This window comes from Kogia breviceps, chromosome 5, assembly GCF_026419965.1.
Source record: "Kogia breviceps isolate mKogBre1 chromosome 5, mKogBre1 haplotype 1, whole genome shotgun sequence".
In the NCBI taxonomy this organism is placed as follows: Eukaryota; Metazoa; Chordata; class Mammalia; order Artiodactyla; family Physeteridae; genus Kogia; species Kogia breviceps.
This window is the reverse complement of record NC_081314.1, coordinates 101,456,532-101,744,889: the sequence shown is the minus strand read 5'-3', so window position 1 is coordinate 101,744,889 and position 288,358 is coordinate 101,456,532. Positions and strand designations below refer to the sequence as shown.

The window sequence follows — 288,358 nt, the reverse complement described above, 5'->3', positions numbered from 1 at the left end:
GAACAAATAATTCTAAAATTTATATGGAACCAAAAAGACCCTAAATAGCCAAAGCAATCCTTTTTTAAAATATCTTTATTGGAGTATAATTGCTTTACAATGTTATGTTAGTTTCTGCTGTACAACAAAGTGAATCAGCTATATGTATACATATATCCCCACATCCCTTCCCTCTTGAGCCTCCCTCCCACCCTCCCTATCCCACCCCTCTAGGTCATCACAAAGCTCTGAGCTGATCTCCCTGTGCTACACAGCTGCTTCCCACTAGCCATCCATTTTATATCTGGTAGTGTATTCCAAAGCAATCTTGAGAAAAAAGAACAAAGCTGGAGGTATCATGCTCCCTGACTTCAAACTTAACTACAAAGCTACAGTAATCAAAACAGTATGGTACTGGCACAAAAACAGACATATAGATCAATGGAATAGAATAAAGAGCCCAGAAATAAACCCACAAACTTATGGTCAATTAATCTATGACAAAGGAAGCAAGAATATACAATGGAGAAAAGACAGCTTCTTCAGTAAGTGGTACTGGGGAAACTGAGCAGCTACATGTAAAAGAATGAGATTACAACATTTTCTCATACCATATACAAAAATTAACCCAAAAGGGATTAAAGGCCTAAATGTAATAAGACCTAAAACCATAAATATCCTAGAAGATAACACAGGCAGAACACTTTTTGACATAAATTGTAGCAGTTTTTAAAAATCTGTCTCCTCAGGCAAAGGAAACAGAAGCAAAAATAAATAAATGGGACCTAGTTAAACTTAAAACTTTTGCACAGCAAAGGAAACCATCAACAAACTGAAAAGAAAACATACTGAATGGGAGAAAGTATTTGCAAATGATATGACCAATTAGGAATTAATACCCAAAATATATAAGCAGCTTATCCAACTCAATATAAAAAAAAAAATTCAAAAATGGGCAGAAGACCTGAATAGACATTCTTCCAAATAAGACATACAGATGGCCAACAGGTACATGAAAAGATGTTCAGCATTGTTAATCATCAGGGAAATGCAAATTAAAACCACAATGAGATATTACCTCACACCTGTCAGAATGGCTATCATCAAAAGAACACAAGTTGGGCTTCCCTGGTGGCGCAGTGGTTGAGAATCCGCCTGCCAATGCAGGAGACACGGGTTCGTGCCCTGGTCCGGGAAGATCCCACATGCCGCGGAGCAACTAAGCCCGTGAGCCATGGCCGCTAGGCCTGCGCGTCCGGAGCCTGTCCTCCGCAACGGGAGAGGCCACAACAGTGAGAGGCCCGCGTACAGCAAAAAAAAAAAAAAAAAAAAAAAGAACACAAGTAGCAAATGTTGGCAAAGATGTGGAGAAAAGGGAACCCTAGTACACTACTGGTGGGAATGTAAATTGGTATAGCCACTATAAAAAAACAGTATGGAGATTTCTCAGAAAACTAAAAATAGAACTACCATATGATCTGGCAACTCCACTTCCAGGTATATATCCAAAGAAAATAGAAACACTAGTTTGAAAAGATACATGCACCCCAATGTTCATAGTAGCATTATTTACAATTGCCAAGATATGGAAGCAACTTAAGTGCCCATCAACAGATGACTGGATAAAGAAAAAGTAACATATATACATACAATGGAATACTACTCAGCCATAAAAAGGAATGAAATTTTGCCATTTGCAACAACATGGATGAACCAGGAGGGTATTATGCTTAGTGAAATAAGTCACAGAAAGACAAACACTGTATGTTATCACTATATGTGAAATCTAAAATTGAAACAAACAAATGAATTTAATAAAACAGAAACAAACTCACAGTTATAGAGAACTAGTTATTACCAGTGGTGAGAGGGAAGGGGAGAGGGGCAAGATAGGGCTGGGGGATTAAGAGGTACAAACTACTGGGCTTCCCTGGTGGCGCAATGGTTGAGAATCCGCCTGCCAATGCAGGGGACACGGGTTCGTGCCCCGGTCCGGGAAGATCCCACATGCCGCGGAGCGGCTGGGCCCGTGAGTCATGGCCACTGAGCCTGGGTGTCCGGAGCCTGTGCTCCGCAATGGGAGAGGCCACAACAGTGAGAGGCCCGCAAAAAAAAAAAAAAAAAAAGAGGTACAAACTACTATGTATAAAATAAATAAGCTACAAGAATATATTGTATAGCACATGTGAGATAGCCAATATTTTATAACTTTAAACAGAATATAACATGTAAAAATATTGAATCACTATGTTGAACATCTGAAATTAATATAATATTGTAAATCAACTATATAAAATTTAAAAACACAACAAAACTTACATATTTTTAAAAAGTTTAAACCTTTTAAAATGGTTTGCTGAATAGTCTGGAGACAGTGGGTTAAATATGAAATCATTTCACTTTACTCATTTTACTCTGTCATGAATATGTGCAGGCTTTATGAGTGACTCCCACTAACTTTAGAGAGGAAGCACCACCTCCTTACACATACACACACACACACACACACACACACACACACACACACACACACACAGGCTAGTGACTCAACTCCAAGGATTTCCTCTTTCCCACTATTCAGATTAAAGAGATTTGGGTTGGGACAAGAGGGGTCTATACCGATTTGGGAAAGGTCACTTCTCCTTCTTCATAAGCCCTGGAGGGTTATCTGCTCCCAAGCCTGGAACAACAGAATTTGGCAACTGATGTGTCAGAACTGCCAACTGTGAAAAATGATTTTAGACAATATTTGAATTGCCATGTGATCCTAACACTACTTACATAGGAAATGTAAAAATGCATTTTCTGACATTTATGGCTATTAACTTCAAATTTAATAACAAAACGATAATTAATTGTGACTATCTTTGTCTTTGGAGGTCTTTAAGATCAGAGAAAAACCTTAACTATTTGAGCAGAATATTCCTTTTGAGGGCAATGAAATAAAAGTTCTCCCAGCTCTATCCAGCTACACAGACTTAGGTCACTAAGCTGTTTCATGCAGACTTTCAAGGGTAAGAATTTCCTCATCTTTGGGGGTCTTTTCTTGCGTATTTCTCTTGATTTTAGGGCAGAGAGTTTGACTGAACTACTGAGTTAAGCATTTTTCTATCAGGATAATTCTAGGCATTCCAGGAAATTGAGTTTGATTTCCTAAAGAAAGAGAAAATAATTCATTCTTTTATATGAGTGAGGGAAAAAAACAGCAGTGAGATTTCTCCTTGCCATGCACACATCTCTTATATGGACCAAGTTCTCTGACCATGTGTAATAACTGTAGTAGAAGTAGAGGCTTCTCCTCATTGCATTCTAACAGAATTTGGCCACCACATAGAATATTGAATAATTCTACAAAGCTTGAAACGATCTAGATCAGTGGTTCTCAAACTTAGCAAGCACCAGAATTAGTTAGAGGGCTTGTTAAAACACATAGTGTGTGATCCACTCTCCTAGTTTCCTATTCAGCAGGGTCGGGGATCGGGGGATCTGAGAATCTGCATTTCTGACATGTTCATAGGTGGCACTAATGCTGCTGGTCCAGGGACTACACTTTGAGAATCACTGATCTAGAACAGATTATTCCAATAAAGAAATGCAAAAATAAACATGAGCAAGAGCTGTTCTTTCAGAATTCAGATTGAAAGCTCCCCTCTAAAAATACTTTCAGGGCTTCCCTGGTGGCGCAGTGGTTGAGAGTCCGCTTGCTGATGCAGGGGACACGGGTTCGTGCCCCGGTCCGGGAAGATCCCACATGCTGTGGAGCGACTGGGCCCGTGAGCCATGGCCGCTGAGCCTGCGCGTCCGGAGCCTATGTTCCGCAACGGGAGAGGCCACAACAGTGAGAGGCCCGCGTACCGCCAAAAAAAAAAACAAAAAAAACACAAATACTTTCAAACAACTTATTAAGATCATTTTTCAAAATATTAAACCTAAGCATCAAAATCTGCTTCATAAAGATGGTTTTTCTGTGCTTGATAAAATAACTTGTGAATGCAGAGCGTAACATCTGATATAAATATAGTCATTTTCCATGGTGATTATTTCTACAAGGGAAAGCCCTGGAAAAATGAACTATATTCCTTAAATTTTAATCAGTGTAAAAAAATTGCCATTTCATTATTACATGGCTTTTTTGTTGTTGTGCTCCTAATACACAATTTCATGCTTAAATCCACTCAGTTTCAAGTAACTGTAAAAAAGTTTTTGAAATATTATCAAACGCACCTAGAGTTTATTTAAAATCTAGTTCACCTTGAAAAATCTAATAATTTTCTAAATTATCTAAACCTTTCAGTGGCACTTCAGGATTACCAGTGGCCCCGCAACTTTTAAAAGACTAGATATCCAGGTTTTCAAATATTAATTACCACTAAAACATTTATACAAGCCACTAATGAACATTAAGATGACCGAGGCCACCAATTAAGCCTCTAATGAATGTTTAAGCGATCTTTCTAAACTAGTATTTGGACCAGGTCTTTTAGAACACTTAGCCAAGTTCTTCCTGCCAGAAGAGCACACTCCCTCATCCTCCAGCTTCCCTATTCTCAAGGAGCTCAAGAAGACAAGATCCCATGGGACAAGATGAAGAGCCTGAGCCGTGCCTGGGGAGAACATATCCTCTCCTCCCTGAAGAGTACAATGACCCAGGCTCTCATCAGGAGTCGACTGGATGTCCTCTTGTATGTGAGAAAAACTCACGGGGGTCGACGGGGCTGAAGGAAAGCCCTTGCAAACTGCTTGGCCACCGCCTCTCTGGAGTGTACCTACCCAGCTTCTACCTATGTGAAGACGAAATATTTCTGGCTGTATCTCTTTTCAGACCATCATGTGACCTGAGCACAATTCAAAAAAAAAAAAGCTGCAAATGAGGCATGGTTATAAATAAATGTAAGTAAGGCCAAAAAGGGGGGAGAAAAATAACACCTATGAATTTTATGGACAACAAACGAAGCGTGAGCCATAAAAGTGATGCGGCTGCTGCTAATATGAATATGTCTCAGGTAGAGAGATGTCATGCCTATCTCCCTCAACGGGAGACAGGCTACTTCTGCTACTTCTACTTCTTCTACTGCTGCAGGAATGCTGCGGTAATGCTGCAAACTCCATCTTAGGAAAGTTATCAACACACAGGAGAGCCCATAGAGGTGACCAGGATGGTGGAAGGTCTGAAAAGCATGTCTTTGGGGGAACATTTGAAAGAACTCAGAATGATGGGAAAAGAGTTGGATGTGGAGGGAAGGGACACAGGGTCACATACACGTTCTCTGGAAATAGTTGAAGAGCTGTCACAAGGAGGAGAAATTACACTTGATCTTTTTCTCAGCAGGTGAAAGAATAGGAACCTATGAGAGTATCAGGAAGATCAAGAACACAGATTTGAAGTCAGGCAATAGATTTAAGACCTTGTTCCAGCCACTGCTGAACATATAAACTTGGACAAACTAGTTAACTTCTGAGAGCCTCAGTTGTTCATCTGAAAAGAGGGATATTAGAAGTACCTACTCCTGGGTAAGGATTAAATAAAATAACAGGTACAAGAGACTCAACACAATGCCTGATAAGTGTTCACATAACATTTTTTTTTTTTTGCGGTACATGGGTCTCTCACTGTTGTGGCCTCTCCCCTTGCAGAGCACAGGCTCCAGATGCACAGGCTCAGTGGCCATGGCTCACGGGCCCAGCCGCTCCGCGGCACGTGGGATCTTCCCAGACCGGGGCACGAACCCATGTCCCCTGCATCGGCAGGCGGACTCTCAACCACTGCGCCACCAGGGAAGCCCTCACGTAATATTGGTTTGAATCAATTAATTAAACAGAGATGCCTGAAAATGCAATGAGCTGCCTCTAGAGCGGGGTTTGAGCACAGGCTAAATGACCATCTGCCAGGGAAGCAGCGGTGAGAATCCTGCACTGGGTAGAACTAGGTAACCCGTTAAGACCGTTCCAATGCAACAATTCTTCACCGTTGTTAACTAGCACTTCACTTTCTCTCTCCTGTGCCCTGCAGCACTTCATTCATAACCTTATTGCAGGGTTGCTCAGTTTCTCATCATTAGTTATAAACATAGCCATCACCCACCTAGTGTGTGAGTGCCCCAAGGTCAGACTATGGCTCATCTGTCTTTGTTCCCCGTGCATCTCGCCCAGCACCTGGCATAGAGCAGGCATTCCATAAACGCCTGCTGAATGAAGATACTCAGGGCTAGGCCTGACCTGGGCTCGTGGCTCCTTCTCTACCTGTGTGGCAATTCCTCCAGGAAAGGGCCTAGCTAATATTTAGTCCTAGAAGTTTTAGAATTCTTGTGATTATACTGGAAACGTCACTCAGTGGACCTTAAGTTTCTGGGTGAATACAGTATTCTAAATGCACAGTATTAAGTTTGGATAAGTTCCTGGTTCACAGCATGTGACCTCCCCTCCTAGGCTCCCAAGACATGGCTCTGTGAGTTCTCCTGCACATTCTCCACAGCCACATTTTCCAGATGAACTACTTTCCAGTAGTTCAATTCATACCCATGGAAGAGGCATGATATTGCAGTCCAGCTGTGGTATATCAAAATTAACAACATTTGCTCATTTACCAGAAAAGCATGTTTGTGTAATTACCAACTCTGATTCTTCTAGTGCCTAAGCTCTTCCCTGGATAAAACTGAGGTATCTTTCAGAACCCCAGACTTATTAACCTTTAATATATTTGTCCAAGTACTTACCAAAATATTAATTTTCCTTTAGTTACTCAATAAAAACTTGATGAGCCAGTAAACAGTAACCTAATGGCACGACAAAAATAAGACAGCTTCCAAATGTGCTTAAATTATAGCCATGGAGTAGCTTAAGCAATTAGAGAAAGTATTTCAACTATCATTCGCTGTAGGAGAAAAGTTTTAATACTTTATACTCTGAATGAAACCTGTTCTGAAAGAACCAAAACTCTCCAAACCACCTAAAAACTCACAATGGGATATAAATAAAAGCAGTCCATGAACTGCCAGTCCTGTTAACCCACAGCACATTGCCATGTGATCCTAAACATCCTGCCAGTGGGTCGGTTCCAACACCACACACTCTCTGCCCTGGAATGTGGTGAAGGAAAGTCTAAAAGCAAAGTCAATCTTGGCAAAATCTCTTGTTCTTTCACGTCTTCCAGAGACGTGAGGCTCCGGGAGTACTCAACTCCCCACCCCTGCACATGACTAAATCTGACTCTTTTAAACTTCAGAACAACAATTTCCTTCTGCCTCAAACAGTACGTGCAGTACCCAGAGCACAGAACCTACCCAAACTGCAAAAACAAGAAAGCATATATTTTCCATCAGGATTAATTTCCTCAGCAATAATTTGTTATTTCCTTTTGATATTCTTGAAGCCCATTCTTTTTCTATAAACTGTGTATGAGGTTTTTGGTGAGGAGATGAGAAAAAAAAAAAACAACACTTTTCCTAAGACAGTGTCTGTCTAGATCTCCATATAACTCTCTAATTCTTTGTGTCATTTGTTGTAATTCTTTGTCATTTATGTCCTTACTGAGGAATCATCTACACCCACATGCATATCTATATACAGTCTGTTACATTAGGCCAGTGATAATCAAAAAAACTTTTATATGCTTTTCTGACAATTATTGAAAGAATAAGTTAGGAAATGTGAGACAAAATGGTAATCACCCTAGTACCTATTGACTCTGTTGATGTTTATTACTTATTATTACTGTGATATACATGGTGAATCATTAGTAGGCTCAATAGTTTTGTGTTTCTGTTCCTCTGTGTCATGAGTTTAGGGTTGCATGCGTTCAGAGTAATTTTGCAAAATGAGAAGACTTTCCTAGACAACATGGTTAAGAGAGTATCTTGTACACAAGAGTTCATTAGTCAGGGCCGCTCGGCGAAACCAGTTTGACAGTTGTACTGACCAAAGGAAAGGCCTGCACAATCATTGCACCTCGTAGAAAGTAATGGGGAAAGACCTAACATAAATGCTGCCTGCAAAAGCCAGCATGGTGAGCAGAACACAGGGTACCTGGATATCATTTAAGAAACACCAACCCTCAGTCACACTGAGCAAGGTCATACAGTGCTATGCTTACATATGCAAGGAAGTTTAAAAGAGGAAGGAAAGACCACCCTGACAGAGGTATGCTCTTTATAGTCACCAAAATAATGTCAAGAATTTTCACAGCCCTTCACCTGGCAGTGAGGGATCTTGAATGTAGCCAAGCAGACTGCCTAACATAAAGCTGGAACAGTACTTATAAATTGTCCATAAGTAAAGTGGAAGTCACTCCAGTAGTGATAAAACCACACTCAATAAAGATAACTTTTACATTTTTTCATAAACTGGTATATGAAAGACGCTAAGATCACTAGCCATTTTCTTTGTAAGGGGTTACAAAGCTCTTACTGTTCACCTGGCTAAAACCAGAGGTGAGATTACACAGTATGGCTCTTCCAGGTGGAAAAGAGCCCTTATAAGAGGTATTTCCTTGAGAGAAACAATTACACAGTACTAGTAATTAGTGCTGCTCTGTGCATAATAGTGAAATAGTCTAGCTATAGAAGCTGTTAACAAATTCCCCAACATATTCTAGAAGAATTCCAAACATACAAAAGAAGGAAATGGTGTCAGCCTACCTGGATCAAGCCTTTTCTTCAATTCACTTAATCTTCTCAGAAAGAAAAAGTAAGGGAAGGAGGGAGGGAGGGAGGGAGGGAGGGAAGGAGGGAGGTTGGTTGAAACAGAACCTGGATATCAATTGTATGTACCCAGAGGATCACACTGGTTATACCATGAACAAATAATGATGGTAAGCAAGACTGAGGGGAAATGAGCGTGAGAATGAGGCCCTAAAGTAGTATACATTCCTAATGCATCAACTCTGTATTGTTCTTCTTAAGATCCTTGCAAAGTGTGACCATGCCCAAGTAGAACAACAAATACAGGACACTATAGTGAACACACAAATATTTCTCAATCTGTGAAGAGCATTCCCAGTTAAGGAATTCTTCACTTAGAAATTCACTTTGCCCCTTAAATATTCTATTGCTTTATAGAAACCTTGCTAAGATTCCAGATTTGCTAATGATATCATCAATAATGACTATTATATAGTTTTTGCATTTTGTGATATAACTTTTCATAAATATAATCTCATTTAATACCTGTGAGGTCGGTCTTACCATGATTCCCAACTAACAGATGGGAACACTGAGGCTTACAGGGGCAAATTATCTTCCCCAGTATCATGTAGCCTATGAAGAAGTCAAGACTTGAACTTGGATTTTCTGAGTATGACTTCTTTGACCTTTTTTCTACATCAAGTTCTCTGACCAATGATGAGGAGATCAAAGTTTAAATTTTAGAGGCAGCCATACAATATTGCAAAATACAAGTGAAAGCAAGAGATATATAAAACCATAACTATACAACTTGTACTCATTCTCTCAAAACAAAACTAGTTTTCAGGCTTCCTGCTGCTACTTTATTTCTACCGTATTCTCCTTTCATAAAAGTCAGGTACTGCCAAGTCATCATTACCTAACAAGAAAGGCTCTCCTTGGGAGATCTTTGCTGGAGGACAATTTCCAAAATGTCAAGAGACAAAATTTTAACTTCAAATTCTGGGCTAGCCTATTAGTATGAATATAAATTTCTGTTTCTTACTACTGACATTCCATCTAAAAATGCTGGAACTGAGCTTTGCCACAAAATACCAGCTGTCATGGAGCCCTGCTCATAAATAGTGTCCCATACCGAAAAGAACTACACTCAAATTGACAAAGGAGCTTTTGTGGTTATCACAGAAGGCAAGAATTTCCAAAATAATCCTAATATCATGCCTTGACTGTTTATTCTATCATCAAGCTGTTGGTAGGTCTTTTCTCTAAAAATAAGCCTTTTCTGTCGCTTCTATTACTATGGAGGCTACCGTGAGTCTTTTACTCAGTACCCATGACCCCTATTTACGTATAAACCTCAAAGGACAGAATTGCTCGCTGATACCACTAACATTACCATATTAAGTGCAGCCCTTTGCTAGAAATTTTTATGTAAGAAAAACTATCCAACTCACCTTTGCAAACTGATCAAATCATTAGTTAATTGTCTCATATCTCAAGTTGGGTGTGGATAGAAAAACTGGCGGAGAAGTTTAAATTTTGACAAAGACTGAGCATGAATCACCTTTCCATAAAGGATGTCTTCCATGGGCAGTTATGTAGTTACCCAAAAGGCTGTTGTTTCTAGCCCATTTTGAAAGTGTTCACAAGAATATATTACCTTCAAACTACGTCTGCAGACCTGACATTGATTTTGATATGAAAAGACTATAAATCACTGTAAAACATGCCAGGCCACTCAGTATAGCCCATGAAATACACATACATTTCTATGTAAATTGACCAAGGAAGGATAATCAAGAATGTAATATTAACTTGGAAAAATCATTCCATGGAAGACATTTTTGATTGCATAAGACTCTTACTCAAAACAGCTTGAAACAATCCTGGCTCCATCTTGCAGTTCTAGAAAATGAATCACAGACTTTAGAATACAAGAGACCTTATCATCTGGTTCAACCTCCACATTTTAGTTGGATGGGAAGGAGGCAGGATGACATTTGTGTCTGTTTTATGAGCGTTCCAACTTTTCTTTTACTTTTTATTACATTTTTAAACACACTTAAAGGTAGGGGGACAATAAACTCCGTTGTATGAGTACCAATCAATCTAACTGAGTTGCCAATCTTTTAACCTTCTTACCTTTTTCCATGAGGAATTCAAACCCAAAGAAGTAACTTGACCAAGGTCACTTAATTATTTTGTGACTGATCCATGGCTGTAAGTTAAGTCCTAACCAGCCCCATTCCCCAACTAGTGCTTTCCCCACTCTTTCCTCATAGCTCTTGCCATTTGTAATACATGGATTGGTCAGATACTTTCATTTCTATTTCTATCACCACACACACAAGGAAAGCACCAGTATGAATGAATGATGTAGAAGACGAAGGATATCCTGGTCTGGACTGTGAGAACACCTTGGGCAACTAAGTTATTCAAAATGCCTCTCCATGTTCAGCAACAGGAAGAAGTTCCACTGACTTACAATGGAACAGTTTTCAACAGCTATGTTCACTACCTGCTTCCAGATCTGGTTGAGAATGTTCCACACAAACTATAATATTCTGTCTTAGTTTTTTGCTACATCTACTATTTGCTTACTTTCAACGCAAGAGACCAGAATCAAATCAGTGTAAAGCTTTATCATTACAATTAAGTTGCCAGATCCTGTGTTGTCCACTCTATCCTTTAAATCAAACCAAACTACCCATGCAGCATTCAGCCAGCGGTCTATAAAAACAAGTCACAGGTGATCCTGCTCTATAAACCTGGTCCCCTTGTTTTGTTCCTTAATCTTGCTCCACTCTATCCCAGTTTGGGCATTTCCAACCCCTCTCTTACCATTTGTACTCTGGGATGAATTCTGTCTTAACCAGTTTGGTATCTTTGTTGAACTTTAAATAATCAATTCACTGCTTAGTTTCTCTTGGCCCTAAGTGCCTTAACTCACCCTTTCTCTTGCCATTCCTTTGGAATCCAAACCCTTACAGAGAGGGATTTAGGAATATATCATATGAAGCCAAAGCTGCTGACAGGTATGTGGCAATTCCATGTTTATAGGCTGGGAAGTCATTATTCCCTCCCAGGGAAACTTGGCTACCATTACTATTTGTTGATGCTTTTTCACATAGACCAACTAAGAGGTCATCTCACCCACAAATGTGAAGAAAGAAATCATTGTTTTCTGCCTTTTACAACTGGTGACAGTAACAGAAATACTTGATGTCCCTTTTATACTCATCTGATAACCTAGGGACAGCCTCAAAAATAGATTCCAGGGCTTCCCTGGTGGTGCAGTGGTTGAGAATCCGCCTGCTGATGCAGGGGACGCGGGTTCGTGCCCTGGTCCGGGAAGATCCCACATGCCGCGGAGCGGCTGGGCCCGTGAGCCATGGCCGCTGAGCCTGCGCATCCGGAGCCTGTGCTCCGCAACGGGAGAGGCCACAACAGTGAGAGGCCCGCGTACCACAAAAAAAAAAAAATAGATTCCAACAGGCTTATTAAAAGAATTAATCTTATTACTTAATTTCTTCGCCAAGGAGTTCAAAATTTCTTTTAAGTGTGTGCAATCATTTGTTATAATGTTTGAGGTAAAATTCCCCAGAGTAACGTCTGCAGCAAAAGAAGACCTGTTTATCTCTATCCCATGCTCTACAACCCAACCCATCCCAACCTTTTAAACATTAAGACACTATTCTATTCATTTCTAAGGAATTAACATTCTAAGGAGTGTTTCTTATTCCTTCTTTGACATCTATCGTTGAAGAGTAAATATGTCAATAAAGAAATATATGGTCAAGGCTCTAAAAAAGTACACTAACCCACTATAGGTAAGACCTAGATCTGGATTTGTGTATGTATGTGTGTGTGTGTACATGCATGTAGTGCGTGTGCACATGTGGGTGCATGGATGCTCACATACATGTTTTGGAAGCAAATTAATTTGCATTTATGCATCCTCTTAAACTCCCAATTTCCCTCATTTCAACAGCATAAATTTGAAATTGGTGAGTTCACAATTAGAAGCAAAGTCTGTTGCCAAAGAGCAGAGCAAAGCTAACTGGTTCACATGGGAACAACAAAAAAAAACAAAACTCATGATGTTTGTCTTGGTAACATTATGAGGCTGGAACATAAATAATTCATTAATCTTAGAAGAAGGCCTTATATCCTTCAGGACTAAACTGTTAACCTACCATTTATTCTCTTCTCACATTTAAATTTGCCACCTAGCATTCTAATATAAACCAAACCAAACCAAACCTCAAAAGAAGAATGGGCTGATGGACAAGCAGAAACCATTTCTAAAGCTGGACATATAACCCTTTCTGCTGTAAAGTGGTACACAGTCTAAGCATTTCTGTTTATATTTAAAGACTCCATAATGCTCCTTGTGCCTAGAACTTGAAATTTTAGTCATCTGATTTTTTTTTCCTTTTCCTCTACTCCATATCCAACTATTCTTTAAATATTGGCAACTTTGCCCATATAAAACTTCTTCAATGCATTCATTTTTCTAAAATATTCCACATCCCTACCCTCTTCACATCATGCCTAGACTATGGCAACAGCCATTTAACTGTCCTCCTTGCCTCTATTCCTTTTCTATTCTAATAGAAAGGGAAAGAAAAGTCCCAGGAAAGGGAAAGAAGAGTCCCCCAAGTGCTCCCATCAGCATGTTTCTTACTTCCAAAGGCTTCCCAGTGTCTGTCAGAGTAAGTTTACCATGCTCTGTCTGGTGCTCCACATCTTATAGCCACTGCCCCTCCTACCCATCTGAATGTATCCCCACCAGCTTCCCAGCCTAAATGCTCTGCCCAGGTAGGCCAGTCTCTTCACCTGCCCTAAACAGCTACTCTTGTACTACTCACCCACAATGTCCACTAGAAGCTAAATTCAATCTGGGGCCATGTTCAGGACTAACCTGCCTGGTTCAGCCAACTGACCCCACAGTGAATTCTTTCCTCCTCTGACTCTCCTGAGCACTAGAGGTAGTCTGCTCCACCCAATCTTGTACTTGATCTTATTCTGCGTTTGTGCCCTGTCTTCCCAACTAGATTGCAACTCTTTAAGAGCAAAGGTTGTGCTTCATACATCTTTGCCTTTCCCACAACAATATGCTGAGTGTGTAGCAAGTATTTAACAAATAGTTGCTTTTAAAAATATTCTTGAAGCAATGAGTTGGGAAAATCTCTGAAGAAAGGTGAGTCTTGAGATATAATCTAAAGTAATGGAGATGAACTGAGGGGAAGAGATAAACATAGTTTCTCCTTTAATAAAAGTATCAAGATCAAATGAATATTACTCATCACTTTATACTGATATTTTATATATAATTATTATGGGTTTCTCATTTTGTATAGAGTGTTTATAAATCCTAGTTCAATACAAACTTTTATCAAATAAAACATATATTTTTCTAAACATTAAACTATGGCCATATACTCAACACCCAAAAGTTTGTAACTCAGAATAAAAAATTAAGAATATTTTTAAATAACTGAAGTAAAAATTCATTTTTTAACAATGATCTTGGGACTTCCCTGGTGGTGCAGTGGTTAAGAGTCTGCCTGCAGATGCAGGGGACACTGGTTCGAGCCTGGGTTCGGGAGGATGCCACATGCCGCAGAGCAGCTGGGTCTGTGCACCACAGCTACTGAAGCCTGTGGGCCTAGAGCCCGTGCTCCGCAACAAGAGAGGCCACCTCAATGAGAAGCCCGTGCACTGCCGCAAAAGGTAGTCTCCACTTACTGCAGCTAGAGAAGGCCCCTGAGCAGCAAGGAAGACCCAATGCAGCCAAAAATAAATAAATTAATTAATTAATTAATTAATTAACTTTAAAAAATAAAGATAACTAAAAAAAAACCATTGATCTTATATTCAAGTAAAAAGTAAGTCAATATCATAAAACTGACTTGTACTAATTCACCTCTGATTTAAAAAATAATAGATTAAAGAACACCCTGGCCAAATTAACTTGCACCAAGCTCCTAGCAAAGAGGTGAATGGAAAGTCAGGCCTGGACATGCTCTCATGCTGGCCACGGAGAGCCCCTCCATGCCAGCAGCAGGCCCAGCCTGGCCAACACGCATGCAGTCAGTCCAAGACCCTGCTTACAGACACGAGGAGACTGGTCAATGGAAAGAAGGTTCTGTGGTTTGATTGCCAAGAAACTGTGATAAGAAAAGCCTTGAACCCTCAATGAAATAAATCTACTTCTAAAAATCTTTTTTAAAGAAACATTCGGAAATACGGAAAATACAATGGTATTCCTTCCATTATTCATTCTGACAATTTTAAAAATCAGAAATAATCTAAAAGTAATCACAATACGTGAATGAATGGCTAATGTAAGTTGTGGTAAAGCAACCCCAGGACTCTCAAAGCACGTGCTGAAAGTGGCCAGACAGGACACCTAGACAAGTGAAGTAGGCTAGGTGACGTGAAATCTCCTGATTTTAAAATATATTGGCAAGTAATTCAAATATTTGTGAACATCACAAAGGCCAAACAAAATATGTCTACGGGCCAGACTTGGCCACACACCACCAGTTTGATCTCTGTGGTGAAATGTTTTTGAAAATTATGTGATTAAAGAATTTTTAATGAAAATGCTATTTTTACAATATTAGGTTAAATGTAGTCCTAACTACTTAAGAGACGTATGTGTGGAAAAAAAGACTAGCAGGGAAAACATCAAAATCATGATAGCTGTATCTGGAGAGAGACTGTGGGATGATTTGTTTTCTTTACACTTTTCTGTATTTTAAAAATTCTCTTCAAATAAGTATTTATTACTTTATAATATTTTTTAACTATCTTAAAAAGCAAAAACACGCATTTTCTCAGCCTTTCTTTTGGTTCAACATTAATGTTGCATCACTAATTGGGCAATGCCCCTTAAGGTTGACATTTCTTCTTTTTCCCAACCCATCATGTTAAATTTTGTATGTAAAGGGCTGTTTGTGAGGCCCTAAAATTTTGAATTGCTATAATGCTGAATAATTTAATATCATTAATGGGTTAGAAATACTGCTGAAGGCAGTTATGAAAATAATGCAAAGAAATAATACCTATAAAGCACTCAGCCCAAACACACTCAGTAAATGGTATTCCGAAATACCTGCCTTTGGTATTTGCCAAATACCTTGTCTTGCCTGTATGCTGACCTCAGCTCACCCTGATTCTGAAACCGTTATCTATGGCTCAGTTACTAGCTTTTCTGAACCTACTCCCCACCTCCTTCCTCTGCCCCCATCACCACCTGTGTTTCAGATTCTCATCATCATGAGTGACAGGAAACCATGTTCCTGATCCCTTCCAGGTTCTCTTTGACCAAGCCCCCAAACCCTGGTTATCATAATCCAGTAATAAAAATGTGATTCTAACATCTTTCGGGAAGCTTCGTTCAAATATTGGCTGGAAGTTTTGTAAAGTGTGTGATTATCATTGCCTGCTTTCCCTTCTTCCCTTTTTGCTCCCAATTAGCCAATGTTTGTGACTTATTCTAATCTTTATTTTCCACTCTGCACCATTCTGGAACTCTTTGGAGAAAAGGTATTTGGAGATTTAGAAGAGCATGTTCTCTCATCCTCAGGAATAAATGAGATGAGACAGTGGATTAATCCTGAGATAACCAGGTGGCTTTTCATGAACCCAATTCACCTATATTTACCTTTATGTTTTGATTAGACAAATATAGAAGTTATTTTGCATTTTCCAAAACCATGTCAGGAAGGTATAGAATTTTACCATGGGTCAATGAGGGTTGCCTGTGGTCATATTTTTCAATAATTCCAGAATCACGTAGGACCCTCAAACAAGTAGTAGACCTTCAAAGACAGGCATATCAAAGAGAACCACAATATTATTACAAAAAGCTTAATTCCTTTGGGAATGTAAATTTGATGATAATATTCACATGTAGACCAGCTGATTTTTTTTTAGTGTTCATCTTAAGAAGAATGTCTAGTTTAGGGGCCAGGAGGAAAGATGTCATTATTTATCTGCCACATCTTTACTCACCACTTTAACAACAGAATGTACTTTTAGCCTCTGTTTGCAGCCACTTAGCCCATACGCTCTCCCATCTACCCGACACTGTGCTGCACAGCCTCAGACACAAGCTTTCTGTGAAGTTGATGACTTTGAAGCACAGATGCTGAGCTCACATAGTAACCATGTGTACACACAGGTCACTACAGCCGGGGCAGAAGAGGATGCCAGAGCTACAAGCCATCAGAAACTCAAAACATGTGGAGGGACGAGAAAGCACATTAAGGGGAAGGGCAAGGTGGAGACAATCCATGTACCCATCAACATAAAAGCACCTCCCACCCCACTGATGTCTGAAACAGGAGTTAGGTTTCCAGGCCTGGGTGGCTTGTGAGTTCTGTATGACACGGTCTAAGTTTTGGCAAGTAGACTAATACTAGAAAATCGAGTCTCATGACATCTTTGTTGACTAGAATTACTGTATTTTCCAGTCTCCTAGAAAATAAAAAGGCAGGAAAGTTCTCAGGATATTTTACTTGCTGTTTCTGCTTCTGATGAATAGTTTTATAACTTGGGAATGAGATTATCTGCCCCTTAAATCCATATAAAAGTTGAGAGATTAAAAACATCATCTTTTGATTGACATAATTTAGTAATAAAAGATGGCCTCAACAATGAACATTTTAGGTAATAATTTAACCCAACCTTCCATTCCAAATCAAACCATACTGGGGACAAAACTTTCTAAGACAATTAGATGTAAACCCTGGAGCAACCAAATTGCAAGTTAACATGTTTGTCTCTGCAGGTTGCCATGTAACTCTCATCTTTCCCCAGTGAGTTCTGGAACAGACAGCAAGGACCTGGCCCTCACTTGGTGCACTGCTGAGCCCTCCCAAGTGGGGGTCAGTGTGAGGTCCTGATGTAAACGTGTATGTGGAGAGCAGCACAGTGTACCACAGGCCAGGGACAAGAAGAAATGATGAAATGCCATCAATCAGTGTGGCTCCCACCTCAGCACTGAAGAAATACTGGCAAAGCCAGTGTTTTTATAACATGTTCACTAATATTATCATATACCTGCTCTCTCCATCTTGGTTTAATAAAACTGAAAAGAATCACCTGACTTTATAGATCTTTCCAAACTATCAATTTTATATTTTAATCCAAAATTAAAGACTGTCCTCAAAATAGAATAATGTCTAAACCTGTTCATCAATGGAAAGTCCATTTAAGCTTGCAGCTTCGCAATTCCAAGTTAAATTCTGATCTTGAAACGTCACTGGCAAATATGAAAGTAAAATAAGAAAAAGTGGAGCAATGGAAAAAAATCTTCCCTGGCTCAAGAAGGTATTTCCAATCCTCAACATGTGTTTTTGAACTTTCTTTTATAAGGAAGAGAGATCATTCCACTACTGTCATGGAGAGCACTTCATAAGGAAAATAAATTTCTCTAGAAATAAGTTATATTTACATTTATATTTTTAAAAGAAACAGGCAGCATTTTAAAGGGGCAATTCCAACCCAACAGTCTCCTTATCTATATACTTTCAAGAGTATCATGTGCCCTTGAAACAGGCCATTAAAGCCATTTTGCCGGTAGTGACTGCAACATGAACTATTGATTGATTATTCATCTAAAATGAAATTGTCACTAAATGGTAGAACTGTCTACTAAATGGTAGAATGGTAGAATGCTCATTTTATCTGTGGCATTCCAAATCAAAATAGTATTAAAAAAGAAAAGGTAAAGAACTATTCTTTCTTTAATTTAGATCATCAGCCTTCTCTCATAAGGTACTAAGACACCAGAAACCACAGATTCTTTAAGAAAAAAAAATATTTCACAAAAGCTTTCTGTATAAAAATGTGTCCATAGCAAAATAAAAAAGGCAGGGAGAGGGTCAACCTTGACCAATTATCACTAAAAGGCAATTAGAAATTAAACCAGTATCTGTTTTTAGATCAATACAATTTAGTCTTTCCTCAAACTTTGAAATCTTTCTAATCTATTTCATTTTTTCTGTACCTTCCAAGCAACAGCAATTTAAAATCTGAATCAAAAATGAATTTCCGGGCTTCCCTGGTGGCGCAGTGGTTGAGTGTCCGCCTGCCGATGCAGGGGACACAGGTTCGTGCCCCGGTCCGGGAAGATCCCACATGCCGCGGAGCAGCTGGGCCCGTGAGCCATGCCCGCTGAGCCTGCGTGTCCGGAGCCTGTGCTCCGCAGCGGGAGAGGCCACAACAGTGAGAGGCCCGCATACCGAAAAAAAAAAAAAAATGAGTTTCCGGGGGCCTTACCTGGTGGCGCAGTGGTTGAGAGCCCACCTGCTGATGCAGGGGACACAGGTTCATGCCCTGGTCCGGGAAGATCCCACATGCCACGGAGCGGCTGGGCCCGTGAGCCATGGCCGCTGAGCCTGCGCGTCCGGAGTCTGCCCCGCAACTGGAGAGACCACAACGGTGAGAGGCCCGCGTACCGCAAAAAAAAAAAAAAAAAAGAGTTTCCGGGCTTCCCTGGTGGCGCAGTGGTTGAGAGCCTGCCTGCCGATGCAGGGGACACAGGTTCGTGCCCTGGTCCGGGAAGATCCCACATGCCGCGGAGCGGCTGGGCCCGTGAGCCATGGCCGCTGAGCCTGCGCGTCCGGAGTCTGCTCCGCAACGGGAGAGACCACAACGGTGAGAGGCCTGCGTACCGCAAAAAAAAAAAAAAAAGTTTCCCTCATTCATGATAGGAAAGAAAATATTTAGCATTTGTTTTGTTATCACATAGAACTTTTGATCATTTCATAGGAGCAGCAATACCACCCTCACTGAGTATTTGACAATTATGTGACACTGAGCAAAACTAATACCCATCCCCTAGGAGCATGGAGCCAAATAGATGCTTCCAAGCACCTACATCACAAAAGGGGAAGGACGTAGCCTTCATCCTGGAGGAACCTGGCGTGATGCCTTCTCTTTTCAGGGCCTTGCCTTTGGGGCACAGGGATACCAGCCACTCTGCTGGGATTAAGTTACTTAAATAGGAAGACAAGCCATCTTCCCCTCATGGTAAGCGCTGGGAAACTGAGAGGTTAATACCAACATTGGTTGCTGCTGTGTACAGGATGAAGAAGATCAATTGTGAAATTGCATCATCTCTAACTTTCACAAAACATAATTACTAGAACTTAAATAAAACTGACAGGTTTAACCAACTACTAATCCTTCTTCATGGTAGTGGTTTTTTTAAAAAAAATGGGAAGAACTGAGTCACACCTTCATCTGTGCCCTGCTCCCTCATGCCTTTATTTTATTCTGCCCTGCACAACAAAGAAATAAAAAAGGAATAAAATTATTTTTTAAAAAAACTGTTTTTTAAGATTAAACGATGCCTTCTATAGGTGTCATATTCCCCACTCCAAAAGAAAGTAGAGTTGAATTTGTTCCTACAGACCCACCTGTCTCCACAAGCTCCCCAGTCTTCGCTCCTCTGCCAGCCATAGCATCTGAAGCTTTCTCTACCATCCAGCACCATTCCCCATACTATTGCACCTCTTCATCCTGCTTTCCTCCTTGAGTCTGTGGTTAAGAAATGCAGACAGTTTATTACATCTCAATGTAGCAGTCCATACATTCTGATAGGATTTTGTAAAATGCTTACTACTTTATGATCTGCGAATTACTCAGTGAGAATAAGATTGATATAAATGTATGAATCTGATCTCTTGAAACATTTAGGGTTTTTTGTTGTTGTTTTGGGGGTTTTTTTGCGGTACGCGGGCCTCCCACTCTTGTGGCCTCTCCCATTTCGGAGCACAGGTTCCGGACGCGCAGGCTCAGCGGCCATGGCTCACGGGCCCAGCCGCTCCGCGGCATGTGGGATCTTCCCGGACCGGGGCACGAACCCGTGTCCCCTGCATCGGCAGGCGGACTCTCAACCACTGCGCCACCAGGGAAGCCCCTAGGGTTCTTTTTAAATCTCAACAAACTATTTCTTTAAAAATGGTTTGTAAACCACTCATAGTTGCACCTAATCTGCTTGCTAGTCATTAAACACATATGACCCATTATCTCAAGCTAATTGAATAAATATTGTAGAACACCTCTGCATCAAGCACTCTTTGGTTTCGTGAATAGTAAATGAGCAAGATATGGCCACAAAATCTAAGAATTCAATTTAGTGGGAGGTCAATGACATAAATAAAAAATTACAACACAGCCTTGGTGAATAGCAGAGTGGAAGCATATAACTGGTACAGAAAAAGGCATAAAAGACAGGGGGTTATTTTTGGAGGCTTCTTCAAAGGCCCACCTGCTTAAAATATGCAGATTCTTCCCCAAACCTGCCATGGTGAGTGCAATACTGACAATTAGAGTTATTCATTTGGAATAATAAATTACTCCCAGAAATCCTACATACAATATTCATAATGCTTGGAAAAGCATGATTCCTTAATATTGATTATTATGTTAGCATAGATTCATTTGTCCAAAAAAAATGTGGAACACAAGATATGTGTGTGTTTCGGTGAGAGGATAACTTAAACGTCATGGGACACAGTCCATCAAGGACTAGCTCAGAAGAGACATACATTCCGAAGAACCTAGAAACTGGACCAGCATGGTGAACACATGACCTAAGAGTAACTCAGGCTTGTCCTGACCAGACTTATTAAAAACAGGATTACTCACTGTTTCTTCTAAAATTAGGTCGCTAATTAATCTACCAATAAGTATTTATTGGACACATTTCTCCAACTTTGTGTTTTTTTAATACTGTCTTTAGAGTCAAATCAAGACCATCCTTCTCTTTCCTAAGACTGATTTAGGACTTCCTCACAGCCTCTTGCCAGCAAAACATGCAAACATAGGGAAAAAAAACAAAGTTGAGGTTTCTGATGCTGATGCTTAAGTAAGTGGTAGCTGACCTTCCCATGCAAATTTGCATCATACTTGCTGTTATACCATGTTTATGTCTTCTTGTTCTCTTTTAGACAGGTCACCAATTCCATCTCTTGTTACTGGACAGCTGGTGCTAGCTACTCACCCCTAATCTTTCTTTAATCAACTCCATCAGCTTTCCTTCCACCCCTGCCTTAAGCAAATGAAGAAAAAATGAAAGCTTCTAAGACTTTAAAAGACTAAAGTTCAAGAGAGGCCAAATAATAACTCAGCATTATTAACGATCAACAAAATTTGGGGCAACAATCGGGCTCTGGGTTTGTCTCCAATTCTCCAAGTTCCTCACGACACAAAGGTTAATCAAAGAATGATTCCCACACCATGCTCACGTTGGGTGGGTGTATCTTTGAGTGGTAATTACAACTGAACTACTGCTACAATCTACAATGTTTTATTCTAATTGACAAAAAAATGTAAGGAAATTCTTGAAAGAGTTTTTTATTTTTTAATTTTTTTTTTTTGCGGTACACGGGCCTCTCACTGTTGTGGCCTCTCCCGTTGCGGAGCACAGGCTCCGGACGCTCAGGCTCAGCGGTCAGGGCTCACGGGCCTAGCTGCTCTGCGACATGTGGGATCTTCCTGGACCGGGGCACGAACCCGTGTCCCCTGCATCGGCAGGCGGACTTTCAACCACTGGGCCACCAGGGAAACCCGAGAAGTTTATTAATAATGAAAATGGCACAGTTGTATACATGAGAAAAAAGACCTTTCATATACATAAAGACTGTTAAATTTTTATTTCTAATTAGCTAGTATTAAGACTAGAGCATTTCAAGCAAACAGTACAGTAACATGAGCTTATCTGACCCATACTTTATGTACAGTGTCATTATAAACAAGATGAAAGAAAAATCCTTCATTATCCATACTCCACATTGAACATATATTATGGTCACTTCAGAATCATCACACAGTCTGAATACACAAATAATTATACCTTTATTCTCTGATATCATGGTTACATTTTTCCTATTTATTCCCTTAATCACTAAAGAACCAATTATATATAAGTGAAGAAATAAAAGTCAGGATAAGGAATCATTTAAACCTGGCTGTAGCTACAAATTGTGTGTTCTAACTTGTGTCTTATTACACTGAGGGGAGTGATTTAACCTGTATCTTGTTAACTCATAGGGATAGTATAAGGTTTTACAAAATACATAACTCAAGGAAATTTCTAGGTAGATTGTTACTTCAATTACTTTCTAGTACCCTCCCACGTTCCCACCTCCAGCCAGGATCTTCTGTGGAACACAATGCAACTGATTTTAGGACTGTGACCTTCACACTATTTTTCTGCATTCATTGCACACTTGGGAATAGAATGAGCTAGGATGCATAAATCACTGCAGCTGGATTGTAAATCTGAAAGGCTGGCCCCACCCATCCTATTGGGAATTGTTAGAAACATTTTAAGAGAAAAAAAAAAGACCCATATTTTTCTTGGCTAAAATATCTCAATTTAATAAAGATAAGTTATTCTCCAAAATCAGCAGTTTTCTTATGGAGTAAATATGTTACCTTCTTTTCCCATTTCAAAATGAAAATTCAATTCACAGGCTGATAGATGTCAAAGTATCCATTACTGAAAACATGGAAATGACACAAAGATACCAGCTGCCCAAAACTCATGAAATGGAAGAAGACAAACTTATAAAACAAGCATGCAAGTAAATAACTAAATCAGGTATCGTGTGTGAGCCAACATGGTTTGAGAGTCTACAAAGAATATGCAATTTTCATCTTTTTATCAGAAGTAATATTAAGTCAGGGTTGTTCAAGTATATTAAAAATTTACTATGTGGTAAAAAGCTGGGGGAGGGGAGCAGCCAAGCCATGATGACCAGATACTGCAGGAAAAAAAAAAAAAAAAAAAAAGAAGAGGTGGGAATAAAATCATGTAAAACCTGCACTTGTTTTATTATGTAAAGTAAATGGGACTTTAGGGCACATAAATGTGAACAAATACCCATAAAACATTGCCATGGTGGAAATGGAGTCCTATTTATCAAATAAATTCCCCATTATCCACAACTCATGAAAATATGAATCAGGTTGTACATTCAACTATAAAGGTGATATCTGTGAATCCAAAAAAAAAAAAAAAGTTTGAGTTCTTTACCATGCACTGCATTATATTATTTTTAAATAAGGTTACAGTGTATTAAATATTATATTGCTAGATCAGTAAGAATGTCCTAATAATCAGAACATTTCATTCCTCAATCACACAGCCTAAATAAGAGCTTATCCTAATACTTTTAGATGACTACACGCCATTCAATTACCTTGGGGAAAGCTTTTTTAAAAAGCTCTTAACCCTCGTGGCACAGTGGTTAAGAATCCACCTGCCAGTGCAGGGGACACGGGTTCGAGCCCTGGTCCAGGAAGATCCCACATGCCGCGGAGCAACTAAGCCCGTGCGCCACAACTACTGAGCCTGCGCTCTAGAGCCCATGAGCCACAACTACTGAGCCCATGTGCAACAACTACTGAAGCCCACGCACCTAGAGCCCGTGCTCTGCAACAAGAGAAGCCACCGCAATGAGAGGCCCACGCACCTCAATGAAGAGTAGCCCCCATTCGCCGCAACTGGAGAAAGCCCACGCGCAGCAACAAAGACCCAACACAGCCATAAATAAACAAACAAATAAATGAATAAATAAAATAAAAAGAAGCTCTTTTGGGGTAGTTTGTCCTGTCAGACTGATAGCTCTTTTAGCCCTTTAAATGTGTTCATCCGTGGATCTTCACCATAGAAATGTCATTCTCTGATGTTTCTCACTATGGTTCAGTTATAACAAAGTTGGGCCAAAGTCTTTATTCCTGAATTGAGGCCCTCAGGTCTCTCCCTGAGAGTTCAGGAGTTCCTTCCATTTAATAGTCGTGGAGCAGACATGCATATAGAGCCAAGAGATTTGTTCTTCCATGAAAAGTTCATACAAACGGAAATTAGAGACAGAGACGTGTCAGAATTATCAAATTCCCACTTCATTGCTTGGCTTCTGGAAAAGAACAATCCTCCTTCAGCCCAGTTTGTGCTTCTCCTAAGTGTTCCACGTGGTGACCTGCTCCATATCCACTTATGTCAATCTAGAACTCTGCCAGCAAGCATTCATTCAAAAGGTTGCCTTCTAGGGTTAATTTATGATAAAAACAAATTTTCTTTTTCATCTAACACAAATAAGTTTAGAAACTTCAACAGAAATCTTAGGAAGTTTTACAAATAAAAAGTATTAAGTAGTGACAAATGTCATTAATATTTACGATGCTTTAAAGATAATTATCAATTCCCTTTCAAATGGGCCCAGTAGAAAATGCCCCAGCAGTGGCTTGTACCTATGCTGAACTTTTAGAGAATCCATTATATGAGTAAGGAATGAAAGAGGATCCTGGGAAAAAGGAACTACCTACCTATACAAACACACACTCACAAAACCTGTGACCCATACATACTTTGCAAAATACCTGGATATCTTCAATACTTTTCAATAGCTTTACTGTGGCATGTACTCATCCCAGAGATTTAGTTTCTGGTATCTTCATAATGAGTGAAATTGGCAGTCATCAAGTTGAGGAAAAAAAAAAAGTGAACCAAGTATTTTAGCTTATGGTCAATGTATCCCTGGTTAGTTATATCTGATCAGAAAGAAATCAAAATGTTTAAGATTGTCTTTGACTAACATGAGGATATCTAACATAAAACACCTGTATCAATAATAACCTATTTGCATACATGACTTAATATTAGGAATGATAGTCATTTTACCCTCTCTGTGCCCCCTCCAAAGCTACCATTCAAAAAGTACTAGGAAAGAGGAAAATTTCCATTTTCAGTTAAAATTTATATGAGATGTGGCCTTTTCCAACCTATAAAGGAAAAAAGGAAAAAAAAAGTTTTTAATTGCAATGAAAGTCCTGCCATGTTTCATACAAGCAGGAGTGAATTTAGACACAAGGTATTCACAAAGGAGAAGCTAACCTATACTACATGAGGAAGTTCAGTGCTGTTTTCAAAATTAATACACCAGGAACTAGAGGAGAGCCAAGATTTGCCCAGGACATGGTCAGGTTATCAGCAGCAGAGTCAGGCCATTAGTTCTGACTCAGCCCACCCATCAATCAGCAAAGTATATTCTTAGCACTGTGCTCTTGACCTGACACCCACTCCTTCCCTGTCCACTTGATTAAATTCATCTGTAGTCTAAGGAGAACCCTCTAAACTTTATACATATGTGTTGTCTTTCACAGCTAAAAAAATAGGATATTAACATGATTAACATAATAATGTGGTTTTGATTAATAGGCTCAGGAAATTTTAAAACTCTGGTAGAAGCACAAAGCGCAGGTCTAAATCTATCCTCCAGCAAAAAGGTTGCTTTTTCTTCAGCAGTTTGATCCAAAAAAGCCTTATTTTAGTTAGGTGAATGTCTGACCATAAACTATGCTAAAACTACTTCTCAAAGTCTTCTCATTCCACCTGAAAATAACAAACATGCTACAAAATATTCAGCTACTAAGCCTACCTCCTCCTGTAAGAGTCTCACCTTATCTTCCTGCTGGGAAACCTGAGGCGCAGTTAAGAGACACCCTTAGAGACTCAGAAGCAGACAGCATATGCAGCCCCAACTCCCAGGCCCGGCTTTTTCCTTATAGAATACTTTCCAGAATTCATACAGTTTTTTTTTTCTTTTTAATTTATTTCTTTTATTTATTTATTTTTTGCTGCATTGGGTCTTCATTGCTGCACGCGGGCTTTCTCTAGTCGCGGCAAGCGAGGGCTTCTCTTGTTGCGGAGCACAGGCTCTAGGCACGCGGGCTTCAGTAGTTGTGACACATGGGCTCAGTAGTTGTGGCTTGCGGGGCTCTAGAGAGCAGGCTCAGTAGTTGTGGTGCACAGGCTTCATTGCTCCGCGGCACGTAGGATCTTCCCGGACCAGGACTGGAATCCATGTCCCCTGCATTGACAGGTGGATTCTTAATCACTGTGCCACCAGGGAAGCCCCATACAGTTTTGATTCCCTTTAAATACAGCTTTTGGTCTTTGTGGATATAAAAACCATCACATCTCTTACTATATTCTAAAATTTTAAACTAGAAAAATATATGTGTCCCAAATTTAATTTTTTTGATAGAAAACTCTTCTTCCCACAGAGTTCCAAATCCAAGTTAATTATATGACATAGATAATGAGTGATCTCCATCTTCGCTAGGCTTCTAATCAGTTGCAAAATAGGAGTTTTGGTTAAAGCTCTTCCCTGCCATGAAAAAAACAAAGAGCAATTAATTGAAAAAATCCAGAATGTACTGAAATGCACTTTTGTTGTAATATATCATCAAGCTATAGTCCTAAAATCACCAATACCTTCTTTCTTTGCAGGAAAGCTGTCCTGTGGCTTTGCTAAGTTAAAAATAAAGAATCCAATCTACAGAGACTATGTAATACTTTTACTAAATCCTAAATCAAGTCCATTAATATTTTCTTGAGCTACTGGTAGATGAAAACTCCGGACTATGTGAAAACTGAAAATGTTGTATGGATTATGTACCTAACATTTTTTCAATGCCATCTTCCCACTATGAACAATGCCCTTATAGTGTCTGTGTGAATATTCTTTTGTTTCACTGGATCTTCTTGTATAAATCTTCTTTGTTACATGAATTTTTTAATATATATTTTAATGCCAAACAGTTTACCAGAACAAAGTGAAACATGCAGTCCATCTGTCTGTCCCTAATTAGGCTCTCCTGGATCCTTTCTTTGGATTTCTTAGCCTAGATGAGATGCATTTGTAATTCATGGAACACAGATGGCTCTGAGGGGCTTATAAAAGGGTCTTAGGAAAGATAAATAACATCAGTCATGTTCTTTCTATTGGATACCATGGAAGTGGAGCCATAGGCCATCTGCTGGCTAGAGATACAGAGATTAGCAGGTATCCTGGTCTAAAAGGCAGAGTCCCAGTAATATTGCTCTGATAGCATTCAAGCAAGGTTGGCAGCAACTCCCATGGGCTAAGTCAGATGTTTAAAGGAGTCTCTACCATGCAAATGGAATTAGAAAAGCGTCTTCTTTAGTTTCCTTTGATGTCAATTCGTCCCTTCCTATCAGAGGAACCATGTGTGAGGGGCTGCCTATCAGAGAAAGGGGATTTGGAGCAAAGGGGCTCCAAATCAGTGCCTCCAATCAGAACCACATGTGTTATCCTGACCCTTTATCAATTTCTTCTATAAGCAGGCATGAATTGCTCTGGTTTTTCTCTTCTAAAAACCTGGTGCCATCATCTGGCCTGGGTGAGACCCATCCATGAGGAAGCACCTTTGACCTCAAGGGCAGCTGTAGGACCAAATATCAAAGCCAAATTATAATCCCACCCACTACACTCAAGTAACATCTATAAATGTTCTCTTCACAAGATTATTTTATTTTTGTAACCTAAGTCTGATTACGGATCCTGAGGAACAAGGGGAAAAAAACTACAGACACTTGCCCAAAATGCATGCTGAAAAAAGTAATGGAAAAAGGTAGATTGAAAAGTAAGATGAACCTGCTGTATAGCACAGGGAACTCCACTTCACTGTACAGTAGAAACTAACACAACATTGTAAAACAACTATAGCCCAATAAAAAAAATGTTTTTTAAAAAAAGAAAAGATGAACTTAATAAAAGCAAGAGACACACTTTAATGAGATTTGTCTCATTCAAAGCATACTTACAAGTATCTACAGAGATGGAAAAGGAAGTATATGTTAAAATATGTGAGGATTTATGGCTACTCAAATGGGTGACATCTATATTAATAAGAAAATATGACAGAGCCAGGAAGCTCTAGGCCAGAACAGAGGGTCTTCGTTTTCAATCTTCTCCGGCATTTGCTGTCATCGTGATCTTGAGTAAGTTCCTCCATCTTTTTGAGGTTTCCTTTCCTCATTCATAAAACTTAAATAAGAAACATTCACCTTATAAAGGCATTAGGAGGAATAAATGAGGTAATCTGTGTGGATGTGTATTAACTGAAAAGAACTCAACAAACATTGGTTACCAACAAAACCCATGTCACAGGGACAGCAATTAAGTGTTCGTGCTTGTGGCACTACTCTAAGGCAAACTTAAGAATCTGGGTAGGGGCTCTCTCTCAAACGCTTACATTTGATGTTCTCTCACAAAAGCTGCAAACTCAGGATCCCTGGCATACAGTTCCAAAATTCTCATTCTTTCTTGAATTTCCTTTAAAAAAAAGAAGAAGAAGAAAGAAAAGGAAAAGAAAGTTTTTCTACATTGCATAGAAAAACTGTAACAGCTTTTTTAAAAAGAGGTCTAATTTTTATAAGAGATTGTGGCTTTCTGAACTATCCAGGGGAGAGCTATAGAAAACAATGGCCTTTTCAGAAAAATGGAAGGTGTGGCTACTACAGGAACTGCCCTGAATAACCCAGACATATATTTCTAAGGGGGGGGCGTGGAGGGAGAGAGCGTCTGCTGTTAATGATAAAGGACCCACTGGGTGGGAAATAAGGTACAGTGCAGAATTGTATACCCTCTACATATCACATCAACTGGGAGATAGCATGAGATAAAAAACTAATCATGAAATAATTTTCAACCTTTCTTGCAACCTACTGTACACACACACACACACACACACACACACACACACCAGCAACAGAAAATCCAAGTTTCCTACCTCTCTGGAAAGCTCACTGTTCTCATACATTTGTCTGATTTCTTCCCTGCTCAGACCAGCAATCATCTCTCTGCCTGTGGAGCTGTAGAAGGGCCGCTGAGGGTAGGGTCCTTCGTACTGCTCGAGATCAGCCCCGTGACTTTCAAACATGGGGTTGTGCTTTACAGCTCTTTCCACTGATGAGAGGCTGTCAGGCTGCCTGCTGGAGCCACAAAAAGAAAAGTATGATTGAATCAGGTTCTTCTTTGGATGTTCAACTACTTGGAAGACTATTTACCTGGAGCAAGATTTCTGTTGAGGAAGAAAAAGAGGCTAACTGGATACAAATGGGGGACGAGGAGAGGTGACTGTGAAAAATATCCAGATCAATCTCAAAAATTATTTACCACGTGTTATCGTTATTATCTCCTCAACTATCTGGTAAGTGCCTGTGGAACTGTTCCATGTCTCCTTCATCTTTATTTGCCCCACAGTGCCTGGCTCCCAATAAATGTTGATGGGGAAATATGTCTGCCAATAGTATTTCATTAAATGAATACAGCTCCATTATTCCCAGGGTAGACAAATCAAAATCAGTGTGTAACCACACAAAGAATCTACTAGAAATAAAAATACAGGGGAGAATGGGCTTCAATTAAATTCAATTCAGGTCTACAAATATGTGCTGAGCATTGATTATATGCCTAGGAACATTCTAGATGCTGACAATACAAAGAATTGTTGGAATCTCTCCAGAATGAGACTGCAGTCTAATGCAAAGTCAGACCCAATAAAAAGTATAAGAACAATAATGGAATTATGTCCTGGGTGCTCTAGGAACCTAGGAGAGGTGCCTCCTGAGCCTAAGCCAGACGATGAGGGGAGGTAAGCTAGACCTGAAGCAGACCTGGAAGCACAGAAGCAAAGTACAGCTGGGGATTGTGACCATATTACAACTCAAAAGGTCCTTGGATCGCTAGTCTAGCAAGTAGAACCAGTTTTATTTCCTTTGTTAATGAAACTATGCTTAACTAAAAAGAGAACCAGATTCCATTTCTTGTCAGATTCTTATCTAGATTTAAAGTCTGGCTAATTACCATGGAATGAGCCAAAGGGGGAACTAACAGATCTGGTCCTCACATAGGGCCTCCCCTCATCTCTATCACCCTTCCAACCCCTCCCCCACCGTGACCTTCAGTGTGCAGTGAGATTCATGCATGTCCCCCTGACTGTGCTAATGTTCATTCAACTAGCTAGAAAGTATCCCACCCACCCCCTGCAGCAAACATCTACTCTTTGGTCCAGCTAAATACCATAGCCATCATTAAAACTTCTAAGATGTCCCCCCCTAGGCAAAACAAATTCATTCTTCATCTAGGCACCCTAGCACCTTGTTCAAACTGTTGCTTATGTTTGTTTCCAATCTGACACACTTTGAGGACAGGGACCGCATCTTTATTCAACTTTATAGCCCTCTCCCCTCCACGCTGACCCTTTCCAGTATTTGGCACACAGGAAGTACAAAATGAATGAATAAAAGGAATATTTTAGTCCAGCAGAGAGCAACTGTCCTTACTTACCTGAAGGGTCTCTCTCTTTCTCTCCTAACATACTGAGCTTGAAGAGTCCTGATGATGAAGAAGACGAAAGCAGAAGAAATGAGGACAAGTCCAACCATGGAGGCGATGGTGATGCCTATCACCAAGGGCTCGGACACAAACTCCTCACAGTGTTCACCTCGATACCACCAGTTCTCACCCACCCGGCACCTGGAACGAGAAGGGACCAAGCCCCAAAATGGAATCACTCTGCTGAAAGTAACAAGTAACAGCAGAACCTACAGTGGGACTGAGAACAGGTAGAGAAATAAATGCTGACCACATGAAGCTTCAGTAAAGAGGTAAATATACAGGTTAAATGGTAAGATTTAAGGCTATGCAGGAGACCTGGCACAGACCCAGGAGGTCCTCAATGACTACTTGTAACGACTGAATAAAAGACTGACTAGACTTAAAGAAAGTCAACTTCCTTATTTATGGATAATGAAAAACAGGCCCGGGAAGGAAAACGACTGGTGTTGGATCACACAATTAGTCAGCAACAGAGCTGGTCTAGAACCCAGGTCCTTAGACTCCTCACATCCTTCCATCACACTGCAGAGATCCTCCAAACCCCAAGGCCACCCACCTGTGCAAAAATATCTTCAATTCCCAGAGCAGCAATCACTGCTTTTCAAAATTATATTCATTTCTCTGGAAATCAAGAGACTATTTTTCCTCTTAGTTTTCCAGCTAAACTTTACGCATAGAAAAGTGTAAATCATTTCCACCTATTTCTTCTGTTTTTGGCATCTATGCCAACATTCGCCCTTTTCGAAATTCACAAATTGTCCTCTTATTGATGTTTCCCCGGCTTATTCTCAGCATTCTCTCCTTTCACACCATGTGACTTTGGTTGGATGTGGTTGGGAGGTTGACTTGCTCTGCTCTTTTTAAGGGGAGTGACCAGGGAAGGCTACCTGAATCTGCTCATTTGCCTGCTGCATTTTCTTTGGTTCTACCTTTAAACAATAGATCTTAGATACTTAAAATATATTTGTCACAATTTTAAATACTTGCTTTTCTTTATTTTTGAATATTCAGTAGGACCAAGAGCAGCCCAAAGCTGTTAAGAACATAATTCAAATAGAACAGTAAAACTCCTCTGTTTCAGATACAGTGTAAAGTGTTGATCATATGCCTAAACCTAATTTGATCACCAATTGCCTTGTTATCACCACTAAGAACCATAACACAAAAATCCCCAACTACTCTAAGTACTCTCCGTAGGACGCTAGGCAATGTTTTTCTTACAGCTCCCTAAGAGCATAAGATAAAATAACCCATTGAACTGGGTATAATTCAGACCTATAAACTGACTCAGTCCTCACAGGAGGACTAGATGGCACCCATCTATTTCCTAGATATAACTTCTATAATAAATATTGTTGTGATCGTCCTAACATCATAGGCGCAGATCCCTTTTCTTCCGAGGAAGTATCTCTAATCTTGTGAAGCCAAAATCTCTAACTACAGCATACCTACAAATGGCCCCATGCCCAGGCATGATGTCACACTTTCCATCATTCAAGCAGAAGTCAGGCTGTAGGTCACAGAGACTCTGACAGGGCAGTTCTTCCACACTCAGGTACCCAGGGTAGCATCTGCACTCTGCTTCTCCACTCCAGGGGTTGACCAAACACTCAGAAAATTCATTGCATGCTTGAAACTTGCAAGGGTTGGCTTGATCACCTAAAACATCAAGCAAACCAGAAAATGATACAAGGAAAGGCAAAACACAGGAATTGGGGTACATGAAACCCCTCCACTAAGGCTCCCCCATCCAAAGTACTGTGAACATCCAACCCCCTTCCTGAATCACTGAAATACGACACCACCATCCACACCACAAAAAATTTCTGATTCATCCTTGATTGATGAGCTTTTGTCAAATTTCTCTGAAACTCAGAGCCAAACCATAAAACCCAATGAACTGGGTGAGCCTCTACCTGTTTTACGTAGGAAGCATGTAGAAGCTTTAAAATCTATGTAATTGTAGATCTAAATTAAACAGTTTTCATGTACCATTCATTTCCACCAACCCTATCCTTCTGTCATCCTCCTCCACTCTGCACATGATGCTACATGCCCCACCCCCAGCCCACCCCACTGAGAACACGGATGCAGAGACAGTATCCAGAGAACTGGTGGAAGCCTCAGGGATGGGTATGCCCAATAAGAGCAGCCTAAGAACATTGGAGATTAGCGAAAGCTAATGTCAGAAAAACAAATCAGCCCTGCACCTCCTCAGGCCATTCCCAACAGTATTTTAGCTTCAGTAATTTCATTTTTCATTGATGGGATGAGAGGAAGTGACATTTTTAAAAATTAATTAGGACACAAACCAGTCAAAAATGATAAAAGACATTGACCATGGATGGGTCTTCCATCCTACCATGGTTCCACTGTATGTTCTTCACTGGTGAATGACAATCTCTGAATTGCAAATGGTGACAAAGATACCACAAATAGAGGAAATAACTGTAAATGACCCATAAACTCATCTGTATGAAAAAGCATAAGAATTAGCCAGAAGACAAAGGGGAGGTTAAAAAATGAAGAGCATAGTCTCTCAGTTTCCAGATAAATTAATATTGCTCTCAGAGTCAATGATTTTCTTGCTACTGTGAAAATTAAAGACATTTGGCACGAATCTGTGGCCTTGGAGTTTGTAGGATCTCTGCAGCGGATCTTTCTTAGCCTTATGTAGGAATGGGGAGAGATACTGGGTTGAATAGTATCCCCCCAAAATTCATGTCCACCCAGAACCTCAGAATATGACTTTATTCGGAAATAAGGTCTTTGTAAATGTAATCAAGTTAAGATGAGGTCATACTGGATTAGGTTACTGCTAGTCCAATACCTGGTGTCCTTATAAGAAGAGGGAAATTTGGACACAGAGACACAGACACACAGTGAAGAAGGCCATACAAAGACAGAAGCAGAGATTGGAGTGATGCATCTATAAGCCAAGAAGTGTCAAGGATTGCTGGTGAACACCAGAAGCTAGGAAGAGGCAAGATAGGATTCTTTCCTCGAGTTTTCAGAGGGAACACGGCTCTGCCAACACCTTGATTTGGATTTCTAGCCTCCAGAACTATGAGAGAATAAATTTCTGTTGTTAGAAGCCACCCAGTTTGTGGTTCTTTGTTACAGCAGCCCTAGGAAACTAATACAGGAGACCAATAATAAGATGCTCATATAACAAGAAGAGCACACAAATGTGCTGACAGACGGCAGTTTCTACAAGGGAACTACACAGCAGGATTCGACTGTGTATTTCCTAAGTCTTCACATCCTTACCCTGGTATTCATTCTGTGACTTTTTAATCAGAAAATAATCTAATCCTGGCTTAGCAGTGAGGTATAGAAGTGTATATGGGGGAGGTGGGAAGGATGATATTGAACAGTCCCCCTTTGTTGATGGAAATTCAAGAATTTCTGAGACACTACATGTTAAAACAAATTAAGCAAGAGACAAGTCAATCTTATCTTTAGCCAACCTTCAGATAAAATAATAGTTTAATCTGAAGGCTTTTAACTAAAAATATACAAGAAATAGGAAAATTCTATTTAAAAATTCTAAAACTTTATGACCATTCCATGGGTGTGGGTGAGTGTCTAGGGAAAGGAAAAACAGAATCCATAACAGGAAAAAGATACATGTTGCTCCCTTTTGATTCCAGATCAAGGCGAGAGACCAAGACCAATATTTTAACCATGTGAATAAAATACTGGAGTTTTAAAGTCGATTTCTAGTCTTTTGTGCAGGTTAAAGGTGGAGGCCCAGAATAGATAGCTCTTTGTTTGGAAGAGTACTTTAATGACTTTATGGGAAAACAAAGGTAGACTTGGAGCTAATCTTGGGATGGGAGACAGGGATCTAAACTGTAGAATGAATTACACTCTGGTTTTCCAGGGGCAGGCTAAGAGAAGGATTGATGGGTCCCAGAGAATGAGAGTAGAGGAAATACGAAGAAGGTCTGGAAATACAGCCAGAGTGGCCAGAGTAACATGGTAGCTGACTTAGTCCTGGAGAAAAAATTGGCCATTAAAAGACACCTTTGGGGGCTTCCCTGGTGGCACAGTGGTTGGGAGTCTGCCTGCCGATGCAGGGGACCCGGGTTCGTGCCCCAGTCCGGGAGGATCCCACATGCCGCGGGGCGGCTGGGCCCGTGGGCCATGGCCGCTGAGCCTGCGCGTCCGGAGCGTGTGCTCTGCAGCGGGAGAGGCTGCAGCAGTGAGAGGCCCGTGTACTAAAAAAAAAAAGAAAGAAGACACCTTTGAAAGGGTGGCTGAGAAATTTTTGGATATTTACGCCTGACAGTAATATTTTTAACCCATCTCCTGTGCTACAATAAAAATTCCTCCATCACCCTCATATCATCAACAGATCTGATGGAGTCAACTGCCTTGTGTTAGAGGTACTTTGGGAAAGTAAAAACATGGGACCATGATCTGTGTTGGATTAACATAAAGAACAACCACAAGGGTCAAGACAAATGTGAGATTGGAAATTCAGCAGAAGGAAATCAGAGCTGGAGATGATTAAGAGACAGTTAAGTTCCTTGATAATTCCTAGAGATATTAGGGGTTGCGGACCATGGATGCAGGTTTTACACTGCACACGGGAGGGATTAATGCAAATTCATTTGAATATTAAGGAACAAGGTGACCCTATAAACCTGGATGATTTGGCATACAGCTGACGTGAATTACATACAAAACTGAGGTAAATGCACTTATTTATGTACTTTCCTTTAAAAATAAGTGGGTAGACTTTTGCAAAAGTTTTATAATCATCACTGCTTGCATTTGTATGGCTAGTCAAATGTTTTTATTCATGCTATTTGTTTAATCCTTAGAATAGCCCCATGAAATACATAGGCCAGGTAACATTATCCCCATTTGTTTTATGAGGGAGTAAGGCTCAGAGATAAAACAGCTCATCTGGGATCACACAAATGATAAATGGCAGAGCAGGGGCAAGAAACCAGGCCTTCCAAATTATAATTAATTGCTTCTTCCACTACACCACACGGCAAAGAATGTGCAAATGTCCTTAAAGAACTCAAGTGGCAAGAGATTTGGCTATAGGGGGATTAGCTAAATCATTTTCCTCACTTTCAGTGAATAACGGTCCTTCAAGGATTTCAAAGGAAAGAATGTTTGCTTCTTTCCCGGTTAAAGAATAGGGCTGACTTCCAAACCAGTTTGAGAGTGAAAAGCACTGGAGAAATACAAACCCAGACATTCCACCTTACTCCTACTCAAAACCACTGTCCTCCAGTATATAGAAGGTAAAAAAGAACAAAGGATTGAGGATCCAGCAGTACCCTCTGCATCCAAGTCTTCCAAATAAAAACAATGGTTCATTTCACTCATTCACAGTATTTCTGAGTACATTGTACATGCAAGATACTGTGTGAGGTTTTGGCTACCAAGTGGTTAATAAAACAGACAAAGTCTCAGTTCTTGTGGATAGTTCAACTGGGCAAAATAGCTATTTAGCAAGTATGTGCATAAGTTACCATGATTACAATAGTTATAAACTCTACAGAGGGAAAAGAACCAACCTAGATTATGGGTGAATCAGTGAAAGTCCTGAGGAAGAGACATTTGAACTGAGGCATAAAGGGTAAGCAGAAGTCAGCCAAGATGGGAAAGAGATTCAGGCAAAGAAGACAGTATGTGCAAAAGGCTTCAAGTCAAGAAAAGTTTTGGAAATTTAAGGAACCCAAAACGAGCTAGTTTGACTAGAACACAGTGAGGAGAGAAGTTAATTTCATTGGACGATACTGGGGAAGAAGATAGGGACCAGGCCTGTGGCTACTGAACCAGGCAGCCATTGAAAGTATTTCAAGCAGAAAAGTGAAATAATCTGATTAGTTAGAAAGAGCACCCTGGCTACTGTCTGGAGAATGAATGGGAGGGTATGGGAGTGAGGGAAAAAGAGAGGTAGTGGAGAAACTGGTCCAAATGAGAGATGATGATGGCTTGGCCTAAAGTAGGGGAAGTGAAGACAGAGAAAAACACATAGATTTGAGATATATTTAGAATTCAGAATCAATGTAAGTTTGGAGAGTGACTGAAAGTTAGGGGTGATGGAAACAGATATCAGAATGACTTTCCAGGTTTCTGGCTTCAGCAGCTGAGTTGATACAGCTTCCATTTATCAAGATAGTAAAACTGAGAAAGGTAGATTTAGTTGGAAGGTACGGAGATATGGAAAACAAGGGCTCAGTCTTAGTCTAAGGGCTTAGTCTAAGCTTGATATACATAGAATATATCCAAGTTGAGATAATCAAGTACATAGTTACATACTGATTTTGGAGCTCCAAGATAAGTCTGATCTGCATATAAAAATGTAGAGAGTTATTGACATTTATATTAGGCTTACAATAATGGAAATTGATAAAACAACATAGGAAAATAACATAGAAGGCAAGAAAGGCCAAGCTACTGGGCTAGGCAGAGTAGAGATGTAATAAGAACAGATCCATGGATAAGTAAAATAGAGAGCCAGATAGAGCAGGTGGAAAAGGAAATGGGAGGTAAACATGTAAAGACAACAAGTGTGGACAATCCTTTTGAAAAGAGAATGATATTGACATCCTTGGAAGAGATATTTTACTAATTATCAAGATGTGGAAAATTTGTCAGATATAGCACTCTTTTACCTATAAGTATTGAATTTATCTTGACTCAGTGTAGAAGAAAATACACAAGAATAATAACTAGGTTCCACTAAGAAACCACCACAGTATTTAATATGATTACCTGATTCCACATCGAGGGAGTATTTATCAATAGCCAAGTTCATGGTTTGGTAAGCAGTGGTGCAAAAGTCTTCGAGAATCACGTAGACAGCATTGGTGACATTAGGAGGGACAGACTTGGCGAACTTCATTCGGCTGTTCACCACAATACTGCCATTTCTGAAGTTCAGGATTTCTAAATTCTGGAACCCAGTGAGATTTGACTGGAGATAGGGAACCAGCTACAATACACAAAAATTAGTCAGTTTATTGACAAAGTTTTGCATTTTGTTCAATACATACTGAAAACAAAGATGAACCCCTCCACTTTTCCAAATCGTATTCTATTTACGTTATTTAAACTGTTCATCAACAAAAGTATGAATTGTGAATTATTTGTGAGTCATGAGGTTTCAGTGTTATTTAGGAACCCCATGGAACTCACAGACAGTTTTAGACATCAGAGAGTTTATTCTCTCTGTTTCACTAAAGGATCATGACAGTGAAGGCATTACAGGTACCCACAAAGCACTGGTCTCACAATAAAATGTGAATATAAATCTTAAACTTGTATCAGTCCCAGAAATTATAGAATACAATATCCAGTATCTAAGTTACAATATCCAAGAATACAATATCCAAGTGTGGCTCATACCATTTTGTGTTTTCCGTTTCTTGTATACACCTGTCTCATTCTTTTCCTATGAACCCTAGGCCATTACAGTATTTGTAGATGATAGGAAATGAAAATCCATAGCAGACCACACTTTCCTTGGCTCAGATCTTATGCTCTGGGGGGAAAGAGGGGTGGTTCATACACGATTATTCACTAATGCCTGTATTTCACTTCTTATGCTTACCAGTTCTAAGAATCTTTGCTCCAGGGCTTTATACTCCAAAGAGTTTTTATTAAACAGATCTTCTGAAAACATCATGTTAGTCACTCTGAGGCTGAAGAAAACCACCAAAGCTCCTGCGGCTTGGGTATGATTCAAGTCATCTCTTTTTGTTGGCTGAGCCACAATAGCCATCTCTGTGGAGTGAATACTTGTAGACATTTCCACATAACCACCAACCTTGCCATTTTCCTCTGGGATTAGCTCAGGATGATAGTAATCTGTGCCTATCTGGTCCAATTCTAATGAAATATCCTGTACGCCCATAATGACTTCATCTTCCAACAGGGTGGAACTTGTGGTTGAAGGCAATTTGGTAGACTGTGTCATGGAAGCTTTCAACCAGAGCTTGTCAGTACTCTGTGGTGTACTTGCCAATGTGTCTCTGGACAGTTTCCCTAGGGAAGAAGTTCTTACCCAAACTACATCTGATTCTGGCAATATGGTCCACAAAGGTTGCACATCTGGCTTCACTACTGAAATCTTGCTGTCAAACCATTCACGGTTGGATGACCCTGTAGTTTGTTCCATATCCTCCTTTAGAAAGGGTTCTTCTTGAATTGGTTTATCAGTAGAAGCAGAGATTGCTGCAGATGTCAGTAGAGGAGGTAATTTGGTAATTGAATAATAGTCAATGTCAGGTACTTCTGATGTGTGCCTGGATAGAACTGGAGATGCAGATTGAGTTGTGGTCTCTGTAAAGATGGACACAGTAGGTCCACCAAGGGTCTCATCCTCTGCAAAGTTTCTGGATCTATCAAAATGCCCATATCTTGAATGCTCAGTACTTTGATCTATGGAATCTATTCTGTCATCTATAACTAGTTTCTCATCTATATCCTCAGTTGGCAAAAGTAAATCCTCTGAATCCTCAACTTCAAGCCACGACTTGGAAAATGGTTCAGTGCCCTTCTTTAATGAAGTCTTGCTCCATGGCCAAGTAATCAGACCTACCTTTTGCCCAAACCCTGAACCTAAACCACTCTCAAATATGAACTCTTTCTCCATAGATGTGTCTGGCATCCAAGTGCTCACTTCTAATTGGCCTTTGACTTTGGAGGCCAAAGAGTCCATGCCAAGAGGTGTAGTTACTTCTTTAGCAAGACTATCGAATGTGACAGAGGAGACCGGATACGGTGAGGATGTCAAAGACACCCCAGAGTCTTCCATGGATGGTATTATTTCTTTTGGCACCGGACGACTAAATGGGCTTGAAGGCAGTGGATCAATAGAAAGAAAATCTTCTGACCCTTTAACTTTAGTTAATCCTAAAAATAGAGTTTTCCATTAATTAATCTACATAGATGCCAAAGTATATTCCCAGCCCTCCTAATAAAACCAGCTACCCATTTTTCCGCATTAGATTACAACAGACAGTTGCTGACTTTTACTTTGCCAAATCCAGTGAACAACAAGAAGGTATGATTATGTTTTTGTGATATGGTACAGTCACTCATGATTATAACCCCCTTAACTGAGGATAACAAGACATCAGGTACTGAAAAAATTCATCTTCAGACACGTGATTTTTTTTACTCCCTGAAAATAAAGAACTGCTGGTAGCCATACTGACCACAAAGAGTGAATCTAGTAAAAACTTAGGAAGAAAATTCCCTAGGAAAATTCCCAAGGAATTCCCATCTCCTTGGCATGTTTATTTTATTTATTTTATTTTTGGCCACGCCGTGCAGCTTGTGGGATCTCAGTTCCCTGACCAGGGGCTGATCCCAGGCCACAGCAGTGAAAGTGCTGAATCGTAACCACTAGACCACCAGGGAACTCCCTCGTGTTATGCTTATTATCCATCAGCCTTCAGGTTCAGCCAATGTTCAAAATCCTAGACTCATTACTTATATCTTTGTTCATCTTCCTCTTTCTCATATACTCCATCCCTGAGTCACATCCCACAACAGCTAAATCAGCTACATGACTTTCATTTCTTAATCTCTGCTGTAGCTGCCCTAGTTCAGGTTTTCCCCTTCTCAAGCCTGATGCAAGCTAAAAATCTCTACTGGCCCCCAATTAATCCTATTAAAAGATACTGGAATAATCTTCTTTGAGGCTGTTTGTTTACCACTCAAATATTCAAGTAAGTAGAGTAGTTCTTAAATAGTAATATAATTAAATGATAAATTCTTTAACAGGACCTTCAAAATATCAATTAGGTGATCCCATCCCAGCCCATAAGTTCACTTCTAATTATTTACCTATTTGGACTCTCCCTTCCAACCAATTAAAGCTGATTGGTCCCTTTCTCACACAACTTTCCCGAGACATTTCCTCCTAATGAATGCTGCCATGCTTTTCTCCTAACCCTAGTCTCTCGCTCTCTTCAAAACATTTGTCATCTGATAAAATAAAGAAGTACAAAAAGTCATTAGAATTCCTTACCATCTTCTAATGAGTGAGACCCAGAAGTCCTTTCTTCAGAAGCCACAGGCAAGCCAGTCTGAAGCACTGCTGGGGTGACAGAATGAAGAGTCAAGCTGCTAACCTCTAAAACCTCTGGGGAAGAACTGAGGCTCACCTTCGAGGGAAAGGCTGATTTGGGTGCAGACACTAAATCACCCAAAGGGCTTTCTGACCAGAGTTCCCTGCCAGTGGTTGAAGGAGGACCAGAGCTGAAATCAAGTGGTGAAATACTGCTCGTGGTGAGTTCATCTGCTGAGGGCCATTCAGCTTGAGGGGTATTATCCTGGAGGGGCAAAAAGAGGCTAAATCATATCATAGATAAAAGAAACAAGTAAAAATAATTTCAAATACCATCTACGTTCCTGGATTTTCTAGGGACAAAAAGGCAATGTAATATTGGGGGAGGGAAGGGGAGTATGGGCTCTAGAATCAAACAGATTCATAATTAAATCCTAATTCACCCACTTATTAGTTGGAAAATATAGAGAAAAATCATGTATCTCTTGAATATCACCTGGAAAGTGGGAATAGATGAGATAATATATTTAAAAGATCCCAAACAAAGTGAGTTTGTGAGAGAAAATATTGTTTTCCTTGCTTTAGACGGTTCCTTTCCCTGTCTTATTAGCTTAAATACTTTAAATACATAGATGTTACTAACTGTAATTTGCTGTCAAAGACCTAAGCACATTGCCCACAGCAGAAAGAACAATCAGTAATTTTATTCATCATTCTGAAAGGTAATAAATTAAGGTCTTTCATTTTGATAAGAAATGGCAACACATCAAAATGTGGTCTCTTACCTTGAGCAAATAGGAACATCTGTGAATTGGTATCACACTTACAAAATAAAATTTTCTCTTTCCAGTGACTTTTTACTAACATAGTACTAATCGTATCTTAAAGTTTAGCTTCAGGAATAGAAAAGTAGACAGAAACACAACCATTGAACATACTAATTATTTAATCCTGTGAAGATTAGTCCATGTAAAAAAGTTTAATGATGTTAATAGGTAAAACAGCCATAACACTGGATAGGAGTTTATATATTCCAATCTATTCTGAATAACAAAAAATAAGAAGTGTCATATGCATAGAAGGAATTCACAAAATATTTCCTAGATAAAAACTGAAAAAGGAAAATAGAAAAGATCAATCATTCTCTACTCTAAATAGCATTAAAACCACATGCAAGGACTTCCCTGGTGGCACAGTGGTTAAGAACCCACCTGCCAATGCAGGGGACACGGGTTCGAGCCCTGGTCCGGGAAGATCCCACATGCCACGGAGCAACTAAGCCCGTGCGCCACAACTACTGAGCTTGCGCTCTAGGCCTGAGAGCCACAACTACTGAGCCCACGTGCTGCAACTACTGAAGCCCATGTGCCTAGAGCCTGTGCTCCCCAACAAGAGAAGCCACCACAAAGAGAAGCCCGCACACCACAACAAAGAGTAGCCCCCACTCGCTGCAACTAGAGAAAGCCCGCATATAGCAACGAAGACCCAACACAGCCAAAAAAAAACACAAAAGTAAATAAATAAATTTTTTTTTTTAAATCACATGTAAGCTTTTTAAAGACCCCAATGCCCATGCCCCCACACCTCAGAGATTCCAACTTAACTGGTCTGAGGGTAGGACCTAGACATGGTACTTTTAAAAGCTCCTCAGTAGAGGATGCAGCTTGATCACATGTTGGTTGTATTATTCCAGCCTGGGTTTCTAAAATACTTCTTTAGTTGTTAAATCATTCTATTTCTCACCAACTGGAACCTTTAAGAAATTTTCCACAAGCATAAACCTGCCTGAAGACTAGAATTCATGGAATAGCTATAAACAAAATGAAGCCCATGAAAACTAAGAAACTCTGAATAGAATTCTCTCCCCGCTCTTCCAGGAGATTCCTGCCAAGGGTAGTGAATTTTCAGTGGCATATACTCTCGAGCCTAATGTGATTTTTAAACAAAAGCACACAATTTTAAGGTGGCTACCTACACTTCAGTCCACGGTCAGGAACTAAACAACCTACTAGCCTACGGAGGGACTCAACCCAATGTCATGACCTAATTAGTCTTTTATGCTTTGCCTACACACTTCCCCTTGTCTCTCCATCAAGGGTCCATGTGAGGAAGCTGTGAGGAAGCCTTAGACAGCACACTCCCCCAGTTACAAGGGAGGGAACGTGAGGCAGGAAATCACTGAGCATGACCCAGTTTATCCCCTCTTCTAGTGACAAATGCACAGTAGACCACTGCATATATATGGAGATAGTCTCAGGTTCATCTACTATTTCTAAACTAAAACCACTAAGTCAAGTAACTAATTCTCTTTTGTGGAACTCAGTGACACCAACACTTCCTACCCTATTCATGCTCTTTTAATTAGGTCCTATTTTAAGTGGGCCATCCTGCTGGCTATTTTCATCTACCACCACCCTAGCTCCTTCTCTTCCCTGATAATTTCATTACCCTGCTCCCTTACCAGCTGTCTTCTGTCTGAGTTTACACTTTTAGAAGCAGAAGATCAACGGACAGGAAGAGTGAGAGGTTCGGGTATTTCTTCCCAGTTCCCTCCAAGCCTCAATACTGCGGACATAGCTGCGTCCCTCTACAATTGCAACTTCAGCTCTCACTGGGCTCTGGTAACTGCATTTCCTCCCCTTGCCCTATAATCCAATGGACGGGAATGGCTTCTCACTGTTATTAGTCTCAGCATACTTCAAGATCCCTTTTTCACTCCCTTAACCCCTTAACAGAACAGGTGGTTCTGTTACTATTGAAACCCTGGCCATGCCATGTTTTGTAGTGCAATGTATTTTTAAAATCTACAAAAGTTTGAATCACTTCTGTCAAAAGATGATTACATAATTTGTAATGAAATACAAATAGCCAGAAAAGGAAGAATGAGAATCAATTAAAATAACAACATGAACAAAAATGGTATCGTTCTGCTAAATTTGATTAGAAATAAAGAATCTAGAAAGTTAAGAGGGAAGTGATGAAAAGTGGATGGCACAATACTAGTGAATATTTTTGCCAGTGTGATTTTGGTCAAAAAATGGAATAGAGGAAGACACATCTGAGCATTAGACTAGAGTCTGTGACTGGAGTCTGATGAAATGAAATATATAGAGAAAGTAGAGAAAGGCAAGATATATGTCAAAGAAAGAGGAAGACCATCCTCAAAAGTCTGGATGTAACTGGAAATGATCTATTAAAAAAAAAAAAAAAAAAACACGATTTCAGGATAAGAAATTACCTCTTGGGAATTCTCTCATCAGAAGTGAACATGAGGATATCAAGACTTGATTCATGAGTAAGGCCAAAAAGATGATCTAATCAGGGGAAAGATTTCTGGCATTTTTCTAGTAAATTTTAATATTTTAAGAGTACATCATCACAAGGAGCGAAGTTAACCTTATATAACTCTATTTAGTGAAGGCAGTTTGCTATCACTGACCTGTGTACACAGTGCTCCTATATAACCCAGCACCAAATAGACACACAAAGTTGCCTTACATTTCTGACTAGAGGGTCTAAAACTTTCTGGGTCCTCAAGAATGGGCCAGAGTGATGTCAGCTGAGTAAGACATCCCCCACTCGTATTCCCCCTTCAACAGTAACAATTTGGCATCCTCCATGGACAAAAATGCCTTGTGGGAGCTGTGGGATCCAGCATCATACACCAAGGGACCCAGAAGGAGTCTAGCCCATCCATGCACTGGGTAAGAAGCATATAGACCTCAGTCCTGGCTGTGGACCCTGAGGTGGCCCGTGAACTGGCTCCAGTTGGACACAGTCTGAGAGCCCCTGCAGAACAATGACTTAGACAGTCACCCACGAATGACAGAGCCTTTGTGGAAGTCCAGGAGTCCCAACAGAGAAGCTCCAAACACACCATCTGAGCAAAAAAGTCCAACTTTGGACACATTGGCGAGTGTAAGAGGAACAGTTTCCCTTTACCCACCTCATCCCTCCCCCAAGGCAGCACAGCTCAGGGCCAAGAGAAACCCTCTCCGTACATGATTTCTGCACAGCGGAAAGTGAGAGCATGTGAGTGAGTCTCTGGCCTCCCCAGCTGTGCAGGACCTTGCTAAAGAGGTCTGTTTCTCTCTCACTCTATCCAGAGAACTGAGTTGTAAGCTGCGTGACCAGAGGATGGGAAGTGGCTGAAAGAACGGCGGCCAGGACTCACTCTGAACGTATCACAGGGATGTAGATCCTACTAACTGCATGACTGACTCCACCAGGAGGCCTGACCACGAGTTGCCAAGACACCTTTCCCATGGATCCCCCTCAACTGGCCCATGGGCACCTCACCTCCACAGGCACCTCCTCCACCCCACGGCCAGCTCCTCGTGTGCACTCCCCATGGCAGGGAGAGCGAACTTTGGCAGACAGCTAGAGAGCAGGCCCAAAAAGCCAGCCTGAATCTATCTATAGGCCAGGGAGAGACAACGAAGTTAAGCTTTTGCACTTCCTTTGGGAACGCAAAAGGAAAGCTGTCAGTGCTTAGCCTGGTGCACTGCAAGATCAAGAGAAGGCATTCAAGCTTAAGAATTCTGCCACAACAGGCAGCAAGAAGTGTGGAGAAGGTGTATCCATAGGAGGTCTGAGAAAAACAGAAAGAAAATATTCAAATGGCCAATAGCTACATGAAAAGATATTCAACATCACTATCATCAGGGAAATGCAAATCAAAACCACAGTGAAATATCACCTCACACCTGTTAGAATGGCTATTGTCAAAAAGACAAAAGTGCTGGCAATGGTGTGTGGAAAAAAAAACGTTTCCTCATAAAATTAAAAATAGAACTACCATGTGATCCAGCAATCCCACTTCTGGGTATATGGCTAAAGGAAATTAAATCAGTGTGTCAAAGAGATATCTATAGTATTCCCATGTTCACTGCAGCATTAGTCACAATACTCAAGATATGGAAACAACCTAAGTGTCCATCGATGGATGAATGGATAAAAAAGATGTGTTACATATATACAATGGAATATTATTCAGCCATGAAAGAGAAAGAAATCCTGCCATTTGTGACAACATGGATGGACCTTGAGGGCATTATGCTAGGTGAAATAAGTCAGAAGGATACTGTATGATATCACTTATATGTAGAATCTGAGAAAGCCAAACTCATAAAAACAACTGTAGAACGGTGTTTTCCAGAGTCTGGGGATGGGGAGATGGAGAGATGTCAGTTAAAGAGTACAAACTTGCAGTTATAAAGCTGAATGAGTTCTGGGTAGCTAATGTACAATGTGGTGGCTATAGTTAACAGTACTGTGTTATAAACTTGAAATGTGTCTAAAGAGTAAATCTTAAATGTTCTTACCACCACCAAAAAAAAAAAGGTAACTATGTGAAGTTACAGAGGTGTTAACTAACTCTATTGTGATAAGTACTTCACAATATATATGTATCAAATCATCATATTACACACCTTAAATTTATACAGTGTTGGATGTCAATTATATCTCAATAAAGCTAGGGAGAATAAAAAGAATTGACCAGATGGAGAGAGCAACAGCCCAATTCCAGATAAATGAAAAGACAACAAACTGAAGTCAGAATGTAGAAGTAAAACAAACAGAAGCTTTTGTTTTGCCAAAGGCTCAGTGCTTTATAAGGCCATCCTTTGGTTTATAAAAATCTTATGTTAGGAAGTGGGGCTGAGCATGTACATATGTTTGAATGTAACAAAACTATCAAATTTTATAACTAGAAAGACTCTAAAGAATCATTTAGTCCAAACTTGCCTATCAAAAATAAGGAACTGAGGTTCACAGAAGTGAAATGTCCACAGTCACAAAAAATAGAGAAAAGAAAGTCAGAACCAGATTCTGAGTTTCTAGAGTTCGGTCCCCGTGCTTCACTCACTATACCAGACTGTTCATTGAGGAATACATACAAGTATATAAACCCAGAGGGCAAAAGGATTTCCAGAGGAGAAACCGGAGCTAGCAGACTTGGCAGTCTATTCTCATTCGGGTTGGCATATATGCACAAATCTAAAAGACCCAGGTGAACACAAAGGGGAGAAAGGAGGAAAAACCATTTTCTAATATTTAAACATCTGCGATGTTGAATATGGAGGCTGTTTGTATATGAGGAAAAGTTTCTTTCTTTCTCATTTTTTTTCTATTATCTAAAACTATATATGTATTCAGTGAAAAGTAAGAAGGCTATTTACTCAATACTCAATACTAAGTTCTGTCTCTCAAAAATGTTGGTACGCTGATGAGAGTCATACCATACCAGGGAATTCACTTGTTTTCCTCTGAATTACCTAAAACCACTTATAGAGATGTGCTAAAGCCACCTGTGCTTCCAGCTGAGTCAGGCATATTTACATCCTTGTAAATTCTAAGTGTGCATTTTTTTGAAATCCTAAGAGAGACGGCTAAGCTCTTCGACCTATACTTAAGAAACTGAGTTTTATCAGACAGAGCCTATGATCTGACACATATTAGAAAAGCAGCTGAATCCTCAATGAAAAAGAAATCCTCAAGTAATACACATGATTTTGATATACCTATAAACTAAACTCCCATTCAGTTCATAAAAGTTAAAACAATACACAATATCTTTAATAAAAATTAAGCCACAAGTAAACAACATAAAATGTGAAAGTAAACAACTTGACTTTTTAAATAAAGAAGGAAGACCATCTATTCCAAACAAGTACCCAGTAAAAAAAAAAGGGCAGGGCAATGAGGCTCACTCATATATTTTGAAAGATGAACACATACATGCCAGGAATAACACTTTATTTATTTTTATATGAATAGATGTTCCCATAGTAACAAATGCAACTCATGAATTCTTCTTTTAGTTCAATGTAGTAATATTAACAGGTTCAATATTATGTTGGCCAGTTTCACTTCTGCTAATGCCAACTGAAAAGTTTGCTAAGTGCTACAGGAAGCATACTGTGCAACAAGTGATTTTCCAAACCAGGAGGCCAAAAGGTGTCAAATTCAATATCCCAACATTCTTACCTCTAAAATAATTTCTAAAAATAAAATCTGATAAAAAAAATCTCATTTCTATTAAAGAATAGAGAGGGAAGAGTGGGAGAAGGGGGAGAAGGGAGAGAAGGGGGAGGAGGGAACGGGGAGGAGGAGGGGAGGAGGGGGAGGAGGAGAAGAGCAATAATCAGACACCTCTAATTAATCATTCTTTTCTTTCATGTTTTTTTATCACCCATTAACATTGCAATGTCTCCTCAAATTGAAAAACTAAGGAGTTGGCTTAAATGCAAATAAAACCACAGAAGAGGCAACATAAATGAACAAATGAGTCCAGGTAGTCAGTGTTTGCCATAATTAAAGGGGTAGCTTCTTTCAGCCAAGCTCTAGCCACTTTCTGCAACAGGAAATGTAAACCTAATGATGTCAGATCTTCCGGTTTTCAAAAGAAGTTGGAAATCTGCATTTTTATGCAAAAATCTCCTTACTTTTAAATATTGGCTTTTTAAAAAATTGGGGGTCTTCCCTGGTGGTGCAGTGGTTAAGAATCGGCCTGCCAATGCAGGGGACACGGGTTCGGGCCCTGGTCCAGGAAGATCCCACATGCCATGGAGCAACTAAGCCCATGCGCCGCAACTACTGAAGCCCGTGAACCACAACTAATGAGCCCACGAGCCACAGCTACTGAAGCCTGCGTGCCTAGAGCCCGTGCTCCGCAACAAGAGAAGCCACCGCAATGAGAAGCCCGCGCACTGCAACAAAGAGTAGCCCCCACTCGCCGCAACTAGAGAAAGCCTTTGCACAGCAACGAAGACCCAACACAGCCAAAAATAAATAAATAAATTTATAAAAATATTGAAAAAAGAAAAAATTGGCCCCAAAGCACATGCCTATAGCTGGATCTAGTCAGCTGGTCTCCAGTTTGCAACCCCTGGCTTATGCAGAAATTCCTGTCTTTACATTGTTCTAAGATATCATCACAGATCTGTGGTTACAGAAGCCCTGAGTAGAATGGGATTAGAAGGAACGGAATGTGCCATGTTCGCAGTGGATCACCACTCCCTGCCACCGCACCTTGGATGAACTCCTATGACAGGACTACCTTATTTGTGTAGAAGTCTGTCTACAACCACCAGACTGGAAACTTCTTGTAGGCAAGGCCACACCTTATTCATCTTAGTTTCCCCAGCACTTGGCACATGAAAAGCACAAAATAAATATACTTGAATTAATAAGTGAATGAATAAACAAACACCAAATGAATGTAATCTCTGATGTCAATCCCCCTCTAACCGTTTTTCTCCAACATGGAACTTGGTGAAAAAGAGTATTTCCAGTGACTCCACATTTCAAAACTGAGTTGCTCTATACCTGAGCAGAAGTAATGGCTGTATATATTTGGTTAAGCCAATTTGGGGCAGACTTTCTAAATTTCAATTGCTGGATTAAAGCCAGGAAACAAGTATTTGAAATTAATTAATATTAATTTCTTCTTTGCCATATGAGACAGAAAAGAAGTCTCAAGAGGGTAGAAGGAGCAGGGACTAAAGAAGAAGGGAGTCTCCATTCTGTGACTATGTGATAATAAAAGATCGTGTAGTCATGTTGTAGACAGCTTAGTCTCCACAGGTGTTGTAGTTATTGTTTTACCTGCACTTGAGGAAGCCACTTTCTTTTCTACTGGATGCCTCCCTATAGATGACATGGCAAGTGGAGGTTTGAAGGGGGCAGAAGAGTGTCCAGGGGAGTTAAATGGTAAGAACAAAAAGGAAAGTTCATTCCATGCTGTTTCTGTGCAAATGGGAATGCTTTCTGCCCAGGTTAAAAGGAGGCCTGATTGGAAGGTGGCGGTGGGATAGATTGGGGTTGACATATATACACTACTATGTATAAAATAGATAATTAATGAGAACAGACTGTATAGCACAGGAAACTACTCACTGCTCTGTGGTGACCTAAATGGGAAGGAAATCGAAGGAAGAGAGGATATACGTATACGTGTGGCTGATTCACTTTGCTGTACAGCAGAAACTAACACAACATTGTAAAGCAACTACATGCCAATTAAAATCAAAAATTCTACAACTTCAAAGTGCAATTTAAAAAAACACACATGTAAGGATAAATAACATGAGAAATAAATGTACTTAAATATGAAAAAAAAATGCAGGCCTGATATACCACTGTCAACTAGACAATATTTCTACTCTGCCTTCTCTCCTTTCCATATACACACTGTTCAATATGCTTTGGAGTCTAAACTTTTTCTTCAATACAGTCCTTGGAACAAAAATGTATACTCTGTATCTATGTACATCAAATTTATAATCTTGGCTATACAAACTATTTCTGGGTAACTTTTAGAGAACAGCTCAGTGGGCACTTATAGCTTAATTATCACCAAGCAAGTATGAACCATAAATAAGCTTTCTACCATGTGTGGACTTTGGCAATGCCAAACGTGTGGACTTCATTTAACCACTGCAGAAGACTTAAATTATCTGAACCAATACTTAGGTCCCATGAGCTGACAACTATGAATAATGTCCCAAGGATGATGTAAGAGAATATGTGTAATAGGAACAGCTTGGGAAAGTCATGATGCCAAAGTAAGCAGGTAAGTGTACAAAGAAGAAAAGCTTGAGGGCCTGGTTCTAGGAGTAAAACACAGAAACATACTTACCAGAATAGATGGTAAGGTTTCCTGAAGACTTGAACTTTGGGTGTTCCAAACTTGGTCTTCACTTTGGGGAAGTATAACTCCTCTCACTGAAGAAAGAGTAACATTAAAGAACATTTTTAGTTGAGACACAATTGTATATGAGGTTCAGGGACAACTAAAAACCAAGTTTTTCCTTTTTATAGCTTACATTTGGGTAGAACAGATGGGGAGCCGCTTAGAAAATGCTTGATACTTTATTCAAATATTTTACTTATATTAGCACAATCTGTCTAAATTATAAGACTCCAACATAAAATAAATATTCTCCCCATCATTACATTTAGGACACTCCTATATTATTTTCTTTCCTTTCTCAAGCAATTTTTTACTCTTTTCAAGATTCCTATGAAGTAGTTGCTCTAAAACTGATTTTTTTTTTCATTTTAATAAAGTTGAACTGAAATTCCAACTCATTTAGTCGATGCTAAAAATGGAGAAAATTATGCAAAACTATTTCCTTTTCGGCAGAAAGTGCCTTTGAAAAATGGGGTAAGACACCAGAGAGTTTATCACTATACCAATACTAAGCCATAAAGTTAACAGAGTAGATTGTATAATTTAATTCAATAAGATTTACTGAATCCTTGCTAGTTACCATGGACTTTGATGAGATTGAGGTTATAAACATTAATAAAGCCAAGTTTCTTTTGTGGAAGTGTTCCCTATGCCACAGATAAATACATATTATAAAACAATATGAGGGACATTTATATAATGTATGTGAACACAGACAAAAAAGAAAATGATTTTGTCTGGAGGAGAGAAGGAATCAATAAAAGCTAAAAAGAAAGGATTGTCAGAAAGGTGATCTGGTGCACCAAAAATAGGAGCAGAATCTCTCTTTATTCACCTGTTCACTGACATAAAGGGATCAAACAGAAGTCAAAGACCCTATTTTTGTAAAATATAAGTATTTTCCAAAATTCTTTTTCAACTGTGTATTCAGTTATCTTGTGTTCTATGGAAAACAAGTAGCATGAGATCAAAGATGAACATATCTTTTAAGATGATTGAGTCACCTAGAAAGCTGCAGCCATTCAGAACTCTGAAGCTGGCATAACAAACAGAAATGGATTTTAGGAATAAAATTCTGAGCAATTGAAACATACATCTATTGAAAGGTCAAAGCACCTGAATTAGCTTGTACTGGATATCCTAAAGCTTTTGTTAAACTTGCTTGGAAATTCTGAGAGAACTGCTGACCTCTTTTTTAGGACACCTTCTAGGAAGTAGCTCCACCCCAGGCTCTACATAAAAGGAAGACCTCACTATGTTGTTTATGGATTTAGTTTCCTAAACAACCTCATTTTGCCTATGGCATATCTTAATCCTCATGCCATTCTTCCACCAGAAACCCCTGATTGATCTACCCAAATTATCTGCATGGCTAAAGCGCCATTCATATCAGGATGGCTTTTGTCTCATGCAGTCTAGAGAGTGCCAGAACCATATATATTTTTGGAAATTAGTTTTCCCAGAATATACTGGAAAAGAAACTAAAACTGTACAAGGACTTAATGGTTATCCAACTTACCATCAATAAGCTGAAGAGAGTCAGGATCCAGATTCAAAGAGGAGGTCCCCAGCAAAAAATTCTGGTGCAGTGTCTCAGCAATATAATCTCTGAAGTTACTAATCGTATAAACAGCAGTGGGCTTATCATCCAATTCCACAAGACCATGGTTCTCCACCTTGTTGGAGTGAAGGCTAATTAGGTCCCAGGTGGTATTGCTGATGGCCTCACCATTGAAGGTAACGGCGTAGTGAACATCTATGCCACTATGGATGAAAAGAGAAACAGATTAGGTCCTGCCAAGGAAACACAAAGAAAGGAGCTTTGAACCCACCAAGAACAAACATTAGACCTAGAGGGCAAGTCTCAAAAAGCATGGATTCCATCACCATTCTCTGAAGACTCTGGGCAACCTTTAGCCATCCCCTTCTTCCCAGAGAACAGAGGGTTATAGACCTAAGAACATGGAAAGGGGTCTACGGAGGCCACAGAGTCAACCCTGCACAACACCTGAGCGTATTCTTCCCCCATGTTCTCACCCCTTCAAAGCCAACTGCTCCTTTTCCCTATCAGCCTGCTTCCTTCTTTCCCTATTAGCCTTTTTCCTACCTGATTTAAAAAAACGAAACAAAACAAAACCCTCTAACTCTACTCAACAATGGGAAATCCTCTCATATCTCTTTATTACTGTTGCTGGATGAATTATGTACTCCACAATGGGGAGTGAAGCAATGAAGAAGCTTAATTACTATGAACTAAAACATATTTGCCTATTGTGAAAGGAAAATATGAAATATTTGGAGATAAAGCAAATTGATGACGTGAGATTTTTAAAATATCATGCTAGAATATTTTCTAATATGACAGTTATCTAAGTCTCTCAGGAGACATACTTTTGTTTTATAGCACAGACAATTTATAGTCCTATAAAGTTTAATAGTGAATTGTAAAAACAAACTACTAAGATGTGATGGTTTTTTTGGCCTGATTGGAACGATAACTCAAAAGTTTATGATTTTACTAACCTGTAGGGCATTTAGCAATGTTGTATCTAACTTAACAATCCTTTCCCAATTAACTATATATACTTCTTTCAAATGCTCTAGAAACTAGCTCTCATTTTTCTGCTGTTCCCTCCTTAATGTGCTGAATAAAAGTTTGACAAGTGCTAAGAAATAACTTTGTCTGGGAATGGGGCCTTTACACTCCCTTTCTACAAGCAAACAAAGAGATTTCTTGGAATAAAGGATAAAGTGAAAATAATTAGTAGGAGATGATATGTCATTTGATATTTTCTTAAATAGTCATTTTGAAGAAACATCAGAATATAAAATTTTTAAGTCAACAGAATTACTCCTTCTAGACTAACTCAGATTTATCTAACAGCTAAAAACTAACATTTTTGTAAGTGCTTACAATGTGACAGGCATTTCACAGGCTTTAACCTCACTTAATATTCATAATAACCTTATGAAGGTTTTATTACCTTCAGATTATTATTAAGAAACTGAGCTTTAAAGAAGTTAAAAGACTTGCCTAAAATTTCACCATATATAAGGGATAGATGGAGTCAAGATTCAAACACGGATCTGCCTGACTCCAGCACCTGTATTCTGAACTACTTTGCTACACTCTCAGTAACTTTAATTTAATGATTATCAGAAAAAAGTCATTATGAGAATGGCTTTGCTCTACTCATCGTTCTGGCTTCCAGCCAGTCTATGAGACAAAGCCATCAGAGGCAGTAGCCAGCAAGCCACACCAAGATCCCTCCAGAGGAAAGGAGAATACCACCCTCCCAAAGATAAACTACTGAAAGCAGATGTCCAATGGAAATAATCTGCCACCTTCAGACATTCTATAGGAGCAAAATGATGCCCAAAGCAAAGCACTCAAATAAATTAAGCACTTCCTCCTCTGAGCTCACTTATATATTCCTTGATTATAGCCTTTGCTGTTTTGTAAAAAGATTCTGTTTATAGTGACTGCCTTGCAGTCTCTCCTTGAGTTTCTATCTTCAATGTTTGGCTTGGTACCTGGCATCAAGTGCCTATCAAAGTAACAGAAATCTATACCTGCCTGAATATAAAGAGAAAACTGCAGCCTAATTACGGTATTCATATATCTCCAAAAAAAGTGTCAGGATAATGAGAAGTGTCTCATAGAGTCTAGAAAAAGGGTTAGTCAACTAATTTATGCTACCATTAGTGAAAAGTTTCTGATCAGTGTATTGTGGCTTCCTTGTAGCACAGATCCCTAGATTGGCAACAGCTACAACAGGCTAGCATGACTTTGACACTGGCCATTAGGATCACACAGCTCCCTTTCTCTGATCTCAAGCTTGCAAAAGGAACTTTTGATTATAATTCCCTACAGATTGTCCTATGGGGAAAGAATGCATGAGCTAAGCCAATGCAATAATTAGCCAGTGGGCAGATATATTTCTTGCTTTAAATAGATCAATCGGCATTGTATTTTGTGGTTTGGTAAGCATAAATTGGTCTCAAGAGACCTCTCCTTCCTGGGAACACTGGCAGTTCTGGTCTTGTCCAGGGCCTACAGGGGAAGCCATGAAGGTGTTACCCCTCACCTGCCACAGAAGCAGCCAGGCACGATATGATGTTCCTGTCCCACTCTACGGTCAGTAAGGTTTTCCTCCCAGATCTGATAAGCTACCACTTCCAACAGGGTGGTTTAGGGAGCTTTAAAGTGGTAATTGAGCATTTTGACACCCGGATGCCCTACTAAGTGGCGAGACATCTGCTTGCCCTCTGTAAATTCCCTCAAACCCTTAATTTTTCATATCACAATATGTTGATTCATGAGTAATTCCTGATCTCCTTTTGTAAAGAAATAAATTCAGTAAAACATGCTAAAATAACCAAATGATGGCCCCAATGTGAAATAAAATAGTATGAGGGACACTTACTGGTCAGAACTTACCACACCACATGTGTCCCAAGCATTTAGGACACAATGCCTGGCTCATAGCAGTTCACTAAATACTTTTGAAAATAATGAAAAAACAAATGGTCAGTTTTATTCAGTAATGCAGGCAGATAAAACCACTGAATTTGTGCCACTTAAATGACAATATGTGATACTCCTGACTTAATCTGAAGGGTTTTTAAGTCTCTAAATATGAAAGACTAATTTTTCACCCTAAAGAGCATATTATCCTCATACATTTGTGTCTTCTGGGTAATGATTTTAGGGACACTGCTTCACAGCCAGAACCTAGCTCTGTGAGGATGTGCTTGCTCTTCCCAAGCTCTGTGGGATGGACCATGCCTACATCTCCAGAAAGGTGAGCTTCTCTTTGGGATCTATGCCCAACCTATTAACATGTTAACATGGCTCTAAGACTCTAAGGCTCTAAGGAAGCAGTGATAAGGGAAAAAAACGGAGAAGAAGAAAAGGCTGTGCCAGTTAGCACTTGAGCTACAAAGAAAATCAGACAAGGCTACAAAGAAAATCAGACAAGGAGAGTCAAGCCTTTACTGAAAGCCTACCATGTGCTTTGCATGACTTTTAAATAGCATAGGGAGAAGACCAAGAGAAACGTTCCTGGATCAAGAAATCTGTGCACATCAGGCAGTCTGGGTTAGATCACTAGCCTTACTCTTTACTGGCAAAATATAATTTGTCTCCCAATGTTTCCCTTGGACTTCTAAAAATAACACTTCTAATATCATCTACCTTGTCTAGTAAGGATAAATTCTTTAAAGAAGATAAAATGCCTCACAGAGATACTGCAATTTATTACCAAGTTTTTGTCCTGGAAAGAGAACTCAAAGTAATGCTTGAGGTATCAGAAAACCATCTATTCTCAGATCCGAGAACTTCAGCATGACCCAGAACAGACTTAGTTCTGGCATGTTAAATGGAATACAGAGACATCTCAGGATGAGGAACAGAATAAAAGAAAGTCAAGAGAAAAACAAAGTACATAGGACGCAGAATGCACACTGGTGACAAAACATTATCTGACTGAAGAAAAGCTATGCTGGCTCTCTGCACTCAGCAACTCCAAGTTAACCAACCATCACCATAGCATCATCTTTCATCTTCTAAACTGAAACAACTGCTATATAAAGGAAAGTTTCTCTGACTGCTATTTCCAGAGACATCAATCATGTGGAGGTGAAATTTACCCTTATTCCTCACCTCTAATGCCCTGATTGGCTGTTTGACGTGTGCAGGTTTTAAATAGAAAAAATAATGATATCACGTCTCGTGACAACTGATCAAACTAAAGATATTTCAGAGAAACTCAGACATCCCTTCTTCTCTCATACCTCTTATAGGAAGAAGGTGCATACTTACAAGGCCTGGAGTTGAATTTTGAAGTGTGTATACCAGGCAGATATTTTGTTGATCCACTTCAAATGGGTCCTACTAACTTAAAATAATGTGTACATCTTGAAAGAGGTACAAAGCAAATAGAAAATTTCATGTGTATATAAATGCTTATGGAGAGAGAGAGGGGTGTTACATATTATAGAAATAGACTATTTCTGTGCCACGCATTCATTCATACACAGCTCAAAATAAAAGTATACCAGAAAGTTATGAATAAACTCCACCAACTGGTTAATATCTGACAATACTGAACAATTTTGGAAACTGTACTTAGGTTAACAATTCTATCATAAAATCTAATGGTTTCATGTTGAATTGTCTGTGTCCCGATAGAGAACTTAGCACTCAGAAACTGAATACCATTCTTTAACCACAGGATTAACATCAGAATTCGGGTTGTTTTAACATTCCAATCTTCCCAAGAGGGCAGCAATTAAACAATCAGGTCTTTTGGTTGAATATTGACCATCACCACATATACCTATAATATAAACACACAGAGAAGTCTGCATATACTAAGAGTACAGAAACCCAAATCCTGATTACTTTGGGCAAAATGTCTGATACCTTCTAGTCACGTAAGTTATGGCAAATCAGTTTGCCTCTCTAAGGCAAAATTTCCTCACCTCCAAAAGGAGAATAAATATTCTCATTTTCACTATCTTACAGGGATAGAAGAAAATAAAATGAAAAAACAAAAGAACCCGTATTTTGACATATCTCTGAAAGCACTTTTAATTAGACTGTGTGTTCCTAGATGATGGAGACCAACAGTTATTCATTTTTGCAGGCACAAGGTTTGTCCAATTAGCAAACACTTAGTGGATATTTGCTAAAATAATATAAATGAAAATGAGGAAGTCTGAAAGCCCTTTTCAAATATAAGATATTATATTTATATCTTATATAAATGAAGGCATAATGACATGGATTGACCTGGAGTGTATTACATTTAGTGAAATAAGTCAGACAGAGAAAGATAAATACTCTGTTATCATTTATATGTGGAATCTAAAAAATAAAATAATCGAATGAATATAACAAAACAGAAACAGACTCACAGATATAGAGAACAAACTAGTAGTTACCAGTGGGACAAGGAAAGGGAGGAGGGGCAAGATAGGGGTAGAGGATTAAGAAATACAAACTATTATGTATAAAATAAATAAGCTACAAGGATATATTGTACAGCACAGGAATATAGCTAATATTTCATAATAACTTTAAATGGAATATAATCTATAAAAATACTGAGTCACTATGTTCCATACCTGAAACTAATATAATACTGTAAATCAACTATACTTCAATAAAAAAATAAAAATATTCTAAAAAGAAAAGATATTACAATGAAGAAATATTACCGTATCTCTAAACATCTCTGTACTTAGCTTATGAATTTGCTTCTTGTTTTCTATATTATGGTTATCAATCTTCCAAGAGAAAGTAAATTTTAAATAAATTTGAGTTCAAAGATAAAATGACAAACAACCTTCACAAGGGGGATTGACTATGTTTTTATATTTTGCTTCTAAGAAGTTCCAGAGAGCAGCTGTTTTCACAAATGAACTATTATAGAGATCAGCTTTCTCCCTTTCATTTACCACTTAAAATGACACTTGATTATATTATTCAATGACAATAGTATACTTGAAAGTGTTTTCATTAATGCCTGTTTTTATTCCAATTTTAAATTAAGTATAACTCTATATTTTAAAGTATTTGTCATAGGCTCTATTGTACAGCACAGGGAGTATAGCCAATATTTTATAATAACTATAAATGGAGTATAAAATTTAAAAATTGTGAATCACTATGTTGTACACCTGAAACTTATATAAAATTGTAAATCAACTATACCTCAATTTAAAAAAAAAATTTTTTTAATTTAAAACTAAAAATAAATAAATAAAAATAGATTAAAAAATAAAAGTACTTGTCAGTCAGCAGCCTATGACAGAAGTCTGTAAACTACAGCCTGTGAGCTAAATCCAGCCCACTGTCCATGAGTTAATGGATTTTATATTTTAAATGGTTGAAAAAAAATAACAATATTTTGTGACATGAAGATCACATGAAATTGACACTGCAGGGTCCATGAATAAGTTTTATTGGAACACAGCCATGCTCATTCATTTTCAATATATTGCTTACATCTACTTTCATCTGATAGTGACAGAGGTGAGTAGATGTGACAGAGGCTGTATAGTGTGAAAAAGTTTGAAATATTTACTATCTGACTCTTCACAAAAAAATGTTGGCTAACTCATCTGTAAGGAGATGAACAGTGATATTGGAAGTAATAAAGGAATTAAGCCACGCTCCCTTGGACCTCGGGCTACCATATTTTCTGAACTACCTCCTCATTAGGTGGACAGTATAGAAAGTGCCAAAAGTTACTCTACCTGCCATTTTCCTTAGGGGATCTGAAAACAAAAATGGAAAGTGTTAAGCAGAGTTTAAGAGCGTTATAATTGTCATATAATTCATGAAAGTACAAGTTCTTAATGTATTTCCTCTGAAATGTTTCTTTAAATGAAAATGCTTGTATATACTAGATAACAACAAATTCCTGTACATTGAAGGAAGATAGCAACGGTGGAGAAAGTATTCTATTTTAAAATTGATAGTCTTTACTGTCTTCAAACTTGTTAAAAATACTTTTAACAATTAATATATGGTTATCTCTTTATAAACTTTTTTTCAGTAGATCAGCAGAGAACTCCAGCTGTTGGCACTAACAAAATTGGGAATATTTTTGGGAGGATTCAATGTGTTATGTGGTATTAAAATGAATAAAAGAAAATCAGATTATATAGTAAGGTTCTAAGGGGTTGGGAAAGGTCAGGACTGACCAACTTAAAGGATATTGCATAGCCTTTAATATTTATTTATTTAATATTTATTTATTTAATGTAGTAGAACTTCCCATGTGCTATGCATTTTACAAAAATTAATTCATTTAATCCTCATGAAAACTTATTAAGGACCATGAACATCCCCATATTACAGGTAAAGAAACCGAGAAACAAAACAACTAAATAATTTACCCAAAGCATTTCAAAAGTATTTTTTAATAAAGCAGGATTAATATAAATTGTATAAATTATCTTTTTTATGTAAAGGAGAAGTTAAGGCTCGTTAATTTATCCAAAACCATCCAGCCAGCAGTGCCAGAAGCAGGATTCAAACCTAGGCAAGTTGATCCCAAAGGCCAAGTTGCCTTTCAAGTGCTGCCAAATGAGAGAGGACTTCAAAAGCCTCACCTTCTCAGCCTCTCATGTGAGCTTTAGTCACAGCTGGAGGCAAGTATCCTGTGCAAAGGGCGAAGGTTGAACTGGGAGACAGGTCATGGTGTGAGAGTAGGTGGAGGGTCCATTTACCATGCTTGCCCCCGCCCCTGCACCAATAATTAGCGGAGTGTCCTTAGATAAAATACTTAAATTCCCTGTGCTCTGGTTTCCTTATCAGAAAGAAAGGAGGGGGCTTCCCTGGTGGCGCAGTGGTGGAGAGTCCGCCTGCCGATGCAGGGGACATGGGTTCGTGCCCTGGTCTGGGAAGATCCCACATGCCGTGGATCGGCTGGGCCCGTGAGCCATGGCCGCTGAGCCTGTGCGTCCGGAGCCTGTGCTCTGCAACAGTGAGAGGCCCGTGTACCGCAAAAAAAAAAAAAAAAAGAAAGGAGGATAACAGTAACTGTTTCATAGCATGACTGTTGGGATTAAATGAATTAATATAAATAGTGGCACACTGTGCTCCTAAGTGCTTGCTATTATTTCTGGAAACCCCAGAAGCTGTGACAAGACTATGCCACAGATGCATACACTGTTAATTACGCACATGCTCCCCTGCATCCAATAGGTGGGCCACAGCTACCACCCACATGCTCCAAACCTTCAGAGGACTCAGTCTAGCACAGAGGTTAAGAGCGAGAGCTATAAAGTCGGCCACTTTGTTTCAAAATCCCTCTTATGCTCTAACTTAAAAACCCTCTGACCTTGGGCTAATACTTCATCCTTTTAAACCTGTTTGCTCCTCTGCAAAATAAGTATTAATAATGATATTATTGCTGCAAGAGTTGACGATTATGTGAGCTCAGGAATGTGAAGCGGCCAAAAGTATTCACTCAATAGATGTTCACAAGTATTATGTTGCAGGTCTTAAGTAGGGAAGAAATGTCTTCAGAAGAGGTGTCTGATGTACCCAGAACTGTTATGTTGATGAACGCATCCCTACCAGAGCGGCCAAACACTGAGACATCAAAGTCACCTTAGTGTAGCACTGACGAGCTTTAGGGGCACGCTGAGGTCACATCTAATCTGACTTCAGGCTCCCTTCAGTGCCAAATAAAAGCAGTGTGACTTGTCAGCAGCAAGCTGGGGACATGAATTCCTAAGTTCTTACCCTGGTCCAACTACAATTTAATGTATCTCCTTGAATGTATTATTTTGCCTTTTTCTGACTCAGTTTCTTCATCTGAAAAACCAGCATTAGGAATATGAATTTATAGGATTGACATATACACACTACTATATATAAAACAGATGACTAATAAGGACCTACTGTATAGCACAGGGAACTCTACTCAATACTCTGTAATGGTCTATATAGGAAAAGAATCTAAAAAAGAGTGGATATATGTATATGTATATGTATAACTGATTCACTTTGTGGTACACCTGAAACTAACACATTATAAATCAACTATACCCCAATAAAAATTTTAAAAATAAATAAATTTTTAAAAAAGGAATATGAATTTAACAAAATAGTATTGAATTACAGCATTCACATCATTTTGAATCACTGTTAGAGTATACGTAATAAACACAAAAGGATATTCCATTTGAAATAAAGAGTTCTACAAAACATGTGCATTTTTAAAGTCTATTTACCTAAAGTCAAGTACATGAATGTCCTTGTAGCCCAGTAACCCAGTAAATGCATTTTCCACCTGTTAAAAATAAAAATAAACTTTATAGCTATGTAGAAATGTAAAAAAAGTACATAGAAAAAATGCTTTTAAGAGTCAAATATAAAGTGCACTGTTTACAACCATTAGAAGCTTGTACACACACATGGATATATGTGGATCAGAAAGTTAAGAAAATTATAATTGTTACAATGTTAGAAAATAGTTTTTATATCACGGCCACATTTTCCTTTTTCATTTTGATTTTTAAGGTTTTGATGTGCTTTAATATTAATTTTTTCCAAATTATAAAAAACACACTTTTATTGGCAAAGCACTGTTTTTTCCCTTATGTGATGAAATGTGAAAAAAGGACTGGTTTCAAAGAAACTGTAATAACATTTTTTAATGTAATTATATGGATTAGAAATCTGGCCATACATGGACATATAGACACTACCAAATGTAAAATAGATAGCTAGTGGGAAGCAGCCGCATAGCACAGGGAGATCAGCTCGGTGGTTTGTGACCACCTGGAGGGGTGGGATAGGGAAGGTGGGAAGGAGGGAGACGCAAGAGGGAAGAGATATGGGGACATATGTATACGTATAACTGATTCACTTCGTTATACAGAAGAAACTGACACACCATTGTAAAGCAATTATACTCCAATAAAGCTGTTAAAAAAGAAAGAAAGAAATCTGGCCACAGCACACATGCTAACACACAAGTCAGGTGCTCATTTCCTCTAAGTGTAAAATGTCTAGTGGTATCTGTTTTCTACTCCTACAACACAAGGGACTGTGAACACAGCTAACATAAGAAAGAAATCTGCAGACCTGGGCTTAGGCCTTGTTGACTGCTTGTCATGAAGGAGGTTATAAAGCAGTGACTGGTCAAAAGATCAATTTATGAGCATCACAACTGCAGGAACCAGTTTTATCACTGAGTTCTTAAAATCAAGCCACATAAATCAATATAAGCTTAGTGACTAGAGCAGGGGGAAATGCTAGATTGGACCAAATACCTAAAAAAAATCAGCTATGCATAAATACATATTTAACAAAATCGAACATTTTATCCACAACATTTCAGAAGGTGACAATCTCACCAGATGAGTTACTAGGGGGCCAACACTAGAACAAGAGAAGTTGTTAGTGGACTTCGGGGACATCTCTGGGCATCTGCTTTTAAAACCAAGTCCACATATAATCAGGAGAATGAGATTTTTTAAAAATCTTGGTTCACCGAAGATATTTATGCCTTGCAGATAAAGAATCCAAACATGTGAAACATTTTAGCTATAATAATTGCCTTGTTTCATTCTCTGAAAGAAAATTGAGAAATACTATTAATTCTTGGAGGATGGGGCTGGGGATAGAATCTGCAGGACTAGGAATCCAAAGACTGAAGGTTAGTCCCAGCTGTTTTTACTGGCAGAGTGGCCAGGTACAAGTCTTCTTTTATATGATTAATGCTGCCCTGCCCACCAACCACATTAGTTTTTGTAAGATTAAAATGAATGTAGCTGAAAGTACTCGATTAATTGCAAAATCCTGTACAAGTGAATGTTATTATTAATACTAAACCCAACTCATCTGGGGCTTTGCCATCTCTTGATTCAAACACATATATGTATTCTAATTCATCATACCCAGTTAGCTATGTACAGGTACCCAGTTGTAATAAAGTCATTCCACTTTATTAACATCAAGATTAGTAACAGGTACAATTTACTGAGTGACTGCTATGTACCTGGTGCTTTGATATAATATTACTTCTAATCCTCTCAACAATACCAAGAGATACATATCTTTCCCATTATATGGTTGAGAAAACTGAGACTCTGTGATGTCAACTAATTTGCCCAGGTCATGCATTTGGTAAGGGACTGAATCCAAATTTGTTCAATCCCCAATCTTTCTACTGAATTACATGCCTCATCCTCTTTCCCCTGATAAATATGGTTTTAAAATTGGGACCAGCATTGGGAAAACTGTGAAGCTCACCACAACTTCTCACCTGAATTAAAATGAAGAGGACTCTGTATTGATATAAGGGAAGGAACACTTTCAAAGGAAGGAGACCTGATTTTCCCTTCTACTCCTAGAAGCTGAAATGGCCATGAATAAGTTACTTGCCCTCCTGGGTTTCATCTATAAAATGGAGATGATTACCCACACGGCTGTTGTTAGCAAACCGACATACAGCAGGCTGCAGAACACAAAGCACTATGAGAGGACACTGTGTTGATTCCGTGTGTGTTGCCAGGTATCCACACTCCCAAGCCTATCACAATGACCTTTCCCTCTCTGATGTCATTCTTGGTGATGTCTCAAGTTTATCTTACTCTTCTCCTCATAAAAAAAAAAAAAAAAAAAATTAATAGTTCCCGAACCTCAATCCTCCCAAGCAGGCTTTCTTTTTCCCTGTGTCTTGCAATATTACCTAAGAAATAATACTGAAGGAAAAATTCCTGTGACTGTGTCCTGAAGGGAGAGAGCTTGAGGGCCTCCTTCAGTTTGCAGTAAACATGGAGACAGGACCTTTCAGAGACATGACCCTGACTCTGCAGTTCCACACAAAGAAGTGGCTATTCATAGACATTTTATTCCAGGTAAAAGGACAGGGATATAGAAAAAGGTCAGAGAAGGAACGGATCCTTCATCACCCTCAAATCACCTCAAGCCAATAGCTACCCATACCTCATAAAGTCCCCGCTGGAAATGTTTTTTCAGAGTGTTTATTAGACTTTCTCTAAATATGCAGTCATTCAGCACATTTTACCCAAACACTGAGGCTTATTAAAGGTTCCTTAATCCAAGGGCAGAGAGAACCAAACAGCTGATCCAAGACACTATCTGATACCAGGTGGCCACTGGCCTGGCTGACATTTCTTCCACACACCATACAGCCTCACAACTTGGCCACACAGCTAGGAAATTAATCGTCTGGCCTACATTCTCTGTGTCTGATGGCTGCAATAATGCTGCTTGGCTGAAAGATGCACATTTTTGTTTCTCGTCTAAACAGTGTAAAGAGAAGGAAATTAGTCCAAGGTAATGGAATTGAAAAACTTAGCCAAAGAGAACTCCATCAAGAGCGATGGAAAAGAAATAAACAGGAAGGAATGATGTGCCCTCTCACTGGACAGAGAGAGGAGATGGGCACTTAGTGCCTTACAGTCTATACAAGAGCAAAGGCACACAAGAAGGGGGCCAAGAATGGGTCATTTTTGACTGAAAGAATCTTGAGTTCAAGTCCCTATATAGAATTCTTCCAGAAAGTAAAGTTGTGGGATGGTCTAATGCACAATTCTTTAAAGAAACCCCTTTTTAAAAATACTTCCAACCAAGGAACAGAGATAACAGGAAAATTTACTTTTCACTGGATGTCCTTTTGTCCTTTGAACTTGGTGACTCACATTACCTACTATTAACTGTTCAAAATTTTTCAACTTAAAAAAAATATATAAAATTTTAAAAATTAAATTTAATGTTCCCTCAAGAATAACAACACACTAAATACAGTTACAGATACAGTTATAGATACAGATATAGTTACAGATACTCATTTCTCCAAATATTGTCAAGTTAAACCCATGCCATAGAACACATTCTTCCTTGGCTGTGCAGCCAAAGTTGGAAATAGCATTTATTTGTTAGCAGATGGCAAATGCATACAAAATTTTGTTTCAATGAAATAGTTCATCTTTCAGTGAACTTTTCACAGAGATTTCTAAAGAAATGGCTAAATCACCACTCCCTGAATCAAAAGATGGAAAGCTTAAATCTGAAATTTACCTTTAACCAGTGTTGTTAATATGGGAAATTTACAACCTCAGGAAACTATCTTGTATATAAAAAGAAAAAAAAGAGTAAAAACATACAAAAAAATCACCCACCTCTGAAATAAACTCTTCTACAAGGCGCTGGTGGTGAAAGCTGGAGGGATCCTGTAGTTTTTCATTGTATTGTTCCCCCAAAAGGTGGATACTGAATTCTGCAACCTGTTCCACTGCTGGTTTTGTGGATTCTTCTATCACATTCTCAATTTCATTGCTAATCTGGATTTTAAGAGAAAGAACAATAAATGTCAATGTTCACTCATTCAGTCAACAAATATTTATTGATCACCCATGATATGCCAGATACTGTGCCAAAGGCAACTTCTGATGACAACTGTTTATATAATATTTGACTTTGAAACTAACTGGTGGACTTTAAGACATAGGCTAATATTAAAATTACTGTGTATTTGTACATTCCTTTGAATACACAATGACTGGTTCAGGGAAGGATAGAAAATTTTGTTAGTATATAAATAAAAGGAAAAAAATTTTAAAGAAGAAAAAGAGTTGAAATTATCATCTAAAAATAGTCTAGAAGGGTGGTTCTCAAACTTTTTGGTGTTAGGACCACTTTAAACTCTTAAAATCCATTGTGGAACCCAAAGAAGTTTGGGTTTTGTGGGTTATATCTATAGATACATACCAAACAAAAAATTAAAAGAGAAATTTTAAATATATATTAATTCATTTCAAAATAAGAAACTTATTACGTGTAAAAATGAATAACATATGTTTTGCAAAATAAAAAAATTAGTGAGAAGAGTAATGTTTATATTTTTACAAATTCTTTAAAGTCTGGCTTAATAGAAGATGGCTAGATTCTCATATCTGCTTCTGCATTCAATATGTTGTTTTAGTTGAAGTACCTGAAGAAAATCCAGCCACACAGACATGTATTGGGTAAGGAAGGAATACATTAATAGCCTTTTCAGATAATCATGGATAATCTTTTCTGATACTGTGCCAATCTCAATAAGTGGATGTTTTTTAAAGGTTAGCTTCTACGTGGAATCTGAAACCACACCAACAAACTTTTTGTACTCTGTAACATCTAAATCCAGGTCTTCCACAAGCCAAAGCTGGAACAATTTGAGCAACAAAATAAATAGTAGATTATAATACAATGAATAAAAGAAATATCCATGAGTCTGTACCGATATAAATAAATAATTTAATAAATAAACCAGAGAGAAGTGGCAATAGTTCCTTACCGAAGAATCCCAATTAACAAATGTAGAAGGAATGAGGAAAATAGACTATCACTACTAGAACTCAACAGTAATAACTGTTGCATGCAAGATACACTTGTGCTCATCTAATCCAAGTCCCTCCATTTTAATATACAAGAAAAACAGGGATTGAGATGGAAGAATGGCTAGCCTAAGGGTTAACAGCAAGCCAATGGCAGAGTCAGGAAAAGAATGCTGGGCTTTTTCCGCTGTATCATCTTTCTTCCCTGATGGATCATATAAACACAGACCTTCAAAATTTCACAACTGGAAAGAAACTCGAAAATTTCACCATCCTTTCTGATGCCTGAATTCTCTCTACAGTATCCACCCAAAATATCCTTTCATCCTCAGTTTAAATGGCTCTGATGAGAAAGTCTTGGAAAGACTTTCAAAGGCAGGCCATTACTTTTCCAAAAAAGCTCTCTCGTGGTTGTAAAGTTCTTAATAAAACCCAAATATAGGGGGGCTTCCCTGGTGGCGCAGTGGTTGAGAGTCTGCCTGCCAATGCAGGGGACGTGGGTTCGTGCCCCGGTCTGGGAAGATCCCACATGCCACAGAGCAGCTAGGCCTGTGAGCCATGGCTGCTGAGCCGGCGCGTCCGGAGCCTGTGCTCCGCAACGGGAGAGGCCACAACAGTGACAGGCCAGCGTACTGAAAAAAAAAAAAAAAAAAAAACCACCAAATATATTTCCCTGTAAATTCCCACTGATCTCAGTTCTGCAACCTGGAATGTATATAAAAAGTGTAGTCCCCAGACAGCCCTTCAAATAAGTATAGGCAGCTGTCATCTTCCCTGATTTTTCACTAGTTCCTTTCCTCTAGAGACTTTTCAAGCTCTTAATGTCTTCCTTAGAGTGTGGAACACATAAGTGAGGTCTGATCAATTAAAATATGGTACAATTAAAATATGGTACAACTATCACCTTCCTTATAGTAGATTCTAATTTGTATTAATGCAGACTGAAAGTACACTTGCTTTTACTAGTTTTTTTCCCCTCAGTACTCAGCTTTTTTCCCCATCATACTGCTGAGTCATGTTGAAACTAACAAAAACCTTTAGTCGTAAGGAATTTTGTACAAGACTTTGTCTTCTTCCATATTAAATTTTATCTCACTAAATTTGAACAGAAACTTCCATTATTACTATAAAAGAAATATCCTTAGTAACCTTACTGCTACAGAATGCCTAAAATGCTAAAAAAATATTTTTAATGTTTTTAATGCATAGCTGGTTTTTAAGAAAATAAAGCAAGCCCCAAGGGATCAAAAAAGATAGGTTAGAAAAGTCCAGAGAGGTGATTCAGTAATCTATGTGTACATAGTATATCTAGTGATCCCTTTTGACCTAGGCTTTATTTTTAAATACCACAAAGGGATACAATATAAATAGCAGGTCCATACGCGTTGAAAAGTCAGATCAAAGACTCCTACATAAAGCAAGGATTTTAAAAACTCAATAGACAGTTTGAACAACAAATTAGACTAAGTTGAAAGAAGAATAAGTGAACTGGAAGACATTTCTGAATGCAACACAGAGAGACAAAGAAAGTTATGAAACAGTGGTTAAACGACAGAAGGTATAAAATGAGGAGGTCAGACATATATCTAATCATATGAGGTAACAGCTGAAAATTTCTTCTATACACATTTTTGTGAAACTGCAGTATCCTCAATACTGTATTATATACTATTATATCATAGTTATGGTTAGAGTAGTATATGATACAGTATTTGGAATACTATATAATACTAAATGATATAATATTGGGGATACTATATACACAAGCATACCTCATTTTATTGAGCTTCCCTTCATTGTACTTTGCAGATACTGCATTTTTTAGAAATTGAAAGTTTGTGGCAATCCTGAGTCAAGCAAGACCATCAGTGCCTTTTTTCCAAAAGAATTTGCTCACTTCACGTCCCTGTGTCACATTTTGATAATTCTCACAACATCTCAAATGTTTTTATTATTATTATATTTGTTATAGCAATCTGTGATCAGTGATCTTTGATGTTACTACTAGACTTCCTCAAGGCTCAGACGATGGTTAGCAGTTTTGAGCAATAAAGTATTTTTTAATTAAGGTATATACATTGTTTTTTTTAGACATAACGCTATTGTACACTCAACAGACTATAGTAGAGTTTAAACATAACTTTTATATGCACTAGGAAACCAAAAAGTTCATGTGACTTGCTTTATTGCAATATTCACTTTATTATGGTCATCTGGAACTGAACGCACAGTATCTCTGAGATATGCCTGTAGTACTATACTATACTACAGTATACTTACAGTAGTATACTATATAGTATATGGGATTCTGCAGTTTCACAACAATGGGGATAAGAGTGTGATTATGTTTATTTTGCTTTGGATTTGTTGTACTTCCTTAACATGAAGCTTTATAACTATTATAAATTTTGAGAAATTCTCAGTCATTATCTCTCATCATTAGATATAGATAGACAGAGAGAGAGCAATATCTTAAAAGTAGGACAAAAAAAATAGTAAGATTACCCACAAGGGAATAAGAACTAAATTGTTAGTTGAGCTCTTAGTAGCAACAATAAAAGTTAGAAGATAGTGAAATAAAACCTTGAAAATAAAAAACTCAATCTAGAATTTAATACAGATTTTAAGTATCTTTCTAGAATAAGAGGATAATAAAGAAATTTTCAGGTGACCAAAATCTGAGTTTGAACCAGTGAGATATTCTCACTAAAGTAATACCAGAAGCATATATTTCAGAAGGAAAATTAGTTCAGAAGAGAGGTCTAAAATGCAAAAAAGAGTTGTAAGAAAATAAAGTGGTAAACATCTGGGTAAATGTAAAACAAACTTTAACTGTATAAAATTAATTTGTGGGATTAAAAAGAGAGAGAACTAAAAGGGAAAGAACAAAAATACTGAAAAATAGCATATAAAATAGTAGGGTGATTATCTGAATCATTCTAAGTTCTAATGTTCCTGTATTACTCAGGATAAGGATAAAGATTCTGAAAAACTTAAATTTTGCTAGATTAAATACACATAATAACACACAGGGTAAATACTAACAAAATAGAAATAAAGTATATAATTTCTAAAATGGTATCTGGAAAATGTATTGGGAAAAAACTGAACTGTAAAACTGTACATTAGGCTTCACTTTGAACTAGAGGTACAGGCGATCTAATTCCTGTCATGTATCCCTGTACTATTTTGTTTTCCTACTGATTCTACAAATCACCTTCAAATCACCCTCTCTGGTTTAGAATGCTCCAATTGATTATACACAACGTCTTCATTTCTATTATAGTGAATTCTATCTCATTCTGTAAATGTTTCCAGACCTAAATCATAACTATTCTACCTCAAGTTCAGAACTACAGTATCACTTTTTATTCAAATATTTATCAAATGCCAATATTTTCTAGTACCATCTAACTTGGACACAGTTGTACTAAGGGTAAATATATTGATTCAAGGATCCCAAACTACCACCAGCCTAGTTCAGTGACAGGGAAAGTGGTGGGGCAGAGTGGGGTGACTTAACCTGACTTCTCAGAAGTTAAAATGTCCAAGCTGGTAAGAGAAGGTGTAACGTAACAATATTGTACCTTTCTAGTGAGTAAGTTCAATCAGAGTTTGCTTATATTAAGTAATCTAGGATTTATGCATATTTAACAAAATTCCTAAGAAAATGTTTCTATCTTCCTGGAAGTGTATACTTTTTAAAAAATTTTGAATGTGATAGAAAGTCAACTTAATGTTGTTTAGTGGACAGATTACTACTAATAATGATGCATTTAAAAAGCATGGTATTTCTTTAAGCTACATAAAATCTATATACTTTCCCTCTGAAGAAGACTAAGTCCTGATTTATTAAGAGACAGAAGAACATAAGCAAAAACCCTCACAGTAAATTATGTACACAGCCCACAAAAGACAGTGGGTTTACCATGATGACAGCTCCCCAGGCCCCTAGTCATTTCATTTACAATTTGAAGCCATTCCTCGCCAAAAGCAGATTTACTTGGCTCTCTAAGAAATCACAGATTTTTTGTACTGGTTTTAGAATCTACATTTCCATAAAGGGAACCACCTGAAGTTTTGTGTAGTCTGGCAATGGACTATAAATCTCTCTTAATCCCTATTCTCCATGTTAGAAACTAAATAACAAAACAGAATATCACTCACACTCTCTTCTGGCCTCTCCAAGCTGCTCTCTGAGATACCTTCATAGAAGGTCACCCCTGGATATGGAACACTGAGACTGGCACCTAAGTAGAAAAACAAAGACATGTGCATGAATTCAGTCCATGACTAAATCAGAATTCTTATCAGGAAACAAGAAACTGATTTCCAAGGCATTTCTAAAAGTCATTTACTTTTTCATCCCAGAAATTCTGTGCATTCTAACCTCAAGACACATTTATCCAGGGTCTCTCAGCACAAGAAATAAATATGACTCATTCAACAAGCAATTATTGATACATACTATATGTCAGGCTCTATGTAAGTCTCCAGGGATACAAAGTCCCTATCCTTAAGGAGCTATCTAATAAAACTAACACTCTCAGACAGGGGAAGTGGGTGAAGGTTGGAAGTGGCCATAAGTTATAATCTTTTTTTAATTGGGGTATAGTTGCTTTACAATGTTGTGTTAGTTTCTGATGTACAGAGAAGTGAATCAGCTACATGTATACATATATCCCCTCTTTTTTGGATTTCCTTCCCATTTAGGTCACCACAGGGCATTGAGTTCCCTGTGCTATACAGCAGGTTCTCATTAGTTATCTATTTTATACATGGTAGTGTATATATGTCAATCCCAATCTCCCAATTCAACTCACCCCCCTCCCATAAATTATAATTACTGAAGCTGGGCCTCATTGTTGTATATGTTTGAAATTTCCAACAAAGAACAGCTTTTTTAAAAAAAAATTAAAAATAAAGAAAGCAACTACTAATTTATAGGAAATATAGAGGTCAAAGTAAATGCTAAAGTATACCACAATGGAATCTGAAAAAATTCTTACTCTGGAAAACTCTACAAGACAAATGACAAATGGTGGAGCTAGAAAGGTCCTACCTTTTGACATAAGCAGTGATCACAGGGTGTTTGCCATAAAACAATTGTTTAGGTTGTACATTTGTTTTAAGTAGTTTTCTGCTTTTGTATTATACTTAATAATTAAAGATTCTTAAGTACCCACATCATAATGTCATAAAATAAGTGAAAAAAGAATTAATTTTTCTTGAGACTCTTGAACAACACATAGAGAGAAACACATGGTATTTTTTAAATGTGAGGTGAAAAATTTGCTTCCTTTCAATTAAATAATAAATTTTAGAAGAAAAGTGAATAAAGGCACAAAAGCATACCTCCCAATGTTGAGGTATCACCAACAGGAACTGGAGATGACAATTCAGGGCTAGGAAAAAAATTGTTTGGAGTTATTAAATGATAGAAATGTGAGGGGTTATTTTGGGGTTTTCTTTCCAAAAAGGATTCACCAGATCTCCAAACAATGATTCCCAAACCAAAGTACTGAGTAGCAAATTAAAAAAAAAAGAAAAGTCTTTACAATTGATTTATTTTACATTTTTTGATGCTACTCAACTAGAATCACCTTATATAAAGTACTCCCTTACTTACTATTTCATAACACTGTTTCGTTTCTTCCCAGTTCTTATCACTATGGGAAATTATTCTGCTCATTTATTTATCTACTTTTTGATCTCTGTCCACGCCCTAATCCTCTAGAATGGCATTGTCTAATATGGTAGCCAGTGGACATATGTGGCAACTTAAATTAATTTAAAATTAAAGTTTAAAATTCAGAATTTATCCACACTAGCCACATTTCAAGTGTTCAACAGTCACATGTGGCTAATGGCTACTTTATTGGACAGCCCAGAACATGTCCATCATCACAGAAATTTCTATTGAATAAGACTGCCTCAAGAATCTAAACTCCATGAGATTAGGGACCTTAACTGCCATATTCATGCTGTATCTCCACCCTAAAAAAGAACCTACCATTTAGTAGGCACTGAATAGATATTTTGGGAATAAATAAATAAATACTACTGGCCAACCAGTGTAGTGTAGAAGGCACTTGACATACAGTTGTGAACAAAACACCCATGGTCTATGAAGGTTACCATCTAATAGAAAACAGATAACAAATACATGATTACAAACTCAACAAGTAGTACAGACACGAAAGCGCTGGCTGCTAAGGCGAACATATAAGCCCAAATCTCATCTCATTTGAGAGATCACAGAGTCATAAAACTTTTTAATATAAAACAAGTCAAGCTTAGAGAAATGATTTGCTATAGGCCACATTGCTCTCAGGTTTCAGGTCCCTGACTATCTTTTTACCATGTTGCCCTGCAACTGCAAGCAAAGATCAGAAGAGATCAGAGGATAATCTGAGAAAGCCCTTGCTCCAAAGAAAAGAAGGTGGGTTTTTGCAAGTCCAAATTTCCATATACCCCCAAAATATACAATTTAAATTATAGTAATTGAAAACTCTCTTCAACTTTCCACAAGTCAGCTTTCAAAGGTGACTTAATCACAGTCAAAATGTCTCCCTCTCAGACTTGCTAATGTCTCAGTGAGTCCCATCTTCACCTCAGAACCACCCCTTTAAATTGTCCCGCTGCTCTAAACTAGATCATGGTGGGGTGGGTTGCTCACAGCCACCAGATAAACATGGCACACATCTTGAAGCATCAATTTTTTACTCGAAAGTAAAAGCACAGGCAGGGAGCTAAGTAAAAACTGATATGGAATTTAAAACATCTTAATATTAAAACAAGTGTGGCTATAGAGTAGAATATAAAGTTTAAATGAATATAAAAATAAAATATGATAGTTTCAAGGACATTTCATGACTGGAATTGGAGTGGGGGAGTCAACTAGGGCCATGTTCCCTAAAGCCCCAGGCTTTGGTAGAAAATTTGAGAAATATAGGTTAAAAGAAATCTCACCATAAGGATTCTTCTGGTTTTAGAAATACTATCTAGAAAGAATAACACATTAAACCAGTACACCAAACCTACCACTACTGATTATTTTTCATCGACTTGCAGGAAACTGCTTACTAAGTGAGCTGTCATCCAAAAGAACCCAAAGGAATAGGACATCTGGATAAGTCATTTTGATGAATGATGAGTAGAGGAAAACCTGGATGATGAGAAAGCACCAAGAGGCTTCTTGGTTGCAGGAGATAGAGCTTAAAAAACTAGGATTCAGATGCATTTGGAAGAGACATTAACATCATCAGGCTTGAATAGGATTTATCAACTGTCCACAAGGCAGAATCCCTCCCAATACCTTCACTTATAGATGAAAAATCAAGATGCAAATGGGTAAAGCAATTTTCTCAAGGTCACACAAAGACTTTATGACCCAAGGCCATACCTAAAATTCCTAACCATATCCAGTTCACTTTTCAATAATAATAGCAAGAATGACTACAACTAAATTTATCGTGTCAAGCATTGTGTTAAGTGCTTTATCTTGGTTAACTCAATTAATTCTGGCACCAATCTTAAAAGGAAGACACTATTATCCCCATTTATGCATATGAGGAAACTAATGATAGAAGAGATTAAGAATTTGTTCAGGGTCATACTGCTAGCCAATGAAGGAGCTGTGATGTAAAATAGGCCCATTTGATTCCAGAAACCTCACTCTTACCCATATTAATTCCACATCACATGGACTTTATGTGACCCATATTCCCTAGAAGAGCAACCAAGATGGTTTTACTTGGTCTTAATGATAGTGGTGTACATAAACTAAAAGACCTAAAAGTCAAAATGTGTAAGGACCAAGAAAGAGGAAGGGAAACCCAGTCACAGCTGGAGAGCAATCAAGTATGAAGAGCAAAGAGGTCAAAGTAAAACAAAGCACAATACTACAGTAACTAGAATAGGAAGTTGGGATGGCATGGCAGAGAAACCAGACCTCACCTGGGGTTGGTCAAATTGTCCCCCAAATTAAAATCAAATTTAAGCTAATTCTCTAAGTAAACACTCAGAATGGAGAAGTCTGCTCACTTCAGTAGAACTAGATTTCACTTACTAAATTCTAAATAACATTATTGGGCTTCCCTGGTGGCGCAGTGGTTGAGAGTCCGCCTGCCGATAGAGGGGACACAGGTTCGTGCCCCGGTCCGGGAGGATCCCACATGCCGTGGAGCGGCTGGGCCCGTGAGCCATGGCCTCTGAGCCTGCGTGTCCGGAGCCTGTGCTCCGCAACGGGAGAGGCCACAACGGTGAGAGGCCCGCGTACCGCAAAAACAAGCAAACAAACAAACATTATTTTAATGATGGTAAGTAGGCAACTCTCAGTAACTCAAATCGTTTGTCTAACACTCAAACACTTAATCCCTCATCCTCCCACGCTTCCTTCAAAAGACAGTAACAAGAATCCTTTCACATTTTCTCATTAGGTGTGCCTCCTGCAGGGATACCCTAAAATGTGGCTCACAACAGAACTAGAACACAGAGTAGTACTGGCTTTGGAGACAGAAATGCTTCATTTCTAGGCCAACCCACAAATTTGAAGTTGGTCAGCTAAGACCTTTAGCTTAATACCAGCAGCAAACAACCCCCTACTGTCTCATTTTCTCAGTTTATCCAGCTCATAATTTATTCCTCACAACTACTACCTAATCATGTCAGTGGAATTCAGATGGAATTGTGTCAAAAGATATCATAGCCACATGGAATATACGTTTAAAAATACAGTAAAACAAGCCAACAATACTTTCATATCTAGATTACTACTCCCCTTTACAATTTGCTATACTTTGCTTTGCTCTAGAATCTGTTAAGTGTAATGAGCATGTGACAACAAAGAACATAAGGCAAGGAATTAGGAATCCTGGGTTCTAGTCCCAGATGTATCACCAACTTTGTGTATAACTTGGGAAAATACCTCAGTTGCTCTGGGCCTCAAGAACTAATCTCTAAAATAGGAACACCTCCTGCCCTACCTACTTCACAAGGGTGCTGATGAAAACTAAATAAAATATTATATGCAGAGGCATTAGGAAAAGAGGCAAGGTGTCATTGCTGGGAAGCGCACAAGGAGAGGGGCAGGACTACCATAGAAGCTTCTTTCTCTGCAGCAGGGCACCGCCTACACGAGCTCCAGGTGTGAGCTGCCGCTGCCATCTTGGACTCAAGAGGTGGCTCAGACCCGCTGCCCCCACCTTCCTCAGAGCATGTGCGTAGGACCACGCACCTGCACACCCTCTATCAAGGGGATAAAGGACAGCACATGCTGAGGAAAGAGACGGCAAGCATTCAAACCAAACACAGCCCTCACACCAAAAAAATATTAAACCCACATGAGCTATGCAGGGATGATCCCACATATAAATAGCCCTCCAAGACTACAGTAGATAATTGTTTCTCCTAAACTCACAGAATGAGAGAAATATAAGTAAAATGAAGACCCCAGAAGGAACAAACATGAAACAGACCTCTTCAGTCTAATAGACACCGAGTTCAAAAAGGAGGTAATGAAAATGCTGAAGGAATTAAGAAGGTTATCGACAGAAATTCAGATTACTGTAAAAAGGAACTAGAAACTATAAGGAGGAACCAAGAAAAATTAGAAAATTCATTTGCTGAGACAAAAGCTGAGCTAAAGGCAATGAATAGCAGAATGAATAATGCAGAAAGAACAAATGATCTGGAAGATAGAATAATGGAAATTACCCAATCAAAACAGCAGACAGAAAAACAAATGAAAAAAATGAAAGCAATATAAGAGACCTATGGGATAATACAAAGCATGCCAATCTATGCATAATAGGGATTCCAGAAGGAGAAGAAAAAGAAAAGGGGATGAAAAATGTATTTGAATAAATTATGACTAGAGCTAAGGGGAGATGTTTTCAAGATGTCTGGCTGGAGACAAGTGCTAGAGGAGGGCTTTTTGTAAAAAAAAACAGGTAACCTGAGAACACTTGAGCATGTTTAAATGCTAATGAGCAGTTAGTAACAGGAGAAGTTGAAGACTCAGGAGATAGACAGAAAAACAATGACAGGTTGATGTCTAAAGGGTAAGATGGGATGTGAGGTACTGAGTAAGGTGGAAAATGCTTTTTTTTAAATAGACTTGTCAGATGATAGTAGGGGGAAGGTTAAATTGGTACACAGTAGACTATTTGGTACAAGCCATATGTTAGCAGATAGGTTAGAATTCATGTAGAAGAAGCAATTTAAATTACAGACAAGTACTGTGGTAAGCAGAATAATGGTCTCCCAAAGATGTCCACATCCTAATCTGCAGAACCTGTGACTAAGTTAGGTTACATGCAAAGGGGAATTAAGGTAGCAGATGGAATTAAGGTTGCTAATCAGCTGGCCTTAAGGAAGAGGGCATATCCTGGTTTATCCAGGTAGGCCCAATGTAAATGTGGAAGAAGGAGGCAGAATAGTGTCAGAGTGATAGAATGTGAGAAAGTCTCGACCAGCCACTGCTAACTTTGAAGATGGAAGGGGGTCATAAGTCAATGAGTGTGGGCAGCCTCTAGAAGCTAAAAAACGCAAGGAAACAGATTCTCCCCTAGAGCCTCCAGAAAGGTAACACAGACCTGCCAACACCTTGAGACTCATGTCAAACTTTTGAACTATAGAACTGTAAGATAAATTTGTGTATTTTTAAGCTACCAAAGCTTGTGGTAATTTGTTGCAGCAGAAATAGAAAACTAGTACAAGAATCTCAACACAGAAAATGAGAGTGATCTCAAGAAAATCATAAAAATAAATTTAAATATAGAAAAGTGATGGGCAAATTAAGGGTTTTAAGGGATGACTATAATATTCAGCTTAAAGAAAGAGGGGCTTAGTAAATTCCTACACCACTCCCATGGTTTCACTCCCAGTGTTACCTAACTCCAGGTCACCTCATTTCAGCAAGTACCATTTCAGCAAGTACCACAACTTTTCATCCCACCCCGACCTGGTCTGCTCTAGTTTCATGGGAAGGATACCAACTTTTAAGTTCTCAAAATTCAGTTATATTTTTGTTCATCTGTATTGCTATTTTTACTCATACCCTATTTTCTAAGGATGGTGCATAGTAGTTTGAGTCTCCTCGTTTATCTAGGACATACAGTGCCTTATCAATAAAAATATGTGACACAGCAGTTCTCTATGATGTTTATTTATGAATGTTTCAACATGATTAACACATCAGAAAAACTAAGCATAATAAGAATTTCTCCTCTACACATACACAATTTCATTACAAGAAATAGTAGGTGAAAGCAGAAAACTGCACCCAGTTGAAGTGAGCTATGTAGGAATACACAAACTACACCTCAAACATCTTCCAGCTACCTCTGTTCACCTCATGTGTTATGTGTTATGACACCAATCCATATATGGTGTTACAACTTTCCGTCCTATTTCAGATAACATTCCTTCCACCACTTTATAATAACACACAAGCTACGACCTTTCCAATGTCCATTTTCACAGGTAAACTCCAAGGCTTCTTCCAGGTTAAGAGCCATATTTATTATGGTTTTTATATACTTCTTAACCATATAAGATATGTAAGATGTGCCATCATTTTTATTACATACAACCATGAAGATTACTGGCACTGGTAGGACCCACAAGATTATTTAGTCTACTGCATTGCGTGTTGCAATGGCAATCACAAGTAATCTCCGAGCTCTGGCTCTCAGAGGTGAAGGACACACATTTAAAACATCACATGGCCCCACAGCTAAGCAGGAGCTCAATCCCAGGCCCCAGCATAGACTCAGTGGTACTGTTAGCTGTATGAAGTGAGACCACAAGCAGTCCCACTTTCCTCCTGTTTACTCATGTTTGATTTGAAACTTACATATACCCCACTACAACCAACAGGTGTACTCCAGCTATGCTTTTTGCCTGTACTCTGCTTCCCAGGCTAGACCTCTGGACACTGACTCACCTAGTTGGTTTTTCAATCTGTCCTTCCATCTAATGTGAGGCAAAATTCTGGACTCTGACCTGAATTGCATGCCATAGTGATGTTTTTCAAAAAAAAAATCACCTACATGCCAGCATAATCTAGATATTTTGAGTATGGATAGAATTGGAAATCTTTAGTGTCTGTAGGCTCAAAATCACTCACCTTCCATGATCTGCTTTGTCCTGCTACTGTTCAGGAACCAGAAATGACCTTAATCCTAAGCCTAAAGGCCCACAGAGCCAAGACTCATACCACTGGAGGATTCATCAAGGTTGTGTTATTCCTATGCTTCAACATCATAATCGTCATTACACAATAAAGTGACCCACACCACAACCCACCATTTAGTAAACCATCCTCCACTAAGGTGTACCATTTTAGATCAATATTATCATTAGCCTGTAAGCCTCAACAAGAGTAGATCATTTGGTATTCCATTTCCAAAAATCTATTTCCTCACCCAAGAGAGAGGACCAAGTCTGCCTCCTGGTGAGGTCAGACAGTAAACTAGCACAGTGGCTGCAGAGGTGGTCTGGGAAGGGAAGTGGCCTCAAGATGAGGAAAAGCATTTGAGACTTACCCACAGGCCTGGTCATTGCAGGAACTGGCAAGAAAACAGGAAGGAATCATCAAATGTGGGATGAGTCTGGGAATAGGTATGATACATGTCTGTTGCCAAGCATGAACTTAGGGAATAAAAGACACTCACCTGCTTACAGTTTCCTTTGTGTATGTCAGTTTCTAAGGAAAACAAAGATATAAAAATGACCATGTGAATTAATGACAGTTAATAAGCAGTAAACAAAATGTATTGCATCTAGAACACTAATGCCCTAACACAGAATCTATGTTATTATTCTCTATGGCTAGAGAAATAGTTAAAGCAAGGTACTAATGATGCCAAGTTTGTTTTGTGACTGCAAGAATGTCCCGACACTCAAGTCTGTGTATGTGCACAAAAGTCCCTGTGCTCTCCTAATGGGCACAGATTAACAGACTTCACCTGCTAATCATTCCAAAAAGATCTACAGGTAAGAGATTGGTAGAGTTTTACATTAACCTTCCATAGACTTAGAACCAAACTGTTTTGTGATCTAATACATTGATAGAAACTCTCATCCTAGACCAATATAATCATGTGGATAAAATAACTATGAAATCTGATTCTCCAGAATTCAGACAAAAAGATAAATTGTCTGATAAATAGTCGGATTATTCCTCTGGGGCATTCCAAAGCAAATTGTCTCCAAGTTTCCTCTAAATTAGTGGTTTTATTTTGAGACCAATACAATAAAAAGAACACTAATTTGGAATCAGAAGAATTCCATTTTCTCTTTCTTAGCTATGGAGGTAAATCCCGAAATCTCTCTGGTGCTGGGCCTCAATTTCCTTATCTGTAAAATGGAGAGACTATTACTCTAAATAATTCCCCAAATATTTATAAATAACTCACGGCTCTTACTATACAGACTCTCCTAGAATAATCTCAGCCACTATTTTTTTTTCTTTTTTAATTTCAACCATCCAGCAGCTTCAACTGTGATTTTATTTCCTTTAATTAATCTCTCTCAAGATACATATAAGCATATAGCAAAATCATCATTTTATCAGGTTATACTATTAGCTTTAAAATTTTATAGGCCAGCATGGTGGTTATTTGTATAAATGCTGGCGTTCTGAGTTCTGATAAAGGGTGTCAACCACATCAATTCACCACCTATGTGTAAACAGTTGTTGTTATATTTAAAATCAAGCTAAAAAAACCCAGAACGTATATATATGTAAAACTGAATCACCTTGCTGTACAGCAGAAATCAACACAACATTGTAAATCAACTGTATTTCAATTTAAGGAAAAAAAAAAAAAAAAGGTAAAACCAAGCTTCCTTCAGATTTTGGACAGCCAGTGATTGCTTAAGTAACGTTCTCAGCCACTCTTACGATTTCAATTACTACCTCAAGGCTGGTAATCCCTAGAGCTGTATTTATAAACCAGACCATTCTTCTTGGCTTCATACCTAAATATCAAGCAATTCACATTTCACAAATGGCTCAAAACAACACATTAAAAAGCAAACTCACTCTCCCAGTCAGCATCTACAAGCTGCTTCTCTGCCTGAGTTCTCAGTGGTAGTCATCCAAGCTAGAAGCTGGGAGGCTTCCCGGGCCATTCCTTCATCCTATCCCACTCCCATCCAATCCATCACAGAGTCCTACTAATCTTTTTCCTACTTATATCTCCTATGCTCCCTTTCTCTACCTCATGGTCTAGTTAGGACTCTTATCCCCTCGGCCCTGGAGTCGTGACTGATCTCTGCTCATCTTGTCCCCTCTAATCTATCGCATGGCGTATAGAAACCATAATAACCATTTTACAATTCAAAACTGTCCAATCAGCCCCCATGACTTACCTACTTCAATGGTTTCCTATCAACTATAAACTTGTTAAGTTATCTACCCCTCCAGTCTGGTCTCCTGTCAATTCTACTCTTCTGATATATTGGCCCATATATACATATACAACTAATAATAATAAAATGTAAGAAGGAAAACATTAAAGAATAAATAAAGAATTATGGAGTTCAAAGGATTATGGGAGCTAAATCTGCTAGGCTGGGGGTTGATTCCTCACAAAGGTTACATCTGAGTGGAGGACATGTAGGACTTGAACAAAAGGAAGAAGGATATAAAGGGCCTATCACACAGCATGAGCAATCTACCACATATATCTAGACAGTTTCATTCTCTTGTCATGAATACATGCATGCAACATGAAAAGGGGAAGGTGGGCAGATAATTTGTCTATATGCTTTGCGAAGAGTAAACTAAATCTAAAACAAGGAAAACAAGTAAGCAAATTCATTAATTAGAATCACATTTATACTTTACTAAACATTTATCCAATGACCTATATCCTCTATCTTAATTAGAATCATTTCCACCACTCTGAATTGATAAGATGAAAAACTCTGGCAAGAATGTTCAACTCTCACAGATTTATATTCTTAGCCTAAATCTTTGCTGAGTATTATTTCCAAATATTTACATTTATAAACCAGCATGAGGCTCTTGCTGGGTTAACAATGCTTATTATAATGGCCAGGGCTAGGGATACAAGGACTAAGCCACCCTGTGGTAGGTCACTTCAACAACCTAATTCAACAAAAAAGCGTAATGCAGGGATTTGGCATTTGCTCTTTCTTCCTTTAGGCCTGAGCTATGTATACACGCTCCTACAACAGTCCAGTAATTTCTTCCCTTGTTACTACATTTACCTTCATAATTAAGCTTCTATGTTCCACAGACTGACTAAAATGTGTGCCCATTTCAAATATAGTTGTGATTCCATCCTCACACAAATTCATCCAGTAATGATATTCTTCACGCCCAGGAAGTCGATCCCAAAAAGTCCTGAAGGCTTCCCAGACAGCTTCCTGGCATACTGAAAAACAAACAGAGAGGTATTTTTACAGAAAGCACTTTGGGGTTCTCACAATAAAAGGGGAAAATGTGTGTGTGTGTGTGTGTGTATGTGTGAGAGAGAGAGAGTGGCAGTATATGTAACTCTGGATTTTCTGCTCAATTTTTCTGTAGACCTAAAACTTCTCCAAAAAATAAAATCTATTAATTTTTTAAAAGATGTGAGAACTAAAAAGAAAAGAAAATGATATTCAGAAGAAACATACTGCTGTATTAAAATGAAAGCTAATTTAATGTATCTGCTAAGTTATTTCAAAGCATCAACTCTGAAAGGACACTAAACAGGCTGTCTGCACATTTTATACAGCACTAAGTGTATTGCTATCCTGTAACCATTTCAGTGTCCTGATGCAGGGCACTGCGCACAACAGATGGGATGAGAGAGAAGAGGAGGAGGGTGGTAAAAGAGAAAGACAGATTTAAGTGGACAGAGATCAAGGAAATTATTTTTCATCTCAAGAGGACTAAATGCTAATCTACCAGCATATCGAGATAGAGGTCCTGAACACCCTCCCTGAGTCAGAAGGATCTCAATTCTAGCCCTAGACTCACTGTGTACTAGTTTGATAACCAAAAGTAACTGACCTAGCCAGTCAACATTTCAATGTACTCGTCTTTTTTAATGAGATGAATAATAACTGCTTTACTTAATTTATCTGTGAGAGTATTTTATAAACTACATAGTGCTACATGAATATTAAATGTTATTATCATATTGGATTCTGGTTGTCCAACAGTTATTCGATGGAAGAAGAGTCTCAGACTAAAAAAAGCTCTTAGGCTTTAACAGAGATTAAAATATATGAATATTGAAAGTTTCTCTAACTGATGTTTCAGGGTTAAATTGAATGAACCTTTGATTGCAAACTTAGTTTCTTTTTCAGTGAACTAATTACATCCTTAATCCTGTTCTTTTGAACTTTTGACCCTACAGCATACAGAAGACTCCAACAGAGACTGACTGAGGCAGAGGTGACCACTTGTATATTCAAGTTCTTCCTTTCTTCCTCTTCAAACTTCCAAATGACAGCTTAGTACACACCAGAAGACAATGCAAAGATGAAAGTCTCATTGGTAAAAACAAACAAAAAGCAAATATCTACAAGATCTGGTTATGAAATGAGGTGATTCAAAGAAAGTATTAAAAGTACTGTGAGACCAAATAACTATATATCTATGAGAAAAAATAAATCTCAATAACGTCTTCACAATATACATAATAAAATAATTTGAAATATGAAAGCTAATACGTTGAAGGTCCAAAAAGAAAACACAGAAGAATATATACATGACCAGAAAATAAGCAAAGATTTCATAGACAGGATTCAGAAAGCAACAACTATAAAAGAAAAAACAAAAAACTGATATTAGAATTCATCAAAACTAAAAACTTCTGCTCAACAAAGATGCTATTAATAAAAATGAATAGGTGGGCTTCCCTGGTGGCGCAGTGGTTGAGAGTCCGCCTGCCGATGCAGGGGACACGGGTTCGTGCCCCGGTCCGGGAAGATACCACATGCCCTGGAGCGGCTGGGCCCGTGAGCCATGGCCACTGAGCCTGCGCGTCCGGAGCCTGTGCTCCACAACGGGAGAGGCCACGACAGTGAGAGGCCCGCGTACCACAAAAAAAAAAAAAAAAAAAAAAAAATGAATAGGTAAGCCATACCTCTGGAAGAAAATATTCAAAATACATATCTGACAAAGAACTGGTATTTAGGATATTTAGAGGAGTTCTACAACTCCCTAACAAAAAGGCAAATAATCCAATTTTTAAAATATGTAAGAGACTGAAGCAGACACTTTACAAAGGACGAGATACAAAGAGGCAACAAGTATGTGAAAAAGTGCTCTGTCATTCATTCTTCAGAGAAATGGAAATTGAACCACCCACACATGAACCAGAGAGGCTAAAATTTTTTACATTAACAATATCAAATTTGGGCAAGAATGTGGAACAAACACAACCCTCATTTTTGGCAAGAATGAAAAATAGTACAACGATTTTGGAAAAAGTACTGGTAGTTTCTTATATAACTAAATATACACCAAACCTATGACCCAGTAACCCCCCTCCTAGGTATTCCTTCAAGCGAGACGTAAGCACAGATCCACAGAAAGACTTATGTTCAATGCTAGAGCAGCTTTATTCATAATAACTTAAAAAAGAAAACAACCCAGGTATCCATCAACAGGAAAATAAACATACGGTCACATAATGGAATCAAATGGAACAAATTACTAATTCATGTAAAAACATGAATGAATCTCAAAAGGCTGAGTCAAAGAAGCCTTACACAAAAGAGTTCATACTATTCTACTTATATAAAGTCCTAGATAGGTGAAACTAAGCTATGGTTTAAAAAAATTAGAAGAGTGGTCACCTGGTAGTTGGGGTTGAGAAGGGAGGACTGTCTTGGAAGGGGAATAAGGGAAATTTCTGTGCTGGCACTATCCCCAAATTTAAGAGAGGTCTGGATTACACCAATGTGTGCATTAGTCAAAACTCACCAAATGGTATTCTTAAGATTTATGCTTTTCACTCTATGCAAATTCCACCTTCAGAAAAGTAAACAAATATTAAGCTCTAGTTAATGATATTCATGCTGAAGTTCTACAGGGAAATGAAATATCTTTATGAAATACATCTAAGAAATAGGATGGTTGGATAGATAGATATGTGATAAAGCAAATATAAAATGTTAACTGTAGAGCTAGGTGGTAAGACTATGGTGTTCACTAAACTATTCTTTCAGCTACTTTATATGTTTAAAATATTTTCATAAAATCTTAGAAAAACATTACTATGTGAGGAAAAATGCAGCTGATGCATCCAGAAGTGTAGAAATCATACCAGGTTTCATAGGAGGCCTTCCCTTGGCATCTCTCATGAATTCACAGAAGAATAGCATAAGCTGCCTCTTAGAAATTATGCTTTGGGGGATGTCATTTCCTGAAAAAAATCTCCTAAGAAATCCACTTAAAAACTTACAGAACTAATAAACAAGTTTAGCAAGGTGTCAGGATACAAGATCAATACATATAAATCAGTTGTATGTCTATACACTAGCAGTGAACAAACAAAAATGAACTTAAGAAAACAATTCCATTTACAGAAGCATCAAAAATAATAAAATACTTAGGAATAAATTTAACAAAGTACAAAACTTATACTCTGAAAACCAAGAAACACTGTTGAAAAAGAATTAAAGACAACATAAATAAATGGAAAAACTTTCCATGTTCATGAATTGGAAGATTTAATTGTTAAACCCCCAACCCCTGTAGATACCAAAACCCTCGGATACTCAATTCCCTTATATAAAATGATGTAGTATTTGCATGTAACCTATGCACACACACACCCCGTATATGTTAAATCACCTCTAGATTACTTATAATACCTAATACAATGTAAATGCTATGTAAATAGTTGCCAGCACACGGCAAAATCTAGTTCTGCTTTTTGGAACTTTCTGGAAATTTTTTACAAGTGTTTTTTTGTTTGTTTATTTTTAAACTTTTTATTTTATATTGGAGTATAATTGATTAACAATGTTGTGTTGGTTTCATGTGTACAGCCAAGTGATTCTGTTATACATATACATGTATCTATTCTTTTTCAAATTCTTTTCCCATTTAGGTTGTTACATAATATTGAGCACAGTTCCCTGTGTTATACAGTGGGTCTTTGTTGGTTATCCATTTTAAATATAGCAGTGTGTACACGGCAATCCTAAATCCACAGTTGGTTGAATCTATGGTTGCAGAACCCACAGATACAGAGGGCCAACTGTATCTTCAAAATGATCTGCAGATTCAATGCAATCCTATCAGAACCCTGGTTTCTTTACAGAAATTAACAAGCTAATTCTAAAATTCATATGAAATTGCAAGGGACCCAGAATAGCATAAACAGTTTTGCAAAAGAATAACAAATAGATAAAATGGATTTCATCAAAATCAAAACCTTTTGTGCATGGCGAAAAAAAGACCTTTTGTCTTTTGTGAAAGACACCATCAAGAAAACGAAAACACTTTCAAATCATTTGTCTGATAAGGGACTTGTATCGAGAATATATAAAGAATGCTTACGACTCAATGAAAACAAGATAAATAACCCAAATTTTTTAAAGGCAAAGGATTTAAAGACATTCTTTGAAAGAAGATATTCAAATCCAAGAAGCATATAAAAGGATGCTCAATATTATTAGTCATTAAACAAATGCAAAGCAAAACCACAAGATGCCATTTCACACCTATTAGGATGGTTGTAATTTTTTTTTTTAAGGAAATTATAGTGCTGGCAAAGATGTGGAGAAATCAGAACCTTCATACACTGCTGGTGGGCACGGTACATATATTTTGGAAAACAATCTGGAAATTCCTCATGTGGTTAAACATATGACTCAGAAATTCTACTCTTAGATATACACCCAAGAGAAATGAAAACAACCCAAATACCCATCAGCTGACAAATGGATAAACCAAAAGTGGTATATCCATACAATAGAATGTTATTATTTGGCCATAAAAAATAAACTATTCATACATGCTACAACATGGATGAACCTTGAAAACATTATGCTAAGTAAAAGAAGCCAGTCACAAAAGACCATATATTATATTATCTCATTTATATAAGAAATCCAGAAGAGGCAATTCTATAGAGACAGAAAGTAGATTAGTGGTTGCTTAGTCCTGGGGGGAGGGGAAGGGGAGACAGAGTGATAAGAAAGTGATATCTAAAGGGTGAGGGGTTTTTCTGAGGTGAAGAAATGTTCTTAAACTGAGTGTGATGACAGTTACTCGTTTCTGTGAATATACTGGAAAACCAATGAATTCTATACATTAAATGAATTAATTGGTATGTTAATTATATCTCAATAAAACTATAAAAAATGAAATTCCCTCCAGAAAGGTAATACAGTTGACCTTTGAATAATGTGGCAGTTAGGGGCACAGACCCTCTGCAGTCAATTCACATATAACTTTACAGTTAGCCCTCCTTATCCACGGTTGCACATCCACATATTTAACCAACCCTGGATCATATAACACTGCAGTATGTATTTACTGAAAAAAAATGTGAGTAGAAGGGGACCCTCACATTTCAAACCCATGTTGTTCAAGGATCAACTGCATTCCTTAATTTATCCAATGGTTTTCCAACTGGGAATAATAGAATTCAAAACACTGACATTCTGATACAGGAGGAGAATTGGGGGGTAGTCTGGAGTATTCATGCAGCTCAGAGAAGGAAAACCTAGATAGGATAGTACAGGCTGTACAGACAAGAGCAAAATCAGCACTATTCCAAGGAAAGAGGTACTAAAGAGGGCAAAACTTCACCACAGACAAACGCCACATACTTCACTATTTGGCCTACTTGTTCAGAAGTTCTATCCTCGTCAAATGATTTTCATGTAGCCTTTAGTTACCACTGGAAATAACTTTCTATTTTTGAGAAGATAACTAATCTACAAAAGCCTCTCTTCTGGCAGAGAAACTTGTCCTGGAAACGGGTGGAGGAAGGGTAAATGTAATGACAATATTCTGAAGAAGGAAATGCCGGCATTTAATCTGTCTTTAATCCTGTTACTAGGACTCAGGCTGTGTATCTTATCTAGTACACAGAAATCTAGAATGGAACAAAGTCTTTTTTTTAGGGTAATATAATTTCCTTTCAGAATCGTGGAGCCCAAAGCATGAGGAACAGTTAATTTGGTACAATAAGGCAAGAAAAAGAAATAAAAGGCATACAAACTGGAAGATAAGAAGTAAAACTATATCTTTATTTGCTGATGAAATAATAACCCATGTAGAAAAACTTAAGGAATATATTAAGAAGCTACTACAACTAATAAGTGATTTTTAACAAAGTTACAGAATAAAAGATGAATACACATAAATCAGTTGTATGTCTATATGCTAGCAAGGAACAATCAGAGACCAAATTTTTTTTAAATAGTGTTAACAATAGCATGAAAAAAGTGAAATAAATCTGATAAAAAGATGTGTAAGATCTATACACTGAAAATTACAAAACACTGTTGAAAGAAACTGACAGAGATCTAAATAAATGGAGGGATATATCCACAGATCAGAAGAGTCAATATCATTAAGATTATAATTCTTCGCAAATTGATCAATAAATTCAACACAATCCCAAACAAAATCCCAGTAGCCTCTTATGTACAAATTGGCAGGATGATTCTAATATTTATATGGAAGACAAAGGACCTAGCATAACCAAACAAATTAAAAAAGAACAAAGTAGAAGGACTTGCACTATCTTATTCAAAGACTTATTATAAAGCTTACAGTAATCAAGACATTTAGGTACTGGCATAAAAATAGACAGAGATCTGTGTAAGAGAATGAAAAGTGAAGTAATAGACCCATCATATATAGAAGACTGACTTTCAACAAAGGTTCAGCGGCAAGGAAAGATAATCTTTTTAATAAATGATGCCGGAACAACTGGCTATACAAAAGCAAAAAAATTTAACTTTGATCCATATATATCAAATACAAAAATTAACTCGAAGTAGATCATAGACCTTAATGTAAAACCTAAAAATTATAAAATTTCTATCGGAAAAAACAGGAGAAAGTCTTTGTGATTCTGAGCTAAGTAAATTTAGATCCAACACCAAAAGCAAGCATGATGCAAAAAAAACCTGATAAATTGGACTTTATCAAAATTTAAATTTCTGTTCCTCAAAAGACATTGTTAAGAAAATAAAAAGACAAACCAAACATTGGAAGAAAATTTATGCAAAACATATATCTGACAAAGAACTGGTATTTGGAACACATAAAGAACTCTTACAACTCAAGAACAGAACGAACAATCCAATTATTTTTTTTAAGGAGCAAAATATTCAAATAGACTCTTCACCAAAAAAGATATACAAATGGCAAATGAGCACATGAAAAAGTGCTTAACACCATTAGCCATCAAGAAAATGCAAGTTAAAACCACAATAAGAGGGCTTCCCTGGTGGCGCAGTGGTTGAGAGTCTGCCTGCCGATGCAGGGGACACGGGTTCGTGCCCCGGTCCGGGAAGATCCCACATGCCGTGGAGCGGCTGGGCCCGTGAGCCATGGCCACTGAGCCTGAGCGTCCAGAACCTGTGCTCCACAACGGGAAAGGCCATAACAGTGAGAGGCCCGCATACCGCAAAAACAAAAACAAACAAACAAAAAAAAAACCACAATAAGATGTTACTTCATATCTACTAGAATGGTTACAATTTAAAATGACTGACTATACCAAGCGTTGCACAGATGTGGAAAAATTGGAATCCCAATATACGGTTGTTGGTACAACTACACTGGAAAACAGTTTTGGCAATTTCTTAAAAAGTTATTAAACATAGAGCTATCATGTGACCCAACCCACTACACTCCTATTAATCAAAAGCATATGTTCACACAAAAAAATTGTACAAAAATGTTCATGACAGCTTTCTTCGTAATCCCCAATAACTGAAAACCACCCATATATCCCAAGATGTAATATATCTATAAAATGGAATAATACCCAACAGTAAATGGTAACAAACTACTGATACACAAAAAAATCATAGATAAGTCTCAAAACAAACTGAGTAAAAGAAGCTAGACAAAAAAAAAAAAAAAAAAAGAGTACACAGCATGAACACAATGAATATGTGTAGAAAATGCAAACGATACATAGTAGAAAAAGTGTAGAAAAAGCAAATGATACATAGTAATAGATAGTAATAGAAAGCAGATTAGTGGTTGCCTCAGCACTGAGGTCAAGGGAGGTGCTGAGGGAGGAAGGGATTATAAAGGCACATGAGAAAATGTTTGGAGGTAACTGACAAATTCATTATCTTGATTGTAGTGATAACTTCAAGGATAAATATATTTGTCAAAACAAATCAAATTCTATGCTTTAAATATGTGCAGTTTATAATCCACCAATGTATACCCTAATAAAGCCATATATTTCTTTTTAACATCTTTATTGGAGTATAATTGCTTTACAATGGTGTTAGTTTCTGCTGTATAACAAAGTGAATCAGCTATACATATACATATATCCCCATATCTCCTCCCTCTTGCGTCTCCCTCCCACCCTCCCTATCCCACTCCTCTAGGTGGTCACAAAGCACCGAGCTGATCTCCCTGTGCTATGCAGCTGCTTCCCACTAGCTATCTATTTTACATTTGGTAGAGTATATATGTCCATGCCACTCTCTCACTTCTTCCCAGCTTACCCTTCCCCCTCCCCGTGCCCTCAAGTCCATTCTCTAGTAGGTCTGTGTCTTTATTCCTGTCCTGCCCCTAGGTGCTTCGGAACCATTTTTTTTTTTTTAAGATTCCATATATACATGCTAGCACACAGTATTCATTTTTCTCTTTCTGACTTAATTCACTCTGTATGACAGAATCTGGGTCCATCCACCTCACTACAAATAACTCAGTTTCGTTTCTTTTTATGGCTGAATAATATTCCATTGTATACATGTGCCACATCTTCTTTATCCATTCATCTGTTGATGGACATTTAGGGTGCTTCCATGTCCTGGCTATTGTAAATAGAGCTGCAATGAACACTGTGGTACATGACTTTTTGAATTATGGTTTTCTCAGCATATATGCCCAGTGGTGGGATTTCTGGGTCGTACGGTAGTTCATTTTTAGTTTTTTAAGGAACCTCCATACTATTCTCCATAGTGGCTGTACCAATCTACATTCCCACCGACAGTGCAAGAGGGTTCCCTTTTCTCCACACCCTCTCCAGCATTTATTATTGTTTGTAGATTTTTTGATGATGGCCATTCTGACTGGTGTGAGGTGATACCTCATTGTAGTTTTGATTTGCATTTCTCTAATAATTAGTGATGTTGAGCATTCTTTCATGTGTTTGTTGGCAATCTGTGTATCTTCTTTGGAGAAATGTCTATTTAGGTCTTCTGCCTATTTTTGGATTGGGTTGTTTGTTTTTTTGATATTCAGCTGCATGAGCTGCTTGTAAATTTTGGAGACTAATCCTTTGTCAGTTGCTTCATTTGCAAATATTTTCTCCCATTCTGAGGGCTGTCTTTTCGTCTTGTTTATGGTTTCCTTTTAAAGCTATATTTTAAAAGGTCCAACTACTAATATAGTTTTTTAAAGGAGGATACTATTACTTCCTACTCCCAGCACCCTAAATATCTCTTTAATTTCACAAATGATTAGGTTAAATTCAGTTGCTTCTTGCTTAAATGGAGATATTTTTCAAATGTGTTATACCAACTGGCAACTGATACCAAATTATCTATGAAAGAAAAATTGGGCAAACCATTACACTGAATTAGCTTGGTGGAAAGAACAAAGATCCCTGGTTGGACAGTGAGTGGATCTTTTCCTCAAATCTCCAAACAATTGGTTCTAAGGGCATAATCCAATTATCTCTTCCAAATCTCTTCAAAATCAAGAGCTATGTTAAAATATTCATTTTTCCTAAATTTCAAAACATAACAAATATTTACTCTTTATGATGACAGTAACAGCTATAACAACATTGTTATAATTCGATGTGCTGTGTGAATCATTTTAGCTTTGAGGTCCCTTTCCAATGATCTCATTCACAGAATCTGTATTTTAAAGTCAATTATTCCAAGAATGCTTTATTTTTCTTTTGGTTGGCTTCTTTTTCAATAGCATCTCTTGAATGTATAAACACAAGGGCAAAGAAATTTAAAGGCATAATCATATTCCTTAAATGACTGGTTATTTCCTCTTCACTATTTAACCAGAAGCTATCTAGGTATTCTGGTATTCTTACCTATTTTAAAGTAATATTACATAAAAATCCAGGTGGTAGACATCATATTTTGATAAATTACACACTCATTCTCATTCATCTTCATTTCCTTTTTCTCTTCCCACTGTCTTCGGAATTTCCCACTTCTGGCATATGCCCTACTCACAAAAGGCCAGGTCAATGGATTTCCATTTAAAAAGTGAAAGAAAAGTTTATTGCTTAGTAAGTTTCATAGCCCAAAATACAACCAAGAGATATAAATACACTCTGAAAAAAAAAGTTCTAACATACTATGGCACTTTAAGAAACTAAAAAATCAAACATATAAATATATGTAATATCTGATATTAAATTTATTTTAAAAGCATTTGCTTTGATAAGGAAGGAGGACAGAAAGGACAAGATAGAGGAAAATAAAGAAGAAGACAAAGTAGCAGCTCAGACTGAAGGTTTATATAGCCCAGTCCCTGGAAAATAGTAAATGATCAATAAACATTTGTTGAATACATGCACGAATGAACAAGCCTTATTTCACTGTCATTTCATTATCTATATCCACTTTAATTTGCTAGCATCGCATCCATATTATGGCTTTTTATTGGCTCTTGAGCAGCAAAAAGCAAAGTTTGGGAATCCTTCAAATATCTAAGGGACATGTTATGGTCAATTAAGCAATTCTGGTTAGTAAATAGAAGGAACAGAGAATGAATTAATATAATAAAAGGGTATGAGATCAAGGATAACACTGTTTAATTGAAAATAAAATAATTATGTAACAACCTAAATGGGAAAAGAATTTGAAAAAAGAATAGATACATGTATATGTATAACTGAATCACTCTGCTGTACATCTGAAACTAATACAACATTATTAATCAACTATTCTTCAATATAAAATAAAAAGTCTTCCAACAAACAAAATTCCAGGACCAGATGGATTCACAGGAGAATTCTATCAAACATTTAGAGAAGAGCTAACACCCGTCCTTCTGCAACTGTTCCAAAAAATTACAGAGGAACACTCTCAAGCTTTCTACGAGGCCACCATCACCCTGATATCAAAACCAGACAAAGATATCACAAAATAAGAAAATTACAGGCCAAAGCGCTGATGAACATGGACACAAAAATCCTCAACAAAATACTAGCAAACTGAACCCAACAACACATTAAAAGGATAATACACCATGATCAAGTGGGATTTATCCCAGGGATGGAAGGATTCTTCAGTATATGCAAATCAAACAAGTAATACACCATATTAACAAACTGAAGAATAAAAACCATATGATCACCTCAATAGATGCAGAAAAAGCTTTTCACAAAATGCAACACTGATTTATGATAAAAACTCTCCAGAAAGTGTCCATAGAGGGAACCTACCTCAACATAATAAAGGCCATATACAACAAACCCACAGCAAACATCATTCTCAACAGTGAAAAACTGAAGCGTTTCCTCTAAGATCAGGAACAGGACAAGGATGTCCACCCTCACCACTATTATCCAACACAGTTTTGGAAGTCGTAGCCACAGCAATCACAGAAGAAAAAGAAATAAAAGGAATCCAAATTGGAAAAGAGGTAAAACTGTTGCTGTTTGCAGCTGACATGATACTATACATAGAAAATCCTAAAGACGCCACCAGGAAACTACTATAGCTAATCAATGAATTTGGTAAAGTTGCAGGTTACAAAACTAATGCACAGAAATCTCTTGCATTCCTAAATACTAACAATGAAAGATCAGAAAGAGAAATGAAGGAAACAATCCCATTTACCATCACATCAAAAAGAATAAAATACCTAGGAATAAACCTACCTAAGGAGGCAAAACACCTGTACTCAGGAAACTATAAGATATTGATGGAAAAATCAAAGATGACACAAACAGATGGAGAGATATAGCATGTTCTTGGATTGGAAGAATCAATATTGTGAAAATGACTGTACTGCCCAAAGCAATCTACAGATTCAGTGCAATCCCTATCAAATTACCAATGGCATTTTTCACAGAATTAGAACAAAAAATTTTACGATTTGTATGGAAACACAAAAGACCCCGAATAGCCAAAGCAATCCTGAAAAAGAAAAATGGAGCTGGAAGAATCAGGCTCCTGGACTTCCGACTATACTACAAAGCCATAGTAATCAGGACAGTATGGTACAGGTACAAAATCAGAAACATAGATCAATGGAACAGGACAGAAAGCCCAGAGATAAACCCACACACCTATGGTCACCTAATATATGACAAAGGAGGCAAGAACATAAAATGGAGAAAAGACAGTCTCTTCAATAAGTGGTGCTGGGAAAACTGGACAGCTACATGTAAAAGAATGAAATTAGAACACTCCCTAACACCATGTACAAAAATAAACTCAAAATGGACTCAAGACCTAAATGTAAAGCCAGACACTATAAAACTCTTAGAGGAGAACATAGGCAAAACACTCTTTGACATAAATAGCAGCAAGATCTTTTTTTGACCCACCTCCTAGAGTAATGAAAATAAAAACAAAAATAAACAAAAGTGAACTAATGAAACTTAAAAGCATTTGCACAGCAAAGGAAGCCATAAACAAGACGAAAAGAAAACCCTCAGAATGGGAAAAAATATTTGCAAACAAAGCGACAAGGGATTAATCTCCAAAATATACAAACAGCTCATGAAGCTCAATATCAAAAAAACAACCCAATCAAAAAATGGGCAGAAGAGCTAAATACACATTTCTCCAAAGAAGATATACAGATGGCCAACAAACACATGAAAGGATGCTCACATCACTAATTATCAGAGAAATGCAAATCAAAACTACAATGAGGCATCACCTCACACCAGTCAGAATGGCCATCATCAAAAAATCTACAAACAATAAATGCTGGTGAGGGTGTGGAGAAAAGGGAACCCTCTTATACTGTTGGTGGGAATGTAAACTGATACAGCCACTATGGAGAACTGTATGGAGGTTCTTTAAAAAACTAAAAATAGAACTACCATATGACCCAGCAATCCCACTGCTGAGCATACATACATTTTCTCCTGGAGAAAACCATAATTCAAAAAGATACATGTACCACAATGTACACTGCAGTACTATTTACAATGACCAGGACATGGAAGCAACCTAAATGTCCATCAACAGAGGAATGTATAAAGAAGATGTGGTAGATATATATACAATGAAATATTACTCAGCCATAAAACGGAATGAAATAGTGCCATTTGCAGAGATGTGGATGGACCTAGAGACTGTCATACGGAGTGAAGTAAGTCAGAAAGAGAAAAACAAATATCGTATAATATTGCTTATATGTGGAATCTAGAAAAATGATACAGATGAACTTATTTACAAAGCAGAAATAGAGACACAGATGTAGAAAACAAATGTATGGACACCAAGGGGGAAGGGGGAGTGGGATGAACTGGGAGATTGGGATTGACACATATACATTACTATGTATAAAATAGATAACTAATGAGAACCTACTGTATAGCACAGGAAACTCTACTCAATGCTCTGTGGTGACCTAAATGGGAAGGAAATCCAAAAAAGAGGGGATATATGCATACATATAGCTGATCCACTTTCCTGTACAGAAAAAAACTAACACGACATTGTAAAGCAACTATACTCTAATAGAAATTAATTTTTAAAAATGAAAATAAATAAAATAAACTCCTAGTTTTGTTTCTTTAGGGTCCATTGTAAGAAGTGCCACCATTTGAGAGGTAAAAAGTTTTGTGTATACCAACTAGAATCAGCTTGAATCTGTAGAATGGCTAAACTATAAAATATAGAAACTGATCATATTTCCATGTATATAATTAGCCAAGTAGGTAAGTATATCTTAGTTAATATCTTTTGTGGGTATATTTAGACAAATTACTGTAATGCAGAAGTAAAAGTTATAATTAATTTATCCAGCAACATAAACTGGTATTTTTGAAGTGCTTCAAAAATTTTAAACCATGTCCTCTCTTAAAATAATGGAAACTTTCCTCTGAAGCTATATAAATACCATACTCTTAGCAAGTCCTTTTTCCATGGCTAGCAGAAAGACAATATCAGGCTCAGTCTCTATCCAAAGCATCACAAATTTTGAACTATAATGTTCAAATACAACAACTGTTTTAGAACTATGAATTTTATCATGGAGCCCAAGGGTTTGAATGTTTTCTTACCTCGGACTTTGAAATATTTCACATGGTTTGCCATAGCCTCTGTAACATTTTCATCTGGGCAGGTTTTCACACCATTAGGAAACAGAGTAGATCGCTTTCTTCTGAGCAACCACTGTCTCTCAGTTTCTCTGTGGTTGATAGGTTGTTTCTTTTCGATAGATAGAGAAGAGTCTGTGGATTCTGAGTCAGTCAGGAGAAAAGAAACTGTACTCTTGGGTTCTTGGCTCTCTTCTAAAGATAAGTAGGTTTGTGCTACAGAGTGAAAGCATAAACAAAGCTTCTGATGATGAATGGAGACATAGAAAGAAAGGTAACAAATGAAGAAAAACTGACATTTGCACCACATTTGGATTTTGAACTCCATGCTTGAATTATAGACATGTGTGCTTAAGGAGGGGAGAACTAAAGCATTCAATTTTTTCTCCATTTAATTCCTAGTCCTTCATTTCAAGATTGTTAGATATTGAAATCAAGTATACATCCAATTTCAACACAAGAAATAAGAGGAAGTAAGCTTTGAACCAAGAATTACTAATGAGGAGGAAAACCAATATTATTGGAGAGATTTTCATACAGTTTAAATGAAGCAATATCAAAGACTAGAGTAATATTTGATTCAATTTCTTACAGCAGTCATATCAAATAATGTTATTTTTAGAGAAAATATACTGCAGATCTAAAGATAAAAAATAATGTAGATTTTTAAATACCTGTTAATGATGGAAGGTTTCCTTCTATCAGGACAAATATCAGAATAACCAGAGAAATCTTCCCCAAATGAGGAAACATAATCATTTGAGCCAAAACCAAAAGAAAGAGGCCAAAATCCTTAACTGAGCACCCAAAGGCCTGAAACTTCCAGTAACAAATTGTCACAGAAAAGGTCTAATATTTAACAGTTTATGTTCAAAAATTGACAACCATTCCAAAATCATTATAAATTGGCTAAATAAAAATGGTGTCCTTTCAAAGTACCTCTCGCTTCTTTTCTGAAATAACCAGCATGCTATGAAAGCAGGAGAGGTAAGCTAATTAGGACAGATGGGGAGAGACAATTTCTTTACTCTAATCTAGCCAGTTAAGCTCTTTATTAACACTCTCCTTGCCTTTAATAAGCACTCCACTTAGAAATGTTTCCAAAAAAAATAATGTTACACATATAATTCACTGAATTTTACAACTTTTCTCAATCTATTAGTCAAACCTGATAGATTCACAAGTTCTCTGGGTTCTTCTACAACCTATGATTTTTAAGCATAACATGCCCAGACTGACTATACCTGTCTATGTCTGAAATACAGAGCTACATCCAAAATAAAGTTAAGTTTTCTTGGTGCCGTTTCTTGTAAATTTCCCTCGACTAAAAAGTTTGAAAATCTTTCACTGTAACCACTTATGTCTCCTTCCTTATCTATAAAATAGGATAGGAATAGTAAAGCTAACTCATGATAGAGATATTGTGAGCATTAAATTAGTTAACACACAGAAAATGCTTAGAAAAGTACCCGGCACCTACTAAGCACACAATATAAATGGTAGCTACATAATAATAACTTTGTTGCTTAATTTGCTATTAAACATAAGGCCCAGTGTCTTTACCTACATGAGTAATTCTTAACCAAGAAAGGATATCCTTTACCACAATGGGAGACCAGATAAAAATTTTGTTTTAGGGCAGTTGTTTTTATCAAATAAACCTAGTAGAAAAGAATTACATCAGTCAAAATCCCTGTGGAAGCTAGGATTTACTATCAAATAGCAATGAATTTATATCTTATGTACCTCTGGTAAAGTTCTCTGGAAAAAAAAAATGTTTTGTAAAGATCTAAAGCACATTTCTCTTCAGAATCTTAAACTAGCCCTGATCCAGATTTCTCCAGTTCTCAAAAGGGACGAACTCAGTTGTAAGAGAACAGACCACCTAGGTGGGTGCAAACCACACCAGCATAAGAAAGCTTCATACACACAGAACCAAGTCTTTTAACAGCCCCTGGGCAAAGTTTGCAAATTTCCATAAGGACAAGGTTAGTTACAAGAGACTCTACAGAGGGAAGAAGGGGCCCAGGTTTTCCAAAAGAGTTTTAAAAAGTTCTGGTCAAGGAGGGCTTTGGGGTATGCATGTCTACTCACAGTTCTCCCAGTCCAGACAGTTCAACAATTAGAGGTTATTTTCACAGTAAAAGATATATATATATATATATATATATATATATATATATATATATATAGAATACAACTGACATTTAACATTTATTTTAGCTTAGTACTTTTCCAAAGAAATTGCATTGAAAGAAAGAAAACACAAGATAATTTCCTATTAAGAAAGGGCTTAAGCTTGGTGTTAAGCCAAAAGTAATTAAAGCATAAACGAATAACTTTATATGACTAAAAAGTAGGTGACAGTGGAAAGATGAGGATAGAATGTAGACTGGAATCAAATTAGAAAGGGCTCTGTATGATAAGTCTAGACCTATTTTCCCCCTAACACATACACACACAAAAGCTGATTTTAAGAGGTATTAAACTTTTTCTTAAAAAAAAAAAAAAAAGCTACCATTTTTTTATCCCAAGAGTTGTGAGAAACAGTATTATCTTCTCTAAGAAGGCTTTCCTTGTCTAGTGACAACCCTCTTACTACCTCTCTACCACCTCTCACTATCTCTCTCTCTCTCTCACACACACACACACACACACACACACACACACACACACACGAAGGCTGAACACCCTCCTGTGCTCCCAAAAAACTCTATGATTGTTTCTAACAGGCATACTAAAACTGTTCATATGGGCTTCCCTAGTGGCGCAGTGGTTGGGAGTCCGCCTGCCGATGCGGGGGACGCGGGTTCGTGCCCCGGTCCGGGGGGATCCCACGTGCCACAGAGCGGCTGGGCCCGTGAGCCGTGCCCGCTGAGCCTGCGCGTTCGCAGCCTGTGCCCCGCAATGGGAGAGGCCCGCATACCGCAAAAAAAAAAAAAAACAAAACTGTTCATATGTCCATTTCTCCCATTAGACTATAAATGACTTAGGAATAAGAGCTGTCATTCCGTTTTTTCTACCTTGTACATTGCCTGACAGTAGTAGATGTTCAAAAACTGTTCCCTGGGGCTTCCCTGGTGGCGCAGTGGTTGAGAGTCCGCCTGACGATGCAGGGGACGCAGGTTTGTGCCCCGATCTGGGAAGATCCCACATGCCACGGAGCAGCTGGGCCCGTGAGCCATGGCCGCTGGGCCTGCACGTCCGGAGTCTGTGCTCCGCGAAGGGAGAGACCACAACAGTGAGAAGCCCACGTACCGAAGGAAAAAAAAAAAAAAAAAATGTTCCCTGAACTATCAAAATTACCACATGTCTGTTAAAGAAGAAAAATTAATCTAAGCATCAATTATATGACATGCACTGAGTAACATACAATTTAAAATCTGTATCTACAATTTAAAATCTATTTCTAAGAATGGCTCACGTTTCTTAAGGAAAAAAATTACACCTCAATTTAATGAATTGGAAACATGTTTAATATAAAATGTTGATATTCTCAAAGCATTATTTCCATATGAATTTAGGAAAACAAATTTTAAACAATCTTCAAAACATGATAAAGAACAGTGGTGTCTTTCAAAAACATACAAACAAAAAAGTTAAGAAGTCACAAGGAGATGTATTAGATACTTGCTTTCCCAAAATTAGATATACAAAATAATTAAGTCATCTTAAAAAATCCCCTCCCCCCACACAGAAATTGGGAATGAAACATGTAATTATAACCATCTTTATAGGAAATTTCCAAAGGACAAATATCTTTAACAATATAAAGATGATGGCAAGATTAACAGAAACTTAAGGACACTAAGGCTTAACTGACAACCTCAATTCACAGGATTTTGAAATAAAATGTTCCGACTTTTAGCTTCATCTTAAATTGCCTTTGCTTCACTGCTTTATATACAGTAACAATGTAAATCTAAGAGATGTTTAAGACAGAAGATTAAAAAACATTTTTCTTATCTGAGAAAATACAATATAATCATCCCCTCAAAATATTCCTGATAACATTAGAAGGTTATGAAGTGTTTAATCATATGTAATACCACCATCATCACATCAATTCAGAACTGTTACCTGAACATTTCATAAAAACTTATGCTCCATGGGGATCACAGCTCCTTAAAAATTACAATTTAAAAATACAAAAGCAATGAGAGCAATCTGGCTTTTGCAGATGAATACTGGGTAAACAGCTATAAAATTATGTATTTAGTCCTAACAATTAATATAGAAGACTTTGAGGATTTTTTTTAATTAAAGTTATGAAGTCACCAATTTTATCTTCTATACTTACAGAGACTGTGTACATATATTCTGGGATGTCAGAATAGGATAGAAGTCAATATTTATATAGCTATACCTCAAATAAACTAAGTTGAGCTACATATACAATTTTTAAAAACCTATTTTGGATAGCTAAATTTTTCTTCCAAATTTCACTCTGAATGAATGAACTAAATTCTCAGATCCCCACACATGACATCAAAAGAAATGGAAAACAAACAACAATTAGAATAGAGTAATGGTTTCACTTAGCAACTGGGAAAAATAAGCTGCGCATTGAAAGAGTGAATTTTTATCACCTTCCTAACATTATGTCTTCTCTCACACTATACAGAAGGGATGCCGTAAATGGCATTTTCTGAAGCCTTGATACTAAATTCTTTTAAAAAAAAATACACAGTATTCATATTGCATGCTTGAGCTGCAAAGAATAGAATTACAATATAATGTGACTTGTCAATGAATTTGACAAGCACTGGGGCTGGCACCAGGGAGGACCTAACTCCCTTCAACTCCCAGTTATGTGGAAGTACAGATCACATAGTTTTATTATCTATAAAAACATTCCCACATTACATATGCTATTGCATAATCCAAGCATATTTAATCAGAAAAATATCAAATATTTATGAAATTTTAATTTCTATCTAATGACTTTATCTATATCACCCCCATTTCCACTCCATCTATGAGATCCTAACAATTCTAATATTATATCTTATATATTTTAAATAATGTACAGTGACTTATAAAACTACTGCAAGTTATTTTCTTCTCTGTGAGCTGGCTAACACAAATGCTGATAAGCAGCTTTCCAGTAATCGTACAGAACATCTGTGTCATGTTTGTACAGATTAACTAGCTACTGCTGCCCTTCTGTTGCTGTAAATGAAGTTTCAAAATGAGCTCTCGAATATCTTCCCGTTTGGTCTTTATTACATGACGAGGAAACCATTTCTCCAAATGAATTGGAAGTTCAAAGTTAACAATAGGATCCTAATGAGAGAAAAGACAGAGTACAATCACTTTAGCAGTATAATTCAAATTTGTTTTAAGCTCACTTTTATAAGAAATGAGAAATTGCTAACTTTTTAAAATAACAGCTTTACTGAGATATATTTCACATAACATACAATTTGCCTATTCAACTGAATGATTTTCAGTGTATTCAGAGTTGTGCAACCATCACCACAATCAATTTTAGAACATTTTCATTAAACTGCTAACTTTTGAACATCAAAATTAAACACCATATGTTCTGCTACAATGCATATTTAAGTGAATTAGTGCAAAGAGAATTAGTAAACAGAGAATGATTCAGTACAATGCAGAAGTCAGGCTGGTTTGAACACAATTTTTTCCAACATGTTAATATTTTGAAACTATTAAAAAGAAGAGGAAGCCTTAGCAGTAAATGAAGAATCTCACATAAAAAGTAGAAAATCCTGCAGAAGTACCTTCTTTTAATCCATGAAATAGCCAATTTAGTGGCTTAAGGAACTGATATATTTTCCATATGTTAAGCTTAATAAGGAAGTTGCAAGTTGCAACTGCAAAGACAATTCTGCCTGTGTTTAAAAAAATAAATGAGTAACTGCTGAATAAGACTACCCCTAGATCATGTTTATAAATTTGATGAAACTATTAGAAGCCAGATATAAGAAGGACTTACATCTTAAAGAAGAAATTAAGAGTCCCAGAGTATAAAGCTGAAATGAAGGACTGACTGTGATTCTAGGGGCACATCTCAGTGGAGATTTAACTGTGCAAGTATTTTTATTAGGATTAAAATTGTTTTTCTTATGGCCTAGTTACAAAGTTCCACAGGTTTTGAATGGTCAACCTGAAACCTATTGTCTTCAATCCACACTGTTATATTAGTGCACAAATTTGTGAAACACAAGATTTAGTGTTCTGAGGTTTTCCCCCCAGCAATCTTAAGTGGTGCTATCACCTATATGAGAAGTATGTTCGGGCTTCCCTGGTGGCGCAGTGGTTGAGAGTCCCCCTGCTGATGCAGGGGACATGGGTTCGTGCCCCTGTCTGGGAAGATTCTACATGCCGTGGAGCAGCTAGGCCTGTGAGCCATGGCCGCTAAGCCTGTGCTCCGCAATGGGAGAGGCCACAACAGTGAGAGGCCTGCATACCGCAAAAAAAAAAAAAAAAAAAAAAAGTATGTTCTACTGACTGAGGCTACATAAAGTAGAATTATATAACAGACTCAGACTATGTTATGTAATAAGGCACTTTGGATATCTAAAAACAAAATCAAATCTCTTTGGAAAGAGTATTAGAAGGCCAGAACTGTCACCCTATAATGAAGTTCCAGTCTAGAATAAAAAAGGAAAAAAAACCCAGCATAACATGTTTAGTAGTTTCCATAATGTGTACCATGTTCTACTGTATATTATCAATCCTCCCCAATTATACCAAAAGTTATAACTGCATACTATAACCCTCATGCTTTGAAAGTACCTTTAAGGATTTTCCAAACAAGCTTCTGGTCAAAAATACCTTTTGCTATACCCATTTTCATAAATAATACTGGTTATGACTGAAGTAATGAGCTAACAGTTCAAAAAGCAGAGTGATCTGTAGCTATTTAAAATTTCTTTTTAGTATTGCTACAGTTCCTATAGAGTCTCTGATGAGCTAGAAAATAATACCCATAACTTGTCATTGTACTTACGTAGCTTATGGTTTTCTGAGCTTCTTCAATACACAAGTCTTTTAGTTTTAAAATTTTTCCTTCAAATTTGTGTCTGCCTTATTCTCTCTCTCCACCCTTAATCCTTCTGCAACTCCAATTACATGTAAATTAGACTTTCTGACTGTATCACACTTGTCTCTTATGCTCTGTTCTCTTCTTTACATTCTTTTTCCTCTCTGAGCTACAGTGGGATACTTTCTATTGTCCTTTTTTAAAGTTCCCTCACCTGTCTTCTGCTTTATTCAGTCTGCTATCAAACCCATACAGTAAGTTCTTAATTTCAGATATATCATTATGCATTTTCAGTTCTAGAATGTCCACTTGACTTTTTTTTTTTAGCAGATTCAATTTTCATCCATTTTGTTTATCTTTGACTATTTTCTCCAACATATTAATCAAATCATTTTAAAGTTCTTATCTTCTAACTCCAATATCTGGGTTATATATGGTTCTATGCCTTTTTTTTTCCTTATTTCTTGATTACCTCTAACATTTTCTTGCTTCTTTGCTTGCCCAGTAATTTGTGATTATATGCTGGTAATTGTGAATAAAAAACGTATTTATGTCTTTACATACCTTAAAGAAGCTTTCCACATATTGCAGTAAATATACTCCACAATCACTGCTATTATCTTGTTTAGGAACTTTAGGGCATAGGTCCACCATGTTTGTTTTGCTGAATTCACGATGAGTTTTTCGTTTAACTTCCCACTCTACCTCTAAATACCTTAAATCATCAAAAAGTAGAGTGACTCAAGTAGAAATTTCTTTACTATTATGCAACACTTTCACAAAAATGGAAAAACATTTGCTGCCAAATATATTGCCTCCAGCCACATTTCAAAAGACTTAATCCTTAACAGCACAAATTGTAATGTGAGGCTTCAAAAGTGCTACTTTAAATAAAATCATCTGAGTTTCAAACTAAAAGCCAGACTTTTTTCAACAACTCAACTTTCACAACTCATATACATAAGTCACTTATATTACAAAGTAAACTAAACAAATTATTTTTAAACTTTAGTTGCTAGTTTTTTCCAGATCCTGTAGGAAATTTAAAAATTACAAACACACATGCACACACAAAATAAGAATGTGAAAGAGTTCTTATTTTTTTCTAAAGTGTTACTTTTGACAACCACTAATATTTGCAATGCTCCTTTGTAAAATTATGTCTTTTGTTCAATTGTGCATACAAATTCCAAATTTACTTTTGATATAATCCTTGAGAAATATTTTACATATAATGGGGATATTTGTTATTAATTAGATTTGCAGGCATCATCTAAATAAATAATAAAATATAATTCCTGATATAATCTTTTCAGTAATTCTTAAGGCAACTTAAAAATTATTGAGATTTTAGTAAAATTGTCATTACTTACTCTCGTAAATTCTGAACTGTGTTTTGTATAGAAGCAGCTTTCAAGGAGTCTAGTATGAGAATGCATGGCCTATGAAAATCACAGGAAGAAATCAAGATGTATATATTCATATATGAAGTAAACCTAAGTATCTGAAAAGACTTATTATAGCATGTACATACCTTTTACACATTTTCTTTGGTACTGACATATTCATCTCAGGACTCTGAAATAACATGAATTTTTACGACTTTGCAATTAAAGCTAGTGTAAATAAATTAATATTCAGTTACTCTTTAAAATGTTTCAAATAGAGACTTCCCCGGTGGCACAGTGGCTAAGACTCCATGTTCCCAATGCAGGGGGCCTGAGTTCGATCCCTGGTCAGGGAACTAGATCCCACATGCATGCTGCAACTAAGAGTTTGCTTGCCACAACTAAGAAGCCCATGTGCCACAACTAAGGAGCCAGCAAGCTGCAACTAAGGAGCCCTCAAGCCACAACTAAGGAGCCCACCTGCCACAACTAAGGAGCCAACAAGCCACAACTAAGGAGCCCACAAGCTGCAACTAAGGAGCCCACGAGCCACAACTAAGACCCAGCACAACCAAATAAATAAAGTAAAATTTTTAAAAAAGAAATAGAAAATGTTTCAAATAACTTTAAAATTAAAATTTCAAATAAGAGTTCTTTTCATCATCTAAAGTGAGCCAACTTCATTTTTTTTTAATTTATAGATTTCTTTTCTTATACTGGTGAAACTAGTTTATACACTTTTACATGTGACCTCAAGAAGTTATGGAGCTTTAACATGGCCTAAAAAACAACCTGGAACTTGAATTACTTCTATTCAGAGTTGCCATCTTAAGCAAAGATAAAGAAGTTAACTGAACCTGTCCTTATACACATTCTCTTAACTCAGTATATGATATCAATAGAGACAGACTTCTTCTCTTTGAAGCACAAGAAGCAGATTATTAATGTACACTAAGGGACAAGAGATGGGGTATTTTGTTATTTTTGTTGATAAATTTAAGAATCAATAGATCAAACTTTCTTTAATATGCAGAACTTCTCAGTACCTTTATTATTCTAATATAACAGTGAATCTCTAAGAGAGGAATAGGACACAGGGTTTATCCAACTTAACTGACCTTAGAATCCTTTTTATCATAAACTGCATCTTAGAACAAGTATTCCATGGAACCCAATTTGGGAAACCTGGCTCTAGAGGCAAGAAGGAACTCCCCTATTCTGCCGCTGTGACATCAGAAAAGGAAACCTCCTTCCTTCTGCCCACCCTGTACCGCTGACAGGAAAGACACAGCCCTATGCCAGGGAGGCTGCTGCTGTCTGTATGTATTAAAAAATAATTAGGTGGCTACCTTAATCAATTAAGATACCAAATCTAGACCATGAATATCAGTTTAGAGGTCCATTTAAAGAAAAATTAACAGTAACTATCTTAGCCTCAGGAGTCATATGGGTTGACCATGAGTCTACTTTGAATGATTTTTACCAACAACTTATAATAATAGAAAGTGGAATATAAAATATAGGTAATTAATTACTCTGAGTGCAAAATCTAATGACATAGTGAAGAATAAAAGTATATTTTTCCATAGAAATTGAAAAAGTAGTCGACCAAGATGATCAGATAAACTATAAACAAACCTACGGAGTTAAAGTAAGCTAAACAGATGCAAAAAGAATGATAATTTCTCTTGTTCTCTTTTCCATCCCAACGAAATACTCCAAAGAATCATAAAACAGCATAATTTAATTATGGTACACCAATATCCATCACAGCCCACCTAGCTATGCCCTATTTTCCAGATAAAATTGTTGTATTCATGAGTTTTCCTTCCTTTACATTTATAAAAACACACTTACTTGAGAATCTTCTATACCCAAGGATAGCGCTGAAGAAGTATCCAGATCATTATCTAGTTAGAAATAACAAAACAGTTACGTGTGTTTATGTCTAATACAAAGTATTTAGATAAGGTTAAATTGTAATTTGTATGCACAGTAGTAATTAAAGGGAAAAAATACCTGGGAACTATTTAATTTTTTTTTATGGTTAATGTTACAAAAAAATCCAATCAATGGATAAAACTAACAATACTTAATTGGCTGTCATCACACAATACATACACCGCAGAGCCAAAACTTGAAATACCAGTTAGCTGGGGCCAGTTTCCTGTAAAAAGACAATCTTCATAGATTGCTTACTTATCAAAATCTCTGCTGTTTTAATGTGGAGGATGGTTAACTTGCCTAGTAATAATTCTTCTAACATATGATCATAGAGTGTTGCATAAATACACTTTTGCAGCATAGGAGGATTAGACAAAATAGAAAGTAATCAGTTGCTTTATCAGTCTTTCTTTCTCCCCCACAAGAGATAGGTTTTGGCCAGTATTAATGGTAATGGCTATTATTAATTCTGCGTGCTGCTTAGGCTACAGCTATAAAATACAATTTGATTTTTTTTTCTCAAAGAAAGTAGGCTTATTTGCTTACTTAAGATTTGGGTTGTAACATAAGAAAAATCATGGAAAAATTATAAGAGACCCGATATTACCTAGCCAAATTACTAGTGTCAACAGGAATTGTGTTAATTTATATTAAGAAAAAGGAAAAAGGGGAGATTTCAAGCTATGCCTGAAGATTCATGGCATGAATTCTTAGAAAGATTATTTTATAAAAACTGCTATGATAAAACTTGATATAACAGTAAAACCTGACAATTACATTTTGTTTATACATGAGTCTGGGTATCTATCATGAAAATTTCAGACATTTCTTCTAATAAACTAAATGATAAGAAATAATTATACTATCCTTTAACTTCATATTGTTCTCTATAATCATTTTACTGTTGCCAACATTATTAAAAACACATTAAGTTTATCACCTATTGTTTTGTTGTCATGTTGGGATTGCTGAGCCTGGGAGTGCTGGGATATAGTTTGTGGAAAATCTTCATACACAGCTTCTTCTAACCATGGAAAACAAATGACTGCAAGATACCAGTGAGACCTGTTGAAAAAGAAATATAATCTTAATAACACAAAATCTAAACAATGCAGAAGAATATGTTCTAGAACTATAGCTGAGAAGGTGGGTATAACAAACATCAATTTTGAAGAAGTCCACTGTAGTATCTGAACACGCATTCCAAAACTAATTTAAAAAGCACTAAGACTTCTTAGGGTAAAATCTGAGTAAGTCAAACTTATTTACTTTTATATAATTAGTGTTTCCTGTTGAGAATCTGCTTTAATAAACAAGCAAAGAGACTTATAGCATCACCTTTTTTCTGTTAGTGCTTAAATAGCTTGTTCTCTTAAATATTTGAAAATTTATCCTAAAAGCTTTTGATTTTTTGTTTAGAAAATCTTTTCTTGAGTCCCACCTGAAAATAAACTGTATGTCTAAGCCATTATCGTCTTGTGGGCATTTGTCATTTTTTTTCCCACTATTTACAACATAAGTACTGTCAAACCAAAATGCAAGATAAACTCATTATTTTAGCTACTTCTTTAGAAAAAAATTAAAAATAATACCTGGGTTTATCTACCCATACTTTTTTACTGATTATTAATCTAAAAATGCACAAAGTATTTTTCTGCACTCTCCGATTTTTTTTTTTAATAATCTGAAATACTCACGACTCATTTACAGGCACAAAGATGTAATCTTTATTAAAGATGTTTATGTGACGAGTCCATGTTCTTACTCTCTTATGTCTTCTCTGAGCCATTCTGGGAACAAAAAGACATATTTGATAGATAAAAAATTAAAAATTTAAGATAAGGATTTCAGGGGTCTTTTTTATATACTGAGAAATGCTAGCTTTAGTTTATTTAACCATCTTCTTCAAGGTACATAATATTTAACAGACTAGAAAATTATCTCATTTTATTAACTCCTGGCTGTTTTTAAATATGATCACTATTTATAAACAATAAAGTAATGGATAAAAGAAAGACAGCAATTCATAAAATGCTTTACAGATTCCAAAAGTGTCTCAGCAACTGAATCTAAATAGCTATACCTATTTATTCTATTTAGTTCCACCTGGGCTGATATAAAATATTACCATTAAACCTTAACAGAATGTTCTAAATGTTATATCTGTGACAAGGGAGATGTTAAAACTTAATGGAAGAGGAGGGATGAGGTATATAGTCTTAGATTTTTAAAGATGAGACTCATCTCCCTTTATTTCATTTATAAGAATATTATAGGACAATGAGTTAAGCATACCCATTATCCATCCTTTATTTCTTTGACAAATATTTATTAGGTTCCTAAGAACAAATAATGAAAATCACTCACACTGCCCTAAAAGGATTTAAAAAATAATGAAGGCAGAAAAAAACTACAACAAATAATTAAATAAGTGTCATAAAGGATACAAAGGAATTATGGTGATGGCATCTAGGAAAAACATGAAGGGTTGGGACACACAAATAATAATTCCTTTTCTTTACCTCATTAGGGAAGTTAAAGAAGGAAGATATCAAACCAAGTCTGGATGTCAAAAAAGGTTCTAGGAAAGGGATAGCATTTCACAGTGGCATAAAGGAGATGGTGATATGTGACTTCTGGCTCAGTCCCACAAAGGACCTCTTTTTAGTCAGAAAATTAAACAAATCATTAAGTTCTTACACATTTACATACCAAGTAACACAGGAAACAGATGTCTTTGCCCTATCCAAATGAATATCTAACCAAACTCACAGGAATATCTAACCAAACTCACAGGAGTAGACATTGGGAGTAAGATGGGGCTAAAAGATGTGGTAGGAATTAGTCACTATGCAAAAGATTAACTTCATAAATAATGAGTCATATGTTTACCAAATTTTCTTATTTCAAAATGACCCAACCATTACAATGATTATAAATTATTATTTTTACCTAGTGCAGAGTCTCTTAATTTGTTTTCCATCTGAAAGATCTTAATGATAGACACCTGGTTTTCTTTTGTCTTGTTGTGTTGCTGTTTGGTAGATTTCCTGATTATGTTAACCTTATTTGATTGGGAACACATTAGATATTGGATGGGGCAAGGATGACAGGAGAGAATAAGGGGGCTGCAATATAATCGCTTATTCTGTTCCTAACTGTATGGAAAATCCTCAACTAATGTCTAACAGTTCTCTCCCCATTCAATAACATACATTATTATCTTTTATTTTGAGTTCCCAGTATGTTCTAAGAACTGAGCAAAATGCACCAGGCATAGAGTAGAAAATAGGACAGATGAAGTCCCTGACCTCATGGAGCTTGTATTTTAGAATAAGAAACAGAAAATGAACAAACAAACAAAAAAATGATTAGAGATCATGTTGTAAAATACATTAAAAAGTGCCAGAAGAAGAAATTTCTGTCAGAAAACAGGAAAGAGCTTAAGCATATTTGAAAACTGAAAGGAAGTAGGCTGAGCTGAAGTGTGATAAATGAGGGGAGAGAATGCTGTGAGATGAGTTTAGGGACATGGACAGAAGCAGATCTTGCAGGATCTCATAAACCACAGTAATGACTTTGTGAATCATTTAGTCTGCTATTTCCTAACACTAGTAGTTTGAGCTTCCTGTAGGATTGATTAGCCGTAAATTATGCTTTGTATCCCTTGTCACTTTGCTTCTGGGTTCTTTTTTTTTTTTAACTGATTTGTAGGGATTATTTGTGTGAATACTAATTGTATACATATCAAGCTAAGCATTAGTATGAGTATTTGTGTGTGTGTATATGTATGTATGTGTTCATATGTATATGTGTATATATAAATATATATTATGCATAAGATACATATAAGATCTATCTTACACTGGAAGATGCCACTCATCTAACTCAGTTTTTTTTTTTTTAAGATGTTGGGGGTAGGAGTTTATTAATTAATTTATTTATTTTTGCTGTGTTGGGTCTTCGTTTCTGTGTGAGGGCTTTCTCTAGTTGTGGCAAGCGGGAGCCACTCTTCATCGCAGTGTACGGGCCTCTCACTATTGCAGACTCTCTTGTTGCGGAGCACAGGCTCCAGACATGCAGGCTCAGTAGTTGTGGCTCACAGGCCTAGTTGCTCCGTAGCATGTGGGATTCTCCCAGACCAGGGCTTGAACCCATGTCCCCTACATTAGCAGGCAGATTCTCAACCACTGCACCACCAGGGAAGCCCAATCAGTTTTGTATTATGTTTAAATATGATCATTCATACATCAAATTTTTTAATTAAAAAAAATTTTTTAATACAGCAGAATCTACCTTTTCATTTCCTCAGTTTCTTCGTGGGTATGCCAAATGCATAATTCTCCACACTGACTAGTAATCTTAAAACAAAATGTGGGATTAAGTGCATGGTGCCAACCATGTTTCTATACTCATAAAACAGAAAAGGAGGGCATCAGAAATGTTAAATATCAAATTTATTTAATAAATCTTCCCCTTCCATATATCCCTCTCCATTAACCCTGATTATCAGGAATATTTTCAGACTGATTTTCTCCTTAGTTGACCCTGGCAGGCCTTGTCAACCAGCACAAATTCGAAATCCATAAAGACACTCAAAATATAGATGACTACACATCCCAGTTTGTCTAGGGCAGCCCCAGTATACATGGGTTGCCCAGTGTAGCTATTAATAGAGCCTCCTTTTTATTCTCTCAAGTGTCCCAATTTAGGCCATAAATTATATAGTTGCAATACTAAAAACAACAGACAAAACTTGAACTTTGAAACTGGAAAGCTATATCCAACTTCAGATAACTTATCTAACTTCTTTAAGCTTCAATTCATAACAATAATGGCATTTATGTCATAAGACTACTGTAGAATCAAACAAAATAACTTTATGTTCACTGCCATGGCTCCAAGCAGGTACTCAATAAATGTTAATACTCTCTCTATTCCTATCCTTCTTCTCCAAAAATACAACAAATTCTGACAGTTTACCCATTTAATCATCTTCTTACTTGCTTATTATTCCTATTATTTTAAAGGGATGAAACAACTCTCACAGCCATTTTTTCAAAGGCAGTGCAGTACAACAAAAACATCTCTGGATTAGTGGTTAAAAGATAAAGATTTAAGTCCCAACCAGTTCTGTCACTTACCAGGGTTCTGCCAATCTTTATTGGCCTGCTTCCTCATCTGAAGCCTTACATACCTAAAAGCACTGTTATGGGAAGAAATAATGTACAAAAATGTACCTTGTAACGTGGTAGACAAATGCTTACATTAACTTTTTTAAAAATAAAAACTCTTAATTTTATCATGGGCCTACCATATAGATTATTACATGAATTGTTAGGGGCAGGGAGAGGGGTGAAGTGGCTCCAAGCTCACAACTATCCAAGTTACTGCTAAGATACAAGAATTACTCCTTCTTCCTTTTTGCCTAGCCCCATCCACTGCTCTATAGGTTTTAGAATTAATCCAAAAAATGCCTGGACAGAAATTCAGCTGAATTGTGGGAACGTGCTATTTTATAACGTTACATCAGTTTAATTAAATAGTAGTATGTTAGTGAGGGTCCAACCAGGAAAACATAAATCTCCCAATATATTTAAGACAGATAAAATGTAATGCAAATAATTGGCTACAGTGGTGATAGAAAAAGCGCAATGCCACAAAAGGCAATCAGTGAGGCAACCAGAGCTTAGCATAGTAGGACAATGCTACACCCTTATGCTGAATGGCAAAGTGAAGAAGTAGTACCTCCAAATGGAAGCTGGAGCTCTATCACGTCTGTGCAGTGAAAGAAGGACCCACAGAGGAACTAGAACCACTACCAGAATAACTGCCCAAGGCAAAGAGGGTAAGGAAGAAACATCCTGACTTCTTCTTTCCTTGCCTCCCAACCTCCAATATCCCCCACAGAACATGCTATTGGAAATGCAACTTGTAAGAGTCAGCCTCCCTGTGATAGGGAACAGAACAGTGGAAAGGTAAGAAATGCCTCTCAGAGCAAACAGGCCCAGCACCTGCCAAAGTGGTACTACTGCTCACTCTAGGAAATACTGTAAGAAGTTATTTCGCTAAGTCCATCAAAATAGTATGTTTTCCTCTTAAAACTTAAGTACACTGAAAGACTGACTTACGAAAGATTTGGATTATCTTCTGTTAAATTATTTTCCTTTCTTGTCAAGCATTTGTAGAAAAAGCTACTAAAAATGTGACTTCGTTCAACAAGTTCATCTGACACCTTCTCCAATATAAGATACCTGCAAAGTAACAACACCACAAAAGTAAATTATTTTTAGATTTTATCCAGTCTTCCTCCAATTATCTGTGTTCAGAAAATCTTCATTTTTATGTCCTATTAGAGTCAAAGCAATCTTGCAATTTGCTCTGATTTCAGCTTTTTTTGTTGTTCTTTAGTTACCTCACCTTCTACCAAGATCAATTAAAGCAGAAATTTTCCACATATTCATTTACTTAACAAATATTTCTCAAATTCCTAATATGTGCCAAGTACCATATTTATACTAGCGACATAAAACGAGAGGGGGCAAAAAAAGTTTCTGCCCCCCCGTAGAGCTTACAATCCAGAAGAGTGACAGTGAAGGAAGTATTAATCAAATAATCATGCAATCAAATACAAAACTGAAACCATGACACTCCTAAACAAATCTAGAGAAATTTTAATAACTCTGAGACATGACTAATCTCTAAATCCTTAGTCTATTTCTTTACTAAAACAATTCTTCAACACAAGTTTATAATTAAATCACTTAGTGATTAAACCTCTCATAATTAGAGAACTCTACTATTGTTAATAGTTTATAAAGGTTCAAAAATGATCTTGGGGCTTCCCTGGTGGCGCAGTGGTTGAGAGTCCCCCTGTCAATGCAGGGGACACGGGTTCATGCCCCGGTCTGGGAAGATCCCACATGCCACGGAGAGGCTGGGCCCGTGAGCCATGGCCGCTGAGCCTGTGCGTCTGGAGCCTGTGGTCCACAACGGGAGAGGCCACAACAGTGAGAGGCCCGCGTATTGCAAAAAAAAAAAAAAAAAAAGAAAAAATCTTGGAATTGCTTTTATAAAAAGCATAAAAGACAAACACAACTTGAATTTTTTTAAATGTGGTTATTTGGAGGGTATACTATGTGGAAGGCGACACAAAGAATGCTTTTGGTATGCTGCAAGTGTTCTTTACCTTAATCTGAATGGCGATAACATGGGTACACACATATGTGAACATTCATGAGCTATACACTTAAAATTTGTGCACTTTCCTATATGAAAGTTATTCATCAATATTAAAAATAAATAGAAAGTAGTTTAAAAAATAAAGTAGAATCCCCTCTGAAAAGAAGTCAGAGTCAGAGATACAGGCAGTTCAGTGAAAAGGAAGTATATAAAAATATTCTTAGAACTGAATTTGAAATAAAATTTTATTAGTTAATTCTAATAAAACATATCAAAATTAACATCAAAGATGATCCAACTCATCTCACAAAATATAAATTTGACACTACTTAGGGTTACAAAAATAAGTAAGATATAAGATGCTCCACCTTTAGAAGGAAAATAATCATAATGCTACCCAATAACTTTAAAATAAGGCAAAATATTATATGAACCAAAAAAGAGATACAAATAAGGTATTATGAGAGTGCATAATATCTGTTTAAAATCAGGAAAAGTTTTCAAGAAGATAACCCTTGTGAGGAACCTTGATAGAGGAATAAAATTTCAACAGGTTAAGATAAAAAGAATATTCCACGAAGCAAGAGTAACACGGCATTAAGGCAAAAGAGTGAATAAGGATGGGCTTTGTTTAGTAAACTGTTTATAATTTAGTTTTGCTGGACTATGTAATAGGTGCAGGGTTATAAGTAGATGGCAGAAAAGACAAATTAGTATCATATTATCAAGACACTCAAATGCCTGACTGTGTTTGAACTCATTTTGACAGGTAGTAAGAAATTAATAAAAGTTTCTAGTGAGAATTGCATTCATGGAGTAAAGAATAATAATGGTGGTAATAATATACTTAACAGATAGGAAAAAAGAGACAAAGGATATAAGGAGACTGTTTTAAAAGAATAACAATTTAGGTAAGATAAGTAGTACTAAAAAGATCATGATGATGGGCTTCCCTGGTGGCGCAGTGGTTGAGAATCCGCCTGCCAATACAGGAGACACGGGTTCGTGCCCTGGTCCGGGAAGATCCCACATGCTGCGGAGCAACTAAGCCCATGAGCCATGGCCGCTAGGCCTGCGCGTCCGGAGCCTGTGCTCCGCAACAGGAGAGGCCACAACAGTGAGAGGCCCACATACCGAAAAAAGAAAAAAAAAAAAGATCATGATGACAGAAGAAAGAGAATAAACATATTTGAGAGACTGAATCTACTACTCAGGCAACTGAGTATGTAGAGAAGGAAGGGAGGGTGAAGAGTCAATGATAATGAAAACTTTATTCCCAGCCAAGATGGAATAATAGGGATCAGATTTACACTCCTATTTGAAACAAGCAAAAAATCAGACAAAACACATGAAACAATAGATTTTAAAACACTGGACATCAGGCAACAAAGAACAGTGGGGCCCTTGGGAAACGGTGAGCTCCGTAATTGCCTCAGTTTACTGCCTTGATAAGTTTCCAGGCTGCAGCACAGAAAGGAATAACCCAGGTGGAACACGGCAGATTCCCTGAGTTGAGGAGATGCTGAGAGTCAGGAGAGACTAAGGCAGCGAGAGTTTGTAGATCAGAATACTGGAGAAGAAAAAGCACTATAGACAAAGAACTCCAGACACCTGCAGACAGTCCTCCTCAAGAATTTAGCAGAATATTGATCACTGCATGTACGTAAGGAAAATACCTAAGACTGGGGAAATAACTATCTGAAAAAAGTAGAGGGAATGGTACCCAGCATTCACGCAGGTTGTGGGAATACTGCCTGCTGCTACCAGCCAGGCTGGAAAAACCTCATAATTCATGAAGCACTGAGTAGAGTATTCAGAAGGGTCTTTCCTCAATAGTGGGGATTAATTTGTTGGTCTTGCTTAACAAACTTTAGAAAGCAAGATCCTTAAAAGCATCAAACTGTTTCCAAATAATCTGTCTCAAAATACAATTCAAGAATATTTATAGGAATATACCAGCATGCAGTAAAAAAATCACCAGACATGCAAAGAAGAAGAAGAAAAAAAAAATACCACTCATAATGAAGAGAAAAATCAGTCAATTGAAACCAACCCAGAACTGACAAGGACGCTAGAATAAGTAGAAAAAGACATTAAAACAGTTGTTATATAATAATTATATTCCATATGTTCAAAAAGTTAGAGACATGAAAGATATAAAAAAGACCCAAACAGAACTTCTAGAGATTAAATCTACAATGTCCAAGATGAAGAGTAGATAATAATGAGATTTTTGAGTCTATCCTTAGCAGAATAAGGATAACACTATTAGTAAAACAATAGGGCTGAAATAATATGATAATAATAAATTGGTTTGGGAAGGGTCAGTAAAATAATTAAGAGACATCTTGAAATGTTAGAAATGTAGGTATAGGGATAGAGTACAAAATGAGGGCTAGAGACAAATTACTGCTGCATGAAAGTTTCTTTCTTATACATTCCTTCAGCTTGGCTAAATAAAAAGTTGAAAACTATTTTTAATGGAATAGTAATATGGATTTTTTAAATGACAGTTAACTTTTACAGCGCTTAAAGACACAATAGAGAACTACAGAGTTGTTTCTTTCTGGTTCCCAAAGTGATCTGTAATTATATAAGTACCTCCTTCACTATAATAATACTATAGTCCAAGAAGTATCAATCAGGGACTTCCCTGGTGGCACAGTGGTTAAGAATCCGCCTGCCAATGCATGGGTTCAAGCCCTGGTCCGGGAAGATCTCACATGCCGCGGAGCAACTAAGCCCATGAGCCACAACTACTGAGCCTGTGTTCTAGAGCCTGTGAGCCACAACTCCTGAGCCTGCATGCCACAACTACTGAAGCCAACGTGCCTAGACCCCATGCTCTGCAACGAGAAGCCACTGCAATGAGAAGCCTGCACACTGCAACGAAGAGTAGCCCCCGCTCGCCGCAACTAGAGAAAGCCCACGCGCAGCAACGAAGACCCAACACAGCCAAAAATAAATAAATAAAATCTAAAAAGAAGTATCAATCAATAGCAAGCAAAAAAACAAAACAAAACAACAGTAACTCTTCTGAAGTATATAGTACCTATGGGAAGTAAAGGAATGAAACTGAATTAGTCAACACCAGAAAACTTTGGTAGACAAAAATGTTCAAATCCGAAATTTTGGCAGGTTATTTTTAGCTAGAGTTAAAATACTTCAGAGATAAAGATATTTAATATCCACATCAAAACCTGTAAAACAAATGACAAGATCATTTATCATTGTACTTACTTAAGGTAGAAATCAATGATTACATCATTAAGAAACTCTCCTTCTTCTAAGCACTCCAGATCTTCATTAGTTACTCCTAAACCCCCTTTAGTAGGTGGTGGAGGATATACAATCAACCTTAAAAAGTAAAAATAAAATTAAAATATATTAATATTGAAAACTCTAGTGTCAAAGGGATTTGTTATATGGGACAATAACAGGGCAGTAGTATTCAATAACTAAAATGTGTAGGGTAAAAAATATTTGACATGATACAAGCAATTATATTTTCCTTCCTTTATTTTCACAAGCTACTAACAGTACTCTCATTGAGTATCTTTTCATTTCCAATCCTTCCCATGTGGGCTAGTCTCAGTATTTGTCTAATCAATAGGTTATCTCACAGTCAATTACAATATCATTGAGGATGTCTCTCTTCTGCACAATTTTTAACTTTCAACAAAGAAGTAATAAAACATAGAAGATTCTCCTACACTCCAGTTTCCAATGCTAAGTTTGAATCCCCAAGACTAAAAGAGTCAACAGTCAAAAACAATGCTCTCCTACTGGTGGCTAGTCTACACCAGCAGCTGGACAATGAAGAATTACCATGGGAGCTTAGGAGGCAAGTTTCCCATAAGAAAGTGCTTACGATGTATAACTTAAAGAGAACATAAAGGATATAAATAATTAGAGCACAACCAGAAAGAAATGGAAAACAAAATGACAACTAATTAGGCATTTTTCCTTTGGCACCCTCTCTTAAAGCTCAGAAATAAGAGCAGTTGTGAGTTCTGACTATAATCTTGGAACAGACAGGGTGGTACTCATTGCACAAATATAGTCAATAATAAAGGTATAATATGTACTTGTTGAACTAGAAAGATTCAAGAAGATAAGAATCATCTGCAGTTGATTTAATCTTGGTAACCATGGCACCTAAATCAAATAACACAGGAAAATTTTAAGTGCTAAAATGAAAGTTACTATTTTATTGGCTATTTCCCTATCCTGTGCTTTCCTTTTTTTTTTTTTAACAAAGAAAAGGAATCGTGTAGAGGAATAGAAATCACTCTCAAGTGCACAGACTCCCTTATGCTGTCTTATCACCATGAGAAGACATATAAAAGACAAAATATGAACAAAGAAGTAACTTCTGAAGGGGAAGTTCTGATAAAGTACCCTAAATTGAGGCACACATTAATAAGCAATTTCACTTTTCCTATTATATATTCAGATACAGAATATATAATCTTAAAAACCATACACTTCTATTCAAATATTTTCAATAAATGCTTTAATCTTACCACATTTGGCATCTTGACTACCATTTCTGTCTCATTAACATAAAACTAAATGAAATGGCATTGATTGTTTTCTTAATAATTTTTTTAACTTTTTAATAATGATTTCTATTATTAACTGCCAGCAAGAAAGTAAAACTCAAAACATTTTAAAAGGAAAAGTACTTAAAATCAGCAATGTGAATGAAAACTACTAATTTGCCCACCTATTACAAACAGGATATGACACAGTACATACTTCTGAACAGGTCCAGTATGCCTGACTTCTCGCCATTCTTCATCTGGATTCGATGTAATAGAAAGTGAGTAGCAACCACTACTTTGCCTCTGCAGTAAGGTGTAAGTAGGCTTGGCTGTATCTGTATTTGAGGGCTGACAGAAAATGGCAAAGAAAAAGGTCTTATACGTGCATAAACACATATTAACTCTCAAAAGGACAAAGTCAAAAGTTAGACTGGTAAGAGAAAATGTGACTAAAAGAAATATTGATACATACCAATGAGTTATATATATACTCTTAGAATTTCTATAAAGATATAACTAAATCAAAATAATACTTTGGATCAAAAGTACTATACAATGATCAAAGTTTAACCTGAAGTGTTACTTACAGGTCTGGCTTTATAATTAACTTAGGAATCTGAAAACAGTGTTCATTTTATTCAAAATGAACAAAAGAGGTGATAAATAGTAGGAAAAAATTTAAATGAGAGACTGAAAAGAGTTTATAAGAACATAAATTGGTATTTTATTATTAAATGGAAAACTATGATACAAATTTGTATATACAATGTAATTACCAGGCAAAATGTTTACATTATGCAAAAGACAGTGGTGAAGTCTTACATCTTGACTTCCACTAATGTGGCTTTCTACAGACCTTTAAAAAAACAGATTAGCCCCAGACCAAACCCACATGAGTGTGCGTGTGTGTGCATGTGTGCACACGCCCATGTCATAGCAAACTTAATAAACGCTTTTCTTTCTAGAGGTATTTGGCAGAGATACACAAGCCACATGTATATTAGCAACCTCCTATAAAAATAAACACAGCATTTTAAAACTTACCATTAATTGTTTCAAGATAATTTTAGACTTATATTGATAAAAGAATTGCAAAAAACAAATAAGCCTCTCACAGATCCCCCTAATATTAACATTTTTTAAACCACAGTACAATTATTAAAACTAAGAAATTAATGTTGGTATGATACTATAAACTAAACTACAAACTTTATTCTGATTTTACTAGTTTTTCCCCTAACAAATTTCTTTTGTTTCAGGATCCTACAATTCCTCAATCTTTCCTTGTCTTTCATGACTTTGGTATTTTTTAAGACTGTTGGTCAGTTACTTTGTAACTGGGTTTCTCTGATTTTTCTCACAGTTAGACTGAGGTTATACAATATTGAGAAGAACAACACAGAAATGCTGTACTCTTCTCCATGCATGATGTGACAGGTACATTAGGTCAATATATCTTACAGGTAATGTTAACTTTGATCACTTGGGTTACTCTTCTCTGTGCATGATGTGACAGGTACATTAGGTCAATATATCTTATGGGTAATGTTAACTTCGATCACTTGGGTTAAGGTGATACCTGCAACGTTTCTCCACTGTAAAGTTACTACAGTAGAGAAAAAAGTTAACTTTTTTGTAATTAATTAATATTTGGGGTGAGAGATTGATATTGTGCACATATCCTGTTTTACCTTAAGTTTTCATCCATTAAATTTAGCATCTCTCCATGGACCTTACCTGCAACAGTCATAACTATGATTTTTCTATAGGTGGTTTTATACTTCTCTTGTTCCTTTTACATTAATTAATTGCAACACTTTTCTAAGAAAGAATTGCCCCTTACCCACCTTTTTTTTATGTTTTCATTCATCCATTCAGTTATTTATTTGTATCAATATAGATTAATTGGTATTATATCTTATTTTTTCATAATAATCACAGGCTATCATTACTGATTTTGTTGATCTAACTGTTCTAGCTTTGGCACTGAGAGTTCCTTTAGGTTGGTTCCTGTGCCCTTTTGACAAAACACAGCAATCTGAAATCATGCTCATTTCAAAAAAAGAATTTTTATCGAACTGCCTCTCTCTCCCTCACTAATTATATTAACCATATGCTAACCTGAGATATTGATTTCATCTTCATTTCTTCAGCAGTAGCAGCAGGGAAAGAACAAGTTGAAGCACAGTAATAATGAATAAAAGAGCTTTCTTTTGAAGAGAGGTTCTGAAATAAAGGAAGTGCCTGAACCCAAGACAATGGATAAGAAAGCTCTAATTCTCCATTGGCTGTACTTATTTCTGTCATAATGTCTTGCAATTTCAATTCTTCTCTCTGTGAAATAGAACTGTGTAGCTCAAGGAAAATGAATTCAATGGATTTTGCTATGAAAGAAAAAAGAAATCAGTTTTTATCAGTAGTGTTATTTTTCAAGGGGATTATAATTAAAATAATTATTAGTAACAATAAGGTTGGTATACAACTCAACAAACTATTTTGTATGTTAGTTAATAACCCAAGCAAATTAAATCCCAGAACAGGCCATTAGTAACCTATAACCAAAACTCACAATTTTTAGATGCCTACTACATTAGAATACAAACTCCACAATGGTATTGACTGCTGCATCTCCAGTACCTGGCATTTACTAGGTGCTCTTAAATGTTTGTTAATGAATGTATGAATAAGTAAATGAATGATGACTAAGCAATTATTTTTCTCTAGTCTTCTTCATATATCAAATCTACCAATTAAAAAAATTTCCATTCAAACATATCCTTCAAAATCATTTTCTCTCATCAAATGACATTCTCTCCTCCCATAATGATTATAAATGGATTGTGTATTTTTCCAACTTCTCTGCTATTTAATCATAAATTTTCCCAATTAATTTGGAAGTAATGAGGACAGCAAAATAAGTAATTCTAAAGACATAAAATTTAGTTCACTACTTAACATCTTTAATGTGCAAGGGAGTAGGAGGGGAAATGGCAGAGAGATTAAAGAGATAAGAAAGAAACTTACTAATTTGATTTACCCAATTCTAAACCAGACTCCTTTAGGAGTTGGAAACTAAACAAAGTTGGGAAATATCTCAAGATACTTATATATTGATAGATAAGTGTTATGGGAGCAACAGAAAAGTATTCAACCCAGTCTTAGAAAAATGATACATAAGTAAATAAACTGACTTATCTTTTTTAGAAACTATAGAAAATGTTGAAGATAAAGACTTCTGTATTTTATTTGACTTTGCCACTGATTAGTTCTGTCACAGTTCATTATGAAATAAGGGCAAGAAACTCAAGACTGGTAGCCAAGGATGTCAAGTGACTAAAAGATAAGGTAGTCCTTTTATTTTAGAAAATAATTTTAATTGGTTGAGTAAAATTATAAGGATAAATTAAATGAATAAAATATCTTACATAATATCAAGGGATAAATTACTTTGAATTCAATGAACTTATTTCAATTCAATGAAATAATTACATTCTACTAAATTATTTTAGAGGAAAATTACTTTACTTATAGGACTTCTCAGATTATCCTGAAATTTAGAAATCTTTTTATACTCACATTGCTGGCTTAATATAGAGTTTTCTAATTGGGTTTGAATCTCTTGAAGATAATTTGAGGACACCCAAAGAAAGAGGATAGCATGACTTCTTTTACTGTGATCATCATCTTTATTTTTCCATAACCCAAACCGCTTTAAATGTGTAGTATCCACTAGCAATGAAATCTCATGCAGGGACACTGTAATAAATAAAAGATAACAAGGTAATAAATTAATCTATTTAAGAATACACTCCATATGCACTGTATGACTCCTCTTTAACACAATGTATTTTTTAAAAAGAATTATATGCAAGGTTTTTCAAAAATATCATTTCCAGTACATTTCGGTAAACTTGGCTGAAATACCTAAACAGTATTATTACAATAAAAAAGATCACATAAATTAGAAAGGGCCAAACAATTTTTAAGTGATAATTAAATGTAGGAATTTAGCCTCTCACACTATATGATCTCGGACTATCTTATCAATGCAGAAAACTAAGCATAGTATAACTGAAAAAACTATATTATTGTATCTTGGTTAATACTATCAACCAAGACTGCAAAGGCTGTCATAAGCCACTTTAACACCTATTTTTCTTCTCCTCAAACATCTGCATTCCACTACACAGACCAGCCATTACCCAAAGATTCCCCAGAGTAATATGAGCTTCTGAATGGTCTAGGATGAAATTTTTTTGGTGGCGCCACATGGTTTGTGGGATCTCAGTTCCCAGACTAGGGACTGAACCCCGGACTCCGGCATGGCAGTGAAAGCCCAGAATCCTAACACTAGGCCACCAGGGGACTCCTAGGATGACATTTCTTCTACAATTCTTCTAGGTTTTACTTCTCAAAACTTCTAGGTTAATTGTTCTGAATTATCACTCTTTTTCCCTCTCAGTGAGCTAAAAGAATCTCCTCTGAGGACCTTATTTTTTAATTCAAAGAAATATAGAAAACTGGTGTAAAGAAGTCCTGAGGTCATCTGGTCCAACTTAAGAAAACAAGCAGCTGAACTAGGAATACAAATATCGGTTAAGTATAAACCCAAGATGGTTACCTATTTGAAACAAATCTCTTACTACTCCTCCCCCCATGTTTTCCTAGCTCCATGCTACTTAAAATGTAGTCGTCAGCCTGTGACACTAGCATCACCTGGGAGCCAAATGGAAATGCAGAAATCAGGCCCCACACTAGATATACTGAATCAGAATCAGCAGTTTAACCAAAAAAACCCAGGTAATTCATGTAAACATTAAAGTTTGAAAAGCATTTTACAAGAAGCATTCAAACTCATTAACTAGTCATCTTAATGTTCCCAAGATAGCCATTCTATTTTTTTTACTTTTTCTTATAAATTAATCCATTTTAAACATTTTCTCTTTATTTCTTTCATATTTCCTCCTTCCTTCCTCTATTCTTTTCTTTCCTTATTCCATTCTTCCAGATCTTTTTCTTGTTCCCTTTCTGTATTTCTATTTCTCTTCTGCACCTGTCCATATGCATGCCTCCTGACTTCCTCTCTTCCTATCCTGTCATGTCCTATTCTAACCTACCTTCCCTCTTCTTTTACTCTCTATTTACTGGCTCCTTTTTCTTTTTCTTTTTTTTTTATTTGTATGCCTTTTTAAAATTGAAATACAGTTGACATATGATGTTAGTTTCACATTACTACATAATGATTTGATATTTGCATACATTATAAAATGATTACTATGGTTAAGTCTAGTAACCATCTGTCCCCATACAAAGGTATTATAATATTACTGACCATACTCCTTATGTTGTACATTACATTCCCGTTGCTTATTTATTTTATAAATGGAGGCTTATACCTCTTAATCCCTTTCACTTATTTCACCCAACTCCCCACCACCCTCCTCTATGGCAACCAGCTGCTTTTTCTCTTTGAGTCTGCTTCCCTTTTGTTTTTAGATTCCACATACAAGTGCGATCATACTGTATTTGTTTTTGTCTGACTTACTTCACTTAGCATTATACCCTCTAGATCCATCCATGTTGTCACAAATGGCAAGATTTCATTTTTATAATGGTTGAGTAATTTTCCATTGTATATATATATAAAACACCTCTTCATCCATTCATCTATTAGAAGACATTTATGTTGCTTTCACACCTTGGCTATTGTGAACAATGCTGCAATGAACACTGGGGTGCATGTACTTTTTCAAATTACTGTTTTGTTTTCTTTGGGTAAATACCCTGAAGTGAAATTGCTGGATCGCATGGCAGTTCTATTTTTAATTTTTTGACCAACCTCCACACTATTTTCCATAGTGGCTGCATCAGTTTATAATCCTAATGTGTGCCAACAGTGGAAGAGGTTTCCCTTTTCTCCACATCCTTTCCGGCACTTGTTATCTACTGTCTTTTCGATGATAGCCATTCTGACCAGTGTGAGGTGGTATCTCACTAACAATTGGGATTTCACTGACAATCAGTGATCTTGAGCATCTTTTCATATGTCTATTGGTCATCTGTATGTCTCCTTTGGAGAAATGTCTATTCAGGTCCTCTGCCCATTTTTTAATAGGGTTGTTTGTTTTTTTGATGTTGAATTGTATGAGTTCTTTGTATATTTTGGGTATTAACCCCTTATCAGATATATGATTTGCAAATATTTTCTCCCATTTAGTAGGTTGTCTTTTCATTTTGTTAAAGATTTCCTTTGTTGTGCAGAAGCTTTTTAGTTTGATGTAGTTCTACTTGTTTATTTTTGCTTTTGTTGCCTTTGCTTTTGCTGTCAGATGCAAAAAACTGCCAAGACCAATGTCAAGGAGCTTGCCCCCTATGTTTTCTTCTAGGAGTTTTATGGTTTCCAGTCATACATTTAAGTCTTTAACCCATTTTGAGTTGATTTCTGTATATAGTAGAGGTAGAGGTCCAGTTTCATTCCTTTGCATGTGGCTGTCCAGCTTTCTCAACACCATTTATTGAAGAAACTATCTTTTCCCTATTGTATATTCTTGACTCCTTTGTTGAAAATTGATTTACCATATATATGTGGGTTTATTTCTGGGCTCTCAGTTCTGTTCCATTGATCTCTGTGTGTGTTTTATGCCTATATCATACTCTTTTGATTACTATAGCTTTGTAATAATAATTTGAAATAAGGATGTGTGGTGCCTCCAGTTGTGTTCTTCTCAGGACTGCTCTGGATATTTGGGGTCTTTTGTTGTTCCATACAAATTTTAGGATTTTTTTTTTTCTATTTCTGTGACAGACTCCATTAGAACTTTGACAGGGATTACAGTGAATCTGTAGACCGCTCTGGGTAATATGGACATTTTAACAATATTAATTCTTCCAGTCTGTGAACACTGTAACTCCTCCATTCTAAAAACTGTCAGCAAAACTAGCAGCAAAGACAAACAGATTAAGTTAAAAGTAAAGAGTGAGAACCTTCAGAAAAACTTCTCAGTATTTCTTCTTCATGCAGCTCACAGCCCCAAATAGTTGATACTATTTCTGTGAAATCTAGATAGTTATTACTAATCCAAATGTTCCAAGCTCTTAGTATGAAAGTTAAATATTCTTTAGGAAGGCTGCTTTAAAAAGATTCCCTTTAAAAAGCCAGGGGGCATTTAACACCATCACAAGAAAAATTTACCTCATTACCAAATTTTCCCAAAATATTTAGTTTATTCTGTTACAGGGCTATGACAGACACTGAAAGTAGGAGTTGCCTCATTTTTCCTACCTACTTTTAGAGATTTTAGTAACAGGACCCTAATTTTATGAGGAAGCAAGATACCCATCTTTTAAAAACTCTATCTTCTAGCTACCTTTGCAAATAGATGTGTGGTCATTTGACTACATTCTAGCTAAGAAAATATAAGCAGAAGGTTAGGTGGTATGCACACCCAAGAAGACTCCTTAAAAGGGAAAGAGATAGCTGGTATGTATTCTTTCTACCATTTTTCCTTTCCTCCTGCTCTCTACCTGAAACATTAAAACACGATGGCTGGACTTCTCTGGTGGCACAGTGGTTAAGAATTAGCCTGCCAATTCAGGGAACATGGGTTCGGTCCCTGGTCTGGGAAGATCCCACATGCCATGGAGCAACTAAGCCTGTGCGCCACAACAACTGAGCCTGTGCTCACAGCCCACAAGCTACAACTACTGAGCCCACATGCCACAACTACTGAAGCCCATGCACCTAGAGCCCGTGCTCCGCAAAAAGAGAAGCCACCACAATGAGAAGTCCGCGCACTGCAATGAAGAGGAGCCCCCACTCACTGCAACTAGAGAAAGCCCGTGCGCAACAACGAAGTCCCAACACAGCCAAAAATAAATAAATGAACAAATTTATTTAAAAAAAAAAAAACATGATTGCTGGAGTATGAGAAGCCATATGGACCATGAGACAAACTAGAGGATGAAAGTCATGTGTCAGGGATGACAGAGTAAGAAAATGAAAGGAGTCTGGGCCTCTGATGACCAAATAAACACCATATCAGCCCTGTTCAGTCTACCTCTGGAATTCTTAAATGTGAAGAAAAATAAACTATTTTCTTTAAGCCACAGCCAAACATAATTAACAGCTAATATAAATATGAATAAACCATTTTTTTCCCACAGCTGCTGCAGAAAAATAAACATTTAGACCCCTAGATTTCCCCACCTACAAAAATCTTTCACATGCATGCCTTGTTTTATTTAATCATTTATTTATTGGTTGCACTGGGTCTTAGTTGCAGCAGGAGGGCTCCTTAGTTGCAGCTCTCCTGCTCCTTAGTTGTGGCATGTAGCCTCCTTAGTTGCAGCTCGCCGGCTCCTTAGCTGCAGCATGAGAACTCTTAGCTGCAGCATGCATGTGGGATCTAGTTCCTTGGCCAGGGATCAAACCCAGGCCCCCTGCATTGGGAGCATGGAGTCTTAATCACTGTGCCACCAGGGAAGTCCCTGCGTGCCTTGTTTTAAAAACAAAATTTTTTTATATGGGAATTTAGCACAGACAGGATTTGAAGAAGCTAATATTTTCCTCTTCCATTATAAAATCATAAACCCATTACCACTGACAAGAGTATTTTTCCACAATTTTTAATTAAAATCATCTTTTAAAGATCATTTGGAGCTGATTCACTTTGTTATAAAGCAGAAACTAACATACCATTGTAAAGCAATTATACTCCAATAAAGATATTTTTTTAAAAAATCATTTGGGAACTTCCCTGGCAGTCCAGTGGTTAAGACTACACACTTCCAATGCATGGGGCCTGGGTTAGATCCCTGGTCGGGGAACTAAGATCCCACATGCTGTACAGTGTGGCCAAAAAAGTATTAAAAAAAAAAAATATATATATATATATATATATATATATATATGTATGTTTATATATATTTTTTATATATTCATTTGGGATAGAAAAGCTATAAAGAAAGCAATATTTGAAACAAAGTACAAAATATTAATGATGAAAACCTAAAATATCATTTTTGATGTTTGTTTGTATCATAAGAATTTGAGAGGTAGCTCCATTACAAAGGTGTTTACCTATAGATTTTAGTTAGATGTAGTGTGACTACATCAAACTACAAAGCTTCTACACAGCAAAGGAAATCATCAACAAAATTAAAAGGCAACCTACTGAACGAGAGAAAATATTTGCAAGTCACATATCTGATAAGGGGTTAAAATCCAAAATATATAATGAACTCATACAACTCAATAGTAAAAAATCCCCAAACAATCTGACTGAAAAAAAAGGCAGAGACACTGAAAAGACATTTTTCCAAGGAAAACATACAGATGGCCAACAGGTACACAAAAAGGTGGTCAACATTGCTACTCGTCACAGAAATGAAAATCAAAACCACTATGATATACCACCTCACACCTATTAGAATGGCTATTATCAAAAAGAAAAGAAATAATGAGTATTGGCAAGGATGTGGTAACAAGGAACTCTCATGCACTTGTGCACTGTTGGTGGGAATGTAAACTGGTGCAGCCACTATGGAAAACAGAGCGTTCTCAAAAAATTTTTTTAATGATCCAGCAACTTCACTTCTGGGTATTTATGCAAAGGAAAGGAAAACACAATTAGAAAAAATATATATGCACTCCCATGTTAACTGCAGCATTATTCACAATAGCCAAGATATGGAAAAAACCTAAGTGTCCATCAATGGATGAATGAATATATGATAAATAATATGTGATATATATACAATGGAATACTGTTCTGCCAAAAAAGAAAAAAAGGAATGAAATCTTGCCATTTGCAACAACATGCCTTGAGGGCATTATGCTAAGCGAAATAAGCCAAAGAATGACATAACTTACAGGTGGAATCTTTAAAAAAAAAAAGAAAAAAAAAAAAAAAGCTCATAGATACAGAGATCAGATTGGTAGTTGCCAGAAGCAGGGGGTGGATGAAATGACAGAAGGGGATCAAAAGATATAAATTTCCAATTATAAAAAAAATAAGCCATGAGGATATAATGTACGGCACGTGGTGACTATTGTTAATAATAGTGTATTGCACATTTAAGATCTATCGCATAGATCTTAAAAGTCCTCATCACACACAAAAAACATTTTTTAACTATGTATGGGGATGGATGTTAACATGACTTACTGGGGGAATCATTTTGCAATATATACAAATATCGAATCATAATGTTGTACACCTGAAATTAATATAATGTTGTACGTTGTTTATACCTCTATTAAAGAAAAAGAAATTGAGAGGTAGCTCTGTTACCCAGGGCTTTATCTACAGATTATAGCATGATCTTTTATGAAATTATTTCCTCTTGAATCACAGGCCTTGGTTTCTTTAAATAGCTAATGTTATATTATTCCACAATAACTTATTAAAATTTCCTAATTAGGAATATCAGTATATTTTTATATATTATATATGCCTTACATATTCTTACTACTTATAGTAGCTTCCTAATCATTAGATTCATTATTATAACATACAGTTGTGGATTCTGTACATGGGTATCTGGGGAGTCCAACTAAAGTTACTTCAATCTCATCTTCAGTCTTGAAACACAGGTTTCCTCTTCCCCAGTTCATTTCTGAAGTGCTATTTGTATATATTGCTTTTGTTCATTCTTCTCATAATTCATTCTCTAAAGAGACTATCGTCTGTTGCTTATCATTTGTTCTCTAATGTTATTTATTCTGAAAGGTTTTTATTTGGAAAGAGAATGAGAAACTTGTCTGAGTCTCTACAAATTATAGGTCCATTTTCCAATCCACATTGCCTTACTCAGATAAGAAACAGTATAAAAAAATATCTCTTAATCCCTATGTAAAACCATTTTACATGTTAGTGTGCAACACTAAAAATTTTCTTTATACTTCTTTACTTACAGTTTCTATTTTCATCCATTTTTATATATCAAAAATCTTGCTATCAAAACTACTTTTGTTAATCCCACAAAATTGCCATATTACTTCATATTACAATTACTTCATATTACTTGAAGTCATTAAAACAACAGTATAAAAATAGTATATTTTAAGTGTTATAAAACATTTTAACTCCTTTTGAAGCTGCTAAAAAAAGTGTTAAATTGAAACATATTATTAACCTTATTTTTACATAAATTCTACACTGAAAATAATTATGAAAAACTAATTGCAGAAATATCTCAGAATTTTTGCTGACCAATAATTTTATACTCAAAATTACAGTGAAAAGAGGTCATAAGACAATGATAGCTTACCTTGAAATGGGATCTTAATATACTTTGTCGTGAACTAAAGGAAAAATAAAAAAGCAAAATACGAGTTACCACTCAAGATGTGTTACTATTCAAATTTTTCCAAAATTTTTTTTTAAACCACAAGTACATAATCCAAGTCTATACTAAAAGTCTTAAGCCAGGTTCCTGCTCTTTCTGCTCCTTCTGTGACAAGATGCTAAATTTTCTCTAGGTATCTTTTGTATATATCTGACCTCCTTAAGTGCTGGTTTTATAATAAAGTCTCAAGATTTGTGGAGTACCTAAATCTTACATGTACCACCTAAAATAGATGTCCTTTGAAGTTTGTCAAATTAATTCATGCCTATTTATTTATTATGTGGTTAGGTTTCTCTTTTGATCAATACATTTTATGAAATGTTGACCAAATCAGGGATACAGTCTGTTAGCACAAAATTGAAAATGGTCTTGGTACATTGGTACCTAAATTAACTACCAACAGAGTTCCAAATAAGTAGCAAACAATGTTTGGTGAAACCACAGATTTAGTAAGACTCCTTTTTTTTTTTTTTGCTAATTTAAAAATTATTTCATATTGTAGTTTCACAAATATAAAACTCACATTTCATAGTGTAAGCCAGCCACTTAAGCAAAATTTGAGCAAAAGGACAAATGAGTTAAAAGCTGAGCAAGGGTTTCAAATGTTGCCTCTCTAATCTTTACCACTTACACAAATAGTAAGTAAACTTAGGTAACGTACTGAACCTCTCAGTTTCTGATAAGACCCTTAATCAAGGGGAGCTATTATCATTAGACACTAACATCTGATTAAGTATGTTAGCTAGCTTGATTTATTCAAATACACCTTATTATTATGTCACCTTCACATAACTGCTATATATATATGGTGTATATTTCCCCTTGCTAAATTCTTTCAGGTATGTTTCACTGGGTCTTTGATCTCATAAAATATATCTTAGCAACTGTAAATAACTAGTTATAGAAAATGAATATAAGGAGTGTTTGCTTTTGAGATTTTATAGTCATTACTATGAAATTACAAATTAGAAGTAGTGCATCTATATATCTTTGGCCTCTTTCTACATGACTGTTTCATTCTTCCACCATAAGCACCCTTGTCCTATCAAACCTTTCTGTTTGGCAAGGATCACATACTCATTTACAACTTTTTTGATGACTAAGCCAAAATGTAATCTCTCCCAAAGGCAAAGCCCTATTTGCAGCAAAAACTGAATCCCCAGTTAAGAAAATCAGAAAGATGTTTTCGTGGCAGTAAGGTAATCCCAAGTTCTCTGAAATCATACCACATCTACTTAAACTTAAAAATAAAGTTGAACATAAGAGCTATTTTATAGCTTCTTACAAGAGCCAGTACAGTTCTTTGAACATAATATACACTTAATAAACATTTTTCCTACTATTAACAAAAGTGAGATCTAAAAAATTAAATGTGCAATATTCTCTACACTAAAAAAAGGTAATAATAACTTAAATGTCCCACTATTTAAAAAAAAAAAAAAATGGCTCTAACTTATGTAAGAGTTTCCCACTACAGGTATTTCTCTGGCTCAGCTAAACTGTAACTGTCATGACAGTGAGAACAATATCTCCACTGTCCATAACAATATTTAGCAGACACCCATTAAACATCTGGCAAATGACTAACTTTAATTCTCTAATATATTACCCCCCCAAAAAAAGTTCTTTAATTTCTAAATTACAGAGCATGATGAACTCTGTCTGAAAAAGAATATATATTCAGTTTTTTGAAAAACTTGAAAGTTTTAAGACTTTTTCCCTTTTCCTGTTTTATGTTATTCATTATATTTTTTAATTTTAAAATTGCTTACAGTCTCTCCATAGCAACCTATCTGTTTTAATTTTTGCAGAATTCTTCTCAACCTTTCTTCCCATTCATATATTTTACCTGCATATATTTACTAAACTACTTTCCTATAATTAGACATTTAAGTTTTTTTATTTTAATCATAGTTTAAGTGTTCCAACAGACATAAGACAAATTTTTAAGACCTACTTTATGACATTTATTGAATATTTACAGTACTTTATTATTTGTAGTAGCAAAATTCCGGGACAACTGAAATGTCCAATGGTCAGGAATTAAGGACAATCCAAATATTCCAAAATAGGTACATGAATTACATTAATTTAATATGATTACGGTGAGCTACAAAACAGTATGTATAATGTTATATCCTTTGGTTTTAAATATATATGTATCTAATATGAAGAATATGGAATGATATACACTATAGAGTTAATGGTAATTGTCTCTGGATAATCAAGATTACAGGTGTTCATTAAATTGTTCCTTTACTCATTTGTAGTTTTTTGTTTGGTTTTGGTTTTTGCCCATAACAAGTCCACTGACCATATAATAGCATAATTAATACATTAATTAATGAAAACCCCTTGCTGAATATTTATATTAAATCCCCCCCTGGCTAATCAGGTATTGTCACATATTTAGGTTACCCAACATTTTGCCATTACAAAGAACTCAACAGAAAAAACTGGTTAAACCTGAATTTAAAATGAAAAAGCTATAAAATGGCGGGGGTGGGGGGAGAATTGTGAAAAGTGAACAAAATTCCTTAAAGAAAATAACTGTAAAATCACTCTGGGCATAACAAAATTATTAATATCTGAAAACTAGTGATCAGAGAAAATTCATTTTAAACAGAATTGCTGTGGTGCTTTCAATCAAAGCAATATTAACTATATCACCAGCTACTGTTATTGGTACTTCCCAGAACTTGTACATGTTTACTCTACTGGGATTAGTTAGGTCTTCCCCTTGCATAGTCACCAACTAAACATATACTCTGCGTCTTAAATCATATGCTGTCCTCTCTATGAAGTCTTCCCTGATTCCTCCAGAGGTATTCACTCCCATATGCGTACTTCCTGTACATATTTTCATAGTACATTTTACTATAATGTAAATATCTATTTACATTTCTGCCTGTTTCATTAGACTACAAGTTCCTCGAAAGCAGAGATTATATCTTACCCTTTTTATATTCTCTGCCTTATCCATAACAGAGTGAAATATTAACAAAACTTCTAGGAAAATACCTGAATTATAATCTGACATAGTCAATTCAATTCAACTAATGTTTATAAGTGCCTATTTAGGTTTGAGCCATTTATGTAAAGTGTAAAGGGGAGTAAAAGCACAACTCTTCATCACAAGATGCTTAAAGGCTAATGGAGAGGTTTAGGCAAGAATACAAATACATAGAATAAATCCTACAACAGATGTACAAACAAAGTACTGTAAGTACATAGTAAAAGGAGAAGTTAATTATGGCTAGGAAGGAGAAATCAGGAAAAGGTTTTCTGGAAGAGCAAGTATTTCAGATAAGCCTTAAAAGACTTTAACTGGCAGAAAAATAGTGAGAAAATATAGAGAACTGAGCAAAATCCAATATCGCTTTCATATACAAAATGTAATGAGTCAATACTGAAAAAAAGTGGAAAAATAGAATAGGAACTATTCCTGGAGATCCTTAAATAACAAGTTTGGGAATCTGGAGAACAATTTAAACCATTCAAAATGAGATTTCTTCTTTTTGCTATTAACTCTACCCTAAAGAAAAATTTACTTTACCATCAAGTAAGTTTTAGAGCCCAAAGAATATCAATGTTACATATGATTTTTTTCATACATAATCCTCATTAGAGTAGTCAGAGTACAGATACGATTTTAGGGCATTCCTCTATGGTTTCAAGATTTCACAAGTAAAGACATGTTTCAAAATAGGTATAATGACATATTCAAAATGTCCTATATAAAATTAATCTCAATTCTATTTTCATTTGCACTCAAAAAAGAAAAGACAATCTGCAAATGCCTTTTCCAAAAAGCAAAGCTAAAAAAAAAAAATTAAATATACTTACTGTAACACAACCTTTAGAAGCTCCTTTTACTTTACCAATATAAACAGAAGTAAATATAAAATCCAGTTGTAGATCCATCTCATTACTAGGTATAACACAGGAAATGTTTTCCATGACAGGATTATATGGACATAATTCAGATGAAGCCTAACAAGGAAAAATTATAAAATGCATATAAACCTAAGTATTATATAAATGCTGACAATGACTTTCAAAGTCAAATACTTCTTTAAATTACTATTAATGAATCTGTGAAGGATTTTACACTGTTCTTACTGTGAAGAAATAGTTATCTAAATTTTTTTCCTTAAAAAGTATATGGCTGGACTTCCCTGGTGGTGCAGTGGTTAAGAATCTGCCTGCCAATGCAGTGGACACGGGTTCGAGCCCTGGTCCAGGAAGATCTCACATGCCGCAGAGCAACTAAGCCCATGTGCCACAACTACTGAGCCCGCATGCAACAACTACTGAAGCCTACTCGCCTAGAGCCAGTGCTCCGCAACAAGAGAAGCCACCACAATGAGAAGCCTGCACACAGCAACGAAGAGTAGACCCCGCTCGCCACAACAAGAGAAAGCCGGCGCACAGCAATGAAGACCCAAAGCAGACAAAATTAAATAAATTTTTTAAAGTATATGTTTACTTTGAGAAAATTACTCTAACACGCTGAATCCTAAATTAATTCCATAGGCCTAAGTTCCAGAAATACATCCTCCTCTGTATCAAAGCCATTTCAAAGTCAGTGTTCTCTAATAGGCTTTATTCATTTTTAACTCCACAGAAATAAATTAAAATTTATATAATGTTTAGTTTAAAATGAGTTTTTAAATACATTATCTCTCTTAATCACCACAACCACCCCATGGGGCAAGTTTTTTTTTTCTTTTTGTATTTTATAAGTAGAGTTAATATATGTTTGGATTGGTTAAGTGACCTGCCCATGGTAATGCAGTTAGTAAGAAGCAAAACTAAGACAAATGCAGGTTTCTAACTCCAGATCAAGGGTTATTTCAAGCACAGAAAATTGCTTCCATAAACTGAGACAATGCTCTCAGCTACTGCACTTTTAGTGAGCAATGAAGGAATATAAGTGCTTAAGAACTGCCTGTTACATCTAATCTATATACTTTACTGTATGCACTATGGCTGAGGATAGCCAACCAGCTGCCTAAAACCTCAAAAATCATACCACTTCTGCTCAAAAAATTCACAATTCTGCTTTTAAATTACAATAGACTACCAGGCAGTATCAGCAGCAGCAATTTCCCACCATCTCTTTGGAGTTTTACACTGCTTTCGGATGACTTTTTCCACTCCACATTTGCCTAGCTGTTGCACGTTATCCCTCTTTAACCTTAACATCACTAATAACCAAATAAATTACTACTAGAGTAATTATGCATGTGTACTCACTCTCCTCCTACCTCTAGAAAATTTGATTAATCCTCACCTGAAACATGCACATTACTCATTATTTTTAACCCAGCTCACAATGCCATTTTCCTGCCTAATAGAATTTCTTTATCATTCTCAGCTTTTATTGCTTACTGAACTCTTCTTATCCCCTAAGTAAAAAAGGGGGAATCTAATCAACTACAGATGGTTCTAATCAGTCAAATAGCTGCCTGTGTGTTTTAAGTGATAAAATGACAAGATGGATTAGAAAGAATTCCTTATTGGGCCTCACATTTGGTAAAGACTAACTGCCTCTTAAAAAAAGTCAATCTATGTTCCTCATAACTTCATTTAAAATTGGAAACAAGGGAGGGTGTGGAGGTTTATTCTGCCTTGTAGATTTTGGTAGATCTCTACATTATTTGCTGCTTGGCTGTGATCATATGCTGTCAGTTCTACAAGAGATGTCATTTTCCTTTAACGTAGTCATTTCATACTGTATTGTCAATTTATATACTGCCAAGGGAACTGTAATTCATTTAGAATTTTGAACTCATTATCAACACTGTTTTAATTACAAATACAACTAAGCCATCAAGAAGGCTATTGGCGGCCTTGCCTGGTGGCGCAGTGGTTGAGAATCCGCCTGCCGATGCAGGGGACACGGGTTCGTGCCCTGGTCCGGGAAGATCCCACATGCCGCGGAGCAACTAAGCCCGTGAGCCATGGCCGCTAGGCCTGCGCGTCCGGAGCCTGTGCTCCACAACGGGAGAGGCCACAACAGTGAGAGGCTCGCATACCGGAACAAAAAAAAAAAAAAGAAGGCTATTGGCCCAACTGGGCAACAACTGTTACATTTTAACAAAAATTCAGAACACAATTCCTGAGGTAATCTCTCTATGGAGTACCAAATGCAACAGAAACACCCGTGAGGTACTTCCCTGGTGGTCCAGTGGTAAAGAATCCACCTTACAATACAGGAGACTCAGGTTCAACCCCTGGTCAGGGAACTGAGATCCCACATGCCACAGGGCAACTAAGCCCGCACGCCACAACTACTGAGCTCATGAGCCTCAACTAGAGAGCCCACGTGCCACAAACTACAGAACCCACGCACCCTGTACCCTACGCACCACAATTTGAGAAGAGAAAAACCGCACACCACAACTAGAGAAGCCCACGCACTGCAATGAATGATCCCGCATACCTTAATGAAGATGACGCAAATAAAACCCGACGCAGCCAAAAATAAAATAAATAAATAATAAATTTTTTTTAAAAAAAGAAAGAAACACCCGTAAAACACTAATCAGCCCATCAGACTGTTTTCATGGAACTGACCAAATTCTTCACCACACTATATAGAATAATAGCCTCTGACATTATTCAAAAACAACCAACAGGGGCTTCCCTGGTGGCGCAGTGGTTGAGAGTCCACGTGCCAATGCAGGAGACACGGGTTCGTGCACCGGTCTGGGAGGATCCTACATGCCGCGGAGCAGCTAGGCCCATGAGCCATGGCTGCTAAGCCTGTGCGTCCGGAGCTTGTGCTCCGCAATGGGAGAGGCCACAGCAGTGAGAGGCCCACATACCGCAAAAAAAAAAAAAAAAAACACCAACAGAAGTTAACCATAATTCTGCACTGGTGGTCTACCGATAATCATTTCTTTAAAATAGGATAATCAGAGATGATAATATGAATGAATACTAACAATAAATAACTTGAACCTTACTTTAGAGCTATATATATATATGTCAAAAACACCACTGGCTGACATTAAACCAACAGACACTTCCACTTATTATTTTCTATAAGAGGAAGAGACAAAGTACTTACCAAACTGATAGGTTTGTGACACTGTTCTAAATGCTTTCATATGTTGTTTCACTTAATACTCAAAAAATAATCTTATGAATTAGGTGTTATTATCATCATTTAGCATATAAGGAAACTCAGGCTTAAGGAAGTTAAGGGGCTTGCCCAAATGACAGAGCCAGGATTTGAACACAGATCTGTGTATTTCCAGAAGTCAGGTTCTTTTTCCTCTATCATGCTGCCTTAATAGCATGTGAGGGAAAGGAATAATTCCAAGTCACCATTGTACTGTAAGACCAGACAAATACTGGAAACTGTTTAATTCTAGAAAATGTTTTGATAAAGTACTTAAATGTCCAATGAGAACCATAAGAATAAATATCCAAGTCAGAATATTTAGACTGAAAAAATTAAAATGGCCAGAAGAAAAATGGTATTAAGCCTTTCACTTCAAAAAAAGACAATTACATACTTCCCTCAAACCAATATGAAAGTCGTCTCAAAATTCAAACTAAGAAAATTCATAATTTTTATATAATATTCTGCTTGACGGAAACAAAAAATAATCATTAGTCAATAGTGTATATTTCACTGTTAATCTGTGAGAAGAAAGAGATAAATTACCCTTACAGATTCACATGTAATCAGTGGTAGTTCTGACATTGCTGGCTCAGAAGTACTCTCACTTTCATTAGAGATGGCATGATCTTGCTTAGGTTGTAATTTAAGAATTTCTGAACTTTTATGTTCAACGGGTCCTTCTTCATCACTGGAAACAACAACTAAAAAGTAAAATGTATTTTTTTAAATGTGTCACAATAATCATATATAAAAAGAGAACTTTGTAGTTTGTGCACTATATCTTTCATAATCCCACTGAACTGAATCATCTAACTTTATTCAATTTAGAAACTGGCCTATCATTCATTATCTAATTTATACTAGTCACATACAATGTCTCCACGTCAGCGCTATTATTTGGCAGTTACCTGCAACCTTACCTTCTGGAGGACGAAGATATTTAAAAATGGATACAGCCATGAGGAGAACTTAGGACCAAATTCTAGTTCTAATAATGTTATTATGCCATCATTCTAAATTGTACTTTAAATCCTGTAACGTTAGTTGCTTTTAGGAGGGGGAAATGGATGGCTAGGGAAAGATGTGGGAGACCAGTCACTGGATATCCTTTAGAACCTTTTTTGTACCATGTGACTGCATCAAATACTAGAGAATTAAAAAATCAAAATTAATTAATTAAATCAAAATTAATGACAATAATTAAACAGCACTTAAATGCTCTGTACTTCAGCTTAATCAACCAAAATGACAATAATAATGGTCCTTACAGAAACTTATAAAAAACTACTGAAGAGATTACACTAAACTAAAAAAAATTACTTCTGCTTCCAAGTACTCCATTCCTTACCTAAATCAATATTACAAAATAAATGAAGAAAGTCCCAAAACCCCAAGTCTTTTTTTCTGAAGTTAATATATTCCACAATGACGTAATAAATAACTTATTGCCTAGCAAAATTTGTTTGAGAGGAGAAAGAAAACAAATAAGTAGAGGAGAGAAAATTATTATCCTCATGTTACTTACTTGGTTCAGCAGAGATAAATGATTGGTTCCCTTCACTATGTTCACTTAAAACAGGTTTTTCTATTGTGTTCAATTCATTCTCATCCTTCTCGACCACAGGACAATTCCCCACAGTATCAGTAGAAATAGAGCTCTCAAAAGTTTTAGTGGTTGAACATTCAGAGGTGATTTGGGGAGCAGCACTCAAAGCCAACTCCTGACTACAAAGTGAGGATAGTTTAGTAAAATCACTTTCTATGGGTTCAAGCATAATTTCTTCAAGCAGTTTTGGGTCCTCCTGATAGTTTTCACTTGACTTTTCCAACTCAGTGGATACTGTTGGTTCATTTTCTTGTTCTTTCTGAACATAAATAAATGCATACAAAAATTAGCATTTTTCAAATTTGGCTAACATAAAGAGTTTTTTTAAGTTTAAATTTCTAAAGAAGAATATAAAAGTAAAAATATTGTATCATCTCTATTACTATAGGGGTAGAAAACTACGCAATTATACTACATTACTCTTGCCAGTGTCTCTCAAATATATAGAGTTTGGTCTGTCCAATCAGATGCCTAAACATTTTTCAAAAGGATGGGAAAGAGAAACTCCCATATTTACAAGTAGTTCAGAGGTTTTCCACAGTCTTGTCAACTTTAAATGAGAGGAATTTTTTCTACTGTTTTATTTTGCAAAAGAGGCCATTTGACATCATATGACTTTAGGAACAAAAAAATTTAAAACTTAAGAGGATAACAATATGAAAAATTATGAAACTCAATCACTGCCTTCACATCTCTATTACTGTATAAATCTAAATCATGTTCATAATTATAACTCAAAGGCACAGCAAAGTCCTGAAATGCCTTGTGAATCAAAGGACTCAAAAAACTGTCTCCTCATACTTTTATTGTTAACTGCATACTAAGTCTTTGAAAATAGGTAATGTATACATTAATGTATGTATGGTAATTCTCTACAACAAATTCCCTAAACTCTGGAAAAAGAGATGTCTATAGAAATCGGAAGTAAATTACTACTGATAAAATGAGTCAGGTAATAATTTCACAGAGCAAGTGAAAAAGCAATTGAGTGGCCAATATGAATAGTATTTGGTTATAATAAGGGGGGGGAGGAAACAGGTCTGAAAGATACACATCAAACTACTAACTAAGGGCTGGTTATCGGAGAAATACTTTTTTAACTTTTTTACTTGTTCATAATACAGTCAGCCCTCTGTACGCACAGGTTGCACCAACTGCAGGTTCCACCAACTGCAAATGGTAAATATTTCCAGAAAAATAATTCCAGAAATTTACAAAAGGCAAAACTTGAATTTGCCATGCAGAGACAACTATTTACATAGCATTTACATTGTATTTGTAGCCATTTACATATCATTTACATTGTATTGATTATTATAAGTAATCTAGAGATGATTTAAAATATACAGGAAGATGTAGATTATATGCAAATATTACACCATTTTATATAAGGGATTTAAGCATCTATGGATTTTAGTATGTGCAGGGTCCTGGAACCAATACTATGTAGATACTGAGTGACGATTGTATTTGAAATTTGTTCCCATAACTGTATTACTGCAAAAAAGTTGTATTTAAAGTATTTTTAAAAAAATAAACAGAATCAAAAAAATAGGCAAGAAAAGAAAGAAATATGATGATAAAAGCAGAAAGCCAGGAGAACATTATTTGGCCACAGTCAATTCATTTTTATCATAGCACAAATTATTTCATATGACATCTAAATACCTCTACTTACTGTCTGTTCTGCTGACTTATACAAAGAAGTAGGATTAAGAGAACCAGGTAAATTACTTCTAAGCCTTTGTTTTCTCTTCCTGGAAATCAGAATGGGTTCCATTTTTGAATCAGAATATGTATTATCCTTGTTTCTGCTCCCCTCTTCAAGATGATCACAACCTCTACTTCCCCTATTGACGTCTTAAAAAAACAGAAGAGACATAAATATGGCCAAAAAGTAAAGAAAGAATCCCATTTAGAAGAGCTCAAATAAAATCATCAAAATTACTATACTACTTTCAAAGCTAGTTTTTTCACAGTCCACTGCTAAATTCTCATACTGACATGGATGCATATAAAGACATATTCCATTTTAAACTGCATACACAAAGCAAATGTTCATTGTACAAAAAATATAAGATATGGGAACTATATTAAAAGGTAGTATTCTTTAGTAACCAAAGCAAAGCAACCAAACCATGTTTTTCCTTTTCCCATAACTGCATTTTACTATGATACAAAAATAAAGGCTTAATAAAATTTTGAAAGTTAGTCTCTTAAAATGTTTTTTAAATGCACCATTTTAGAAATTACAACTAATTTAGCAATTAGTTGTCTTTTTTAAATTTAAGTTTTATATATACATATTTTTTTAATGAAAAGGGACAATAATTTGAAAGAGTATTGATCACTGCTCTTTTAAAAGGAGCAAAAATACCTTTCCTCAGCAGGGGACTGTGATAAATAATTATTCATAAGGCTAACAATTTCCTTCACAGTTTATTTCTTTTTTAAAAAAAAATCAAGACCCTATAATTTTAAACCTCCAATAAATTTATTACCCTACAGAAAAGGAAGTATTTCCTTTTTTAAGTCAAGAAAGTATTATTTTGAAACCCATATCAAGTATTAACAAACCTGCTTAGTATTTCAGTTATCAAATATATGTGCTGTACAAAAATACCTCCCAAAAGGTTCTACCTAACTAACTGAGGGTTATCCTAACTAACTGAAGTTTATCCTGAATTATTTTGCTCTCTGAATTTACACCATACAAGTACCAACTCAGAGTTCACACAAAGCAAGTCCCAAAGCAGCTTGCTTGAATTCATAACTTAAAATCTATGTAACACTGAATGGCCTGACCTCTCAATTCACTCAAAGTTCTTTAACACTATACACCTTCTCTTCAAACTATTCTTGCTCTTGCTCTAGCTTTATAAACATCTAATAACTAACATTCATAATTTCTCTTTGTCTTTGTTTAAAAGGCAGGCATGGGGACGGGACTGAGGGCAAAAACTCCAAGACTGTCAACAGTCTTCCAATTTCCAAAGATAACACTCTTAACTCCCTCCCCCCAGGAAAATAAACTACCCCCAAATTATCAACACAGTATTTTGAAAAGCACAATAAATTTTATTTGTAATTCTGTAAACTGTAAAGGTAGTCAAAGATAATTTCTTCTTATAAATACTGTATCAAGTTATCATTTCTAAACATAAATGCTACAGCAAAAACTGAAGAGGGATTACCTCAAGATGGCAAAGTAGAAGGACGCAAGTGCATCCTCTTTTTATGAAAACACCAAAATCACAACTAACTGCTGAACAACCAGGGACAAAAAAACGCTGGAACCTACTAAAAAAAGAATACCCTACATCCAAAGACAAAGAGGAGGCCACAGCAAGATGGTAGGAGGGGTGCAACAGCAATAAACGCAAATCCTATACCCGCCAAGTGGGCGAACCAAAAGTGGAAAACAATTATACCACAGAAGTTATCCCACAGGAGTGAAAGTTACGAGCCCCACATTAGGCTTCCCAGCCTGGGGGTCCAACAACAGGAGAAGTCCCCAGAGAATCTAGCTTTGAAGGCTAGTGGGGTTTGATCAAAGGACGTCCACAGGACTGGGAGAAACAGAAACTCCACTCTTGGGGGGCACACACAAAGTCTTGTGCACACCAGGACCCAGGGAAAAAAGGAGTGACGCCGTAAGAGACTGGGCCAGACCTCCCTGCTATTACTGAAGGGTCTCCTGTGGAGGCGGATGGTGGCTAGGGCTCACTGTGGGGAAAAGGACACTGGAACCAGCAGTTCTGGGAAGTACCCACTGGTGGGAGCCCACCCAGAGGCCGCTATTAGCCCCACCAAACAGCTTGCAGGCTCCAGTACTGGGTCACCTCAGGCCAAACAACCAATAGGGTGAGAACCCAGCCCCACTCATCATCAGACAAGCAGATTAAAGTTTTACTGAGCACAACCCTGCCCACCAGAAGGATGAGACCCACCTCCACCCATCACCAGTCCCTCCCATCAGGAAGCTTGTAGAAGCCTCTTAAATAGCCTCACCCACCAGAGGGCAGACAGCAGAAGAAAGAAGAACTACAATCCTGCAGCCTGCAGAATGAAATCTACAATCACAGAAAATTAGACAAAATAAGGACTTCCTTGGTGGTGCAGTGGTTAAGAATACACCCGCCAATGCAGGGGAACGGGTTCAAGCCCTGGTCCAGGAAGACCTCACATGCCACGAAGCAACTAAACCCATGTGCCACAACTACTGAGCCTACACTCTAGAGCCCGTGAGCCACAGCTACTGAGCCTACATGCCAAAACTACTGAAGCCCATACAGCTAGAGGCCGTGCTCCACAACAAGAGAAGCCACCGCAATGGGAAGCCCATGCGCCACAACAAAGAGTAGTCCCCCCATGGCCCCAACTAGAAAAAGGCTGTGCACAGCAACAAAGACCGAATGCAGCCATAAATAAATAAATACATACATACATACATACATAAATACATAAATTTATTTTTAAGAAAAAGAAAGAAAGAAAATTAGACAAAATGAAGTGGCAAAAGTATATTTTCCAGATGAAGGAACAAGATAAAACCCCAGAAAACCAACTGAAATGGAGATAAAAAACCTTCCAGAAAAAGAATTCAGAATAATGATACTGAAGAAGATGCAGGATCAACAAAAAAGAATGGAGGGAAGGATGGAGAAGATGCAAGAAATGTTTAACAAAGACTTAGAAGAACTAAAGAACAAACAGAGATGAACAATACAATAACTGAAATGAAAAATACACTAGAAGGATCAATAGCAGAATAACTGAGGGGATAACCAAACAGACCTGGAAGACAGAATGGTAGAAATCACTGCCGTGGAACAGAATAAAGAAAAAAGAATGAAAAGAAATGACAGTCTAAGAGACCTCTGGGACAACATTAAACACACCAACATTCACATTATAGGGGTCCCAGAAGGAGAAGAGAGAGAGAAAGGACCTGAGAAATAATTTGAAGAGATAATTGCTGAAAACTTCCCTAACATGGGAAAGGAAACATTCACCCAAGTCCAGAAAAAGCAGAGAGTCCCAGGCAGGATAAACCAAGAAGAAACACACTGAGACACATAGTAATCAAACTGAAAAGAATTAAAGATAAAGAAAAAAATATTTAAAGTAACCAGGGAAAAATGACAAGTAACATACAAGGGAACTCCCATAAGGTTATCAGCTGACTTTTCAGCTGAAACTCTACAGGCCAGAAGGGAGTGGCACGATATATTAAAAGTGATGAAAGAGAAGAACCTACAACTAAGAATAGTCTACCCAGCAATACTCTCATTCAAAAGCTTCACAAACAAGCAAACGCTAAGAAAGTTCAGCACCACCAGACCAGCTTTGCAACAAATGCTAAAGAAACTTCTCTAGGCAGGAAAGAGACCAGCAATTTAAAACAACCTGTTCATGTATAGACTACTATATCTAAACCTCATGGGAATAGCAAACCCAAAAACTACAATAGATACACACACACACACACACACACACACACACACAAACACACACAAACAAAGAAAAAGAAAAAGCAACCTAAACACAACACTAAAGATGGTCATCCAACCAGAGGAAAAGAGAACAAGAGATGAAGGGAAGAAAAAAGACCTAAAAAACAAACCCAAAACAATTAAGAAAATGGTAATAGGAACTTACATATCGATAATTACCTTAAATGTAAACGGATTAAATGCTCCAATCAAAAGACATAAAGATTGGCTGAATGTATACAAAAGCAAGACCCATACATATGCTGTCTGCAAGAGACCCACTTCAGACACAGGGACACATACAGACTGAAAGTGAGAGGATGGAAAAAAGTATTTGATACAAATGAAGATCAAAAGAAAGCTGCAGTAGCAATACTCATATCAGACAAAGTAGACTTTAAAATAAACACTGTTATAAGAGACAAAGAAGGACACTAAATAATGATCAAGGGATCAGTCCAAGAAGAAGATATAACAATTGTAAATATATATGCACCCAACATAGGAGCACCTCAATATATAAGGCAAATGCTAACAGCCATGAAAGGGAAAATGACAGTAACACAATAATACTGAGGACTTTAACACTCCACTTTCATCAATGGACACATTATCCAGACAGAAAATCAGTAAGAAAACACAGGCCTTAAATGATACATTAGACCAGATGGACTTAACTGATACTTATAAAGCATTCCATCCAAAAGCAGCAGAATACACATTCTTCTCATGTGGACATGGAATATTCTCCAGGACTGACCACATGCTGGGTCACAGAGAGCCTTGGTAAATTTAAGAAAATTGAAATCATATCAAGCATCTTTTCCGACCACAATGCTATGAGATCAGAAGTAAATTACAAGACAAAAACTGTAAGGAATTCCCTGGCGGCGCAGTGGATAAGAACCCACATGACAATGCAAGGGGCATGGGTTCAAGCCCTGGTCCAGGAAGATCCCACATGCCACAGAGCAACTAAGCCCACATGCCACAACTACTGAGCCTGCACTCTAGAGCCCGTGAGCCACAACTACTGAGCCTGTGTGCAAAAACTACTAAAGCCTATGCACACAGAGCCCGTGCTCCACAAGAGAAGCCACCGCAATAAGAAGACCACGCACCACAATGAAGAGTAGCCCCCTCTTTCCGCAACTAGAGAAAGCCCATGTGCAGCAACAAAAACCCAACACAGCCAAAAATAAATAAATAAATTTTAAAAGAAGAAAAAAGAAAAAGAAAAAACTGTCAAAAACACAAACACTGGGCTTCCCTGGTGGCGCAGTGGTTGAGAGTCTGCCTGCTGATGCAGGGGACACAGGTTTGTGCCCTGGTCTGGGAAGATCCCGCATGCCGCAGAGCGGCTGGGCCCGTGAGCCATGGCTGCCGAGCCTGCGCGTCTGGAGCCTGTGCTCCGCAATGGGAGAGGCCACAACAGTGAGAGGCCCACGTACCGCAAAAAAAATAAATTAAAAAAAATAAAACCACACAAACACATAGAGGCTAAACAATATGCTACTAAACAACCAATGGATCACTGAGGAAATCAAAAAATACCTAGAGACAAATGAAAACAAAGCACAATGATCCAAAACCTATGGGATGCAGCAACAGCAGTTCTAAGATGGAAGTTTATAGCAATACAAGTTTACCTCAGGAAACAAGAAAAATCTCAAATAAACAACCTAACCTTACACCTAAAGCGACTGGAGAAAGAACAAGCAAAACCTAAAGCTAGTAGAAGGAAAGAAATCATAAAGACCAGAGCAGAAATAAGTGAAACAGAGACAAAGAAAACAATAGCAAAGATCAATGAAACTAAAAGTTGGTTCTTTGAGAAGATAAACAAAATTAATAAACCTTTAGCCAGACTCATCAAGAAAAAAAGGGAGGATTCAAACCAATAAAATTAGAAATGAAAAAGAAGTTACAACTGACACTACAGACATACAAAGGATCATAAGAGAGCATCTATATAGGGCAATAAAATGGACAACCTGGAAGAAATGGACAAATTCTTAGAAAGGTACACTCTCCCAAGACAGAACCAGGAAGAAACAGAAATTATGAACAGACCAATCACAAGTAATGAAATTCAAACTGTGATTTAAAAACTCCCAACAAACAAAAGTTCAGGACCAGATGGCTTCACAGGCAAACTCTATTCATTTAGAGAAGAGCTAACAGCTATCCTTCTGAAATTGTTCCCAAAAACTGCAGAGGAAGGAAACCTCCCAAATTCATTCTGTTACCAAAACCAGACAAAGATTCTACAAAAATAAAAGAAAATTACAGGCCAATATCACGGATGAATATAGATGCAAAAATCCTCAACAGAATACTAGCAATTCAAACCCAACAACACATTAAAAGGACCATACGCGACGATCAAGCGGGATTTATCCCAGGGATGGAAGGATTTTTCAATACCAGCAAATCAGTCAATATGATACACCACATCAACAAACTGAAGAATAAAAATCATATGATCATCTCAATAGATGCAGAAAAAGCTTTTGACAAAATTCAGCACCCATTTATGACAAAAACTCTCCAGAAAGTGGGCATAGAGAGAACATACCTCAACATAATAAAGGCCATATATGACAAACCTACAGCTACCTACCATCATACTCAACAGTGAAAAGATAAAAGCATTTCCTCAAAGATCAGGAACAAGACAAGGATGTTCACTCTTACCACTTTCAACATAGTTTTCAAAGTCCTAGCTACAGCAATCAGAGAAGAAAAAGAAATAAAAGGAATCCAAATTGGAAAAGAAGAAGTTAAATTTTCACTGTTTGCAGATGACATGATACTATACATAGAAAATCCTAAAGATGCTACCAGAAAACTACTAGAGCTCATCAATGAATCTGATAAAGTTGCAGGTTACAAAATTAATACACAGAAATCTGTTGTATTTCTATATGCTAACAACGAAAGATCAGAAAGAGAAATTTCAAGAAACAATTCCATTTACCATCACATCAAAAAGAATAAAACACCTAGGAAAAAACCTACCTAAGAAGACAAAAGACCTGTACTCCAAAAACTGTAAGACACTGATGAAAGAAATCAAAGACGATATGAACAGATGGAAAGATATACCATGTTCTTGGATTGGAAGAATCAATATTGTCAAAATGATTATACTAACCAAGGCAATCTACAGATTCAGTGCAATCCCTATCAAATTACCAATGGCATTTTTCATATAACTAGAACAAAAAAATCTTAAAATTTGTATGGAGACACAAAAGACCCAGAACAGCCAAAGCAATCTTGAGAGAGAAAAATGGAGCTGGAGGAGTCAGGCGCCCTGACTTCAGACTATACTACAAAGCTATAGTCATCAAAATAGTATGGTACTAGCACAAAAAAAGAAATACAGATCAATGGAATAGGACAGAAAGCCCAGAAATAAACCCATGCACCTATGGTCAATTAATCCATGACAAAGGAGGCAAGACTATATAATGGAGGAAACACAGTCTCTTCAATAAATGGTACTGGGAAAACTGGACAGCTACATGTTAAAAAAAATTAAATTAGAACATTCTTTAACACCATACACAAAAATAAACTCAAAATGGATTAAAGACCTAAATGTGAGACTGGACACTATAAAAACTCTTAGAGGAAAACATAGGATGAACACTCTCAGACATAAATCACAGCAGTATCTTTTTCGATCTGTCTCCCAGAGTAATGGAAATAAAAACAAAAATAAAACAAATGAGACCTAATGAAACTCAAAAGTTTTTGCACAGCAAAGGAAACTATAAATAAGACAAAAAGACAACCCTCAGAATGGGAGAAAATATTTGCAAATGATGTGACCAACAAGGGATTAGTCTCCAAAATTTACAAACAGCTCATGTGGCTTAATATCATCAAAACAAACAACCCAATCAAAAATGGGCAGAAGACCTAAATAGACATTTCTCCAAAGAAGACATGCAGATGGGCAAGAGGCACATGAAAAGATGTACAACATTGATAATTATTAGAGAAATGCAAATTAAAAGTACAATGAGATGTCACCTCACACCAGTCAGAATGGTGATCATGAAAAATATCCACGAACAATAAATGCTGGAGAGGGTGTGGAGAGAAGGGAACCCTCCTACACTATTGGTGAGAATGTAAATTGGTGCAGCCACTATGGCGAACAGTATGGAAATTCCCTAAGTAGCCAAAAACAGAGCTACCATATAGTCCTGCAATCCCACTCCTGGGCATATACCCAGAGTAAAACATGGTCCAAAAGTATATATGCACTCCAATATTCATTACAGCGTTGTTTACAATACCCAAGATACGGAAACAACCTAAATGTCCAAGAATGGATAAAGAAGATGTGGTACATATATGCAATGGAATACTACTCAGCCATTAAAAAGAATGAAGTAAGTGCCATTCACAGCAACATGGATGGACCTAGAGACTGTCATACTGAGTGAAGTAGGTCAGACAGGGAAAGAGAAATATGGTATGATATCGCTGATATGCAGAATCTGAAAAAAAAAGTTACAAATGAACTTATTTACAGAACAGAAACAGACTCACAGACTTAGAGAACAAACTTATGGTTACCGGGGGGGAAGGGTGTGGGTCGGGGGACAGTTAGGGAGTGTGGGACTGACATGTACACACTGCTGTATTTAAAATGGATAACCAACAAGGACCTACTGTACAGCACAGGGAACTCTCCTCAATATTCTGTAACAACCTAATTGGGAAAAGAATTTGAAAGATAATAGATACATATATACATATAACTGAATCACTTTGTTGCACACCTGAAACTAACACAACATTGTTAATCAACTATAATAAATACAAAACTGAAAATTTAAAAAAAACTGATGAAAGAAATAGGGCTTGAAAAAAACTATTATACAGGAGTTTTCTTTCTAACAGTTTACTAATTGCTCATCAGCCAAGACTATTGCATGGGAAACAGGAACAAATTTATTAGGTAGAGCTAGACATTGTAAAAACAAGACTCTACCTGATAACAAATACAGTTTAACTTGCAAATATTACTAGCATATAAAATTAAAGAGGTAACAAATTCCTATAAATAAAAGATGTTAAATATTTCCAATGTATTATATTCAAAAAAGCAAATTCTGCAAGACAAACTTAATGTACTACAAAAGAAAAGTACATCTAGTGTGGGGAATATAGTCAATAACTATGTAATATCTTTGTATGGTGACAGATCATACCTAGACTTATCGTGGTGATCATTTTGAAATGTACAGAAATATTGAATTACTATGTCATGTAACAGGAACTAACATAATGCTGTAGGTCAATTATAATTCAAAAACAAAGAAACTCAGAAAAAGAGATAAGATTTGTGGTTATCAGAGGCAAGGGGAGGCAGAATTGCAAGACGGCAGTCAACATATACAAACTTCTTGTTATAAGATAAATAAGTTCTAGGGATGTAATGTATAACATGATAAATATAATTAACACTGCTGTGTGTTATATAGGAAAGTTGTTAGGAGAGTAGATCCTAAGAGTTCTCATCACAAGGAAAATTTATTTTCTATTTCTTTAATTTTGTATCTACATGAGAAGATGGATGTTCACTAAATTCATTGTGATAATCATTTCATGATGTATGTAAGTCAAATCATTACACTGTACACCTTAAACTTATACAGTGCTGTCTGTCAATTATATCTCAAAAAAACTGGAAGAAAAAACTGTTTACAATGGTATACCTGGGATTTAATTCAGAACTCTCATTAATTTATGGGCTCATGTTAAACAATTGGTATTAGACACAATTTTCTATAGAATGAAAATACGGTGAGTTTCAATAAAGTTTCAATAGCTAATTTTCTTAAAAACACTTTACTTAAGAGGAGAACCTTCAAGGATACTAAGAAACTATAAAGTGTTTCTTTTATCGTGCATTTTTTTTCCTGCTGTAAGTCTAAAATTCCACTGTGACTTTGAAGGAATACTGAAGAGCACAAATTAGAAAGTTTTTTATTTAACTATTCCTACCCTACCCAGGAAAGCAATGAAGGTTTAACAGTGTCTCGAAAGTATCTGCATTGAGCCCACCAGTACAAATATAAGCCCACTTATATTTTTATACTGTGATTAAAGATAATTATTTCTGGGAAAAGGACAATTTGTAAAAATAATAATAATAATAAGTGTCCTTCATTATATGCAGATAGTACTTAGTGAACAATTGAAAGATTATGTCTACATTGTCACAATACTTTAGAGATTGCCCTCATAAGAGTTGCAGCTGGTTTCTTGTATACATCAAAGATATTAGTCTACTTTCCTTTTAGGTTTTCCTCCTCTATGAAAAAGACTATTTAAGATGTGAAAACAGCTGTGTTCCAAATGAAGTACAAAGATTTTTTACATAGTGTCACTGAAGGACCCCGTTTCTTGTGAATAATTTATAAAATCATTCAGAAAACAAAATACCTCAACTAGTTTGAAGCTATCAATAATCCAAGAGACACTTGAAGATGTTAGTTTCACATTTGACTAATGTATAAATTTGTTTTGGTGAAAACTTTTATAAATTATTTTACGATCTTTATAAAAAGAGACAAAAAGGAAAAAAGAAGTCAATTAATTAACCCGACAGGCAAGGAGGCCTACAGTGAATTTTCAGAAGTCTGGGATGTATTTACCTTTAAATTTGGGCTAATAGTGGCTTGTATTGGCATCCTCCTAGAGTCGAGAGAAATTCTAATGAATAAAGAATGTATTTCATTGTAGGAGGATAGACAGTGGGAAGCTAATAATAATAATCAAGTTAGCAGTAATATCATTTACTAGACATATCCATGGGAGTGACATTTAGAAAGAGTCAAACTAACATTATAACTTTATAGCTATATACCCTGCCCCAACAACAAAAAAAAAGAAAATAATAATATTCAAATTTAACTTCTGGATTTTTGTAAATAAATCAAGATGTATACTACAGTATACAAATGGTAAATTTAGCAATTTTCTTTGTGTCACTAAAAAATCTCTTTACTTTCATGTATAAATAAAGTTAGTTTAAAAAATATTATTAAAAATGTAACAGACAAAAATTCAATTGGCAACAGTTTTCTGAGGTTCACAAACCTTTAGGTTGAGTATCAGACATTACAAGAGAAATGCTATCATCATCTCTTCTCTTTTCTTTAGTGTGTGCAGCCTGCTTTGCATAATTATTGTCTGTCTGACTTGGTTGTGAACTCCTGCAAAACAAAATAATATTTTACTCAATTCTTCTAAACACAAATGAATTTAGAAGCCAGCTGACATATATTCAAGATAAAAATAACAGGTTACAAATGGCGTCCTATAGGATGTGATCTGAACAGTAAAATGAATATTAAAATATGACTTGAGAAATAAGTTCTCATTCCTGTTCTACCTTTAAATTCTCCATGTTTCTTTGGAAGGAAAAAACAAGACAAGCACAACACAGAATTGTGCATATGCAAAATGAACAAAAAATAATACAACTATTAAATACATCGAAGAGGTCTAAAAAGTAAAAATTCCACGAACACAAGTACACGATAATCACACTTATGTGTAATCAAAAAATAAGTCAAAAGTAATTGTTAATATGTTTCAAGCATGGTTCACATATCAAAAGTTAAGTACAAAATAAAGTTTGGAGTGTAGTTACAAATTTTACCTACAGAGAAAATAATTTAAAATATAACCTACTGGTTAAATAAATAAAATATAATACTGTGTGAAAAGTTTTGGATGATGAGCATAATATCACTATTAATGAAAACATAATACAATGGTAGTAGGGGATTTTCAATACCTCATCCCACTTTCAGTAATCATTAGATCATCCAGACCAAAAAAAAAAAAAAAAAATCAAAAAGGAAACATTGGATGGAACCATAAACTTGACCAAATAGACCTGACATGCATTTATAAAACATAAACACAAAACATTCTCCATGATAAGTCACATGATAGGCCACAATGCAAGTCTTAGCAAATTTAAGAAGACTAAAATCTACAAAACATCTTTCCCAACCAAACAGTATAAAATGAGAAATCAATAACAGGAGGAAAGCTGAAAAATTCACAAGTATATGGAGGTAAAACAATATGCTACTGAAAACCAACTGGCCAAAGAAAAAATCAAAAGGAACATCAAGAAATATCTTGAAACAAATGAAAATGTGAGCATAAAATTTCAAAATCTATGGAATGTTTCATGAGGGAAGTTAATAGCAATAAACGCCTACATTAAAAAATAAGAAAGAGGGCTTCCCTGGTGGCGCAGTGATTGAGAATCTGCCTGCCGATGCAGGGGACACGGGTTCGTGCCCCGGTCCGGGAAGATCCCACATGCCACAGAGCAGCTGGGCCTGTGAGCCATGGCCACTGAGCCTGAGCTTCTGGAGCCTGCGCTCTGCAATGGGAGACGCCACAACAGTGAGAGGCCCACATACTGAAAAAAAAAAAAAATAGAAGAAAAAAACAAGAAAGAACTCCAATAAACAACCTCACTTTACACCTCTTGGAACTAGAAAAAGAACAAATGAAGCCCAAACTAAGCACAAGGAAAGAAACAGCAAAGATCAGAGCAGAAGTAAATAAAATAGAAATAAGAAAAACAACAGAAAAGATAAACAAAATTAAGAGCTAGTTTTTTTAAAAAAATAAAGTTGACAGGGCTTCCCTGGTGGTGCAGTGATTGAGAGTCCGCCCGCCAATGCAGGAGACACGGGTTCATGCCCCAGTCTGGGAAGATCCCACATGCCGCAGAGCGGCTAGGCCCGTAAGCCATGGCCGCTGAGCCTGCATGTTTGGAGCCTGTGCTCCGCAACGGGAGAGGCCACAACAGTGAGAGGCCTGCATACCACAAAATAAAATAAAATAAAATAAAATAAAGTTGACAAACCTTTAGCTAGACGAACCAAGAAAAAAAAAGACTCAATAAATCAAAACAGATCATCAAGAGTCTACAATAAGTAATTATATGCCAACAATATGGATAACCTAAGAGCTGGTTTTCTGGGGGCAAAAAACCTTTTAGCTAGACTAAAGGAAAAAAGAGAAGAAAAAGAGAGAAGACTTGTAAATAAAATCATTACAACTGGTAGCACAGAAATATGAAGTGTCATAAGTGACTATTATAAACAATTGTACATCAAGTCATATAACCTAGAAGATATGGACAAATATCTAGAAACATACAACCTACCAAACTGAATCATGAAAAAAAAAGAAAATCTGAACAGATCAATAACAAGGAGACTGAATTAGTAATCAAAAACCTCCCAACACAGAGAAGCCCAGGACCAAATGGTTTCATTGGTAATTCTACCAAACAATTAAAGAATTAATGACAATCCTTCTCAAACTCTTCCAAAAATTTTAAGAGGAGGGAACACTTCTATACTCATTTTACAAGGCCATCACTACACTAATAATACCAAAGCCAGTTAAGAACACTACAGGAAAAGAAAACTATACGCCAAATACCCTTAATGCATAGAGATGCAAAAATTCTCATTAGAGTATTAGGAAACCAAGTTCAACAGCACACGTTAAAAGGATCAAAATACCATGAGCAAGTGCAACTTATTCTAGAGATGCAAGAATGGTACAACATCCAAAAATCAATCAATGTGATAAACCACATTAATAAAATGAAAGATAAAAATCATCTGATCCCTCAAAAGATGCAGAAAAAGCATTTGACAAAATTCAACATCCTTTCATGATAAAACCCTCAAAAACCTGGGTATAAAAGGAACATACCACAACATAATAAAGGCCAATGCCACAAACCCACAGCTAACATCATATTAAACAGTGAAAAATTAAAAGCTTCACCTCTAAGATGAAGAACAAGACAAGGGTGCCCACTCTCACCACTCTTATTCAACGCAGTACTGGAAATCCTGGCTAGACAAATTAGACAAGAAAAAATAAATAAATAAAAGGCATCCAAATCAGAAAGGAAAAAATAAAACTGTCATTATTTGCAGATGATATGATCCTATAGAAAGAAAACCCTAGAAAATCCTGCAAAGAACTGTGAGAATAAATGAATTCACTAAAGTTGCAGGATACAAAGTCAACATACTACATCAGTTGCATTTCTATACACTAACAATGAACTATCTGAAAGAGAAATTAAGAAAAAAATCCCATCTACAACTATAGCAAAAAAAACAAAATTATACTTATGAATAAATATAACCTAGAAGGAGAAAAACCTGTACACTGAAAACTATAAGATACTGATAAAAGAAACTGAAGACACAAATAAATGGGAAGATATTCTGTACTCATGGATTGGAAAAATTAATTTTGTTAAAATGTTCATCCTACCCAAAGCAACCTACAGATTCAAAGCAATCCCTATCAACATTCTAATGGCCTTTTTCACAGAATCAGAACAGTCTTAAAATTTGTATGGAACTACTAAAGACCCCAAATAGCCAAAGCAATCTTGAGAAAGAAAAACAAAGCCAGAGGAATCACACTTCATGATTTCAAACTATATTACAAAACCACAGTAATCAAAACTATATAGTATTGGCATAAAAACAGATACATAAATGAATGAAACAGAATAGAGAGCCAGAAATTAATCCATGCATATATGGTCAACTCCTGTATGATAAAGGCGCTAAGAATACACAATGGGAAAAGGAGAGTCTCTTCAATAACTGATGTTGGGAAAATTTGACAGCTACATGCAAAAGAATGAAACTGCATCAATATCTTATACCATATACAAAAATCAACACAAAATGGATTAAACACTTATATGTATGACCTGAAACCATAAAACTCCTAGAAGAAAACATGAGAGTAAGTTCCTTCACAATGATCTTGGCAATGATTTTTTGGATTAAACACCAAAACAAAGGCAACAAAAGAAAATTTAAAAGTGGGACCAAAAAGCTGCACAGCAAAGGAAACCTTCAACAAAATTAAAAGGAAACCCATGGAATAGGAGAAAATATTTGTAAATCATGTATCTGATAAGGGAGTTAATATCCAAAATATATAAAGAATTCATACAACTCAATCAAAAAAGTAGAACAATTTCATTAAAAAATAGGCAGAGAAACTGAACAGTTTTTACAAAGAAGACTACAAATGACCAACAGGTACATGAAAAGGAGCTCAAAATCCACTAATCATCAGGGAAATGTGTATCAAAACCACAGTGAGGTATAATCTCACACATGTGAGAAAGACTATTATCAAAAGATAAGAAAGAAGTGTTGGCAAGGATGTGGAGTGCTGTGGGAATGTAAATTACTGCAGCCACTATGGAAAACAGTATGAAGGTTCCTAAAAAAATTAAAAATAGAACTAATATATGATCCAGCAATTCCACTTCTTAGTATGTACCCTTAGGAAACAAAATCACTCTCTCAAAAAGATATACACACCCCCATGTTCACTGCAGCATTATTTGCAACAGCCAAGACATGGAAACAACGTAAGTGTCCATCAATAGATGAATGGATAAAGAAAATGTGACACACACACACACAATGGAATATGATTCAGTCATAAAAAAAGAAAAAAATCCTGCCATTTGTGACAACATGAATGAACACTGGACAAAGAAATACTGTACAATCTCACTTATATGTGGAACCTAAATTTAAAAACAGACAAACACACACCTAGATACAGACAACAGACTGGTGGCTGCCAGAGCCAGGGGCATAAAATAACTGAAGGTGGTAAAAAGGTACAAGTTTCCAGTTGTAAGAGAAATAAGTCCTGGGGATGTAAGGTACAGCATGATGACTATAGATGACAATAGTGTACTATATATTTGAAAGTTGCTAAGATAGTAGATCTTAAAAGTTCTCATCAAGAGAAAAAAAACTGGGACTTCCCTGTTGGTCCAGTGGTTAAGACTCTGCACTCCCAACGCAGGGAACCTGGGTTCGAGCCCTGGTCAGGGAACTCGATCCCGCATTCCGCAACTAACAGCCAGCGCAGCCAAATAAATATTTAAAAAAAAGAGAGAGAGAGAGAGAAAAAACTGTAACTATGTGCGGTGATGGATGTTAACTAAACTTACTGTGTTACTCATTTTGCAATATATACATATATGAGATCATTATGTTGTACACCTAAAACTAATACAATATTCTCTCAGTAACATACAATAAACTAGTTTTTGAAAGCAAATTGATAAACAATTGGGAAAGCAATTTGGTACTAATTAGAATAGCCATAGAATGAATTCAATCTTTACCAACAATCTTCTCACCCACGATAACTATAATTAACAAAACAACTCATTATGGTATTATTTAAGTGGGTAAAAATTGTGAAATAAAAAACTATATAGGGGCTTCCCTGGTGGCGCAGTGGTTGTGAATCCACCTGCCAATGCAGGGGACATGGGTTCGAGCCCTGGTCTGGGAAGATCCCACATGCTGTGGAGCAACTGGGCCCGTGAGCCACAATTACTGAGCCTGTGCGTCTGGAGCCTATGCTCCGCAACAAGAGAGGCCACGATAGTGAGAGGCCCGCACACTGCGATGAAGAGTGGCCCCCTCTTGCCACAACTAGATAAAGCCCTCGCACAGAAACGAAGACCCAACACAGCCATAAATAAATAAAAATGTTTTCTAAAAAAACTACATAAATTATTAACCTATAGCATTCCTTTATAGTAGAATATATTATACAGTAATTACTCCATTTTCAAAACTATTTAACAACATAGAAAATTTTTAAATTTTATTGAAGTACAGTTGATTTACAATGTTGTGTTAATTTCTGTTGTACACCAAAGTGATTCAGTTATATGTATATATATTTTTTCATGTTCTTTTCCACCACGGTTTATCACAGGATACTGAATATAGTTCCCTGTGCTATATAGTAGGATCTTGTTGTTTATCCATTCTATATACAATAATTTGCATCTGATAATCCCAAACTCCCAATTCTTCCCTCCCCTACCTTCACTTAGAAATTCTTACATTTATAAAAGTACTAAAAAATCAGACAACAAGAATAAATCAAAGATCGCTGTATAATAAAATATGAAGTACATACCAAGTGACCTCAGGAAGATTGCGGAATAGGAAACACCTACCATGTTCTCACCTAGACAACAACTGCACTGGCAGAATCTGTATGATGTAACTACTTTGGAAATCTGGAGTCTACGGAAGGCTTGCAACTTCCAGTCAAAAGGTTCAACAGTAAATTGCAGTTAATTTTGGTCAATTTAGGCAATTTGGATGGTAGCAGTTACCTATGCCCAGCTTTGAGGCAAGCAGCAATGCCCAAGTTCCTAGAACAGTTTGCACAGGCTTACAATTACCAACATGAGCAATAAGGACTTCATCCTCCAAATATTGGGAATCTGTATACTGATCTCTGATTGCTATCTCTGATCGTGGATAAGCAGACACAGAGACAGGCAGCCATTGCCGCAACAACCATCACCATTGTTGCAACAATCTCCCCATCCAGCTAACACAACTTCCAAGAGATTTAAAGAACTTACACCTATTTTGTTTTATTTCCTCCCTTCATTTTTCCCATTTTCTCCTTCTGGGAACCAAACATTTAAGGACTAGGACATTAAAATGTAATCACATGTACAAGGAAATTCAGAAAGTCACAGACATAACCGGGGAAAGACACAGCTTCAGAAAAAACCTAAAAAGACCTTTTGTTTATATATCAGGGGGATCCGTGGAACAGGGATATGTTACAACAATTTAAAAAACTAACAAACAAAGGGAAAAAATCCAGCAAACTCTGGGGAAGGGAGAGAAACTGATTTTCAGACTTGGCATCTTATAAGATCCAAATGTCAAGTTTTCAACAACAACAAAAATTCGTAAGACATACAAAGAAACAGGAAAGTATGGCCAATTCAACAGAAAAAAAATTAATCAACAGAACCTGTCCCTGAAAAAATCCAGTTGGCAGACTCAGTAGGCAAAGATATTAAAATGACTATCTTTTTTTTTTTTTTTTTGTGGTAGGCGGGCCTCTCACTGTTGTGGCCTCTCCCTTTGCAGAGCACAGGCTCCGGACGCGCAGGCTCAGCAGCCGTGGCTCACGGGCCCAGCTGCTCCGCGGAATGCGGGATCCTCCCAGACCGGGGCACGAACCCATGTCCCCTGCATCGGCAGGCGGACTCTCAACCACTGCGCCACCAGGGAAGCCCTAAAATGACTATCTTAAAGATCCTCAGGGACTTCCCTGGTGATACAGCAGTTAAGACTCCATGCTTCCAAAGCAGGGGATGCAGGTTTGATCCCTGGTCAGTCAGGGAACTACAATCCTACATGCTATGTGATATGGTGAAATTTTAAAAAAAAGAAAAAGAAAAAAATATTGGACAAAAGTCAAGAAAATGACTTACGACAAAATGAAAATATCAATAAAAGACAAAATACACAAATGAACCAAAAGGAAATTCTGGAGCTAAAAAAGTATAATAACTGAAATGATAATTTATTAGAGATTCAAAAGCAGATTTGAGCAGGGAGAAGAAACAAGAAGAAACAGTCACTGAACCTGAAAATATGATCATGGAAATGGCCAAATCTGAGGAACAGAAAGAAGAAAAAAAAAAAAAAATTTTTAATAAATTTTTTATTTATTTATTTTTTGGCTGTGTTGGATCTTCATTGCTGTGCACAGGCTTTCTCTATTTGTGGCGAGCAGGGGCTATTCTTCGTCGCGGCGCCCAGGCTTCTTTTTGCAGTGGCTTCTCTTTGTTACAGAACATGCGCTCCAGAGCGCAGGCTCAGTAGTTGTAGCCCATGGGTTTAGTTGCTCTGCGGAATGTGGGATGTTACCAGACAAGGGCTCGAACTCATGTCCCCTGCATTGGCAGGCAGATTATTAACTACTGCACCACCAGGGAAGGCCCAGAAAGAAGAAAAATTTAAGAAAAGTAAACAGAGCCTAAGGGACCTATGGGACACCAAAAAATTGACTAATATACACATTGTTGGAGTCTCAGAGGAGAAGAGAAAGGGGCAAAGATATTATTGGAATAAATATCACTAAAGAATTCCATATTTGATGAAAAACATGAATATAAATACCCAAAAATCTCAAGGAACTACACTGAATGAGACCTACGCCAAGAAATGTTATAATCAAATTGTCCAAAGACAAAGGCAAAGAGAGAATCTTGAAAGCACCAAGCAAAAAGTGACTCATCACACACAAAAGATCCTCAATAAGATTATGAGCAGATTTCTCATCAATAACCATGCTGGCCAGAAGGCACTGAATTGGTATATTCAAAGGACTAAAGGAAAAAACTGTCAACAGGAAATCCTATATCTGGCCAAACTGTCCTTCAAAAATGAGGACAAAATTATGACACTCTAAGAAAATCAAAAGCTGAGGGAATTCATTACCACTATAAGAAAAACCAGCCCTATAAGAAAAAGTAAAGAGAGTCCTTCATGTTGAAATGATAAGACATTAGACAGTAATTCAAAGCCATATAAAGAAATAAAGATAATTGGTAAAAGTAAATTCATAGACAATTATAAAATCATGTATTATAACTCTGGTTTGTAACTTGCCCGTTTACTTCCTACATGATTTAAGCCAGGGGTCCCCAACCCCCAGACCACGGACTGCTACTGGTCCACACGGCCCGCTACGAACCAGGCCGCACAGCAGGAGGTGAGCAGTAGGCAAGTGAAGCTTCATCTGCCACTCCGCATCACTCCCCATCACGCCCCATCACTCGAATTACCGCCTGAACCATCACTCACATTACTGCCTGAACCACCACCCCCCACCCCTGTCCATGGAAAAACTGTCTCCACGAAACTGGTCCCTGGTGCCAAAAACGTTGGGGACCACTGACGTAAGAAACTAATACATTTTTAAAATTATTAGACTATGCTTTTGAACAAATAATTCATAAAGATATCATTTTATGACATCAGTAATTGAAAGGATGTGAAGACAGAGCTATAAAGAAGCACAGTTCTGAATGTTATTGAAATTAAGCTGGCATAAATTCAAATTAGCATGTTATAACTTTAGAATGTTAAATGTAATCCCCATGATAACCACAAAGAAATCAGCTATAGAATACAGACAAAAGGAAATGAGAATGGAATCAAAAAGCTTCACTACAAAAAAACAAGTAAACACAGAGAAAGACAGTAATGTAGGAAATAAGGGGCAAAAAAGCTATAAGGCATATAGAAAATAAATATCAAAATCACAGAAAGTCCTTCCTTATCAATAACTGCTTTAATTGTTATTAATTTAACCCCAAACAAAAGATAAAGACTGGCAGAATGGATTAAAAAAATATGATCCAAGGGCTTCCCTGGTGGCACAGTGGTTGAGAGTCCGCCTGCCGATGCAGGGGACACAGGTTTGTGCCCTGGTCTGGGAAGATCCCACATGCCGCGGAGCGGCTGGGCCCATGAGCCATGGCCACTGAGCCTGTGCATCCAGAGCCTGTGCTCTGCAACAGGAGAGGCCACAACAGTGAGAAGCCCGCGTACTGCAAAAAAAAAAAAATGATCCAAGACTTCCTTGGCAGTCCAGTGGTTAAGACTCTGCGCTTCCACCACAGGGGGTGCAGGTTCAATCCCTGGTCGGGGAACTAAGATCCCTCATGCTGCATAGCATGGCAACAAAAAAACAAGATCCAGCTATAGGCTGTCTACAAGAGACTCACTTTAGATGCAAAGACACAAATAGGTTGAAAGCAAAAATATGAAAAAAGATATTCTATGCAAATACTAGCCAAAAGAGAGCAAGGGTGGTTATACTAATATCAAAAAAAATAGACCTTAAATCAGAAGTTCACGGGAGAGAAAGAAGGACATTATATATTAGTACAAGGTTCAAAACAACAAGGTGATTTAACAATTGTAAATACTTACACACCTAATACTATCAAAATATATGAAGGAAAAACCTGATAGAACAGAAGGGAGAAACAGACATTTTCACAGTAATAGTTGAAGACTTCAATATCCCACTCTCAATAGGTACAGAACAACCTGACAGAAGATATGTAAGGAATTAGAGGACTTAAGCAAATAAAATAAACCTAGGAGACCTAACCATAATATACAGAATACTCTACGCAACAACAGAATAGACATTCTTCTGAAGTGTACAAAGGACATTCTCCATGATAGCTGTATTTTAAGACAAAAAACTACATCTCAACAGATTTAGAAAGATAAATATCATACAAGGCATCTTCTCTGACCACACAGAATGAAGTTAGAAATCAGTAACAGAAGGAAAACTGGAATATTCACATCTGTGGAAATTAAACAACACACTCTGAAACAACCAATGGGTGTAAGAAGAAATCACAAGGAAATAGAAAACGCTGAGGGATAAATGAAAAAGAAAGGACAACATATCAAAACACATGGGATGAAGCAAAAGCAGTGCTAAAGTAGAAATATACAGCTATAGATGCTTACACTAAAAAAGAAGAAATATCTCATATCAACAACCTAACTTTACAACTTAAGTAACTAGAAAAAGAACAAACTAAATGCAAAGGTAGTGGAAGTAATAAAATAATAAAGATAAGAGCAGAGATAAAAAAAGAATGAGATAAAAAAAAGAAAAATCAATAAAACCAAAAGTTTGTTCTTCAGAAAGATCAATAAAATCAACAGACCTCTACCTAGATGGACTAAGAAACAAAGAGAAGATTCAAATTAATAAAATCAGAAATGAAAATTAAAACATTACGACCAGTCCTACAGAAATAAAAATGATTAGAAGAGTACAATGAACAACTATATGAATTGGATAATGTAGATGAAATTAACAAATTCCGACTGACACAAAACCTACTACATCACAAAGAAATAGAAAATCTGAATAGACCCATAACCAGTAAGGACATTGAGTCAGTAACCAAAAACCTCCCAATAAAGGAAAGCCCTGGAACTGACAGCCTCAAACGGTGAATTCTACCAAACATTTAAAGAACTAACAGTTAATCTTTTCAAACTATTCCAAAAAACTGAAGATGATGGAATACATCCTCATTCTGTGAGGTCAAGCATTGCGCTGATAGCAAATCAATTCAAAGACACTACAATAAAAATATAGGCCAATATCCCCAAGGAACATTGATGCAAAAATCCTCAATACAATACCTCAAATGGCTCATATGGTTATATACCTTAACTACATGGATTTATTCCCAGGATGCAAAGATGGTTCAACATACAAAAATCTATCAATATAATACCTCACATTAACAGAATAAAAGTGTAAAACCACATGGTCATGTCAATTAATGCAGAAAAAGCACTCCATAAAATTCAATACCCTTTCCTAATAACTAATAAATAAAATTCGACAATCTAGGAATAGAAACAAACTACCTACCTCAATATAGTAAAAACCATATATTAAAAACGCACAGGAAACATCAAACTCAACGATGAAAGATTGACAGCTTTTCTTCTAGGATAAGGAATAACAAAAGAATGCCCACTTTTACCACTTCTAGTCAACACAGTACTAGAAGTTCTAGCCAGAGCACTTATACAAGAAAAAGAAATACAAAAGCATTGAAACTGGAAAGAAATAATCTGTGTGTGCAGATTATATGATCTTACATGTAGGAAACTCTAAAGATTACACACACACATACACAAACACAAAACTGTTAGAATTAATAAACAACAAAAAAAGGAAACAGGGCTTCCCTGGTGGCGCAGTGGTTGAGAATCCGCCTGCCGATGCAGGGGACACGGGTTCGTGCCCCGGCCCGGGAAGATCCCACATGCCGCAGAGCGGCTGGGCCCGTGAGCCATGGCCGCTGAGCCTGTGCATCCGGAGCCTGCGCTCCGCAATGGGAGAGGCCACAACAGTGAGAGGCCCGCGTACCACAAAAAAAAAAAAAGGAAACTAAGAGAACAATCTCTTTACAATAGCTTCAAGAAGAGAAAAAAAAACTTAGCACTTAACTTAACCAAGGAGACAAAAGACTTGTACAATGAAAACTATAAAACATGGCTGAAAGAAATTAAAGAAGACATTAATAAATGGAAACACATCCCATGTTCATGGATTAGAAGACTTAATATTGTTAAGATGTCAATACTACCTAAAGCAATCTACACACTGAATTCAATCTTATCAAAACTGCAGCAGCATTTCTTGCAGAAATATAAAAACTTATCCTAAAATGCATACATGACCTTAAGAAAACCCAAAGAGCCAAAAACTATCTTCAACAAATTTGGAGGTCTCATACTCCCTGATTTCAAAATTTACTACAAAGCTATAATAATCAAAACACCATGGAACTGGCATAAAGACAGATAGAGATCAATGTAATAGAACAGCACCCAGAAATAAACCCTCGCATATGTGGCAGATGATTTTCACATGGCTGCCAAGACCATTCAGTGGGAAAAGGACAGCCTCTTCAACAAAGCATGTGGAGAAACAGAATATCCACATGCAAAAAGAATGAAGATGGACCCTCACCTAACACCCTACACAAAAGTTAACTCAAAATGCATCAAAGGGCTAAATGCATAAGCTCAAACTATAAAACTCTAGGCATAGGGGAAAATGCTCATGACACTGGATTCAGCAGAAATTTCTTGTATATGACACCAAAGCATGGACAAAAAATGGAAACATAGATATATTGGACTTTATCAAAATTGAAAATTCTGTACATCAAATGGCAGTAACAGTAGAATAAGTCAACCCACAAAACGGGAGAAAATATTTGCAAATCATATTTCTGATAATACATTAATATTCAGAATATAGAGAGAACTCCTAAAACTCAAAAATAGAAAACAGAAGACGGCATACTAGGATGATGGGGAATTCACGTCTCTGCACAACTAGGACACTTACCAGGCACTGGTGGGGGACGATGGACACCTAAGGGGACAGAAGGAACCCCCAGCAACCAGTTGTTTCAATTATACTTTTATTTTTCCTAATATATTTTTTTTCTGTCTAATTTTATTTTGTTTTTTATTCTTTGATATTGTACTGCTCCTCTTTTTCTTTATTGCTTGCTTTTTTTTTTTTTTTTTTTTTTTTTTTTACCGTGCCACAAAGCTTGCGGGATCTTTGTTCCCATTCCGGATGTCGGGCCCAAGCTACTGTGGTGGGAACACCGAGTCCAAACTTCTGGACTAAGAGAGAACCTCAGACCCCAGGGACTATTAATTGGAGTGAAGCCTCCCAGAGGTCCTCATCTCAGCACCACGATCCAGCTCGATCCAACTGGCTGCAAACTTCAGTGCTATAGGTCTCAGGAGAAACAGCCAATAAGACAGGAATAGAGCAACACCCAGGGGAAAAAAAAAAAAACAACAACAAAAACATATGTTACAGACGAAGGAGCAAGGTAAAAACCTACAAGACCAAATAAATGAAGACGATGTACATAACCTACCTGAAAAAGAATTCAGGGTAATGATAGAAAAGATGATCCAAATTCTCAGAAACAGATGGAGAAAATACAAGAAACATTTAACAAGGATCTAGAAGAACTAAAGAGCAAACAGTGAGGAACAACACAATTACTGAAATTAAAAATACTCTAGAAGGAATCAGTGGCAGAATAGCTGAGGCAGAAAAACGGATAAGTGATCTAGAAGATAAAATGGTGGAAAAAACTGCCAGGGAGCAGAAAAAAGAAAGAACAGAATTGAGGGCAGTCTCAGAGACCGCTGGGGCATCATTAAACGCATCAACATTCGAATTATAGGGGTCCCAGAAGAAGAAGAGAAAAAGAAAGGGTATGAGAAAATATTTGAAAAGATTAGTTGAAAACTTCCCTAATATGGGAAAGGAGATAATCAATCAACTCCAAGAAGTGCAGAGAGTCCCATACAGGATAAATCCAAGGAGAAATAAACCAAGACACATATTAATCAAACTATCAAAAATTAAATACAAAGAAAAAATATTAAAAGCAGCAAGGGAAAAGCAACAAATAGCATACAAGGGAATGCACATAAGGTTAACAGCTGATCTTTCAGCAGAAACTCTGCAAACCAGAAGGAAGTGGGCAGGACATATTTAAAGTGATAAAAGGGAAAAACTTACAACCAAGACTACTCTACTCAGCAAGGATCTCATTCAGATTCGACAGAGAAATTAAAACTTTTACAGACAAGCAAAAGCTAAGAGAATTCAGCACCACCAAACCAGCTTAACAACAAATGCTAAAGCAACTTCTCTGGGCAGGAAACACAAAAGAATGAAAAGACCTACAAAAACAAACCAAAAACAATTAAGAAAATGGTAATAGGAACATACATATCAATAACTACCTTAAATGTAAATGGATTAAATGCTCCAACCAAAAGACACAGGGTGACTGAATAGATACAAAAACAAGACCTGTATACATGCTGTCTACAAGAGACCCACTTCAGACCTAGGGACACATACAGAATGAAAGTGAGTAGATGGAAAAAGATACTCCACGCAAACGGAAATCAACAGAAAGCTGGAGCAGCAATTCTCATATCAGACAAAACAGAACATAAAATAAACACTATTACAAGAGACAAAGAAGGACACTATGTAATGATCAAGCGATCAATCTAAGAAGAAGATATAACAATTCTAAATATATATGCACCTAACATAGGAGCACCTCAATACATAAGGCAAATGCTAACAGCCATAAAAGGGGAAACTGACAGTACCACAATAACAGTAGGGGACTTTAAACCCACTTTCACCAATGGACAGATCATCCAAAATGAAAATAAATAAGGAAACACAAGCTTTAAATGACACATTAAACAAGATGGACTTAACTGATATTTACAGCACATTCCATCCAAAAACAACAGAATACACTTTCTTCTCAAGTGCTCATGGAACATTCTCCAGGATAGACCATATCATGAGTCACAAATCAAGCCTTGGTAAATTTAAGAAGACTGAAATCGTATCAAGTATCTTTTCCGACCACAACACTATGAGACTAGATATCAATTACAGCACAGAAACTGTAAAAAATACAAACACATGGAGGCTAGACAATACACTACTAAATAAACAAGAGATCATTGAAGAAATCAAAAAATACCTAGAAACAAGTAACACTGAAAACACGACCACCCAAAACCTATGCGAGGCAGCAAAAGCAGTTCTAAGAGGGAAGTTTATAGCAATACAATCCTACCTCAAGAAACAAGAAACATTTCAAATAAACAACCTAACCTTACACTTAAAGCAATTAGAGAAAGAAGAATAAAAAAACCCCAAAGGTAGCAGAAGGAAAGAAATAATAAAGATTAGATCAGAAATAAATGAAAAAGAAATGAAGGAAATGATAGCAAACATCAATAAAACTAAAAGCTGGTTCTTTCAGAAGATAAACAAAATTGATAAACCATTAGCCAGACTCATCAAGAAAAAAAGGGAGAAGACTCAAAAGAATTAGGAATGAAAAAGGAGAAGTAACAACTGACATTGCAGAAATACAAAGGATCAAGAGAGATTACTACAAGCAACTATATGTGAATAAAATGGACAACCTGGAAGAAATGGACAAATTCTCAAAAAGCACTACCTTCCGAGACTGAACCAGGAAGAAATAGAAAATATAAACAGATCAATCACAAGCACTGAATTTGAAAGTGAGATTAAAAATCTTCCAACAAACAAAAGCCCAGGACCAGATGGCTTCACAGGCGAATTGTATAAAACATTTAGAGAAGAGTTAACACCTATCCTTCTCAAACTCTTCCAAAACATAGCAGAGGGAGGAACACTCCCGAACTCATTCTACGAGGACAGCATCACCCTCATACCAAAGCCAGACAAAGGTGTCACAAAAAAAGAAAACTACAGGCCAATATCACGGATGAACATAGATGCAAAAATCCTCAACAAAATCCTAGCAAACAGAATCCAACAGCACATTACAAGGATCACATACCATGATCAAGTGGGATTTATCCAAGGAATGCAAGGATTCTTAAATATATGCAAATCAATGTGATACACCATATTAACAAATTGAAGGATAAAAACCATATGATTATCTCAATAGATGCAGAAAAAGCTTCCACAAAATTCAACACCCATTTATGATTAAAAACTCTCCAGACAGTAGGCACAGGGGGAACCTACCTCAGCATAATAAAGGCCATATCTGACAAACCCACAGCCAACATCATTCTCAATGGTGAAAAACTGAAAACATTTCCTCTAAGAACAGGAACAAGACAAGGTTGCCCACTCTCACCACTATTATTCAACACAGTTTTGGAAGTTATAGCCACAGAAATCAGAGAAGAAAAAGAAATAAAAGGAATCCACATTGGAAAAGAAGAAGTAAAACTGTCACTGTTTGCAGATGACATGATACTATACATAGAGAATACTAAGGATGCTACCAGAAAACTACTAGAGCTAATCAATGAATTTGGTAGAGTAGCAGGATACAAAATTAATACACAGTAATCTCTTACATTCCTATACACTAATGATGAAGAATCTGCAACAGAAATTAAGGGAACACTCCCATTTACCATTGCAACAAAGAATAAAATATCTAGGAATAAACCTACCTAAGGAGAGAAAAGACCTATATGCCGAAAACTATAAGACACTGATGAAACAAATTAAAGATGACACAAACAGATGGAAAGATATATACCATGTTCTTGGAGTGAAAGAATCAACATTGTGAAAATGACTATACTACCAAAAGCAACCTACAGATTCAATGCAATCCCTATCAAATTACCAATGGCATCTTTCACAGAACTAGTACAGAAAATTGCACAATTTGTATGGAAACACAAAAGACCCCGAACACCCAAAGCAATCTTGAGAACGAAAAATGGAGGTGGAGGAATAAGGCTCCCTGACTTCAGACTATACTACAAAGCTACAGTAATCAAGACAGGATGGTACCGGCACAGAAATAGAAATATAGATCAATGGGACAGGATACAAAGCCCAGAGATAAACCCATGCACATATGGTCACCTTATTTTCTGTTGGGAAAACTGGACAGGTACATGTAAAAGAATGAAATTGGAACACTCCCTAACACCATACACAAAAATAAACTCAAACTGGATTAAAGACCTAAATGTAAGGCCGAACACTATAAAACTCTTAGAGGAAAACATAGGCAGAACACTCTATGACATAAATCACAGCAAGATCCTTTTTGACGCACTTCCCAGAGAAATGGAAATAAAAACAAAAATATACAAATGGGACCTAATGAAACTTAAAAGCTTTTGCACAGCAAAGGAAACCATAAACAAGACGAAAAGACAACCCTCAGAATGGGAGAAAATATTTGCAAACGAAGCAACTGATAAAGGATTAATCTCTAAAATATACAAGCAGCTCATGGAGCTCAATATCAAAAAACCAACCCCATCCAAAAATGGGCAGAAGACCTAAATAGACATTACTCCAAAGATATACAGATTGCCAAGAGACACATAAAAAGATGCTGAACATCACTAATTATTACAGAAATGAAAATCAAAACTACCATGAGGTATCACCTCACACCAGTCAGAATGGCCATCATCAAAAAATCTACAAACAATAAATGCTGGAGAGGGTATGGAGAAAAGGGAACCCTCTTGCAGTGTAGGTGAGAATGTAAATTGATACAGCCGCTATGGAGAACAGTATGGAGTTTCCTTAAAAAACTAAAAGTAGAACTACCATATGACCCAGCAACCCCACTACTGGGCATATACCCTGAGAAAACCATAATTCAAAAAGAATCATGTACCAAAATGTTCACTGCAGCTCTATTTACAATAGCCACAACATGGAAGCAACCTAAGTGTCCATCGACAGATGAATGGATAAAGATGTGGCACATATATACAATGGAATATTACTCGCCATAAAAAGAAATGAAATTCAGTTATTTGTAGTGAGGTGGATGGACCTAGAATCTGTCATACAGAGTGAAGTAAGTCAGAAAGAGAAAAACAAATACGTGTGCTAACACGTATATATAGAATCTAAAAAAAAAAAACGTCTGATGAACCTAGGGGCAGAACATGAATAAAGACGCAGATGTAGAGAATGGACTTGAGAACACGGGGACAGCGAAGGGTAAGCTGGGATGAAGTGAGAGAGTAACACTGACATATATACACTACCAAATGTAAAACGGATAGCTAGTGGGAAGCAGCAGCATAGCACAGGGAGATCAGCTTGGTGCTCTGCAACCACCTAGAGGGGTGGGAGAGAGATGCAAGAGGGAGGGGATATGGGGATATATGTATGCATATAGCTGATTCACTTTGTTATACAGCAGAAACTAATGCAACATTGTAAAGCAATTATACTCCAATAAAGATGTTAAAAAATAAATAAATAAATAACAATCTGATTCATCAATGGGCAAAGTAGTTGAATAGACCATTTTCCAAAGAAGATACATGAATGGCCAATAAATTCATGAAAAAAGATGTTCAATATCAGTAATGACTAGGGAAAACCATATCAAAAGCACAATGAGATATCACTTCACAGCCATTATGATTGCCATTATGCAAACACAGAAAATAACAAGTGTTACCAATGATGTGAAAAAACCAGCACCCTGTGCACTGCCATGTCAATGTAAAATGGTGCACTTACTACAGAGGGTGTGGGGGTTACTCAAAAAATTAATAATAGAATTAAATGATCCAGCAATTCCACTTTCGGATATACACCCAAAATAATTAAAAGTAGAAACACAGATACTTGTACACTGATGTTCATAACAGTGTTATTATTCACAATAGCCAAAAAGTGGAAGCAACCCATGTATCCACAGACATTTATACCAGACTCCAGAAAGGCAAAAACAAATCAAAACAATTAGAAAAGTTATCTCCAGACTGTTATTCTGGGTCTAATACCTCATTTAAAACATCAAAAATTAAAACTGTAGTTCACTGACATATTTTTATACTTGGGGTTGAGGAGGTCTTTCCAAGAATAAACCAAAACACTGGGGTCAAACACTGACAGGTTTTACAAAATAAACTTTAAGTATCAATACTACAGAAGTTACTATAAACAAAGTAAAGTTACAAATAGGAAACATAAAAAAATTTTTGCAACACATATAACAAAGAGTCAGTGCCTTTCATAAGAGTTCTTACAAATCAGTAAGAAACAAATGAAACACCCCAATACATGCAAAGACTAAAGAAGAAACTCATGTGAGAAATACAAAATCCATCTTCACTAAAATAAGAAATGACTGAAATGAAAACAATTTATTGAAAACAATTATATTTATTTTTCCCAACAGGTCATCAGAAAATTTCAATGATGTCACTTAATTCTGGATAAAATACAGGAGAATGGCACTAGAAGATTTATAAGAATAAATACACAAAGACATATATATAAATCCAGTTTTGGGGACTTCCACAGTGGCGCAGTGGTTAAGAATCCGCCTGCCAATGAAGAGGACATGGGTTTGATCCCTGGTCTGGGAGGATCCCACATTCCATGGAGCAACTAAGCCTGTGAGTCACAACTACCGAGCCTGCACTCTACAGCCAGCGAGCCACAACTACTGAGCCTGTGTGCCACAACTACTGAAGCCGTGTGCCTAGAGCCCGTGCTCTGCAACAAGAGAAGCCACCACTATGAGAAGCCCGTGCACCGCAATGAAGAGTAGCCCCCGCTCGCTGCAACTCGAGAAAGCCTGCACGCAGCAACAAAGACCCAACACAGCCAAAACTAAACAAATAAAATAAATAAGCTTAATGGACTTCCCTGGTGGTGCAGTGGTTAAGAATCCGCCTGTCAATGCAGGGGACACAGGTTCGAGCCCTGGTCCGGGAAGATCCCACATGCCGCGAGGCAACTAAGCCCATGCGCCACAATGACTGAGCCTGTGCTCTAGAGTCCATGAGCCACAACTATTAAACCCACATGCTGCAACTACTGAAGCCCACACACCTAGAACCCATGCTCTGCAACAAGAGAAGCCACTGCAATGAGAAGCCCATGCACCGCAACAAAGAGTAGTAGCCCCTGCTCAACGCAACCAGAGAAAACCTGCACACAGCAACGAAGACCCAATGTAGCCAAAAATAAATAAATAAATTTATTTTAAAAATAAATTTATAAAAAAGGATAATTCCATTTATTATGGCATTGTTATACAGATAAAAAATGAAAAATACCCTAAATGTCCACCCATAAGTAGCAGATATATGTAAAAGAAGATAAAATAGAGCTCTATGTATTGATGTAAAAAGTTATCAAATTAAAAGATAATAACAGATTTTCTCATTTAGTCCTCCAGCATACCTAGGTATTATTATCTTATCTTACAGATGGGCTAAACTGAGGTACAGAGAAAGAGAAGTTAAGCAAATTGCCTAAGCGGTAATTCAAGTCTGTACTAAATAAGTTAATACAGGTATAGCATTTATCACAGTGTAATATCATAGTAAAGACAATAAATATTAATTAAAATTTGTTATAGGAATAATATAAAGGTTAATAATTAAGTATCTATATGTTAAAATAATAAATTGGCATCTAGAAAAAACAAATATGCTACTTCAAGGTGACCATTTTAATTTAAATTTCCTATTCACTTTTTGTGTTTTCTATTAATCCTTTATTTTTGGCATAAAACACAAGACATTTTTTCCTATATAACTACATTCAGGTTGTCATTAAAGTTGGTAATAACAGCTCTGAACACTAAAGACAAGCTAAGGCTAAAGTAAGACTTTTAGCCTTCATATAACATTTTTCCATATGTATCATCAAGGGCCCAAGCATTCGGTTTTCAGAGGAAACCTCCTCAGTTTTCAGCCATAGCCCCCATTCTTCAACCCACCAACTTCTAGTTGCTACTTGACATTCTATCTTTGTAACAAAGTTGGCCACATTCTCTACAATAACAGAACAGTAACAATAATGTCAGAACATCATGTTTCCTTCTGAGAAGATCTAATTTCTATTTACTCTTTCTGATTTTAAAACAAATAACTAGGGGGAGGCTGGTTACAAGAGTCCCCTCCTTGAGCCTATCCTGTGTTCATGCTGTATTTAGTTTTAATGGGGCATATCTACTGAAGTGATGATATGGCCATACTTAAAATTTATGGGGCACGCTGGATTCTCCTCAAAATGAACCCATTTTAAGGGAAGAGAGAACTAGTTTGGTTTAAGAAGTACAGTACTCCTTAAACCACATGGTAATACTAGTATGGCTGTGGCAATTGTGACTACCATTTATTGCTTACCTATGAAGTTCTAGGCACTTTACATAGGGTATCTCCTTAAATCTGCACAATAATCCTATAAGGTGTGTATAATTATCCCTGTTTTAAAGATAGAATAGGTAACTTGCCCAAGGTAAGTCAGCATGTTAGCAGTGCTGCTAAAATCTGAATCCAGGCGTTTGGCTCCAAAGTCTATGCCTATTCTAAATGCAAGAATCAAAGAAAGAAAATTACCACCAAGAGAATGAATTTCCAGGGTCCATATCAAATACCACCTGAAAATTTCCATACTATTTGGAAAGGACCTTAGGAGACCTAAAGTTCTCACTGAATAGATTTTAGAAAGAGCCAGAAATTTTAGAGTTGTTACTAGTAAACCTTAGCCCCAGATTGGTATAAAGCCTGAAAAGTATAGATTACAATTTGATAGTTTCACAGAATCCTCACAATAGTGCTATTTTTCTTAACACCATGAATGTGCACTGATGTCATTTGAATTCCATGGTAACAGTACGTAAGTGACTTTCTCTACAGAAAGTATCTTCAATAATAACAATTTTTTGTATGGTATTTTATGTTCATAAAGAATTCTCACAAGTGAGATTTTAAAATGATTATACACAATTTTGTGAGGTTAGAAACATTATTCAAAATTATTTCTCTTTTTACAACTAAGGAAACCAAAGATCAAGGTTAAATGACATGAACATTAACCCAAGTGCACAAAATTCAATATGTATTGAGCTAAGCACTGGATATAAATGTAAATAAGATATGATCTCTCCTTAAGGAGCTCATGGTCTAGTACAGGAGGCAAATATAAACACTTATAGTGCAAAATGATAAATGCCTTTCTACTATCTCTGATTATACATTAAATTTATTAGTAACTGGATAATGCCACTGGAGCTCTTTTTTTTTCAGCAAATTCAGAAAAAGTATAAAGTTAAAATTATTACTGAAAATTTACTAAGTAGAACCTAAGTGAAACACAAAATATTTTCCAAAAGGAGAAAAATTCAAAAAATTTATAAGTTCATAAGAAATAAACAGTTTATAAAAACAGAATGTGTTAGAAATTAAGAAATTTGTTATAGATATTTTAAAAGGCAACCATAAATACTCTTTAATGTAATTAGGCTTACAAGAGAAATACAAACCAGAAGTTACTTTTTGGTTGGGGGTAGAGGGACAATTAAGACTGGATCAATAATTTTTCACTCAGATGAAAACTATTTATTGTACTGGTGTAAAGCAGAAAATAAAATAGAGAAGTTCACGGTAAATGAAAGTTAAAAGATCTAGTACTATTTACTAACTGACATCCCCTAGCTTTTTACTGCAAATTTTTTTCTTATTTACAGCCCCCAAATGAGCCTTTCCTAAAGCTTAAAACAAAAGCAACTGCTGATTTCCATTTCTCTTATTAGTACAGTAAGCCATGTTTGTTAATGGAATTCAGCTATCTCAAGCCATTTTTTGTGAGGAATGCATTCAGTCATTCATTCAGTAGATATTTAATGGCCAGGTACAGTTCTAGAATATGAGTATACAAATAGTGAATAAGAAAAGATGGAGGGATGGATGGACGGACAGACGGATGGATGGATAGACAGCCAGATGGATGGATAGGACAAAGAAGGAGAAGGAATAGACAGATGTCAGGAGAATGAATTTCAATTATACCAGACAAATAAACTGAAACAGGTAACTAAATTTTCATTAAGAGTCTGCCTCCATTTTCCCAAAACACAGGTACTGTCTGAAACTGATTATTAGCTATGGACTGTTGGTTCAAACAGCCGTTCCAGCCAGCAAGGGAGAAAAGTTATACTAGCCATCAGAGCACAGCTGCCTCTCATTTAGCAGTAATATATCTGTGGGGGAAGAATAGAGGAAGGCTCATGAGAATAAGTAAAATATTTATTTTGAGTAAAGTTATCACTAAACATACCTTTCAGATAAAAAGGAGCTCTTGTGAGGATTTAGATTTTGACAAGATTCTAGGCTGCCATCAGATGATGAAGAAAGCTGCTCTGATTGCAAGTTGTCTGTATCACCCAAACTGGCCTCAGTTACAGGTGAGGTCTTTATGTATTTTCTTCCTAACTCCGTTCCCAGGACATTCGTCAATATAACTCTGGGTATCCTGTCATATAAAATAACAAACACTGTACTGTACTGAAATTTGCAGTAAAAAAATTCTAGGAAGTTGAATTTTCAAGCATTTTCAACTCAGTACAAGTAAGCTATTAGAATTATACCACCCTGGAAATCAGCCCATAAAAACTCAAAATGTTGGATGAACACTCTTTTTTGTGTTTCTAGAAATACTTATATCTTATAAATTGGCATAGATTGGCATGCCACTATAATGGCTTAACTGTACTTAGTGGATGCTATTGGGGTTGCTTAAAATTTTAACCAATTTTTCTCAAAAACTGTTTTCTTTTTCTTTTCCAGTAGTTATTAAAAACACAGACACTACAAACCAATTCAATAAATCTTTATTCTTCTCCTTCAACAGAAAGGTCCTTGATAAATAACAATACTCATAATTGGTAAATGACAAATGCTAAATCCAATAAGGACGACATCATTCAGATTGCATCTATGGTAATGATAGAGTCCTTAAGTGAAACAGCACATATACTGGTGGTAATAAATGTTTTATATAATAGCACCAGGGAAAAGGGTCAACAAAATAAATGTTTAGTAAAGTGTAATTTTTAACACTCCAAACTTTTTTAAAGTGGTGGTTTCATATAATCCTTAAACAGAAGAGGATAGCCTAATCTTCTCCTGGTTAGCCAGTTGTTACTATAAACAACTGATGTTCTTTTCCACACTACAATGATGCCCTCAAGGCAACTATCTGAACTGAATTGACCGGCCCAGGCCAAATTATTGTGACTTTTTTACTCCACATTAGTGTATTTTTTAAGTTTCCTATCTCCTCTTTATCAGATGTCCCCCTTGACTGTTACCCATATGTCACTTGAAGCACTTTATTGACCGTTTTGTGAGAGACAGTAGATAACACCTAGAAAGGGCCAGAGTACTTTTGTTTAAGTAAAAAAATGTGAGCATCCCTGTACTTTGTTACATTTGCTGTAGTTCTCAGAGGTACTCTATTCTCACTACATAGAGGCACTGTGTTCTTTTCACTATGTTCCAGATAATGTAGAATTTCAACGCATAGGAGAACTTTAAAATAACTTAGCCTTCTCTTTATTTTAAACATGAAGAACTCAAACCTCAGAAAAGTTAAATGGTTGCCCAAGTATAAGCAACTCTTCCTGGAAGAAGAACCTGGGCCAATTATCTTTTGTTTTTTTAAATTTTATTCCATTACACTGCATCCTCAATACTCACCTGCCACAGCATCAAGATAACTGAGCTTTTCTGTAGATACTTCAGGAAACCTTAAAAATATCTATTTCCAGCACAACCTCCACAAAAAAATGTACTGGGTTGATTAAGCAGTATCTGATCTAAAAACAAGGCTAGTAGTAAATACAACTCTCTGAACTCAGAGTTTGAGTGAAGGAAGAAAGCAAAGAAAGTTAGCCATTTAGTACAACCACTAACTGTGGGGAGAAGAGGACAGAGATATTTTTCTATCTCCTCTCATGATTTAAATATCTAAAAATCCTATTTATTATTGTCTGCTTTGTATATTTGATGCCTGACAGAACCTTCTTAAAATCCTGGAAATGAAGTAGGAATGAAGACAATACAGGACCAGTAAGGAGTCTCAAGATTTCTTCTGTCTGACCTCACACTAGGAATTGCTGTGAAATAAATCACTAAAGAGAACTCAACTACAGTTCTCAATGCTTTAGGGAAAATGCAGGAATATTAGAAGAGAGAATTTTATTGGGTAAGAACTATTTTTTTCCAAATAGTTTAGCACAATTAAAATTTTACTTACTTTTAAGAGATGAGAGAATCTGATATACTAGTTGATAGCTCATTTTAAGAGCAGATGATACACTCTTTTTATGGTCCCTCATCATTACTGAATTCTAAAATGTGGCTCATAATGAAAATAATCCAAGAACCGTAGTGTTTAAATAAAGAGAAAATTTGGGGCACAGAGGAAGAAATACCAAAGAAATATCAGCTATAATTTAGTACCTCTGTTTAAATGCCTGACTATAGTATGTTTAAATGTGTTTTTAAATGTTGAGTCCCTAAAAAAAAAGCTGCCTCTCCAAATAAGAGAGAAAGAGTCCATAGAAGATTAGTTCTATAAAAAGTACTGAAGAGAATAATCAACAACAACAACAACAAAAAATACAAATATCAGCAAGGAAAGGGAAAAATTATAAAGATTAGAATTAGCTTCTGAATAATAAATGATCATTCTATTCTTTTATGGTTTGTTTTGCTGCTAGATTTTGAAGGAAGAAAACGCAGAACTATGAAAAAAGAATCTTAAGAGGATAAATGAGAATTTTTTTTTTTTTTTTTTTTTTTTTTTTGCGTTATGCGGGCCTCTCACTGTTGTGGCCTCTCCCGTTGCGGAGCACAGGCTCCGGACGCGCAGGCCCAGCGGCCATGGCTCACGGGCTTAGTTGCTCCGCGGCATGTGGGATCTTCCCGGACCAGGGCACGAACCCGTGTTTCCTGCATCGGCAGGCGGATTCTCAACCACTGCGCCACCAGGGAAGCCCTAAATGAGAATTTTTAAGCTAAACAAATAGCTGAAAGTTTTTCCTAGAAGATAAAAATTTCAAAATTCACCCAAAAACCATGTGAAAAGATTATATACCAAACTGCAGTAGAACCCGCATCTCTAAAGCACAAGAGCCCTAGAGGGCCTCTGAAGCTATCAGAAGGTTCAAGGAACTATCTCAGCACGTCTACCATGATATACCTTTCAATTAGAAAGCATTCTACTACTATGTGAACAAATGCCACAAGAAACAAAATTTTTAAGTAAGTAGAATATTTAAAGGTTAATAAATTAGACATCACATAAAATACGTAATAAAGTCCAATTCCTACTTATTAAAAAATTAAAGGTCAGAAGAATGAAAAGCAGTACGGCACAGGTTAAGAGCAAGGACTCTGGAGTCAGACAAACATAAGGTTGGGTTCTGAATTCAGCACCTAGTAACTATATAACCTTACATAAGTTACCATAATTTATACCTCTTATCTTCGATCTCCTCATCTCAAAGATAGGGAGAATTATAATATCTACCTTAAAAAATTATTAAGATTAGATGAAATAATAGATGTAAAGCAGTTTAGCACAAGTCCTGGCACATAGTAAATATACAATAAATGGAAGTTCACTTTAATTTTCCTATTGAAGTCTTGCTCAAACTTATAAATGATCTTTTCAATTAGTGCTTGATTGTCATAATTCATCATGCTCTGCAATCTTAATGAAAATATTTTATTAGAAAAGTATATAGTTAAATAGTTAGCAATGCCTACAGTACCTCTAGCTCTCCATAACACTCACCATAGCCCAAACATCTTTCATCAGCTATTCACAACTTATGTAATTTGTGTACCTTGAAGAAACAGAGAGCTTTGTATGACAGCCTTACAGAAAACAAATCTATAAAGTAATAACTAAGTTCATAATACCTAAACTGTCTTTTGGTGTACAACTTATAAATTAGCACTGCCATGGAAATTCTAGGGCTAGCCAGCATTTCAAAAGATTCTGAATTTTCACAAGAAATATATAAAGGTGTATACTTCATCTCTCATACTATCACAATATATAAGGACTGAAAAATGTCATTTCACACAGTCCATCCAATTTTTTCCCAAGTATGCAAAAGTAAGTAAGTAAAACAGAATTTAACTTTACTAATATTATGAAATCACACTTCAATATATAATATGTTAAGCCAAAGGAGAAACAAATTTTGTAATGCAGTGAGATGAAACAAAGTATACTAGCCTGAAAAGTAATATCATTTATTGATAGTGTCTCTACATGGTTATTTTCTCTGGTTCTTAATTTTTTCAATCACAAATTGTGAGTTCCTCCCCCACATATTGGTAAGCAAGGTAAATATAAGATTGAAATAATTTAATAAATGGGGAAAAACTTTGAAAAACTGATGAGAGCTAATAAAACATACTTGATGCTAAGAGCAAATTTTTAAAGAAATGGAACCCTTGTTGAAAGATAACAATTACATCTGGTAATAAAGCTATAAATAACAAGCAAGAAAATTGCAATACTAATTTAGTTTTTATTTTGCTGTAATTTAGATGAATGCTTTTCTAAAACTGTGCTATGTAACTTTTTTTTCTTGATGAAAACTTTTTTTTCTTGTTTTTGTTAACAATGGTCATTTCTTTATTTCTTTATTTAGGCTGCACCGGGTCTTTTTTAGAGTTCCTATAAATCTATTCTTATCCCAGATGATATAATTCAAAATATTACTTTCTAAATCAGTTTCTTTAGCTACAAAGAAAAACATTTTTAATTTTTGAATTACTTTCTTAAAGAGATGCACAGACTTCCTAAATTTGCTCTTTTCTTTTATTAAGCTATATTTTAAGTGAATAAATTATCACTCAACTAAAACATTACTGGCTTAAAGAAGTCTTAAGGTTACAAGAATACCGGGGTGTCCAGAAAGTCTTACCACCACGATATCTGGAATATGTAATTTTCTAAAACTTCAAACATAGGCAAACTTAAGAAAAACATGAATAAATATAATTAAGCCATTTAGGGGAATTCCAAGAACCAGGAACTAACATTTTTTTAACAGAATATAGTTACACTGTATCAATATTTCTCTACTAATCCCTGGTGCCAATAGATGAAAGCAGGAGAAAGATAGTTTACCTTCTCAAAAGTTTTGCACATGTCTCCCACTAGGCTCTTTCTTGCCTAATGTCCGAAGTTTATAAGGATCTAGAAATATTCTCCCAGGAAAACAGATATGAACCACATATGGAGATAAAACCTACACTAAAATATGGTTTACTTGTTTAAAAAGAAATATATGCATCCCACATACTGCTAGTTTGATATTTCTAAAACTCTTGACCCTTTTCTTCATTATTTAACAAGATTGATTGGTATCATGTGTTTTCTGTTTTTCTTCTCAACTTTATCCGGAAATTAAAAGGCTAAACTATCTTCAATAAAAGGCAACTTACTTAGATCACTACCTTTAGATCCTAAAATGCAAATAAAATTTCTAAAAAATGCCACTTCTTTTCTGTACAGCTTAAACTAACACAACATTGTAAATCAACTATACTCCAATATAAAGTTTAAAATTTTTAATTAAAAGTTTAAAATTTTTAATTAAAAAATAAAAACAAACAAGTAAATAAAATTTTTTAAAAGTAAAAAATGCCATTTCTGGGAATGAATGAGTAATTTTGGTTTACTCAATAGTTAAACTTTAAGTTAAAATTAAAAACCAAAAATAAATTTTTCTCCCTTTCATCTTTCTGAAATAATGAAATCTTAGCTAAGTAAAATGAAAATAAGACAAACAGCATAATGTCAAAGTCTCAGTCTCCTAGTCTAGATAGCAAGCCCCACAAAGAAAACATCTATCCAAAGCTATACCCTAAACAGTTCTCCAATTTTCTTATTTGAAGCTTGTGATATCTCGTCTCCTGATTGTCACCAAAATTACAGAGCAGATAATTGGTTCTGATGGAGGAAAAGACATTTCAATCAAGGAGACTGGAGATGTAACTCTGCTGAGAAACAATCTCTTTCTTATAGTCAGCAAACATTTATTGAGCTTTTAGTATGTGCCCAGTACTGTGCAAGGAAAAATAATAAAATGTAGGGTCCCTGCCCTCATGAAGCTTATTGTCAGGGAGGCAGAGAAACTAAAAATCACAGTATAGTGTGATGAGTGCTATGATACAGGAACAGGCTGCTTAGCAAGACAAAGAAAGGGATCAAATGCAGATGTGGCAGGTGGAATCAAAGAAGAAATGAGCTCAAAGTTAAATATAATGAGTTCAATATAAGTCAGTAAAGGGGAAAAGGAGAATTGTTCCCAAAATAAGAGAACAAAAAGCATGAGCTCAGAGGAATAAAACAGCATTATACATTCAGTGAACTACCAGTAGTTTCCTAAATCTAAAGCACAGCATAAATATGGAAGACTGGACAGACACAAAGCTAGAGATAGTCAAAGGTGAAATCATCATGGACCTTGTATGCCAAGGTAAGGAATTTGAACTTTATCCTAAAGTTTATGTGGAGCCACAGAAAGATGTTAAACTGGAGAGTGACAAGTAACATCTGCCTTTTAGAATGAATACTTCAGCAACAATACAGAGAAATAACCTAGAAGAAAAAGACTATGCTCAGGAAGCCCAATCAAATTACGATCCTAATAATAAAGGCACAAAGTTATCAGGGCTTGAACTGAGGCAGTGGCAATAAAAATGAAGAAAAGATCATTTCAAGACAGATTTAGGAGGTACAAATAACTAGACATGATAAATGATTGGATACAAAGGATAAGGAAAAAAGAGGAGCCAGGACAATTTCCAAGTTCTAATTTGAAGAACTAAGTGTAAAGAGGAGTCATATATTCAGACAGGGAGGAGATTCAGAAATAGGAACAAGTCTGAGAACAAAGACGATGCATCCACTTTGGAAAAAGTTAAACTTAGGACACGTGGAGTTGAGGGAAAAAGTCTGGACTAACTAGTAGTTCATCCCAGTAAATGAACAGAACAACACACACACACAGTAAAAACCAAATTAGAATCTTATTGGGACTCTTTATTTCACATTATATTTAAATTTCATGGACACGTAATCTAGCTGCTAACAATTTCTGGTGAGAAAAACTATTCCACAAGAATGAAACATTACACTTTTCCAATCATGCTGATCTAATTGAAAAAAGGACAGACATGGGATGAGGGGACAGATGTCAATTGGAAGAGAGCTAAAGCTTCTTTTCAAGAGACTCAAAGGGATTGGAAGGGTCATTCCTTTAGCCCCCTTTATTTAGATCTAGAAGCACAGTAAGGGAATAGCTCACCTGTACTAAGGAGGAAAAACACTGGACTCCAAGACAATGAGAGCAAACTGCTTCATAAATTACTGAAGCTAAGTTGTCTAACTCTAAGGTTTTGGGTGCTTTAGGAAGTCAAATTTACAGCAGATATGATCTGGTGAGGAAATTCTTGTTACATAGCTTTTTATGTTTTTGCCTTTTTTAAAAGAAGTGTCCTTGGTGAAAAGGGAACCCTCCTCTGCACTGTGGGTGGGAATGTAAATTGATACAACCACTATGGAGAACAGTATGGAGGGTCCTTAAAAAACTAAAAATAGAACTACCATATGACCCAGCAATCCCACTACTGGGCATATACCCTGAGAAAACCATAATTCAAAAAGAATCATGTACCAAAATGTTCATTGCAGCTCTATTTACAATAGCCAGGGCATGGAAGCAACCTAAGTGTCCATCAACAGATGAATGGATAAAGAAGATGTGGCACATATATACAATGGAATATTACTCAGCCATAAAAAGAAACAAAATTGAATTATTTGTAGTGAGGTGGATGGACCTGGAGTCTGTCATACAGAGTGAAGTAAGTCAGAAGGAGAAAAACAAATACCGTATGCTAACACATATATATGGAATCTAAGGAAAAACAAACAATGTCATGAAGAACCTAGGGGTATGATGCAAATAAAACACAAAACTAGTAGAGCATGGACTTGAGGATATGGGGAGGGGAAAGGGTAAGCTGTGACGAAGTGAGAGAGTGGCATGGACATATATACACTACCAAACGTAGGGTGGATAGCTAGTGGGAAGCAGGCACATGGCACAGGGAGATCAGCTAGGTGGTTTGTGACCACCTAGAGGGGTGGGATAGGGAGCGTGGGAGGGAGGGAGACACAAGAGGGAAGAGATACGGGAACATATGTATATGTATAACTGATTCACTTTGTTGTAAAGCAGAAACTAACACACCATTGTAAAGCAATTATACTCCAATAAAGATGTTAAAAAAATAAATAAAAAGCCACATGCACCCCAATGTTCACTGCAGCACTATTTACAATAGCCAGGACATGGAAGCAACCTAAATGTCCATCGATAGATGAATGGATAAAGAAGATGTGTCACATATATACGATGGAATATTACTCAGCCATAAAAAGAAATGAAGTTGAGTTATTTGTAGTGAGGTGGATGGACCTAGAGTCTGTCATACAGAGTGAAGTCAGAAAGAGAAAAACAAATACCGTATGTTAATGCATATATATGGAGTCTAAAAAAATGGTACTGATGAACCTAGTGGCAGAACAGGAATAAAGGCACAGACATAGAGAATGGTCTTGAGGACATGGGGAAAGGGAAGGGTAAGCTGGGACGAAGTGAGAGAAGCATCAACATATGCATATTACCAAATGTAAAATAGATAGCTAGTGCGAAGCAGCCGAACAGCACATAGAGATCAGCTTGGTGCTTTGCGACCACCTAGAGGGGTGGGATAAGGAGGGTAGGAGGGAGACGCAAGAGGGAGGGGATATGGGGATCTATGTATGCATATGGCTGATTCACTTTGTTGTACAACAGAAACTAACACAGCATTGTGAAGCGATTCACTCCAATAAAGATGTATTTTTTTTAAAGTGTCCTTTTTTAAAAGAACAATTAATGCATAATACTATGTTCAGATGTTTTGACAGAGTTCTTTAATATTTAAAATAATTGTGCTGAAAGTTAACAGGTTTTCACTGGATCTTGGCTTAAAGCACTTATAAATTGTTATCAGATTACAGACCAAATAACCAAAGTGCCATCTAGCTAATGACAGGATATTCTAATTGAAAGCAAAATACCTCCCCTAAAAAATACTCATTTAAGGGTTAAAACTGTAAGTGGACATACATTAAAAATATTATTAATATGTTATGACAAATTCCCAGAGCTAATTCCTAATTTTTAGCCCCAAACTTCATATATAATTCTTTTAAAAAATATAGAACAAAACTTGTTAGTTTTCAAAATTAAACCGCATATTTATTATCAAAAATCTGGGAGTAATATTTCAAAATCATCTCCTTTTTTTAAAAAAATGCATGTAAAATACAAGGAAGCTCACAAAGTCAAAAGCAGTAAGGACCCAGGTTAAATAATATTTAAAAGGTATGTTAAAGATGAGGAAAATTAAAAAGATCTACAGATAGACAGATATACATACCTGCTATATTTTCTGCATCTTTACCTTTCAAAAAATATTTAATCTAGGTCCTTACCCATCTATATATATATCTAGTTCTTCATTTTATATCATATGTGAATCTCTAAAAATATGTACATGTGAGGGGCTTCCCTGGTGGTGCAGTGGTTGAGAGTCTGCCTACCAATGCAGGGGAGAAGGGTTCGAGCCCTGGTCTGGGAAGACCCCGCATGCTGCGGAGCAACTGGGCCCGTGAGCCACAACTGCTGAGCGTCTGGAGCCTGTGCTTCTCAACAAGAGAGGCCACGACAGTGAGAGGCCCGCTAACCGCGATGAGGAGTGGCCCCCGCTCGCTGCAGCTGGAGGAAGCCCGCGCAAGGAAACGAAGACCCAATGTGGCCAAAAATAAATAAATAAATAAATAAATAATTTTTTAAAAAAATATGTACATGTGAATCAAATTATTAAGCTAACTGCACTAAGAATACTTGTTTTTAAAAATAATTCTATGTCAATCTAATGAAATGTAGAATCATTAACTTTGTAAATTAAGATTGTCAACTTTAAGATTGGAGGGAGTCACACCTGTATATGGAGATTTTCTTAAAGATCGTTTCCAACAATCTTATTTTTAAGACTACTGGACTTAAATTATTTCAAATGCGGTAAGTTGAACAAAATCAATACTGAACAACATACCTTTCAGATAAATTAAGGCTTTGGTGAAGAGGTTCTAATTTTTGACATGTCTCTAGGCTGTCAACAGATGTCGAAGGCAATGAGTCTGATTGCACCTTGTTGGCATCACATAAATTATCATCATTTTTAGGTAGGGTCTTTCTGAATTTTCGTCCTAAATCCGTCCATAGGACATTCGTCAACATAACTTTGAGTTGCCTGTTACACACATAAATAATTAATACATACAGTACTAAACATTATATAATACATGAATTCATCACAAATTATAACAAATGAAAACCTCCAGGAATTCTAAATTCAGTCTTTAAGAAATTAACCAGAGTAGTAAATATCATAAGTAAAAAATATGCCTAATCATTCTCAAATATACATGAAAAACTAAAGCACATTTCACTTAAATTGGTTCTTTCTTCAGAATTCTATCTAGTATACTACATCTGTGGTCACACACACGTACAGCTGTTGGATTGCTGGTAACCAATCTGCGCCTGGTCACACTATAAGTGGAACAACACACATCTGCACATCACATCACATAGGCAACCGCTTTCTGCACTAAAAATGTATTCTTGTTTTAGTATTTGATTTGGAAAACATAATTAAAACTGAGGGTAACAGTACAACATCTACAATCTTAACCCTACATAGTCTTAAGATACATTTAATTTTACTTTATTTCTAAAACTATGTCAACTTAAAACACTTACTGTACCTACACCAATTTCAAAAGTAAAACTGATAAATCCAAGCACTTCCAGCTCTGCCTCATTACATTTTTCCCATTACTCTTTCAACATATCTATGTGCTGATAATACTTGAAGAACTGTGTTCAGTTCTAGAACCATGAAATATAGTTTCTGCAGGACTGTGAACAGGCTACCAAGTAGATGTGAGACAATGTCAAATGAGGAATGGCTGGAAGAATTGGAAATGTGTGATCAGAAGAGTGTCTATTCTATTCCCTAGTACCAGTTTTAGGCACTGTTTGTTTAACAAATGTTAAGAATATTAAGAAACAGAAAGCAAAGTGTTCGTGTATTTTTAATATAAAACAGAGCTCAAAGAAATCACTTGTTTGTCGCAGCCACTTGGGGCTGTATCTTCAGATCATCTGGAAGAAGCGGGACAGTAGTCTTCAGAGGAACCTCTATAGAACGCACTGAAACTCCAAACACTTTATTTATCATTAAAGAATAAAGAGATGAGTGACATTTCTATGAATGAATAATAATTCATTCTTTGTTCAACAAGTACTTACCAAATACCTTCTAGCAAAACAACTGTACTAGTAGAATCTGGAGATTCAGCAACAAACAAAAGAGTTACAGTTCCTGCCTTCATGGAGCTTACATCACAAAGAAGAATTACCCGATTAGTTATTTCATTACAACTGTGATGAGCAATATGAACAGAAAATACAGGTGCTGCATTGCTTCTGAACCAGATCAGGGAAGGTTTTACCGAGAATATGACATTTACGCTGAAACTGTCGAAAGGAAATGGAGAGTGGTTCAAAAAGGAGGACAAAATGTAAATGCTCAGACATGAGTAAAGCTTGTTCAAGGAAATTAAAGGACTTACCTGGCTCAAGTGCTTAGAGTGAAGAGGAAATTTGTATAAGATAAAGATGGGCAGTTAGGCAGGACCCTGTGGACTATACTGAGGATTTGAAACTTTAATGTCAACAACAATATCAATCCCCTAGTTTTAACAAGAGAACCATGAGACCAGAGCTGTATTTTTAAAAGATGACTTTGATCTTTTATGAATAATAAAGAAAACACCAAGAGAAAAGGGTAATAATGAATTTAGAGAGGAAATGGTGACTTAGGAATAGTTTAGTGGAATGGTGGGAGCAGAAATGGCAAAGAAGAAAAGGGGACACAGACACAGCAAATGTAGGCAGTTGACAAACAGCTACGAAAGGGGGATACAGGACAAGAGCTGAAGATAAATGTGAGATGCAAGAAAGGTCTTCTTAGTTAGTTATTGGTTGGTTAGTTAGCTTAAGATAGAAAATATCTGTGTAAGTTTCAGTGCTTATGGAAAGAGGTCAACAGACTAGGAGAGGTTGAAGATACAGGAGACAGGATAATTAACTTTATAATTAAGTTTCTTAAGAAGTAGCATAAAAAGAGCTAATATTTACTGAACATGCATCATATACCAGGAAGCATGTTAAGACCTCTACAATGATTTACTTCATTTAATCCTCACAACTACTCTGTGAAGTAAAATGGTAATTATTCTTCTGCAACTGAGAAGACCAAGAATAGAATGGTTAATAACTAAGTCCATAGTAAAATGGGTGAGTAGTGAGAGCGGGATCCAGAGCCACACACTCTCAACTCTGTTGCCAGCACTCTTAACTGCTCCACTGTGCTGGTTTACGGTGGGAGAAGAACCCCTTTCCCTTCTTCCAGAAACCAAGATCATTTTTTCAAAGTGATACAAAAGATAAAAGAACACAGGCTTGAGGAGAGAAAAGGCTTCAAATCATCACTGTGGAGAGGGGGAACACAAGCTGACTAGAGAAACACAGTAGGATTATCTTGAAGTTGAGGAATCCAGTAGGGTTAATAATCACAAATTTATAATGGCATAAACATACTGTGTTTTGTGATATTTTTTCCCATCACTGCTCAGCCACCTTGGTGTCAGCACAATGCAAACAGATAATTAGGTTCACAAATGATTATTAATTATGAAGGAAAAAGGCACCTTTAAAACTAAAAATCTGGTAGCTACCACCTTAACAAAGTGATCAAATGTAAGGCCACCAACAGTGGGACAAGCAGACATTACGTATCCCCTGATATGATGCAATAAGCAAATGACATCAGCTATGAAGTACTTTTGCCAAAAATGTAACATGAACCTAATCATGAGGACAAACCCAATTATAAAAATCTAGAATGTAGGACATTCTACAAGACAACTGGCCTGAACTATTCAAAGAAGTCAATGTCATGGTTTAGAGGGGTCGGGGGGAGGCAGGGGCTATTCTAAGATTAAGAGACTAATGAGACATAATAACCAAAAAATAAAATGCATGAACCTCAATTTGATCCTTGATTTTTTTAACAAAAGATATTTTGGGGAACATTTAGAAAATTCTGATTCTAGACTTTATATTAGATGATAATATGAAATTATTATAAATTTTCTTCATAATGTATTGTGGTTATCATGTAAAAGAATTTTCTTGTTCTTAAGAAGTGCAGGCTAAAGTATTCAGAGGTGAAATGCCTGACATCTGTGACTTACTTTCAAATGGTTCTGGGAAAAAAAATGTGTACATGAATGTACATATGTGATATGCACTTACATACATATATGAAAAGAGACTGAGAGAAGGCAAATGTGGGAAAATGTTAACAACATCTTGCGTGTTTGTTATACTCTTAACAAAATAATCCTGCCTGGAATCCTGTACCAAAAAAATATGAAACGGGAAAAAAGTTATGCATGAAGATATTCATCACAGTATTATTTATAAAAGCAACAAAATGAACGCAAATTTAAATTCCCAGCAATAGAGACTTCCCTGGTGGTCCAGTGGTAAACAATCCGCCTTCCAATGCACGAGACACAGGTTCAATCCCTGGTCAGGGAACTAAGATCCCACATTCCGCATGGCAACAAAGCCCTCGCACTGCAACTACTGAGCCCGCACACCTCAACTAGAGAGAGGGGAAAAAAAAATCGCATGCTACAATGCCCACATGCCACAACTAAAGAGAAGCCTGTACACCGCCAACGAAAGATCCCACATGCCGCAACAAAGATCCCACATGCCGCAACAAAGATCCCACATGCCGCAACAAAGATTCCATGTGCCGTAACGAAGACCCGACACAGCCAAAAATTTAAAAATTTTAAAAATTAAAAATTCCCAGCAATAGCAGAATGGTTAAGTAAACAATGATAAAGCCACTTAATGGAATGTTACTTATTAGTCTCTTAAAATCCTCTACTTTAAATTTTAAGAGTGACTGGCTGTGTTTTTTTCTTTCAACTTGTCTCTATTTCTATTTTCTATACTAAGCAAGTACTATACTATTTATTTAAAGAGAAATGTCAACCAATTAATTTTGTAAAAAATGGTAAACATCTTTACCTAGCCAAAAGCTATCTATTGATTAGTGAAAAAAAATTATTTTTTACATTCAGGACTACTCTTTTATAAGTTTTACAACTGTACAACATAAAATTCTAAATGATTAAATAAAAATACTTCTAAAATCTTAAGGAAATATAAGGTATACTTTTTGTCTGAGAAAACTACTGACTATTAGTAATTTGCTAAATTATTTGGGAAAATATCCCAGTGGTAATTTTAATAATTTTAAATATGAAAATATTCAATGTTGGAAAATGCCATTTTTCTATTCACTCAAACCAAATAAGACTCACCACTGGTGATTTTACTGGTAATTCTAATAGTTGGCTCTAAGTGAAAAAGACAATTTGGATTCTCTGTGAAAATGCCTATTTCATGTTCATAAATTTGCTTTACTGTAATCTGATTGACTAATAATATCCTAAGGTAGAAGTCAGCAATCTTTTCACCCCAAATTAAAGGTAAAATTTTTAAAATTTCTATATATTTAAATATATTTGAACACTTCAAAAGAAAGACATATAAATAGCCAATATGCACATTAAAAGGTGCTTAATATCATTAACCTCATCTTTCCAGGCTTTAAAAAAAGTCTGTCTTTTCAAAAAAGTGGGGAGGACAGCAAAATATTTCAACAGACACTTGGCAGAAGATGTAAAAAAGCAATAAGCACATGAAAAGATGCTCAACATCATCATTCATCAAGGAAATGCAATTAAAACCACAAGAAGATATCACTACACATACATTAAAAGGGATGATGACAGAGATTGACCATACAAGTGCTGGCAGGAGGGTGGAGGAAGTGAAACTCTTCTGCACTGCTGATGGGAATGTAAAGTGGCACAATTACTTTTGGAAAACATTTGGCAGTTGCTTAACAAAGTTGAAAATGTACTTTCAATGACCCAGTAACCCATCTCCTAGGTATTTAACCAAAAGGAATAAAAACATGTCCACACAGGCACTTGTACATGAATATTCACAACAGCTTTATTAATAGCAGTATTAATTTTTCACAGAACTAGAACAAAAAAAAAGTTTAAATTTGTATGGAAACACAGAAGACCACAAATAGCCAAACCAATTTTCAGAAACAAAAACAAGCCTGGAGGAATCAGGCTCCCTGACTTTGGATTATATTACAAACCTACAGTAATCAAAACAGCATGATACTGGCACAAAAACAGAAATACAGATCAATGGAACAGGATAGAAAGCCCAGAGATAAACCCATGCACATATGGTCACCTTATCTTTGATAAAGGAGGCACAAATATACAATGGAGAAGACAGCCTCTTCAATAAGTGGTGCTGGGAAAACTGGATGGCTACATGTAAAAGAATGAAATTAGAAAACTCCATAACACCATATATAAAAATAAACTCAAAATGGATTAAAGACTTAAATGTAAGGCCAGACACTATCAAACTCTTAGAGGAAAACATAGGCAGAACACTCTATGACATCAATCACAGCAAGATCCTTTTTGACCCACCTCCTAGAGAAATGGAAATAAAAACAAAAATATACAAATGGCACCTAATGAAACTTAAAGGTTTTTGCACAGCAAAGGAAACCATAAACAAGATGAAAAGACAACCCTCAGAATGGGAGAAAATATTTGCAAACGAAGCAACTGACAAAGGATTAATCTCCAAAATATACCAACAGATTATGAAGCTCAATATCAAAAAAACAAACAATCCAATCCAAAACTGGGCAGAAGACCTAAATAGACATTTCTCCAAAAAAGATATACAGATTGCCAACAAACACATGAAAGGATGCTCAACATCACGAATCATTAAAAAAATGCAAATCAAACCTACAATGAGGTATCACCTCACACCGGTCAGAATGCCCATCATCAAAAAATCTACAAACAATAAATGCTGAAGAAGGTGTGGAGAAAAGGGAACCCTCCTACACTGTTGGAGGGAATGTAAATTGATACAGCCACTATGGAGAAGAGTATAGAGGTTCCTTAAAAAACTAAAAATAGAACTACCATACAACCCAGCAATCCCACTACTGGGCATATACCCTGAGAAAACCATAATTCAAAAAGAGTCATGTACCACAATGTTCATTGCAGCTCTATTTACAATAGCTACGACACAGAAGCAACCTAAGTGTCCATCGACAGATGAATGGATAAAGAAGATGTGACACATATATACAAAGGAATATTATTCAGCCATAAAAGGAAATGAAATTGAGCTATCTGTAGTGAGGTGGATGGACCTAGAGACTGTCATACAGAGTGAAGTAAGTCAGAAAGAGAAAAACAAATACCATATGCTAACACATATAAAACAAATACCATATGCTAACACATTAAAAAAAAATGGTTCTGATGAACCAAGGAGCAGGACAGGAATAAAGACGCAGACATAGAGAATGGACTTGAGGACATGGGGAGAGGGAAGGGTAAGCTGGGACGAAGTGAGAGAGTAGCAATGACATATATACACTACCAAATGTAAAATAGATAGTGGGAAGCAGCCGCATAGCACAGGGAGATCAGCTCGGTGCTTTGTGATCACCTAGAGGGGTGGGATAGGGAGGGTGGGAAGGAGACGCAAAAGTGAGGGTATATGGGGATATATGTATACATATAGCTGATTCACTTTGTTATACAGCAGAAACTAACACAACATTGTAAAGCAATTATACTCCAATAAAGATGCTTAAAAAAAAAAAAACAGAAACAGACTCACAGACATAGAAAACCAATTTATGGTTACCAAACGGGAGGGAGAGGTGGCGAGGGACAAACTAAGAGTATGTGATTAACCAGTATAAACTACTATAAAATAGATAAGAAGGATTTACTGTATAGCACGGGAAATTATATTCAGTGTCTTGTAATAACCTATAATGGAATATAATCTGAAAAAATATACAATTGAATCATTTTGCTGAAACACAGTATTGCAAATCAATTATACCTGAATTTTTAAAATTACTGATCACAGATCACCATAACAAATATAATAATAATGAAAATGTTTGATATATTGGGAGAATTACCAAACTGTGACACAGAGACACAAAGTGAGCAAATGTTTCTGGAAAAATGCTACCAACAGACTTGCTAAATGCAGGGTTGCCTGCAGCATTCAATTTGTAAAAAATGCATTCTCTCCAAAGCACAATAACGTGAAGCACAATAAAACAAGGTATGCCTGTACCTTATGACTGGTATCCTTATAAAAATGGCAGAAACAGACACACACAGAAGGAAGACAACATGAAGACATACAGGGGAAACGTAAATATGGAGGACTGAATGCATGAAGAAGAGAGGAGAGAGACATGGAACAGATTATTCCTTAATGCCTTCAAAGGAAGCACAGCCTAGAGGACACCTTGATTCACATGAAATGTGAATGGATTAAATAATTTAGTCAAAGGTCAAGATTGTGAGAGTAGATTAAAAAAAAAAAAGACCTTCTGTGTTCTGAATGTTTGTTTCACCTCAAAATTCATATTTTGAAATCCTAACCCCCAAAGTGATGGCAGTAGGAGGTGGAGCCTTTGGGAGGTGACTGGGTCATGAGGGTAGAGCCCTCATGAATGGGATTAGTGCTCATAAAAAAGGTTCAAGAGAGGACTCCTTCCACCCTTTGAGGATACAGTAAAGAGATGGCCATCTAAGAACCAGGAAGCCCTCACCAGATACTGAATCTGGGAGTGCTATGATCCTGGGCTTCCCAGGAATTATAACACTTTTGAAAAATAAATGTTTTTTGTTTATAAGCCACCTAGTCTTATGGTATTTTGTTATAACAGTCTAAACAGACTAAGATAAGATCCAACGATATGCTCTCAACCAGAGACACACTTTGGACTCAAAGAAATAAACAGGTTCAAAGAAAAAGGATGGAAACATGTATACCATGCAAACAGCAACCTTAAGACAGGTGGAATGGCTCTATCAGTATTAGACAAAATAGAACTTTAAAGCAAAAAAAGAAAAAGTCTGTAGAAACAATCAGGGACATTTCATTGACAAAAGGGTTAATTCATCAGTAAGATATACTGACTATAAATACACATATACTTAATAACAGGACCACAAGGCTCATTAAGCAAAAACTAACAGAAAGGAGAAATTAACAAGTCAACAGTAATAGTTCAACACTTAAAACCCCAGTTTTGATAGAACAACTAGACAAAAAATCAGCAAGGATACAGAAGGCTTGAATAACACCATCAAGCAACGCATCCACAGACCACTCTAACAAACAGCAACAGACTGCACATTCTTCTCAAACACATGGAACATTCTCCAACAAAGACCATATGCCAGGCCACAAATAAACCTCAACAAATTTACAAGAAGTGAAATCATACAAAACGTTCTCAGATCACAGTGGAATTCAATTAAAAATTAACAACAACAAAACTAAGTCATGAGGATATAATGTACAGCATGGGGACTATGGTTAATAATACTGAATTGTATATTTGAAAGTTGTTAAGAAAGTAAATCTTAAAAGTTGTCATCACACACAAAAATATCTGTAACTATTTGAGTGATGGATGTTACCTATACTTACTGTGGTGATCATTTCATAGTATATACAAGTATAGAATCATGATGTTGTATATCTGAAACTAATATAATGTTATGTCAATTATATCTCAATAAAAGACAAAAATCTTTGAAATTTAAAAATACATAGAAATTAAACAATTCACTTTCAAAAGAAGTGAATCAATCAGACCAGAAATTAGAAAATACTTCTGAGCTTAATGAAAAGAAAATCACAACATACCAAATTTATGAGGTATAGCTAATGCAGTGCTTAGAATAAAATTTAAAACTAAACACCTATACTAGGAAAGAAGACATCTCAAATCAATAAACTAACCATGTACCTTAAGAAATTAGAAAAAGAAGCACAAACTATGTCCAAAACAAAGAGAAGAAATAGAAAATAAGATTATAGTGAAAATAAATGAAATAGAATATAGAAAACCTACGGAGAATATTGATGAAACCAAAAGTTGGTTCTTTGAAAAGATCAACAAAATTTAAAAATATCTAGGTAGACTGAACAAAAAAAAAGAAAACACTCAAATTACTAAAATGAGGAATGAAAGACGGGTCATCACTAACAGTATTACAGAAATTGTGAACAGTATAATAGAATACTATGAACAAATGTATGGCAACAAATTAGATAAATAAAATACACAAATTCCTAGAAAAACAGAAACTACCAAAACAGACTTATTAAAAAAAAAAAAAAAGGAAAATCTCAACAGACTTATAACAAGGAAAAATCTTAATTTCTAACTGGAAAACTTCAAAGATACACACACACACACACACACACACACACACACACACACACACACACACACACACACACACACACACACCACCACCACCACCACCACCACCACCACCAATGAATGACCAGATGGATTCACTGGTGAATTTTATCAAACATTTAAACAAGAATTAATACCAATCCTTCAAAAACTCTTCCGGAAAACAAAGGAAGAGACAACACTTTTCACCTCATTCTACAAGGCTATTATTAGCCTGATTCCAAAGCCAGACAAAGACAACATAAGAAAATAGCAAGTTATTTTCCCTTCTGAATACAAACATAGATATCCTCAATAAAATCCTAGCAAACTGAAACCAGTAACACATAAATGGGATCATAAATCAGAATCAAGTGAGATTTATCCCAGGAATGCAAAGGTGGTTTAAAATCTAAAAATCAATTTATGTAATACATTATATTAATAAAGGATACAAATTACATGATATAAATGCAGAAAAAGCATTTGACAAAATCCAACACACATTCATCATAAAAAGCCTCCCACAAATTAAGAACAGAAGGGAACTTCCTCAACATGAAAAACGGCATGTCTTAGTCTGTTCAGGCTATAACAGAATATCACAGACTCAGCAGCTTATAAACAACAAACATTTATTTCTCACGGTTCTGGAGGCTGGGAAGTCCAAGATCAGGGTGCTGGCCAACATGGTCAGGCTCTGGTGAAGACCCTCTTCTGGGATGCAGACTGCAGACTCCTCACAGTGTCCTCACGTGGTAGAAGGCACCAGGAAGCTCTGTGAGGTCTCTTTTATAAAAAGAGCACTAATCCCGTTCATGAGGGCTCCACCCTCATGACTTAAGCACCCCCCTCAATGGCCCCACCTCCAAACACCATCACATTGGGCATTAGGATTTCAATATATGAATTTTGGGGAGATATTGTACAAACATTCAAACCATAGCAGGGCATCTATAAAAAACCTATAACATCATAGTTAATGGTGAAATACTGAATGCTTTCCCTCTGATAGTGGGAACAATACAAAGATTTCCACTCTCACCACTTCCATTATACATTGTACATTCTAGCCAGGACAATTAGGCAAGGGGAAAAAATTAAAGGCCTCCAGCTGCAAAGGAAGAAGTAAAGCCATCTTTGTTTGCAGATGACATGATCTTATATAAACAAAATTCCAAGCAATCTACTAAAAATTTCTAGAACAGGACAAACAGGGTCACAGTATATAAATCAGGGTCAACATATATAAATAAACGGGATTTCTACACACTAGCAATGAACCAACTAAAACTAAAATTAAGAAAACACTTCCATTCACAACAGCATCAAAAAGAAAATACTTGGGAATAAAGTTAACAATAAATGTCCAAGACACACTGAAAGTTACAAAACACTGTTGAAAGAAATTGAATAAGACCTACATAAATGGAAAGATATATTCATGAATCAGAAGATTTAATTTGTTAAGACAGCAATACTCCCCAAATTGGTCTACAGATTCAACACATCCTCCATCAAAATCCTTGGCTGTTTTGCTCAAAATGACCAACTGATTCTAAAACTCAGTTGAAAATACAAGGAACCCAGAACAACCAAAACAATCCTGAAAAGGGACTTCCCTGGCAGCCCAGTGGTTCAGACTCCATGCTTCCACTGCAGGAGGCATGGGTTTGATCCGTGGTTGGGGAACTAAGATCCTGCGTGCCACACAGTGCGGCCAGAAAAAAATTTTTTTTAAAGTCTTGAAAAATATTATGAAGTTGGAAGACTCACATTTCCTAATTTCAAAACTTTCCACAAAGTTGCAATAATACAGTGTACAGCACACATTGGTGCTGAAATAAAAACAGACATTTAGATCAATGGACTAGAATTCCAAATCCAGAAATAAACACTTATATTAATGTCAACTGATTTTCAACAAAGGTACCAAGAAAAATTCGTACCTCTTCAACAAATGTTACTGGGACAACTGTCTAAGAGCTAGAACTATAAAACTCTTAGACGAAAACACAAGAGTAAATCATCATGACCTCAAATTAGGCAATAGTTCCTTAGATATGACAACAAAAGCACAGCAACAAAAGAAAAATAGATAAATGGGATTTCATCAAAGTGAAAAAAACTTTTGTGCTTCAAAGGACACCATCAAGAAAGTGAAAAGCTGAGTGAGAGAAAATATTTCCAAATCACATATCTAATTAGGACCTGTATCCAGAATATATAAAGAACTCTTACAACTCAACAATAAAAAGATAAACACCACAATTTTTAAACAGGCAAAGGATCTAAACAGACATTTCTCCAAAGAAGATATACAAATGACCAACAGGCATGTAAAAAGACACTTAATGTCATTAGGAAATATGTATCAAAACCACAATGAGATTATCATTTCACACCCACTAGGAAAACTATGGAAAGAAGGAAGGAAGGGAAGGAGGGAGGGAAAATAAGTATTGATAAGGATATGGAGTCACCGATATGTTTATTTCCTAAGGACGATTCACTTGAAAGGTGAGAATTCAGACTAAACAGCTTACAGAGTGCTCTGACATAAAATCAAAAATTCCAATTAGGACTTCCCCGGTGACACAGTGGTTAAGAATCTGCCTGCCAAATGCAGGCGACATGGGTTTGAGCCCTGGTCTGGGAAGATCCCACATGCTGCGGAGCAACTAAGCCCGTGTGCCACAACTACTGCCTGTGCTCTAGAGCCCACGAGCCACAACTACTGAGCCCATGTGCCGCAACTACTGAAGCCCGCGTGCCTAGAGCCTATGCTCTGCAACAAGAGAGGCCCGCACACTGCAACGAAGAGTAGCCCCTGCTCACTGCAACTAGAGAAAGCCTGCGCACAGCAGCAAAGACCCAATGCAGCCAAAAATAAATAAATAAACTAATAAAAAAAAAAAAACCTCCAACTAGTCTTCTCATTCCCAATAATTGTAATTTTTACTTTGTTACTGTCACTTTTTATTCATTCACTATTCTAAAAAAGATAATACCCTTTTGCAAAATAACAACTTTTTAAGCATTTACTGATGTCCAATACTAAAATTTAGCTCCGATTTCCTGCTGGTTATAATTGTAATTTGAATCCCATAGATATTTAATTCCAGCGTATCCATTATTCATTAATACTATGACTTTAAGACCACAGTTGCTAAGTGGAGCACAAATGATGAATCCAGAATCTTAACGAGTCTATATGTAACTCTTGCTTTATTAGCTAAAGCTTTCAAGATGTTACAAACACACAAAAACAAGGAGTTAAGACGAATTAATCACAGAAAGAGCTTAGAAGGAACAGTAGAAGCCACTGAACTCAATCACTGTATTTTAAAAGTTGTGAAAATTTGAGAACCGAAAAGGTTAAATGAATCATTCATGGTCACACTATACATAGTATAAGCCCATCCTATATCACACACATACATGTATCTTACCTTTCTGGTGATGTCTTAGAGGTGACAGGACGCCCACGTACACCTTTTTTACTTTTATGGTCTACAGAGAGGACCTTATTTCTTAGGCTCCTTTTCCACTAAGAAAAAAAAATGGAATTTGGAATTTCAATAATAAATATAGCAATATGACAATTAAGAGGCACTTAATTTTTATTTCGAAATTCAATAAACAGCCAAAGTCATAATTATAGTACACAGAGGGGGAAAAATGCAATCTACAAAACACCTGGCATCTTTTGTTAGTGAGGATATAAAAGTCCAATAAACAATAGAAGACAGAAATGTACGGACTTCCCTGGCGGTCCAGTAGTTAAGACTCCACATTCCACTGCAAGTGGTGCGGGTTCAAACCCTGGTTGGGGAACTAAGATCCTACATGCCACGCAGCCAAAACAGAAAGAAAGAAAGAAAGAAAAGAAAGAAAAGAAAGAAAAGAAAGGAAAGAAAAGAAAGAAAAGAAAGAAAAGAAAGAAAAGAAAGAAAAGAAAGAAAGAAAGAAAGAAAGAAAGAAAGAAAGGAAAGAAAGAAAGAAAGAAAGAAAGAAAGAAAGAAAGAAAGAAAGAAAGAAAGAAAGAAAAGAAAAGAAAAGAAAAGAAAAGAAAGAAAGAAAGAAAGAAAGAAAGAAAGAAAGAAAAGAAAAGAAAAGAAAGAAAGAAAGAAAGAAAGAAAGAAAGAAAGAAAGAAAGAAAGAAAGAAAGAAAGAAAGAAAGAAAGAAAGAAAGAAAAGAAAAGAAAAGAAAAGAAAGAAAGGGTCTGGACTTAATTCATTAAAAAAAGAAAAAAGACATTTAAAAATGTAAAGGTAATTTTAGTCAGGAAATAGACATTTTAAGATTCAAAAGCTTACATAACTATGAAAAATGGTGAATGTGTTTAAAGGAAATAAAAATAATTACATGCCAAGTTAAACAGAGTCTGTGATTCTGAAGTAACTGCATTTATAAACAATTGAAAGGGATTACAACTGATTCCCTATGAACTGCTGCATGGAAAAACTTTAGGGAAGAGTCAGATATCTCACTAACAGTGTTTAGATTTAATCCAACTACAAACAAAGTTAAAATAGATTTAGTTACTATAGAAACAGGACTTCCCTGGTGGCACAATGGTTAAGAATCCACCTGCCAATGCAGGGAACACAGGTTCAATCCCTGGTCCGGGACGATTTCACATGCCAAGAAGCAACTAAGCCCACGTGCCACAACTACTGAGCCTGCACTCTAGAGCCTGCGAGTCACAACTGAGCCCGCGCACACAACTACTGAAGCCCACACGTCCTAGAGCCTGCACACCGTAACTACTGAGCCCTCATGCTGCAACTACTAAAGCCCACGTAACTAGAGCCTGTGCTCTGCAACAAAAGAAGCCACCTCAATGAGAAGCCCACGCACCACAACAAAGAGCAGCCCCCGCTCACCACAACTAGACAAAGCTTGCACACAGCAGAGACCCAATGCAGCCAAAATTTAAAAATTTTTAAATATATATATTTAAACTGTGGGGACTTCCCTGGTGGCTCAGTGATTAAGAATCTGCCTGCCAATGCAGGGGACACGGGTTCAAGCCCTGGTGCAGGAAGATCCCACATGCCACAGAGCAACTACGCCCATGCACCACAACTACGGAGCCTGTGCTCTAGAGCCTGTGAGCCACAAATACTGAAGCCCGCATGCCTATAGCCTGAGCTCCACAACAAGAGAAGCCACCGCAATGAGAAGCTCACACACCTCAATGAAGAGCAGCCCCAGCTCGCCACAACTAGAGAGCCCACCTGCAACAATGAAGAGCCAATGCAACTATAAATAAATAAATAAATTTATTTTTAAAAAGAGAAACAGTGTGAATCTGGGCAAATAAATTACTTATCTTCTCTATGCATTAGTTTCCTTATGTAATAATGGTTACTATCTCACAAGGATATATGATGATTATATATGTAATAAGTTTAAAATACTGTCTTCCTTCCTAAATAGACATTTCTCCAAAGAAGACATACAAATGGCCAAAAAGCACAACAAAGAGCAGCCCTGCTCGCCGCAACTAGAGAAAGCCCACATGCAACAACGAAGTCCCAACGCAGCCAAAAATATAATTAATTAATTTTTTTAAAGAAGTCTACAAATAACAAATGCTGGAGTGGGTGTGGAGAAAAGGGAACCCTCTTAACACTACTGGTGGGAATGTAAACTGGTGTGGCCACTATGGAGAACACTATGGAGGTTCCTGAAAAAACGAATAATAGAGTTGCCATATGATTAGCAATCCCTCTCCTGGGCATATATCCAGAGAAAACTGTAATTCAAAAAAAATACATGCACTCCAATGTTCACAGCAGCACTATATACAATGGCCAAGACATGGAAGCAACCTAAATGTCTATTGACAGATGAATGGATAAAGAAGATGTGTGTGTGTGTGTGTGTGTGTGTGTGTGTGTGTGTGTATACAGTGGAATATTACCTCAGCCATAAAAAAGAATGAAATAATGCCATTTGCAGCAACATGGATGGACCCAGAGATTATATTAAGTGAAGTCAGAAAGAGAAAGACAAATACCATATGATATCACTTATATGTGGAATCTAAAATATGACACAAATGAACTTATTTATGAAACAGAAACAGACTCAGAGACATAGAAAACAAACTTATGGTTACCAAAGAGGAAAGGGGGTGGAGGAGGGATAAATTAGGAATTTGGGATTAGCAGATACAAACTAATACATATAAAATAAACAACAGGGTCATACTGTATATAGCACAGACAACTATATTCAATATCCTATAATAAACCATAATGGAAAAGAATATGTATACATATGTATAACTGAATCACTTTTCTGTACACCTGAAACTAACACAACAATGTAAATCAACTATAGCTAAAATATACTGTCCTCCTCAAAGAGATATTTGTACACCTATGTTCATAGCAGCATTTTTCACAAAATAGCTACAAGGTGGAAACAACTCAAGTGTCCCATCAATAATAACACCAGTAATAATGAAATGTGTCATATACATACAATGAAATATTACTCAGCCTTAAAAAGGAAATTCTGACACACGCTACAACATGCATGAACTTTGACAACTATGAGATAATAAAAAATATTTATATTGGTCTCTGGCCCCAGTTCCTACACAGAGCTCCTAAAACCCTTGTAATTTCCTTGGTGATAGGAGCATCTTTTGCTATAATATCTGGTTTTTAACCCCAATCCCTGACACAGGGCTCCTAAAACCCTCACAATTTCCTGGGTGATAGATGTGCCTTTTGTATTAATGAAGCGACTCTGGGTGAGATCCTGGATGGCTCCTGGATAGTGGCTAGTCACCAGAAAGACCAAGCCAATATTACAAGCTTGGAATTCTCATCTTTGCCCCCCATTGTCTAGAGAGGGGAGAGGGACTGGAAACAGAATTAATTATCGGTCATGCCTATGTGAGCACATCTCCATTACAATCTCAAAAAGATTATATGAGGTTCAAAGAGCTTTCAGGTTGGTAAGCACATCCATATACCTGGAAGGTGACACACCCCAACTCCACAGGGACAGAAGCTCCTGCACTCAGGACCCTACCAGACCTTGCCCTATGTATCTATTCATTTGGCTATTCATCTGTATCCTCTATCATGTCCTTAAATAAACTGGTAAATGTAAATAAGTGTTTCTCTGAGTTCTGTGAACTGCTCTAGCATAAATTAATCAAACCTGAGGAGAGGGTCATGGGAATCTCAGATTTATAGCCAGTTGGTCAGCACAGGTGACAACCTGGAATTGTGATTGGCATCTGAAGTGGGGTGGGAGCAGTCTTGGGACTGAGCCCACAACCTGTGAAATCTGAAACCATCTCCAGGTAGATAGTGTCAGAATTGAGATAAATTGTAGGACACCCAGCTCACGTCCCAGAGGATTGCTTGGTGGGGGAAAACCCACACACATCTGGTGTGAGAAGTGTTGTGAAAATGATAGTAGTATGAGAGTAAAGGAGAAACACAGGAGGAAGATGCATTTTTCCCAACGCAATGACATTAGGTTAAGTGAAATAAGCCAGTAACAAAAAGACAAATACTCTACGGTTCAAGTTATAGGAAGTATCTAGAGTACACAGAGATAGAAAACAGTAGAATTTTGGTTGCCAGGGGATGTGAGGGGGGAAATGGAGAGTTATTGTTTAATGGGTAAAGTGTTTTGGTTTTGCAAGATGTAAAGAATTCTGGAGATAGACGGTGGTGATGGTTGCACAACAATGCAAATATACTAAATGCCAGAGAACTGTACCTTTAAAAATGGTTAAGATGATAAATTTTATGCTATGTGTGTTTTACCATAATTGAAAATACATTTTTAAAAGTAAAAAAAAATAAATTTAAGTAATGAAAAACAAAATAAAACAGTCTTAACCATGATAGCCCTCAATAAACACTGTCATTTTTATTCTCCAGGCATTATTATCTCATTATCACCACAGCCCTACATGGTATAAAACTCAACACTTTATAAGTGGGAAGTGAAGCTCAGAGAATAAACTTCACCAATTAACCCAAGTCTGCCTGACATAAAAGTCTATGCTCCTTCCGATGCTGTCATTCTAAATTACACAAATTCTCAGAAATCCTTCCTATCAAGATATCAACCTAAACACAGTGTCACTCCCATTTCACTACAAAATGTAAATGTATCAATATAACTAGATTAAAAATACATTTTTCCTCCATTTTCAGTATCACTGTCTTAGTTCTGCCTCTTACTTCTGACCTGGACTCTTGCAATGTTCTCCTAATGGGATTCCTCGCAAATGGTCTCTTCTCCCCCCCAGTCCAGCAGCCACTCCGTCATGAAAGTTAAATCTTTCAAAAATGCAAACCTCATGTCATTCTCCTGCTTAAATTCCTAAGTATTCCCCACTACCTACGGAGAAAAAAAAAACAAAACTGAGCTCTCTTTCTCACTTCTGCTTCCCATGAATCTTCTATTCCGACAACACTAAACTATATGCAGTTCCCTGAAAGTGCATGCCATTCAGATCCTTTCACATATTTCTGTACATGTTTCCTCTTACTAGAATGTGCTTTGCCCTCCCCAGTTCTCCTGGTCCATTAAGTCCCAGATCAACACCACCTATAAAGCCTTCCTCACTCTCTAGAAAAGTAAATCGGTATCTCTGCTGTAACACTATTTTACATACCTCTATTACTGAAAACAGTTCTCACAATGAATTACATTATTTGTTTACATCAAACTGCAATCAGGACTGGGAATAATTTAGCTCACAAGCTAGACTCTCAGAACTACTGGTTAACTAGTTCCCCACAACTGTTTCACTAATCTCACAGTAAATGCAGCTTTCACACTTTTGGTTTCCGAATTTTTTTCTACCTACTAATAACATTGTAATTAGGTTTTACCTATATTTGCAAAATGATGAGAGTACTAGTCTTTGAGTCTCATATTCTGTACAGAAAAGAAACATAATTCCCACCAAAGAGGGGGAAAAAGAATGAGAAGTTTTAAACTATTATAAAAAATGAAACAAACACAATGAGACAAAATGAAGATAACTTTAATAGGAGAAAAGGAGAATTGATTAAAATTTTATTAACTCTAAGTAACAGTAAGATGTTTCAATGCCCATCTCCCCTACCACAGCCAAGGGGAATCTGGAGTGTATCTACAGACATTATCAAAGGAAAACAAAAATTCACTTAGACTTTGATTAATTGTTTATTATATTTAATATCACACTAGAATGTTTTTTCTTTCCAAAGTTGGATCAGAACTGCAGCCTGGATAATAATTTGTATTTTTCAGATATAAAATTTTTCACTTAGTCTATGAACCTATATACATGCTATCTCTGAAAAAAAATCAGATAACAAAGAATTCTCCCACAATCTGATTATGAATGAGAATTTATTCACATACATATTTTGAAAGCTATCTGATCACAAATAGGAAGGTTGAAATAGTATGAATAATTGTAATTTAAATATGAAAAAACTTATAGAAGAATAAAAGACTTTGCTTAGAGAGAAGACCAAATCATTTAGTTACCTGATTTTGAAGCTCTCATTCTACCAGGGACATCAAAATAAAATACTATGATAATTAAAACCAAATGTTCCATAGGAACTTGACTAAAATTTTTCTTGGACAAATCAACTCTACACCCATTCTAAGTGGTGAAGCGTTCACAGTCTCAACTGAGTACTTCTTTACATACTAAAAACGAACCAAATCTGCACCCTGAAGAAAATATCAGCTTTGCTTACAACTACTTATCCATGTCACAGCCTACTGTAATAAAGATGGATGATGACTTTCCAACCAATTGAGATTACTGGTCAGAATTTAACTTTTATATCAGAATTTCAATTCTATTGACTCTTCATCTAATTTCCAAATTAGCAACATGTAATGTCAACACTAAAAACACTTATCAGAAAACATAAGCTGAAATTATTTGGTAACCAACATCTACTGCACAGCTGGATAAATTGGTGAGATGGGGGGAGAGAGACTATCTGGGGAATCTTGTATTCTCTTCAACAAGTTTTCTCTGATGGTAACACCTTGCATAACTGCACAGCAATATCATCACCAGGAAATTGACATTGAAACGATCCATGACCTTATTCAGATTTCACCTGTCTTACATAAACACACGTGTGTGTGTGTTTGTATGCATGCACTTAGTCCTAAGCAATTTTATCACATGTGCACATCTCTGTGACTACAACCAAACTCAAGATATAGAACAGTTGTGTTGTAAAGATCCTTTCTGCTACGCTTTTATAAACACATCTGCCACTCTCTCCTTCCACTAACCCCCTACCCTACAGGATCAAATCATTCAGTTACCTAATTTTGAAGCTCTCATTCTAGCAAGGATTTCCCAGAATTTTCCTAGACATTCAATTGAACATTTAAGAAGAAAACAAAATGAATTCTACACAACCTATTCCATTAACTAGAAATAAACAATTCCCAATTCAATCTATAAAGCAAACATTATACTGATACCAAATCAATATAATGACAGTACAAGGAAACTAAAGACCAATATCCTTGATAAGTACAGACAAAAATACTGAAAAAAAATCAGCAGATCAAAACCAGCAATATATAAAAAGAATACAGCATGACTAATTAGGGTTTATTCTAGGACAGAACAGTGGTTTAATATTTGAAAATCAAATCAACCTATGATCTAAAAAAGAAAAAAGACCCTACTCTACATTGTATACAATAAACTCACTTTAAATATAAAGACACAAACAGATTAAAAGTAAAGGGATGAAGAAAGATACACCATTCTAAGAAATCAAAAGACAGAGTAGCTGTATTAATTTCAGACTGAGATTTCAGAGGAAAAAACAGTATCAAATGTGGGGATACAGGGATAAAGAGGAATATTACATAATGATAGAGGGGTAGTTTGCCAAAAAAACATAATAATCCTTAATGTATATATGCCTAACACCAAAATACATGACAAAAACTGATAGAAATATTGATACAAGAACAAATATACATATCTACAATTACAGTTGAAGACTTCAACATCCCTCTATCAGAAACAGATCCAGCAGGCAGAAAATCAGTAAGGAAATAATTGAACTGAAAAACACCATCAGTCAACTAAATCTAATTAACATTTATAGAATACTTCATCTAAAACAGAAGAATACACATTCTTCTCAAGCACACATGCTTAGAGGGAAATTTATAGCACTGAATGCATGTATTAAAAAAGGAGACAATTCTAAAATCAATAATGCAAACTTCCAGCTTTGGAAATTAAAAAAAGAAGGGCAAATTTACTCCCAAGTAAGCAGAAGAAAACAAATAAAGAGCAGAAATCAATGAAATTGAAAAAAATTAATGAATTGAAAACAAGAAATCAACAGAGAAAATCAACTAAATCAAAGGTTGGTTCTTTGAAAAAAATCAATAAAATTGATAAACCTCTACCCAGGTTAACTAAGAAAAAAAACAGAAGAGACAGATTAGTAATATCAAAAATGAAAGAGCGGCAATCAGTACAGGTCCAATGGACATTATATAGAAATAATACAGAAATGCTATGAACAACTCAATGCCCACAAATGTGAAAACTTAGATGAAAATGGACCAATACCTTCAAAGATACAATTGATCAAAACTTATGTAATCTGGGCTTCCCTGGTGGCGCAGTGGTTGAGAATCTGCCTGGGGATTCGGGTTCGAGCCCTGGTCTGGGAGGATCCCACATGCCGTGGAGCAACTAGGCCCGTGAGCCACAACTACCGAGCCTGCACATCTGGAGCCTGTACTCTGCAAAAAGAGAGGCCGCAATAGTGAGAGGCCCACGCACCGCGATGAAGAGTGGCCCCCACTTGCCACAACTAGAGAAAGCCCTCGCCCAGAAGCAAAGACCCAACACAACAAAAATAAATTAATTAATTAATAAACTCCTACCCCCAACATCTTCTTTAAAAAAAAAAAAAAAAACTTATGTAATCTAAATAAGCCCATATCTATTAAAGAAATTGAATCAATATTTAATACCTTCCAAAACAGAAAGGACTAGGCACAGTTTGGTTCATCAGTGAATCCTACCAAACATTTAAGGAATCAGTTATACAAATTCTCTATAAATTCTTTCACAAAATAGAAGTAGAGGAACACTTCCAAACTCATTCTATGAGGCCAGCCTCTATTTTTCCTAATATTTATTTATTTATTTATTTATTTATTTGGCTGCATCGGGTCTTAGTTGCAGCATGCAGGATCTTTGTTGTGGCAAGTGGAATCCTTGGTTGCAGTGCACGGGTTCTTCGTTACGGTATGCAGGCTTCTCTCTAGTTGTGGCGCTCGGGCTCCAGGGTGTGCAGGCTCAGTAGTTGTGGTGCGTGGGCTCTCTAGTTGTGGCAGACTGGCTCTAGAGTGCACGGGCTCAGTAGTTGCAGCACACGGGTTTACTTGCCCCACAGCATGTGGGATCTAGTTCCCTGACCAGGGATCAAAACCACGTCCCCCACACTGGAATGTAGATTCTTAACCACCAGACCACCAGGGAAGTCCCGAGGCCAGCCTTAATACCAAAACCAGAAAAATACATTACAAAAAAAAACAACTACACAATATCTCTTATGAACATAGGTGCATATATTCTCAACAGAATCAAATCTAAAAAGTATAAAAAGGATTACATATCATAAACAAGTGAGACTTATTTCAAATAAGCAATGATGGTTAAGCATTTGAAAAATCCATTAATGTCAACAAGCTAAAGAAGAAATATGAAATGGTCATATCAACAGATGTGGAAAAAGCATCTGACAAAACCCAAAAGCCATTTACGATTTTTTTAAAACTCTCAGAAAACTAGGAACAGATGGGAATATTTTTAATTTGATTAAGAATATCTACAACAGGGCTTCCCTGGTGGCGCAGTGGTTGAGATTCCGCCTGCCGATGCAGGGGTCACGGGTTCGTGCCCTGGTCCGGGAAGATCCCACATGCCGCGGAGCAACTAAGCCCATGAGCCATGGCCGCTAGGCCTGCGCGTCCGGAGCCTGTGCTCCGCAACGGGAGAGGCCACAGCAGTGAGAGGCCCGCATACCGCAAAAAAAAAAAAAAAAGAATATCTACAACAAACCTACAGCCAACATCATACTTAATGCTTTGATGCTAAGATTGAGAACAAGCAAGAATGTTCCCTCTCATCACTCCTATTCAACCTCATACTGGAAGTCCTAGATAATGCAATGAGAGAAGAAAAGGAAATAAAAGGGATACAGATTGGGAAGGAAAAAATAAAACCTTTATTTGAGATGACACAATTGTCTGTGTAGGAAATCCCAGAGATAAATTTGAAAAAAAAAAAGAAAAAACTTCCTTGAACTAATAAGCAATTATAGCAACAGTACAGGAAACAAGATGAATATACAAAAATTAACTGCTTTCTTTTTTTTCTTTTTTTTTTTTTTTGGTGGTACGTGGGCCTCTCACTGTTGTGGCCTCTCCCGTTGTGGAGCACAGGCTCTGGACGCACAGGCTCAGCAGCCATGGCTCACGGGCTTAGCCGCTCCGTGGCATGTGGGATCTTCCCAGACCAGGGCACAAACCCACGTCCCCTGCATCGGCAGGTGGACTCTTAACCACCGCGCCACCAGGGAAGCCCTTAATTGCTTTCTTACATGAAGGTAAAGAACTATTAGAATTTGAAATTTAAAACACAATACCATTTACATTAGCACTGAAAAAATTAAATACTTATGTATAAGTCTTTAAAAATGTGTAAAATCTATATGAAAAGAACTATAAAACTCCAATGAAAGATATCAAAGATCTAAATAAATAGATATTCCATGCACATGAATAGGAAAACTCAATACTGTCAAGATGTCAGTTCTTCCCAACTTGATCTACAGAATCACTACAATTCCAACCAGTATGCCAGCAAGTTATTTTGTGGATTTTGACAGACTGATTCAAAATTTTAAATAGAAAGATGAAAGACCCAGAATAGCCAATACAATATTAAAGGACAAGCTCAGGGAACTGATACTCCCACCTTAAAGACTTACTATAAAGCTACAGTAACCAAGACAGCATGGTATTGACAAAAAAACAGACAAACAGATCAACAGAACAGAATAGATAGCTGAGAAAAGGATCCACACAATGTAATCAATTACTTTCTAAAAAAGGAACAATGGCAATTCAATGGAGAAAGGCTAATCTTCAACAAATGACACTAAAACAACTGGCCACCCATGTATGAAGAAATAAACAGAGACACAAATCTTATACCTTTCACAAAAATTAACTGAAAATGGATCACAGATCTAAATGTAAATTGCAAAACTATAAAATTCCTAAAAGATAACATAAGAGATAATCTAGGTGACCTTCAGTTGAACAATTACTTCTTAGATGTAATACCTAAAGCACAATCCATGAAGGAAATATTGAAATTTGGGCTTCATTAAAATTAAAACTGTTCTGCGATACTGTTAAAAGAATGAAAAGTTAAGACATAGACTAGAAAAAACTCTTTGCAAAACACATATGTGATAAAGGACTGGTATCCAAAATACACTATCAACTCTTAAAACTAAAAAATAAGAAAACAAACAATTTTTTAAAATGAGGGAATTCCCTGGTGATCCGGTGGTTAGAACTCGATGTTTTCACCACTGTGGGCCCGGGTTCAATCCCTGGTTGGGGAACTAAGATTTCACAAGCCATGTAGCACAGCCAAAAAGAAAAAATGAGCCAAAAATGTGAACACACACTTCACCAAAGAAGATATACAGATGACAAATATGCATATGAAAAGAAGCTAACCAAAACATGTCATCAGGGAATTACAAGGTAAAACAAAGAGATACTATCACAAACCTATTAGAATGGCTAAAACCCAAAACACTGACTACCCCAAATGTTGGCCAGGATGTGGAATAACAAGAAATCTCATTAGTTGCTGGTGGAAATGCAAAAATGGTACAACCATTCTGGAAGACACTTTGGCAATTTCTGACAAAACTAAACATACTCTTAACATACAATCTAGCAACTGCACTCCTTAGTATTTACCTAAATAAGTTGGAAACTTCTATCCACACAAAAATCTGCACATTAATGTTTAGTGCAACTTTATTCATAATTGAGAAAACTTTAAAGTAACCAAGATGTTTTTCAATAGATGATAAAGATACTGCGGTACACCCACATAATGGAGTATCATTCAGCAATAAAAACAAATGACATTGGGGGAGTCTGTGCATGTGTAGGGGCAGGGGATATATGAGACCTGTCTGTATTTTCTGCTCAATTTTGTTGTGAACCTAAAGTTACTCTAAAAAATAGTCTTTCTAAAAAAAAAAAAAAAAGAAGAATTTTTTTTTAAAGAAATGACCTATCAAGCCACAAAAAGACTCTGATGAACATAAAAGCATACAGCTAAGTGAAAGAAGCCAATCTGAAAAGGCTGTATGATTCCAAGTATATGACAATATAATTTTTTAAAATATGTATGGAGACTTCCCTGATGGCACAGTCATTAAGAATCCACCTGCCAATGGAGGGGACACAGGTTCGAGCCCTGGTCCAGGAAGATCCCACGTGCCTCAGAGCAACTAAGCCCATGCGCCACAACTACTGAGCCTGTGCTCTAGAGCTCACGAGCCACAACTACTGAGCCTGCGAGCCACAACTACTGAAGCCCACGCACCTAGAACCCATACTCACAAAAGAAACCACCACAATGAGAAGCCCTCGCACCACAATGAGAAGCCGCGCACCACAATTAAGAGTAGACCCCACTCGTCACAGCGAAATGAAAGCCCGAGCACAGCAACGAAGACCCAATGCAGCCAAAACTAAATAAATAAATAAAAATTTAAAACTATGGAGCTTTTCATGCAGATGGTGCCAAAGAAGAAGAAAGAAGAAAGAAGCTCCTGCACCTCCCAAAGCCAAAGCAAAAGCAAAAGCTGTGAAGGCCAAGAAAGCACTGTTGAAAGGCATCCACAGCCACAAAAAAAAGATCTGGACATCACCCACCTTCCAACAGCCCAAAACACTGCAGCTCAAGAGGCAACACAAATATCCTCACAAAAGCACCCCTAGAAGAAACAAGCTTGACCACTATGCCATCATCAAGTTCTCCCTCACCACCGAGTCAGCCATGAAGAAAACAGAAGACAACAACACACTGGTGTTCATTGTGGATGGCAAGGCCAACAAACACCAAATTAAACAGGCTGTGAAGAAGCTCTGACATTGACACGGCCTGATGGAAAGAAGAAGGCGTATGTTCTACTGGCTCCCGACTATGATGCTTTGGAGTAGCCAACAAAATTGGGATCATCTAAACTGAGTCCAGCTAGCTAATTCAAAATACAAAAGTTTTCACTGTAAATAAAAAAATTATAGAGATATTAAAAAGACCAGTGGAGCACAAGAAGTTTTTAGAACAGTGAAATTATTCTGAATTATACTGTAATAGTGGATACATGTCATCATACATTTCTCAAAGCACATAGAATATATTATACAAAAAGTGAACCCTAATATAAACTACGGACTTCAGTTAATAATATATCAGAGGTGTTCCAGTTCATTATGATGATGTAGGTAGTGTCCTGAATTCACTTCCTCCCATGGCCACACCAAATCTACAGCTACATACAGAACAACTCCCTCTGAAAGAAATCCAGAAACTAGCTGAGCAGCTCTTATCACACAAATGAGAAAAAACCCACATCAAAACTGGTAGGAGAGGCTGAGACATAATCTCTCCATAAACACCATCCCCAGCAGATCAGAACACAGCCAGAAAGGAACTCACAACTCCCAGCTTTTCCCAAAGGGGCAATGGGTTTGCACCCCACATTTGGCACCCCAACTTTTAAGATTATCACCAAGGAGACAGGCCCCCAAAATATTTAGCTTTAAAAGGCAACAGAAGGACGGCTTAAAGATGGCGGAAGAGTAAGACGCGGAGATCTCCTTCCTCCTCACAGAGACATCAGAAATACATCTACACGTGGAGCTTCTCCTGTAGAGCACCCACCGAACGCTGGCAGAGGACCTCGGACCTCCAAAAAGGCAAGAAACTCCCCACATATCTGGGTAGGGCAAAAGAAAAAAGAATAAACAGGGACAAAAGAATAGGGACGGGACCTACGCCAGTGGGAGGGAGCCGAGAAGGAGGAAAGACTCCCACACACTAGAGGCCCCTTCGCGGGCGGAGGCTGCGGGCGCCGGAGGGGGAAGCTCCGGAGACGCGGAGGACAGCTCAGGCACAGGGGTGCGGAGGGCAAAGCGGAGAGATTCCCGCAGAGGATCGGTGCCGACCGGCGCTCACCAGCCCGAGAGGCTTGTCTGCTCGCCCGCCGGGGCGGGCGGGGCCGGGAGCTGAGGCTCGGGCTTCAGTCGGATCCCGGGGAAAGGGCTGGAGTTGGCAGAGTGAAGACAGCTTGAAGGGGGCTAGTGCGCCACGGCTGGCCGGGAGGGAGTTCGGGAGAAGTCTGGAGCTGCCGAAGAGGCAAGAGACCTTTTCCTCCCTCTTTGCTGCCTGGGCGCGAGGAGAGGGGATTAAGTGCGCCGCTTAAAGGAGCCCTAGAACCGGGCGCGGAGCTGCCGAAGAGACAAGAGACTTTTTCTTGCCTCTTTGCTTCCTCGGGTGTGAGGTGAGGGGATTAAGAGCACCGCGTAGAGGAGCTCCAGAAACGGGCGCGAGCCGCGGCTGTCGGCACGGACAGTAGAGACGGGTGTCGGACGCTAAGGTTGCTGCTGCCACCACCAAGAGGCCTGTGTGTGAGCACAGGTCACTCTCCACACCGGCCCTCCCGGGAGCCCGTGCAGTCCGCCACTGCCGGGGTCCCGGGATCCAGGGACAGCTTCCCCGGGAGAACGCACGGCGCGCCTTGGGCCTGTGCAGCGTCACGTCGGCCTCTGACGTCGCGGACTCGCCCCGCCCCCGTGCCACTCCCTCCCCCAGCCTGAGTGAGCTGGAGCCCCCGAATCAACTGCTCCTTTAACATCGTCCTGTCTGAGCGAAGGGCAGTCGCCCTCGGACAACCTACACGCAGAGGCGGGACCAAGTCCAAAGCTGAACCCCAGGAGCTGTGCGAACAGAGAGGAGAGGGGGAGATCTCTCCCAACAGCCTCAGAAGCGGCAGATTAAAGCTCCACAATCAACTTGAAGTGCCCTGCATCTGTTGAAAACCTGAATAGACAACGAATCATCCCAAGTTGAGGAGGTGGACTTTGGGAGCAAGATATACTATTATTTTCCCCTTTTTTTTTTTCTTTTTGTGGGTGTGTATGTGTGTGCTGCTGTGTGAGATTTTGTCTGTATAGCTTTGCTTGCGCCATTTGTCCTAGGGTTAGACCGACCCATTTTTCTGTTTTTTGTTTGTTTGTTTGTTTTTTTGTGTTTTTTTTTTTTGTTTTTTAAAAGGAAATTTTTCTTCTTAATAATTATTTTTTATTTTAATAACTATACTTTATACTACTCTGTCTTCTCCCTTTCTTTCTTCCTTTCTTCCCTCCTTCCCTCCTTTCTTCCTTCCTTCCCCCTTCTTTCCTCCCTTCCTCTCTTCCTTCCTCCCTTTCTTCCTCTGCACCTTCCGTCCTTGCTTTCTTGCTTCCTTCCTTCATTTCTTCCTTCCTTTCTTCCTTCCTTCCCTCCCTCCCTCCTTCCTTCCTTTTCTTTCCTCTCTATTTATTCTACCTTTTATTTTGAGCCGTGTGGATTAAAGGTTCTTGGCGCCCCAGCCAGGCACCAGGGCGGTGTCCCTGAGGTGGGAGAACCAACCTCAAGACACTAGTCCACGAGAGACCTCCGAGCTCCACGTAATATCAGACGGCGAAAATCTCCCAGAGACCTCCATCTCAACACCAAGACCCAGCTTCACTCAAGGACCAGCAAAGAACAGTGCTGGACACCCTATCCCCAACAAAGAGCAAGACAGGTCTACAGCCCCATCCATTAGCAGAGAGACTGCCTAAAATCATAATAAGGTTACCAACATCCCCAAACACACCACCAGACGAGGACCTGCCCACCAGAAGGACAAGATCCAGCCTCATCCACCAGAACAGAGGCACTAGTCCCCCCAACCAGGGAATCTACTCAACCCACTGAACCAACCTTAGCCACTGGGGACAGCCACCAAAAACAACAGGAACTACGAACCTGCAGCGTGCAAAAAGGAGACCTCAAACACAGTAAGATAAGCGAAATGAGAAGACAGAAAAACACACAACAGATGAAGGAGCAAGATAAAAACACACCAGACCTAACAGATGAAGAGGTAATAGCCAATCTACCTGAAAGAGAATTTAGAATAATGATGGTGAAGATGATGCAAAATCTTGGAAATAGAATAGACAATTTGCAAGAAACAGTTAACAGGGACCTAGAAGAAATAAAGAGGAAGCAAGCAACGATGAGTAACACAATAAATGAAATTAAAAATACTCTAGATGGGATCAATAGCAGAATAACTGAGGCAGAAGGACGGATAAGTGACCTGGAAGATAAAATAGTGGAAATAACTACTGCAGAGCAGAAGAAAGAAAAAAGAATGAAAAGAACTGAGGACAGTCTCAGAGACCTCTGGGACAACATTAAACGCACCAACATTCGAATTATAGGGGTCCCAGAAGAAGAAGAGAAAAAGAAAGGGACTGAGAAAATATTTGAAGAGATTATAGTTGAAAACTTCCCTAATATAGGAAAGGAAATAGTCAATCAAGTCCAGGAAGCACAGAGAGTTCCATACAGGATAAACCCAAAGAGAAACACGCCACGACACATAATAATCAAACTGTCAAAAATTAAATACAAAGAAAACATATTAAAAGCAGCAAGGGAAAAACAACAAATAACACACAAGGGAATCCCCATAAGATTAACATCTGATCTTTCAGCAGAAACTCTACAAGCCAGAAGGGAGTGGCAGGACATATTTAAAGTGATGAAGGAAAAAAACCTACAACCAAGATTACTCTACCCAGCAAGGATCTCATTCAGATTTGATGGAGAAATTAAAACCTTTACAGACAAGCAAAAGCTGAGAGAGTTCAGCACCACCAAACCAGCTCTACAACAAATCCTAAAGGAACTTCTCTAGGCAAGAAACACAAGAGAAGGAAAAGACCTACAAGAACAACCCGAAACAAGTAAATGGTAATAGGAACATACATATCGATAATTACCTTAAATGTAAATGGATTAAATGCTCCCACCAAAAGACACAGACTGGCTGAATGGATACAAAAACAAGACCCATATATATGCTGTCTACAAGAGACCCACTTCAGACCTAGGGACACATACAGACTGAAAGTAAGGGGATGGAAAAAGATATTCCATGCAAATGGAAATCAGAAGAAAGCTGGAGTAGCAATTCTCATATCAGACAAAATAGACTTTAAAATAAAGACTATTACAAGAGACAAAGAAGGACACTACATAATGATCAAGGGATCGATCCATGAAGAAGATATAACAATTGTAAATATTTATGCACCCAACATAGGAGCACCTCAATACATAAGGCAAATACTAACAGCCTTAAAAGGGGAAATCGACAGCAACACAATTATAATGGGGGACTTTAACACCCCACTTTCACCAATGGACAGATCATCCAAAATGAAAATAAATAAGGAAACACAAGCTTTAAATGATACATTACACAAGATGGACTTAATTGATATTTATAGGACATTCCATCCAAAAATAACAGAATACACATTTTTCTCAAGTGCTCATGGAACATTCTCCAGGATTGATCATATATTGGGTCACAAATCTAGCCTTGGCAAATTTAAGAAAATTGAAATCGTATCAAGTATCTTTTCTGACCACAACGCTATGAGACTAAATATCAATTATAGGAAAAGATCTGTAAAAAATACAAACACATGGAGGCTAAACAATACACTACTTAATAACGAAGTGATCACTGAAGAAATCAAAGAGGAAATCAAAAAATACTTAGAAACAAATGACAATGGAGACACAACGACCCAAAACCTATGGGATACAGCAAAAGCAGTTCTAAGAGGCAAGTTTATAGCAATACAATCATACCTTAAGAAACAGGAAACATCTCGAATAAACAACCTAACTTTGCACTTAAAGCAATTAGAGAAAGAAGAACAAAAAACCCCCAAATTTAGCAGAAGGAAAGAAATCATAAAGATCAGATCAGAAATAAATGAAAAAGAAGTGAAGGAAACAATAGCAAAGATCAATAAAACTAAAAGCTGGTTCTTTGAGAAGATAAATAAAATTGATAAACCATTAGCCAGACTCATCAAGAATAAAAGGGAGAAGACTCAAATCAATAGAATTAGAAATGAAAAAGGAGCTATAACAACTGACACTGCAGAAATACAAAAGATTATTAGAGATTACTACAAGCAACTGTATGCCAATAAAATGGACAACCTGGAAGAAATGGACAAATTCTTAGAAATGCACAACCTGCCGAGACTGAACCAGGAAGAAATAGAAAATATGAACAGACCAATCACAAGCACTGAAATTGAAACTGTGATTAAAAATCTTCCAGCAAACAAAAGTCCAGGACCAGATGGCTTCACAGGCGAATTCTACCAAACATTTAGAGAAGAGCTAACACCTATCCTTCTCAAACTCTTCCAACAGATAGCAGAGGGAGGAACACTCCCAAACTCATTCTATGAGGCCAACATCACCCTGATACCAAAACCAGACAAAGACGTCACAAAGAAAGAAAACTACAGGCCAATATCACTGATGAACATAGATGCAAAAATCCTCAACAAAATATTAGCAAACAGAATCCAACAGCACATTAAAAGGATCATACACCATGATCAAGTGGGGTTTATCCCAGGAATGCAAGGATTCTTCAATATACGCAAATCAATCAATGTGATACACCATATCAACAAACTGAAGGAGAAAAACCATATGATCATCTCAATAGATGCAGAGAAAGCTTTTGACAAAATTCAACACTCATTTATGATAAAAACCTTGCAGAAAGTGGGCATAGAGGGAACTTTCCTCAACATAATAAAGGCCATATATGACAAACCCACAGCTAGCATCGTTCTCAATGGTGAAAAACTGAAACCATTTCCACTAAGATCAGGAACAAGACAAGGTTGCCCACTCTCACCACTCTTATTCAACATAGTTTTGGAAGTTCTAGCCACAGCAATCAGAGAAGAAAAAGAAATAAAAGGAATCCAAATAGGAAAAGAAGAAGTAAAGCTGTCACTGTTTGCAGATGACATGATACTATACATAGAGAATCCTAAGGATGCTACCAGAAAACTACTAGAGCTAATCAATGAATTTAGTAAAGTTGCAGGATACAAAATTAATGCACAGAAATCTCTGGCATTCTTATACACTAATGATGAAAAATCTGAGAGTGAAATTAAGAAAACGCTCCCATTTACCATTGCAACAAAAAGAATAAAATATCTAGGAATAAACCTACCTAAGGAGACAAAAGACTTGTATGCAGAAAACTATAAGACACTGATGAAAGAAATTAAAGATGATACAAATAGGTGGAGAAATATACCATGTTCTTGGATTGGAAGAATCAACATTGTGAAAATGACTATACTACCCAAAGCAATCTACCGATTCAATGCAATCCCTATCAAATTACCACTGGCATTTTTTACAGAACTAGAACAAAAAATTTCACAATTTGTATGGAAACACAAAAGACCCCGAATAGCCAAAGCAATCTTGAGAACGAGAAATGGAGCTGGAGGAATTAGGCTCCCTGACTTCAGACTCTACTACAAGGCTACAGTAATCAAGACAATATGGTACTGGCACAAAAACAGAAATATAGATCAATGGAACAGGATAGAGAGCCCAGAGATAAACCCACACACATATGGTCACCTTATCTTTGATAAAGGAGGGAAGGATATACAGTGGAGAAAAGACAGCCTCTTCAATAAGTGGTGCTGGGAAAAATGGACAGCTACATGTAAAAGTATGAAATTAGAACACTCCCTAACACCACACACAAAAATAAACTCAAAATGGGTTAAAGACCTAAATGTAAGGCCAGACACTATCAAACTCTTAGAGGAAAACATAGGCAGAACACTATACGACATAAATCACAGCAAGATCCTTTTTGACCCATCTCCTAGAGAAATGGAAATAAAAATACAAATAAACAAATGGGACCTAATGAAACTTAAAAGCTTTTGCACAGCAAAGGATACCATAAACAAGACCAAAAGACAACCCTCAGAATGGGAGAAAATATTTGCAAATGAAGCAACTGACAAAGGATTAATTTCCAAAATTTATAAGCAACTCATGCAGCTCAATAACAAAAAAACAAACAACCCAATCCAAAAATGGGCAGAAGAACTAAATAGACATTTCTCCAAAGAAGATATACAGATTGCTAACAAACACATGAAAGAATGCTCAACCTCATTAATCATTAGAGAAATGCAAATCAAAACTACAATGAGATATCATCTCACACCGGTCAGATTGGCCATCATCAAAAACTCTAGAAACAATAAATGCTGGAGAGGGTGTGGAGAAAAGGGAACCCTCTTGCACTGCTGGTGGGAATGTAAATTGATACAGCCGCTATGGAGAACAGTATGGAGGTTCCTTAAAAAACTACAAATAGAACTACCATACGACCCAGCAATCCCACTACTGGGAATATACCCTGAGAAAACTATAATTCAGAAAGACTCATGTACCAAAATGTTCATTGCAGCTCTATTTACAATAGCCAGGACATGGAAGCAACCTAAGTGTCCATCAACAGATGAATGGATAAAGAAGATGTGGCACATATATACAATGGAATATTACTCAGCCATAAAAAGAAATGAAACTGAGTTATTTATAATGAGGTGGATGGACCTGGAGTCTGTCATACAGAGTGAAGTAAGTCAGAAGGAGAAATACAAATACCGTATGCTAACACATATATATGGACTCTAAGGGAAAAAAATGTCATGAAGAGGTTAGTGGTAGGACGGGAATAAAACACAGACTCACTCGAGCATGGACTTGAGGATATGGGGAGGGGGAGGGGTGGGCTGTGACGAAGTGGGGGAGTGGCAGGGACATATATACACTATCAAATGTAAATTAGATAGCTGGTGGGAAGCTGCTGCATAGCACAGGGAGATCACCTCTGTGCTGTGTGACTGCCTGGGGGGGTGGGATAGGGAGGGTGGGAGAGAGGGTGATGCAAGAGGGAGGAGATGTGGGAGCATGTGTGTATGTATAACTGATTTAGTTTGTTGTAGAGGGAAAACTAACACACTATTGTAAAACAATTATACTCCAATAAAGATGTTAAAAAAAAAAAAAAAAAAAAAAAAAAAAAAAAAAAAAAAGGCAACAGAACTTGCATCTAAATATAAGACCCATAAGGCTTTGGCATACTAAGACACAGTTCTTAAAAGGCTCACATGGACTCACCATGGCTAACCCTCCAGGACCCAGAATAGAGGCAGCAGACTAAAATGCACCCAGTCTTTTTATAAAACAGGCCTATTTGTTTCTCTCAAAATCTGCAGTATGAAGGGCAGGCTTCTAATTTAATATGCATCCCAGGTCCAACTGCAACACTCTCCAGAGACCATGGAGGCAGGTAGGCACCATCTCTGAGCTCTCCCTCTACCTCCAGGTTGCCCTTATCTCCCAAAAAGGAGCTTATGCACAAGACTGGCACACCAGTTTTTGCAGCTGCTGCCCAAGGGATACCCCTTAATCACCTGGCTCTGGTAGCCAATGGGGCATATGCTCATACGTCCCACAGGACTAAACCTAAGAGCAGAACAGTTTTTAACCAGCTATCCTCCCAGGTTACAGCACAGAGCAAACAAACAGAAACACCTGTCTGCCAGTCTTACTCTGAAAGAGATATAGCTGTGTTTCGTTTTTTGTTTTTTTTTTTTTTGGCTGCATTGGGTCTTTGCTGCTGCACACGGGCTTTTTTCCAGTTGCAGCCGGCAGGGGCTTCTCCTTGTTGCAGTGCATGGGCTTCTCACTGCAGTGTCTTCTCTTTGTTGCAGAGCATGGGCTCAGTAGTTGTGGCTCATGAGCTCTAGAGCGCAGGCTCAGGATTTGTGGTGCACAGGCCTAGTTGCTCCATGGCATGTGGGATTCTCCCGGACCAGGGCTCAAACCCGTGCACCCTGCATTGGCAGGCGGATTCTTAACCACTGCGCCACCAGGGAGGTCCCTAGCTGTGTACTTGAAAATCTGCTGCCTGGGGGTCTGGCTTCCAATCAGCCTGCATCTAGGTGCTAAGGTCCTCCCCCTTGGGATACGGACAGGTCTTGTCACACTCTCAACTACTGGAAGCCACTAAAAACAAAGAAGACTGCTTGGACAATCACAGATGTCTAAGAAACAACCAAGAGTTAGGACAGGATTAAAGAATAAGGTTCAGTCCTTCAAGACTGAGAGAGGTGGCTGTTTTACCTAATGCAATACATTACAAATTGAAGAACAAGATAAAACCTCAGAAAAAAACACTTTAATGACTAGAAATAAGTGATCTACCTGATAAATAGTTGAAAAACTTAGTCATAAAGATGCTCACCAAAGTCAAAAGACCAATGCATGAACAAAATGAAAATTTCAACAAAAAGAAAGAAAATATAAGAAAGTACCAAACAAATGACAGAACTGAAGAATATTAATAATTGAACTGAAAAATTCAATAGAGAGATCAACAGTAAACTAGATGACATAAAAGAAAGGATCAGTGAACTCGAAGACAGGGCAGTAGAATGCATCCAATCAAAGGATCAAAAAAAAGAATAAAAAGAGTGAGCATATACTAAGGGACTTATAAGACAACATAAAGGAGAACAATATTCACATAATAGGAGTACCAAGAAGAAGGGAGGGCAGAAAACTTATTTAAAGAAATACTGGTTGAAAACTTCCCTAACCTGTGGAAGGAAACCAACATCCAGTCAGGAAGCCCAGAAAGTTCCAAATTAGATGTGTCTATAGAGACCCAAACCAAGACACATTATAATTAAATTGTAAAATGTTAAAGATGAGGAGACAATCTAAAAAGTAACAAGAGAAAAAACAACTTCTTATATACAAGGGAACCCCCATAAGACTATCAGTAGATTTTTCAGCAGAAACTTTACAGGCCAGAAGGGAGTGTCTCAATATATTCAAAGTGCTGAAAGAAAAAAAACTGCCAACCAAGGACACTCTACCCAGCAAAGTTATCCTCCAGGACTGAAGGAGAGATAAAGAGCTCCAGACAAGCAAAAGGTAAAAGTTCCAGAGAAGCACCACTAGACCTGCCACACATGAAATGTTGAAGGGCTTTCCTTAAGCCAAAAAGGGAACTAATTAGTTACAAGAAAATATATGAAAGTATAAATCAGAGTGGAAATAAGTGACTAGAGACTGAAGAGATAATAGGAAAGATCAATGAAACTAAGCTGTTTTTTGAAAAGATAACCCAAAAATGGCCTTTAGCTAGGCACAACAAGAAAAAAGGAGAGAGAACTCACAAAACAAAAACATCAAAAATTAGAGAGGAGATATTATTACTGATCACTGAACTATAAAAAAGATCATGAGACTACTATGAATTATATGACAACAAATTGGACAACCTATAAGAAATGAATAAATTTCTAGAAACATAACCTACTAAGACTGAATCATGAAGAAACAGAAAATATGAACAGAACAATTACTAGTAACAAGACTGAATCAGTAATCAAAAACCTCCCAACAAACAAAAGTCCAGGACCAGATGGATTCCCTGGTGAACTCTATCAATATTTAAAGAATTATTACTAATCCTTCTCAAACTCTTCCAAAAAACAGAGGAGGAGGAAACACTCCCGAACTCACTTTATGAGGCCATCATTACCCTAATACCAAACCCAGACACAGACATTACAAAAGAATTACAGGCCAATATCCTTGATGAACACAGATGCAAAAATCCTCAACAAAATATTAGCAAACTAAATTCAACAATATATTAAAAGGTTCACACATCATGAACAAGTCAGATTTATTCCAGGGATGCAAAAATGCTTCAACATCCACAAATCAATCAATGTGATACATCACATTCATCAAATGAATGATGAAATTATATCATCATATCAATAGATGCAGAAAAAGCATTTTGCAAAATTCACATCCATTCACAATAAAAACTCTCAACAAGGCAGGTATAGAGGGCATGTACCTCAATTATGTATGACAGGACATGTATAACAGACCCACAGCTCATGTCATACTCAACAGTAAAAAGCTGAAAGCTTTTCCTCTAAGATCAGGAACAAAACAAAGATGGCCACTCTCACCACCTTTATTCAACAGAACACTAGAAGTCCTAGCCAGACCAATTAGGCAAGAAAAAGAAATTAAAAGTATCCAAATTCGAAAAAAAGTAAAACTGTCTCTATTTGCAGATGACGAGATATCATACATAGAAAACCCTAAAGATCATACCAAAAAAACTGTTACAACTAATCAACGAATTCAGTACAGTTGCAGGATACAAAATCAACATACAAAAATCAATTGCATTTCTACACACTAACAATAAACTACCTGAAAGAGAAATTAAGAAAACAATCCCATTTACAACTGCAGTAAAAAGAATAAAATAGGAATAAACGACCCATACACTGAAAACTGTAAGACACTGATGAAAGAAATTGAAGAGAAACAAAAAATGAAAACATATGCCATACTCAAGGACTGGAAGAATTAATAATGATAAAATGGTCATACTACCCAAAGCAACTTACAGATTCATGCAATCCCTATCAACATTCCAACAGTATTTTTCACAGAAATGGAACAAACAACCTTAAAATTTGTTTGGAACCACAAAAGACCCTGAATAGCCAAAGCAATCTTAAGAAGAACAAAGCTCTTCAGACACCACACGTCCTGATTTCAAACTATATTACAAACCTATAGTAATCAAAACAGTATGGTACTGGCATAAAATCACAAAAAATAGATCAACTGAACAGACTAGAGAGGCCAGAAATAAATCTACACATATATGGTCCATTAATTTATGATAAAGAACCCAAGACTATACAGTTGGGAAAAGACAGTCTCTTCAATAAATCATGCTGGGAAAACTGAACAGCCACATGCAAAAGAATGAAACAGGATGACAATCTTACACCATACACAAAAATCAACTCAAAATGGACTGACTGACTTGAACATAAAACCTGAAACTACAGAACTCCTAAAAGATAACATAAAGGGTAAGTTCCTTGATATCAGTGTCTTAACAATGATTTTTTGGATTTGACACCTAGGCAAAGGCAATAAAAACAAAATAAACAAGTGAGACTACATCAACCTAAAAATGTCTGCACAGCAAAGGAAACCATCAACAATATGAAAAACCAATCTACAGAACTGGAGAAATTATTTCTGAAACATATAACTGACAGGAAGCTAACATCCAAAATATATAAAGAACTCATACAACTCAATAGCAAAAACAAAAGATCTAATTTAAAAATGGACAGATCTGAATCGAAATTTTTCCAAAGAAGACATACATATGGCCAACAGGTACATGAAAAGTGGCTCAACATCACTAAACACCACAGAAATGCAAATCAAAACCACAATGAACTACCTCCTCATACCTGGTAGAATGGCCATTATCAAAAAGACAAGACATAATAAGAGGAGGCAAGGATGAGAGGGACTTCCCTGGTGGTGCAGTGGTTAAGAATCTGCCTGCTAATGCAGGGGACACAGATTCAATCCTTGGTCCAGGAATATCCCACATGCCGCAGAGCAACTAAGCCCGTGCACCACAACTACTGACTCTGCACTCTAGAGCCCACGATCTATGACTACTGCAGCCTGGGTGCCTAGAGCCCATGCTCTGCAACAACAGAAGCCACCACAACAAGAAACCTGCCCACTGCAACAAAGAGTAGCGCCCGCTAGCTGCAACTAGAGAAAAAAGCCCACACACAACAATGAAGACCCAACACAGCCATAAATAAATAAATATATAAATTTATTTTTAAAAGAGAATCCACCTTCTAATGCAGGGGACGCAGGTTGAATCCCTGGTCAGGGAGCTAAGATCCTACATGCTGCAGGACAGCTAAGCCTGTGCGCCGCAACTAATGAGCACGCATGCTCTGGAGCCCACATGCCACGAGAGAGCCCACATGCTACAACTACTGAGCCTGCGTGCTCTAGAGCCTGCACACCACAACTAGAGAGAAGCCCATGTGCTGCAACAGAAGATCCCGCATGCCACCAACAAAGGCCTGACACAGCCAAATAAATATTTTAAAAGGGAAAAAGAGATGAGGAGAAAATGGAACCCTTGTGCACTGCTTGCAGGAATGTAAACTGGTAGAGACGTTATGGAAAATACTATGGAGGTTCCTCAAAAAAATTTTTAAAAACCACCATATGATTCAGCAATTCCATTTCCAATTCTGGGTATTTTTCCTTAGAAAACAAAATCACTGGGGCTTCCCTGGTGCCGCAGTGGTTGAGAGTCCGCCTGCCGATGCAGGGGACACGGGCTCGTGCCCCGGTCTGGGAAGATCCCACATGCCGCAAAGCGGCTGGGCCCGTGAGCCATGGCCGCTGAGCCTGCACGTCCGGAGCCTGTGCTCCGCAACAGGAGAGGCCACAACAATGAGAGGCCTGCATACCACAAAAAAAAAAAAACACCAAAAAAAAAAGAAAAGAAAATCACTACCTGAAAAAAAAATTATCAGCAACTCCATGTTCACTGCAACATTATTTACAATAGCCAGGACATGTAAACCATCTAAGTGTCACGCACACACACACACACACACACACACACACACACACACACACACATACACATACACACTTTAATGGAATGTTATTCAACCATAAAAAAAGAAGGAAATCTTGCCATTAGCAATAACATGGGTAGACTGTCAGGGCATTCATTATACTACGTGAAATAATTCAAACAGAGAAAAACAAATACTGTATGATCTCACTTACATGTGGAATTTTTTTTGAATCTTAATTCATTGATACAGAGAACAAATTTGTGGTTGCCAGAGGCAGGGGTTGAGAGTTGGAGGAAATGAATAAAGATGGCCAAAAGGTACAAATTTCCAGTTATAAGTCCTGGGGACATAATGTACAGCATGGCGAATTAGTTAACAAAACTATACATTTGAAACGTGCTAAGAGAGTAGATCTTAAAAGTCTTGTCATGAGAAAAAAAAAACTGTAACTATGTATGGTAATGTATGTTAACTAAATTTACTGTGGCAATAATTTTGCAATTTAAATATGTATCAATCATTATGGCTTTCAGATACGGTGAAGCTGGAGAGCTCCTGGCTGGGAGAAGGACGTCAGATCTCACTGTCCTCCCAGCTTTTCAACCCTCCTCCAAAGCCCCTAGATAAAATGGCTTGATCCCCCAAATAAATAAATAAATAAATAAATATCATCATGTTGTACACCTAAAACTAATACAATGTTACATGTCAATTACATCTCAATATTTTTAAAATGTAACAGTATTTGACTCACCAATTGTAACAAATGTACCACATTAATGCAAGATGTTAATAAGGAAACTGTGTGTGAGCATAGGGAAGGGCAGAATGAATATATGGGTACTGTTTGTACTATCCCTTCAATTTTTTGGTAAACCTGAAACAACTCTAAAAAATAGTCTATTATTTTAAAAAATAAGTAAACTGACAGCACCAAGTGCTGGTAAAGTTACAGAGCATCCAGAAGTCCCATACATTGCTGGTGGGTATGTAAAATGGTATTCTGGAAATCAGTTTGGCAGTTAAACATACACTTACATATGACTCAGGAATCCCACTCCTAGGTATTTTCCCTAGAGAAATTAAAAAACTTCTGCTCACAAAAAAGACCTGTATACAAATATGTATAGCATCTTTATTCCTAACTGCCAAAAACTGGAAACAACCCATATGTCCTTCAGTGGTTAATGTGGGAATGGTTAAACAAACTATTGATATATACAACAAACAACATGGATGAATCTCAATGGCATTATACTACGTGAAAAAGCCACTCTCAAAACATTAAAAAATTACATACTCCATGATTGCATTCATGTGACATTCTGGAAAATACAGAACTACAGGTAGAGAAAACAACAATGTTACCATGGATTAGGGATGGGGATAGGGAGTAACTACAGAGGGGACAGCACCAGGGAATTTTTTGGAGTGATGGAACTGTACAGTATCTTCACTATGATGATAGTCATATGAGTCTATACAGATCTTGTAACTCATAGGACTGTACACCAAGAAAAAGACGGTAAATAAATACAAATACACACACACACACACACACACACACATGCACACACTTTTATAATGGTGGTGGCTGCAAAAATGTATACCTTTGTCAAAATTCAGAGAACACTTAAAATGGATTAATTTAATTATATGTAAATTAATTGCCAATAAAATATATTTTTAAAAGGGCAAAAAATTTGAACAGACACTTCACAAAAAAAGAAAACATACAACAGCTAATCAACATATGAAAATACTTTAACACCATTAGTCACCAGGGCAAAGCAAATTCAAACCAATTAAAAACAATTCCAGAAGTCCATCAACAGAAGAATTAGATAAATTGTGTTATACTCATATAATAGAATATTACTTAGCAGTAAAAAGAAACAAACTGGGCTTCCCTGGTGGCACAGTAGTTAAGAATCTGCCTGCCAATGCAGGAGACACAGTTTCGAGCCCTGGTCTGGGAAGATCCCACATGCCGTGGAGCAACTAAGCCCATGCACCACAACTACTGAGCCTGCACTCTAGAGCCCACAAGTCACAACTACTGAGCCCACATGCCACAACTACTGAAGCCTGTGTGCCTAAAGTCTGCAACAAGAGAAGCCACCACGATGAGAAGCCCACACACCACAACAAAGAGTAGCCCCCACTCACAGAAACTGCTGATAGATAGAAAACAGGAATGAGTTTCAACAACATTTTACTAAGCAAAAGAAGGCAAACACAAAAGAGTATACACTATATGAAGAGGCAAAACTATCTTACAGATATAGAAATCAGAAAATTGGTTGTCAGGAACAGGGTGGGAATAGGGACAGCAGGCAAAGAAAAGATACAATGGTAAAGGGCATAAAGGAACTTTCAAGGCTCACGATAATGCTCTATTTCACTGAGGTATTGGTTGCATATGTTACATTAGTCAAAGCTCATCCAGTTATACACCTAAGATCTGTGCAGCCTGCTTTATATAATTGTATCTCAGTTAATATCAAAAATAAACAAGTAAGTTAAAATTCTGCTGAAGATTATGAAGAATGGCATTTATCCATTTTTCTTTCATCTATGGCGTGTGCGAGAAACAACAAGGCAAGATTTTGGTACTGCCTCAAACCCTACAAACTATTAAGCACACTTAACAAATACCGTTAAGTCTAGAGCAACATGGGAGCAAGGTAAAGCTGACACATTTGCCACTTCAAATCTCAAACAGGATGTAGATTTCCCAAAAGTTAAGTATCACTATCCTAAGGAACACATGCAACTAGAGTGAGAAACTAGTCATAGGAAAAGAAAATATGTCTCTGAAGAGGCCTTGTTTCACTCAGTGGGTAGAGAGAAATAGGAGAAAATAAGCCATTACTTCTCAGGAAAAGGAGAATGTTGAAATGAAAAGGAGTTAAGGAAAGAGAAGACGGCAGATTATATAACATAGAGACTTAATACCTAAAGAGCTCCCTGGGGACTTCCTGGTGGCACAGTGGTTAACAATCCGACTGCCAATGCAGGGGACATGGGTTCGAGCCTGGTCAGGGAAGATCCCACATGCCACGGAGCAACTACTAAGTTGGTGTGCAACAACTACTGAGACTGCGCTCTAGAGCCCACAAACCACAACTACTGAGCCCTCATGCCACAACGACTGACGCCCACATGCCTAGAGCCCGTGCTCCACAACAAGAGAAGCCACTGCAGTGAGAAGCACACGCACCGCAACAAAGAGTAGCCCCCACTCACCGCAACTGGAGAAAGCCCACGCATAGCAACGGAGACCCAACACAGCCAAAAATAAATAAATAAAATAAATAAATTTATTTTTTTAAAAAGAGCTCTCTGGTGATCCACATCTGCCTCTTGAAGGCCAAATACTAAAGGAAGATTATATGACCCAAGGGTAAAGGAAAAAACACATTTAGTAAGACACTCCTTAAGAAAAGAAACCCAACTAAAAGCATCCATCTACTTCCAAGAGACTCTATGCGTGTGTGTGTGTGTATTTAAAATGATATATATAATATATATTATTTTTACTCCATTCAGTATTCTAAAACATAAAGTAAAATATATAAATGCAAAGATAAAATTTTCTTAAAATAATGTATTTTGGGGACTTCCCTGGTGGTGGTCCAGTGGTTAAGAATCTGCCTTCCAATACAAGGGAAGCAGGTTCAATCCCTGATCCAGGAACTAAAATCCCACACACCATGGGGCAAGTAAGCCTACGCACTGCAACTACTGAGCCACATGCCACAACCAGAGAGCTCACGGACCGCAACAAAAGATCCCCAAAACTATGACCCAATGCAACCAAAAATAAATACATACATACATATTTTAAAAAAAGAGAAAGCTTAAAAAAATAAAAATGTATTTTTTTCTTCTACTGGCAACAATTTTACTGCCTGATAATATCCAGTACTAGTAAACCTGTAGAAATATGGGAGCTCTCACTGGTGGCAATATAAATTGGTGCAAATCTTCTGTGAGACAATTTTGCAATATTCATTAAAATTTAATATACAAACTTCCTTAGACCCAGTAAAATGGTTCACTGTTTACAAAAGATGAAGGTCTTGCAATATTGTTTCTGTCAGCAAAACTCTAGAAACAACCAAATTGTCTAATATCAGTGCACTAAGTGAATAAATTAGTGTATATAGTATATTTTTGGAGTATTGCAAAGCCAATAAAAAATAAATAAAAGAGATAGATCTAAATGTGTTAAAATAGAAGAAAAAATTTAACAATATTACTAATATAACAATATTACCATGTATTTCATGATCCCTCTTAAGCAATGATCAAAAAATAATAGAGTTGTATGGGGGCAATATGCTTTCTTTTCCTTGAAAGGAATGAAAAAAAACTGTCAGTAATGACTGCATTTAGGAAATAGTCCCATTTATTATTTCCCTTTTTTGTACCCTGTATAAAAAGCAAAGGCATTATTTAATTATTAAATTTTTAAATAATGTTAGGGAATTCCTTGGTGGTCTAGTGGTTAGGACTCCATGCTTTCACTGCTGAGGGCATGGGATCAATCCCTGGTCAGGGAACTAAGATCCTGCAAGCCATGCAGTACGGCCAAAATAAATAAATATATAAATAATGTTAAAGAAACTAATACTAACAACAAATCTTTCCTCTGAGAACAAGTTATAATAAATGGTTAATTTTTCTTGTCTGTAACATAAAAACACATATATTCAAGGTGACTTAAAGTCTGTTATCCTAAAATTCTCCTGTTATAAGCTGAACTGTCTCTGCCAAAATTCATGTTGACATCCTAACCTTCAATATGACTCTATGTGGAGATAGGGCCTTTACATAGGTAATGAAGTTTAAATGAGGTCATAAGGGTGGGACCCTAATCCTATAAGACTAGTGTCCTTATAAGAAGAGGAAGAAACTCCAGGGATGTGGGTGCACAGAAAAGAGGCCATATGAGGATAAAGCAAGAAGATAGCCGTCTGTAAGCCAAGGTGAGAGGCCTTAGTGAAATGAATCCTGCCAGCACCTTGATTTTGGACTTCCAGCCTCCAGACCTATGAGAAAATAACTTTCTGTTGTTTAAGCCATCTGACCTGTGGCCTTTTGTTATGTTAGCCCTAGTACACTAATACGTATATCCTCAAATGGAGAATTAGAAAATCTTAGAAAAATTCTATTCTTAAAACCTTGACCATAAAAAAAAAAAAAAAAACCTTGACCATGAGTTGTGCCAGTCAAGGAAAAAAAAAAAAAAAAAACCTTATAAAGTGCTATCTTCAGCTTTATTCATGAGAACTCTATAGTAATATTTAATAGTGATAAAATTAGTCCAGATTTATAATCAGGATACCTTTTAAGATATAGTTGCGTCGCGCTGGGATGAATTGGGAGACTGAGATTGACATCTGAGTCAATCTATTTTATACACCGCTGCGTATGAAATAGATAACTAGTGAGGACTTGCTGTATAGCACAGGGAACTCTACTTGGTGCTCTGTGGTGACCTGGATGGGAGGAAATCCAAAAGGCATGGGATATGTGTATACATATGGCTGGTTCACTTTGCTGTGCAGCAGGAGCTAGCACAACATCGTAAAGCAACTGTACCCCAATAAAAAATAAATATTAAAAAAATATATATATACACACATATAGTTGTGTCACCCTTTAAGATGTACCCTCTCAAATTTACAAAACAGAGAAAAAGAGCAAAGGATTCTAATAAGCTTAATATTCTCATAAATTTTAAATATAATATATATTACAATAATGAGGTTTAAATTCATGAAGGAAACAACCATGCATAATAAGATGTTCTTAGATTTAAATTGAAAAAGACCCTAACCTCAAAGCATCACTTCAACATTTGCCAGAAATAAATTTAAAACCTGCAATTAGAAAACAAAAAAAAGACATATAAGAAAATTAAAATTCAGCTTTATTAAATTATTTTAAACACACCAAGTAACACCACATACTTAAAAGGAAATAGTTTTTATTTACCCCCTGCAAAGAAAGATCCCAGCGTTCTGAGCTTCTGAGTTTGGACAATGGTGACTTAACACAAACATCCTCTGGTTTTGCATTTAACATCTTTTTTATCTGAAACCAGAATGAGAAAATAACCAGTTTAACTGAAATATAAATAAGAGCTGAATGAGCTAACACAACCATTATATTAATTGCATTAATATTTTGGTATCAGTTTTAAAGTTTTAAATTCAGTGCTTAGTTTACAGGTAGTCATATATAATTTTATGAAAAGCCTCTCTCATTCAGTAAAAAAGTAGATAAATGAAGTAGCACAATAACTTTTTTTAACATCCTTATTGCAGGATATTTGCTTTATATTCTTGTTAGTTTCTGCTATAAAACAAAGTGAATCAGCTATATGTATACATATATCCCCATATCTCTTCCCTCTTGTGTCTCCCTCCCACGCTCCCTATCCCACCCCTCTAGGTGGTCACAAAGCACCGAGCTGATCTCCCTGTGCTACGCAGTTGCTTCGGACTAGCTGTCTGTTTTACATTTGGTAGTGTATATATGTCAATGCCACTCTCTCACTTCGTCCCAGGTTATGCTTCCCCCTCCCTGTGTCCCCAGATCCATTCTCTACGTCTGTGTCTTGTTTCCTGTCCTGCCCCTAGGTTCTTCGGAACCTTTTCTTTTAAACTTTCTATATATATGTGTTAGCATACGGCATTTGTTTTTCTCTTTCTGACATACTTCACTCTCTATAACAGACTCTAGGTCCATCCACCTCACTACAAATAACTCAATTTTGTTTCTTTATATGGCCAAGTATTATTCTATTGTATATATGTGCCACATCTTCTTTATCCATTCATCTGTCTATGGACACTTAGGTTTCTTCCATGTCCTGGCTATTATAAATAGAGCTACAATGAACATTGTGGTACATGACTCTTTTTGAATTATGGTTTTCTCAGGGTATATGCCCAGTAGCAGGATTGTTGGGTCATATGGTAGTTCTATTCTTAGTTGTTTAAGGAACCTCCATACTGTTCTCAATAGTGGCTGTATCAATTTACATGACCACCAACATTGCAGGAGGGTTCCCTTTTCTCCACACGCTCACCAGCATTTATTGTTTGTAGATTTTTTGATGATAGCCATTCTGACTGGTGTGAAGTGATACCTCATTGTACTTTTCATTTGGATTTCTCTAATGATTAGTGATGTTGAGCATCCTTTCATGTGTTTGTTGACCATCTGTATACATTCTAAGGAGAAATGTGTATTTAGCTCTTCTGCCCATTTTTGGATTGCATTGGGTTTTTTTGATATTGAGCTGCATGAGCTGCTTGTATATTTTGAAGATTAATCCTTTGTCAGTTGCTGTGTTTGCAAATATTTTCTCCCATTATGAGGACTGTCTTTTCCTCTTATGGTTTCCTTTGCTGTGCAAAAGCTTTTAAGTTTCATTAGATCCAATTTGTTTATTTTTGTTTTTATTTACATTACTGTAGGCAGTGGGTCAAAAAGGATCTTGCTGTGATTTATGTCATAGAGTGTTCTATGTTTTCCTCTAAGAGTTTTATAGTGTTCGGCCTTACATTTAGGTCTTTAATCCATTTTGAGTTTATTTTTGTGTATGGTGTTAGGGAGTGTTCTAATTTCACTCTTTTACATGTAGCTGTCCAGTTTCCCAGCACCACTTATTGAAGAGGTTGTCTTTTCTCCACTGTATATTCTTGCCTCCTTTATCAAAGATAAGGTAACCATATGTGTGTGGATTTATCTCTGGGCTTTCTATCCTGTTCCACTGATTTATGTTTCTGTTTTTCTGCCAGTACCATACTGTCTTAATTACTGTAGCTTTGTAGTATACTCTGTTGTTGTTTTGTTTGTTTGTTTTTGCAGCATGAGGGCCTCTCACTGTTGTGGCCTCTACTGTTGCAGAGCACAGGCTCCGGACGCGCAGGCTCAGCGTCCATGGCTCACGGGCCCAGCCGCTCCGCGGCATGTGGGATCTTCCCGGACCGGGAAAGGAACCCGTGTCCCCTGCATCGGCAGGCGGACTCTCAACCACTACACCACCAGGGAAGCCCTGTAGTATACTCTGAAGGCAGGGAGCCTGATTCCTCCAGCTCCATTTTTCTTTCTCACGATTCCTTTGGCTATTAGGAGTCTTTTGTGTTTCAATACAAATTGTGAAATTTTTTGTTCCAGTTCTGTGAAAAATGCCATTGGTAGTTGATAGGGATTGCACTGAATCTGTTAATTGTTTTGGGTAGTATACTCCTTTTCACAATGTTGATTATTCCAATCCAAGAACATTATATATCTCTCTGTTTGTATTGTCTTTAATTTCTTTCATCAGTGTCTTATAGTTTTCTGCATACAAATCTTTTTTCTCCTTAGGTAGGTATATTCCTAGGTATTTTATTCTTTTTGCTGCAATGGTAAATGGGAGTGTTTCCTTAATTTCTCTTTCAGATTTGCCATCATTAGTGTAAAGGAATGCAAGAGATTTCTTTGCATTAATTTTGTATCCTGCTACAACTCAGGATTAGTTGTATCCTGCTAACTCAGTGATTTTGTATCCTGCTAACTCAATGATTAGCTCTAATAGTTTTCTGGTAGCATATTTAGGACTCTCTATGTACAGTATCATGTCATTTGCAAACAGTGACAGTTTTACTTCTTTTCTGGATTCCTTTTATTTCTTTTTCTTTTCTGACTGCTGTGGCTGAAACTTCCAGAACTATGTTGAATAACAGTGGTGAGAGTGGGCAACCTTGTCTCCTTCCTGATGTTGGTGGAAATGGTTTCAGTTTTTCACCACTGAAAATGATGTTGGCTGTTGGTTTGTCATATATAGCCTTTATTATGTTGAGGTAGGTTCCCTCTATGCCTACTTTCTGGAGGGTTTTTATCATAAACCAGTGTTGAATTTTGTGGAAGGCTTTTTTTGCATCTATTGAGGTTATCATACGGTTTTTATCATTCAGTTGCTTAATACAGTGTATCACCTTGATGGATTTGCATATATTGAAGAATCCTTGCATTATTGGGATAAACTCCACATGATCATGGTGTATGATCCTTTTAATGAGCTGTTGGATTCTGTTTGTTAGTATTTTGTTGAGGATTTTTGCATCTATGTTCATCAGTGATATTGGCCTGTAGTTTGATTTTTTTGTGACACCTTGTCTGGTTGTGGAATCAAGGTGATGGTGGCCTCATAGAATGAGTTTGGGGGTGTTCCTCCGTCTGCTATATTTTGGAAGAGTTTGAGAAGGATAGGTGTTAGCTCTTCTCCAAATGTTTGAAAGAATTCACCTGTGAAGCGATCTGGTCCTGGGCTTTTGTTTGTTGGAAGATTTTTAATCACAGTTTCAATTTCAGTGCTTGTGACTGGTCTGTTTATATTTTCTATTCCTTCCTGGTTCAGTCTCAGGTTGTGCTTTTCTAAGAATTTGTCCATTTCTTCCAGGTTGTGCATTTTACTGGCATATGGTTGCTTGTAGTAATCTCTCATTATCCTTTGTATTTCCTACAGTGTCAGTTGTTAGTTCTCCTTTTTCATTTCTAATCCTATTGATTTGAGTATTCTCCCATTTTTGCTTGATGAGTCTGGCTAATGGTTTATCAATTTTGTTCATCTTCTCAAAGAATCAGCTTTTAGTTTTACTGATCTTTGCTATTGCTTCCTTCATTTCTTTTTCATTCATTTCAGATCTGATCTTTACAATTTCTTTCCTTCTGCTAACTTTGGGGTTTTCTTGTTCTTTCTCCAATTGCTTTAGGTGTAAAGTTAGCTTGTTTATTTCAGATATTTCTTGTTTCTTGAGGTAGGATTGTATTGCTATAAACTTCGCTCTTAGAACTGCTTTTTCTGCATCCCATAGCTTTGGGGTCATCGTGTTTTCATTGTCATTTGTTTCTAGGTATTTTGTGAATTCCTGTTTCATTTCTTCAGTGATCTCTTGGTTATTTAGTAGTGTATTATTTAGCTTCGATGTGTTTGTATTTTTTACCGATTTTTTCCTGTAACTGATATGTATACAGTTTCATAGTGTTGTGGCTGAAAAAGATACTTAACATGATTTCAATTTTCTTAAACTTACCAAGGCTTGATTTGTGACCCAAGATGTGATCTATCCTGGAGAATGTTCCATGAGCACTTGAGAAGAAAGTATATTCTGTTATTTGGGGATGGAATGTCCTATAAGTATCAATTAACTCCATCTTGTTTAATGTATCATTTAAAGCTTGTGTTTCCTTATTTTCATTTTCAATGATTTGGCCATTAATGAAAATGGGGTGTTAAAGTCGCCTAGTATGATTGTGTTACTGTCGATTTTATGGTTGTTAGCATTTGCCTTATGTATTTAGGTGCTCCTATGTTGGGTGCATAAATTTTTACAGTTGTTGTATCTTCTTCTTGGATTGATCCCTTGATCATTATGTAGTGTCCTTCTTTGTCTCTTGTAATAGTCTTTATTTTAAAGTCTGTTTTGTCTGATATGAGAATTGCAACTCCAGCTTTCTTTTGATTTCCATTTACATGGAATATCTTTTTCCATCCCCTCACTTTCAGTCTGTATGTGTCCCTAGGTCTGAAGTGGGTGTCTTGTAGACAACATAATATACAGTTCTTATTTTTGTATCCACTCAGTCATCTATGTCTTTGGTTGGAGCATTTAATCCATTTACATTTAAGGTAGTTATCGATATTTATGTTCCTATTACCATTTTCTTAATTGTTTTGGGTTTGTTTTTGTAGGTCTTTTCCTTCTCTTGTGTTTCCTGCCTAGAGAAGTTCCTTTAGCATTTGTTGTAAAGCTGGTTTGGTGGTGCTGAATTCTCTTAGCTTTTGCTTGTCTGTAAAGGTTTTAATTTCTCTGTCAAATCTGAATGAGATCCTTGCTGGGTAGAGTAATCTTGGTTGTAGGTTTTTCCCTTTCATCACTTTAAATATGTCCTGCCACACCCTTCTGGCTTGCAGAGTTTCTGCTGAAAGATCGGCTGTTAACCTTATGGGGATTCCCTTGTATATTATTTGTTGTCTTTCCCTTGCTGCTTTTAAGTTTTTATTTAATTTTTGATAGTTTGATTAATATGTGTCTTGGTGTGTTTCTCCTTGGATTTATCCTGTATGGGACTCTCTGTGCTTCCTGGACTTGATTTACTACTTCCTTTCCTATATTAGGGAAATCTCTTCAAATATTTTCTGTCCCTTTCTTTTTCTCTTCTTCTTCTGGGACCCCTATAATTCAAATGTTGGTGCATTTAATGTTGTCCCAGAGGTCTCTAAGACTGTCCTCAATTCTTTTCATTCTTTTTTCTTTATTCTGCTCTGCAGTAGTTATTTCCACTATTTTATCTTCCAGGTCACTTATCCATTCTTCTGCCTCAGTTATTCTGCTATTGATCTCATCTAGAGTACTTTTAATTTCATTTATTGTGTTGTTCATCATTGCTTGCTTCCTCTTTATTTCTTCTAGGTCCTTGTTAAATGTTTCTTGCATTTTGTCTATTCTATTTCAAGATTTTGGATCATCTTTACCATCATTATTCTGAATTCTTTTTCAGGTAGACTGCCTATTTCCCTTCATTTGTTGGGTCTGCTGGGTTTTTATCTTGCTCCTTCATCTGCTGTGTTTTTTCTGTCTATGTTACTGTGTTTGGGGTCTCCTTTTTTCAGGCTGCAGGTTCGTAGTTCCCGTTGTTTTTGGTGTCTGTCCCCCGTGGCTAAGGTTGGTTCAGTGGGTTGTGTAGGTTTCCTGGTTGAGCAGACTGGTGCCTGTGTTCTGATGGATTAGGCTGCAACTCATGTTTCTGGTGGACAGGACCACATCCGGTGATGTGTTTTGGGGTGTCTGTGAACTTACTATGATTTTAGGCAGCCTCTCTGCTAATTGGTGGGGTTTTGTTCCTGTCTTGCTAGTTGTTTGGCACAGGGTGTCCAGCACTGTAGCCTGCTGGTCGTTGAGTGGAGCTGGCTCGTAGCTTTGAGATGGAGATCTCTGGGAGAGCTTTCACCATTTGATATTACATGGGGCCGGGTGGTCTCTGGTGGACCCATATCCTGAACTCGGCTCTCCCACCTCAGAAGCTCAGGCCTGACACCTAGTCGGAGCACCAAGACCCTGTCAGCCACGCAGCTCAGAAGAAAAAGAGATAGGAAGGGAGAGAGGGAGGGAGGGAGGGAGGGATAAAAGGAAGGAAGAAAAGAAGGAAGGAAGGAAGGAGGAGAAAAATACAGAATAAAATAATTAAAATTAAAAATTAAAAAAATATTAAAAAGAAAAAAAAGTAAAGGAAGGAGAGAATAACCAAACCAGAAACAAATCCACCAATGATAACAAGTGTGAAAAACTACACCCCAAGAAAACCAAAAAATCGACAGAACCCTAGGATAAATTGTAAAAGCAAAGCTATACAGACAAAATCACAGAAAGCATATGCATACACACTCACAAACAGAAAAAGGAAAAATATATATATTTTTTTTTTAATGGAAGAGAGCAACCAAATCAATGAACAAATCTACCCATGATAATAAGCTCTAAATACTAAACTAAGATAAACATAAATCCAGAAACAAATTAGATGCAGAAAGCAAACCCCAAGTCTACAGTTGCTCCCAAAGTACATTGCCTCAGCTTTGGGATGATTCATTGTCTATTCAGGTATTCCAGAGATGCAGGGTACACCAAGTTGATTGTGGAGATTTAATCTGCTACTCCTGCCCAGAGGTACAAGTCCCATCCCTATCCTTTTGTCTCTGTTTTTCCTTTTTTCTTTTGCCCTACCCAGGTACGTGGGGAGTTTCTTGCCTTTTGGGAAGTCTGAGGTCTTCTGCCAGTGTTCAGTAGGTTTTCTGTAAGTTGTTCCACATGTAGTTGTATTTTTGATGTATCTGTGGGGAAGAAGGTAATCTCCACGTCTTACTCCTCTGCCATCTTGAATAACTTCCCCCCATAATAACTTCTTAACTATTCTTACTTGCAGTTTCTTCCCCTTCTAATCTTTCAAACACTATCCCCAGAGGTCTCTAACACAAAAATCTAATTATGGCTACAATCTTAAAATACAACAATAGCACCCATTACTCATACATAAAACTCTTAACAATCAGGGCTTTCTGACATCATCCACACATCACAAACTCTACACCCCACCCCCACTGAGTTTGTTTAACCTTCTTCAAGCATACATCTCTACACCTCTGTACGTACTGCTCCTTCAACGTAGAATGCTCTTCCCTCTATTTCTCCCCTGTTAAAAATACTTCAGATTCTGCACAAAATTATTCTCTTATCCACACAGTCAACACTCCCACACCAAGGCACTCCTTTCTCTGGATGTTAGTACTTGGTAATTTGTATTAACACATATCATACTATATTATAATTATTTGTCTTCTTCTCCAGACTGTGGAGGTCCTTAAAGAGAGTACCCTTAGTCATCTTTACATCTCCAAAGTGTATGGCTCATGATACACTGAATAAACAAATGAATGTAGTGTAGCCACAAGTTTGAAATCATTTGTTTAGAACTTAAAATAATTTAACTTTCACATTATAAATGATGGTTAAGCATCAAGTTCAGCTTATTACATAACATATAATAAGCACTGTATCAACTACAACCAGAGACAACGATAAAATGATTTCAATGAGAGTAAAGCATAAGTTAGGAGGATAAAATAAATGTGAAGAAAGGGTATCTGAACACTTTTATTTCATTAGTACCCTGGAGTTAATCCTCCTGGGCATCAGCAACATCTTAATTATTTATATTTAATTTATATAAAAGGTACCTCTTTATAATTCTTCATCTGCAACAACATTATCTCTAAATCAATCATTTCCTTTATATTCTTAATTAGGGAACAACAGTTGTTTTTTCAGGGAGTAAGATAAGGGCTTCAGGCTGTTCACACCCATGGATCCTTTGTGAGTAGGATATTTAGCCTACATTAGATACTGTAGCATATTGTGTTTTCCAATCATGGCCATATCAATACTCTACAACCCACATGCTTTTCTTACAATGTGATACTGACCAGTTCTCCAACATCAGGTGCAGTCTATGTTCCTTCCCCTTGAATCTGGACAGGTCTGTGACTTCCAAGGCTAGATCATAAAAAGCATTATGTATAGCTACACTGCTTCAGCCTGGCTTTCATGTAGCAACATTTGTGTGTTTTCCCTTCCTTCCTCCCTCTTTTTTTCCGTCTCTCTCTGTCTCAGTATACATGCCTTGGGATCCCTAAGCCATAGGTTAAAAAAATCTTGGATACCCTCAAGCTGCTGTGCTGCAAAGATTTCATGAGAAGGCTAAAAAGAACAGATATATACCAAGATATTCCAAACACAGGTATCAAGGTAAGTGAGTGAGTGATCCTTTAAGATGATTCCAGGCCTCAGCCCCCAAGCAAACCTAGCTAACTCCAAATGAAACCAAGAAAAGCTATCTCCAATTGAACCCTGGCCAGACAGCAGATTCATGAGCCAAATAAGTTTAAACCACTAAGTTTGGGGATAATCTGTTACACAGCCCTAGTAATAACCTAAAAAGATACCAAGTTCAAACTTGAAGGAGAGCAGCTGATATTTTTAAGAGTTGGGTATAGGTGTTGAGTATTTTGTAAAAAGACTGCTGATGTCTTCTGTGGAAGATTTTATATTCTTTTTTCACAGTAATTAGTTTTTATTATTTTACCTATGAGTGGATTAGACTCAATGTTAATAAATTATTTACCCTAATAAATATTCATGTATACTTCCATTAGGATGGACACAAAATATAATTTACCCTATCTTCAAAAAAAGGAGCTCTCTACTTCCCCTAAAAGTATAAACATATGAAATCTGGAAATTTATTAAAACTCTAAACAAGCATCAGAAGGTTTGAAAATCAAAGTACAGTAGACCCTTGAACAATTCAGCTTTGTTGGGGCACTGACCCCTGCGCAATTAAAAATGTGAGTAACTTTATAATCAGCCTTATGTATCCATAGTTCCACATCCTCAGGTTCAACCAACCACAGATCGTGTAGTACTATAGTATTTATTTTTAAAACTTCTGTGTATAAGTGGACTGAAGCAGTTCAAATCCATTTTGTTTGAGGACCAACTGTATATACATACAAACATTTATGAACAGGGACATAGACTATATATTATTTATAGTATAGAAAAAATAGAAACAATAATAAAAGAACACAAATATAATTACTGTAAAGACAAATGAGATACTATACAGTAGTTATTAAAAAACATGTTCCAGAATAACAAATGATATAAGAAATTATTTCCAACATAAGTAATAAAGAAAATCATATCTACAGAATGATCTTTTATAAGGTGAAAAAAAAATCCATGTATGGAAACAAATGTGAAAGGATACACACAAAAATGTTTACCAGTGACTAGCTCTGAATGCTAATATAAGGAGTGATTTTTATTTTCATTTTTGTGTTTTCCTACAGTTTCCAAATGTTTTACTTTTTAATAGGAACATCACGCAACCATTAAAAGCAAGAAAAAATAAATAAACATTTAAAGCTCCAGAAAAACCTCTGCTGCAGCTTCCTGGTCAATAAATTACAGATCTAAATCTATCGGTCTAATATTGTATATGCGTGGTAAGCAGATTTTAGGTACAACTAACTACTCTGTCAAAATTTTTCTACACTCACTTTTTTCTTAATGATTAAATCATAAAAATAATGCCTGTCTCTTTACAACAATCTGATCTATTCTTAGACAAATTTTAATCATGATCTCAATTGTGTACAATCAACAGAGATTCTAAGCCACTAATGATTCTGCAAAGCCTATAATTCCATTAAAAGAATCAGAACGGACTCCTAATATTTTCAAATATTTTCAATACTCTCCTAATACTTTAAAGATCGAAATTTAATCTTTTAAGGCAAAAAAGGGTTCTAAAGCCCCTTACCTTCAAGTTATACTTAAATACACTGATAGAACTCTAACAATTTCCCAAAAACAAAGCTCAAGAACATTTATTTTATTTTACTTACTAATATTCAAATGTAATACTAAACAAGCCTTTTAGCAAATCAATTCAGAGTCACTTTGACGTTCATTTTATACCTAACTCATTAGAGTATGCCCTCACAAAGAGAATGCTATCAAAAGAAGATAATGGGGTGGGTGAACACGCTGGATTCTATCGACAAGTTATGCATTGCTAACATATGCTCCTTACAAGCTGAAATGATCTCTGCCATATTCTTAATACAGAACTTCAGAACCTTAATCACTTATTTCTTCAGATACTACACAGATGTAGAACTATTATTTAGGGAAACTTTGGGGTCTGCTCAAAGATATGGCTATGACTTACCAAGGAAGAATGAAAGTCTTGGTTTTTAGTTTTCAGTATCAACCTCCTAATTTAAAAAGCCAAAGACTATGATCTTCCCATTAGCAGAATTCAAAGTGTTCACACTCTTACTCTACATCTGTCCAGAATAAGCCTTGAGTTAATCTAGTTCCAGCACCTATCAAAAGTCCAGGAATAATTAGTAGATAATGATGTTCCAAAGATTTAGCTACAAGGATAATAACTGCAGTACAATTTATAATTTTTTAATTTAAAACTATTCAAAAATATTATGACAGGATAGTGGTTAAATTAACTGTGATACATCCCTACAGTAGAATATAATGTAGTCATTGAAAATGTTTACCACTGCTTCCCTCGTACTTATGCCTAGTATAGTGTCCAATACATGTTAAGTACCCAATAAGTATCTACTGAGCAATGCTTTAAACTTGATTTCAAAAAATGTTTATAATATATAGTTAAGTACAAAAAGTAAATAATAAAATCATATTTTGTGGTTTTCAACCATTAATATTTAAATATTTGTTTATTATAGATAGATATACAGATACGCAGAAAATTAGTAGGATATACACTTAAGTGTTAATTTTAACTGTGTCCAGGTGGTATTCTTTTAGTTCAACTGAATTTTCTAATTTCTTCACAACAATCTAGTACTGATTTAGAAATATTTTTTTAATACTTAAAATATATCAGTCTTGTCCCTATATCAATCAAAACTTTAATCCTTTCAGTGATTTATTTCCCTAGCTGCTTTGAGAGAAAAAGCAATAATATTAACTACTAATAAGAATTTAATATGCCAATATTCTAAAAAATTCTACATTTTTAAACAGCAGTACCACAACTTTATGTGCATATTATGGTTGAACAAATAAGAAAATATACTGTAGATACTGAGAGATAGAAAACTTAAAAATAAGCAAAGAAGGGGACTTCCCTGTTGGTCCAGTGGCTAAGACTCCGCAGGGGGCCAGGGGTTTGATCCCTGGTCAGAGAACTAGATCCCACGTGCCACAACTAAGAGTTCACATGCTGCAACTAAAGATCCCGCGTGCCGCAACAAATATCTCACGTGCCACAATTAAGACCCGGCACAGCCAAATAAATAGATATTTAAAGATAAATAAATAAGGAAAGAGGGCAGGCTAAAATAAGCCCTGTGGTACTGGATTGGAATCAGAAGTAACAGTACTGAACTCATGGAGGTTTCTTTAGATGTATAGATAAGCAGATAGAGAAATAAATACAGACATGTATGTATATGTATGAGTTAGTATACATATATTCTTCTAGTCCTGTCTATTTCGAGAGCCTAGAAATGATGACACCCCAGCAGCAATGAGCATATCTAGCACCCTGACCTGGGTTTCTGAATACTATTCTTGAATTTAAAAAAACGGAGCTCCTTGGAAAGTATCTTATAGTACCAGAAAGTAAGGAAGAGCTCAAAACACAAAAAAAATAGGAGCATGTCAAAAGGGCACAAGAGCCATCCTGAAAGAACTTCCAATGCCAAAGCTGGAATACTTTGATCAACAAAACCAGTAATGACAGTAGTAGATTATAACACATAGAATAAAGTAAATATCTATAAGTCCATGTTGATATATGTAAATAATTGAATAAATGAGACAAGAGAGACAGCTGTCCCTTCCAGAAGAATTATAATAAATATAGAGAGAATAAAGAAAATAGAAAAATCACAATAGAATATCGTATTTTAACTGTTGCAAGCAAGATCCACTGCTAAAAGCTAAAACGAGGGGTGAAAGTTTAAGAAGAAACAGTATATTTGCATAGATTCAAAATATCTCTCCCAATACAAACTTCCAATTGTAAGATAAGTAAGTTCTAGGAATGTAACATACAACATGATAAAGATAATGAACACTGATGTACATTATAAATAGAAGTTGTTAAAAGAATAAATCCAAAGAGTTCTCATCACAAGGGAAAAAATTTCTATTTCTTTAATGTATCTATATGAGATGATGGATGTTCACTAAACCTACTGTGGTAATCATTTCATGATGTGTGTAAGAAAAATCATTATATTGTACACCTTAAACTTATGGAGTGCTATATGTCAATTTTACCTCAATAAAACTGGGGGAAAAAACACAAGATATCTCTCCCAAGATCTCTATTTATTAAAGATAAAGAATAACTTTACAATGGAGTAATCATGCAGACACCATCTTAACCAGGTAATCAAGATAAACATCACCAGTAATAAGACATATCATCATTATGTACCCCGGATAGGACACACTGAGAAGGTCACAACACTTCTGTGGTATTCTTCTCAAAAAGCCACAACCTTAATCTAATCACACATGATTAGAAACATAAGACAAACCCAAACTGAGGGATTCAACAAAATATTGCCTAGTATTCTTTAAAAGTGTCATGGTCATGAAAGAAAAAAGACAAGAACTGTCATAAACTTAAGGAAATCAATGCAATGTGAGATCCTGAATTAGATCCTAAAACAGAAAAATCACATTAGTGAAGAAATGCAAATAATGTCTATAGTTTAAAATATACCCATGTTATTTTCTTTATGTTGATAACTGTACTATGGTTATGTAAGACATGAACACTGGGGGAAGATGAGTGAAGGGTAGATGGAAACTGTACTATTTCTGTAAATTTAAAGTTACTTGAAAATTAACAGTTTTAATAAACATTGCTGTACAACTAAAAATAAGAGAAATGTATTTAGTCGGTACACATTCATAATACAAATTATGAATTTCTAATGGTGGAGCTTCAGAGTAAGATGCATAAAGCAATGTCCTAAAGCAAAGCATTTCACTTCACTGAAGGCATTAAGCAGAAAATAAGTAGCAGTCAATACAGAGGTATTTAAAACCAGGTATACATACACACAAATAAACTCAAATTGGATTAAAGACGTAAATGGGGACTTCCTTGGTGGCGCAGTGGTTGAGAATCCGCCTGCCAATGCAGGGGACATGGGTTCGAGCCCTGGTCCGGGAAGCTCCCACATGCCGCGGGACAACTAAGCCCGTGTGCCACAGCTCCTGAGCCTGCGCTCTAGAGCCTGTAAGCCACAACTACTGAGCCCTCATGCCACAACTACAGAAGCCCATGTGCCTAGAGCCATGCTCCACAACAAAAGAGGCCACTGCAATGGAGAGTGGCACCCGCTTGCCACAACTAGAGAAAGTCTGCACACAGCAATGAAGACCCAATGCAACAAAAAATAAATAAATAATTTTTTTTTTTTTTTTGGAAAAAACACCTAAATGTAAGGCCAGATACTACAAAACTCTTAGAGGAAAACACAGGCAGAACACTCTTGACATAAATAGCAGCGATAACTTTTTGGATCCACCTCTTAATGAAAATAAAAACAAAAACAAACAAATGGGACCTAATTAAACTTAAAACCTTTTGAACAGCAAAGGAAACCATAAACAAAAAGACAACCCTCAAAATGGGAGAAAATATTTGCAAATGAAGCAACCAACAAGGGATTAATCCCCAAAATATACAAACAGCTCATGCAGCTCAATATCAAAAAAACAAACAACCCAATCAAAAAAACAAACAGGGACTTCCCTGGCAGTCCAGTGGTTAAGACACCATGCTTCCAATATAGGGGGGTGGGGGTTCAATCCCTGGACGGGGAACTAAGATCCCACATGCCATGCAGTGTGGCCAAAATAATAATAATAATTTTTTTAAATAGGAGGAAGATCTAAAAATACATTTTTCCCATTTTTCCAAAGAAAACATACAGATGGCCAAAAAGCACATGAAAAGATGCTCATCATCACTAATTACTAGAGAAATGAAAATCAAAACTACAATGAGGTATCACCTCACACCAGTCAGAAAGGCCATCATCAAAAAATCTACAAACAATAAATGCTGGAGAGGGTGTGGAGAAAAGGGAACCCTCTTGCACTGTTGGTGGGAATGTAAACTGATACAGCCACTAAGGAGAACAGTATGAAGGTTCCTTAAAAAACTAAAAATAGAACTACCGTATGACCCAGCAATCCTGCTACTGAGCATATACCCTGAGAAAACCATAATTCAAAAAGTCATGTACCTGCCGCAGAGCAGCTAGGCCCGTGCACCACAACTACTGAGCCTGAGTGTCTGGAGCCTGTGCTCCGCAACGGGAGAGGCCGCGATAGTGAGAGGCCCATGCACCGCGATGAAGAGTGGCCCCTGCTCGCCACAACTAGAGAAAGCCCGCATGCAGCAATGAAGACCCAACACAGCCAAAAATAAATAAATAAATAAATTCAGCTTAAAAAAAAAAAAAAAAAAAGTCATGTACCACAATGTTCACTGCAGCTCTAATTACAATAGCCAGGACATGGAAGAAACCTAAGTGTCCATCGACAAAGGAATGGATAAAGAAGATGTGGCACATATATACAATGGAATATTACTCAGCCATAATAAGAAATGAAATTGAGTTATTTGTAGTGAGGTGGATGGACCTAGAGTCTGTCATACAGTTAAGTAAGTCAGAAAGAGAAAAACAAATACCATATGCTAACACATATATATGGAATCTTAAAAAAAATGGTTCTAGGCTTCCCTGGTGGCGCAGTGGTTGAGAGTCCACCTGCTGATGCAGGGGACACGGGTTCGTGCCCCGGTCCGGGAGGATCCCACATGCCGCGGAGCGGCTGGGCCCGTGGGCCATGGCCACTGAGCCTGAGTGTCTGGAGCCTGTGCTCCGCAACGGGAGAGGCCACAACAAGGAGAGGCCCGCGTACCACAAAAAGAAAAAAAAAAAATGGTTCTAAAGAACCTAGGGGCAGGACATGAATAAAGACACAGATGTAGAGAATGGACTTGAGGACACGGGGAGGGGGAAGTAACCTGGGACGAAGTGAGAGTGGCATGGACATATATACACTACCAAATGTAAAACTGACAGCTAGTGGGAAGCAGCCACATAGCACAGCGAGATCAGCTTGGTGCTTTTTGCCCACCTAGACAGGTGGGAGGGAGAAACAAGAGGGATGAGATATCAGGATATATGTATACGCATAGCTGATTCACTGTTATAAAGCAGAAACTAATACACCACTGTAAAGCAATTATACTCTAATGAAGATGTTAAAAATAAATAAATAAATAAATAAATAACTACTGAATGAAGATGGCCTCAGTGGCCAAGATGTTAGATAAACCATGACCTTTGGGTTAGACAGATAATGTTTGTTAAGTGTGCTGTAATCCATATATATACATATATATATATATATATATGCCCTGTATTGATGTTTCCTGGTTGGCATTAACTTAATATTAAAAATTCATCCTTTATTATGAAAAAAAATCTAGAAACAATAAATGCTACAGAGGGTGTGGAGAAAAAGGGAACCCTCTCACACTGTTGGCGGGAATGTAAATTGATATAGCCACTATGGAGAACACTATGGAGGGTCCTTAAAAAACTAAAAATAGAACTACCATGTGACCCAGCAATCCAACTACTAGGCATATACCCTGAGAAAACCATAATTCAGAAAGAGCCATGTACCACAATGTTCATTGCAGCTCTATTTACAATAGCCAAGACACAGAAGCAACCTAAGTGTCCATCGACAGAGGAATGGATAAATAAGATATGGTACATATATACAATGGAATATTACTCAGCCATAAAAAAGAACAAAATAATGCCATTTGCAGCAACACGGATGGACCTAGAGATTGTCACACTGAGTAAAGTAAGTCAGACAGAGAAAGATAAATATCATATGATATTGCTTATATGTGGCACCTTAAAACTGGTACAAATGAACTTATTTACAAAACAGAAAGAGTCACAGATGTAGAAAACAAACTTATGGTTACTAGAAGAGAAAGGGGTTGGGGGAGGGATAAACTGGGAGACTGGGATTGTCATATACACACTACTACACATAAAATAGATAACTAATAAGTTCCCTGTATAGCACAGGGAACTCTACTCCATACTCTGTAATGACCTATATGGGAAAAGAATCTAAAAAAGAGTGGATATATGCATAACTGATTCATTTGCTGTACACCTAAAACTAACACAACCTTGTAAATCAACTATACTCCAATAAAAATTCTTAAAAATCAAATACATAAATAAATAATAAAACTGGGTATAATAGCAATGTAAAATATCTTTTTTAACTCCCTCATCTACCTCACTTAAGCTAAATCCAGAAATTTTTTGGCTGCATGACACGGCGTGTGGGATCTTAGTTCCCCAACAAGGGATCGAACCCGGGCCCACAGCAGTGAAAGCATGGAGTCCTAACCACTGAACAACCTGGGAATTCCCTAAATCCAGAATTTTTTCTTTTTTTTCTTTCTTTCTTTAGTTATTTAAATTTTTTTTGGCTGTGTTGGGTCTTCATTGATGCGCGTGGGCTTTCTCTAGTTGCAGCAAGTGGGGGCTATTCTTTACTGTGGTGTGTGGGCTTCTCATGGTGGTGGCTTCTCTTGTTGCGGAACACGGGCTCTAGGAGTGCAGGCTTCAGTAGTTGTGGCGCACAGGCTCTAGAGTGCAGCCTCAGTAGCTGTGGTGCACAGGCTTAATTGCTCTGCGGCATGTGGGATCTTCCCGGACCAGGGATAGAACCCGTGTCCCCTGCACTGGCAAGTGGATTATTAACCACTGAACCACCAGGGAAGTCCCAGAATTTTAAATGAAGAAACACACCCCAAAAATCTGAAGTAAGCCAAGGTAGAAAAAGAGTATCCAAAGCCATCTCTCTGTGTGGTCTTATAAGGTACTCTTGATTCGTCTCACAGCCCTCCTTTATGATTTCTTCTTCTCCCTCTTTGTTCCACAAATACACCAAATTAAAGTCCTCCATGTATAATTAGAATGTTTCAAAGAAAAGTCTCTAATAAATTATTATAATGAAAATCAAGGTACTATGGCATTTAAATCACAAAATTCTATAGGAAAAAAAGATTATCTTTCTAAAAACACAGATTAAAATTTTTTAAACACCTCCTATGTAGGTAGAAACTTCATTTTAGTTGTTTTGCTACTCTTGGCTTATATAAAAGAAATAAATAAATGAAAAAAAAGTATGCTTAAAAGGACATACATATTCCAAACAGTAAATTTCAGCACATGACTTGAATACAATTCTTCAACAACTACAGTATCATAAATGAATGAATCTCAGGTGCTCTAATATATTCAGTCATCAAAGAAATGAGTTCTGTTCTATATAAATCTAAAATAAGACTTGGAAAGTACACTGGAAAATTTTACAATGATTTAAACAAGGCTGGTCCCAGAAAGGGTTTCCTAGCTAACCCTTGGTTAATTAGGATATACCATTCTCCAAAAAACACTGATTAATTACGGATTTACAGTATTTTCTTTACAATTTTATTAAAAAGACAAATTCCAAAATACTTTCAATATTATCAACTCTAAAGATAAGGCAAAGGTTAAGAGCAAAACTAATACATACCTTATGTAACTCCAAAGATGAAGGCTTTTTCCTTTTCCCTTCTGTGACAATTTCTACAAAGACATGGTAAAAATTATCATTTAACATTAAATGAGATAACATAACAGAATAAATCTTTTCAGTTATCTTTTGTTTCAAATGAACTTCTTGTTACATTTACAATTTACATTGATACATTTTATAGAACCTGAAGGACTAAAGGTCAAAAATAATCAAAGAGTAGCAGATTCTCAAAAAATTTCTCAATTAAACAATATACATGTGATGAGAATTGAAAAAAGAAATTTGGTTCTAAGAACTCAATAAGAAATTCCTTGGCAGGGCTTCCCTGGTGGCTCAGTGGTTGAGAGTCTGCCTGCCGATGCAGGGGACACGGGTTTGTGCCCCGGTCCGGGAAGATCCCACATGCTGCGGAGCGGCTGGGCCCGTGAGCCGTGGCCACTGAGCCTGCGCGTCCGGAGCCTGTGCTCTGCAACGGGAGAGGCCACAACAGTGAGAGGCCCGCGTACCGCAAAAAAAAAAAAAAAAAAAAAAAAAAAAAAAAAAAAAAAAGAAATTCCTTGGCAAAAATCCTAGTATCCAATAGGTCTTCGATTTATGTTGGTTGAACCATAAGACCAGATAAATTCTTATAATGGGGGGTGGAGGGGCCACAGGGGAGAACAGAAGGTGAGGGCTACATATCTAAGCATTTGTGCAACAGAGAACAGCTTAAGTCTTTCCTCACCAACATTTTTCAGACTTCTATGGGATTTTCTTTTACGATTCTTTCATTCAGTCAGCAAATAATTACTGAATGTATATCATGTGTCTGGCACTGTGCTAGCCAGTGGGTATAGTGTAGTGAGCAAATTAAACACAGCCTAAGTCTTCCTGGAACTTACAATTCACTGAAATTTCTCACAAATTTCATAATAAAAATGAATGGTAGAGACCCACACAAATGTGATCACCTATTCATGACAAACACACCACTGCAATTCAGTGGAAAAGGGATGATCTTTTGCATGAGTAATGCTGACACAATTTGATAACCAAACAAGGTAAACAAATAAGTAATAAACATCACACTATATCAAAAACTATTTTTAAATTGATCATAGATTTAAATATCAAAGACAAATAAAGCTTCTAGAATAAAAATGAGGGGAATATCTTCATGACCTTGGGGTTGGCAAGGATCTCTCAAACAAGACTCAAGTAGTACTAACCCATAAAGGAAATGATTAATAAATTCAACTTCATTAAAATTAAAAACTTCTGCTCACCAAACCTCATCATTGAGTGAAAAGGCAAACCACAGACTGGAAGATTATTTATAACTCATGTATCTATGTACAGCATGGTGGCTATAGTTAATAATACTGTATAATACATATATCTGTCAAAGGACTCATAACCAGAACATATAAAGAACTCCTATAAAGCAAAGGCAAGACAATCCAATCTTCAAAATGGGAAAAAGCCTTGAATAGGTACTCCATAAAAAAGAATGTCCAGGGCTTCCCTGGTGGCACCGTGGTTGAGAGTCCGCCTGCCGATGCAGGGGGACACGGGTTCGTGCCCCGGTCCGGGAAGATCCCACATGCCACGGAGCAGCTGGGCCCATGAGCCATGGCCGCTGAGCCTGCACGTCCGGAGCCTGTGCTCCGCAACAGGAGAGGCCACAACAGTGAGAGGCCCACACACCGCAAAAAAAAAAGGAATATCAGTTGCTTAAATCACAGACAGACTCATTGAGTTAAAAATGCTTCTATCCTATTTTGCAGAATGTTTGCACATTTCTTTTAGTGACTGCTATTGTGACTTCCCAAAATTTTAGGGGTTTTATAACTGAGTTGCTCCATCTGATAAGAGGTTGGTATTGGAGCATTTTAATAAATAATGCATCGCTGCTTGTGACTGTCTGGTATAGCACAGTGCTCTAGAGTAAAAATATTAAAGTCTGACAACCCAAATTTATATCTTGGCTTACTAGCTGTGACTTCTCTGAGACTCAGTGTCTCATCTCTAAAAAGGGGAGAATATCCAGCTTTTCAATTGCCAAGATTAAAGTGACACAATCTAATCTCCCAAAAGAAATAAAAGCAAAAATAAACAAATGGGACCTAATCAAACGTAAAAGCTTTTGCAGAGCAAAGGAAACCATCAAATTGAAAAGACAATGGGAGAAAATATTTGCAAACGATGTGACTGACAAGAGCTTAATTTCCAAAATATACAAACAGCTCATACAACTCAGTATCAAAAAAACAAAACAGGGCTTTCCTGGTGGCGCAGTGGTTGAGAGTCCACCTGCCGATGGAGGGGACACGGATTCGTGCCCTGGTCCGGGAAGATCCCGCATGCCGCGGAGCGGCTGGGCCCGTGAGCCATGGCCGCTGAGCCTGCGCGTCCGGAGCCTGTGCTCCGCAACAGGAGAGGCCACAACGGTGAGAGGCCTGCGTACCGCAAAAATAAATAAATAAATAAATAAAACAAAACAACCCAATCAAAAAATGGGCAGAAGGGGCTTCCCTGGTGGCACAGTGGTTAAGAATCCACCTGCCAATGCAGGGGACACGGGGTCGAGCCCTGGTCCGGGAAGATCCCACATGCCACGGAGCAACTAAGCCCGTGCGCCACAACTACTGAGCCTGCACTCTAGAGCCCGCGTGCCACAACTACTGAAGCCCGCGCACCTAGAGCCCATGCTCCGCAACAAGAGAGGCCACCGCAATGAGAAGCCCGCACACCTCAATGAAGAGTAGCCCCCACTCGACGCAACTAGAGAAAGCCCGTGTGCAGCAACGAAGACCCAATGCAGCCAAAAATAAAATAAATTAAATTAAATTAAAATTTGTTTTTAAATGGGCAGAAGACCTAAGTAGACATTTCTCCAAAGAAGACATGCAGATGGCCAAAAGGCACATGAAAAGATGCTCAATGTTGGTAATTATTAGAGAAATGGAAATCAAAACCACAATGAGGTATCACCTCACACCAGAAAAGCCTACAAATAATAAATGCTGGAGAAGGTGTGGAGAAAAGGGAACCCTCCTACACTGTTGGTGGGAATGTAAGTTGGTACTGCCACTATGGAAAACAGTATGCTGGTTCCTTTAAAAACAAAAAATGGGGACTTCCCTGGTGGTCCAGTGGTAAAGAAGCCTCCTTCCAATGGAGGGGACATGGGTTTGATCCCTGGTTGGGGAATTAAGATCCCACATGCCACGGGGCCACATCTACTGAGCTCACATGCCTCAACGAGAGAGCCCACATGTCACAAACTACAGAGTCCACGCACTCTGGACCCCACACGCCACAATTACACAGCCCACATGCCCTGGAACCCGCACACCACAACTAGAGAGAAGAGAAGTCTGAGCACCACACAAAGACCCCACATGCTGCAACTAAGACCCAACACAGCCAAAATAAATAAATTAAATAAATAAATATTTTTAAAAATAATTTAAAAACAAAAAATAGAGGGGCTTCCCTGGTGGCGCAGTGGTTAAGAATCCACCTGCCAATGCAGGGGACATGGGTTCGAGCCCTGGTCCAGGAAGATCCCACATGCTGCAGAGCAACTAAGCCCATGCTCCACAGCTACTGAACCTGTGCTCTAGAGCCCACAAGCCACAACTACTGAAGCCCACGTGCCACATCTACTGAAGCCTGAGAGCCTAGAGCCCATGCTCTGCAACAAGAGAAGCCACTGCAATGAGAAGCCCACGCACTGCAACAAAGAGTAACCCCTGCTCGCAGCAACTAGAGAAAGCCCGCACACAGCAACAAAGACCCAATGCAGCCAAAAATAATAAAATAAATAAATTAAATTTAAAAACAAACAAACAAAAAATAGAGCTACCGTGATTCTGCAATCCCACTCCTGGGCACATATCCAGAAAAGACGAAAACTCTAATTCAAAAAGATACATGCGGGCTTCCCTGGTGGCGCAGCGGTTGAGAGTCCGCCTGCCGATGCAGGGGACACGGGTTCTTGCCCCCGTCCGGGAAGATCCCACATGCTGCGGAGCGGCTGGGCCCGTGAGCCGTGGCCGCTGCGCCTGCGCGTCCAGAGCCTGTGCTCTGCAACGGGAGAGGCCACAACAGTGAGAGGCCCGCATACCACAAAAAAAAAAAAAAAAAAGATACATGCACCCCAATGTTCATAGCAGCACTATTTATAATAGCCAAGACATGGAAGCAACCTAAGTGTCCATCAACAGATGACTGGATAAAGAAGATGCGGTGTGTGTACACACACACACACACACACACACACACACACACACACACACACACACATAGTGGAATATTACTCAGCCATAAAAAAATGAAATATTGCCATTTGCAGCAACATGAATGGACACAGAGAATATCACATTAAGTGAAATAAGTCAGAAAAAGGTAAATATTATACGATATCACTTGTACGCGGACTGCAAAAATTAATACAAATGAATCTAAATACAAAACAGAAACAGACTCACAGACAGAAAACAAACTTATGGTTACCAAAGGGGAAAGAGAGTGGGTGGAACGATAAATTACAAGCATGGGATTAACAGATACAAACTACTATACATAAAATAGATAAGCAACAAGGATTTACTGTATAAAACAGGGAATAATATTCAATATCTTGTAATACCTATAATGGAAAATAATCTGAAAAACATACATACAGCTGAATCACTTTGCTGTACACCTGAAACTAACACAATAAATCAACTATATTTGAAAATAAAGGCAGATCATCTATATTAAAGTATTTAGAGTATGTCTGGTAAATACTGCAAAATAAATAACTATTATAATTACAATATTTTATACGAAAATACCCCTCTTGGGCTTCCCTGGTGGCGCAGTGGTTGAGAGTCCGCCTGCCGATGCAGGGGACACGGGTTCGTGCCCCGGTCTGGGAAGATCCCACATGCCGCGGAGCGGCTGGGCCCGTGAGCCATGGCCACTGAGCCTGCGCATCCGGAGCCTATGCTCCATAATGGGAGAGACCACGACAGTGAGAGGCCCGCAAACCGCAAAAAAAAATAATAATAATAAAATAAAATACCCCTCTTTAAGAAACCTTAATGTACTTACATTAGCATACAGAAAAATCGCTCTAATTATTCCCATTATATATATATGTCAAATAATCAGAAAGCATAACTTTTTCTCAAGGAGCTTGTGGAACCATTCATTCATATATTACATAAACATTTATTTTAAATAACAGTAATTACCATTGCCAGGCACTATGCTAAGTACTTTACACAAATTATTTTATTTAATCTTACAAAAAAAAGTCTTTGAGCTCAATAATGGCATTATCTCTATTTTACAGATGAAGAATTTAAGTTTGAAAAATCCGAATAACTTGCCCAAGGTCACCATGTTAATCCATCACTGGTCTGATTCCAGAGGTGGAATTCTTAACCAAAACACTCTAGGTATGCTGGATGCTATGGGGATAGGAAATGAATAAGACAGTCCCTGTCACAGAGTTAACAGTGTAACAGCAGAGATTAAACAATTCAGCAAGCTAGAATATATGATGGAATCTGGTAAACATCACATAAGAGGCGCAAACACCCATGGAAATTCAAAAATAGGAATATTTTTTAAGTTTGAGTTAATTAGGAGATAGTTCTTGCAAAGACACAATTGAACTGGGCTTTGAAGTAAGTTTTAGATAATAAGTTTTAGATAGGGAGAAATGGGTGGAAGGACAGTGCAATGTTAAGTGCATCCAAGAAGTGAGTTATCAATATAGGTACATGTGCTGAAGCAGCTCACATTAGCCAGCCTCCTAAATTACTGAAGACTCACATTAGAGTTATACATCTGAGAGGCAGGTTTGAGACAGCACCATTACAGCAAAGTTCCAGTCTGAATCTTTAGAGCTACTCAGTCCTATATATAACCCACTCCCTGTGTTACCATATCCCCCCTCTAATCTACTTTCCAATCCTCTGCTTTCTATCACCGGGCTTGGGAATCACATTCACCACCCTAGATTGCAATCCCTACAGCTTATTACCTTGCTATTCTCTCATCTCTTAGGTAATGCCACTCTACCCTTTCCACTACATTCTTTTTTTTTTTAACTTGACCCTTGAGTACATGTCTTTTTAATATTCTGTTTTGTTTTTCTTTTTATTGAGGTATAGTTTTCATCTACACTCTTCTCTAGCTCTTCCCCAGCCCACCAAATTCCTTTCCAAAGTGAACACAATTTCCTTAAATTCTGAATCTTCTCCTTGAACATTTCCTCCACCTTAGTTTAACTGAATCCTTTTTATTACATAAATTATACATTATACATCTTTTTATTTACTACACTATTTAAGATTCTCTCAAGAAGATTCTTCTCCCACCTATAAAAACAGGGGAAGGGATTAACAACCTCCTTCCCCTGCCACCACTTCCAATTAATATTCATCCTTATTGCAATAATTCCTCCTTTAAAATTCCCATAGCTTGTATGTATTATTACCTCACCCATATTGTAATTGCCATGTACTGACCCAAGACTCTCTCCAACATTCCTAGAATATTCTGATACTTGATTCATAGTTTTCCTCTCTATCTTAAAACCTACCATCATACCGAAGCTCTAAAATTTTCATAAATCAAATCACTCAATACAATGGACTCATCTTAATTTACTCTAGTCCAACAAACTTCTTCATATCACATTCCCATTTCAACAACATGCATTCACAAATGGATTTAGTAGGGTTACACTTCTCAAGCTCACAAATGTGAACCTCTCATTCTACAACATACTGTCCCTTAACCCTTCCATTTCCTCACTCTCACTGATCCAATTTTTTACCCCCACATCGTATAATACCCTTTAACTCTAAGTAAAACTAAATTCTTTTATTCCCCCCAAATTCTTGCTCCTAGACTGATTAGCAATGCTAAAGAAAGTCATATAATTGTAGTAACCACAACTGGTACTATCTACAGACTTACACGTGTTTTAACAAATACTTTTTCAAAATTAGTTAATAGCTCTTTTATTCATCCCTAACTGACCTCCTACTCTATTTTGAGCTCCCAATACCACCTGAAAGTCCCTCTTTCTCAAAAGATGATCTTGCCTATTTCACTTAGAAGCCATGATTGCAATATCCTTAACTTCTCAAAATTTATCTATATCTTTATCCATCTTCCCACCCTTACACAAGTCTTATCTAACAAACTGTCCTGAGTCTATCCTCCCCCATTTCCTCTAAGACTTCACCCTATCAATTATCTCCTACCTGATATCGTTCTCTCTCCACTGAACCCTTTCCCATGCCATATAAACCTGATTTTTATAGTCTTTTTTAAATAATCCTTTCTACCTAATTTCATACTCAAGCTTGTTCCAAAATCTTTCCTTCACATCTCATCTTCTATTTCCTCACCACCACTCATTCATTTAGCCTCTTGAAATCTGGCTTTTGTCCCTACTACTCTACTAAAATCAGTGGTTAAAAAAAAAAAAAAAGTGACCTACTAATTGCCAAATCCAGCATCCTCATACTACTTTAACTCTCTGATTTACATTGCATTCACTCTCCCTTGCTTCCCAAACCTATCATAACGCCTTCTAATCTGCCTATCTGCTCACCAGTGTCTCTTCCTCCTTACTTTGAAATTAAATATATGTGATGCAAGACTCTTCTCACTCCATACTCTTTCTGTGGGTAGTTCTATCCATTCCAATGGCTTCAGCTAACATCACTGCAAATAAAGTAGTTTTACCATGATTAATTGTAGATTCTGGTTTTGAACTTCAATTATGGTTCATCAGACACTGCATAATATGCAGCCATCACCTGGACCTACTGAAAAAAGAAAGGTGTATCATCATGGAACACTAGATCCTCAAGCTGAAACTGGGGGAGGAGGGAAGACTTTCAAAATCAAGCAAGTTTGAAAAACACTGCATGTTCAGTCAATCTCTTGGAGAGGTGGAATGTATAGTAGCATAGCAAAAGCTCTGAAAAATCCTGCAGTAAATAAAATTTTCTTATAACTACAGTTGTCCCATTTATTTGTCCATGAAACCTTTTTTCCAAGTAAGGTTCACTAACATCCTACGACAGTTAAAAAGATTAAAATTATACGTTTTGTAATCAGAAAGACCAGATTTTGAATCCTGGCTCTGCTTCTTGTATTGCTAACAGTTGCTTACCCTCCCTAAATTCCAGGTTCCTCATCTGTATATCAGAAATAATAATAACCACCTCAGAGGTTTTCAAAAGAATTATAACGTCTGTAAAATTCTTAGCACGCTGTTTAGTACCTAAGTACTAAAAAAAATTATCTATCCTTAACTGCAAATGAGAATGAACACAGATCTCCAAGGTTGTTGCCTGAACAGTTGATAACTTGAAATTTACTTCAACTTCCCTATTTTAATTCAAAAATTCATTTGGAAGTTGTGATATGACTCTAATATATCTGTTATACTTTTGTTGTTGTTGTTAAACATTTCTAATGGTCATTCTCCCTTGAATGACCCATGCACTTTATTATTTCATTCAACTGTCACTAGACCTGTCTCTGGAGCCAATAATTTTTTAACTGTGTTCCCATCTAATTCACTGCTTTGATATGCTGGAAACTTGGAAATAAGATATTCATCTTTATTGGGGTAATAAATAACTTAAACACATAGATTCAATATAATAGGAAGAAAGCCTTCAGAAGCTTCTCATGAGTGAACTTTAGCATATAAACCATGTGATTTCTCCTCTCATGCTTAGAGGTGTTTTATGCTTGATTCCTGATTCATGGCCCCATTCCAGAAAAGTAGGGTAATCAGAGTTTTTGTGGTTTTTCTACTTACAGAATTTTTCTTTATTAACTCATTTAAAAACAATAAACACGGGCTTCCGTGGTGGCGCAGTGGTTGAGAGTCCACCTGCCGATGCAGGGGATACGGGTTCGTGCCCGGGTCCGGGAAGATCCCACATGCCGCGGAGCGGCTGGGCCCGTGAGCCATGGCCGCTGAGCCTGCGCGTCCGGAGCCTGTGCTCCGCAACGGGAGAGGCCACAACAGTGAGAGGCCCGCGTACCACAAACAAACAAAAAAACAAAAACAAACACAATGCATGTTAACATAACTAAAGTATTTTTTAAATAACTTTAGTTTCAAAACATTGAGAAGAATGGCATTATTTTACTTTTTGTAACTCTCTTTAACATCTGACTTAATAAAAGACAAATCATTTCCTCTATATGCTTCTGCATTCAATTTGTTGTGATACATGTCATGTAGCCTCTGGAAAACTGTCCTGTACACAGGTAGAAGATTAAGAGGGAAAGGAAAATAATGTCTTAAAATTATGAAAAATGGTGTAAGCTCACAGACCCAAAAGGGACTCAGGGAATCCAGAGGTTCCCAGACCATACCTTGAGAACTAGTGCCTAAAACAGACACAGCCATGCCAGAAGCCATCCAACTCCTACAGTTGTCAGTTATTTGAGTCCACAAATGCTTGTTTTCTTGTTTAGCTTAAACCAGCTGGAATTGGGTTTCTGCTACTTGCAACTAAAAGAGTTTTGAGCAATATACTATGTAACCCTTCATAGTTCGTCCTTGTTCAGGGGAAAGTTTAGGAAAACCTAGTGCAGTCTCACAGAGGAAACTTCAAACTTCATGTCTTGCTTTCTCTCTCTACTGCTATCAGCCTTCTTTATACTTCTTAGAATTCTTCCCCTTTTATTAATCAAAGTTTTACCTTTGGGTACTTATGAAATTCTCACGATGATAAATGTCACTTCCAGTCATTCAAGTTCCAGTTAGCAACCCTCCTAATGAAATAGCAACTGCATGCACATAAATGTCACACAAAATTCAGAATCCCTTTAAGCCAACTGATTGTTCTATTTCTGAGAATCTATGCGAGAAAATTAAATATACACTATTAAGAATCATTCTTAAAAATTAATGTTCATCTCTTAAAACCAGATGAATACTGGAGAACAGCTAGTTAATATTAGATCTGAGAATGGTTTTTACTATACATTAATAATTACTTTTCAGAAAGGACAGCTCCAAAAGGGAAGTCAGCAGAAAAAGAAATCCTCTCCAGAGGGATAGCTCACATAAATATCAACGTCTTTTAAGAATTAACAATTTTACTCTCAAATTTTACTTCCCACAACTACTTGCATCAAATTAACTGTAATAAATAGATAAATAAATCTAAGTGTAACCAGGTAAAGAGGATGGGATTTGCTGAAGGACAAGGTTAATATCTTGCCCTTACCTCCAAAACAATGTACTAAGCCAAGGAGAAATGCATTTATTGAAAAAAGGCTGTGCATGTTAAACTGAGGTATGCTTACCCCTAAAGTTCTGTGTGAGGAAGCACACAAATGACACCAGATAAGCATTGTGCATATTCCTTATGTGTCAATTTCACTTGAAGATTTTAGAGGAGAAAAAAGTATATTAAAACAAACATGAATCTATTGGAGGCATATACATACATATGTGTGTATATATGTATATATATAATACATACATATACTTTCAACAGCAAAGAATATCTCTAGAATACACACACACACAAACGGTAATACTGGTTGCTTATGAAGAGGAATTTCAGGTTTTCAGCTACTTCAGGCAATGTCCCAGAGATCCATGTTCACTCTCCTTTGCGGCCAAAAAAGTTTGAGGTACACTGCCACAAGGGCACTCCTAAATAAATTTAGAATTGTCTAAATAGACCGCATAAACTGTCTATGCAACAACAGACGGCAAAATAATAAATAAGAAAATTAGGGCTTCCCTGGTGGCGCAGTGGTTGAGAGTCCACCTGCCGATGCATGAGACGCGGGTTCGTGCCCTGGTCCGGGAAGATCCCACATGCCGCGAAGCGGCTGGGCCCGTGAGCCATGGCCGCTGAGCCTGCGCATCCGGAGCCTGTGCTCCGCAACGAGAGAGGCCACAACAGTGAGAAGCCCGTGAACCGCAAAAAAATAAATAAATAAAATAAGAAAATAAAAAAGAAAATTAAATGAAATAATTGATTCACTGAATGTTAGTGTACTAGAGTGTAAGTTTATTAAAGAGCCCTTGTTCCCTCCTCCTCTGGTAAGTCCACAGGACTTAACACAGAAACTGCGGTACCCTTAATGGATGAGATCTTCGACAAAAACTTGCAGACTGGGAGGGGCTCGACCTCGCGTCTTACAACTCCATTTTTGTGTTTCTAAGATGTAGTACCCAAAACTGAAGACAGTCATTTAAGCCGCAAAACAATTTCAAAAACAAAAACACGCTGAGAATAAAAACACAACAAAACATGGCTTCAAATCCTTTGTTCGACTTTTGAATCGCTTTTGGAAGAAAGGGGTGGCTAGAAAAAAAAAAAAAAGGTTATTAAGCGGGCCGGCTCATAAGACCAAGCAAGACACGATGTTTGCAGCACTTGGACGAGGAATGAAGTGTCAATTAACATGCCCCGCCTTTCCTTCTTTGCTGCTTTTACCTGCCAGGAGGTACAGGGGGGAGAAAGAGCCAAAGTCGAGAATCAAAGGAAGACAGGAAAGTAGGACCAAGGCGCTGAGAAGCTGGAAATGAAAATGGAACATTGGTGGGATTACGAGGAAGGCGTGGCAGGAGAGCGGTAAGCCAACCGGGAAGAGCCGCAGGCCGATGAGACCCAAGTAGGGTGCTAGCGGGAGAAGGACGAAAATGAAAAGGGGTGACGGGGTGAAGAGCGGCCGAGGCTTTGATGACAGCTCGGAGTGGGTCTTCGACTCGCAGGGGCCCGCGAGACCCGGGAACCTTCCATTGTGCGCGCCCCTCCACCCCACTCCACTCCCCACTCCCTTCACCTCCTCCCCTCCCCCGCGCCCGAGCCGGAGCCCGAGCCCTCACAGCTCCGGGCCGCAGCACCCGTTGTCGCCTGTTCCCCCCCTTTGCCCGAGGTAGGAGACAATATGCTCAGCCCTCCTCCGACCCTTTCTCACCGGATGAAGATCGCCGTCGCCCGGCCTTCCCCTTGTCCATCTTCTCCTCCTCCTGCTGGAATCGCAGTCGCTGTCACCTCAAGACCCCTCAGGCTGGGGAAGGTAGGGGGAGGGGAGAGGGAAAAAAAAAAAAAAAAGCCAGGAAAATGTGAACCGCGCTTGCGCAAGAGCGGTCGCCGGCCCTCAGACCGGAAATTAGCCACCCCTCCCACCTCCACCCGGAAATCACTTCCTGGGAGTAGTGTTCTCTGTGGGTTACCGCCGCAAGTGCTTATTAAGTGACGGTTTTTTCATCATCTCTGCCCCTGTTGGAAACTGAGACTGAGTGCTAGGTTTTAACCCGAGATCGTCAAGGCTTTGTTGACTTTGAAGATTAAGTTGACTAAAAACTAAACCGGGGAAACTTAAGGAATTCCTCCACTTCACTGAATCCCGCGAGGAGACCCCGGAAATATGAGAACAAAATAGTCCTTTTGTGCTACCACTTTCCTCATGGACTCTCCCATGTATTTGTCCTCAAGGCGCTTCCTCAGGCTCAGAAAAAAAGATTTTAAGACAACAAAAATCAATAGCCTAGCTGCTGGTTTAGCAGTTGGAGTTGAAATCAATTAGGTCAGCTGAGGAGAAAATGTCAGTAATATATAAAGGATCTCTTCAAAATTCAAACTCACCATTTCTAAGGGCCAGGAAAATGGATAAGCTGCACCTCAATTCTTTAAAACATAAAGTGCTGAGATGCTAGAAAGTGGGTGGGCGTAAACTAATTTGTGCCGCTAATTTTTATTACAGTACTTAAAGGAATAACCCTGACCTCGAACTCAACGACTAGTACTTGTAGACTGATTTTTTTTTAGTCCTTTCATAGGACCCATCAGTTTAGAAAACTGTCCTACTTTATTAGCCATAATGTACATATTTGAATACCTTTTTTTTTTACTGTGTAAGCTTTAATCACAATAAGTTTAACAAAATTCAGCAGAGCGCTCCAGAGGCAAGATGATACTGGAATGTTCCAACAGTTTAACATCCGCTCCTCCTCCCCCATTTTACCAAGGCCGGTAAAGGGACTCGTCCAGCTCATTACCAGAGCCCAGGTTCGTGCTTCTTGAGCCTTGCTTCGTAATTACAGTGTGGTCTGTGCGGAGCTAGAAGTAAGCCTCCAGGTGATGATGCCTATTGGGCCGGGGGCGGTCTTACAGGGCAGGATGGCTGAAAAGCAGAAATACTTCAGGACTTGATGAGAATGAAATTCACTACAAGGATTTCATTTAGAGGCTCTAGTTTATTTCTGTTTAACAAAAACACTGCCTACTGAAAAATATCTGAATTTTAAGTTTCCTCTTAAATCAACTCTTTTAATTGAATGATTTAACTCAAGAATCATACTGGCTCAATTCATCAGCCAATATTATAGGAAACTGCAAAAGATGGAAATAGAGCTAAGAGATGGAAACATAAAAAAGGAAATTGTAAGTAGGCCTAATACATTTCAGTCCAAAGTGACAGCTTCCTTAAGTTTTAAAGTTTAGCAGTAAGAAGTGAACCTGTGAGAAATGAAATTATAAGAAATAATTATATCATTCAGCTTGCAAATATGTCATTTAAACTTGTCATTGAACCAAATACAGCATTTCTGCTAATAAAGACTTAGTGGGTCAGTTTGTTTCTTTGAATTGGAGCTGGTTTTGAATAACATATTTGAAGATAAATGGCCTTTAAGCTCAAAATTTTTTAATTGCTTTTTATTTTCAAATTTGCTTTTTAAACCAGTTTTTTTATTGTTTTAGTTTTTACAATCTCTACTACATAGTTGACTGTATTGCAAACAACTATAGGACTAAAAAGTTCAGTTTTTTACTTTTGAGAGAGTCATTTAACATCCTTACTTTTCCTTTTATGAAAGACTAATTACACAATCTTTTCTTTTATAGTGTTTTATGATGTTCAGGAGAAAGCTTCCTTATTTTAAAATAAGGAAGAAAGACCAAAAAAAGTGAATGATTCTCTTCTCAGTATGTTTATAAATAAGGTCATTTCTTTTATGTATGTTTAGCTCACACTGTATAGAGCCTTTTAAATTAAGATTACTTGAGATTAGAAATTCATCAGCCCAGTATTTTATAGGGGAGAGGATGGACTGGTTTGATCTTAATGAGTTGGTTCTTTATTGAGTGTTAAAAGTGCATATAAAGTGTTTAAGTTAAGCATTCATTATATTTTTGTTTTGACTAACTATACTATTTAAAGCAGTGAGTATGGTTTTTTAATAGTTTCAAGATATAGTGGTAGTGTGAAATTTGATCACACTTTATTTTACCCCTTAATTAACAATTTCTTTGAGGAAAGCTTAACGAAATCTAAAAAGACCCTTCTCTTCACAGGTGAATTAACTTTAAGTACAATCTGAGTATAAACAGGTTTGGTTGGGCACTGGGTACATCTTGACTTCCTAAACTGTTTTAGAAATTAAAATCTGGAATTCCTTACCATGGGCTCCTGGAAAGCCTAGATTTTGCAGAGATATTTGGAGCACTGTGTCATGTTGCTGTTAGCCTCATTTTTGTTAGTAGTTGAATCTTATCCTTAAAATATTGAGATTCTTATGTGAATAATTTTCTTCTAGATATAAAAGAAGTAACACATGATTCATGAAAAATGACTATAGGTTTTTTTGTTTCAAGGATATCTTCCTTTTTAAGACAATGAGCAATTTTAACTGCCCTACGGTGTAATAGCCTATTCCTAGAAATTATGAAAACCTGCAGTAACTTGAGGTATTTAAGCAGGAGATGGGTAATCTCTTGTCCAGGAGGCTATAGGACAAACCTTTAATAACCTAAATTCCTTAAACTGTCATTTGGCTCTGGGGCTCAGCCCCAGGTATCCTGTACATACACCACTATCTTCTTTTCAGTTTTTATGTTAGATTAATATATTTTTTACAGAAAAAATTAAATTTGTTTTAATTAACTTCATGGTATACCTCTCTAATACTTTTTTCTGATTTTTTTGGCTGCATAGTCTTTGATTTGCTCTTCATTTTTTTTTAATTGTGGTACAGTTGATTTACAATGTTGTGTTAATTTCAGGTGTACAGCAGAGTGATTCAGTTATATATACATCTTTTTTTTTTTTAACTCACGCATTCAAATTTATTTTGCTCTTAATGAGTAATGTACAGGCGCAACAGTGTTGAGCTAAGGACTGAAACTAGTGGGGTTGACTCTCTGGACCTCACAGGAGTGAGGGAGCTCCTGGAAGGCAGGTACTGTGTGTGTCCCCAGGATTTGGGACAGAGCCTGGTGTCCCAGACCCAGCTGAAGATTGAAAACACAGTATACACCTAATTTTTTTTTCAGATTCTTTTCCCTTATAGGTTATTACAACATATTGAGTATAATTCCCTGGGCTATACAGTAGGTCTTTGTTGGTTATGTTTTATACATAGTAGTATATATGTTAATCCCAAACTCCTAATTTATCCCTCCCCCCAACACTAACTTCTTTAGAGTGTTCTGTCTTAAAATGTGATATTTATTTAGCATTTCTATGCCTTAATACATTTGGGTGATTTTAATAGAAAAATTTCATTTTATGTTACTATTTAGTAAAATTGAAGCTTTAGGTAGTCTCGTCTTCTTTATCCTTTATCTTTTGGTATCCACTTACCTCTGAATAATCCCAATCAGGAAGCATAGGATCTAGGATTGTGCAAAGTCAGTAAATCCAAAATCAAGCTGTCAGAATTTCAGTTTCCCAGGAAGGCATATCAAGTTTAAAAAAAAAAAAAAAAGAACAAAACTACTAAACTATAGGTTCTAGGGCTGTGTACATAGGAGATAAAACCATAAAGAAATAGAAAGCATTGATTTCTATAAAAGTCTGGAGTGCTTGCTCTTGGAGGGAGGGAGAGGGCACTTGAAGGCACTTTGGGGGGGCTCCCAAAGCTAACCTGGGATGGTTACAAGGGTGTCTTTATAATAGTTCACTAAATTAGTTTTCTAAGAAACTTTCCTAGGAGATTCTGTTACATACTCAAATTTGGGCAACCCAAGATTTCTAACATCTGATTTTTTTCTTTCCATCACTAATATCCTATTTTCTGTCTTTGCCTCAGGTGGCTTAAATTAATCTTCTTTAGTCTTTCCTGGGGAGAGGTAGGCAGGGGGAAGAGATTTAGTTTGCTCTTCTTTGAAGCTTTTACATATAAAATTTCATAAGCTCTATTATTTTGTACAATTTACTAAATGGAATTGTATACAGGCATAATTATTTTTCTGAAAAAAATGCCTCATAATTGCATTTATGTGTTGGGACAATATAGTGCTGCTTTTTACCAAAACAGTAATTTTTTTTTTTTTTTTCCGGTACGCGGGCCTCTCACTGTTGTGGCCTCTCCCATTGCAGAGCACAGGCTCCGGACGCGCAGGCTCAGCGGCCATGGCTCACGGGCCCAGCCGCTTCGCGGCATGTGGGATCTTCCCGGAAGATCGGGGCACGAACGCGTGTCCCCTGCATCGGCAGGCGGACTCTCAACCACTGCGCCACCAGGGAAGCCCCCAAAACAGTAATTTTTAAAAGACGTTTTCCAGGGTTTTTTTGTTTTGGTTTAGTTTGGCTTTCTAAATATATCTAAATATAAGTATCTTTAGATATTTTTTCATTTTCTTAGTGAAGTATCATTCATTTGTGTTTCTTAATGTCATAGGATATACAACAGGACCTCTTTCTTAAATACACCAAAGGACTGTAATTATTGTAATAGGGTATATTACTGTGATAGACCCTAACTTCTCAGGTTGTAAAATTATATTTTCATAAAAGCTTACTGATCACTTGTAAAGAATGTAAAATATTGTTAAATATAACCACTTTATGATCCTAGAGAAGGAGTTTGTTAAAACCAAAGTAAGCTAATTAAAATTACTTGCATCTGTGATTCTGTTGCCCCACCCACCCTCTTCTTTTCAAATTCATAGAGACAGGAAGTAGAAAGATTTGCCAGGGGCTGCTGCTAAGGGGAAATGAAAAATTATAGCTTACTGGGTACAGAGCTACAGTTTTTCAAGATGAAAAATGTTCGATGGATGGATGGTATTAATGGTTGCACACAATGTGGGTGTACTCAGTGCCACTGAACTGCCCACGTAAAAATGGTTAAAACTGTAAATTTTTTAATGTATTTTACCACAGTTAGTTAAATAATTTAAAATGATTATGTTTTGCTCTAGGCATGGCTATAATATCAGTGTCACCACCTAATCCAGGTTACTAAAAGGACCTAACTTGAAATTCTCATTAATGATTATATACTCCTTTCCCTTCTTAAAATTTCATTCAACATAAAATGAGTAGATTATTCGATATAGAAAACTAAGTGACTAACAAATCCCCTCACCAAATTTTTGGTGAATGAATGAAAAATACTGTGCATTTTTAAAAACACTGGTAAAAAATGAATCTTCTCTCAGGTTTGTAGAGCTGCCTGAGTTATTTTGGGCATGTCAGTTTACCTTTGAAAGCCTCACTTCTCTATAAAATAAACATATTAGCTAAGAATATCAATAAAATCCCTTGTAGCTCTGACAATGTTATTCTATTTATTTATTTATGGCTGAGTTGGGTCTTTATTGCTGCACGCGGGCTTTCTCTAGTTGCAGTGAGCGGGGGCTACTCTTCGTTGTAGGTGCGTGGGCTTCTCATTGCGGTGGCTTCTCTTGTTGCAGAGCACGGGCTCTAGGCACCCGAGCTTCAGGAGTTGTGGCTTGCAGGCTCTTGAGCATAGGCTGAGTAGTTGTGTCGCACGGGCTTAGTTGCTCCACGGCATATGGGATCTTCCCAAACCAGGGCTCGAACCTGTTATTGCAGGTTGAACCTGTTATCCCCTGCATTGGCAGGTGGATTCTTAACCACTGTGCCACCAGGGAAGTCCGACAATCTTATTCTTAAAGCTAAGTTATCTTATTCCAACCCACTCTTTAGAAAACTAAGTATATAAAACAGTTTCTCTCCTTTATTTTAACGGACCATCTTGATTTGCAAAAGAGAAAGTAAATATATATAGATGCATAGAATAGTCTCTAAGAATAATTCATAAATCAACATTTATTAACTTTAGAATTATGGAAGGAGCCTCTATAATTTTTCAAAAGCTTTGTGTGCATGTTTCTCCTGTGTATACAGCTAGAGGATTTTTCTCTTTACTTTCTTACGCCCTTAGCAAAAATCGTAAAATTCTAACAACAATGTTTAAGTGCCTACTATTCACCAGGTACTATTCCAAGAACTACTGAACAAAACAAAACAAAGTCTTTGTCTCTGCTGTCATGGAACTTTTTTTTTTCCCCCTTTGGCCGTGCTGCATGGCATGTGGGATCTTAGTTCCCAGACCAGGGATTGAACCCATGCCCCCTGAAGTGGAAGCACAGATTCTTAACCACTGGTTTACCAGGGAAGTCCCAAACTTATATTCTAATGGGAGGGAACAGACAGTAAGCAAGTATATGTCAGTTGGTAATAAGTGCAAAAAAAAGAAAAAGAAAAGAAAAGGAAGAAAACTGAGTGAACTGATGAGGATGATTATAATTTTTGTGACTTTCTGTTTGAATTTAAAAAAAAAAGAAAAGGAAGGAGGAGGAAGGGAGGGAAAAATGAAGCATCATAGATAGACAGGGAGTAAGGAAGGATTAGAGGGGATTGCCCTTTCAGATAGAATGCTCAGAGAAAGTTTCTCTGATCAGATAACAGATGGGCAGAAACTTGAAGGAAATAAAGCCCTATAGATATCTAGGGGAAGAGTGTCCCAATCTGTGGGCATAGCAAGGGGGATGCCCTTAAATAGGAGCTTGCTTTACAAGTTGGCGGCAGAGGCCAGGTGTGGCTAGAGTGAAATAAGCAAGAGAGTGGTGGGAAATGACACCTGAGAAAGAGCTAAGAGCCAGATGATGTAACTAGATGAGTAAGCAAGTGAGAGAAATGGGGGGAAATGACCTTGGAGAGCTAAGGGTCATGGGGGACCTTGTAGGCCATGGTAAGAATTTAGGCTTTTATTCTGAGTAAGAGGGGAGACAATGGAGCAATTTGAACAGGGGTGTGATATCCAATTTCAATGTTTTGAAAAGATCGTTCTAGCCTGCTATGTGTTAAACAGACTATCAGGAGATAAGAGTGTATGCAAAGAGATTAGATAGGAGGCTTAATAATGAAGGTTAGTGTTGATAGTGACTTGCACTAGGGCTAGGGCAGTAGAGGTGGAGAGGTAACAAGTGGTTAGATTCGAGATATATTTCAAATAAGGGAGCCTACAGATTTGCTGATTGATCAGATGTGGAGTGTGAAAGAGAGAAAGGAAGCCTGCAGCACAAGCAACTGAAAGAATGGAGTTATTTATAAGATGGGAAAGACTAGAGGGAGAGTAGATTGAAGGGAGTGCTTTGGACATGTTATGTTTGAAATGGCTACTTGACATCCAAGTAAATATATCAGGTAGACAGCTAGATATGAGAGTTACAAGTTTGAGTACATTAACCAAGCAAAATATGCTACAATAAATTCTAAAGAATTGTCTACCTTTTCATTCTACAGGATACTCTGCACCTTGCTCCTGTTCACCCCACCTATACCTGTCCTTTATATATGTGTGCCATTTGGGTTTTCCAGTTTGCAAACTCCCATTCTTTTCCCCTGAGAATTGTTTCTCAAACAACTAGGTACACAAGCACTTAAAGGTGAAAAAGAGTAACTGAATGCCGTATACTATGTGCTATTAGAAAATACTCATTTTATTTTACTCTCTGATTGAAGGAAAAGTTAGCTAACAAGGTTCTTTAGTTCGTTGGTTTAGTTTAGTTTAGTTGGTTTAGGTTTAGTTCATTGAGTTTTAAATATTCAGTATCTTTCTCTTTATTTCAGTAGAGGAAAAGGCAGTTTCCAGCACAGCACCTGAATAAACAAAGTATTTTTAGATCTAAGAGATTACTGCTTTTCTGGGCAAACCTCCTCATCCATGCCAAAGTATAAAATAGACCCTCCTTTTTGGAGAGCAATTTGGCAATATCTGGTAAAATGGAAGATGCTGATATGACCTAGAAATTCCACTTCTAGATATATTGCCTTAAGAAACTCTTGATATGTGCACAAAAATATAGCTATTAGAATGTTTGTTATAGCTTTGTTTATAATAGTGGAAAATTGGAGCATCCTAAATATTCTTCAACAGGAAAATGGTTAAACAAACCATGGCATATTCAAGCAATGGAACACTATAAACTGATAAAATGAATGACCTAGGACTATGTTTATTAATGTGGATAAAAATTACAGTGTTGAGTGAATAAGGAAGGCTGGACAAGACATATGTTTTTTTATTTCACACTTCTCAAAAAGGAAGATCATCCTATCTTTACAGAAACTTCCATATGTGAGACATTCCTTTAATGGTTTTTACCTATATTAGTTAATTTAATTCTCACAGCAGCCTTGTGAAATAAATGATGTTATCCTATTTTGCATTTATGCATTCAAAAAATATTTATATAATATTTGTCAGACACTGTTCCAAGTACTGCAGATACAGCAGTTAATTAAACAAAGTTCCTGTTCTCAAAGAGCTTTTATTCTAGTGAGGGGAGACAGATAATTTTTAAATATACAAACAATTATATATCAGGTGGTAATGTAGGCTATGAAGAAAAATAAAGCAGAGGAGCAGGATAGAGGGTGATAAGGATTGCTATTTTAGATAACATAAACTAAGACTCACAAGTTGAAGAAACTGAAACTCATAGAGGTTAAGAAACCTGCTGAAAGTCACTCAACGTAAAATTTGGAGCTAAGATTTAAACCTAAGTCAATCTAATTCCAGAGGCTCCTATCTGTCATTTACACTCTAGGAAAATATATTCATTACATAATAGCACCTGAGATCAGCAACACTGTAAGGAAAAAAGTTTTTAAAGAATAGAGAGCAGTGTAGATAGGTTGGATGCTTTGAACAACCAAACACCTTCATAAAGTATTAATTGGGAATCAGGGAATAAGATTCAGAAAGTGAGAAAAGAGTTAAGAAATCAAAGCAAGCAAGCACCATTTTTATTTTGCCTTAAGCCTTGATAGCAGCTTGAGTGGCACTGAAAATCATTCTGAGTGCTATTTATTGGAAGTAGGTTGTGGTTGCCAGTGTGAGTGTTAAGAAATTAAGGAGTGAGAGTATTAATGAATTTGTTAAGAACATGAATTGGAGTCAGGTAGCCTCGGTACCCAATCATTTATTTAACAGTTGTTGAGCACAAACCACTTAACTTTTTTGTTGTTTTTTGTTTGTTTGTTTGTTTGTTTGCCTCAGAATAGAGTCTATTTGAGATTTTTTTTTCCAGGACTTAACCTTTCAAAGTCTTGTCTTTTCCCTTTGGGCTATGTTGACAATAACTAAGTTCACTTCTCAGTCACTTTTTTTATTTTCAAATATCAGAATAACCATATCTTCTATTAGTAGGTAAATTGATAATCATCTACACTGCCTGGTTCACATTTCACTTCTACTGCCACATCCCCTCCATTTATTTAATAGCAAAAATGTCTGAATGCTTACTGTGGAGATAAAGAGCAACCAAATGAGAAAAGCAAAACCTGTTCATTCTGAGCTCACTATAGCAAGGTAGTCAGCCACCATCACTTGCATTTTGGCAGTGACTCAAAGGCAGGCAGAGGAGTGGGAAAGCTTTGTAGTGGAAAAAAAAAAAGGGAAGGCTGCTGGTATGTCCTGACTGGACACTGTTGGCATGAGGAAGCTGAATGCATGATAACTAAAAGGGAGGCATCCTGTGTGACTGTTTAGGGGTGCATATTTGGCTTTCTCTGGTGGTTCCTAAGTTGGTGGTTCCTAAGCGGGGATAAAAATTAGGGAAGCTCTAAGTTATTAATCAAGTCTTGGCCATTTTGGACCCATTGTAACAGAAATTATTGTTTGGCTTCTCAGATTGTCACTAGAGGTAGCAGTCTGACTTCCTGAGATTCTGACTTATAAGACTGGCTTCGTGGGCTGTTTATTGGATCAACAGATAAGGGATTGGCTTCCTGGGCAAGTTTCTGCAGGTTGTGGGTCAGAGTTCTGTTTTTATATACGGTCTGGCCATTGTCCCTTAGTGTATTCAGTTTCTCACTACTTTACATTGTTCACAATTATTTTGAGTTAAAAATCATAAAAACCATAATGTTAATGTCTTCTTAAAATGCTTAATTCAGTATGATTTCCCACAGGAAGACTTTAGCAAGATGAAATTTTTATTTTATTTTTTCTGGTACTGACATAATATTGCTTTTCACTTTCAGTGGTTACCAGTGACTCAGGAACTGAGCTTCCGAAAATTTATCGAACAATCTGATTTACTAGAGGAACTTAAATATGACTTCAATGAAAAAGCTGAATTGAGACACACTGAGACACATACGCCTTTTGTCTTTAACTATTATAAAAATGTCCTGGAGAGGAATAGCAAGCGCTACCAGGCCCTTGGCCTTTTGCTTGACCAATACATTTATGAACTTTTGGAAAAAGTGTGCAAATTACAAAAAGTATATATCCCACCAGAGGCTGATAAGGAACCAAGAAGCTTCTTTTTCATGAGTGAGAGAGCATTAACAAATCATCATTCTGCTCTTCTTGTCCTTCTTCAAGACCGTGGGGTCTTTAGAGCTGGTCAGTGGAGTCAGCAGGCAGTAATACATCATGGTCTCCAACATGGAAGTCAGATACCATGTATTCAAATGGCATTGCAGGCACATTATGATGTAATTGTGCTAAACCCCAATGACAATTTTGTGGACCTACAGACAGAAAAAGAGTGGAAAGGCCTTTTAACACAAAATGTTGAGTCCTCTTCCAGAAAAATGGTTCAGACTGAGAGCTTTTTATCTCTCCAGCAGTCTCTCCAATGTATTCCAAAAAGATGCAGCAACACTCCTGAAGAACACATGGCTTATATTTGGGATTACTTCATTTCAAAGGCTGAAGGCAAGGATGTTGCCTTCATTGTACATGGTTATGGAGGCTTGGTTTTTATGGACTTGCTTGTTCGTAGAAAGTGGGAAGTAATGAGCAAAGTATATGCTGTTGCACTTATTGACTCTGAACATCACGTAGGACACCAGCTGGGGAGTGACATCCAGTTATTAGCATGGATAAAGCACCACTGCCGTGAATGGGTGACAAGTCCAAAGCCTTTGGATAAACCTGCAGCTACTGTTTTGAAAAAGGAGTTTCCCATATTTTCTGCTGGTACAGAAAAATACAACTTAGCCCCTTCCTCTAGCCTTCAGTCAATTTTTAAATACTTTAGAAAAGCTTTGAAAGCCAAAGCAGCTATTAATTTCTCTCGAGTGCCCATAGTAACTAGAAGCTCCACAAAAAGAAAGCAAAGTGCTTAAGTTACTTTTTTACCATCTAAGACTGTTTTGTCCCACTGAAACTTTGCTAATGTAGATGCTAGAAGAAAAAGAATACTTCCAACTCATAGGCAGTATGTTCTGGCTTGAAATTTGATTTGTTAACTTTTTTAAAAAGTGAGTATGTTCTCTTCAGTAGCCTATTGATGAACCCAGAAGTCAGTCAGTACTATCATTAATATTTTACAGTATTAGTCAAATTAAGAGTAGTCTAATTAGAGGCTCTTCTTTTGAAAAGATTTCTCAGTTTCATAGAATGACACCAAAACTGTAGTTGATAGAAATTAAAGACTAAGTCAATCTTTGACTTCTGCATTATTAATGCTATATTTAAAATATAAGTGAACATAAAAATTAAACGTCATAAGCAACTCCATTCTTTGTATGTTTGTGAGTTTTTTGTTTAACTTTGTTGATCTCGTGTGTGTGTTTACTCACACCTTCAGCTAATATTTGAGTGTCTACTATGTACTAGTCAATACTAGTATTGGGCACACTGGCAAACAAGGCCAATGTTGCCTTTAACCTTATTTGGAGTTCACAATGAACAACAAATTGCAAGTGTGAAGAGTGTTAAGAAATAAAGGGTGTCATGGAACATCTAGCATGAGAGCTAATAAATAATAGCCTTGGGGTTCAGGGAATACTCCCTGAGAAAATGATGCCTAGTTTGAAGAACAATAGTAGTTATCTGGAAAAACGAAATCATAGGCAAAGGAATCACATGTGCAAAAGTCCTGAAGCAGGAGAAAGAAGTCCGGTTCAGCAGGAACTAAAAGATTATGGGGGAGTAGTGTTAAAGAAAAAATTATTCATGACATGCATTAAAGACAGTACGGAAGATTTATTCAAAAGGGGTTGCTGCAATGCGGGTTTTGTAGTAGGGGAGAGAGATTGGGCTCAACTCCAAACAACAAGGACAAGGGTGGGGAGGGGCGGTTATAGCCAAGTAGCAGGGTGAGGGTCAGTGAATGGAAAACTACTAAGTAAAAACATTAGGGATAATAGATATTCTTGCTAGACTGACTCAACAGGATTCTTACTGAAGGCAGGCCAGGGGGGTAAGATATTGACCGTGGAGGATGAGGAATTGTATCAGATATAACAGAGGATGTTCAGATACCAAAGGTGAGATTTTCACTGACTCAGCAGAATTCCTACTAAAACTGGACTAAGCAGACCAGGGGCAGAGCCCAATGTCAGAGCCTAGTCAAGAGGAGGGCTCAGAGGAGCCAGACTCTGATTTGGTAAAGGAGAGAGGTTTTGTCAGTAGCTGCAAAGTTAAGTTAGATAAATAAACAGGCAGCTTACTCAAGGCTGCAATGTCCATGTTAAGAATTTTTACTTTAGGACTTCCCTGGTGGCGCAGTGGTTAAGAATCTGCCTGCCAATGCAGGGTACACGGCTTCAAGCCCTGGTCTGGGAAGATCCCACATGCCGTGGAGCAACTAAGCCCGTGCACCACAACTACTGAGCCTGCGCTCTAGAGCCCACAAGCCACAACTACTTAGCCCGCCTGCCACAACTACTGAAGCCCGTGTGCCTAGATCCCGTGCTCTACAACAGGAGAAGCCACAGCAATAAGAAGCCCACGCACCACAACGAAGAGTAGCCCCTGCTCATGGCAACTAGAGAAAGCCCGTGCAGCAACAAAGACCCAACACAGCCAAAAATAAATAAATTTAAAAAAAAATTTTTTTTACTTTATTCTAATGACAATGGAAGCCAGAGGATGGTTTTAGACAGGAGAATATTATCAGATTTACATTTTATAAAGAATATCCCGATTGCAGTTTAGAGAATAGATTAGAAGGAGAACAAGCTTGGAAGCCAGGAGACCAAAATAATTTTGGCAGTAGTTTGAGAAATGCTTAATACTTTTTTTCAATTGAAGTGTAGCTGATTTACAGCATTGTGTTAGTATTAGGTATACAGTAAAGTGATTCAGGTTTTTTGAGGATTATATTCCATTATAGGTTATTACAAGATATTGAATATAATTCCCTGTGCCATACAATAAATCGTTGTTGCGTCTCTATGTAGAATATTGAGTTGGCCAAGAAGTCTGTCTGGGCTTTTCCATAACATCTTATAGATGTTACATTTGAAAAACTGACTCTGCCATATCTAATAGGATGTACAAATTTTTCTGTACATAGCTCTTTCTAGTGTCTTCCTAGTGTTCTTATTCCTAGTTTGGGGGGGTTTTGTTTTTTGTTTGGTTTTTGTCTGCTCCGTGCGGCATGCGGGATCTTAGTTCCCCAACCGGGGATCAAACCCGTGCCCCTTGCAGTGGAAGCGTGGATTCTCAACCACTGGACCATCAGGGAAGTCCCTCCTAGTGTTTTTTTAACTTAGTATACACTATAATTCCTGTTATGGACTGAATGTTTGTGTCCCTCCAAAATTCATGGTGGGGCTTCCCTGGTGGCGCAGTGGTTGAGAGTCCGCCTGCCGATGCAGGGGACACGGGTTCGAGCCCCGGTCCGGGAAAATCCCACGTGCCGCGGAGCCGCTGGGCCCGTGAGCCATGGCCACTGAGCCTGCACGTCCGGAGCCTGTGCTCCGCAACGGGAGAGGCCACGACAGTGAGAGGCCCGCGTACCGCAAAAAATTGTCCTCTCTCCAGGCTCCACTTGCAGGTTGGTTCTTCTGCCCACGAAGACAAAAAAAAAAAAAAAAAAAAAAAAACCACCTCAAAATTCATGGTGAAATCTTAATCCCCAATGTGATGGTATTAGGAGATGGGGTATTTGGGAGGTGATTAGGTCATGAGGGTAGAGCCCTCACGAATGGGATTAGTACTTTTATGAAAGAAACCCCAGAAAGCTCCCTTCTACAATGTGAGACACAGTGAGAACAAAGCCATCTATGAAGCAGGAGGCAGGCCTTCACTAGATACTGAATCTTCTGGTGCCTTAATCATGGACTTCCCAGTGTCCAGAACTGTGAGAAATGAATATTTGTTGTCTAAGCCTCCCAGTCTATGATACTCTGTTGTAGCAGCCCGAACAGACTATGACAATTCCTTAACAGTCTAGACATAGTATCTCAAATTTATCTTTCTGCACCATGTCTTGAGTGGCATGAAAAAAAAAAACAAAAAGCTCTGAATTGTAAATCAGGATATGCAGATTTTAAATGACTCCCAGGGGGAATCCCCTGGCAGTCTAGTGGATAGGACTTGGCGCTTTCACTGCCTCAGGCCTGGGATCAATCCCTGGTGGAGGAACTAAGATCCCAAAAGCCATGAGGTGCAGCCAAAAATAAAAAATAAAAATAAAAATAAATGACTCCTCTTCCCTTGAACTTAGTTCAGGGAAGAGGCTCTTCAAGGAAGAGCCCAGGAGAGGGCTCAGAAGAGCCTAACTAAAGTCTGGTCAGGGAGAGTCTTTGTTACTTGAATGTCCTCACAACATGGCAGCTAGCTTCCCACAGGATGAATCATCCAGGTGAATAAGCAAGCCAGAAACTACACTGCCTTTTATGACCTACTCTCTGAAGTTGAATACTGGTCTACTTTTTTCCTATTTCTTAGACATGAGTCACTAAGTTCAAGGGAAGAGGAATTAGACTCCATCTCGTGAGAGAGTGGCAAAGAATTTGGAGACATATTTTAGACTACCACATCAGAAATGATGCCAACTGAAATTAACGGTATAGCAGCTCAACTCAATTGTTGCTTATAAGATTATCTTGGTCTGGGAGCATATTTATTCTATTTTAAAGTTTTTCTTGTTTTGATAAACAGCTGTGTATTTAGAAACTGGTTTCCTCTTTCCAATTTTAGTATATGTGCTGCCGAAGCGAGCACTGGTTTCCTCTTTCTCTGCAAGACATCAGAATTTTTGCCACAAACACTTGTGTTGAAAATTAAGTTTATTTTAATTTTCTCTCCTAGGGTCACCCTAAAATATTCCCTTACTCTGACTTCCGATGTTGCTCTATTTTAGCAGCTTGAAGTCAAAAACGGATATCTCCAGATTTTTGGCTATAAGCTGCAGACCAGAGATGTGTCCTGATAGAGAAAAGACTGATAAGGGAGGACTGCAGGAAAATCCTAAGACTTTCTGACATCAGTATGTGATAACTTTTCCCCTTCTTGTGGAAAATAGAGGTAATAGGCTATGATCATTGTAAGTGAAGTACACCAAGATTTGTGTGTCACTACCCAATATTATACTAAACATATTAAATTTTAACAAAGAAAAAGAGAACATATTGTGAATTCGCTGTGGGAAGTCTCTGTTAAAGAAGACAGCAAGAAATTCTCTTACTTTCTTTTCAATGCTTCTTCAAAAGCAGCAGTTCTCTAACTTTAAAGTACATCAGGATAACCTGGAGGTCTTAAAGACTGCTAGGTATCACTGCCAAAGTTTCTGATTCAATAGAATTGGTAGATGGGGCCCCAAAATTTGCCTTTTAACTAGTTGCTAGACGATACTGATGCTGCTGGTCTGGGGATCACACTTTGTGAACCACTGTTAGGAAGATTAGGGGTGGCCAGGGAGGTAATAACGTTAAGTCTATCTCATGTGAGGTAAAAGTTATGATGGATTATCATCTGGATTATCATCTGGACCAAAGTTCCTCCCCTGAGGAAAGCAACAAAAGGGGTTTGTTGACTGGTTCATGTTTTATGGTCCCAAAGATCCAAGTGCACTGACACATTTGTCTTTCCCTCCTGTAGGAAAGGAAGTGGTGTGTCTCACTTACCTTTCAAGACCAATACTTTGTTTCTACCACATAATTTAAGGGCAAATACAAATTAAAAATAAGAGATGTAATTCTCCTTGTTGAAAATAAAGGAAGGCGTTTCTCCCCCTCTCCCTTTTCTTTCAGAATTAATTTCTTCATCCTTTTCAAATGTATGTAAATATTTATAATGGCTAAATTATAATGGCTAAATAAGCCTCCTGCCAATCTCACCACTCAGGAATGTTTCATCAAGAACCTGGAAGCCATTTATATATATATATACATATATATATATATATATAATTTTTTCAGGGCTACTGATTTTTTTTTTAATTTTTAAAAAATTTATTTATTTATTTTTGGCTGCGTTGGGTCTTCATTGCTGCGCGAGGGCTTTTCTCTAGTTGCAGAGAGCAGGGGCTACTCTTCATCTCAGTGCATGGGCTTTTCATTGCGGTGGCTTCTCTTGTTGCAGAGCACAGGCCCTAGGCGCATGGGCTTCAGTAGTTGTGGCACGCGGGCTCAGTAGTTGTGGCTCACGGGCTCTAAAGCACAGGCTCAGTAGTTGTGGCGCACGGGCTTAGTTGCTCCGCGGCATGTGGGATCTTCCCGGACCAGGGCTCGAACCCATGTCCCCTGCATTGGCAGGCGGATTCTTAAACACTGCTCCACCAGAGAAGCCCGGAAGCCATCTTTTTGAAATGCAAAGATCAAGGAAGATAGCTCCCCTATCTCACAGTTCTTGTGAGAGGGCATGAGCCTAACTTTGGTGGATGCCCTTCTCCAGTTAGCAAACCTATGTCCTTTCAGAAAGATGAGAAGTTTGTTTTTTCTCTGGATAAAGCCAATTAACTAACAAAAGTGAACGCCCCAATTACCGTGGTAAAGTTAGGATGAACTATGCATGACAAATATGCTCTCAGGTTCTCTTACTTGAGGACTATTTATTGTTTACTTTGTAAACACATATGTGATGGAGTGTATCTGGCTATATAAGGGGGTGAGATTCCCCTTTCTGTCTTCACAATCTCTTCCACAGATTGCCTGTGATGCCCACCACATTCTGGTTTAATGCTTATTCAAAAGTGTTTTCTTTCTCTACTACCTTTGTGGAGAGGATTTCTGAGTTGGGAGAGATCTTGTTTTTAGCTGTATTTCCCAAATAATACATCCCAGTTCCTAAATCATAGAACAGTTAGATAATAGAAGACACCATCTTCAGGCTGAGAGAGGAGTGGCCAAGGTATTGCATAGCGATGAATTTTGCAAGGCATGAAAGGACAGAAAATTCTTTTGTTTGGCTTCTGACTTTTAAGTGTCCTAAAACTTTCATCTCATTAAATTTTTAAAAATCAAAATAGTGTCTGGCCCAGAAAGAAGTGGCCTCCCTAATTTTAGCAAACCATAAGACAGATATGCCTACACCAAAAGGAAAAGAGAAACTTTAAATGCTACTAAATACTGAGTACAAAATTGAGTTTTGAAGCAAAAACAATACCATAATTATACCCTGACTGTGATTCCTAGATGATCTCTCATGACCCATCCCACTGTAGTCCTGCCACACACTCTTGTGGTCATGGCCTGAATCTTGGCATTACCAAATACATATTGCTCCACCACAACATTAACAAAAGCAGATGATACCTGACTCTTCTGCAATGTCCTATCAGTTCAGTTTGCTTACTCAGTTACACCTACTAACCTGTTTCTCATCTCCTTTTTTCCTTTTGGTACGCGGGCCTCTCACTGCTGTGGCCTCTCCCGTTGCGGAGCACAGGCTCCGGACGCGCAGGCTTAGCAGCCACGGCACACGGGCCCAGCCGCTCTGCAGCACATGGTATCTTCCCGGACCGGGGCACGAACCTGTCTGCCCTGCATGGGCAGGCGGACTCTCAACCACTGCGCCACCAGGGAAGCCCTTTAATTGTGATTTTAAGAAACACATAAGTTTACCATCTTAACAATTTTTAAGCTCAGTACTGTTAAGTATATTCGTGCTGTTGTGCAACAGATTTCCAGAACTTTTTCACCTTGCAAAACTGAAACTCTTATACTCACTAAACAACCCCTTGTTTTCACCACCACCCTCCTAGCCCCTGGTAAACACAATTCTACTTTCTGCTTCTATTGTTGACACAAATAATCAACAATCAAACTATAATAAGGAATAGAAAAGAGTTTTATTAGAACCAAACTGAGGACTATAGCCTGGGAGGCAGCCTCTCAGTAGCTCCAAGGATCTGCTCCATTGAAGCATGGTTTTCAGCACAGTTTCAAACGTTATTATTAAAACAAAGAACATACATCAAACATGACAGGGGTACATTCCTTCAAGGTTTCAAAAGAGACAGATTAGTATGTATTCAATGAGACAGCATAATCCTGGTGTCTGGGAAGGGAACCTTATCTTCAACAAAGTGTTAATGGATGCCATAGGAAGAGAGCTATTTATCCTTATCTTCGAAGAGGACATTCTTTATCTTAATGGTTAAAGTAGATGTGCTGTATATGTGTTTGACAGGCCATAAGTCAGGCTGTATTTTAGTTCACACAAAGTTCAGGCAGAACCACGTATAAGCCAGAATGACTTCCCTATACTGCAATATGTGAAACACTTCTCCATCACTATGTCACATTCACTCTTCATAACAATTTCAAACCTTCTCCCATTCTTCACTCTCCAGAGAATCTCAGCAGACTACCTCTTTCACAGAAATGGGAACTCTCAAATTACAAGTGCCATATCTACAAACTGGCTTCCATCTCCACCTAAGTTTCTTCCCTTCTTCCTGTTACAAAGGAAGTGGTATTTCCTCCTCCTACCCAAGACCAGTTCCCTCCATCTGTCCTCTGAATCCCATCTCTTTCAATCTTCTGAGGAAGTTCACCCTCTCATCCTTTCTTTCCTTATTCCCTTGCTAACAACCCTATCAGCTGGCCAAGTCTCTCCCAGACACAGTAAAAATAACAAAACTTTCCTGGACACCACACCGCAGGCTGAGCCTACCGAATATTGCCTCTGCCAAGATTCATAAAAACGTTTAACCTTGCGGTCTTCCCTGGTGGTGCAGTGGTTGAAAGTCCATCTGCCGATTAAGGGGACACGGGTTCGTGCCCCGGTCCAGGAAGAATCCCACATGCCGCGGAGCGGCTGGACCCGTGAGCCATGGCCGCTGAGCCTGCACGTCCGGAGCCTGTGCTCTGCAACGGGAGAAAAGTTTAACCTTGATGACTCCGTTTTCTCATATTCCACTCATCCCTTACCCACTCTCACCTGGCTTCAGCCCCCAAACCTCACAATGTGGTCTCAATGGTCTTTGTATTGCTACTGTCAGTGGATGGTTTCTGGGGTTTTTCTTTTTTTAAATAAATTTTAATTTATTTATCTTTGCTGTGTTGGGTCTTCGTTTCTGTGCGAGGGCTTTCTCTCGTTTTGGCAAGCGGGGGCCGCTCTTCATCGCGGTGCGCGGGCCTCTCACTATCGCGGCCTCTGCTGTTGCGGAGCACAGGCTCCAGACGCGCAGGCTCAGCAGTTGTGGCTCACGGACCCAGTTGCTCCGCGGCATGTGAGATCCTCCCAACCAGGGCTCGAACCCTTGTCCGCAACATTAGCAGGCCAATTCTCAACCACTGCGCCACCAGGGAAACCCCCTAGTAGATGTTTTTCACCCTGTGTTGCACGACAGTGCTGCTTTCCAGGCAGGCAGGTTTGCCCCTTTGGCGTGACGTCATATGGCAGCGCCGGAAGGAGAGCCGGGACTTCCGGCTGCGGTTCTCTGGTCAACGAAGGATACAGTGTAGAGTGATAAGTAAGCTGGCGGTTAGGTGCAGCGCGGATCCTTGGGCACCCTTTCCCGGCAGAATCCTGCGTCCTCTGGGGTTCCTTGTGGTTTGCACCGGCGGTGAGCCACTGTCTTTGCACTCCTGGTAGGGCGGGTTTCTTGTCTTCCAGTGTGTGTGGTGAAGTGGGAGGACGCGGGAGACCTAACATACGCATACTGGAGCTTGTGCGCTAAGAAGGCCCACAGATAAGACTAAGCCCAGTGATTTAATAAAGTATAATATCTGGGACGAGAGCAGTGTTTCCCAAAATGATATCCTTGTTCCCCTTTTTAAATATTTGGGGGTTTTGTTTCTTTGATATCCTGAAAGTATTTGCCAGTTACAAAGACAAAACTCAAAAGACTTTATCCGAAATCAGTGTTTCTCGTATTGGGGCTGAGAACTCACGGTTAAATATTTCGAGGAGTCTAAAGGAAATTGTATTTTCTTTAAAAGGTGTCTGAACGTGTTTTAAATGTGAGAAGCATTGACCCGGAGCATTTAATCGAAAACTACTTGAATGATAAATGTGAACTATATACTACCAAACATTGGGTTCGATGTTACTATAAATATACTCCTTGTCCTGATAGAGTGTACCACAAAGTGGGGCTAATAAGTAGCCAGGCAATTACAGTGCAGTGTTACAAGCACTATGGTGCAGAAGTACAGGGTGCTAAAAGAACTAATAGGAATACGTGATCTAAAGTTTGAGGTGACAGATAGCTAGAGATGTAGCTGAAGAGGTAAGCAAATGGTGATTTTGTGAAAAAACTTTATAAGCCATATATATGTTTAGACTTTAACCTGGCAGCAGTGAGTTTAAAAATACACATTGAGGATGATGTGAGTGTATTGATCAGATCTGCATTAGCTCCAAGTGGCTTAGAGATGAGGGAGAGCAAATCTAGAGGCCAGGAGATACAATTAAGAAAATGAGGTTGAGGGAATTCCCTGGCGGCCCAGTGGTTGGGACTCCATGCTCTCACTACAGAGGCCCGGGTTCCATCAATGGTCGGGGAATTAAGATCCTAAAAGCTGCGGGGGGCCTCCAAAACAGGAAAAAAAAAGATAAGAAAATGAGTTTGAAGAGAAGTGACTGGATTAGAGAAGTATTTAGAAACGAAATGAATATAACTCAAATTAGGAATGGAGAGTGTGAGAGGGGACAATTATGAAATGACTCCCAGTTTCTGCCTTCAGCAAATGGATGGATAGTAGTGTCCCTCCCTGAAATAATGCAGAAGGAGAAGCAGATTGGGAAGGGAGGGGAGACAGATTTCAGTTTGTTGCATTTGAAGTGTCATCTGATACATGGTGATCAAAGTCAAGGAGGTAGATCAGAGTTCATAGGGAAAATGTTTAGATTGAAAAAAGGGCTAAGGACAGAACTCAGAAGCACATCCACCTTGTGTGTGTTGGGGGTGTGGGGAGAATGGATCTGAGCATCACTGCACAGGTCAGAGACCCAGGAGCATGCAGCGTCGTTAAATGAAGCCAAGGGAAGAAGGAACTTTTCAAGTATTTTAGTTGCATTTTGTGAAAAGTTGAATTCCTTTTTTTGCTTCAAGTCCAGCACTAGTTTCACATCTTTAAGCACCTTCATTGTTTTGTGGACATCCAGACCTTTAGGATGAAATTGTGGAGCTTATATATATTTGCCCTAATTTTGGATATTTTGTTTGGCAATAACATTATTTGCTGTAAAGTCTAAATTGGAGAAGGGAGGTTTTATTTTTTTTAATCAGTAGATCTCTCTATATTTCTGTTTTGAAAACATATAAGGGCATTGGTACAGCAGCTGCTAAGTGCTTTTTACTAGTTGCCATTTTCTGTAACTTTTCTGCCCTTTGTCTTCATGTATTGCTTGTTAAGGATCTTGTGTTTGGGTCTGTATCTGGGCTTAGTAGAAAGTGGAGAAGAATACAACACCATAATCTCAGCCATATAGTGGTACATAACTTTGTTATACAGTAACATTGATCTTCTGGGTCCCTAGATACAAATATGAAAAGGATCTTCAAGGTATCTACCTTTTGCCTAAAACAATAGTGAAGTTCATATCTAAAATAAGAACCCAAATAAGTTTTAAACTGTTTGCCTAGTGAATGATGACAGCCTCTAGGCCACAGGAGTCTAAGAAAAATTAATGGTGCAAAAATAAGTTGGACTAAGATTCCACTTTATGTTTCAGAAATCAATTGCATTTTGGTATCTCAAAGTTATACTTGCACAGTTATTTGAGAGGTTTTTAACTTTTCATTACATTTTTCTTTTATTATAGGGCTTTTCTTACAGGCCTGTTTTCCTCAAAATGAGCGTCAGTATCACCTTCTTAAGACCTTTTGCCAGAGTTTTGGTGCCATTTACCCTTCATAGGAAGAGAAAGGTTTTATATTCAACAACTCTGCAGAGATACACGTCTTCCAAAATACCAGCTGTGTCCTATCCTAATAAGGAGAGTACATCACCTGAAGAGCTGGAGTTGGATAGGTGGAAAATTACAATGAAATCTAGTGTGCAAGAAGAGGATGTTTCAACAGTCTCAAGTAACAAGGATGAAGATCCTCTAGCTGCCACCAGAGAATTAATTGAGATGTGGAGATTGCTTCGCAGAGAAGTACCAGAAGACATCAGTGAAGAAGAGCTCAAAACCGTTATGGAATGTGTTTCTAAATCGTCAAAAAGAAAATATTTAAAATATTTATATGTTAAGGAAAAAATGAAAAAAGCCAAGCAAATAAAAAAGGAAATGAAAATAGCAGCAAAAGAACAAGTAAAAAAAGATCAGCTACCAGAAACCACTAAGGAAGATAAACAGCAAAACTTTCTGTTTCTACGACTTTGGGATAGGAATATGGACATTGCAATGGGCTGGAAGGGTGCCCAGGCCATGCAGTTTGGACAACCTTTGGTTTTTGACATGGCTTATGATGACTATATGAAACCAAAAGAACTGCAGAATGCTGTTTCCCAACTTTTAGAAAGTGAAGGATGGAACAGAAGAAATGTTGATCCTTTCCATATTTATTTCTGCAGTCTTAAAACAGGTGGTGCCTACTATAGAGAGTTAGTTAAACGTTATGGAGAAAAGTGGAACAAATTGCTTTTAACAGCAACAGAAAAGTCTCATGTAGATTTATTTCCAAAGGACAGTATTATATATTTAACTGCAGATTCTCCCAATGTTATGACTACTTTCAAGCATGACAAAATTTATGTAGTGGGATCTTTTGTTGATAAGAATATGCAGCCAGGCACATCCCTAGCCAAAGCAAAACGGCTGAAGCTAGCAACAGAATGCCTTCCATTAGATAAATATTTGCAGTGGGACAGTGGCACCAAAAATCTCACCTTAGATCAAATGATACGTATTTTGTTATGTCTGAAAAACACTGGTAGTTGGGAAGAGGCTCTGAAGTTTGTTCCTAGGAGAAAACATACTGGTTATCTGGAGATTTCTCAGCATTCTCAAGAGTTTTTCAACAGAATGAAGTCAAAGACTTTTAACTCATTTGCAAGAGGCTCTGTACATAGACACAGAAAAGGTAGCTTGAATTAGAATATTTGATAGCTTAAAAAGTAAATGGATTAGGATTACGGGTTTTTTTTTTTTTTTCCAAAATCAGCTGAAATTTTTAGGAAGCCTCTGCTGAAATAGCACAGGTAATACTCACTCCTGTTTTTTTTCTTTTTTTTGAATTTTATTTTTTATACAGCAGGTTCTTACTAGTTATCCATTTTATACGTATTAGTGTATAAATGTCAATCCCAATCTCCCAATTCATCCCACCACCACCACTTCGGAATACAGTTCTGTTAGTCTCTTTCATCCTGAATGGAATTCACTTGCTCATTCTTTTAAAGGTTGTCTTTCCAAACTAACTGAAGTATTATCTTTCTCCAATTAAATATCTATAAAACTTTGGAAATATATTTTATTTACTGTAAAAAGAAACAATCTTAGAAAGTAAAAAGAGTTGTCCATGTTTGTTTGAGCCCAGTAAAATAATTGTACCATTGGTGTGGCTTTTTTATGACTACTTTTGAGTCTCAGACTGCATTTTCCTTCTTAAATGTTCTTTTAGCCATGTCAACAACTACCCTTTCATCGAAAATTGATGAAACTTCAGGTGGTGGTTCACTTATTTAACATTTGGTACAGTGCTGGGCATGTCATAGGCACTAAGGTATATCGTTTAACTGAGTCTTGGTTAAACAAAAAGTTAAGACATCCCTTGGCATGTCATGAGGTTGGGCTGTATAATGAAAAATGGGTTCGTGGGGATAAAGCTCATTTCTTGTCCTCTTAGAAGAAAAGGGTTTATTTGAAGAGTGTTACTACAGCACTTCCCTGTTGTAGTGTAGATGGCTTTTCTTTTCAAGGAAATACTTCCTTTTTTCCAGCCATGTGATTTGAATGGAAGCTGCCATATTTTTACACACTTTGCTCCCCTGGCCACAACTGATTGTCTCAAAAAAGACACCTCACTCAGGGCTTCCCTGGTGGCGCAGTGGTTAAGAATCCGCCTGCCAATGCAGGAGATATGGGTTCAAGCCCTGGTCCAGGAAGATCCCACATGGTGCAGAGCACCTCAGCCCGTGCACCACAACTACTGAGCCTGTGCTCTAGAGCCTGCAAGCCACAACTATTGAAGCCCGTGTGCCTAGAGCCCGTGCTCCTCGACAAGAGAAGCCACTGCAATGAGAAGCCCATGCACCGCAATGAAGAGTACTCCCGCTCACTGCAACTAGAGAAACCATGCAGCAACGAAGACCCAATGCAGCCAAAAATAAATAAATAAAATTTTTAAAAAAACAGACTCAAGCTTTGAGGTGGGCATCTGACTTTAAGACAGGCCAGTCAGAATCCTTTTATCCTTTTACAGGATTTTTGGACTTCTCAAGATAGCCTGTGTTAATTCCTTTCTAGTGGTGAACTTTGAGAGGTAGGAAGCTCTAGTGGCCATGCCCTTTTCTGTGAAGGAAGCCAGGCACACAGAAATGAACTTAGGAACCATATTCATTGTAGACTTCTTGCACCGTTAAAATGTTTGAAAACATGGGAAATAGAAATGTATGGCCAAATGTTTCTACCTGGTTTCTGAGTTGGACATTAGCATGAATGAGGTATGCTATCCAATACATTTCTTAAAGCAGGACTCAATCTTTTACCAAATACTAAGTACCTACTCTGCCAAATAGTTACTATGCAGTTTACATGAATTTAAACAACTAAGTTCAGGTACTATCATTAACACCTTTTTTATAGATAAGGAAAATTTACTCAAAATAATTGAGCCTTTAAGTATTGTCTCAGAATTCAAAAGGTCTGTCTGACTTTAACCTATAAATTATGCCCTCTATAATAAGGTGAGTACAAAATGCAATGCAAAAACACGACATGCCTAACCTAAACTCAGGGGATCTGGAGAGGCCTTGAAAAGGTGACTTGTAAACTCAGAATTGATGAGAAGTGCATTATGAATGAATTTCAACTCTTAAGACCCTAATGAGTAGCAAGGTGCTAATACTTGAACTGCTTGAGATACATGGAAAGTAAAATAGCATAGTGGTTAAGAAAAAGGGATTAGGATTGCCTGACAGGATTGGCACTAGAGGAAGGCAAAGAAGGCTCCTAGTGCACCTCACAAGTCTCCTGTGTCCCGCCCTGCTCTCTGGGTTCCAGCTCCACCCTTACGGGTTCTGACATTGCCTAGATTGATTAATCTCTTGAAATTTCAGTTTTCCTCATCTATAAAAAGGAGATTAGAAATGGTTCTTGACTCATATAAAACAATATGGTGTCTGGCACATAAGTGCTAAGTAAATATAAACTAATTCAGACTATACATTCAAAATATATAGAATTTCTAATATGGTATATGCAAGTTATTGTGTCCCTTTGAGGTATACATTCTTTGTGTGTGTGTGGTACGCGGGCCTCTCACTGTTGTAGCCTCTCCCGTTGTGGAGCACAGGCTCCAGACACGCAGGCTCAGCGGCCATGGCTCACGGGCCCAGCCGCTCCACGGCATGTGGGATCCTCCCAGACCGGGGCACGAATCCGTGTCCCCTGCATCGGCAGGCGGACTCTCAACCACTGCGCCACCAGGGAAGCCCCGTATTTCTGTGTAATAATATGCTAAGGTGTTTCAGTGATGCAAGACTAGAATTTTTCTTAATTTTTTTCCTTCGCAATAGCCAAGCGGTAACTGATTTCTAAGACTGCTTCTCTCATGTAGATGAATCACAGTGGCAAGCTCATCCGCAGTTTGAGCTCATACTGATTTTAATTTTACAAATTTTTTTGAATTTGTAATTTAGCAGAACCTCGGATACTGCTTCAGTTTCTCCAAACTAGATGGTCTGATTTCCTGGGCGTGAATTAGGAAGTAACAGCTTTTCTCTTTATCTTAAACACCCAATAATTTATTCTATAGTATTCTTTCTCTTTGAAGGTAACTTTTGTTTCCTACAGTCTAATCATCTTCCCCTTCTTACCTATTAGCGACATGTTTTCATGTAATAACATTTCTAGTTCTCTCCTTTTGCTCTTTTCAAACATGCTACCAAATTCCCAGCTTTTAATGATTAAACAATTTTAAAAGAAGTCTTTGTTTGCTACTATTATCCCTACTATATTACGCAGTTCAACTTCTAAGCCAGATCCTTCAAGTAAGTATTCAGAACACAGTTTCCATTTCCTCTACACCACTGCTGTTAATAGAAATATAATGCAATCCACCTATGTACTTTTAAAATTCCCAGTAGCCATGTTAAAGATAAAAGGTGAACTTAATATATTTAACCCATATGTCCACACTATTATTTCAATTTGTATTCATTATTAAAAACTAATGAGATTTTACATTCATATTCAATTTTTCAAACTAAGCATTCAAAATCTGGTCGTGGGCTTCCCTGGTGGCACAGTGGTTGAGAATCCGCCTGCCGATGCAGGAGACACGGGTTCATGCCCCGGTCAGGGAAGATCCCACATGCCGCGGAGCGGCTGGGCCCGTGAGCCATGGCCGCTGAGCCTGCGTGTCCGGAACCTGTGTTCCGCAATGGGAGAGGCCACAACGGTGAGAGGCCCGCATACCACCAAAAAAAAAAAAAAAAAATCTGGTCGTATTTTAATGGTCATAGCACATCTTAATACTAGGCTACTCTCGCCTTCTGAAATGGCCCATACTCTGGAGTATGTTTCTCCTAGCACCGCTCTCATTTTCCCAGATGACCCCATGCCCTGGGGCCACCTCTTGCCTTTTGAGACAGCTCACACTATGGAGTGTGTATCTCTCTAAATAAACCTTTTCATTTTAAGAAAAAATATACGAATGCTAAATTTTCAATTGTTAAAGTAAAATGCAATCCTACCAAAAGGACAGAATTGTGTTTAACAAAAGCTAACTGCTTCGGTTTTTGAACTTAAATAACATTGAGTTCAGTTCTTCATTGCACGAACCACACTTCAAGTGCTTAATAGTCACATGTAGCTAGTGGCTGCCATGTCGAACTGTGCAGCTTGAGTACTGCTTGATAAAACTGTGATCTGTGCTTACATAAGTTCTCTATTGTTTCCAGACAGATTCAGTGGCCACTTTTTTACTAATTAAAAAAGACCAGGAATATCTCACTGAATTCTTCCCTCCTTGAAAAACTTCTTCCTTGATTTCCATATCACAGCAATTGTCTTACTTTTCCCAGTCTAGCAGGTTATCTTCCTCATTGGCTCATTCGTTCATTCAGCAAATGTTTATTGAGTACCTATGACGTGCCCAGAAGCATTTCAGGTGTTGGTGATACAGCAGTGGGAATACAAAATATTCCCAGCCTTCATGGATATTAAATTCTGCCAGGCAGAAAGGAGACAAGACATAAATAATATAAAATGTCAGATGGTAATAAGTAATATGAAGGTTAAGGGAGAAAGGGGAATGTTGGAGTGGGGAGGCATTACTATTTTATACAAGGTGGTTGGGGACTGTCTTCTAAGTAGGTTGCTCACTGTGCAAGAACACCCATACAACCCTCTCCAAGCCATGCACTCTGGTGCAGGGCCATGTTCGTTAGAAGCAGCACTGTTTTCTTCATACACAGGTACTATCTGCCTTTAAGCCAAGCGCTTAAAAGATTGTACCCAATAACTGGGTATCCCTTTTCTAATTTGCACAAAGACTGGTAAGATGACATTTGAGCAAAGACCTGAAGAAAGTGAGAGTGAGCTATGGAGATATGAGGAAAGGGAATTTCCAGTAAAGGGAACAATGAGTGCAAAGGCCCTGAGAGAAGGTTCAAGACACAAGGAGGCTAATGTAGCTGAAGCAGAGTGGGTAAAGAGAGATAAAGATGAGGTCAGAGGAGTAGCTAGGGGTCGGTCTGTCATGTAAGCCTCTCATTGTAAGGACTTGGTTTTTATTCTGAATAAGATGGGAAGATCACATGGTCTTGAGCAAAAAAAGTGACACGTTCCTGATATTTTAACAGGATGACTAGAATGCAAGCTCCATGAGGGCAGGGATTTTTTTTCTGTCCTTTTTAACATTTTTAAAAATTGCCTACTCTTTCTTTCTCCTTCCTTCTTTCCTTCCTTCCTCCCTCCCTCCCTTTCTTCCTTCCATTTTGGCTGCACCACGTCTCAATTGCAGCACACGGGATCTTCTCTGTGGCAATGTGGACTCTTAGTTGTGGCATGCAAACTCTTAGTTGCAGCACGCATGCGGGATCTAGTTCCCCAACCAGGGATCAAACCCGGGGCCCCTGCATTGGGATCATGGGGTCTTACCCATGAACTACCAGGGAAATCCCTAAAAAAAATTTTTTTGTTGTTGAAGTACAGTTGATTTACAATGTTGTGTCAATTTTTGCAAGATCTCAGTTCCCCAACCAGGGATTGAACCTGGGTCTCGTCAGTGAAAGCCCAGAATCCTAACCACTACGCCACCAGGGAACTCCCTTTTCTGTATTTACTGCTGTATCCCCAGGACTTGGTACACTGCCTGGCACATAACAAGCACCTTAAAGTTTATTAAGTCAATCAATCTGATTCATTTAAAAAGGGTCACTTTGGCTGCTGTATTGAGACGAGAAGAGAGGGACCAGCTAGGAGGCTACTGCAGAAACAAAGGTGAAAGATAATAGTGAGTTGGACCAGGGTGGTAGCAGAGTAGGTACCAAATACCAAAGAGATACTGGAGACAATGAGTATAAACAATCCTTTCAAAGAGTTACTATATGAAGGGGAATAGTAATAAGGAGCTAGAGGGAATTATGAGATCAAGAGAAGAGTTTTTAATTTGGCTATAGTTGTTTTGTAGATATGGGAGATATAAAGCATGTATGTTTGCTGTTGGAAATGATCCAGTAGTTGGCAGGGTGGGGAGGATCTGATACAACAGTGGAGTAAGACCTTATTAAGCAAGAAAGATGGGATTTACTGCATTAGTAACAGAAAAGAAAACAGAAAATCTAGGTACAAACACAGGTACGACACCACAAATGTGGTGAGAATATACAGAAGTTCTGTTTTGATTTCTATTATTTGCTTACTGAAAATAAGAATCAAAGTCATCAATTGAAGGGAGGGCAGAG

General features: G+C 37.3%; 4 protein-coding genes and 1 pseudogene across 25 annotated transcripts; 3 read left to right on the top strand and 2 right to left on the bottom strand.

The window, feature by feature from the left end:
* Positions 1 to 26,723: 26,723 nt before the first annotated feature.
* On the bottom strand, positions 26,724 to 95,907 carry IMPG2 (interphotoreceptor matrix proteoglycan 2). The gene is made up of 18 exons (XM_059064704.2): positions 95,874 to 95,907; positions 81,703 to 81,869; positions 79,137 to 79,168; positions 71,812 to 71,861; positions 70,624 to 70,706; positions 65,260 to 65,421; positions 61,339 to 61,397; positions 58,849 to 58,869; positions 52,103 to 52,347; positions 50,530 to 50,615; positions 40,848 to 41,151; positions 38,421 to 39,724; positions 37,583 to 37,802; positions 32,284 to 32,494; positions 30,785 to 30,973; positions 29,226 to 29,427; positions 28,689 to 28,768; positions 26,724 to 26,797 (listed from the first exon to the last, which is right to left on the bottom strand). The coding sequence occupies exons 1-18, from the start codon at positions 95,905 to 95,907 to the stop codon at positions 26,785 to 26,787; spliced, it is 3,462 nt and encodes a 1,153-aa protein (XP_058920687.2). The 3' UTR covers positions 26,724 to 26,784.
* Positions 95,908 to 99,365: 3,458 nt separating this feature from the next.
* SENP7 (SUMO specific peptidase 7) lies at positions 99,366 to 258,997 on the bottom strand. 19 transcript variants are annotated; one of them, XM_067034733.1, is made up of 26 exons: positions 258,797 to 258,942; positions 246,824 to 246,876; positions 239,346 to 239,502; positions 237,034 to 237,103; positions 228,993 to 229,091; positions 196,609 to 196,706; positions 183,701 to 183,898; positions 173,775 to 173,969; positions 150,699 to 150,814; positions 139,754 to 139,935; positions 137,995 to 138,334; positions 137,013 to 137,170; positions 133,178 to 133,324; positions 129,254 to 129,287; positions 121,559 to 121,738; positions 120,104 to 120,366; positions 118,197 to 118,330; positions 116,676 to 116,792; positions 112,385 to 112,507; positions 107,951 to 108,043; positions 107,194 to 107,318; positions 106,167 to 106,219; positions 104,456 to 104,499; positions 104,295 to 104,363; positions 103,486 to 103,636; positions 99,366 to 101,195 (listed from the first exon to the last, which is right to left on the bottom strand). In XM_067034733.1, exons 5-26 carry the CDS (start codon positions 229,080 to 229,082, stop codon positions 101,058 to 101,060), a joined length of 3,048 nt encoding a protein of 1,015 aa, XP_066890834.1. In that variant the 5' UTR covers positions 229,083 to 229,091; positions 237,034 to 237,103; positions 239,346 to 239,502; positions 246,824 to 246,876; positions 258,797 to 258,942; the 3' UTR covers positions 99,366 to 101,057. The 19 variants fall into 19 exon arrangements, 18 of the variants coding, with proteins under 18 accessions (XP_066890834.1, XP_066890840.1, XP_058920646.1 ...); XM_067034739.1 differs by lacking the exons at positions 173,775 to 173,969; positions 239,346 to 239,502 and adding an exon at positions 235,802 to 235,884; XM_059064663.2 differs by lacking the exon at positions 239,346 to 239,502 and having other exon boundaries at positions 258,797 to 258,813.
* LOC131757578 (large ribosomal subunit protein uL23 pseudogene) lies at positions 207,895 to 209,500 on the top strand (annotated as a pseudogene).
* On the top strand, positions 258,312 to 270,613 carry LOC131757330 (putative protein ARB2BP). Of its 3 annotated transcripts, none has more exons than XM_067034746.1 (3): positions 258,312 to 258,450; positions 258,759 to 258,898; positions 269,126 to 270,607. In XM_067034746.1, the coding sequence occupies exons 2-3, from the start codon at positions 258,767 to 258,769 to the stop codon at positions 270,218 to 270,220; spliced, it is 1,227 nt and encodes a 408-aa protein (XP_066890847.1). In that variant the 5' UTR covers positions 258,312 to 258,450; positions 258,759 to 258,766; the 3' UTR covers positions 270,221 to 270,607. The 3 variants fall into 3 exon arrangements, with proteins under 3 accessions (XP_066890847.1, XP_066890846.1, XP_066890848.1); XM_067034747.1 differs by lacking the exon at positions 258,312 to 258,450 and adding an exon at positions 259,776 to 259,890 and having other exon boundaries at positions 258,827 to 258,898; positions 269,126 to 270,613; XM_067034745.1 differs by having other exon boundaries at positions 258,312 to 258,898; positions 269,126 to 270,613.
* An 8,069-nt stretch (positions 270,614 to 278,682) lies between these two features.
* Positions 278,683 to 283,580, top strand: TRMT10C (tRNA methyltransferase 10C, mitochondrial RNase P subunit). Of its 2 annotated transcripts, none has more exons than XM_059064680.2 (2): positions 278,683 to 278,866; positions 281,046 to 283,580. In XM_059064680.2, exon 2 carries the CDS (start codon positions 281,076 to 281,078, stop codon positions 282,321 to 282,323), a length of 1,248 nt encoding a protein of 415 aa, XP_058920663.1. In that variant the 5' UTR covers positions 278,683 to 278,866; positions 281,046 to 281,075; the 3' UTR covers positions 282,324 to 283,580. The 2 variants fall into 2 exon arrangements, with proteins under 2 accessions (XP_058920663.1, XP_066890833.1); XM_067034732.1 differs by having other exon boundaries at positions 278,697 to 278,841.
* Positions 283,581 to 288,358: the final 4,778 nt, after the last annotated feature.

Coding starts and splice junctions, on each gene's coding strand:
- SENP7 (XM_059064659.2), bottom strand. CDS start 258,836: ATGGACAAGGGGAAGGCCGGGCGACGGCGATCTTCATCCG. Junction 120,367..121,558: donor CTCTATATTAAGCCAGCAAT/GTGAGTATAAAA, acceptor TTTCTTTCATAG/CAAAATCCATTGAATTCATT. Junction 112,508..116,675: donor ATCATTGATTTCTACCTTAA/GTAAGTACAATG, acceptor GTTACTTTGCAG/GTATCTTATATTGGAGAAGG.
- LOC131757330 (XM_067034745.1), top strand. CDS start 258,767: ATGCTCAGCCCTCCTCCGACCCTTTCTCACCGGATGAAGATCGCCGTC. Junction 258,899..269,125: donor GACCCCTCAGGCTGGGGAAG/GTAGGGGGAGGG, acceptor TTTCACTTTCAG/TGGTTACCAGTGACTCAGGA.
- TRMT10C (XM_059064680.2), top strand. CDS start 281,076: ATGAGCGTCAGTATCACCTTCTTAAGACCTTTTGCCAGAGTTTTGGTG.
- IMPG2 (XM_059064704.2), bottom strand. CDS start 95,907: ATGGCAAACCATGTGAAATATTTCAAAGTCCGAG. Junction 37,803..38,420: donor AGCAAAGATTCTTAGAACTG/GTAAGCATAAGA, acceptor TGTGTATTGTAG/CTGGTTCCCTATCTCCAGTC. Junction 32,495..37,582: donor CTCCCTCGATGTGGAATCAG/GTAATCATATTA, acceptor TTGATGTTTTAG/GTGATCAAGCCAACCCTTGC.